The 281,358-nt window shown below is 40.2% G+C and overlaps 12 protein-coding genes and 1 long non-coding RNA gene across 24 annotated transcripts; 5 read left to right on the top strand and 8 right to left on the bottom strand.

Annotated features, from left to right (window-relative positions):
- Nucleotides 1-1,591: 1,591 nt before the first annotated feature.
- Nucleotides 1,592-10,715, bottom strand: LOC307144353 (vitelline membrane outer layer protein 1-like). The gene is made up of 5 exons (XM_079846667.1): nt 8,842-10,715; nt 6,309-6,439; nt 4,480-4,593; nt 2,397-2,581; nt 1,592-2,241 (listed from the first exon to the last, which is right to left on the bottom strand). The coding sequence occupies exons 1-4, from the start codon at nt 9,091-9,093 to the stop codon at nt 2,398-2,400; spliced, it is 681 nt and encodes a 226-aa protein (XP_079702793.1). The 5' UTR covers nt 9,094-10,715; the 3' UTR covers nt 1,592-2,241; nt 2,397.
- Nucleotides 10,716-19,165: 8,450 nt separating this feature from the next.
- On the bottom strand, nt 19,166-52,208 carry LOC307144507 (vitelline membrane outer layer protein 1-like). 4 transcript variants are annotated; one of them, XM_079846906.1, is made up of 5 exons: nt 51,864-52,208; nt 43,990-44,102; nt 43,754-43,867; nt 43,307-43,493; nt 19,166-19,516 (listed from the first exon to the last, which is right to left on the bottom strand). In XM_079846906.1, exons 1-4 carry the CDS (start codon nt 52,044-52,046, stop codon nt 43,313-43,315), a joined length of 591 nt encoding a protein of 196 aa, XP_079703032.1. In that variant the 5' UTR covers nt 52,047-52,208; the 3' UTR covers nt 19,166-19,516; nt 43,307-43,312. The 4 variants fall into 4 exon arrangements, with proteins under 4 accessions (XP_079703032.1, XP_079703030.1, XP_079703031.1 ...); XM_079846904.1 differs by lacking the exons at nt 43,307-43,493; nt 43,754-43,867; nt 43,990-44,102; nt 51,864-52,208 and adding exons at nt 19,799-19,988; nt 28,277-28,390; nt 28,573-28,694; nt 29,485-29,817 and having other exon boundaries at nt 19,440-19,516; XM_079846905.1 differs by lacking the exons at nt 19,166-19,516; nt 43,307-43,493; nt 43,754-43,867; nt 43,990-44,102; nt 51,864-52,208 and adding exons at nt 19,542-19,741; nt 19,804-19,988; nt 28,277-28,390; nt 28,573-28,694; nt 29,485-29,817.
- Nucleotides 35,710-40,133, bottom strand: LOC307144750 (vitelline membrane outer layer protein 1 homolog; the record flags this gene model as incomplete). Its single annotated transcript, XM_079847311.1, has 4 exons — nt 35,710-35,941; nt 37,158-37,271; nt 37,454-37,584; nt 40,035-40,133. The coding sequence occupies 4 exons, from the start codon at nt 40,131-40,133 to the stop codon at nt 35,758-35,760; spliced, it is 528 nt and encodes a 175-aa protein (XP_079703437.1). The 3' UTR covers nt 35,710-35,757.
- A 7,644-nt stretch (nt 52,209-59,852) lies between the features above and the next one.
- On the bottom strand, nt 59,853-61,241 carry LOC307144513 (vitelline membrane outer layer protein 1-like). The gene is made up of 5 exons (XM_079846917.1): nt 60,974-61,241; nt 60,636-60,748; nt 60,400-60,513; nt 59,992-60,173; nt 59,853-59,912 (listed from the first exon to the last, which is right to left on the bottom strand). Exons 1-4 carry the CDS (start codon nt 61,175-61,177, stop codon nt 59,993-59,995), a joined length of 612 nt encoding a protein of 203 aa, XP_079703043.1. The 5' UTR covers nt 61,178-61,241; the 3' UTR covers nt 59,853-59,912; nt 59,992.
- An 8,382-nt stretch (nt 61,242-69,623) lies between these two features.
- Nucleotides 69,624-70,713, top strand: LOC307144738 (vitelline membrane outer layer protein 1 homolog; the record flags this gene model as incomplete). The annotated part of the gene is made up of 5 exons (XM_079847300.1): nt 69,624-69,629; nt 69,828-69,937; nt 70,060-70,173; nt 70,374-70,555; nt 70,632-70,713. The coding sequence occupies 4 exons, from the start codon at nt 69,624-69,626 to the stop codon at nt 70,552-70,554; spliced, it is 411 nt and encodes a 136-aa protein (XP_079703426.1). The 3' UTR covers nt 70,555; nt 70,632-70,713.
- Nucleotides 70,714-97,443: 26,730 nt separating this feature from the next.
- LOC307144508 (vitelline membrane outer layer protein 1 homolog) lies at nt 97,444-99,227 on the bottom strand. Its single transcript, XM_079846908.1, has 5 exons — nt 98,810-99,227; nt 98,453-98,577; nt 98,217-98,330; nt 97,814-98,001; nt 97,444-97,737 (listed from the first exon to the last, which is right to left on the bottom strand). The coding sequence occupies exons 1-4, from the start codon at nt 99,011-99,013 to the stop codon at nt 97,815-97,817; spliced, it is 630 nt and encodes a 209-aa protein (XP_079703034.1). The 5' UTR covers nt 99,014-99,227; the 3' UTR covers nt 97,444-97,737; nt 97,814.
- A 32,534-nt stretch (nt 99,228-131,761) lies between these two features.
- On the bottom strand, nt 131,762-136,998 carry LOC307144509 (vitelline membrane outer layer protein 1-like). Of its 2 annotated transcripts, XM_079846910.1 has the most exons (6): nt 136,583-136,998; nt 135,986-136,113; nt 135,749-135,865; nt 135,347-135,528; nt 135,236-135,277; nt 131,762-132,793 (listed from the first exon to the last, which is right to left on the bottom strand). In XM_079846910.1, exons 1-4 carry the CDS (start codon nt 136,781-136,783, stop codon nt 135,348-135,350), a joined length of 627 nt encoding a protein of 208 aa, XP_079703036.1. In that variant the 5' UTR covers nt 136,784-136,998; the 3' UTR covers nt 131,762-132,793; nt 135,236-135,277; nt 135,347. The 2 variants fall into 2 exon arrangements, with proteins under 2 accessions (XP_079703036.1, XP_079703035.1); XM_079846909.1 differs by lacking the exon at nt 135,236-135,277 and having other exon boundaries at nt 132,324-132,793; nt 136,583-136,997.
- A 4,574-nt stretch (nt 136,999-141,572) lies between these two features.
- On the bottom strand, nt 141,573-266,153 carry LOC307144510 (vitelline membrane outer layer protein 1-like). Of its 4 annotated transcripts, none has more exons than XM_079846914.1 (5): nt 265,789-266,153; nt 265,427-265,551; nt 142,320-142,433; nt 141,905-142,077; nt 141,573-141,609 (listed from the first exon to the last, which is right to left on the bottom strand). In XM_079846914.1, the coding sequence occupies exons 1-4, from the start codon at nt 265,990-265,992 to the stop codon at nt 141,906-141,908; spliced, it is 615 nt and encodes a 204-aa protein (XP_079703040.1). In that variant the 5' UTR covers nt 265,993-266,153; the 3' UTR covers nt 141,573-141,609; nt 141,905. The 4 variants fall into 4 exon arrangements, with proteins under 4 accessions (XP_079703040.1, XP_079703039.1, XP_079703037.1 ...); XM_079846913.1 differs by lacking the exon at nt 141,573-141,609 and adding an exon at nt 141,630-141,828; XM_079846911.1 differs by lacking the exons at nt 141,573-141,609; nt 141,905-142,077; nt 142,320-142,433 and adding exons at nt 264,614-264,707; nt 264,784-264,965; nt 265,191-265,304.
- Nucleotides 180,799-193,611, top strand: LOC307144512 (vitelline membrane outer layer protein 1-like). Of its 3 annotated transcripts, XM_079846916.1 has the most exons (7): nt 180,868-181,052; nt 185,037-185,255; nt 185,481-185,590; nt 185,713-185,826; nt 186,100-186,281; nt 186,358-186,397; nt 193,581-193,611. In XM_079846916.1, the coding sequence occupies exons 2-5, from the start codon at nt 185,052-185,054 to the stop codon at nt 186,278-186,280; spliced, it is 609 nt and encodes a 202-aa protein (XP_079703042.1). In that variant the 5' UTR covers nt 180,868-181,052; nt 185,037-185,051; the 3' UTR covers nt 186,281; nt 186,358-186,397; nt 193,581-193,611. The 3 variants fall into 3 exon arrangements, 1 of the variants encoding a protein (XP_079703042.1); XR_013818775.1 differs by lacking the exons at nt 185,037-185,255; nt 185,481-185,590; nt 185,713-185,826; ... (1 more) ...; nt 186,358-186,397; nt 193,581-193,611 and adding exons at nt 189,167-189,385; nt 189,587-189,660 and having other exon boundaries at nt 180,925-181,052; XR_013818774.1 differs by lacking the exons at nt 185,037-185,255; nt 185,481-185,590; nt 185,713-185,826; ... (1 more) ...; nt 186,358-186,397; nt 193,581-193,611 and adding an exon at nt 189,587-189,660 and having other exon boundaries at nt 180,799-181,267.
- On the top strand, nt 218,956-221,136 carry LOC307144737 (uncharacterized protein; the record flags this gene model as incomplete). The annotated part of the gene is made up of 4 exons (XM_079847299.1): nt 218,956-219,265; nt 219,562-219,725; nt 219,817-219,949; nt 220,675-221,136. Exons 1-4 carry the CDS (start codon nt 219,059-219,061, stop codon nt 221,134-221,136), a joined length of 966 nt encoding a protein of 321 aa, XP_079703425.1. The 5' UTR covers nt 218,956-219,058.
- Nucleotides 227,108-234,213, bottom strand: LOC307144503 (uncharacterized protein). 2 transcript variants are annotated; one of them, XM_079846895.1, is made up of 12 exons: nt 234,099-234,213; nt 233,528-233,603; nt 232,891-233,097; nt 232,686-232,807; nt 232,318-232,587; nt 231,900-232,129; nt 230,929-231,245; nt 230,466-230,737; nt 229,406-229,562; nt 228,998-229,208; nt 227,965-228,048; nt 227,108-227,837 (listed from the first exon to the last, which is right to left on the bottom strand). In XM_079846895.1, the coding sequence occupies exons 3-12, from the start codon at nt 233,089-233,091 to the stop codon at nt 227,257-227,259; spliced, it is 2,445 nt and encodes an 814-aa protein (XP_079703021.1). In that variant the 5' UTR covers nt 233,092-233,097; nt 233,528-233,603; nt 234,099-234,213; the 3' UTR covers nt 227,108-227,256. The 2 variants fall into 2 exon arrangements, with proteins under 2 accessions (XP_079703021.1, XP_079703022.1); XM_079846896.1 differs by having other exon boundaries at nt 234,070-234,131.
- On the top strand, nt 257,572-259,339 carry LOC307144511 (vitelline membrane outer layer protein 1-like). Its single transcript, XM_079846915.1, has 5 exons — nt 257,572-257,959; nt 258,196-258,317; nt 258,440-258,553; nt 258,800-258,986; nt 259,281-259,339. Exons 1-4 carry the CDS (start codon nt 257,756-257,758, stop codon nt 258,978-258,980), a joined length of 621 nt encoding a protein of 206 aa, XP_079703041.1. The 5' UTR covers nt 257,572-257,755; the 3' UTR covers nt 258,981-258,986; nt 259,281-259,339.
- A 5,342-nt stretch (nt 266,154-271,495) lies between the features above and the next one.
- On the top strand, nt 271,496-276,258 carry LOC307145067. Of its 2 annotated transcripts, XR_013818880.1 has the most exons (6): nt 271,496-272,093; nt 274,594-274,645; nt 274,836-274,900; nt 275,001-275,060; nt 275,144-275,241; nt 275,422-276,258. It is a non-coding gene; the product is annotated as an uncharacterized lncRNA (long non-coding RNA). The 2 variants fall into 2 exon arrangements; XR_013818881.1 differs by lacking the exon at nt 271,496-272,093 and having other exon boundaries at nt 274,427-274,645; nt 275,001-275,241; nt 275,422-275,797.
- The last annotated feature ends 5,100 nt before the right edge of the window (nt 276,259-281,358 follow it).

Below are 281,358 nucleotides of genomic sequence, written 5' to 3'. Positions count from 1 at the left end.
TGAGAAGGCAGATTATGTTTTATGGCTGTCAATTTATTAAAGGGGTGGTTGATTATGATTTGACTTTTCTAACTTTAGTTAGTGTGTAATGTTGCTGTTTGAGCATAAACAACATCTGCAAAGTTACAACGCTCAAAGTTCAAACCAAAGGAAGATATTTGCTTTTAAAGAAATCGCTTATTAAGGACTACAACAAACGGCTGGTAGAGACTACACAACATTCCTCCCAGGTTAGTGACATCACCAACCCTAAAATTTACATAAACCCCGCCCCCGGAACACGATTTATAGATTATCAAGACAGAATATGCTAATCATTGACTAGAAGATAACTACACATCAGCTTCATAAACTCATCAACTAACCATTCAGAAATGTCCTGTTGCTTCTACATGTTGTCTCTTCTTCTTGAGTCTCTCCATCAGCCGTGTTTCCATTACCCTACAAATTGCGCAAATTGAAATTGCGAATTGAAAATACGCCCAATGGAAACACGTCAATTTCGCAAAAACTTCCATTTATCGCAATAAAGTTTTTATGCTGGTGGTTTTTCAGGCAATTTGGGAAAAAAAAGTATTATTTCGCAAAACTGCAATGGAAACAGTTATTGCGCATTTACATTCACCTGACGTTAATTCCGCGGTGTGTTTGGACAGAATACGAGACCGAGTTCTTTATTAAATTCATAAAAGGCAAAAGAATTACAGGAATAATGGATTCTAAACCTCAAATAAATGCCACAATCAAGACCTCGAAGCAGAAATGAGGGAGAAACACCAGAAACTCCTCATATGAGCCGCTCTCAAGTATAATAAGGGTCGTTCCTTACCATTAATGCTTTGAAAACACACATATGTCTCCTTCGATTAATAATAATGGCCAGTGCAGTGGCTGGGATATAGTACATAAACCTACCAATGTCCGTTGCCATGGTTTTTGGAATGATTTTACTTATCGCGAGAGGAAAAAATGAAGTTTTAGTCGCATAACATCGGTTTATGGAAATGCCGTCATTTCACAATAGTTTTTTGTCGACATTTAGAAAAAATCCCAAAAGTTTTGCACAAATCTGTAATGGAAACGCGCCTATTGTCTGAATCCGGTTTGAACATAAAAGGCTAAAAGTTTTTGAAATTTTCCGATTGCTCGATTAATCGTCAAAATAATCGACAGATTACCAAAATAATCATTAGTGACAGGCCTATTTTTGATAGAGTTCCCTGAAATAAATTAAATAGTTATTGTAAGGTCTCTTCTTATGCTTTGACGCTCAACTTCCTTTAGAGAAATGAAAGTTACTGGAAATAGGCCTATTTATTCATTCTTTGATTAGTCAGATCCATACTGTATGTCAGGGTTTCTCAAACTCGGTCCTGGAGGGCCACTGTCCTGCACAGTTTAGCTCCAACCCTGATCAAACACACCTAGCTGTGAGTTTCTAGTGATCCTGAAGACATTGATTAGCTTGCTCAGGTGTGTTTGATCAGGGTTGGAACTAAACTGTGCAGGACAGTGGCCCTCCAGGACCGAGTTTGAGAAACCCTGCTGTATGTGGAGAAATTACATGAACAAATGAATGAGAAGCAAATGTACATTTAAATGTAAATGATTTTAATCAGGTTAGTGAGGAATGGAAAAATTTAATATAAGGACATATTTCTGTCCTTCAAAGATGATGCTTATTTCTAGACAGGGATGTCAGGCTCAACCATAAACATACATTTTTGCATTCGTGTCCTGTCATGATGAATATTTTTGTTCGAATTTAAGGTAAGGTAACAGAGTTGACAGTTCATGTATACCTGTAGCTCAAACAGGTGAGTATGCTTTTCATGGATTTGACGCGCAGCAAAAGCATAAACTGAGTCGTCGATTACTTTGAATGCAATGTAAGTCACTTGTATAAAAGCATACCAAATGCACTAATGTAATGAAACATCTGATGTAAAGTGTTGTACTAAAGAACATGAAACGTCAAGATGCTTCTTTAATGCTGGTAATAGGTGCCAGATCAGGAGTCTCCATCTAAAGCAGGAAAATGAAAACATCACTAATCTACAAGAAAGAACAAACATTTCAGCTCAAAAATTATTTTTTTGTAAGTAGCTGTGTAATAAGTGGGATGCACATTATCCCAATTACAAAACTGTTGTACGATACAGTTCATAATAGCTCATTATAGTATGCATGGTGATCAATTATTTTGATCCTCTCGCTGTTCTTGTGGTCATCCTCTTACACCTGAAAGAAAAAAAAACAGACTCAGCTCAGCCAGCACTTCCAACAAACAAACAAACAAACAAACAAACAAACAAACAAACAAACAAACAAACAAACAAACATTGTTATATGTAAAGCTGCCCTGCAGTCTGAGTTTTTGATTGCGATCACATCACCTTAATAATTACAGCAATACATAATCACGTCATTGAGAGCGGTGTCGTCTCCCATTCCCTGTGGCTCTTCTATCCGGGTCTTGATGCCACAGATTCCTCTTCCTATACAGGATGGGCTCCAGTTGCCCCAATCGCCCCAGCGTCCACCTTCACCTTGCAGTACAGAACCTTGACTGCATCTGAATCTGAAGAAGATTCAGAAAGGACAATATTGTAATTAGGGCTGTGTAGGAAACTCAGACGTGAGGACCAGGAGACTCGGTTGTATCGTCAGCAGGATTCTTTACTGGGAAACAAGAGCTGTCGGTAGCTGAGGTCATCAAGTCTGACTAAGGGAACTTTACATGGTATCATAGGCATTCAGTGGGCAGTCCTTAAAGGTGTTTACCTTTCAAACGGCCTTAGAGATGACCACTAAATTGAATCATCTAAAGACAATAGAGGCAATTACCCCCAACTGAAGATAATGGTACCCCCAAAATTGTATAAACATCACATGGTCGCAAGAACTAAGTCTATGTAAACATTCACACATAGTTTGACTCTCAGTTGGAAGATCAAAGACTGACAAAACCCCTTCAATGGAAACTATTGAATCTAATCAATATTGATGCCATCATGTTCACCTTGAATGCCCAATACAGTGTAGATCACCTTAGTTTTTTTAATGTGATGTAATGTAAGACGTAGGATCAGCAGATCTTAAACAGGTTCTTAAATTTGTAATCCCACAGCTGTCACTAACGATTATTTTGGTAATCGAGTAATTGGTTGATTATTTTGAAAATGAATTGAGTAATCTGATTTTTGTGTGTGGTAAAAAATAGATCTAAGCAAACAATACCCTTTAAAATTACTTAATACATAACAATATACATAATAACAATGAGGCAATATTTGGTTCAAATACAGTATCAAAAGCAAGTAATTATATGGTTTTATAGAACAACACTTAAAATACATAATATAATATAGACAATTATCTTATGTACTGTACATTGTGTATTATAACTAATACCTGCAGAGGGTGCCAATAGCTTGATGATTGTTACACTTTACAGCAGATCAAATCCTTGTTCAATATTGGCCAAACAATATTTAATTCAAATGTCCACTTAATCTTTAATATTTGGACACTTCTGCACGGTAGAAATGCTTCAGTCACTGTAATTTCTTGAACAAGAACACATGGAAATAAAATATGCAAAGTCAAAGTGAGGATTTAAACTTATTGATGGATTCTCCTGTGTTGGTGTAGGTTTATAAATGATTTACCTTACAAATGTAATGAATGGCGCACATTGCGTTCCCAGATGAACGTTATAAGCAAGCCAAACTCACGAGAAAACCACTTGCACTGAGCTTTGTGACGCACTTCCGTTTGGAAATAGTACATCTCACGGTTATGTTTACTTTCAATGTAGGCTACTGTGGTCATTGAGTTGAACAAACTCCACCTAAAATGAGTGTCTGTAATAAATGTATTAAAAAAAAAAATTCTGATGTTTACTGTGTGCAGAATTTTCCAAACTGCGGCTGTTATAAATACACCATTATTATGTGTCAGTGCTCGTATAAACTAGTGACTGCGATGCTGAGGTCTGAGAACAGATGAATAACATTAGTACAATCCACAAAAATTTATTTATTTGGATTACATATTTGAATCCTTCTTTGTCATTTTCCAATGTCAACCTTTTTTACTATTTACATGTTTATCCCCAACATGCTTAATTAATATTCAGAGTAGTTGACTGTCATTCTCCTCTATGCTGTGTGCGTTACTGTTTAAGATGAGTTAAATAGCCTAGCCTTATTTACAGGCACCTCGTGAGCATTCATTCATTCAACTATTTTAAAAGACTGGAATAAAGTACCAATGCACACAAGCAATCCTTTTTATTGGTCAAATTCATTTAAAAATGTAAACTCAATAGGTTTGAAATATCAGTACGAGAAAAACATTGTTAATGAGAAGTAGGAAAAACATCACATTAATTTTTTTTCCCCCCTCTTTGATATAATATTGCATAGAGGGTTAAACAGCAAAAAAACAATCCGACTTTTACCACCACACGCTCACCTGATGTTGTTCACAGACGTATCATCTTCAATTCCTTGGGAAGATTCGACTTTCAGCTGGAAAGCTGTCAAGTATCCAGAAGAACACCATTTGCTTTTTGTCCAGGAACCCCAGCTGTGGAAAAACTGTTTTATTGATCAAATCTATTATTTTTTAGAAAATCATTTGTCTAGCTTACGAAGAAGCTACTCCTAACCCTTAAAGGTAGGGTAGGTAGGAATTTCTAAAAAACTTTTTTTTTCCACATTTGTTTAAACTGTCTTTATATACCAATACATAATTAAAATGTAAGTGCTCTGAAAAAGAGAGTATAAAAATCGAGTGACTGTAGACCTTTTAATCTGCAATAAACACAGCTCATTATTTCCATTCGGGACGAAACAATTGATTGGTTTGGGCGACTGTCACTCTCTCTCGCAACCATGGCTACCACCCCTGTTACAAGATCTGCCCATATGCGCGCACCGTTTGATTTGAGGAGTGCAGGAGAGGCGCGGAAAGAAAGAGCATTCAAAATTCAAAGCACCTGCATATGCAGTCAGCGAAGGCAAACAAGGCAAAAAAAAAAAAAAAAAAAAAAAAAGACAGTACTAGAAAAGGCAATGAACAAAAAGCATTTGGATAAACAAAGAAATCAAACGAGAGTAAATATCGGCGTGGCTTTCCAGCGATGGCGAGAACTGAGGGACCTAAAGGGGGTGAAAAGTAACGCCTTGTGTTTATTTCTGCTGGACAGGTAATCTTGCTTTATTCATTTTGATGGAAATGTTGTTTTTTTGTATATGTTAATATTTTCATGAAGCATGTATCACTAGCACACGTAGCTGCCTAATATAGCTAACAATAACATAACATTACTTAGCATAACTAACGTTACACTGTCGTAGCAGAGTAACTTTGGTGTCCACTGTTATACACTTAGCGAGCCAGAGTAGAGACGATAAATAATCAATAGGCCTAGCTCAAGTTGAGAGTTGTCTTGTTGAATTTCGCCAAATTTAACTTTAGATAACAAAATGCATGTGTAACAGCTAAAAATAGCTCCTTGGCGCTGTGTAGTTTTACCCTCTATCTAAACTCTGTTACCATGTTCACCGTGAACTATACCTGCACGTTTTTTTCGCGTTTTGTTTGTTGTTATATTCTCCACCTATGTTTAATGATTTCTTTATCTTGTATCTGTGTGTGTCATACACACTATGTGTGTGTGTGTGTGTGTGTTATAGCCTATTATGTTGTGTCTGCAATACAGTTGTGAGAAGGAGTTGTTTGAGTGTATGTTACTCTGTTTATCTGTAAACAATACATTATAAAACTGTGGTGATCATTACCGAATCAAACAAAATATATTTTAAACTTTACCAGTATCGATATGCTAGCTAATAGCCATCTTATTTGTTTATATTTATAGTGATAAAGTTAGGTATTTTATTACATGTGATTCTGACATGATGTCACTGCACTGCGCTCCTTCCTCTCCACTCGTCTCAGGTAAATAATAAATGCGTCTTCCAGCGGAGCCTGAGCGTTTGGCGTCGCGCGTTCATGTGTTTTGGGGGTGTGGCTTTGGAAGGAGCCCAGAAGGGAGGGGGTGGAGTGAATGAAAATAATTAGCTGTGTTTACAACAGTCGTGAGAGGTCTAAAGACACTCGATTTTTCAGAGTACTTACATTTTAATTATGTATTGGTATATAAAGACAGTTTAAACAAATGTGGAATGTTTTTTTTTTTTAGAAGATTCCTACCTACCCTGCCTTTAATATGAGAATTCCTAATAACCCCGAACAGCCTATAATTAGTTTTACTGCTCTGAATCAGAGCCCATTACCTTCCTATATCTGACTGAATGGAGGAATAGTACTCATGTGGGCGCTGTGAGCTTGATCGATTGATACAGTGAAGACGAATCCCATTGAGCGCTGTGTTATCAGCCCAGAAACCATTAGAATGTGGTTCCACCTTAAAAAATGACAAAAAAACAACAACAAAATGAAAACCTTCTATTTGAAAGTGTCAGGTTTTCTGAGATTTTCTGTTGGTTTTCATGGACTTTACGTTAGTTTCATCGTCACGGTCTTCATTTGAGTTCTGTCTTCATCGTCATTAGTTTAGTTCAGTTCAATCACCTGTGTGTTGTTAATTAGTCTCATCTTGATTTCTATCACCTGTTAGTAGTCATTATCTTCTGTGTATTTAAGTTCCTGTCTTTCACCAGGTCGGTCAATGTTTGAGCATCAGCTCACTGTGTCGTCCCTGCTTTTTGTATTTTGCTTTTTGAAAATTAAACCTTTGGATTTATTAGCATCCACCTGTTTGTTAGTGGTGGGCAGATCGAGGCTTCTTGAAGCAATGAAACAGTTGAACCAAATGGGCCATATTGTTTCGAGGCTTCGAATCAATCCGACACCCGTCTCAACGGTGACACCTAGTGGTCACTTGCAGGTGTTGATCTGAAACAACCTTGACGAGCCATTAAAAAAATGTGTTTTTTTTATTTATTATTGTATTTTTCTAATATGTGATGCTTGTAACCTATAGGCTCCTCACTATGCATAATGTTATTTTGGTCCTGCAAAATGAATATTAATAAAAGAAATCAAGCCACAATGTCTCACTTTTTTAGAGATTTTTATTCAAAAATATTAATTTCTCTGCTGTGGAAAGACTTAACCTACTTGTTTTTTACAGATAATTTCTCCAGCCTTTGAAAAAATCCTCTCACAAGGGACACTTGTTGCTGGCATGCAAATATATTTTTTAGCTAGGACATACAAATGAGGAAAGATTACTGCTCTCTCAGTTAGTGGATCATGAGTTCTGGGCAAATACGCGTCGTTGATGTATTTTTTCACTTCCACTGTGGCATCAGCTGTAGCATTGTGTCTCATATGTAGACCTATAAAATGTATATTCACATAATATAATATTATATTATATTCACATTGAAGCTATTTTTAACATGATTGGCAGTTATGATTGGCAGTTGTGATTGGGACATTAGGTTGTAGGGCATAGGGCTATGGACTTTCTAAACAGTGTCCCAAAAGTTTGTAATTATATTTCAATTATAATTATATTTCAAACAATGCATACCTTGCTTAGATGGCCCAGCAGTGTCAGTAGCAGGTACAGGGGGAATGCCATCCTCTGCACTCTGCAAAATGGCAGGATGAGTGCTCCTCAAATGGCGCATCGTGGATGATGTATTGTTGCATTAGGCTAGCTGCCGATCACAATACACACATCTCACTTTATTTGGGGTTTCTAAACGGAAATGCTCCCACACCACAGATGTACGGCATCTCTTCTGGGGAGCCTCCATTTTATCTCCAAATCTATGTATCTATGTTTCTATAATCTATCTATGTATCTAGATCATATGTATCTATCTATGTATCTAGATATGTATCTATCTATCTATAATCTTTCTATGTATTTATATATATATCTATAATCTATCTATATATGTATCTATCTATTAATAGCTGTCTATATATATTTATATCTATGTATCCATTAATGTGTCACTGTATACTCTGTCTCTAGCCTATCAGTCAATGTGTTGTGTAAATTTAAATGTAAGCCTAAATAGCCTATAAATAATCAAATCTATATCATCAAAAATCCGCTATCTCAAAATCAAACTCCTCTCACAAAAACCCACGAGGTCAATATGCATTGATTTCACTTTTATACAGATGTGCGATTGTGTGGTCTGTTCCCGACCGTGTCAATCAAACGCTGATTCGGCGGACCACACCTGATGAAACACTTAGGCCTGGTTTCACAGACGGGTCTTAGACTAAGCCAGGATTAGGCTTTGGTTCAATTAGGACATTTAAGAAGCTTTTATAAATGTACCTTAGAAAAAAACATTACTGGTGTGCATCTTGAGACAAAACAATGGCACTGACATATTTTAAGATTTGTCAGTGCAAGTTGCTTTCAGTTAAAACAGCTCAAACATTCATTTTAGTCTGAGAGTAGTCTTAACCCTTGTCTGTGAAACCGGGGGGTTAGTGAAACACTTCGAGGCTTCATTTGGCCATAGTCACGTGACGTGTGTTTTGAATCACGCTTCGGATCAGTGTTTCGAAACATCTGCGCTTCGGGATCTCGCAAAGCTTTGGAACGACTGTTTCGCGTCAGCCATCCCTACTGTTTGCCTCCTTCATCATCCACCCTGAGCGTGACAGAAAGAAAGCCACAGGCAACTTTTTAGAGTTAACTCTAGTAGGCCAACTCATAGTAACATTCATCTTTAGTATTAAGCAGAATAAGCAGGTGTAGTTCCCAGCTATCAACGCTCAGTCACCAGTTCACATGTTTAACCCCAAAGAAACCATATTACTGCAACTTACCCTCAGACTAAACCCTGCGGCGTACGTTCCAGATGGACACATCTCCTTAGACATCCACCCCCCCCACTCCATTCCATTCGACACCTTCACAGTCTGGAGGCACATTTCGTTTTTGCCATCTGGAGGGCAGAACAACGATGACCTGGGATATCGGTTGATGCTCCGCTCAGAACGTCTTCCAGTGGACTGAACGCTCACATGCTGCCCAATAATGGCTAGCAGTGAAAGCGCAATGGAAAAGAAGTGATGCATTGCTACAGCACCGATCTGAAAATACTGATGAAATTAATTCTGATGGTTTCTACAACAAAAACTGACCCCAGGTTTCTGAGCATTGAGCCGTTATTGAGCAAAACAACACATTTATATGGTTTTTCAATATTCCAGGCCAGCCAATCAGCAGCAAGAGATGCTGTGCATATGCACGTCAATGACCTATGAACACACATTATGTTTAGCTGTATGTTTAACCATTAATTTCTTATCAAGTGTTTTATGTGGCAAAATGCCTATAAAATGCTTGATTTGGTCATTTTAAAGAGTTGAGAAATATAAAGCATGCCATGCACCACAACACAGAGAATATTAGACCAACGTTAAAAATGCCACCAACATCTTTCCAGTAGTAAATATCATGTTTGCAAAGTAGCAATTGTTAAAGGAAAAGATCAGCTAAAAATTATATCTCACATCATTCACTCAACCCCGTTTCTCCCAAGGCTCTCGTCCAAGAGCAATTTGCGTGTCATAAATGGGATTTTCACACAACTTGACTTCTGAAGTCATATGATAATTTGCATGAAGAAATAAATAGGCATAGAAGACTTTTTCTTAAAAGCATCATCATCATATAATGATGCACAGACTTCAATACATAAACTCTACAAAACACAACAATGGTGACACTCAGCAAATAATAATGATAATTAAAAACAGCTCAAACATAACAAAATAAACCAACAACACAAACTGCTAAAAGTGAAGCAAAAATAAGTTCAGCAGCGCACATAAAACCAAACTGTAAAAACTCTATGCTGCATTGCTGGGTAGGTTTACATTCACAGTACATATGCACTGTAGAAATACAATATGATATTGTTTGTTTACAGTCATTTAAATTGCCTGTAAAATACTGTAGATTTTACAATAAATTTCTGTACAATAAAGTGCAGCTAAATACAAGAGAATCCTACTGTGAAATTACTGTGGAAGTAGTGCAATTATTAACCTGGAATATACTGTAATTTCACATTCAAATTTTTAAGTTACAGAGACATTAGACGTTAGAATCTGTTGATGTTGTTGCCCCCAAAATTGTCTTGATTTGGTGCCCTGGATATTGATATATTGTTATGTATTCTTTTTAAAAAAAAACTGTATAGATGATTACTTTGTGGTTATGCACCTGTTTCGGATGTTCATGAACACAAATGTGCATCTCAGGCCATAAATCCACAAAAACTTTTGGTGTTGCCACCCCTCATAGTCCTCATGTCCTCATTTATAGTGCTATAAATTATTTTCTAGATCCACCCCTGCATAAACACACTTTAGACAAACACTGATCAGATTTCCAGTAAAAGCATGTGCCCTTTGAAACAGCTTTGCTTGATAGTTTTACTTTTTTTTTTATCCTTGTTTTGCAGTAATACTTTGATCTTAACACCTTTAACCTTGTTATTTATTATCCTCAGGTTAGGTAAAGTATGTCTAGTCTGGCCTAAATAAGCATTTTAAAAAACTTACAATTAAGGTAAGGTAAGGTAAGGTAAAACTTTATTATCCCACATAGGGAAATTTGTCTTGGGCCATCACCCATGCTGCAGTCAGTACACGATTAACACACAGTAATCAACAAACCAGACAATAGAAGAATGGAGAAAAAAAAGAAAAAGAAAAAAAATTACAATTACAGCTCCATAACGCTATTATTTATGGCGGTATTCATGCAAAGGGCACAATTCTGTCAGAAGACTTCTCTGTGTTATGTTCTTGTTCAAAGTCGCCTTTATTTATTTAACACTCTTTATAATACAGATTGTTTCAAAGCAGCTTTACAGTGATAACAGGAAAATAATGCAACAAAGTTTGCTTCCAGAAGAAAATAGCATCATAGTCCAGCTTAAGTAAATTCAGTGATGTTTCATTAAAGCTGCAGTCCGTAGTTTTTCCTCTTTGTTGCCATCTCTGTTTGAAATCTGCAATTGCAGTTATTCACGGAATTATCAACTTTACATGGGTTGAAAATAATACAACAAAGTTTGTTTCTACAAGAAAATTGCATCATTGTCCACCCTAAATAGGCAGATCAATAATATTGTTGAATATTAAATGTCCCCAACTAAGCAAGCCAAAAGCCAATCACAAATTCTACTTTTTGGAAGTATGACCAACATAAGAATTTTCACCGGAAAATGTCGTCTGAACAAGTAAGTAACATCCACTGTTCTGACCAACTAAGGGGGAAAAAAGCATTGCAGTAAATCGCGCTGATTAAATCTAACGATCGCTTATCATATCACATCAAACCGTGCAAATTATACTTTGTTCTCAAATTGTTATTGTTAAATTTACTACATTTAGTGACTACATTAATGTGTATAGGGCTACCTGTAGTTCAGTTTCCATTTCTGTGCAATCTAATTTCTAACTGTCATACCAACACATTAATGTTCCAGCAGAAAAAAAAGCCATCTCTGCGTCCGTTTTGAACCCCTTTCGCGTTTTACAACGGGTGAATCTCCAGTTGTCACTGGTGATTGTCGTTTGAACCTTTCTGGATCCGCCATCAAATTGATACGTTTAATTATATCAAGTGCTGTGAGAAAAGGCTATAAATCTCCACCTCCAACATCCTCACACTCATAGTTGACTAGCCGAGACTCTTCTTTATGTGTACAGATGTGACGTAATGACGCAAAGACAAGCTTGAATTTCCCTTGGAAATCCACCAGTACCACTGGAGTTAAAACATTATTACAAGCTTACCGTTTTGAATCAAGCTACGGCAAGCAAATAGTCTTGAACACTGGCTGGTTATTTACTTGCTCAAAAAAAATATTTTGGATAATTTTTAACCCAAAAAAGTTACAGACTGCAGCTTTAATTTAGTTAATTTATATGTACAGCCGCTCTGGAGAAAACCGTGATGTCATTTTCCAGCTTAGTTCAGTTCTCATATAATGGTGTCAGTGCAGGCAGATCAATAATATTGTTGAATATTACATTAAATGTCCCCAACTAAGCAAGCCAAGAGCCAATGGCGACAAAGGTGAAAAAGGCGACAATGGAGAGGAACCAAAACTCCATCAGTGACAGAATGGAGAAAAAACCCTTGGGAGAACCCAGGCTCAGTCGCTCAGTTCTCCTCTGGCCAACGAACGAACAGTGTGTGATTATGATTCAGGCAGCATTACAGGTCAGAAGTCAGATTGGATCAGAACATTCAGAACATTATCCAGTTCCATCTGGTTGAAGATCATCACGCCGGTATGGAGACGAGTTTGTTAAGGATCAGTGCCGATGGCTGTCGTGTCGATGAGGCCTTCACAGGGGAGAGTCTAGTTGACACAATCTCTGCTGGCACTTAGGGATGCGTTGTGGTCGTGTCTAGATGCAGGTCCTCCATCTGATCTGGATACGGCCCGGCTATGGCTGACTACATCATGTGTTGTGGTCGTGTCTAGGCGCAGGTCCTCCATCTGATCTGGATCCGGCTTCGGATCCGGCTGACTACATCATGTGTTGTGGTCGTGTCTAGGCGCAGGTCCTCCATCTGATCTGGATCCGGCTTCGGATCCGGCTGACTACATCATGTGTTGTGGTCGTGTCTAGGCGCAGGTCCTCCATCTGATCTGGATACGGCTTCGGATCCGGCTGACTACATCATGTGTTGTGGTCGTGTCTAGGCGCAGGTCCTCCATCTGATCTGGATACGGCCCGGATCCGGCTGACTACATCATGCGTTGTGGTCGTGTCTAGGCGCAGGTCCTCCATCTGATCTGGATACGGCCCGGCTATGGCTGACTACATCATGTGTTGTGGTCGTGTCTAGGCGCAGGTCGTCCATCTGATCTGGATACGGCTTCGGATCCGGCTGACTACATCATGCGTTGTGGTCGTGTCTAGATGTAGGTCCTCCATCTGATCTGGATACGGCTTCGGATCCGGCTGACTACATCATGTGTTGTGGTCGTGTCTAGGCGCAGGTCCTCCATCTGATCTGGATACGGCCCGGATCCGGCTGACTACATCATACGTTGTGGTCGTGTCTAGGCGCAGGTCCTCCATCTGATCTGGATACGGCCCGGCTATGGCTGACTACATCATGCGTTGTGGTCGTGTCTAGGCGCAGGTCCTCCATCTGATCTGGATACGGCCCGGATCCGGCTGACTACATCATGCGTTGTGGTCGTGTCTAGGCGCAGGTCCTCCATCTGATCTGGATACGGCCCGGATCCGGCTGACTACATCATGTGTTGTGGTCGTGTCTAGGCGCAGGTCCTCCATCTGATCTGGATACGGCCCGGATCCGGCTGACTACATCATGCGTTGTGGTCGTGTCTAGGCGCAGGTCCTCCATCTGATCTGGATACGGCCCGGATCCGGCTGACTACATCATGTGTTGTGGTCGTGTCTAGGCGCAGGTCCTCCATCTGATCTGGATACGGCCCGGATCCGGCTGACTACATCATGCGTTGTGGTCGTGTCTAGGCGCAGGTCCTCCATCTGATCTGGATACGGCCCGGCTATGGCTGACTACATCATGTGTTGTGGTCGTGTCTAGGCGCAGGTCCTCCATCTGATCTGGATTCGGCCCGGATCCGGCTGACTACATCATGTGTTGTGGTCGTGTCTAGGCGCAGGTCCTCCATCTGATCTGGATACGGCCCGGATCCGGCTGACTACATCATGCGTTGTGGTCGTGTCTAGGCGCAGGTCCTCCATCTGATCTGGATACGGCCCGGCTATGGCTGACTACATCATGTGTTGTGGTCGTGTCTAGGCGCAGGTCGTCCATCTGATCTGGATACGGCTTCGGATCCGGCTGACTACATCATGCATTGTGGTCGTGTCTAGATGCAGGTCCTCCATCTGATCTGGATACGGCTTCGGATCCGGCTGACTACATCATGTGTTGTGGTCGTGTCTAGGCGCAGGTCCTCCATCTGATCTGGATACGGCTTCGGATCCGGCTGACTACATCATGCGTTGTGGTCGTGTCTAGATGCAGGTCCTCCATCTGATCTGGATACGGCTTCGGATCCGGCTGACTACATCATGCGTTGTGGTCGTGTCTAGGCGCAGGTCCTCCATCTGATCTGGATACGGCCCGGATCCGGCTGACTACATCATGCGTTGTGGTCGTGTCTAGGCGCAGGTCCTCCATCTGATCTGGATACGGCCCGGCTATGGCTGACTACATCATGCGTTGTGGTCGTGTCTAGGCGCAGGTCCTCCATCTGATCTGGATACGGCCCGGATCCGGCTGACTACATCATGCGTTGTGGTCGTGTCTAGGCGCAGGTCCTCCATCTGATCTGGATACGGCCCGGCTATGGCTGACTACATCATGTGTTGTGGTCGTGTCTAGGCGCAGGTCGTCCATCTGATCTGTATACGGCCCGGATCCGGCTGACTACATCATGTGTTGTGGTCGTGTCTAGGCGCAGGTCCTCCATCTGATCTGGATACGGCCCGGATCCGGCTGACTACATCATGCGTCGTGGTCGTGTCTAGGCGCAGGTCCTCCATCTGATCTGGATACGGCCCGAATACAGCTGACTACATCATGTGTTGTGGTCGTGTCTAGGCGCAGGTCCTCCATCTGATCTGGATACGGCCCGGATCCGGCTGACTACATCATGTGTTGTGGTCGTGTCTAGGCGCAGGTCCTCCATCTGATCTGGATACGGCCCGGCTATGGCTGACTACATCATGTGTTGTGGTCGTGTCTAGGCGCAGGTCCTCCATCTGATCTGGATACGGCCCGGATCCGGCTGACTACATCATGCGTTGTGGTCGTGTCTAGGCGCAGGTCCTCCATCTGATCTGGATACGGCCCGGCTATGGCTGACTACATCATGCGTTGTGGTCGTGTCTAGGCGCAGGTCCTCCATCTGATCTGGATACGGCCCGGATCCGGCTGACTACATCATGCGTTGTGGTCGTGTCTAGGCGCAGGTCGTCCATCTGATCTGGATACGGCCCGGATCCGGCTGACTACATCATGTGTTGTGGTCGTGTCTAGGCGCTGGTCCTCCATCTGATCTGGATACGGCCCGGCTATGGCTGACTACATCATGCGTTGTGGTCGTGACTAGGCGCAGGTCCTCCATCTGATCTGGATACGGCCCGGATCCAGCTGACTACATCATGTGTTGTGGTCGTGTCTAGGCGCTGGTCCTCCATCTGATCTGGATACGGCCCGGCTATGGCTGACTACATCATGTGTTGTGGTCGTGTCTAGGCGCAGGTCCTCCATCTGATCTGGATACGGCCCGGCTATGGCTGACTACATCATGTGTTGTGGTCGTGTCTAGGCGCTGGTCCTCCATCTGATCTGGATACGGCCCGGATACGGTTGACTACATCATGTGTTGTGGTCGTGTCTAGGCGCAGGTCCTCCATCTGATCTGGATACGGCCCGGATCTGGCTGACTACATCATGCGTTGTGGTCGTGTCTAGGCGCAGGTCCTCCATCTGATCTGGATACGGCCCGGCTACGGCTGACTACATCATGCGTTGTGGTCGTGTCTAGGCGCAGGTCCTCCATCTGATCTGGATACGGCCCGGATCCGGCTGACTACATCATGCGTTGTGGTCGTGTCTAGGCGCAGGTCCTCCATCTGATCTGGATATGGCGCGGCTGACTACATCATGTGTTGTGGTTTTAAGGTCAAAGCCTCAGTAGGCAGTTTTTGTAATCATTTAAATTTCTTTTAACTGTTTACTTTTATTTTTATGTTCTGTCCTCACTAGACGTGTTACTTCTCTATCCAGCTAGACAGACAGTGAACAGGCGAGATGTTGGTTCATGGCTTTTTACTCTTCCAATTAGCTTTCATAAAATTTTTTCTCATTTAACTTTAACATTGTAAAACTGTAAACAGACATAGAAAATACAGCAATTCGAATTTTACATATTCAGAGTGCATAGCTGACTGAACAGTATTTACTGCCTAAATAAAACATTCAAATGAAACATTAAATCAACACATTAAGCATTAAATGTTACATTGTCATGTGCATTTGTTAATTATATTCCTTGTTTTAGGTAATGGCTTGTAATCATGGAATCAGAATTAGCCTAATAATCATAACAAAAGACAGCTAGTGTATGGCGCTCTAACTAATGCTCATGCTTTGTACAGTCACTTTACGTTTAGTTTTTAGCAACATTTGCATTTCTAGATTAATGAATTTTCTGACAAACATCTTAAACAACCTTTCTTTACAATTACCATACTGAACCATTACATTTTATAATAAACAAAAAAAATGTAATGCAAAATTAAACTTCATTAAAGTATAAATAACAGTAATCACGCTTTGAATCAAAGGTCAGCTCTAGGCTTCGAGGGTTTAATGACGTATCAGTATCCAAAGAATCAATTAACTCTTCTGTCTTTTACCGCAGAAGTTAGGTTCTAATCTTCTTGATTGACGTAAGTTTCAAGATTTCAAAATCCTTCAAGGCCTCGAAGGTGCAAGCTGGATGCTTCATGTTCTTGAACTCCACAGTAAACTCAACCAAGATGGCTGATGTCCTTTTAAAGGGGTCATATAATGACATTTTTGTACAAGCTAATATGATTCTTTAGGGTCTAAATTAAAAGTCTGTAATATTCTTTAATTAAAAAATCTTAGTATTGTAAGAAAACACTAATTTTACCTGGTCAATAACAGCTCTGTTTTCAGCACGCCGTTTAGGTGCATGTGTCTTTAAATGATAAATGATAATTACCCCGCCCCTCTGTTCTGTGCGTACACCGTAACACAATAACACAATAACCATAACGCGTTGTTCATTATAAACTTGGGATTATGAATTATATTGACAACATGCTGTAATGTACCCTGAGTGTAAACAGCCGCATTCATCGTGAAGAGTGCAGCAAGCGATTTGCAAAGATTAACGTTACACTCACTTCAGTTCTTCTGGAGGTGCAGCAGGAACATGAATAGTTGGTACCGATCCTTTTTTCAGGAGCAGCTTCTTAGCAAAACCAGCTTTATAACGTTACTGACCCTCGTTTGTAAAGCAGTCTGGTGTGTGAAACGATTCGCGCAAACATGAAAGCATTGACGTTGATCGTGGGGAATATTCCCTTCGAAAACAAACTCAGCCACTGCATCTTCATAGGTTCGGATTTAGGAACATCAAAATGACTGATGTGTTCCTTATTACACCCAAGAACAGAACACCACAATCGCTTAGACGCCATTCTGCTCATAGACAGTGCTCCAGCGTATCAGCAATGACGCACGGACTATGATTGACAGCTCGCTCATGAGCGAGGGCAGGTCTGTGTTGAAACGCTGCTGTCAATCAACAATCAGGGTTCTAAAGTTTTATCAAAAGCTTGGAGTGAGATCACATGTGGTTGGTGGAGGAGCCTAATGGAGCCCCGCCCCCACCGGTCCCCGCCCCCCAATTTTACCCATTGTTCATAATTAACCAGCACAAATTGAAATTATAACAATTGGTAAATCTAATAAATGACAGAGCAATTCATCACATCAAATATACTCTTTAATTTTATATTTCAAAATTACAAATAAGGTATACAAAAATTACAAAAATATAATAAATTGCTCCAAACAGTTTGGAAAAACAAATATTTTTGCATTTTGAATGTGTCTAGTTGAAACGGTATAATAATTTGTTGTGTGGTGACATTGTGAACAAATGACATATTAGAGTATTATTAAGGTAATAATAAATGAAGAAATAAATATAAAATGAAGAAATACATCTTCATTCCTTCCCATACCCACTAACATTTCCCTTAGTTTCAGATAACGTAAGCTAGCCAAACTGAGCCAAAGCTTCTGGCCTGGTTGCAAAGTAGTTGTAGAGTTTTTGACTGCATCAATAATAATGTATACGATGGCCTATATATTAAATGTTTTAGCCTAAAAATGTTAGACGAGCTTTCTTCCAACTTACCTTCTCCATCATCACGACGTGCGATGTTGTTGGTTACCTAGTAACAAACGTACGGTGGCCGAGAATGTTCCGTCAACTTCCGTGTGTTCGCGCATCTATGTTGCCTATTAACGAATGCAATCTGGCCGAGATACGTGCTGGCGGCAGGAAACTTCACTTTGTGTGCCCGCGCCTCGTATACAACGTTATATATAAAGCTTGCAGGACAACTTGGTTGGCATTGCCTTTTCAGCATGAGAAATACACGGTGTGGCGTGTGAGCGTGTGAACTGGTTGAATTGCGTGTGTCTCACGGCCAATGCGTGAGACTTGAGAACCCTGATCAACAATCGTGGGAGGGGCGTCGATTTTGTGATGTCACAAAATCGAACGTCTTGATTTGAGATGGGGGGAAAACATATAAGAAGATTAAAAAAAAAACACTGGATGGATTTTTATCATTTTATGATGGTTGCGTACAGGCACTGCCAACACAGATTTCAGTACAATCAACTTGTAAAAGTGCATGTACCATTATATCACCCCTTTAAGGTTCTAGGAGTAGAACACTATGAGTAGGAGTTGGTTACAATGATGAGTAGAAAAAGCTCTAAATACAGCAGTCTTTTTTTTTTTATTAACAAAAAGATACTCAAAAACAGGACAACTAACTTAAAATGTGAAGTAGAACTGACACTGAACTAAAAAAAATAAAAATAAAAATCAAAGAAATGCGAAAAACCTGTGACAATTTAATCAAACCATTTATACCCTGCCTAGGAGACTAACTGAAACACAGAGAAACGAGAGGAAACTGCACAGAACTGAAACATAATACAACACCCATCCAAACATGACAAAAACTCAGATTATCTCCTAATCTAAGATTTACTTCTAGTTATGGATGTCCTACTCAACCAAAAATGCAACTTAACCAAATATTATAATAAGTATTAAAATGAAGTTTGAATTTGTTTTGCATCAAATAATTTTCACAATTTGCAATGTGCAATTTTAGCTAAATAAACACATTTTTATATATAGGGATATGATTATACCTTTAGAGAGGCAAAAAGTTTAGTGTGACGGTTGACAATATTACACTTTAATTTATTGTAGCCTAGTGTTCGTAACCCGGTCACACTAAATACGTCTCTATAGCACGCATTGTGTTTATCATGCAATTTGTACACGAAAATTAGTTTTTATGTGCATATGATATGCATGGGTAGGTTTAATAGTGGTGTGGGTACACATTTGGGTAGGATTAGTATTGTGGGGTGCGTGTGTATTGAGATTAGGCTGGTCATTCTCAGGGAATGCATGAACGGATAAGACAATTACTTTGAATGCAATACAAGTCACTTTAGACCATCTGCCACATGCACTAATGTAGTGAACGATCTGATGTAAAGCGTACAAAAGAATGTGAAACTACAAGGTTCTGTTTAGAAAGTCTTTAATGCTGATATTTGACAACAGTTTGACTGACAGCAGAAGTTCAGGAGTCTTCAGAAGAATCACTAACATACAAGAAAGAATAAAATATAAAATAATTTCTACTCCAATAATAGCTGGGATGTAAATGTCATGATCATCCGGTTAGGCTTTATTTTGTGATAATGACTGTGCATTATCCCTTACAAAGCTGTTGTATGACATGGTTCATGTTAGTTTATCACAGTATGATGATCAATAATTACAATACATTTGATCTTCTTGCTATTCTTGTGGTCATCCTCTTACACCTGAAAGAATAAACACACTGATCTGCAGTGTCAGTCTGAGTTTTTGATTGTGATCACATCACCCTAATCACAGCAGAACATGCGCACGTCATTGAGAGCGGTGTCATCTCCTTTGATTCCCTGTGGCTCTTCTATCCGTGTCCCGATGCCACAGATTCCTCTTCCTTTACATTCTGGACTCCAGTTTCCCCAATCGCCCCAGTCTGTGCCGTCACCTTGAAGGATAGAACCTCCACTGCAGTTGAATCTGAAATAAATGTGACTGTATTATGTTAAAGTGCTCATATGCTTTTTTGGATATGACCTTTCATGCAATGTGTAATAGAGCTGTTTGTGAATGTAAAAGTTTTAAAGTGCAGATAAATGGAGTTTTTGTCTCCCAAAAGAAAGAAGCGATTCTGAACTGCCTGAAACGAGTCGTCAGTAATTCAAGTCTCACTTCCTGCTGAACTTGTGTAGGTTTGTTACGAATTTGCATAATGCCAGTCTCTGGTCTTGATTAGGGTGACCACCCGTCCCGCTTTGCGTTGTACCGCACAGCATTTTCACCCTTTGTCCCGCATGTCGCATATTGAGAATATGTCCTGCATTTTCATCAGTCTGTTGGTTTTTAATTATCATATTAAGGAAACGTGCATAATATGCACGTCTTTTGCCTTTTTAAGAAATCATTTTATTTATTCTTTTTGTGGCGTAATTTTTCACCTATATTCAACAGCGCTTCATCAGAAGTACAAATACAACAGCTGTTTTTTAAATCCTATCCAATGGTTGAAAGGAAAGGAGTAAACACGGTCAATATAGATTGTGACGGCTGTCAATCAAAATGTGGAGCGGTGATTCGTTCCATGTGTTCCCTGTCAGAAAACAAATGGATAATTCGGTAAATTTAACAGAATTTATCAACTTGTTGCCTTCTGAGATTGTTTTAATTAACATCCTTTTTAAAAATATGAAAGTTTTTGGTATATTATATTCTTAATATATAAGACTGTCAATTATCTAATTTTATGTTGTTTTGTATTTTATTTGTTCATTATTAATTTTGTTGGATTTTAGTTGGACTTGGTCAGAACTTTTTACAAAAATAGTTATCTGCATGATGCCTGCTGCCTTTGGGCTCAGTGATGTTGAATTTAAATGACGTAAAATAAAGGCATGTTATGTTACATTGTTATGTAATGGTGTTTTCTGGAAGGGACAAAAGAACAAAGAATTTTTATCAGCTGAAAGGCAGAATACAAATGTTTTAAGTTAGATAAACATTAGGCTATATAACAGTTTCAGGTTATGTTTTAGTGTCGGTAACATGTCCCACATTGTCCCACACAAACTTATAATCGTCCCACATTTGGTTTGTTTGATGGTGGTCACCCTAGTCTTGAATGGCTGAACAGCGTCTCTTTGCTCCGCCCTCAAACACTAGTTTATCTGAGACTGGAAGAGTTTGGTTCGTGTTGTTCGTGTGGATAAGACGCTGTTTTCTGCTGACAAAGCAAATCCACTTTGAGATTGATACGGTAAAACCCACACCATCGTTACTGTTCGTATCACTGTGTGTCAAGAGCTGAGAGTCAGATATGATAATGAGCTTTTGGTTTCTAACCAATCACAGCAGACTGGGCCGTCTGACCAATCAGAGCAGAGCGGCTCTCAGAGAGGCGGGGTTTAGAGAGACTGAATCTACGAACGAAGCGTTTCAGACACTGTGAGAAAAGAGCTGATGCTGCAGTGGAGATTATGAGGAAATTAAAGTGTGTTTTGACCAACCTATTTTCAATGGAAAGAAGCTAAAGCCTACTCAAAAAGTCACTAAATGTTGCACCAACTGTCTGCAGTTTACATCTGTTTTCTTTCCTATGTATATATATATATATATATATATATATATATATATATATATATATTTTCCTTCCTATAATATATATAGCTGAATGTCCAATAAAGCTTTTCTCATTACACCTATTCTGACTACATGTAAACCAGCAATCCAAAAAGTCGCTAGATTTATCGCTAAAAATAAGTCGCTATAGGGGTATGAAAAGTCGCTAATCCTGTGACAAACTCGTTAAATTTGCAAGTTTGACTTTTTTTGGAAGTTTTTTTTTTTTTTTTTTTTTTTGGCACAGAATAAATATATGAATAGCGGAAGTTCTCTTACGAGAGGTTCTCTCGTATTGCGTAAGCTTGCTTACGCTGCGGGAAAAGTCTTCTTTTCTCGAGATACTGAAGCCAAAAATTATCCTTAATTTCATATTTTGTCAACGCAGTGCAGCTGCGGGCAGCTGAGCTAGAGCGGCATACTGCACGCTCATTGGCTGCCGCGCGGCAACTGCTTAAGCCTACCAGTGAGCCTGGCGTGACGTCACGCCCAATGAGGGCGCGCGCGCCCTCGCGCGTCACAGCCCACCAGAATGGGCGGCGTCAGAGCGTATATAAGGAAGGCTCGTAGGCTATATTCTCTGATTTCTGTCTTTTCAGCGAAGCACTCGCATCGCTGAGCTCTGAGAGGAAGCCGTCGCCGTTGTCCTGCAAGGAACAGCTAACGAGCCAGCTTAGGACAGCCTGAGGAAGCCGGACGAATCTCGCCGCCTTCAGCCTGCCGTGCCAGCTCAGCTATCCGGCGATATCCTTTTCTTGCAAGCTCTTTTTGTGTGTGTTTTGCTTCGCAGCACTTTCTAAAAGAGCAGAGGCGTTGTTGCAAATGCCTCGCACCACGTGCGGCTCATGCCGCTCTACACTCAGCGACAGAGACCGCCATCTTCTCTGCGCTCTCTGCCTGGGCCGGGACCACGCAGCCGTCGCGCTTTCCTCGGGCGGCTGCGACTTCTGTGAGGAGCTGCCGATGTCGACCCTGCGGGCTCGACTCGCCCTTTTCACAGAGCCTGCTCCAACCGTCGTTGGGCCGCGAAAAAAGAAACGCCGCTCTCAACAACCACCGGAGCCTGAGACTCGAGCCAGGGCCTCGCCGGAGCCTCTCCCGCGAGCCTCGCTCTCTCCTTCTCCGTCCCCGCTTTCCGACGCGCAGCCGACGGCTCTCGCACTCGATGCCGTCGCTTCAGGGGATGAAGCGGATGACGACGCGCTACTGGACACGTGCTCGCTAATGGCGTCGGACAGCGAGGCTTGGTCCGGCTCTGTCCGCTCCGCCTCCTCCACCAGAGCGTCCAGCAGGACTCACGCCAGTGTGGACGCCGAGCTTCTCCGCCTCCTCACTGTGGCAGTCGAGCACCTGGGCCTCGAATGGTCTCCGCCAGCGGTGCCCCCGCCCAACAGGCTCGACGGATGCTTCCTGCCCGCCAGTCGACAAGCTCCAGCGTCCAGACCAGCGCCTTTTCTACCGGAGCTTCACGAGGAGCTTGCTAAATCGTGGAACGCTCCAGTTTCGGCCAGACTCCGCTCTCCGGCCTCATCAACTCTCTCCCGCGTGGACGGAGCCACGGATTCCACCGGTCGAACAGGCGGTTGCAGCGCATCTTTGCCCCCCATCCGCGAGATGGCGCTCAAAGACTGCCCTCCCGTCTAAGGCCTGCAGGACTACTTCGGCATTTGCCAGCCGCGCTTTCTCCGCCGCTGGGCAAGCCGCCTCAGCCCTGCACACAATGGCGGTCCTTCAAGTTCTCCAAGCCGACCTCCTCCGCCAGCTCGACGAGGGAGAACTGGATAAGTCTGCCTTGACCGACCTGCGCAGTGCGACGGACCTCTCCCTTCGCACGACGAAGACAGCGGCCCAAGCTATCGGACGTTCCATGGCTTCGCTGACCGTCATAGAGCGCCACCTCTGGCTAACGCTAGCCGACATGGGGGAACAAGAGCGGTCCGTGTTTCTCAACGCCCCGCTCTCACCCACCGGTCTCTTCGGCCCTGCGGTGAGTGGCCTCGTGGACCGCTTCTCTGAAGTACAGAAGGCGTCACAGACCATGAACCTCTTTCTGCCCCGCCGCTCGAGCTCCGCTGCAGGCCGCTCTAACTCTCAGCCTCCTGCACGCAGCTCCACGCAGCGCCCGTCTCGACCTCCAGCTTCGCAGCAGCGCCAGCGCGGCCGACCTAGGTCCCGCTCCACCAGCCAGCACAGGCCGCTACCCCCGCGGGGTCCCCGGCCTAGAGTTTCGCTGAAACCCGAGCCTGCGAAGTCCTCCTAGCACTCGTCGAGAGGAAAAGACGGTTGAGTCCCGCCGCGGCCGGACCGCCGTCAAAGCTAACTTGTATCCCTCTGCCAGTCCCCTTGATAAAGGCTACTGCAGTAGTGTCCACCGCAGCCAACGAGCCAGTTTCTCAACTCTCTCGCCTGCCCGCAAACGCCGTTTTTACGGCGACCCAGATAAATCAAATAAAGAGTGCAAAATCTGGTCATTCGGCTCGCGCCGTCAGTGTTATGAGTGTAGTAAACATGCCCACGCCCCAGTGTTCATTGCTACACACAAGCACAATCTCCCCTGTGTACCCCACAGAGTGCACTCACATAAAGCGCGCTACGGCCGCTCGAGTGTTTGTTGTAGGTCACGTGCCCACGCCCCAGTGCTCACACCTATACAGTGCCCGCTCTGTCTCACACATTCGGGGACCAGAGCACCCCGCCGCCGGCTGTGTGTTAATAAAGAGTCCTGTGCCCGCTACACAGCATGCACACTCTCATGTAAACGCTCACGAGCCCGCCCCGCTTCCGCGCCGCGAGCCGTTACACACAACGCTCTCTCACAGCGTTATTCAGCCGGCTGCCGCTATCAGCGAGCCCCCGTCTCCCCTCACTGCCACTGCGCGACTCGCGCACATACCGCCACAGGCTCCCCGTCCCGCGCTGTGCGGCGGGCGGGACCCGGAGGCGATTCGACCCCTAGCTATGAGTGCGAATGCATGGAAAGCTATTCCGGGAGTGTCGAAGTGGGTACTAAACACAGTGTTAAAGGGCTATTCGCTTCAATTCACTCGCCGCCCCCCGCGCTTTCGCGCCCGGGTCGAGACTCAGGTGAAGGCGGATGCAGCTCATGTGCTTCACGCAGAAATAGCGAATTTGCTGCACAAAGGGGCGATAGAACGAGTTCACCCTCCGGCTACCGAGGCAGGCTTATACAGCCGTTATTTCCTCGTACCCAAGAAGGGCGGAGCGCTCAGACCCATATTAGATCTGAGATATCTGAACAAAGCGCTCGTGAAACGACCGTTCAAAATGCTCACGACCAGTCAAATCCTCGCGCAGATTCGCCCGGGAGACTGGTTCATCTCTCTCGATCTGAAAGACGCGTATTTTCAGATTCAGATTATACCCCGTCACAGGCCATTCTTGAGATTCGCCTTCGACGGTCAGGTATTTCAGTATACCGTCCTGCCGTTTGGCCTGTCCCTGGCACCCCGTACATTTACGAAGTGCATGGATGCGGCTCTCGCACCCCTGAGATCAAGGGGAATACGAATTCTGAACTATCTGGACGATTGGCTCATTATAGCGCACTCAACGGAGGAACTAGTTTCTCACAGAGAAGCGCTTCTCGGTCATTTGGAAAGCCTGGGTCTTTCAGTGAACTGGGACAAGAGCTCTCTAACCCCCAGCCAGTCTATCACTTTTCTGGGTATAGATCTGGATTCGGCGGCGATGACGGCCAGATTGTCAGCACAGCGCGCACGCTGTGTTCGACACCTCGCCGCCTCCATTCAAGTGGGAAAAGTTTTTCCCCTAAAAACCTTTCAGAGGCTTTTGGGCCATATGGCGTCAGCCGCAGCGGTCCTGCAGCTGGGGTTACTTCGAATGCGCCCGCTTCAATGCTGGCTAAAGTCGGAAGTGCCCCGCAAAGCATGGATTTCGGGCCGTGCACCAGTCAGAGTGACTCAGCGCTGTGTCTCAGCCCTGCAGCCCTGGCTGGCGGCCGAATGGTATCAGCGGGGAGTGACGATGGGGGTCATCGCACACCGCAAAGTGGTCTCGACAGACGCGTCCAACATGGGTTGGGGAGCGACTCACGAGGGCAGTCCGATTTGCGGCCCATGGTCGAATACGGAGAGAAGCCTTCACATAAACTGTCTAGAGATGCTGGCGGTCGAGAAAGCGCTGAAGCATTTTCTGCCACTTCTACGGGGACACCATGTGCTAGTTCGCTCGGACAACATGTCAGTGGTGTCTTACGTGAACCGCCAGGGTGGAATCAGATCCAGAACCCTGCGCGCTCTCACAGAGCGCCTCCTGTCCTGGGCTCAGGGCCCGCTGCGCTCCCTAAGGGCAGCCCATGTACCCGGTCGTCTGAACGACGGCCCGGACAGACTGTCCAGGGACAACGTTCCCCCAGGGGAATGGTCTCTACACCGCCAGACGGTCCAAACGCTTTGGCGTCGTTTCGGCGAAGCGCAGATCGACCTCTTCGCCGCGAGCGAGAACGCTCAGTGCCAGAGGTTTTTCTCAAAACAGGAGGACGCGCTGGCCCAGACCTGGCCCAGCGTTCCGCTGTATGCCTTCCCCCCGATCTCGATGCTGCCTCAAGTGCTAGCCAGGATCAGGGAGGCGGACTGCGCAGTGCTCCTCATAGCTCCGCGCTGGGAAAACCAACCGTGGTTCCCCGAGCTAATGAGACTGGCAGACACAGCCCCATGGCCGATTCCGGTGAGGAGAGATCTTCTCTCTCAAGCCCGAGGATCGATTCTGCATCCCCATCCAGAGCACTGGTCTCTGCATGCGTGGGAAATCAACGGATATTCGTTGATCTGCCAGAAAGGGTAATTAACACGATCACGCAGTCCAGAGCGTGCTCGACGAGGCGGCTCTATGCGTCTAAATGGTCGGTGTTTAGCAAATGGTGTGTGGAAAAAGGTTCTAATGCTCAGTCCTGTGAAGTCCCACAGGTATTAAACTTTCTCCAAGAGATGTTGGACGCGGGCAGGTCCCCCTCCACGCTCAAGGTTTACGTCGCGGCCATAGCAGCGTTCGCCGATTCGGCGTGCGGCCGCTCACTGGGCAGGAACGAACTCATTACCCGCTTTCTGCGCGGGGCCAGGAGGATGAACCCTCCTTGGCCCCCGTCAGTCCCTATTTGGGACCTGTCTCTGGTCCTAGAGTCCCTGAAAGTGCATCCCTTCGAGCCTTTGGACTCTGCGGAGTTGAAATACTTGACGCTCAAAACCGTTTTTCTGCTAGCTCTGGCTTCAGTCAAACGAGTGGGTGATTTGCATGCGTTGTCTGTCAGCGCGTCGTGCCTCGAGTTTGGACCTAACGACTCGTTAGCCATTCTCAAACCGAAGCACGGTTATGTCCCCAAAGTGTTAGGTACTCCCTTTAGGGCTCAAGTCATTACCCTATCGGCCCTGCCGTCATCCGGCAGCGAGGAGGGTGTTAACCGCCTTTGCCCGGTCAGGGCGTTAAGGTGTTATGTCACGCGCTCTGCAGCCTTCAGGCTCTCAGAGCAGCTTTTCGTCTCGTTTGGAGGGCGCGCTAAGGGTCGCGCCGCCTCGAAACAGACGCTATCCAGATGGATAGTGGATGCTATTGCAGCAGCATATGCGTCAAAAGACCTGCAATGTCCGTTGGGCATACGGGCTCATTCCACCAGAGGCATGGCCTCATCGTGGGCATGGTCCAGCGGGATTTCCATTCATGACATTTGCATGGCGGCGGGCTGGGCGTCCCCCTCTACATTTGTTAGGTTTTATAACCTGGAAGTTCCCACCCTGCAGGCTAAACTTCTGTCAGTCTAGTCGTGTTCATGTCCTGCTCATGTGCGCAGGCTGTATCATCGATTAGCTTGTCTGTTGAGCTGCACGCTCAGGGTATCAGTATGCATAGACCGGCCGTGCCGTTCTTGTGTTCCCTAGGTGTGCTTATGAACATGTGTTGGCCCGCACCGCTGGTCACCTGTCATTTCACCTCTATGCTTTTCATAAAGAGTCATATGTGATCGTTAGGCGCGCACGGCGTGGACAAGGGGTTCCCGCAGCGTAAGCAAGCTTACGCAATACGAGAGAACCTCTCGTAAGAGAACGATACTTGGTTACTCACGTAGCCTCGGTTCTCTCTAGAGAGGGAACGAGTATTGCGTTCCCTGCCGTGCTTAAAGCCTATAAGCTCGTGTCGCTTCATTCGACAGAAAACAGAGAATATAGCCTACGAGCCTTCCTTATATACGCTCTGACGCCGCCCATTCTGGCGGGCCCTCATTGGGCGTGACGTCACGCCAGGCTCACTGGTAGGCTTAAGCAGTTGCCGCGCGGCAGCCAATGAGCGTGCAGTATGCCGCTCTAGCTCAGCTGCCCGCAGCTGCACTGCGTTGACAAAATATGAAATTAAGGATAATTTTTGGCTTCAGTATCTCGAGAAAAGAAGACTTTTCCCGCAGCGTAAGCAAGCTTACGCAATACTCGTTCCCTCTCTAGAGAGAACCGAGGTTACGTGAGTAACCAAGTATCGTATTGATTTACTGTTTATAGAACTTGTGTAAAAGAGATATAACACTTAATAGTTGTGTTGTTGCTCTGAATATCATTCATATGCTTGATGAGGATAAAACTGAGACCCTGAATGGCAAATTCAGAATGATTGTTCTGTTACACACTCACCTGATGTTGTTTGCGGCCGTTTCATCTATAGTTCCTTGGTTAGATTGGACTCTCAGCTGGAAAGCTGTCAAGAATCCCGAAGGACACCATTTAATATCAGTCCACTCACCCCAGCTGAAGAAAAAACACAATTTATGTCTTTTTTGAAGGTTTATTGAAGACAATGAAGATTAAATCCACAGTTCATTTATCTAGCTTATGAAAAAACTGCTCTTTAATGTAAGAATTCTTTATAAACCCAAAGTAAACATGCTGTTACTAGTTTTACTTCATTGCATAGAGTCCGAGCTCATTACCTTCCTACGTCAGACTGAACGAAGATTTTCTTATTTAAGTCTGATAAGTCTTTGATCCGACTGACACAGTAAAGACGAATCCCGTTGAGTGCTGTGTTATCCCAAAAAACAGGTTCTTCCACCTAAAAAACAAGAAAAAAACAGCAACAACATTAAGACAATCCTCTATTTGATAATGTTCAAGGCAGGTGGAGATTAACTAACACACAAACACACACATACGCACAAAACCTCCAGGCCAATCACAGTATTAGTTTATAAAATATAAATTATATGGAATCCAAAAGCCTCTCAATATATTTAAATAAGGAGCTATTTGCGGTTACACGTGTTTTTATTTTTTAACACCTCCAGATGATACTATTCTCACTTCAAAAAATAGATTTCAAAGGCCTTCACTCTATTTTAATCTGAAATATTGCATTTATTGAAAAAATAATGGGAAAGAAAATACATTAACTTTAGTGGAAAAAATAGCTCATAAAATGTTTATAAATTTGCATAGTATCATAAAATCCCCTAAAAAATGTAAATAATAATCAAAAAAATATTATTGAACAAAAATAAATTACAATGATTTTCCTGGGGGGGAAAATTACATTTTAAAGCTTCGTCACTTTTGACAGCGAAGGAACCAAGTTTGACCCCAAAATGAAGAGGCTCAGAGGGTTAAAGTCTATATAAAACCTCTGACATGTGAAGGAAAAAAGTTGACAGGACTTTGCTTTTACACTTCAGGAATTGATTGAATCATGATAAATATTTTCTAACCCAGATACTTTTTCTTGTTTTGCTTCTTCTCCAGTAAATGTATCTTAATTTAAAAATGTTTAGATATTTGTACTGGAAAACAAGACAAAAATACTGAGTTAGAAAATCAAAACCACTTTCATGAGTCAATGGTCAACTTACCATCAGACTAAATCCCGTGGCGTATGTTCCAGTTGGACAAAATTCCCTTTGACCCCACAAACCCCACTCCAATCCATTGGACACAGTCAGCAACGATACGAAAGATCTTTCGATGCCCTCCTCAGAAGGTTTTCCAGTGGACTGAACGCTCACATGCAGCCCAATAATGGCTAGCAGTGAAAACACCATGGAAATGAAGGGATGCATTGCATTGCATTGCATTGTCAAATAATGATTACATTAATTATATTTGGTTTAGTCCAAACCAAAAACCTACCCGGGTTACCCTAAGCCTTCTTTGGTTGGTCAGTAGAACATGCCTGTTTCTTTTTTGAGCCAATAAGAACATTACATTTATAAGTATTTATATTCAGCCAATCAGCAGCCAGGAACACTGAGTCCATGTAAATAAACACACAAAAATACAAACATCTGTTTGTTTAACTGAGTGTCCTTGGAAAGTGTTTTACTCAGTAAAATGACTATCAAATGCTGGTTGATTTTGTCATTTTATTTCCTGTTGTAAATATCAAGGATTGCAAAGCAGCAGGAAAAGATCAGCTAAAAATTATCATTCTGTCATCATTTACTCACTCTCATGTCGTTCCAAACCTGTATGACTTTCTTTATTTCAAGAAGAATTTAAGTGTCATAAATGTATTTTCACACAACTTGACTTCTGAAGTCTTATCATAATTTGCATGAAAAAATTAAAACACACAAAAATCATTGTTTATCCATATTGTTCCAGTTGTTGAAACTAAACGATTGTGCAAGTCACGTAAACACACTTTACACAAACACTGATCAGGTCGAATTGCCAGTAAAAGCATGTGCCCTTTTAAAGAGTTTATTTACTCTTTTTATCTTTCATGAGGTTTTAGATACTGGGAAGCAGAAATCACACATTTAAGCAAATATGATCCATGAAGCATCTATGTGTGTTTAGGAAAATAACAATCTTTGATTTCTGATTCAGAACTGCTTCTTGATTCTGGCACCGTTTGTGATAGTTGCTGCAGGAGTGTGTTTACAATCTTCTCAAATATTAAAATAAGGTTTGAATTTGTATTGCATCAAATCATTTTCTGAATATGCATTGTGCCATTTTAGCTATAAACACATTGGTAACACTTTATAATAACTTTCAGTTGTAAGTAATTTATAAGTGGTTAGTTAATTATGAACTAATCATTTACAAAACATTCATAAATGATTACTAAGTGATATGCTAACACTTTATGTATGTTTTGTAAATTTCGTTACAAGTCATTTGCAAGTGATTAGTACATTTTTTTAACTAATAATTTATGAAACATGACTTTGCGTTCATAAATGATTAATAAGTAATATGTTCATTATTTTATGTATGTTTTGTAGATTCAGTTATAAGTTATTTACAATTGATTAGTTAATGATTAACTAATCATTTACAAAACATGAATATGCGTTTCGTAAATTTTAATAAATTATGTTTTTTTTTTTATATGAATGAAAACATACAAAAAATATTTTTTTGTATGTATGTGTGTGTGTGAACTCGCAAGTACGATGTCAGTAATTTGCTCTGGCCCCCTTCCTGTTCGCAGGAGTGATGAGATACTTACTTGACTGTCCTCACTCAATGGCTGGCTGTCTAAGTGGTGTGCACAAAATAATATAGAATTCCTAGACAATTGGAAAAGTTTTTGGGGCAGACCTGACCTGTTGAAAAGAGATGGTATTCATCCCTCCTGGGATGGTGCTGCTCTTCTCTCTAGTAATATGGCTCATAGTCTTAGAGCTCAAACATGACAATCTGGGGCTCAGGTCAGACAGACTGGCTAAACCGACCGTCTGCTAACTGTCTCTCTAAATCCCATCACATAGAGCCTCTTTCACCTAGATATCATCATATAGAGACTGTGTCTGTTCTCCAAATTAGGACATACAGAAAACTCCTAAACCCATTTAATAAATTTAGATACAGCTGTTTTGATTGACATAATTCATTTGTCTTAGAACACCATATTTTACACACTCATTTTCACACACTTTCACACACCCCTCTCTGGCCAGAGATTCATACCTTTTTGTCTCTTAGCAGTTTATGAACTGAATGGGGAACATATATATTAGCAGTGGAATACCACCAAATCTGAACGGTAACAACTTCGACGACGACAGAAGCTACTGAACGTAGACACACTGTGGCATTCCCCTTGCGACAGTGTCTAAACCAGGTGTCACCAACCCTGCTCCTGGAGGGCTACTGTCCTGCAGACTTTAGGTCCAACCCTGTTCCAACACACCTGCCTGTAATTATCAAGCAACCCTGAACAGCTTGATTAGCTGGTCCAGGTGTGTTTGATTGGGGTTGGAGCTGAAATCTGCAGGACTGTAGCCCTCCAGGAGCAGGGTTGGTGACACCTGGTCTAAACGTTAGTATATCAATTTTCAATTGTCCGATGCAGTCGCCATGTGTTTGAGTTTAACACAGTGGACGTAAACCTAACTTTTCAAAATCAAATGGATTTAAACACTTTAAAATAATAATCGTATAGACCTACAGTTGCATTTGAGAGAATGCGTTTTAATTTCCCAAATGCAATTTATCATTCATTGCACAATTTATATTTTTCAAACTTTTTGTTGTTGCTCATAAGCTATTTAAAGGTGAACTAAGTAACTTTTTTACCTTAACCGAACAGCTTCAGAGTCATTGGACTTTTTTCGGGTTGAATGGTTGTCGTCTCGCACCCCCCAAGCGCCTGTGAGTGGAAAAACCACCCTTGCAACTTTGGGCAGGCGAGCTGCCGGCCTCAGTGTCAGGAAGTATCGCATGATATCAGGTCTCGCGATGTAACGAATTGCTTTACGGCAAAAAAAATCTGCTAAAATTCTGTCAGTATTGCGCTCCCTCACGCTATTCGAACCCGAATGAAGAAGACGCTTTAAAGAATGTCCCATCTGCTTTGATGTCGTTGATCTACTAGCCTCTGGTATCTGAGAGTCGCCAACGAGTTTTTCGACAGTGTTGTCAAATATCTATTCCGAAGCTGTGGGGGGAGCTCTATAGAGAAACCTGCGAGCAAAAAGCGAGAATACAGCGAAGAAATTCCCAAAACTGCATAACCCTGCTTTTTAAAAAAAAAAAAAAACATTTCCATCTCGTACCCCTGGTGATGACAGCAATGCATTTCAAAAGTTTATTATTACTCATTGTTTTCATTGAATCTAGAAAATTAACTTTTAATGAAATGGAGTGACCAATATTATTGCTTTTCTAGCCATCATTTTTCTTTTTAGACACCTTGTGCCCTATATTGTATTTTTCTTTTCCATAGAATTCTGCATAGTCAATAACCTATTGCTTTCTCCACTAGTTGGTTATTGTAATAACCCTCACTGCCATATCCAGCCTCAGTTTTAACTTATTTGTGAGTCATGCTCACTTCCGCTATTGAACTTCCTGCAGAAGGGCTGTTACTTGTACCTATTGAAAGCAGGTTCAAAGAGTTAGTTGAAGAAATATGAAGAATTGCTGAAACCAGTGGATAATCAATCAAGTTAAATAATTACTAAATTTGAAACGGTCTCTGTAGTGATCATTGAAAATGCAGCACCTAGCCCACAAGGAAGATACATTGGATCGTCAGGCTGATGCCACTCTCCTCGGTCTGGCTTTTGATCCATCCTGCCACACAATTGCATAATGCATGGCAAAATTGTCTTTAGGAAAAGTCTCAAGGGAATTGTCACCTTTGCACTGTCTCAGTCTCCCCATGCTGACCCGTCTCAGAAGTCTCAACTTCCTCTTCTAGGAGGGTGGCTGCAGGCCCCACTTCCTCTTTTGTTTTTCTGCAGTCATCCCACTTAAGGCAGCTGTCTGAAATCTTGAACACTCATAGAACCGCAAAAATCAAATTAAACAGCTTAATTTCCAAAAGTCTCTTCTGGTTATCAACACAGCAGTTCTTCATTTTATTAAAAAGCTTAGTCCTTCTGTCACAAACTGCTCTGAGACATGAAGGTTGAGATCCACATGCAGCTTTAATTAAGGGGCAATCCAGACACGTAATCCAATATACAGGCAATAGGTCAAAACACAGGTAGGCCGTCCAAACTAGGGATGGCTGACACGAAACTATAATAAATAAACACAAACTGAACATGGGCTTTTTTACAGACAGTGAACAGGCGAGATGTTGGTTCATGGCTTTTTACTCTTCCAATTAGCTTTCATGAATCTTTTCTTGTTTAACTTTAACATTGTAAAACTGTAAACAGACATAGAAAATACAGCAATTAGAATTGTACATATTCAAAGTGTATAGCTGACTGAACAGTATTTACTGCCTAAATAAAGCATTCAAATGAAACATTAAATCAACACATTAAGCATTAAATGTTACATTGTCATGTGCATTTGTTTATTATATTGTTTTAGGTAATGTAATCATGGAATCAAAATTAGCCTAATAATCATAACAAAAGACAGCTAGCGTACGGTGCTCTAACTAATGCTCATGCTTTGCACAGTCACTTTATGTTTCGTTTTTAGCTACATTTGCATCTCTAGATTAATGAATTTTCTGACAAACATCTTAAACCAATTAAACATCATATTTATATGACAAATAATAGCAACTTACAGCCTTATGTGGGCCACGACTTCACCGCACGAGCCACTCTTCAGCCAAGACACTTCACAATGAACCCATCTCAAAACAAGTTATAAAGTTTTAAACAATAAAGTTACCATACACAATCCACACCACAAGAGGGCACTTAAAGGTCAACATATAATCAAGTCAACCTTTCTTTGCAATTACCATACTGAACCATTACATTTTATAATAAACAAAAAAATGTAATGCAAAATAAAACTTTATTAAAGTATAAATAACAATAATCACGCTTTGAATCAAAGGTGTAGTCAGCTCTAGGCTTCGAGGGTTTAATGACGTATCAGTATCCAAAGAGGCAATCAACTCTTCTGTCTTTTACCACAGAAGTTAGGTTCTAATCTTCTTGATTAACGTAAGTTTCAAGTTTACAAAATCCTTCAAGGCCTCGAAGGTGCAAGCTGGATGCCTCATGTTCTTGAACTCCACAGCAAACTCAACCAAGATGGCTGATGTCCTTTTAAGGTTCTAGGAGTAGAACACTATGAGTAGGAGCTGGTTAAAATGATGAGGAGAAAAGGCTCTAAATACAGCAGTCTTTGTTTTATTAACAAAAAGATACTCAAAAACAGGACAACTAACTTAAAATGTGAAGTAGAACTGACACTGAACTAAAAAAAAAAAAAAAAAAAAAAAACCAGAACAAACCAATCAAAGAAATGTGAAAAACCATGTGACAACTTAATCAACCAACTGAAACACAGAGAAACGAGAGAAAACTGCACAGAACTGAAATAATACAACACCCATCCAAACATAACAAAAACTTCTAGTTACTTCTAGTTACTAGTTTACTTCTAGTTGTGGATGTCCTACTCAACCAAAAATGCATTTATATATATAGGAATATGATTATACCTTTAGAAAGGCAAAAAGTTTAGTGTGACGGTTGACAATATTACACTTTAATTTAATGTAGCCTAGTGTTCGGTCACACTAAATGCGTCTCTATAGCACGCATTGTGTTTATCGTGCAATTTATACACAAAAATGATTTTTTACGTGCATATGACACACATGGGTAGGTTTAATAGTGGTGTGGGTATACATTTGGGTAGGATTAGTATTGTGGGGTGCGTGTGTATTGAGATTAGGCTGGTCATTCTCAGGGAATGCATGAACGGATAAGACAATTACTTTGAATGCAATATAAGTCACTTTAGATGTAAACATCTGCCACATGCACTAATGTAATGAACGATCTGATGTAAACTGTTGTGCAAAACAATGTGAAACTACAAGGTTCTTTTTAGAAAGTCTTTAATGCTGATATTTGACAACCGTTTTGACTGACAGCAGAAGTTCAGGAGTCTTCAGAAGAATCACTAACCTACAAGAAAGAATAAAATAATTTCAACTCCAATAATAGGCGGGATGTAAATGTCATGATCATCCGGTTAGGCTTTATTTTGTGATAATGACTGTGCATTATCCCTTACAAAGCAGTTGTATGACATGGTTCATGTTAGTTTATCACAGTATGATGATCAATAATTACGATACATTTGATCTTCTTGCTGTTCTTGTTGTCATCCTCTTACACCTGAAAGAATAAACACACTGATCTGCAGTGTCAGTCTGAGTTTTTGATTGTGATCACATCACCCTAATCACAGCAGAACATGCGCACGTCATTGAGAGCGGTGTCATCTCCTTTGATTCCCTGTGGCTCTTCTATCCGTGTCCCGATGCCACAGATTCCTCTTCCTTTACATTCTGGACTCCAGTTTCCCCAATCGCCCCAGTCTGTGCCGTCACCTTGAAGGATAGAACCTCCACTGCAGTTGAATCTGAAATAAATGTGACTGTATTATGTTAAAGAGCCCATATGCTTTTTCGGATATGACCTTTCATGCAATGTGTAATAGAGCTGTTTGTGAATGTAAAAGTCTCAAAGTGCAGATAAATGGAGTTTTATCTCCCAAAAGAAAGAAGCGATTCTGAACTGCCTGAAACGAGTCGTCAGTAATTCAAGTCTCACTTCCTGCTGAACATTCGTAGGTTTGTTACGAATTTGCATAATGCCAGTCTCTGGTTTTGATTGCCCTCAAACACTGTAGTTTATCTGAGACTGGAAGAGTTTGGTTCGTGTTGTTCGTGTGGAGAAGACGCTGTTTTCTGCTGACGAAGCAAATCCACTTTGATGAGATTGATACGGTAAAACCCACGCCATTGTTACTGTTCGTATCACTGTGTGTCAAGAGCTGAGAGTCAGATATGAGAATGAGCTTTTGGTTTCTAACCAATCACAGCACACTGCGCCGTCTGACCAATCAGAGCAGAACAGCTCTCAGAGAGGCGGGGTTTAGAGAGACTGAATCTACGAACGAAGCGTTTCAGACACTGAGAGAAAAGAGCTGATGCTGCAGTGGAGATTATGAGGAAATTAAAGTGTGTTTTGACCAACCTATTTTCAATGGAAAGAAGCTAAAGCCTCAAAAAGTCACTAAATGTTGCGCCAACTGTCTGCAGTTTACATCTGTTTTCTTTCCTAATCCGTGCTCACATATTGTAATTTTAATATAATACATATAGCTGAATGTCCAATAAAGCTATTCTCATTTACATATTTTCTGTCAGACAGCGGAACGAGTGTGATTTAGTGACTGACTACATGTAAACACCAGCAATCCAAAAAGTCGCTAGATTTATCGCTAAAAATAAGTCGCTATAGGGGTATGAAAAGTCGCTAATCCTGTGACAAACTCCTGTGACCTTGGATGCACTTAAACCGAGACTCTAGAACACAATTTTAAACCTTTAAAATAGCATAGGGGCACTTTAAACATGAAGTTTGACTTTTTTTGGAAGGTTTTTTTTTTTTTTCGGCACAGAATAAATATATGAACTAGCGGAAGTATTGATTTACTGTTTATAGAACTTGTGTAAAAGAGATATAACACTTAATAGTTGTGTTGTTGCTCTGAATATCATTCATATGCTTGATGAGGGAAAACTGAGACCCTGAATGGCAAATTCAGAATGATTGTTCTGTTACACACTCACCTGATGTTGTTTGCGGCCGTTTCATCTATAGTTTCTTGGTTAGATTGGACTCTCAGCTGGAAAGCTGTCAAGAATCCCGAAGGACACCATTTGATATCAGTCCACTCACCCCAGCTGAAGAAAAAACACAATGTATGGCTTTTTTGAAGGTTTATTGAAGACAATGAAGATTAAATCCACAGTTCATTTATCTAGCTTATGAAAAAACTGCTCTTTAATGTAAGAATTCTTTATAAACCCAAAGTAAACATGCTGTTACTAGTTTTGCTTCATTGCATAGAGTCCGAGCCCATTACCTTCCTACGTCAGACTGAACGAAGATTTCCTTATTTAAGTCTGATAAGTCTTCGATCCGACTGACACAGTAAAGACGAATCCCGTTGAGTGCTGTGTTATCCCCAAAAAAGAAAAAAACAGGTTCTTCCACCTAAAAAACAAGAAAAAACAGCAACAACATTAAGACAATCCTCTATTTGATAGTGTTCATGGCAGGTGGAGATTAACTAACACACACATACACACACAACCTCCAGGCCAATCACAGTATTTGTTTATAAAATATAAATTATAGGAAATCCAAAAGCCTCTCAATATATTTAAATAAGGAGCTATTTGCGGTTACACGTGTTTTTATTTTTTTTAATACCTCCAGATGATACTATTCTCATTTCAAAAAAATGGATTTCAAAGCCCTTCACTCTATTTTAATCTGAAATATTGCAATTATAAAAAAAAATAATGGGAAAGAAAATACATTAACTTTAGTGGGAAAAAAAATAGCTCATACAATGTTTATAAATATTGCACAGTATCATAAAATCCCCTAAAAAAAAATATTATTGAACAAAAATAAATTACATTGATTTTCCTGGGGGGAAAAAATGACATTTTAAAGCTTCGTCACTTTTGACAGCGAAGGAGCCAAGTTTGACCCCAAAATGAAGAGGCTCAGAGGGTTAAAGTCTACATAAAACCTCTGACATGTGAAGGAAAAAAGTTGACAGGACTTGCTTTTACACTTCAGGAATTGATTGAATCATGATAAATCTTGATATTTTCTAACCCAAATACTTTTTCTTGTTTAAAGCTCAAACTCACTTCAAGTCATTTTGCTTCTTCTCCAGTAAATGTATCTTGATTTAAAAATGTTTAGATATTTGTACTGGAAAACAAGACAAAAGTACTGAGTTAGAAAATCAAAACCACTTTCATGATTCAATGGTCAACTTGCCATCAGACTAAATCCCGTGGCGTATGTTCCAGTTGGACAAAATTCCCTTTGACCCCAAAAACCCCACTTCAATCCATTGGACACAGTTAGCAACGATACAAAAGTTCTTTCGATGCTCTCCTCAGAAGGTTTTCCAGTGGACTGAACGCTCACATGCAGCCCAATAATGGCTAGCAGTGAAAACACCATGGAAATGAAGGGATGCATTGCATTGCATTGCCAAATAATGATTAAATTAATTCTGTTTGGTTTCCAAACCAAAAACGTACCCGGGTTACCCTAAGCCTTCTTTGGTTGGTCAGTAGAACATGACTGCTTCTTTTTTGAACCAATCAGAACATTACATTTATATGTATTAAATTCAGCCAATCAGCAGCCAGGAACATTGAGTCCACGTCAATGCCTGTAAATAAACACAAAAATACAAACATCTGTTTGTTTAACTGAGAAAGTGTTTTATTCAGTAAAATGCCTATCAAATGCTGGTTGATTTTGTCATTTTATTTCCTAAATATCAAGGATTGCAAAGCAGCAGGAAAAGATCAGCTAAAAATGATCATTCTGTCATCATTTACTCACTCTCATGTCGTTCCAAACCTGTATGACTTTCTTTATTTCAAGAAGAATTTAAGTGTCATAAATGTATTTTCACACAACTTGACTTCTGAAGTCTTATGATCATTTGCATGAAGAAATGAAAACACATAAAAATCAGTGTTTTCCATATTGTTCCAGTCGGTGAAACTAAATGATTGTGCAAGTCACGTAAACACACTTTAGACAAACACTGATCAGGTCGAATTGCCAGTAAAAGCATGTGCCCTTTTAAAAAGTTTATTTACTCTTTTTATCTTTCATGAGATTTTAGATACTGGGAAAATCACAAATTTAAGCAAATATGATCCATGATGCTTCTATGCGTGTAGGAAAATAACATTCTTTTTGGTTCAGGTCTCAAAGAAGTTTCTCAGAGTCAAGGTTCCAGGTCAGAAGAATTAACTTTATTGACAAGCAATAAAGTGAGACTCCAGCTGGCCACCTGGACATCTAAAGTTACCATTCCCAGTCCTCATGTCTTAGACTTTTTTCTTATCTCTAGGTGCCCAATGGGCACCCTCTTCTTCTTTGTCACTCCTTGTGGCCTTACCACCACTAAAAATATCTCTCCCTAGACCTTCTTCTATTGGTGGAACATCTCAAAAAACATGTTTTTCTGCCAGCACATCCCAGCACCTGCATTTACAGACTTTTTGGGTACTTTTCCATTCTCTTATCTTTGTGACCCATTTTCTGCTTGGCATTACAGTATTCAGACTTTCACATGAGACAAGGGAAATACTTCAACATAATCCCCCCCCCTTTGGGACTAACTTTAGTCCCACCTTCACTTTTGTCCCAGAATGTATCTTCATGAATAAACCTTTCTCTGTTATCTATCAATCATGGACAATATCGACCATCCATCTTTCTTATCAATAGGCTTTCATCACAAAGGTACACTCTGGAGGAATAGTGAGACCAAACATCTCCACCCCCCTTTGACTGGAGTGGAGTAAAAGATCTCACCTTCCTGTCGGATCATCACTCTGAAGGGATAGATACTTTAAACATTTGATTTCCAGTGTAATCAACATATCTCAGTGTACAGACTTGAAGTTAGGATTGTCCCACGGTGCCAGAGGAACTGCACAGGCGCGTCCGGTGGCCTGGAGCGCTGTCTGGGTTGCTCCATCGCTGCCAGACATGCCCTGATCCTGCCTTGGGCACTATCTGGTGTTGGAGCAGACGGCGGGGTTTTAAACCACCAGTTGAGTTTGCCCTTGCTGGTACGGCAATTGATGACCGCGCTTATAATTAATCTCTCTTTTTACCCCGAGGAAACATCTACCAGTAGTCTATTGCATACTTCACTTTTAATTCATAAAAAACTTTAAAATATTAAAATAACTCTTTTTTAACAAGTAAAATGATTAGTAAGTGATAAAAATAGTAAAAACATTCTTATCTTTGCCCTTTATATCTGGTTGCATTACCTCGTACCACGGGCAATGACCTGCTTCAAACCTTGTATCGTCCCCTCTCATTCACATATTCATATTTTGTGAACAGTTAGTGTGATTATATAAAATATACTCAGTAGGATTATATCTAAGAATATATGTAAGAAGAATATACACTGGAAGGAGCCCTTGTATCAAATCAAAAAATAAAAATAACTACTCTACCTAACTCCCTACTCTACCCCCGTTCTAATAATCTGTCTAATTTTACCCCAAAAATAAAATACACAGTGTGGCTACCTCCCTCTCTATCAAAAACAGTGTGAAATTGACTATCAAAATGACTATCAAATGCTGGTTGATTTTGTCATTTTATTTCCTAAATATCAAGGCTTGCAAAGCAGCAGGAAAATATCAGCTAAAAATTATCATTCTGTCATCATTTACTCACTCTCATGTCGTTCCAAACCTGTATGACTTTCTTTATTTCAAGAAGAATTTAAGTGTCATACATGTATTTTCACACAACTTGACTTCTGAAGTCTTATGATAATTTGCATGAAGAAATGAAAACACATAAAAATCAGTGTTTATCCATATTGTTCCAGTCGGTGAAACTAAATGATTGTGCAAGTCACGTAAACACACTTTAGACAAACACTGATCAGGTCGAATTGCCAGTAAAAGCATTAGTACCTTTTAAAAAGTTTATTTACACTATTTATCTTTCATGAGGTTTTAGATACTGGGAAGCAGACATCACACATTTAAAGGAGTCATAACCTAGTATTACCTTGGATACCTACTGCTGTATTATAGTCTTTCAGGCCCTTCTAAAAAAGAAAAGTGGAAAAAAAATAAACACAGAGCTCCTCAGACCCTTATTTCTGAAGGCATTATTGTCTCGCGAGATCTGATGCGATATTTTGGCTGTCGTGGACGGTCATTTTAATAATGCAAATGAGGGGCGCGTTGATTGGTGGCAGGAAGGAGGGGGGTTGACACCGCAGGTAACGCTTTAGCATATCATTCCAAAATGACATCATGGCGCAAGTTATGAATGAACCCGACCTGGCCGCGACCGGCTTCCCGGCCAGTGTATAAGTATGAGGCGCCGTTTAGGGCTTAAATCAAACTTCATTCACGCACACATATATGAAACACGCTTGCATACATACTAAGTAGTCACACATACATGTATATGAACTCTCCACGCACATACTCATATGAGACGCGAGCACACACACACAAACTCACGCACATACTCATAAGACTCGAGCACACACACACACAAACTAGACGGCGCCTCATATATAAGCGTTAGGCAATCAATATACAATAGCCGAATTCATGATGATCTCAGTCATTTTGTTTGCAAAGTAACGTTAGCAGGCATTCCTCATGTTTACCTCGAAGCTAATACTCCCGCTAGCATACAATAGCCGCATTAGCAGTTAGCTGCTGTTTGTTACACACAGTAGAGCAATAAAAACTCAGTCTTACCGTTTCAATTTCAGGCAAGTCTCTGATGGTTGGAATTGCACCTTTTTCCAAACAGAGCTTCGAGGCCAACTTCGCCTGATATTGCCCCAAATTTGTGTATGATTCCTGTGTGAACTGTTTAGCGCAGACTCCTAACGATAAGCCAGTTGAAAGGGTTGTTGGGACAGCGTCATTAAAAATGAATTTCATCCACTGGTCCCTGATAGTTTGGTCCGTTTTTGGTAGAGAAAACACATTTACATGTTGTTTGTGGCAGTCAACCACAGAGCAACTCAGGTGTGTACTCGTTTCTCCATCTTTCTCGACTGAACTGATTATGAGGGGGAGAGGGGCGGGCTTAGGTTTGCGGTGTCCATATATGGTATATCCTGACCCGTCATGACGTCAAGACGGGGCTGAAATCAAAATCTCGTATTTGAGTGCGCGTGCACGCGCGCTGGTTTATTTACCCTGAGGTAAATTTAAATTTTTAAATATCGGCTTCCCGGCCAGTGTATAATCGTTAGGCAATCATAACATACATTGATTCTCGTGGAAAAGTGAAAATTGCAGGTTATGACTCCTTTAAGCAAATATGATCCATGAAGCGTCTGTGTGTGTAGGAAAATAACAATCTTTGATTTCTGATTCATAACTTCTTCTTGATTCTGGCACCGTTTGTGATAGTCGCTGGAGATGGGTTTATAATCTTCTCAAATATTAAAATAAGGTTTGAATTTGTTTTGCATCAAATCATTTTCTGAATATGCATTGTGCCATTTTAGCTAAAAACACACATTTATATATTGGGATACAATTATATCTTTAGAAAGGCAAAAAGTTTAGGCTAACAGGATTGACAATATTACTCTTTAATTTAATGTAGTGTTCCTGTAGTAGAGTATGTTGGTCATTCTCAGGGAATGCATGAACGGATAAGACAATTACTTTGAATGCAATATAAGTCACTTTAGATGTAAACATCTGCCACATGCACTAATGTAATGAACGATCTGATGTAAAGTGTTGTGCAAAACAATGTGAAACTACAAGGTTCTGTTTAGAAAGTCTTTAATGCTGATATTTGACAACCGTTTGACTGACAGCAGAAGTTCAGGAGTCTTCAGAAGAATCACTAACCTACAAGAATGAATAAGATCATTTCAACACCAATAATAGGCGGGATGTAAATGTCCTGATCATCCGGCTAAGCTTTATTTTGTGATAATGACCGGCTGACTTTACAGATTTACATTAGAAAGCTGCTGTATGACATGGTTCATGTTAGTTTATCATAGTATGATGATCAATAATTACGATACATTTGATCTTCTTGCTGTTCTTGTTGTTATCCTCTTACACTTGAAAGAAAAATCAGATTTAGTTCTAAATCTTCAGTCACTATTAGTAAGATCTGAGTTTTTGATTGTGATCACATCACCTTAATCACAGCAGAACATGCGCACGTTATTGAGAGCGGTGTCGTCTCCGCTTCCCTGTGACCCTTCTATCCGGGTCTTGATGCCGCAGATTCCTTTTCCCATACAGTTTGGACTCCACTTGCCCCAGTCGCCCCAGTCTGTGCCGTCACCCTCCAGCACAAAACCTCCAGTGCAGGTGAACCTGGAAAAAATTCAGATGTGACAATATTATGATAAAATATGTTATTGCGCAGTCGGATTGAATGTCAGTCACATGATCACCTGCAGCAATCACAATCTTGAACAGCAGCACGACTGCGAGTGTGATATTAACTAAACTATTGATGGATGAAAACTGAGTCCTTTCCTTAAATAGTTAAATAAAACCAGGATGGGTAAGAGATTGTGTAAGAGGTTTACACTGGGTAAAAGATGTTATAACTTATAGCAGCACACACTCACCTGATGTTGTTTGCAGCCGTATCATCTCCAGATCCTTGGGAAGATTCAACTCTCAGCTGGAAAGATGTCAAGTATCCAGAATGACACCATTTGACATCTGTCCACTCACCCCAGCTGAAGAAAACACACAAAGAGGTTGCCTGATCAAATCAGTTATTATTTTCAAGAAAATCCTCAATTTACTTATCTAGCTTAAACACTTAATGCAAGAATTGTTAATAATCTGAGTCCATTACTTTCCTACGTCAGACTCAATTGAGCTGTAGTCACGTGAGCCTGGCTGATCGACACAGTAAAGACGAATCCCATTGAGCGCTGTATCATCACCACGACCAATTGGTCTTTCCACCTTAAAACAACAACATTGAGACAATCTTCCATTTGAAAGAGTAAACTCTAACCCAACCCATAGTAACATTTATCTTCATGCTGTTTAGTATTACACAGACACTTTAAAAATCTTAAGCAGGTGCAGTTCCCTGGAGAAACCTGGAGTTAAAGGGGTCATATAATGGTACATGCACTTTTACAAGTTGATTGTACTGAAATGTGTGTTGACAGTGCCTGTACACAACCATCATAAAATGATAAAAATCCATCCAGTGTTTTTTATTTTAATCTCCTTATGTTTTCCCCTGTCTCTAATCAAGCCGTTCGACCGTGTGACGTCACACGGTCGGACGCCCCTCCCACGATTGTTGATTGACAGCAGTGTTTCGACACAGACCCGCCCTCGCTCGTGAGCGAGCTGTCATCATAGTCCGCCATTGTTGATACGCTGGAGCACTGTCTATGAGCAGAATGGCATCTAAGCGATTGTGTTGTTCTGTTCTTGGGTGTAATAACGAACACATTTTGATGTTCTTAAATCTGAACCGCTGAAGACGCAGTGGCTGAGTTTGTTTTCGAAGGGAACATTCCCCACGATCAACGTCAATGCTTTCATGTTTGCGCGAATCATTTCACCAGACTGCTTTACAAATGAGGGTCAGTAAGTTATAAAGCTGGTTTTGCTAAGAAGCTGCTCCTGAAAAAAGGATCGGTACCAACTATTCATGTTCCTGCTGCACCTCCAGAAGAAGAAGTGAGTGTAACGTTTTATTAACCTTTATATTAATATTTATATTACGTTAATCTTTGCAAATCGCTTGCTGCACGCTTCACGATGAATGCGGCTAAGGTTTACACTCAGGGTACATTACGCCATGTTTTCTATGTACAACGTTCTCAATATAATTCATAATCCCACGTTTATAATGAACAACGCGTTATGGTTATTGTGTTATTGTGTTACGGTGTACGCACAGAACAGAGGGGCGGGGTGAGCAAAGCTCGTTATCATTTAAAGACACATGCACTTAAACAGCGTGCTGAAAACGATACTTGGTTACTCACGTAACCTTGGTTCTCTCTAGAGAGGGAACGAGTATTGCGTAAGGAACTTACGCTACGGGAAAAGTCATCTTTTCTCGAGATACTGAAGCCAAAAAATTATCCTTAATTTTTCATAATTTGTCAACGCAGTGCAGCAGGCAGCACAGCAGAGCTAGAGCGGGCAATACTGCGTGCTCATTGGCTGCCGCGCGGCAACTGCTTAAGCCTACCAGTGAGCCCCGCGTGACGTCACGCCCAATCAGGGTGCGCGCGCCCTCGCGCGTCACAGCCCGCCAGAAGGGGCGGCGTCAGAGCGTATAAAAACAGGGCTCGGAGGCTTAATTCTCTGGTTTCTGTCGAATGAAGCGACATGAGCTCGAGGTGCAAGCACGGCAGGGAACGCAATACTCGTTCCCTCTCTAGAGAGAACCGAGGTTACGTGAGTAACCAAGTATCGTTCTCTTACGAGAGGTTCTCTCGTATTGCGTAAGGAACTTACGCTACGGGAACCCTTTGTCAACGCCGTGCGCGCCATGCATCCACACACAACTCCAGGGGGAGGGGACCCGGGGAGTGAAGAGTGGGGAGAGAGGTGGCCAGCAATGCGGGCCAACACATGTACATAAGCACCCATAGGGAGAAACAGAGCGGCGCAGCCGGTCTGTATATAAAAGCTTTCCCTGAAAGTGCGGCTCGACCAGAAGAGTCAAATCTAATATCCAGCCTGCGAAGAGCAGGGCATGAACATGATTTTAGACTGCAAGAAGTTTAGCCTACAGGGCGGGAACTTCCAGGTTATAAAACCTAACAAATGTAGACGGGGAGGCCCAGCCTGCTGCCGTACAAATGTCATAAATGGAAATCCCACTGGACCATGCCCACGATGAGGCAACGCCTCTGGTGGAATGATCCCGTATGCCCAGAGGGCACTGCAGGTCTTTGGACGCGTATGCTGTTGCAATAGCATCCACTATCCATCTGGATAACGTCTGTTTCGAGGCGGCGAGACCCTTGGTGCGCCCACCAAACGAAACAAAGAGCTGCTCTGAGCGCCTGAAGGCTGCAGAGCGCGTAATATAAAGCCTTAACGCCCTGACAGGGCAAAGGAGGTTATTATCGACCTCGCTGGCTGCCGGCGGCAGGGCTGAGAGGGAGATAACCTGTGCTCTGAAAGGAGTACCCAACACTTTAGGGACATAGCCATGTCTGGGTTTGAGAATGACTAACGAGTCGTTAGGTCCAAACTCGAGACACGACGCGCTAACTGACAGCGCATGTAAGTCACCCACGCGTTTTACTGAGGCGAGGGCCAGCAGAAAAACGGTTTTGAAAGTGAGGTATTTGAGACCCACAGAGTCTAGCGGCTCGAAGGGAAAAGCTTTAAGGGCCTCCAGGACCAAAGACAGATCCCATATCGGAACCGAAGGTGGCCGCGGAGGGTTCAGCCTCCTGGCGCCTCGCAGGAAACGGGTAACGAGTTCGTTTCTTCCAAGTGCGCGGCCGCGCGCCGAGTCGGCGAACGCAGCAATCGCCGCAACATATACCTTGAGCGTGGAGGGGGACCTGCCCGCGTCCAAGAGCTCTTGGAGGAAGTTCAGAACCTGTGGAACCTCACAGGACTGAGAGTTCAAACTCTTCCCTGTACACCATTTATTAAACACTGACCATTTAGACGCATAGAGCCGCCTCGTCGAGGGGGCTCTGGACTGCGAGATCGTGTTAACTACCCCTTCTGGCGCATGCAGAGACCAGTGCTCTGGATGGGGATGCAGAATTGACCCTCGGGCTTGAGAGAGAAGGTCTCTCCTCACTGGAATCGGCCACGGGGCTGTGTCTGACATGTTCACCAGCTCCGGGAACCAGGGTTGGTTCTCCCAGTGCGGGGATATGAGGAGCACTGCGCAGCGCGTTTCCCTGATCTTCGCTAATACCTGAGGCAGCATTGAGATCGGGGGGAAAGCGTACAACGGGACACTGAAGCCTGGGCCAGTGCGTCCTCGCTCTTCGAAAAGAACCTTTTGCACTGAGCGTTCTCGCTTGTGGCAAAAAGGTCCAATTTCGCTTCGCCGAAGCGGAGCCACAACGTCTGTATCGTCTGGCTGTGTAACGCCCATTCCCCTGGGGGAACATTGCCCCTGGACAGTTTGTCCGGGCCGTCGTTCAGGTGCCCGGGCACGTGCGCGGCTCTCAGCGAGCGCAGCGAGCCCTGAGCCCAGACCAAAAGGCGTTCTGTTAGAGCGCGCAGGGCTCTGGATCTGAGTCCGCCCTGGCGGTTCACGTAGGACACCACTGACATGTTGTCTGAGCGAACTAGCATGTGGTGTCCCCGAAAGTATGGGAGAAAATGCTTCAAAGCTTTCTCGACCGCTAACATCTCCAGACAGTTTATATGGAGGTTCCGCTCTGGGCCCGACCAGGGGCCGCAGATTGGTCTGCCCTCGTAAAGCGCTCCCCAACCCATGTTGGACGCGTCTGTCGAGACCACTTTGCGGTGTGAGATGGCTCCCATTGTCACTCCCTGACGGTACCATTCGGGCGCTAGCCAGGGCTGCAGGGCTGAGACACAGACCTGAGTCACGCTGACTCGAGCGCTGCCCGAAACCCACGCTCCGCGGGGTACTTTCGATTTCAGCCAGCATTGTAGCGGGCGCATACGAAGTAAAACCAGCCGTAGGACCGCTGCGGCTGATGCCATATGGCCTAACAGCCTTTGGAAACGTTTCAGAGGGAGGTATCTGCCCTTTTGGACGGATGCGGCGAGGTGTCGAACACAGCGCGCGCGCGCTGTTCTGACAGCCTGGCAGTCATCGCCACCGAGTCCAGTTCTATTCCTAGGAAGGAAATAGACTGACTGGGGATAAGTGAGCTTTTGTCCCAGTTCACCGAAAGACCCAGGCTTTCCAGATGACTGAGAAGCGCTATCTTGTGAGAGATGAGTTCCTCTTTTGACTGCGCTAGAATGAGCCAATCGTCCAGATAGTTCAGGATTCGCATGCCCTGTTTTCTCAGGGGAGCGAGAGCTGAATCCATGCACTTTGTGAATGTGCGGGGTGCTAGGGACAGGCCGAAAGGCAGGACGGTATATTGATACACCTGGCCGTCGAAGGCGAATCTCAAGAATGGCCTGTGACGGGGTATAATCTGGATTTGAAAATACGCGTCTTTCAGATCGAGAGATATAAACCAGTCCCTCGGGCGAATTAGCGCGAGGATCTGCCTGGTCGTAAGCATTTTGAACGGCCGTCTCATGAGGGCTCTGTTCAAATGTCTCAGATCTAATATGGGTCTGAGCCCGCCGTCCTTCTTGGGCACGAGGAAATAACGGCTGTAAAAGCCCGCCTCGGTCAGAGAAGGAGGAACTCTCTCTATCGCCTTTTTTCGCAGCAGCTTCGCTATCTCTGCATGCAGCAGATGGGCTGCTTCTGCGTTCACTTTCGTTTCGGTCCGGGCTAGAAAGCGCGGAGGCCGACGACTGAACTGTAGCGAATAGCCCTGTATTACCGTGTCCAGCACCCATGTCGACACACCCGGAATAGCCTTCCATGCATTCGCACTCATAGCTAGGGGTCGAATGGCCTCTGAGTCCCGTCCGTCGCAAAGCGGGACGAGGAATCTGCAGTGGCGGGCGCGCGCTGCGCGCTGAGACAGTGCTGCGAGACGGGGACTCGCTGATAGCAGTGACCGGCCGAATTGCGCTGGGAGAGCGCGCGTGAGTGTTTACAGCAGAGTGTGAACGCGGGGGAGTGGGCACAGGACTCTTTCTTAAAACACGGCCGGTGGCGGTGGCGATATCTGAACCCTGAATGTGTGAGACAGAGCGAGCAGTGTGTGGTTGTGAGCACTCGTGAGCGGGCACATTTCTTACACTTATCGCTCGAGCGGCAAGAGCGCGCTTTATGCGAGTGTGCTCTGTAGGGTACACAGGGGGATTTGTGCTTGTGTGTAGAAATGAACACTGGGTTGTGGGCATATTTACTACACTCATAACACTGTCGGCATGAGCCGAATGGCCAGATATTATGCTCATATTGTGATTTATCTGGGTCGCCGTAAAAACGGCGTTTGAGTGCAGGCGAGTGAGTCGACAGACTGGCTCGTTGGCTGCTGAAAACACTACTGCAGTAGCCTTTTTTAAGGGGACTGGCAGAGGAAGACAGATGAATTTTGATGGCGGTCCGGCCGCAGCGGGACCCGGCCGTCTTTTCCTCCCGACGAGTGCTAGGAGGACTTCGCAGGCTCGGACTTCAGCGAGACTCGAGGCCGAGGCCCTCGCGGGGGCGGCGGCCTGCGCTGGCTGGTTGAGCGGGACCTAGGGCGGCCGCGCTGGCGCTGCTGTGTGGTCGGAGGGCGGGAAGAGCGCTGGGCAGAGCTGCGTGCAGGAGGCTCTGTGCTAGAGCGGCCTGCAGCGGAGCTCGAGCGGCGAGGCAGGAAGAGGCTCATAGCCTGTGATGCCTTCTGCACCTCCGTAAACCGGTCCACGAGGCCACTCACTGCTGGTCCGAAGAGGCCGGTGGGGGAGAGCGGGGTGTTAAGGAAGACGGACCGCTCTGATTCTCCCATATCGGCTAGCGTCAGCCACAGGTGGCACTCTGTGACGGTGAGCGAGGCCATTGAGCGACCGATAGCTTGTGCAGCTACCTTGGTAGCGCGGAGAGAGAGATCTGTCGCGCTGCGCAGGTCGGTCAAGGTGGTCTGGTCGGGGCCCTTCTCGTCCAGCTGGCGGAGGAGGTCGGCCTGAAGGACCTGAAGGACCGCCATCGTGTGCAGGGCTGAAGCGGCCTGTCCGTTAGCCGAGAAGGCGCGGTGGACGAACGCCGAAGTAGTCCTGCAGGCCTTGGACGGGAGGGCAGACTTTGAGCGCCATCTCGCGGATGGGGGGCAAAGGTGCGCTGCGACCGCCTGTTCGACCGGAGGGATGTCGTTGTATCCCTTCTCCGCGGCTTTGTCCACTCGTGAGAGAGTAGCTGAAGCTGGAGAGCGGAGCCTGGCCGAAACCGGAGCGTTCCACGCTTTGGAGAATTCCTCGTGGAGCTCGGGCAGAAAAGGCGCTGGTCTGGACGCTGTAGACTGGCGGCGGTTGGGCAGGAAGCATCCATCGAGCCTGTTCGGTGGAGGCACCGCAGGCGGGGACCACTCGAGGCCTAAGCGCTCGACTGCCGTCGTGAGGAGGCGGAGAAGCTCGGCGTCCACACCGGTATGGGTCCTGCCAGACTCTTTTGAAGACGAGGCGGAGCGGAGTGAACCGGACCACTCTTCGCTGTCTGACGCCAGAAGAGAGCAGCTGTCCAGAAGTGCGTCCACTTCCGCTTCATCCTCAGAGGCGACGGCATCGCGGGCCGTAGCCGGCGGCTGTGCGTCGGGAAGCGGGGAAGGCGAGGGAGAGAGCGAGGCTCGCGGGAGTTTCTCCGGCGAGGGCCTGACTCGAATCTCCGGCTCCGGTGGTCTCTGTGAGCGGCGTTTCTTCTTACGCGGCCCGGAGACAGTTGGAGCGGGTTCTGCATTGAACAAGGCGAGTCGAGCCCGCAGGGTCGACATCGGCAGTTCCTCGCAGAATTCGCAGCCGCCCGAAGACAAGGCAACGGCTGCATGGTCACGTCCCAGGCAGAGAGCGCAGATCACGTGGCGGTCTCTGTCGCTGAGCGGAGAGCGGCATGAACCGCATGAAACTCGAGGCATTTTGAAACAAACGCCTTGCTCTTTTAGTGAGTGCTGCAAGAAAAACACACACAAATCAAGCGAGAAAGGATATATCGCCGGATAGCTGAGCTGGCACGGCAGGCTGAAGGCGGCGAAGATTCGACCGGCTTCCTCAGGCTGGCTCGTTGCTGGTTTCGACGGCGACGGCTTCTCTCAGAGTGCAGCGATGCGAGAGCTTCGCTGAAGAGACAGAAATCAGAGAATTAAGCCTCCGAGCCCTGTTTTTATACGCTCTGACGCCTCCCCTTCTGGCGGGCTGTGACGCGCGAGGGCGCGCGCACCCTGATTGGGCGTGACGTCACGCGGGGCTCACTGGTAGGCTTAAGCAGTTGCCGCGCGGCAGCCAATGAGCACGCAGTATTGCCCGCTCTAGCTCTGCTGTGCTGCCTGATGCACTGCGTTGACAAATTATGAAAAATTAAGGATCATTTTTTGGCTTCAGTATCTCGAGAAAAGATGACTTTTCCCGTAGCGTAAGTTCCTTACGCAATACGAGAGAACCTCTCATAAGAGAACAGCTGTTTTTGACCAGGTAAAATGAGTGTTTTCTTACAATACTAATGAGATTTTTTAATTAAAGTATATTACAAACTTTTAATTTAGACCCTAAAGAATCATATTAGTTTGTACAAAAATGGCATTATATGACCCCTTTAAAGGTGCTCTAAGTGATCACGCGTTTTTTTAGGCCAAAACATTTTTTGTCACATCCAGCAAACATCTCCTCACTTTCCGCTAGCTGCCTGTCCCCTGAACACATTGTAAAAAAAAATGCTTGTAAATCCAATTTGTTTTTTCTAAATGGTTCATGACTGTCTCAGGAAGCACGGAAGGGAGGGGGAGGGGACGGGATGAGGAGGAGGGAGGGACGGGATGAGGAGGGTCGAGCTAGCCTCCGTTTTGTTTGACAATACTTTGAACGTCAACAAGAAGTGACTTCACCCAACATCACTTAGAGCACCTTTAAATGACAAACAGCAACTCCACAGTTTTGAACCTTTGAAACACTCATCCAAAATAGAGTCAATGCCAAACTTACCTTCAGACTAAACCCTGCAGCGTAACTTCCACTTGGACACATGCTCTTATATCCCCACGATCCCCAATACATTCCATTCGACACCGTCAGCTCAGATCTGTAAGATCGGTCGATGCTCCGTTTAGAACTCACATGCCCAATAATGGCCAGCAGTGAAAACATCATGGAAAAGAAGTGATGCATTTCTACAGCACTGGCCTGATTGTAAAAAAATACTGATTGTTAGACTAATTTTCAGGTAGACTATCTACAGCCTCAGCTATCAGTGATCAGGTGGAAACAGACGCCTCAACCCTTGTGATGTGAGAATGATCAAGCAGACACAGAGATTGTAGTACCATAACATTCTCAAGTTTATTAAGGAAAAAGGCTCATATTTACACAAGATTAAGCAAATTCATCCACGTCCGTCTTTGGTTGGTCAGTAGAACATGCCTGATTCTTTTTTGAGCCAATCAGAACATTACATTTATATGCATTTAAATTCAGCCAATCAGCAGCCAGGAACACTGAGTCCATGTCAATGCCTGTAAATAAACACAAAAATAGAAACATCTGTTTGTTTAACTGAGTGTCCTTGGAAAGTGTTTTACTCAGTAAAATGCCTATCAAATGCTGGTTGATTTTGTCGTTTTATTTCCTGTTGTAAATATCAAGGACTGCAAAGCAGCAGGAAAAGATCAGCTAAAAATGATCATTCTGTCATCATTTACTCACTCTCATGTCGTTCCAAACCTGTATGACTTTCTTTATTTCAAGCAGAATTTAAGTGTCATACATGTATTTTCACACAACTTGACTTCTGAAGTCTTATGATAATTTGCATGAAGAAATTAAAACATAGAAATCAGTGTTTATCCATATTGTTCCAGTCGGTGAAACTAAAATGATTGTGCAAGTCACGTAAACACACTTTAGACAAACACTGATCAGGTCAAGTAAAAGCATGTAAAAGCATGTGGCCTTTTAAAAAGTTTATTTACACTTTTTTATCTTTCATGAGGTTTTAGATACTGGGAAGAAGACATCACACATTTAAGCAAATATGATCCATGAAGTGTCTGTGTGTGTAGGAAAATAACAATCTTTGATTTCTGATTCAGAACTGCTTCTTGATTCTGGCACTGTTTGTGATAGTCGCTGCAGGAGTGTGTTTACAATCTTCTCAAATATTAAAAAAAGGTTTGAATTTGTATTGCATCAAATCATTTTCTGAATACGCAGTGTGCCATTTTAGCTATAAAAACATGTTATAATAATGTTCAGTTGTAAGTAATTTATAAGTGATTAGTTAATAATGAATTATTAAGTGATATGCTAACATTTTATGTATGTTTTGTAAATTTCGTTACAAGTCATTTACAAGTGATTAGTAAATATGAAAACATGACTATGCGTTCATAAATGATTAATAAGTAATATGTTCATTATTCTATTTATGTTTTGTAGATTCAGTTATAAGTCATTTACAATTGATTAGTTAATGATTAACTAATCATTTACAAAACATGAATTTGCGTTTCATAAATGTTTAATAAATTCCGTTATTTTTTTGTATGTATGAAAACATAGTGAGAAGTGAGAAGATTCACTTCAACTGATAGGTTCCACTTCTAAAGGTGTAAGCACAACTTCCTCTTAGGGGGTGCTCGCAGAAGTGATGGTAACTACCACATTTTCCTGCGGTAGCCACCTGAACCTCCATGTCCACTTTAGGACCGGCCTGGAATCTCTCCAGGGGTCAGAACGCGGGTGCCATTATGCCCCGTCCCTGAGATACAGGGGAAGACTGGAAGCTGTCGAGGGGAACTAAGTCTGGTTGGGCCAATAAGGGGCAACTATCAAGACCTGCTCCACTCCTGTCTAGCACAGTACGTGCAAGCTACCTGAGTGCACAAGACAAGAGTATTGCTCAACACTAGGTGTGAAGAAGATCACCGAGCTTCAGGAGCATCTCTGCTCAACACCTGAGTGTGATGAAGATCACTGAACTTGAGTGGATGCCAAGTGACCATGAATAGCACAGCCGCTTTTTAGAAGGCTCACTGGGGGATGCATTTCTGCAGGGCCCCAGGGTCAGCTGAGAGCCAGTGTCTGTCCAAGGGTTATCCACTCGGACACAACTGGCAGAGGAACGAATCCGGAGAGGCAACAGATGTTATTGTGCTGCCCCGAAGTGGTCCCTGCCCAGCTGGATGCCTGGGGATGGAGTCTCCACCCTCCCTGGCCATAGGCTGTCGTGAAGCTCGTTGGCGGCACGATTGAGCAGGCCGGAAGAAAGAATAGAGGAATGAAGCAACCTCAGAAGCTTCTAACTCCAAGCAGGAGGTGACAGGCGAGTTGTAACATGCGAGGGAAGCTTAGCGCAACGGTCGCAATGCTGTCCTTTCAGACCAGTACCAGCTCGCTGAGCAGCGGTGGCTCAAAGCGAGATGAACTGCAACAACTTGAGGCAATAAATGCCAATGCAGTCAGAGGTCGCCCAGGCCTCCGTTAAAGCATGCCCTTTGTACATGGCCCCTCAGTCGGTGTTAGCGGACCTCGTTCTTAGAATGAAAGGTCTGATCACGGACTGAGGGTTTGGCGGCAGGCCGGGGTGATTGTTGTCACACCGGGTGTGCCACTCTGCCACTCTGTGGTGCGGAAGGCTAGAGAACTGAAGTACATGTCATTCAGGTCAAACGCAGCAGACCAATCTTGGGGGCGGGGCATTATGAAAAATGACACTCCGTGTTAGCAACCTGGACTGAGGCTTTCGTAGAAAGGGCCCGTTCAAGTGCCACAGGTCCAAGATGGTCACGACCCACCACTAGGTACCATGAAGAGCAAGTTTATAAAAACTGGCCTTCATATCGGCTGGAGGGGGCGGCCATATCGCGTCCTTCGCCAGAGGACAGCGACATGCGCCCTTGACAGCAGCACTGCTCAACACTAGGTGTGATGAAAATCACTGAGTTCCAGGAGCATCTCTGCTCAACACCTAAGTGTGATGACTAACACTGAACTTGAGCGGGCGCCAGGCGATAATGAATCGCATAGCCGAGTCTAATGGTGCAGTCTGGTCTGGACCGGTTGGATGCTTTTTCTGCTTCTACAACCAGGACCAGAAGGCCACAGACGTACCCAAGGTGGGGCAGCGAGGTGGAGGACAGAGATGTGAGTGTGTAGTGCAACACTTATCTGTCTCCACTGGGTGGCAGGGGATGCGTGAGAAGGCGGATGACCGGGTCCTCGAACCGCACCCAGCTGCCGTGCTGGTGAACAAGAGGGGGCTGAGGGGTGCAAGGCTTTACAGGGTCACACACCGCCAGACTGGCCCTCTTGGGACCCAGGAACAGAGGAATTTGCTCTTTCTTTGATGTGCGGGTACCGCTTGCCCCGCTTTTTTTGGGGAGCCAGCGGTGGAACAGACACACACACAAACAAAGACTCCACCCGGCCCTCACCCGGGGGGAGGGAGTGGATCAGTGACCAACTCCAAGAGCATCCTCCTCCATCCCTGAGCGGCCCGCTCCGGAATGCTTTCGCTATGGCTTGCCACCTGGCTTGGCAGCGCCTGGAGCGGGCTGGGCATCCCTACTGCGGCCGGCTCGATGCTGAGGCCTGGCTGAAGGCTGCTGCGGAAGACCAGCGGGAGCGGTGGCAGGGGAATGCCCTCAGCCATGAGCAGGTGGAGGAACTGCCACCGGCAGCGGGGTGGAGGCAGCAGCAGGCCACCAGGGCAGGATGTGCCGGATGGCCTTTGTTTGTGCTTGGGCGGCAGAGAACTGTTGGACACAGTTCTCCACTGCGTCGCCGACCAGCCCAACCTGGGAAATTGGACCCAGTTTGGACCAAACCTTGTCCACATCCGCCATATCAACCAGGCTGAGCCAAGGATGCTGCTCCAGGACCACTAAGGTGGACATCGCCAGACTGATCACGCACACCACGGCACTCGTGCCCCGGAGGATGAGGTCGGATGCAGTGCAGTGCTTACCTATGCGCGCACGGTCTGGGCTACCCTTGTGCATGTCCATGGGTGCCCTGGCCTGACAGACCTGTAGCAGCGCCATAGCACGCAAGAGGAGGTGGCTGGCCCACAGGCTTTGTAAGCTCTGCCTGTCGAAATGGACGAGAACTCACAGGCCTTAGGGGGGAGACGAGGATCCCACCAAAAGGCAGCGGCCGCCGGACACAGGTGCACCTGTGTCACTACAGACTGCTCCACTGGAGGGAAACCTCGCAACCCTTCACCGCTCCTCCATCAAGGGTAGTGAGGGGGGAAAAGCTATTCAGGCAGTTTCTGGCAGAGAAAGGTGCCGTCCACAACCTGGTAAGCTCTCCATGCACTGAGAACCAGCACGGCCCGCCCCGATATACCAATCCACCAACCGAGACTGAACGGGACACGGTGGAGGTTCCACTCGAGCCCGGCAGCCTGGGTGGCCCGTTTCTGGATATTTCTAGATAACACAGCCGAGTCGCCATCTCGAGAGGCCAGCTCACCCTCCGATGCTGCTATCGACATCTTATCCTCTGAGGGAACCCCAATTGAAACGGCTGATCGGCCCATTACAGAGGGACCAGCACGTTTAACAGGAATTCCATTGGCTTCGGTGTGATGGAGGAGTGAGGAGCCCACAGGGAATGGTTACCGGGCGAGACATCCATCACTATCCTCCGATCCTCCGATGTCATCACGCACGCCAATTCCCATTGGCTCGTTCAATAGTACTCGAAGACAATTGGCTCCCTGGCGTGATCCCGATTCAGTCGAAGTCGACTACGTCTGACGTTCTCGACTGAAAGGGAACCAACTTTTCGCGAACTTGCTTTCAACGAACACTCATTTTCATGGAGACGCGGTGTGCACGGAGGGGAGGGGCTGTGTGTATGTGTGCGCACGAGTGACAGAGACGGAGGGAGAAAGGAAATGCAGCTGAACGAATAGGTTGCGTGTTTTAATAGCGCTTACAAAGACGACAACTAAGGACATTTACTCTATAATTTTATTTTATTTTAGTTAGTTTAGCCAAACACACATTACAGTTTTTACAGTTTTAGTAATCGTTTTTTCGTTCGGTTTCGTTAACGATTATAACCTTGTCGTGAGCTCCTCATGCACCTCCGGGAATGGGTTGCTGAGAACCCCGAGTCGCTCACCCTCTGATGCAGCGATCGACATCTGATCGTCGCGGGGAGCACCAAAGGAAAGGACTGGTACACATCTCGAGGATGGTCCAGCACGTTCAGTTGGTAGCTCAACTGGCTGCTCTCTCATTCTCCATGAGAGGGGTGAGGGTCTAAATCTAAATGTGCGTAATTTTTTTTTACTGTTAAATGTCCTTGGGGTCCAATTGACCCCACATTGAAATGAATGGGAAAATGATTTTTTTTTTATTACTTTTTTCCATTTTATTTGTCAATGAAAACTTAATAATAAATCCAGTATAAATCTGAACATTTCTACATATAAACTAAGGTCTGGTCCTAAAGCATAAACACGAAGTGGTACTTACACATGTTTGAGTTCGCAGATGCTGACGCAGACAATTACCTCCACCCTTCCCCCCCACCACCAGGATGGTCCTGTCCATACCATGGGGGGTCGGCTGCGCCCCTTCCTTCGTCTTCAGGCAGGAAATGCAGATCTGCTACCCTCGGATAATTCACTACGAATGGGTCCTACGCCAAAGAACTTTATTGCTTGCTGGGCTGTCAATAAATGAATGCTTTGTTACATCATTATCTCCCGAGTCTTTCTGGTAGAACTTAACTGTTTCGATAGGTTACTCTTCAAGAACTGGAGAATAGTAGTTAATAGTAGTTAAGCGGACTTGCTTAAAAGAGTTCATGAATCACATCTGGGTATTGTCAAATGCAAAGAGAGGGCAAGAGATGTGATGTTTTGGCCCAGCGTGGCAAAGCAAATTGAGGATGTTGTGTTAAAGTGTGCTATCTGTAATACTTTCAGACGGAGTAACACCAAAGAGCCACTCATCTGCCATGACATTCCAGACAGAGCATGGGCGAAAGTAGGAGTAGACTTGTTCCACTTCGACAGAGGTGAATATTTGGTGTGTGTAGATTACTTTTCAAAGTTTCCGGAGATTGCTAAACTCACACAGACAACAAGCAAACATGTGGTGACAGCTCTTAAATCCAACTTTGCGAGACATGGGATCTCTGATGAAGTGGGGTTGGATAATGGTCCACAATTCTCAAGTGCAGAATTCAAAGCATTTGCAGAAAGCTGGGAGTTTGGACATACCACCTCTAGTCCTGGATTTCCACAGGCAAATGGACAAAGTGAAAGAGCATTCCAGACAGTCAAGAACCTGTTAAAGAAAGCACAACAGAGCCAAAGAGATCCTTATACTGCACTATCGGAGTACAGAAATGCTCCTATGGATGGTGTGAATCTATCTCCTGCACAGATGCTTATGGTTTGAAGACTGAACACAAAATTGCCTACATCAACACGGCTGTTGAGACCACAACTGTACAGAAATGTACATAAAGACATCAAGGTCAGACAGCTGAAACAGAAAAGTTACTTTGTGGAACAAAACAGGCACCACCTATAGCAGATGGAGAGAACGTGAGAGTGAAAGTCAAAAACAACAGTCATGTGTGATTCAAAGGCCTGACAGAAACACTTTCAGAAGAAATCGACGACACCTACTGAAAACCATGACTTTTCCACAACCAAGCTCTATAGAGTTGGAGGAATGTTCTTCAGCAAAGAGTAATACTCCAGTGCAATCACCTGCACTGTCACCAGTGAAAATACCTGTAACACCAATTAGGGACAAGGAAGAACAGGTCAAAAGGTCAAGATGGGGTAGACAGATTAGACCTGAAAATTGATTTTGATTTTACATGAAAGCGTGAAATGATTTTATATGAAAGCAAAGTCGACCTGAAATCAAAATGGACCCCATTTGCTTTGTTGGCGCATATTACTAGTCTTGTGGTGAACAATTAATCTGTGAAGTTAATACACAGAAAAAATTGGTTTGGCGTGGTAATCTTTAATCAAAATCTGCAAAGTTACTTCCGGTCTGGAATGGTGTTCCTTTTCTGATGATGTAGGTTTGACGGCTTGGGTTGGGAAACGCTTAACCACTCCCCTCAAACCGTTAGTCTGCTATGAGCAGAGATGGAAAGGAGGAGCGCTAGAATAAAACCCTACCCTCTGTTCAGTATGCCATATGCATGGCGTGGTTTCCTCCTAGACCTCTAAAGAGACACGATCACTCTATACATTTTTAACAGTTTAAATTTAGATTTCAAAATCTAATCACATTCAAGTAACACACGCACAGCATATATCTGATAAATGTAAGCTCTGAGTGAGGGTTAAAAAAGTTTATTTACTATTTATCTTTCATGAGGTTTTATATACTGGGAAGCAGAAATCACACATTTAAGCAAATATGATCCATGAAGCGTCTGTGTGTGTAGGAAAATAACAGTCTTTGATTTCTGATTCAGAACTGCTTCTTGATTCTGGCACCGTTTGTGATAGTCGCTGGAGATGGGGTTACAATCTTCTCATATATTTAAATAAGGTTTGAATTTGATTTGCATCAAATCATTTTCTGAATATGCAGAATATATCAGCAGATCTTAAATATATTAGTAAATTTGTTATATTGTAAGCCTCAGCTATCAGTGATCAGGAGGAAACAGAAACCTCAACCCTTGTGTGAGAATGATCAAGCAGACACAGAGAATGTGTATAGTACCATAACATTTTCAAGTTTATTAAGGAAAAAAGCTCATTATTATACACAAGATTAAGCAAAATCATCCAGCTCCTTCTTTGGTTGGTCAGTAGAACAGGCCTGCTTCTTTTTCAAGCCAATCAGAACATTACATTTATATGTATTTAAATTCAGCCAATCATATTATATTTTTTGTACTTTTTGTATTGTTTTACTTTACAGACTTAAATTACAAAACTGCTGTATGACATGGTTTATGTTAGTTTCTCAAAAAATGATGATCAGTAATTACAATACATTTGATCTTCTTGCTGTTCTTGTTGTCATCCTCGAACACCTGAAAGAAAAATCAGATTTAGTTCTAAATCTTCAGTCACTATTAGTAAGATCTGAGTTTTTGATTGTGATCACATCACCTTAATCACAGCAGAACATGCGCACGTTATTGAGAGCGGTGTCGTCTCCTCTTCCCTGTGGCGGTTCTATCCGGGTCTTGATGCCGCAGATTCCTTTTCCCATACAGGTTGGGCTCCAGTCGCCCCAGTTGCCCCAGTTTGTGCCGTCACCCTCCAGCACAAAACCTCCAGTGCAGGTGAACCTGGAAAAAATTCAGATATGACAATATTATGATAAAATATGTTATTGCGCAGTCGAATTGAATGTCAGTCACATGATCACCTGCAGCCAATCACAATCACGAACAGCAGCACGACTGCAAGTGTGATATTAACTAAACTATTGATGGGGGAAAACTGAGTCCTTAAATAGCTAAATAAAACCAGGATGGGTAAGAGATGTTATAACTTATAGCACCACACACTCACTTGATGTTGTTTGCGGCCGTATCATCTCCGTCTCCTTGGGAAGATTCAACTCTCAGCTGGAAAGATGTCAAGAATCCAGAATGACACCATTTGACATCTGTCCACTCACCCCAGCTGAAGAAAACACACAAAGAGGTTGCCTGATCAAATCGATTATTATTTTCAAGAAAATCCTCAATTTACTTAAATAGCTTAAACACTTAATGCAAGAATTGTTAATAATCTGAGTCCATTACCTTCCGACGTCAGACTCAATTGAGTTGTAGTCACGTGAGCCTGGCCGATCGACACAGTAAAGACGAATCCCATTGAGCGCTGTATCATCACCACCACCAACTGATCCTTCCACCTTAAAACAACAACATTGAGACAATCTTCCACTTGAAAAAGTAAACTCTAACCCAACACTTAGTAACATTTATCTTTACTCTTTAGTATTAAAAACACTTTAAAAATCTTAAGCAGGTGCAGTTCCCTGGAGAATCCTGGAATTAAATGACAAACAGCAACTCCACAGTTTTGATCCTTTGAAACACTCATTCACCCCCATATTAGCAAAATAGAGTCAACTTACCCTCAGACTAAACCCTGCGGCGTATCTTCCACTTGGACACATGCTCTTATATCCCCATGATCCCCAATTCATTCCGTTCGACACCGTCAGCTCAGATCTGTAAGGTCGGTCGATGCTCCGCTCATAACGGCGTTCTGCAGGCCGACCGCTCACATGCCCAATAATGGCCAGCAGTGAAAACATCATGGAAAAGAAGTGATGCATTTCTACAGCACTGGCCTGATTGATAAATACTGATTGTTAGATTAATTTTCAGGTAGACTATCTGCAGCCTGTAGGAAACTCAGAAGCGAAGACCAGGAGACTTGGTTGTAATTTCAGCAGAATTCTTTACTGAGAACACAAGCTGTCGGAAGCTGCAGTAATAAAGTCTGACTAAAGGAACTTTACATGGTATCTTATAGGCATTCAGTGGGCAGTCCTTAAAGGTGTTGACCTTAACTACAGCTTTAGAGATGACTTGCCCCCCTCCCTCCCTCCCTCCCTCCCTCCCTCCCTCCCTCTTTTTACACACAGTTTGACTCTCTGTAGGAAGATCAAAGACTGACCAAACCCCTTCAATGGAAACTATATTCAATTCAATCAGTACATTGATGCCATCATGTTCACCTTGAATGCCCAATACAGTGTAGTTCACCTTAGTTTTTCATGTGATGTAATGTAAGGATGAAGGATCAGCAGATCTTAAACATATCATTAAATTTGTAATATTACAAGACTCAGATATCAGTGATCAGGTGGAAACAGAAACCTCAACCCTTGTGATGTGAGAATGATCAAGCAAACACAGAGAATACAGTACCATACCATTTTCAAGTTTATTAAGGAAAACCCCTAGTGAAAAAAGTATACTTTATTGTATTTGAAATATATTCCCTTTGCAAATATACTAACAAAGATTTCACTATCTTTAAATAAGAGTATATTAGCATCATGCTTTTACCTATTTTAACAAAAAACTTTTAACACACTTCAAAATAATTTTATTGTAGTATATTTTCTCAAAAAAAAAAAAAAAAAAAAAAAAAAAAAAAAAAAAAAAATATATATATATATATATATATATATATATATATATACTTGAAGTGAAAATTCAATTTATTTTTTAAAAGTGTATCTATTTGCACTTTATTAAAAATATATTTAGGTATATTTTAACTGTGTGCTGGAGATGATCATTGTAACAATGCATTGAAAGTATACTTTCAAAATACATTATAGTATACAATAATATTTTGTGCAAAGTACACTGAAAATAACAATAAGAAAAAATGTATACATTTTTCTTTGGCAAGTTTTTGCACAAATATATTTTAAGTAAATTTCATATATGGAATTAAGTAAACTCTGCCTAACCAAGTTAAGTTCAAATTAACAAATAAAATAAGTAATTTTAACTTAGCCAGTAATCACTAAAAGTTGTGTAATATCTATTTAGTTGAAGTAGCCGTTGCAATACATTTCATTCAAACAATATAACATTGAATTAAACCACACATTTAAAGTATATGCTTTACTTAGAAACATCTAAGTAATTAATAGATATAGTGTGAGACACCATATCTACATGTCGAAAGAGTGTTGTGAACGCAGAGACTTCAATATTTGGTGGGCAATACACAATGACCCGTTTTTGTGTTTGAATGTGTCATTTTTGATAGAAAATGGTAGAAAACTCCAAATGTCATAAAATGGCAAGTTACTAATCAACATCAAAAGCAATGATAAAACAGTGTAAATACAGCTGGAAAACAGTGAAATTATTATTTGAGGCCCAGTGCATGATGGGAACACCAGTATCAGAAAAGTTGAGTAATTTGACTTAATTTTATAACATTGATATTTACGCTTTCATTTGGACACACTTGAATTGAGTACTAATATAGAATTTACTTAAGTTTTTTAAATTCTTGCCTGAACTAACTTTTTCAAGTAAATTACATTGTTTATTTCTGTAGTATTTACTTAACCACTAAATATTTGTATATCAGTGTATAGCTAAGTTTTATTTATCTAATAATGAACATTTTTTATTGAAGACATAGTATGCAATTTGTAGTATTTGGAATAAGCCAAAGGTATTAATCAGCCTATAGTTTTTAGTCAAACATATCACACGATAGCATCATGGGCAAGTACACCGACATGTGCTACGGAGACCTGTGTTCGAGTCCCGGCTCTTTTAAATAAACACACAAAAATACAAACATCTGTTTGTTTAACTGAGTGTCCTTGGAAAGTGTTTTACTCACGGAAATGCCTATCAAATGCTGGGTTGATTTTGTCATTTTATTTCCTTTTGTAAATATCAAGGATTGCAAAGAAGCAGGAAAAGATCAGCTAAAAATGATCATTCTGTCATCATTTACTCACTCTCTCGTCGTTCCAAACCAGTATGAATTTCTTTATGTCAAGAAGAATTTAAGTGTCATGTATTTTCACACAACTTGACTTCTAAAGTCTTATGATAATTTGCATGAAGAAATGAAAACACATAAAAATCAGTGTTTATCCATATTGTTCCAGTCGGTGAAACTAAATGATTGTTGCAAGTCACGTAAACACACTTTAGACAAACACTGATCCGGTTGAATTGCCAGTAAAAGCATTAGCACCTTTATTTATACAGCGCTTTTAACAGTATAGATTGTTTCGAAGCAGCTTTACAGTGGCAATAGGAAATTAAAGTAACAGAGATTGTTTTGGCTTTACAGCAGATCTAGAATAAAGTTATTGTCCAGCTAAAGTTAGTTTTGATTTATTCACTTCCGTCGCAACGATCATTAGTTATTAACTTAGGGGCCGCTGACATGACACCGTTCTAACAGAAAACCCTTAAGTTCTCCTTGTGCAAACTTTAAAAACGCGAACCTGTGAGAACGCTGATGGCGTGCACATGCGTATTACATGTTTAGTCTATAGGTGTGTGCGTGTTTGAATATATATGTGTGCAGGCGTGTAGCCAACCCTCAACCAACTACTTGTCCGGCATTAAACTTTATAATACAGAAATTTAGTCATCCAATTTTTTAAATCAGCTTTGCATTTTGTTAATTTTCTGAATTTGTAAGTTTCGTTTGGGCGTGAAGAAATATAAAGCTGAGTATCATCAGCATAACAGTGAAAACTAATGCCATGCAATAAATGATATAATGATATCTCCCAAGGGTGGCATGTACAGGGTGAACAGCAACAGTCCTAGTACTGAGCCTTGTGGTACGCCATACTGAACTTATGATGGAACTGGGGCGACTGGAGCCCAACCTGTATGGGAAGAGGAATCTGCGGCATCAAGACCCGGATATAAGAGCCACAGGGAAGAGGAGACGACACCGCTCTCAATAACGTGCGCATGTTCTGAGAGTAAAAAACATATGTGGAACTGATGTTGGCTATACTTCATTCTTGGTGATTCTGCTTACCCATTGCAGAAATGATTGCTAAAACCATATCCTGATACTGGCAGGCTTACAGAGGGTCAAGAACTTTACAACATGCGAACAAGTCGAGCCCGACGTGTGGTTGAACATGTGTTTGGGAGGTTGAAAGGAAGGTGGAAGTGTCTCAGTAAGCGAAATGACTGCAATGTAAATGTTGTTGATATGGTGGAGACATGCTGTACACTGCACAACTTGTGTGAATTATACATGGACAGATTTATACCAGAGTGGTGTGATCGTGATAAAGATGCTGAACGTTCATCTTGCAATGTTGGTGATGAGCGTTCAGATGCAAGAAGTGCTCTGCAACAGTTGTTCATGCAGCAGCAATAATTGTAAGTTGTTGTTATATTGTGTTTGTTACAAATAAAATATTTGAAATGAAGATTTGGCGTAACCCTGATTTGTGACTTGAATACAATTCTTTATCCTAAACGGTACATGGTTACATCAGACATTATTTGATCAATAAGCAATAGGCCATTTAAGCATACAGAGTGAATACTGCAATATTCTTTTTAAATAACATACAATTAAACAATCTTCTCACTATTTTTAAATAAAATCAAAAATGCTCAGCTCTACAGGTATGTTTTTATTTATTTATTGCAGTTGTAAGTATATGTCTGTTCAAATGTTTTTAGATATGGTCACTTCTGTTAATGGTACTTTTAAATGTGAAACTGCTTACACTGTTTACAGTATTACAGAATACAAAAGGTGCCCATCAGACAGCCGTTTAAATAATGTGCCCATCAATAAGCATAGTAGTCTATACCAATAAATGTCTTATAGCCTAATTATTATTCTACTGACTAGGATCGTATTTGCATTACAGAATACAAAAGATGCCCATCAGAAAGCCGTTTAAATAATGCGCCCATCAGTATGCATAGTTAATGGCTTATCTGAGTCACAAAGTCTTTTACATTTCTTCAACATTTACATTGCAGTCATTTCGCTTACTGAGACACTTCCACCTTCCTTTCAACCTCCCAAACGCATGCTCAACCACACATCGGGCTCGACTTGTTCGCATGTTGTAAAGTTCTTGGCCCTCTGTAAGCCTGCCAGTATCAGGATATGGTTTTAGCAACCATTTCTGCAATGGGTAAGCAGAATCACCAAGAATGAAGTAGCCAACATCAGTTCCACATATGTTTTTTACTCTCAGAACATGCGCACGTTATTGGGAGTGGTGTCGTCTCCTCTTCCCTGTGGCGCTTCTATCCGGGTCCTGATGCCGCAGATTCCTCTTCCCATACAGGTTGGGCTCCAGTCGCCCCAGTTCCATTATAATATAAATATCCATTCAAATTTATTTATAATGGACTGCTATTTATATAGCGCTTTTCACAATACAGATTGCATCAAAGCAGCTTCACAGCATTAAACCAAAATAACACAACAAGGTTTGTTTCTAGTGTAAATTTATTGATTGATAAAATTAAATATCCCCAAAATATTCCCAACTGAGCAAGCCAAAGGCAACAGTGGCAAGGAACCGAAAACTCCATCAAGTGACCTAATGGAGAAAAAAAACCTTGGGAGAACCCAGGCTCAGTCGGGGGCCAGTTCTCCTCTGGCGTTTATGAACTAGAGGCCAGATTGTAGTTTGAACAGTGAGATTTAAAATGTTATATGAATGCCTGGCTGAAGAGATGCGTCTTTAATCTAATTTTAAACTGGGAGAGCGAGTCTGAGCAACGAACAGTATCAGGAAGACTATTCCAGAGTTTTGGGGCTAAATGTGAAAATGCTCTCCCTCCTTTGGTGGATCTGGATATCCTAGGTATGACCAAAAGCCTCGAATTTAGTGATCTTAAAGAGCGCGATGGATTATAGGGCGATAGAAGATCCGTTAAATAGACTGGAGCTAAGCCGTTTAGGGCTTTATAAGTCAGTAGCAATACCTTGTAATTAATACGGAACTTTATAGGTAACCAATGTAGAGACGACAGAGTTGGTGTTATATGATCATATTTTCTTGATCTAGTAAGAACTCTAGCGGCGGCATTTTGGACTAACTGTAGCTTGTTTATTAAGGATGCAGGACAACCAGCTAATAAAGCATTACAGTAATCTAGTCTCGAGGTCATGAATGCATGAACTAACTTTTCTGCATCAGAAACTGATAGCATATTACGTAGCTTAGCAATGTTTCTAAGGTGGAAAAAGGCTGTTCTTGTAACATATGAAATATGATTTTCAAAAGACAGGTTGCAATCGAGTATAACACCCAGGTCTTTTAGTGTCGAGGATAAAGTAACAGGACATCCTACTATGTTAAAGTTGTATTGTGAGAGGTTTTGTGGGTGGTTTTTTGAACCGATAAGTATTACCTCTGTCTTGTCTGGATTTAAGAAAAGAAAATTAAGCGTCATCCAATCTTTTATATCTTTAACACACTCTGTCAATTTGGATAATTTAGCTTTTTCATCCGGCCGTGATGAAATATATAATTGAGTGTCATCAGCAATGGAAACTAATTCCATGTTTCCTTATAATATTTCCAAGTGGCAGCATATATATTGAGAATAACAGAGGGCCTAACACAGATCCCTGCGGCACTCCATAATTTACTGGAGTTACGATCGATTTTTCTCCATTTAAAGAGACAAAATGGTAGCGGTCAGATAGGTATGATTTGAACCAGCTTAATGCTTGTCCTTGAACACCAGTATAATTTTGTAGTCGATCTAAGAGTATTGTATGATCTATAGTATCGAACGCAGCACTTAGATCAAGTAAAACTAGTATTGAGATACAGCCTTGGTCAGAAGCTAAGAGTAAATCATTTGTGATTTTAACGAGCGCAGTATCAGTGCTGTGATGCGGCCTGAATCCAGACTGAAACTTTTCATAGATATCATTTTTATATAATAAAAAAAGCCATACAGGTTTGGAACGACGTGAGAGTGAGTAAATGATGACAGAATGATAATTTTAGCTGATCTTTTCCTGCTGCTTTACAAGCCTTGATATTTACAACAGGAAATAAAATTACAAAATCAACCAGCATTTGATAGGCATTTTACTGTGTAAAACACTTTCCAAGGACACTCAGTTAAACAAACAGATGTTTGTATGTTTATTTACAAGAGCCGGGACTCGAACACGGGTCTCCGTAGCACATGTCGGTGTAATTGCCCATGATGCTATCGTGTGATATATTTGACTAAAAACTATAGGCTGATTAATACCTTTGGCTTATTCGAAATACTACAAATTGCATACTTTGTCTTCAATAAAAATGTTTCATTATTAGATAAATAAAACTTAGCTACTGATATACAAATATTTAGTGGTTAAGTAAATACTACAGAAATAAACAATGTAATTTCCTTGAAAAAGTTAGTTCAGGCAAGAATTTAAAAAACTTAAGTAAATTCTATATTAGTACTCAATTCAAGTGTGTCCAAATGAAAGCGTAAATTTCAATGTTATCAAATTAAGTCAAATTACTCAACTTTTCTGATACTGGTGTTCCCATCATGCACTGAGCCTCAAATAATAATTTCACAGTTTTCCAGCTGTATTTATTTACACTGTTTTATCATTGCTTTTGATGTTGATTAGTAACTTGCCATTTTATGACATTTGGAGTTCATTTTCTATCAAAAATGACACATTCAAACACAAAAACGGGTCATTGTGTATTGCCCACCAAATATTGAAGTCTCTGCGTTCACAACACTCTTTCGACATGTAGATATGGTGTCTCACACTATATCTATTAATTACTTAGATGTTTCTAAGTAAAGCATATACTTTAAATGTGTGGTTTAATTCAGTGTTATATTGTTTGAATGAAATGTATTGCAACGGCTACTTCAACTAAATAGATATTACACAACTTTTAGTGATTACTGGCTAAGTTAAAATTACTTATTTTGTTTGTTAATTTGAACTTAACTTGGTTAGGTAGAGTTTACTTAATTCCATATATGAAATTTACTTTAAAAATATTTGTGCAAAAACATGCCAAAGAAAAATGTATACATTTTTTCTTATTGTTTTTTTCAGTGTACTTTGTACAAAATATTATTGTATACTATAATGTATTTTGAAAGTATACTTTCAATGCATTGTTACAATGATCATTTCCAGCACACAGTTAAAATATACCTAAAATATATTTTTAATAAAGTGCAAATAAATACACTTTTAAAAAATAAACTGAACTTTCACTTCAAGTATATACTGTTTAAATACATCTTTAGAAAATATAATAATACAGTATAATTATTTATTTTAATTATTATAAAATTTAAAGTGTGTTAAAAGTTTAATTGTTTAAATAGGTAAAAGCAAGATGCTAATATACATTTAATATATTTAAAGATAGTACCATTTTTGTTAGTATATTTGCAATTTACTATTGAAAAAGGGAATATATTTCAAATACAATGAAGTATACTTTTTTCACTAGGGTTTTTCCTTAATTAACTTGAAAATGTTATGGTACTATACACATTCTCTGTGTCTGCTTGATCATTCTCACATCACAAGGGTTGAGGTTTCTGTTTCCACCTGATCACTGATAGCTGAGGCTTGTAATGTTACAAATTTAAGGATATGTTCAAGATCTGCTGATCCTAAATCCTGACATTACATCACAATGTAATGGGGGGGGGGGGGGGGGGGGGGCATTATCTTCAGTCGGGGGTTATAGTCTCTATTGTCTTTAGATGATTCGATTAAGTGGTCATCTCTAAGGCTGTGTGTAAGGTCAACACTTTTAAGGACTGTCAGCACCTTTAAGGACTGCCCACTGAATGCCTATAAGATGCCATGTAAAGTTCCTTTAGTCAGACTTTATTACTGCAGCTTCCGACAGCTTGTGTTCTCAGTAAAGAATCCTGCTGAAGATACAACCAAGTCTCCTGGTCTTCGCTTCTGAGTTTCCTACAGGCTGTAGATAGTCTACCTGAAAATTAATCTAACAATCAGTATTTATCAATCAGGCCAGTGCTGTAGAAATGCATCACTTCTTTTCCATGATGTTTTCACTGCTGGCCATTATTGGGCATGTGAGCGGTCGGCCCGCAGAACATCGTTATGAGCGGAGCGTCGACCGACCTTACAGATCTGAGCTGACGGTGTCGAACGGGATGAGTTGGGGATCATGGGGATATAAGAGCATGTGTCCAAGTGGAAGATACGCCGCAGGGTTTAGTCTGAGGGTAAGTTGACTCTATTTTGCTAATATGGGGGTGAATGAGTGTTTCAAAGGATCAAAACTGTGGAGTTGCTGTTTGTCATTTAATTCCAGGTTTCTCCAGGGAACTGCACCTGTTAAGATCTAAGTGTCTGTGTAATACTAAAGAGCATGAAGATAAATGTTACTATGGGTTGGGTTAGAGTTAACTCCTTCAAGTGGAAGATTGTCTTGATGTTGCTGTTGTTTTAAGGTGGAAAGACCAATTGATGGTGATGATACAGCGCTCAATGGGATTCGTCTTCACTGTGTCGATCGGCCAGGCTCACGTGACTACAACTCAATTGAGTCTGACGTAGGAAGGTAATGGACTCAGATTATTAACAATTCTTGCATTAAGTGTTTAAGATAGATAAGTAATTTCAGGATTTTCTTGAAAATAATAATTGATTTGATCAGGCAACCTCTTTGTGTGTTTTCTTCAGCTGGGGTGACTGGACAGATGTCAAATGGTGTCATTCTGGATTCTTGACATCTTTCCAGCTGAGAGTTGAATCTTCCCAAGGAAAAGGAGATGATACGGCCGCAAACAACATCAAGTGAGTGTGTGGTGCTATAAGTTATAACATCTCTTACCCAGTGTAAACCTCTTACACCATCTCTTACCCATCCTGGTTTTATTTTATTCAAGATTGCAGTGATTAGGCCGTCGGCTGCTGGTGATCATGTGACTGACATTCAATCCAACATCACAATTACATATTTTATCATAATATTGTCACATCTGAATTTTTTCCAGGTTCACCTGCACTGGGGGTTTTGTGCTGGAGGGTGACGGCACAAACTGGGGCAACTGGGGCGACTGGAGCCCAACCTGTAAGGGAAAAGGAATCTGCGGCATCAAGACCCGGATAGAAGCGCCACAGGGAAAAGGAGACGACACCGCTCTCAATGACGTGCGCATGTTCTGCTGTGATTAAGGTGATGTGATCACAATCAAAAACTCAGATCTTACTAATAGTGACTGCAGATCTACTAAATTGGATTTTTCTTTCAGGTGTTCGAGGATGACAACAAGAACAGCAAGAAGATCAAATGTATTGAAATTATTGATCCTCATATTATGATAAACTAACATAAACCATAAACCAAACTGACCAATCAAAGAAGGAGCTGGATGATTTAGCTTAATCTTGTGTGTAATAATGAGCCTTTTTCCTTAATAAACTTGAAAATGTTATGGTACAGTCTCTGTGTCTGCTTGATCATTCTCACATCCACTGTAAACCCTAACGCTCAAAATAATTAATTGGTTTGAGTAGGACAAACTTAAATTAAATCAATTAGTTTAGTCAAATTAACTTTTATGAGTTTTTAGCACTTTCTTTTTCTTTCAAGTTCACAGAACTGATATATTTTAAGTAAACTTAACTGTTTCATTGTTTTGAGTTTTATGAAATTATTTTTTTTAATTTAGACGAACTTAATTTGAACTAAAACAGATGGGATGTCTATTTCCCAGTAAGCTTTGCCAATGGCACTCGAAAGGGAGAGTAAATACTACAATTAAGTGTAATATAAGTTTTTTTTGTGCAAGATTAATGTTAAGTTGGAGATTTAGTAGTGATTAATGTTTTGTTATGCTAATTTAGAAGAATTTCTGTTAATGTTGGTTTTAGGATAATTACCATCATGGTGACAAGTGGTGCATGAGCTTGATTTGAGAGCAAATAAAACCTTTACATTGCTGCACTCATACAGCAAGTGCTACTGTATAACATACTGTTGTTAATATGTTAACAAATTAGTATGTTAACAAGCTAGCTTGTTGAAGCTATTAAGTTTATACTAATGAAAATGTTCACATTGATATTACACAAAAGTATTAAGTTAAATGTATGACTTAGTGTATTCAATCTTTTTCAAGTTAAACCATGCTAATGTAATGCCACTATTTCCAACCTAATTTTTGAGTCTATTTAAAAGAATGTTATGGTCAGTAGTATCAAATTCAGCACTAAGATTGAGTAACACTAATAGCGAGATACAACCACGATCGGATGATAAGAGCAAATCACTTGTGACTCTAATGAGAGCTGTCTCGGTCCAATGGTATGGTCTAAATCTTGACTAAAAAGACTAAAAAGACATATCTTTGACCTAGCATACACATAACACATTATAGACTTCTATAACTCAATGTTAGGCTGCATAGTTTAGATCAGCCGGAACCGGAAACACTCCCTGATGTACTTGTTACATCATAAGAAGGATGGTGTCTACGTATCCGGATCTGATGAAGGACCAGCACCTGTACGCGATGACAACGCAGTCCTGAAGTGTCCACTAGTCTCTCCCCTGTGAAGGCCTCCTTCCCTTCCCTTTACCGCAGTACAGATAAAACGTTGTCGGGATAATTCTGGTTCACGTGGCTACGCCGAAGCGGTAAAAACTCTGTATTATAAATCCAGCTCAGCCTCTAACCTCAGGATCCCTGCTTCCACCTCAGGGGGTCGTCGCTGCGTCCCAGCCACGGTCGCCTAGGTCTTTGTGTCTCACTACCTCATCGCTTCTCTGGCTACGCGGTGTGCTCCATCTCCATCACCGTCGTCACCTCCGGTAGTCCCCATGGTGGCGTTGTGACTCTTCACTCCATGGCTACTGCCTCCTGCGACGCCACCGTGGGAGGCAGTCCTGGCTGTGGCCTGGGTCTCCTTCTGCTCTTCCCTGCTCAAGGCCATCCCCTGGCTGTCACCACCATCTGCACCACCCTGTGTTTTTTTATGGCTCTCTCCGGGTTCTTTGTCCTCCAGCTAAGCCGCCTCTCACCTTTGCCTTCATCATCGTGTTCATCTGCGTTTTACAACACAATCTGTGACATGCATACTGTATGGGACATTCCCTATAAGAATAATACCTGGCAATTAATATTTTTCTACTTATTAGAAATATGGTCTTTATAGGCCTCTGAAGTAGTAAAATATAACATATCTTTAAAAGGCTGCAGTAAAATGGTCTGATATGAGGTGTATATACTGTATGGGATGTCCAGTATAAGATATGGCCATTCGTGTTTTCTACTTATTATAATTGAGGTCTTTATAGGCCTCTAAAGTAGTAAAATGTGACATATCTCCAAAACGCTACAGTATGTTTTGATATGATGAGTGCATACAGTATGGGATGTCCCCTATAAAAACTGACCAATACTTTTTTCTACTTATTAGAAATGAGATCTGTATAGGTGTATAAATAGGAAAAATGTGACATATCTCCAAAACGCTGCAGTAAAATGTTTTGATATGAGGCGTGTAAACTCTATGGGACGTCCCCTATAAGAAATGGCCATTATTTTTTTCTACTTATTAGAAATGAGGTCTGTATAGGTGTATAAATAGGAATAATGTTACATATCTCCAAAACGCTGAAGTAAAATGGTTTGATATGAGGTGTGCATACTGTATGTGTAATGATTCAGGTCTGTGTTCCTCTGTCATGTCCCGTGTTCATCTGTTCCCCATTATGTTGATTAGTCTCCCCAGGTGTTTCAGATGGACCACGCCCCCTTGTTATCTTGTTTAGCTTGTTTGTCCTTGTATTTAAGCCCTGTGTTTGAGTTCAGTCTTTGTGAGTTCTTGTTTCATTGTTGAGTGTTGTTCCTGGTTGTCCTGTCCCGAGTCATGTTCCCGGAATCTATGTTTGTAAAGTCTAGAATCTATTTAATAAATTACACTGCATTTGGATCACGCTTTCTCCTTGTCTCTGCCGCAGCATCACAGAAGAACTCACCACGAAATGGATCCAGTAGCTGTAAGCAACGGTGATCTAAGAAGTTGGCTATCCTGTCTGTTCCAGGATGGCCAGCCTATCGAGAGGTATGCTAAGGACTATTTGACATGCTGTCATTTAGCATCATTAGAGGACTCTCAGCTCATGGACATATTTTGGAGTGGGCTAGATGAGGAGATCGCTCTGATGCAGGATGATAATGCCGGATGGACCCTAGAGGGGTATATCAACCTGGCTCTTCTCCTGGGTGGTTCATCATTTACTGTGGGCTTGGTAGTTGAAGAACCCCACAAGCTCACACTACCCCCTGAGCCTGAGTCAATTTACGTCCCGTCCGTCCAGCCTGAGTACATTCCTGTCGAGCCTGCGCTTCACGTCAGCCCTGCCGAGCCAGAGATGCTTCACGTCAGCCCTGCCAATCCAGAGACTGTTCACGTCACGTCTGCCGATCCAGAGACTGTTCACGTCACTTCTGCCGATCCAGAGACTGTTCCTGGAATCTATGTTTGTAAAGTCTAGAATCTATTTAATAAATTACACTGCATTTGGATCCCGTTTTCTCCTTGTCTCTGCTGCAGCATCACAGTATGGGACGTCCCCTATAACAACTGACCATTAGTTTTTTCTACTTATTAGAAATGAGGTCTTTATAGGCCTCTGAAGTAGTATGTGACATATCTCCAAAACACTGCAGTAAAAATTCAAACATATGAGGTTTGCATTCTATATGGGATGTCCCCTATAAGAATTGACCCTTCATTTTTTCTACTTATTAGAAATGAGAACTTTATAGGCCTCGAAAGTCGAATAAATTGATGTATCTCCAAAATGCTACAGTAAAATGGTTTCAAATGAGGTGTGCATACTAGGTGGGACATTGAATTCCAGAAAATTTTAATATAGTAAAAATATATATATGAAAAAAAAGAAGATGTATTTAGAAAGAATGTATACTTTATTTAACTGCTTTTTTTTGTGTGCAAATAATTATGTTGTAAACATCAACATCACCCTAGGAAGGGTGGTGGCATTGCCATTTATATAAACAATCGTTTTCCTTGTAACATTGTTTATTCAGTAACCATTAGTAAGCAGCTAGAGCTTTTAGCCATAAAGATGGAGTATGGGGCAAACATTGACGGTTGCTATAGACCACCCTCAGCAAGTACTGAGGCTCTTTGCTCTTTAAATCATCATCTATCGAGTTTTGAATTTTTAGAGGTACTTTTAGCCAGGGATTTTAACTTGGATTGGTTGACCTCTATTCCAGATAGTTTTAAATCTGTCTGTGATTTTTTTTAATCTTACTCAGTTGATTGATAGTCCAACTCGTCCAAACCTCAAGTGCCCTGAAAAGTCTTCTAATACTTGACTTGTTTTTAACTAATACTCCACACAAATTCTCAGATATAGGTGTGTTTGCAAATGACCTGAGTGATCATTGTATAATTGCGGCAGTTAGGAATGCTAAAATCCCGAAACAGAGGCCACGGATTATTTTTAAAAGGGATATGAAGCATTTCTGTGAAAAAGCCTTTCTAAATGATCTGTTTCATTTTGATTGGAACAAAATCTATCTTATAGATAAAGTAGAATTGGCCTGGAACTATTTTTATGATGGTTTTCTTAGGATCATAGATAAGCATACCCCTGTACGTAAATTCAGAGTCAAAGGCCGAAATAATCCCTGGTTTTCCCCTGAGATTTCATGCCTTCTCAAGGATAGGAATGCTGCCTGGTCAAGGGCCAGGAAATCAAAGAGCGATACGGACTGGGTTTATTTTCGGCAATTGAGAAATAGGCTTACATCTCTAATTAAAAAGTCAAAATCAGAGTATTTCGTTAATGAAACTACAAAAAATCTAAATAATCCAAGCAAGTTCTGGAAAATTATTAAAGCCTCTTTTGGAAATATAGCAGTAGTGAACTACCTCCTCATGTTATGATTGATTAAGGGCAGGGTGACTGATAAACAATGTTAGCTTGCTTTAATGAGCATTTTATTTCTTCAGGATCACTATTTGAATCCTTATGTCCTGCTTCTTATGGTTCCTGCGTACAGGAGAACCCCTCTGACCCATGTTTACCTTCAGAAAAACTATTTTATATTTCTCCTTTATCAATTAACAAAGTCCATAAAGCCCTTCAGGAATTAGACACAAAAAAGTCTGCTGGTCCTGACAATTTAGATCCTTGCTTTCTAAAGTTAGCAGCTGACTTTATTGCGGAGCCTTTATCATATATTTTTAACTTAACAATTGTTGAAAACGACATCCTTAAAGTATGGAAGTCAGCCCATGTTACACCATTACTAAAAGGGGGTGATCCATCTATTTTAAATAACTATAGGCCTATTTTGAAGCTGTGTATTTTAGCTAAACTCCTTGAGCGCCTGATTGGTGAGCAGCTAAAGGAATTTTTAAACAAAAAAAGATATCTTTTCAATCAGGGTTTAGGAAACAACATAGCACCATATCTGCAGCATTAAAGGTGATAAAGGATATTGCTGGGGCATTGGATAATATAATATGTGCTGCGCTGTTTATAGATCTTTCGAAGGCGTTTGATGCGGTTATTCACTGCATTCTTGTGAATAGTCTAGTGAGTGAGCATTGGCTTGTCTAAGCATTCGGTAGATTGGTTTGCAAATTATTTGTCAGGTAGAACCCAAAGTGTTCAGGTGGCTGGTTCTGTGTCTTCATTCTTGCCTATTTCCAAGGGGGTTCCTCAAGGCTCCGTATTAGGGCCCATATTATTTTCAGTTGATATAAACAAACTTTGTGAAAATTTATCGAATGCTATGTATCACTTTTATGCTGATGACAGTTATTTACTGTACTGCATCATCTACTGCACAAGCCCTTGAACTTTTGCTGTCTGCATTCAATACTGTTCAGAACCGTTTAAAACAGCTTAAGCTGGTCTTAAATGTACAAAAGTAAAAAATAATGGTATTCACAAACTCAAGACAACTTCCAGTTTCTTCTTCAAGCATCTCAACTTCTGAAGGAAATGAAATTGAGTTAGTTAACAGTCATAAATATGTGGGTATAATCATTGATTCTAAACGATGTTTTAGAACTCATGTTAGCAATCTGGTTTCTAAGCTTAAGATAAAGCTTGGATATCTTTTAGGGATGTGCACGAATATTTGAATTTTCGAATATTCGATCTGTAATTATTATTCGAAAAATAAAATACTATTCGAATTTTATCGAATTTATGAAGCCGTAAATACTTTGCGGGTTGTAAATGCAGTGAATCCCTGATAAATCCCAAGCACTAACTCGCAGTTATAATTAAATGCACTGGATGGCACTGTGGCGCGTGTTTAACAAGTTGTTTGTATTTGATCATAATGTCGTCGTCTGCCTCGCGAAGTTTGGAATTACTAGTCGAAAATGAGGTTACTAAATGATTTTACAAAATGGAGTTACTTTTGATCAAATTAATTAATTAATCTGGAGTTATAATATCATCACCACAATGAGAAATCACATGAAATCCAAACAGCAGACGACTGAGGAAAGACAGCTGTCCATCACTGCATCACAGGTAAGCGCAGCTGTAGTGCGAGTGATCCGAGATGATAACTTATCTAATAGCAAAATGATTTTGAGACATATTCTTCCTTTAACTTTCGTTGAGAGAGAGGTTTAAGAACAGAAAACACAAAGTGCTGTAAGAAACTTAACTAGAACACCGTTATCTTTGTTTCTCTGAAACGTCTGTCAGCGCAGCGCGTTTTCTCACTCGAGCATAAATTGCTGGCGGCGCGCCTGCTGCCCTGCATGTGGATATTATTGTTTTTCTCAACATAAACGTGAAACAATATAAACACGATAATCATATGTTGACTCGAGTGTATGTGTACGTTCTGTACGATAACTGTTACTGGCGCAATCTGCTAGGCTACTCTGCTTTATTAGGCGTTTTTTCTGTTCGCGCTGCTTGAGCTTATATCCTTTTGTTCTTTATATTTTTTTGTTTACACATAGGCCTACTGTTTAATGTTTTCAATTAAAAGAAAACTTTAACATATATTGTAAGCTTGTTGTGTATATTGCCTAATCGTAAGCTTCTTCAGAAATGGTGACAAAAAAAAAAAAAAAAAAAAAAATTAACTAAAAAAATAACGTCTTTTTCGTTAAATGTCATTTAAATAAACGAATATTCGAATATTCGAATTTTATGAGCCCGAATATTCGAATGCAATATTTTTGAAAAATGCCCATCCCTAATATCTTTACAGATCAAAATCATGCTTATCCGACCATTCGCGCTAGAAAATACCTGGTGATGGCCACTTTTCTTCCAATATTAGATTATGGTGATCTGATATGAATGCTTCTGCCCAATGTTTGAAGAAACTGGATGTTGTGTATCATTGTGCATTACGTTTTTTCACTGGTTGTGGTTATAGGACACATCATTGTATCCTTTCCCAGCAAGCAATTTTGCGTCTAATAGACGTCTAATAGTCGTCAAAACATAGCCCAGATGTCTAGGCTAAAACAAGGCTAATTTTGGGCTGTCAGTGAAAATCTAATAGACGTCTAAACATAGCCCAAGAATAGACAATTAGACAGCTATTGAATGACTACATATATACGTCAAATAGATGTCTAACCATAGCCCAAAAATAGACAATTAGACAGCTATTGAATGACTATATTTATACGTCTAATAGACGTCTAACCATAGCCCAAAAATAGACTAGTCATCAATTAGACAGCTATTAAACGACTACATATATCCGTCTAATAGACAGGCAATATGGGTCTAGGCTAAAACAAGGCTAATTTTGGGCTGTCACTGAAAATCTAATAGACGTCTAACCATAGCCCAAGAATAGACTAGTCATCAATTACACTACATATACATGTAATAGACAACAAAATGAGGCATAAGGATTCTTTTCACTCAAATATAACAGGTTCTCATAAATGAAAATCCATCCAAACTAATTGATTATAAAGGGATTTATTTAGAACAATTATATTAACAACTTAGACAACATTCAAACATAAAAATGAACAAATAAAATATTGGAAAATATGTAAAACAACTTAAGATACTAAAATTTTTAAGAATTAATTGTTAGCTTTATATCCATAACCACCACCCCCTGCTCTCCCTGGTGCTTGTTTAAATTACCAGATATTGCATTTTTTATTTCCCATTCAGTCGCCGAAGGAAAGTTGGTCATCACTGCGTCTGCCAAATGAGAAAAAGAAAAAAATTATTGCTCAAGAAAGGCATTGTTGACAATCATTTTTAACTAATTACAGTCATTCACTTTTGCTAGGATGCACACTAGAGCTGGCCAATATAGAGTTAACGGAATATAGATTGAGACTATATAATTTATATCAATATAGACAATAATTTATATCAATATTATTAATAAATTAATATAAATAATTGAAAATTTTTGCCAGCATAATGGTGATGCACTAATTATATTTATATATATATATATATATATATATACACACACACACACACACACACACACACACATACATACATACATACATACATACATACATACATACATATACATATATTTTAGGGGTGTAACGATACACGTATTGAACCATTCTGTGCGAGGCTTTCGGTTCGATTTCAGTACGGATTTTTAAACAGAACTGTTCGTTAGACAATTTTTCCTGCTGACCAAAATTTTTTAATTACAAATGTAGGCACGTCAAAAAGCGCGCTCATAATGTAAGAGAAATCATAACAAATTGTGACAACAATCGTGCTCTTTCAGGTAGTGACCATATAGACCTGCATTATATGACTGACTGACAGGCAAGAACAGTTTGACCTAAAAATATCAAAATTGAAACTACTTCAGAAACAAAGACCTCTTAAATTCTTAACATCTTAAATTCCCTTAAGGTAAGCTAAAACATACCAAAATTTAATTTCAAAGTGAACTATCTCTATAAATCATTCTTTATCACTTACTCATATAACTCTAATGAACATAAAAAGATACTTATAGGGGTAGTTCACTTAAAAAAAAAATAAAAAAAAAATCATGTAAGCATTTACTCACTTTCACTTGGTTTCAAACCTGTATGGCTTTCTTCTGTTGAACACACAAAAAAATATATTTTGAAGAATGTTGGTAACAAGACATTTAATGGTAGTCAGTGACAAGTGTTCTGTATATTCAATTGCTGTACTTTGTTGACTGATTGCTGCAATAAACAGTGTCTTTAAATCAGATAAAGTGGATTACATCACTCCAGTTCTGAGGTTTTTACACTGGCTATCTGTCTGTCAAAGAATTCATATCAAAATACTATAGCTGGTTATTAAATTAATTAACATTTTAAGGCCAAAGTAAATTTCTAATCTTCTGATGCATTATGAACCATCCAGAGCAGACCTCTCAGGTCATCTGGGACAGTAGCCAGCTACTTTTATATCCCCAAAGTCAAAACAAAACATGGAGAAACAGCATTCAGTTTTTATGCACCATATATCTGAAACAAATTCACTGAAAACTGAATGTATGCTGACACTCACTGGCTATGTTTCATTTACAAGGCACTTCTTGGACTAGCTCCTACCTATTTGAGTGTCCTTTTAACAAGAAATCACGGCCATTATGGATTACGTTGAAATGATGTACTACACTTGTTGGTCCCTCGTGTCAAAACAGAATTAGGCAAAAAAGCCTTTATGTTTGCAGCAACTTCTGCCTGGAACATTCTTCAGAAATCGTTGAAAATGACTACCTTTATTTCTCATAGACAGTTTGTTTCAACTCTGAAGAATGTAGAGCAGGTAAACATTGGTCATTTTAACTGTTCATAAAGTTGTATTAAGCATTTTCCCACACAGGGTCTTGTGATATATATGTATGTGTATTTGATGTATTTGTTTATATATGTTGGAAATTGTTTTTTATGTTTTTTTATGCTGCATCTTGGCCAGGGGTGCTTCTCATTTCTTATTTGTGCATCCTCATTTCCTTTCCTCGCTTCCTTTCCTCGCGTCTCAGCTCCACCCCCTGTAGGATGCGAGGAAAGGCTGCAAGGAAAAGACGCGAGGACGGAGGAATCGAATGTAACTTTTTTTTATACATTGGAATACTTGTTCACTCGAGCGTCACTTCATCGCGTCATCAGCAGTGCTCAGAGGATCTGCCCTTATGTTGTTGAAGTTGGTTTATTTAAGAAATTCATAATAAATAATAATAAGACAAGATACCCTGTTGAAATATGTGAGATGTGTGGTTTATATAAAATGAAAAGGTAAAGTATAAATTAAAATTATTGTGACCGATGTGAAGGGGGAGGAGAATTTATACGTGTGTCACGTTTAGTCGATAAAACTCTTCCGCATAGAATACACCCGTGTATCCTCGCTCATAACTCCTCTGGAAGCCTCCTCACTCCTCGATCCTCGACTCCTCACAGTGCAATTAGAGAATTGATATGTCCTTCAAGATGGCTGAACTCGATCAGTTTCCGGGTCATAGGATGGAGGACGGAGGAGCGAGGAGACGAGGAGGGATATCGAGAAGCACCCACTGAGCTAAACAGGATAATGAGACACAGGTGGATGCAATCAGGGAGGATGAGTCCAGGCAGAGAGTTATGGGAGATGTAGTTTGTGAGGGAATGACAGATGTAGATATTCCGATGTGGAGTGGCCTCTGGTGGCTCTCTAATGGGCACTCCCGCTGGTGACCGTTACAATATGTAACATAAGCAAGTTTTTTTTTTTTTTTTGTGGTCTTGCTGGGATCATACTACCATCCAAAAGACAAACTATGCCGGTCTACTAGCACGCCAGCATCTGACAATTTCTAGTGGTTTTATTTGGTGATTACTTTTGTTTTGGAGTTTGGAGTGAAAATTTGTTTGATTTATTTGCAAAGCAATTGCCATTGTATATGATTGGGAAACCCTGTTGACAAGTTACAATTGTTTTGTTTTGTTTTTCTTTTTTTTTTCTTTGCCATTTCTGATTACTACTTTTTGAATGTTGTCTAATAAACTTTGTTATATTTGCAAAGAAACACACTGTGTTGTTTGCACTCTTGAGTTCTCCTCATCTATTGCAAGATGATGGAGTCACAAAATATTTTATCGACATTTTACATAGGAAAAAAGTTTTCAAGGACACTTTTAAACACTTTTGACAGATAAACATATATTTTAATTGGATCAATGTTTGTATTTTTGTGCATTCACGTGACGTACAGGTCATTGGTGTGCACTCGGTGCTCCTAGCTGCTCATTGGGTAGAACCAGGACATCATAAAATTGATTAACCCGTCTGAAGAAGTTCTGATCGGCTCAGTTTTACTGAACCCGGGCTCAGTTTTAGTTTAGAAACCAACCAGAATTCATTTAAAGTGGCCACTGTTATTATTTTCTTATATCTTAGGCTCCACTTTTGACTGTTCTTGTGTAAGACTGCTCTTGTGTAACTTCTTTTCATTGTTATCTGCACATCATGGACACGTCTAGACAAAACAAGAACTAGGTTGAACACACTTATACACTCGCACCCAAACGTGAACTCAAGACACGCACATACATTTAAACATCTGATCTCTCTTCCTTGGTATTATATTTCTTAATATGCCAAATATGGTGGGGTTGATCTTTGAGTACACTGTTAGACCTTACCGGGTTTTTTTACAGTAAAATACTGGCAACACTGTTGCCAGTAAAATACTGTTTATCGTACAGTTCTTTACTGTAATCTAGTTTGTTTCTGTAAAAATGCACTAAATTCTAATTCAAATGAACTAATTACACTTGCAGAAACCGACTGCCTTAAATTGACCAACTGTCATTTAAATGTATTAACTAAAATTTATAATGCATTAATAATGTGAGCAAAGTATTACTGTGAACTTCTTTCATTTGAGACCACTAAAAAACTATTGTACATAAAAAGATTTCCACTGGACCAGCAACTACACAGTCACCGCCTGTTAAATAAAGCAACATGCAGCATATCATCAATGATTGTAGATCTTCTCCAGACTGAAGCACAGGCTCTACTCTTCTGCACAATGTTGACCCAAAAAATTAATTTTACAGTAAACTACTGGCAACAGTGTTGCCAGTATATACCTGTTTTATAACTTACAGTTTATTACTGTTAAAATACATTTTGTGGGTGTGTCTTTTTATCTTACACTGTTAACCCTTTCAACCCCACAGGGAAATCCACACTACAAAGAGTAAAAAGTAACATTGAGACAGTGTTGCAGTGAGATAATTAAGAGAATATAAGTGATTGTTGAGCATTAGTGATGAACACCTGCTGTTAATAAGCAGAATCACTGAAGAAAAGAGAAACACAAGAACAGAAAATAGAGAAACACAATAACTACGACTGACTTCCAGCCATTACACATTATTACACTTATTATTAACCAGTATGACTTTATTTCTGTCATACAGAAGTTGTTATTGAAAATGTTTGTTTGAAGTTACCATTATAGAGATCAGTGCTTGCTTTAGTTGGGATGCTGATGCTAAAACATTCATCTTTGTTTTGCTGCTTGAGCTGTTTTTGCAAGTCACACTTGTGCACACACAGTTTATGAATGATTGCGGTTGTAATGCTTATGATGACAAAATCATCATATTGCCTGTTCATTCACTAAGGAATTATTTCTTAATCGTTCAGAGTTTTATCCTCGATCAAAAGTGTTACATTAGCACTACTGTGAAACTACAGCAATAAATTACTATGACTCATTTTTTTTAACACATCATGCATAAACCAAAAAAAAAAAACAGAGCTACACTATGTTTTAGAAACACAGAGATATCACAATTTAGCACATGAATCTCAACAATGGTGACAATATTTATTTTCTTTTTATTATTCATGCAGCAGTGCATGCTGGGAGTTTTATATTATCCTGGAACCCAGCATGCATTGCGACATGAAACTTTTCACCATTGTTGAGATTCATATGCTGATTGTTGATATCTGTGTGTCTGAGCCAAGCAGGAGTAAAATAAAATTTAATGCACTATATGATTACGATATTTTTCAGAAGACCTGATTACAGAAATATTGATTTCATTTTGTAGATACACAGATTTATAAATTCAATGAATATATATACAGGAATAATCTGAAAATCAGACATGTCCAGGATGATTGTAACATCATCACAAAAGAACAAAAACACCTGATCATCTTCCTCTTGACTTTTTCGTGCCATAGCAAATGTGTTTTATAAACTCGCTGTTACAGCAGCCAGAGAGAGATGAATGATAAGAAGTCAAGGGACAAGAGACCAACTAAAGCAAATACTGATCTCCATCATGGTGACAACAAATTTTATTATTAACTAAATCTCTGTTAATTCTCAACAAGAACTTTTGTACATGTATGAAAGAAATAATCGTAAACTGGTTTGTAAACTGGTTTCACACTCAGTGTTACTGGAAGTCAGTTGTAGTTTTTGTGTTTCTCTTTTTTCTGTTCTTGATTCTCTGTCGTTCAGTGATTCTGCTTATCAGTGTTCATCAGTTTCTCAATTCACTCACTTCTTTTCATTCAAGGGGACTATATTAGTGAACTAATGTAGGGAATAGTGAATGAGGGTGTAGGGTGTGATTGTGAAAACAGCCTCTGATTGTCGATTTTGAGCACTGTTAATTCACAGTATATTCCTGTAGGCTAGTTTTGTTTTCTAAGGTATATTACTGTTTTAATGGAATATGGTATGATATTGTCAGAATTTGGCCTTTTTTTACAGCAAGGGCTAACAGTGTATTATGATTGGGTGGAATGGACATTGTGGATGATTCTGCTTAATCTTAGTGTTACTCGATCTTAGTGCTGCATTTGAAACTATCGACCACAACATCCTTTTAAATAGACTTGAAAATTATGATTTTAAATAGACCCGGTTATGATTAGTATCGCTGGATTGAGTTATCTGAGATAATTGCGCGTTCATGCGCTGGTTAAAAGGGGATATGTATCGATATTAGAAACATTGAACAGCAACACTGCTATTGGCTGCTCAGCGTGGCCAAAGAGCGCGCACAGTTTCTCTCCTCAGCAGAGCAAGAACTAATAGCCAAGGTTTATTCAGAATTTTAATGTTCAATCAAAACGCCAGGGAACACCTCAAAGTCTGCAAAAGCCAGGAGAGAGGGCTGGCAAAAAGTAGCAGACAATTTAAATCCGTTAGAAGTGACCATGTAAGATGTTTTTATCACTTATTAGCCTATATTTTTGTATTTTAATAATTGCATAATTACTTTGTGCATTGTAATGTCAGTCACCACACTAGAACATGGGAACAAATAAAATTGAAGTACAAAAATATTCTACATAATGGTAATTTTTAGTTATATTATAGTCTCTTTTATAAAAGGCACTGTTAAATAAATGGTTGTCTGTTTATAAAAGGAACCAAGAAGAAGGCTGATAAAAAAAAAAGAGAAAAGATCTTAGTAGCCTACACTGTAAAATCATTTTTGCTGCCCCAGATAGCAAATAGTAATTGAAACGATGTTAAATCAACATCCCACTGTCAACGATAAAATCATTGAATCAACGTCGAACTCTGATGTTGATTCTTCATCATGTTGCACCCTCTATTATCATTGAAACAACGTTTAAATCATACCTAGAGATCAATAGAATTTCAATGGTATTTCGATTACAATGGATATTGAAACAATGTTGAAATCCCAGCATATCAACAAAACTTCAATGGTGTTTTAGTATACCACAGGTTTAATCTGAAGGTCTGTAATTTTAATATAATATTAAAAACATTATTATTAGGCTATAATCCTGCTTTATCGACAGCCAGGATGGGCTAGCAAAATATAGAAAATAGAAACTATACCTTTAGGCTATAACCTAGACTAGCACAAATGACACCCCACGCATTCTTTAAAAATTAAACAATCATTTTTATTGTATTATTTCATTTTTTCTTTTTCTTTTAACGTGCTAAGTCCTGCTGCGTCTGTCTTCCGTCTTCCAGCTCCTCCCGCAGCCGCTCGGTCTGGGGCGTAGCGCAGCCACTTCTGTACAGCTTGAGCGAAGTCATAGTGTTTGCCGTTGTAAGACGTTGAGGCATCTAGAATACAAGTAAAAAATCATGTTTATTATTTTATTAAATCAGAACTAATTGTTAACTCAACAAATTAAATATAAATAACTGGATACGTATAACTAATTAAATAGTAAATGTATTGATTAGAGTTACCATAGACAAAAGATTTTTCTGGTTGACTAAATTGCACATTAATTTCTGCTTAAATACTGGGTGCATGGAGGAATATGCATAAATCTCACCGCAAAAACAGGCTAATAATAAGGCTATGTCTTTAAAATTAACGAGGCATTTTAATTGTTTCTAAATGAAGTATGTGGGGCTAAGCCCCCCCTTGACGCCGCCAGGCCTGGTTGTCAGGCGCTGTATAATAACAGTGTGCGCGTGGTGCGCGCGCTTCCCCGCGCTCAGAAAAGGTGCAGAAGATCATCAAAAATCATGATATCGCATAAGCACTAGTATAAAACGACTGTTATCATCTCTGAAAACAAACACAAGGGAGTTACAAAACTGTATCGCACGCATATCGCAGCCCTGCTCGAGGATTATTCATATTTTGGATTTGTAGGCTATTACGACGAGATGGTCTAATCGGCATTTCCAGTTAACGTTACAACTCGAGACAGTTCTGCATTGAATAAAGTAAAGGTAAACCATGTCTTTTGTGTAGGCTAATTCTGGCCCGCCGCGGTCACTGCTGTGGGTAGCGCTAGATAGAGCACTATGCTAGCGTTGGTTCCGCCGGTGTTCTCCGGCGGTCAGAAGAAATAGCGGTGCTGTGTTAATAGATTTCACGACACTAGCAATGGGTACAGACATGCATTTTGAGCTAGCTGTCACAAAAATAGACTGGACCAGTGAGGTTTTGCTAACTTTATAACCTAGAAGAGAACCACAAAGTACTTTTGGCAGATTTTGACACATTGGTAAAACAAAAATCTATTTCAGTGACTGCAGCACTGCGTCGGTTACTACATTAACCATCATGTTAACGATCAACCTAACAGTATTTGATTTGGTACAATTCATTCATATCGAACATTAAGCAAGCTTACCTGTACGCTTGTGCCAAGGTCCAGAAATGAGCTGTGTTCGGTGCAGTAGGCTACGTTGGTGTTGATCTCCCGGTCAAACAAAAATCGATGGATTTTCAATCATATTTCCCGGTCAACTATAAATCAATGACTTTTCAACACATTCAGCGATCGCCCGGTAAACCAAATATCAATGCTTAATCAATCATAAAGATAACTATAGATCAATGTTGTTCCAATATTGTTGCCATCAACATTAATAACATCAGGTTTTCATCGATATGGTAATGGTGATTCAACATTTATTTTGCATTGAAATTTCAACATCAACCATAATGATGATTCAGATGGAAAAACAATGTTTATTCAATGTTGGCTTGCTGTCTGGGGCATTAAATTAAGGCTGTATAGTCATTTCAACGGTTAATCTTAAAGGAGAACTCGGTAACTCTAGCGAACTCTAGTCACTTCTTCGCTGATTTTCCCTTTAGTTGTCGCATGTTTTCCCCACGAGCTCCCCCTACAGCTGTGGGGGGGGGGCGTATATTTCACAACACAGTCGTAAAAAACTCACTTGCGGCGGCCTCCTCCCCCTCTCTACCGCTGCTCATGTGCATTTGTTTTGATCGGAGCAAGCCAACTGTATCGCGTGGAGCTATGTCTACCGAGGTGGGTAATCTGGTAATGCATCATACATGCGTGTGTGTGTTTATGTCGAATTGCCGTAAAGCAATTTGTGTTTCGCGCTCGTTCTCGTTCTAGTTCTCGCTTCTCACGAGACTTCCAATTTCTATCTTGCCGGGACGGTAGTGGCCAAGTTGCAAGGTTGGTTTTCCGCCTGGGAACGCTGGGGGGAGCGGGGAAAGTCACCAATATCACCAGAACAGGTTGTTTAACCATCCAAATGATTTCTAGACCGTTTTATTAAGTAAAAAAAGTTACCAAGTTCTCCTTTAATGATGAGTAATGATGAATTGCTTTGACTTGTGAAAGTGAGAACTGATAAACTTATGTTAATGTAAAAATATTTTGCCATGAGTTATTGATCACATTTTTCCCCAGTGTAGTTCATTGTAATGACATTGTGTTTTCCTCTTTTGTGCACTTTCACATAATACACCAACACTTGTATCTGTTCCCAAGAAAGTGGAGCTGAAATATGTGCAGTAAGTGGACATTTTCTAACTTTCCAAAGGAAAGAAAGTATAAGACTTTGTAATGTCTATTTGTTTCCATTGCACTGGACAGTGAATAAACCCTCTCAGATAACTGTCATATGGAGGAACTAGCCTACCTGCAAGTACATAAATAACTTTACTTAATTTATACTTGTATGCTTTATGGCTGCAATATAAGTTGCAGGATTCCACATCTACAGAAAGGCCTACAGAAGAGTCTGCACACACAGAGGAGACATAGGCCTACTTTTCCTTTTTATTTGTTGCATGAGGCATGTGTCTAATATCTCTTGTTCCAGGCACTTGACCACTGGCTTTTCTTTACAAAGAACAATTGAAATAAACTCAAGGAACTAAGCATATTTGTGTCTTATTAAACATTTCATTAAAAGTTTTTTTTTTTTTTTTGGCAAATTTGTGTAATATTGCACATGCAACAATGTCACAGGCCCTGTCAGATGTGCAACCCTCAGACTTTTCAGACACTGAAATCTTAAGTTCTTAAAGTCCATGTTGCAGGTTAACCACCACTGTCGATTAATGGGTACATAAATCACACAAGATATGTATATCATTTTTAAAATGTCTCAAAAATGGTCTTAAAGACCAGTTTTTTACGGTTTTGGTATTAACGTTTTTTTTTTACGCAATTTGGTGATGACGTCACCTTGGGGAGGGTAGCCTCAGGCTGTATTAGAACTATGGAGAATGAGTGGAGAGTTGGTAAAGTGTCCTGGTGAGTTTGCTATCATTTAGCAAAGCAGCAATGAGCACTGGAGCAGTCTACGAGCAGTCAGTGCACAATAACGACACTTTTTTTTTTTTTTACTGTCATTGAATAGCACAGAGTGAAAAATCAGCGTTTTCTTTATATCTAGTGGCACTGATCATGACGTTAGTTCAGCTAACCTTTAACCTTTGTCATAGTGTTGTAGTACTGGTAATCTTTGTCATCTAGAAATAGAAGGCATCATGCTAGCTATATGGGCATTTCTAAGCGTTTATCTCTTCCTCCGGTGAAAATGTTGTTGTAAACGTAGCCGCCGCGTGTCTGTCGCTGTGTTTGGCAGGTGCTTGTGTGGGCGCCGGTGCCGTCCCATGGAAACTGTTGGAAAGCTTATTGTGCTGTAGGGAAGCGAGTGCGTTTTGGTCGCTAGTCGAGGAGCTCACCCCGCGACCAGTTGTCAATCTACCTACTATATATTTCTATCTATTTATCTATCTAGCTGCTAGCTATCTATGCTAACGTTATGCTATCTGGCTGTCTGCCTATCTCTCTCTATACTGTCTATCTATATCTAGTCTGTCTATCTATCTATATCTATGTATTTATCTATTAATCTATAATCTGAATACTCTTTTCTACCACTCGTCTCTAGTCGCTCTCAAGGCGGGCTTTGGTAAATTCTCTCCCCAAGGTGACGTAATGCTGCATTGTGGGGGAAAGGAGAATCGTTGCAAACCGCTGTAAGAGAACCTACTTTTTCGTATTATATTCCGTTTTGTAAATCCCAACAACATAAAATACAATGGATAACAGTTTAAATGTTTATTACCAACAAGCAAATTGCACAAATTCGTTGAAAAATTTACCCTGCAACACGGCCTTTAAGTCATGCACAGATCCTGGCCATTTTGCTTTTAGTCAACTGCCTTTTTTTATTTGATATAATATTACTGGAATAATAAGAATCACAATAGTAACTGGGCTGCACATTTACATTGTGAACCCCCTTTCTGTTCATATAATCCCCTTCATTAAGACCTTGATGGCAGTCTATGGTCTAGCTGGTACCAATCACGTTAGTGAAGCCTGAGTGACACATACTGTTATCGGCATGGTCATGATTGCATGATCTTCATAAAAAATTATGATAGCCTAAAAAAACTGCTTAAAAAAACTCCTTTACAACATTGGGTCTTAAGTGGCTTGGCCACAAAAAAAAAACTAAAACTGTTTTTTAATCCTATAAGTGCCAGGTAAACTCCAAATGACACGACAGACAGCACTTTCCACTTTCCGTCCTTCGGATGAAACGTTAAACCGAGGTCCTGACTCTCTGTGGTCATTAAAAATCCCAGGTTGTTCTTCGAAAAAGAGTAGGGGTGTAACCCCAGCATCATCATGGCCTCCTAATCATCCCCATGGTGATTGGCTTCATCACTGTCTCCTCTCCACCAGTAGGCTGGTGTGTGGTGGGCGTTCTGGCGCAATATGGCTACCGTCGCATCCAGGTGGATGCTGGTGGTTGAGGAGATTCCCCCTTTCATGTAAAGTGCTTTGAGTACCTAGAAGAGCGCTATATAAATGTAACAAATTATTATTATTATTATAAGTTCTCCACATCTCCAATAGTGTAAAGGAAAGAGCCACTCGCAAATAATCTTAGGGCAATGCAAACAGTTTGTGCTGTAGTTAAAGCCAGACTCCGACAAGTCGAAAATAAATGTGCGTTTCCAACAAATTAATAATGTAAACGACAATCTCACGAGTCACAAGAAAAAATATATATCTCAGAAAGTGCAGCGCTGGACTTCCCGTATCAGCTCCGCTTATGAAGCCACAGTCTAATCCTGTTTACATGAAATAAGCCTGCTCCCAAGCAGGTTTAAGTTTGAGCTGTCGTTATCGGCGTTAACGTGCTGCATTAACGTGAGACTCTTATCAGACGATAAAAAAAATATCGCTGTTAATCTATTCTCAAAGTTGGGTTGGGAGCTCGGTCTATACTACGCAAGCTATGATGACTTTCACCTTGATATTTTAGCGCGGATGTATACCTAGCCGAATTCGGTTCGGTGTTTGGTACGCATTTTCAAACCGAACGTTCATGGGACCATTTTTCCTGCCGACCAAAATTTCATTATTTCAAATGTAGGCGTGGCAAGCGCGCTCATAATGTAAGAGACGCTGGCGCGACCACAACATTGCCCAACATCAAATGGCAAACGGAATGTAAGCGGAACGGAACTGCGCTACTCCGTATTGTGTGGTTGACGGTCCGTTGTTTATCAGTTTGGACCAAAGCAGCGTGAGCCGATCTTGATCAAGCGACACTGTTACTACAGCTCTAAGAGATCCAGTAAATAAATCATTTGAATGCGCTACTTAAGTAATAACATTGCTGCCAGATCTAGTGAGAAACATTCACATTTCTCCGTTATTAACGGATCATACAGTGCGTGGAAGCCAGGAAGAAACATTGTGCCATGAATGAACTATCCAGTAGTAACACTATTGCTAACTGCAACCATGGAAGTTTGGCAGGAATAGGCTATAATGCTTTCGGTCGAAGTCCACAGTAATCAATTGACGAGTTCACGCGCGTGATCATAGGTACTAAACCTATGCGCGTGAACTCGACAATCGATTACTATGGACTTCGTATGAGCGCTGGCTGAATAAACATAATTTTTATCCATATCTTTTTATTCACATCTACTGCAGTCAGATTCACCCGTGTTCACTCAGAAGGAATCACTCACATTAGCTGTGCACTTGTAATGACACATCAAGGATGTTAAGAGGCTAAAAGCAGGTTTAGTACTTGCCCCATTGAAGTCAACAGGGTGCAAATTTTAAAAAGAGGATAACACGGTGATTTTTGTCGTTGTTCTCTGTATTGACAGCACTCCAAATTTACAAAAAAATGAGCTCAATGTTAAAATTGACCGGAGTTCTTCTTTAAAACAACTCGCTTAATTTTCACTTAATTCGCTTAATAATTCGCTTAATCTTGTTGGTGTAAACAGCATTGACAACAGCTGTAAAGATGCAAGCATTTTTTTTATCTTCTTCAGTCACTGTATGCGTTTTGTGCCACATCCCTCACCGTTGGAGTCGGATATTTAACAACAAGGATCTGAAGATCAGCTGTACTGTACCACTTTTAAATACTAGATGGAGTTGTAGAGAAGGACTCCACTAAAGCTTTGAGAGAAAACTACAGGGCAATAAGAGAGGTCTTGGGAAGGTTCGCCACAGATGCAGAGGAGAAAAATTATGCAAAGCGTGAGGCTGCTGCGCTCTGTCATAAACTTGATAAATTCGAGACTGCAATAATGGCAAATCTTTGGGATACTGTGCTAAGTAGGTTCAAAGCCTCAGGTGACATGTTGCAGAAGCGTGACATAAATTTAGATACTGCACAGCGTTTGCTAGAATCTCTGCATTTGTTTGTGGCAACACTCAGAGATCAATTTTCTCAGTTTGAAAAGTCATCTTGGGACATGAAGTGTGTGACTCATTTCTATCAACACGAGACACAGCGGGTGAGAAAAAGAAAAATATTTGCAGATGAGTCCAAGGAGAATGACGAGATCCTAAATGGAAGTCAGCGATTTAAGGTGGAAACATATAATGTGATTGTCACGGGGTGACAAACAGCTCTAGAGCTGTATGAGTGTTTGTCGTCATGACAACTAATCGGCAGATTGGCGACAGGTGTAGGGACTTCACTCTGAGCGTCTGATTGAGGGCACTCCCGCTTTTTGAGAGGATAAAACACACGAGGAGGAGAAGGCTGGGTGTTGTGTGCTGTGCCATGTTGTGGTGCTGTGTTGTTCTTCTGCCCTGTTGATCTGGATCGTCCTCCCCCCGATCGTTGGTGGTTTCTCTCTCGTGGGGAATTGGTTACGGGCACTGCAGTTGAGGGGTTGTCTTGAAGGAAGAGGAGCGTTGTTTGAGAGGACGCGAGAACGGCCCAGAGGAATGAAACGCGCTGACTGAGCTGGAGAAGAGAGAGATGAGTAGTTAACAAACTGAATCTCATAATTGCATGTGTTCTCCACTAAATTGGGTATTGGATTGAAGTGTTTGGAGCATGTGTACACCTTTCACCGAGTGAAATATTGATTCTTTGTCGATCTCTCACCTCCTCTCCCCGATTGGAGTTCAGTGAAGTCCGTCTGTGACCGTGAGGAAAAATCTCTCGAGTGTTCTGTCCGCCCCTGGCGATCATCAGTGCGGTAGACCAGGACTTGCGGGTGAGTGCTGGCCTTATGCACACTAGAAGAGTGAAGTTGCAGTGTTTAAATTGACGTTTCCCCTCACGATTGCATGCTTAGAGTTGGATTGCAGTGTGTGTGTGTGGAAGAATATCTTTTATTGCTGTGCAACCGCCCATGTGTCCTGGGGGTCTACTATTTACCGTGAGAGCTGAGTGAGATTGCTTACATCTATGTGCGGTGTCTAGAAAGAAGAACCTCTGTGAGACAACATTCACCCCATTTGAGAACTGTGTACTGCTGTTGAAGTTGATTCTGTCTGTCCTAGAGAAGCCCCGCTCAGCCTGCGACTTGAGACTGCTGCAGTCCTAAGCCCAACTGCATGGTGTGAAGTTACCTGTCCCCTGCAACCCATGTGAGAACTGTGTATTGCTGTTGAAGTTGATTCTGTCTGTTCTAGAGAAGCCCCGCTCTGACTTTGAGTCTGCCGCAGCCCTGAAGCCCAACTGCATGGTGTGAAGTTATCTGTCCCCTGCAACACACGTGAGAACTGTATACTGCTGTGTGAAGTCTTAATTTTGTCTGTCTTACGCTGCTCTGTCTGTGACTTCGAGTCTGCTGCAGCCCTGAAGCCCAACTGCATGGTGTGAAGTTATTCGTCTCCTGCGACCAATGTGAGAACTGTGTATTGCTGTTGAAGTTGATTCTGTCTGTTCTAGAGAAACCCCGCTCTGTCTGCGACTGAGTCTGCTGCAGCCCTGAAGCCCACCTGCATGGTGTGAAGTTATCTGTCCCCTGCAACCCACGTGAGAACTGTATTGCTGTTGAAGTCGATTCTGTCCCCTGTGATACTCACCTGTCTACTGCTCTCCCACTGCGAGTCTGGCACCAGTCTGGAACGGAAGTACACCTCGAACCCTCTACTCACCTGTGATACTCACCTGTCTACTGCTCTCCCACTGCGAGTCTGGCACCAGTCTGGAAAGGAAGTGCACCTTGAACCCTCTACTCACCTGTGATACTCACTTGTCTACTGCTCTCCCATCGTGAGTCTGGCACCAGTCTGTGGAGGAAGTGAGCCGTGATCCCTCTACTCACCTGTGACACTTACCCGTCGAATGCCCTTCTGCTGTAAGTCTGACATTCACCTGTGAAGGAAGTGATCCCCGTTCTCTCTACTCACTTGTGATACGCACCTGTCCAACGCTCTCCCACTGGGAGTCTGACACCAGTCTGTGAAGGAAGTGAGCCTCGACATCCTTACTCACCTGTGATACTCACCTGAGATACTCGCCGGTCCATACCCGCGGCGGTGCTGCTCCGGGTCCCTGGGAAGAAGAGGACAAGGAATTTTAGATTAGGATTTCTTAATTGCTTTTTAATATAAAATAAAGTTGTCATTCCTTTTACTCCTGCCTCTTCCTTGATACGCTCCTTTGGGTGATAGTGGTCTAGGGGTGGGTGCAGTCTGGCTTGGCCCACCCCGACCTGTGACATGATCACTGACAACTTGCTGTCCTGTCTTTCTAAACGCATTGATGCATACAGGGACTTGATACAAATGAACTATTTGGGGTTTTGTTTGATTCCGATTAGGGCTGGGGGAATTAACGCGTTAATCTTTGCGATTAATTTGAGATGTTTAACGCGTTAAAAAAAAAATAACGCATTTAACGCAGCACTTTTTTTTTTTTTTTTTGCCTCGTTTTAATGATTTCCTGTTGCGGCTGCTATTGAAAAGCCGAAAATATGGGGATCGGGTTTCATTCTCGCGCAGCTTTCATGAGCACGTCTTTTCCGCTCTGTGTGCGCCGCCGCACTCTCCGTTCCGTGTGTGTATGTGTGCCCTTGTTTATATTACTTTGTGGGGACCAAATGTCCCCATAAGAATAGTAAAACCTGAGATCACCTACATTGTGGGGACCAGCCAGCGGTCCCCACTTTTCAAAAGGCTTATAAATCACACAGGATGAGTTGTTTTGAGAAAGTAAAAATGCAGAATGTTTCCTGTGATGGGCAGGTTTAGGGGCAGGGGCAGTGTAAGGGGATAGAATGTACAGTTTGTACAGTATAAAAACCATTACGTCTATGGAGAGTCCCCACAAAGATAGTGAACCAGACGTGTGTGTGTGTGTGTCGGCGCGCTGCGCTCTCTGCTCAATGTTCGACTCTGTGTTTGCGCTGCGCGTTCTGCTCTATCGTTCTCGGCCCAAACACTCCAATCATGTACCGATCACGCACTGGAAAAGCAAAGTCCGCTCAAATAAGGTGAAATTTCTCTGTAGACTTCTGTTTGCTGAGCTTATAGTCATGCTGGGCAACAATGTTAAAGGGATAGTTCACCCAAAAATGAAAATTCTGTCATTTACTCTCCCTCAGGTTGTTTCAAACCTGTATGATTTCCTTTCTTCTGCTAAACACAAAAGAAGATATTTTAAAGAGGGTTGGTAATTAAACAGTTGCTGGTCCCCATTGACTTCCATAGTATTTTTTTTTTCCTACTATGGAAGTCAATGGGGTCCATCAGTCATTTGGTTACCGACTTTCTTCAAAATATCTTCTTTTGTGTTTAGCAGAAGAAAGAAAGTCATAAAGGTTTGGAACAACTTGAGGAAGAGTAAATGATGACAGAATTTTTATTTTTGGGTGAACTATTCCTTTAAAATGACCTGCTCTGATCACATGCTCTGGTAATAATAGCTTTTTAGGACAATAGTTTATTTTTATAATTAGTAAAAAAAAAATTTAAAAAAAAATCTTAAATTGATTATGTTGATTGATTATTGAAAAAGAATAATACATTGATATATTGATGTTTAATATTATTTTAATATAGGGCTATTTTCTGTTCCTTTTTTTCCATTGATTCTAAGTTTAATTATACTGATGATTACAAGCTTGGAGGAAATGCAATTAATTGCAATTAATTACAGCAAAATGTGCAATTAATTAGTAAAATTTTTTTAATCGATTCCCAGCCCTATTATATATATATTTATCACAGACAGCTTGTTAGCTTGTTTAATTATACCAGCAAATCTAGGTATGTCCCTTCACCACTTGTGAAACAATAACAATTCTTTATCATCAAGACCTGTGAATTAAATTCATGCTTACCCTCTGGCAGAATTCTCCCTGGATCCTCAGTTGGACTTGATCATAAAAAGAAGTACTAATATGCTCTTTTTATTATACGTATAGAACTGCAAGCTGAAGTAAGAATCAAACAGTCTTTGTCTTTATGAAATAAACATTTATTTAAACAAACAATTCTATAACTGGTTACACAAGGATTAATATTTGTAGCAAAGATATCAAAAAGTACAGAGTATAATAATTCAGCTTATCCAATCTCAACAGGGCAGTCCTGTATGAGAGGATATTACAATGGCTAATTACCTTGTAAGCAGTTCAGGTAATAAATGTAGAAAATTGGATTAATACAGCAGAGCAAATTGAGCAAAAATATTTCAGCTAGTAAACTGAACAGAGAAAGAACCAATTTCTCCTCAAGGATGCATTAGAAATCAGGATAAAAAATGCATCCACACAAAATCAAAAAGCAGTGATATGGAACGCATTATATATATATATATATATATATTGGGATATATATTGGGATATAATTATATCTTCAGAAAGGCAAAAAGTTTAGGGTAACAGGATTGACAACATTACACTTTAATTTAATGTATTGTCCCTGTAGTAGAGCATGTTGGTCATTACCACACTGTAAAATCCAACAGTGGTTCTTACTAAAACTTTTTAGTTAACTTTACTTAATGTCTTAACTTAATTGTAAAAATCTAGTAATCTGTACTATTCACATACTATGTTTTATTTACTCAGAAAATCCAAGTTAAGATTAATTGATTGGTTTGAGTGTGGTTTTTGAGGCAGGGAAATTCTTAATGGACCTTTCACTCATTTCCTCCACTTCTGCAGTTATTTGTCTTTGTTTGCATTCACTCATTTTCCAAAGTAATCTTGAATGTTGAATTGTCAATACAACTGAAAAATTTGTAAGAACATAACATAAGTTGACTTCATAAATTGATTTTGATTTTCCTAAAATATTTTTAGTCACCATTATGGCGATTAGTGATCCCTTTGGTTGGGCACTTGGAACTATATTTTCTGTATTATGATTCTCTTTCTATTGATGCAGTGATGCAACAATGAATCAGTTGTTTAGTGTCAAAGAAAGAGAAGTAATACTACACACACACACACACACACACACACACACACACACACACATATATATATATATATATATATATGTATGTTTGTGTGTGAGAGAAAATACGAATGGTGTATAATGTAACTCGTGTCAATTAGTGATCTTTTATAATTTTGTTGCTACTGTTTATGCCTAAACACCTATCTATATTTCATCTATATTTGTGAAAATCTTGTAATTGATCATGCTTGACTCACACAGACTTCATCATTCAGCATGCAAACCACAACCATGGTGACAAATACATTTCATTTAAAGTAAATTATCAAGTACTCTCTACAGTTTTTTTTTAGTTACTAGAACTCTTGTGTAAGTGAACTATACTAACTAAGCATTTGTCAGTACCACATACTATTCCTATTTCACTTTACTTGCTTTTTTTAGAGCAATCGGTTTCCTGATATTTTCCTAGTAATGTGAACTCTAATGAGAAGTTAACACAACTAATGATTTTGATTCAAGAGTGCTTGAGTATACTTGATTAACAACATTAATACACTACTTTACTTGGAAATTTTAAGGCAATCGGTTTCCTCACCTTTTCTAAGTAAAGTCAACGTATTACATTTTACAGTGCAGGGAATGCATGAACGGATAAGACAGAACGGATATTTATTGCTGATATTTGGCAACCGTTTCAGCAGAAGTTCAGGAGTCTTCAGAAGAATCACTAACATACAAGAAAGAATAAAATAATTTCAACTGTAGCGGGATGTAAATGTCATGATCGTCCGGTTAGGCTTTATTTTGTGATAATGATCGGCTGACTTTACAGATTTACATCACAAAACTGTTGTATGACATGGTTTATGTTAGTTTATCATAGTATGATGATCAATAATAACAATACATTTGATCTTCTTGCTGTTCTTGTTGTCGTCCTCGAACACCTGAAAGAAAAATCTGATTTAATAGATCTGCAGTCACTATTAGTAAGATCTGAGTTTTTGATTGCGATCACATCACCTTAATCACAGCAGAACATGTGCACATCATTGAGACCGGTGTTGTCTTGATTTGACTTGTACTCTTGTATCCGGTTCTGTAAGCCACAGATTCCTTTTCCCGCACAGTTTTGGTTCCAGCTCGAGTCACCCCAGTTGCCCCTGTCTGTGCCGTCACCCTGCAGAGTATAACCGTCACTGCAGTAGAACCTGGAGAAAAATCAGATGTGACAATATTATGATAAAATATGTAATTGTGCTGTCGGATCACATGATCACCTGCAGCCAATCACAATCACGAACAGCAGCACAACTGCAAGTGTGATATTAACTAAACTATTGATGGGGGAAAACTGAGTCCTTAAATGGAAAAATAAAACCAGGAGGAGCAAGAGATGTTATAACTTATAGCAGCACACACTCACCTGATGTTGTTTGCGGCCGTATCATCTCCAGATCCTTGGAAAGATTCAACTCTCAGATAGAAATATTTCAAGTATCCAAAATGACACCATTTGGCATCTGTCCACTCACCAAAGCTGAAGAAAACACACAAAGAGGTTGCCTGATCAAATCAGTTATTATTTTCAAGAAAATCCTCAATTTACTTATCTAGCTTAAACAATTAAAGCAAGAATTGGTAATAATCTGAGTCCATTACCTTCCAGTTTTGGAATAAATTGCAGTTACGTAGGGTCCTCCACACTGATTGGCGCACCGATTGACACAGTGAAGACGAATCCCATTGAGCGCTGTATTATCACCAGAAGCCTTTAGTCTGTCCACCTTAAAACAACAACAACATCAAGGCAATCTTCCATTTTAAAGAGTTAACTCTAACCCAACCCATAGCAACAGTTATCTTCATGCTCTTTAGTATTACACAGACACTGTAAAAATCTTAAGCGGGTGCAGTTCCCTGGAGAAACCTGGAATTAAATGACAAACAGCAACTCCACAGTTTTGAACCTTTGAAACACTCATTCACCCCCATATTAGCAAAATAGAGTCAACTTACCCTCAGACTAAACCCTGCGGCGTACGTTCCATTTGGACACATTTCCTTAGGCCCCCACGATCCCCAGTTCATTCCATTCGTCACCGTCATCTCAGATTTGTAAGGTCGGTCGCCGCTCCGCTCAGAACGACCTTCTGCGGGCCGACCGCTCACATGCCCAATAATGGCCAGCAGTGAAAACATCATGGAAAGGAAGTGAATCATTGCTACAGCACTGGCCTGATTGATAAATACTGATTGTTAGATTAATTTTCAGATAGACTATCTGCAGCCTCAGCTATCAGTGATCAGGTGGAAACAGACGCCTCAACCCTTGTGATGTGAGAATGATCAAGCAGACACAGAGACTGTGTAGTACCATAACATTCTCAAGTTTATTAAGGAAAAAGGCTCATATTTATACACAAGATTAAGCAAAATCATCTACGATGTCCATTCCACCCAATCATAGTACTCAAAGATCAACCCCTACCATATTTGGCACATTAAGAAATACAATAACAAGGAAGAGAGATCAGATGTTTAAATGTATGTGCGTGTCTTGTGTTCACGTATTGGTGTGAGTGTATAAGTGTGTTCAACCCTAGTTCTTGTTTTGTCTAGATGTGTCCATGATGTGCAGATAACAACGAAAAGATGTTGCACAAGGGCAGTCTTACACAAGAATAGTCAAATGTGGAGCCTAAGAAATGAGAAAATAATAACAGTGGCCACTTTAAATGAATTCTGTCTGGTTTCTAAACTAAAACTGAGCCCGGGGTCAGTAAAACTGCTCTCAGGATTAGGTTTTGAGCTGATCAGAACTTCTTCAGACTGGTTAATCAATTTTCTGATGTCCTGGTTCTACCCAATGAGCAGCCAGGAGCACCGAGCGCACACCAATGACCTGTACGTCACGTGAATGACCTGTGTCCTTGAAAACGTTTTTTCTTGGTAAAATTTCTATCAAATATTTTGTGACCCCATCATCTTGCAAGAGATGAGGAGAACTCAAGAGTGCACCCAACAGTGTGTTTATTTGCAAATATAACAAAGTGTATTAGACAACATTTAAAAGTAGTAATGCCCTCCTTGAACTGCAACCTTATCGTGGTGGAGGGGTTTGAGTACCCGAATGATCCTAGGAGCTATGTTGTCTGGGGATATATGCCCCTGGTAGGGTCTCCCAAGGCAAGGAGGTGACGGGTCAGACTAGAGCGGTTCATAAGTCCATTATGAAGCAAATAGACACAAGGACCGAGATGTCGCCCTGGAGCCAGGCCCGGCCGGGCTCAGCCCGAAGAAGTGACGTGGGGCCGCCCTATCGTGGGCTCAGCACCTGCAGGAGGGGCCGTAAGGGGCCGGAGCATACAGTAGTGGATCGGGCGACAGCCAAAGGCGAGGGCCCCAATGACCCGATCTCTGGACACGGAAACTGGCAATCATATCCAATGGCAATTGCTTTGCAAATAAATCAAGCAAAATTTCACTCCAAAGCAAAAGTAATCACCAAATCAAAGCACTAGAAATGGTCAGATGCTGGCGTGCTGGTGGACTGGCATATGTTGTCTTTTGGATGCTAGTATGATCCCAACAAGACCACAACAAAACTTGCTTCTGTGTTACATATCACATTTATGTTTACTGGTACACAGTAAAATCCTCAGTGTTAAACACTGCTCAGTTTTCATATAGTCCCAATCTGAGTAAAAGTGAAATAAAGTATTATTCACTCTACTGTGATGACTGAGCATTAGTGATGACACCAGCGGTTAACAAGCAGATTCACTGAAGATAAGAGGAACAGCAAGAACAGAAAAAGAGAAGAGATGAGCAGAAACACAACAACTACAACTGACTTACAGCCACACAGCCTTAGAGGAAATCAACTGCAGATAAAATCAATATCTCACCAGAGGATGATTAAAAAACTCAAAAAAAAGTATAACCATATTTAATTATTACAAAACAGTTTGCTTTATTTATTTCATATGTTATATGCAGGCTGGGTTTTATAAACACAGAGGTCCCAAATTTAAGGTAGTTAGAGGAGTTCGGGAGCATCGTCCCAAGAATATGTAGATTTCTTGGATCTACATATGTGCATTCCCATGCTCCAGTTTGCATAACGTTGCTGGAATGTTATCTTAAAGTTAACATAATGTTATCTTAAGGCTAGCATAACGTTGCTGGAACGTTAAATTAAGGTTAGCATAATGTTCATGGAACGTTCTTTCCCCAAAAATTTTATTAACAATACAACATTCAAAGAACATTTATTTGGAACATTCCAAGAACATTAAAATGTCCACTTTCTAAGATGTTATAATGTTATTTTAAGGTCAGAATATTAGAATGATGCGGAAACATTATTCTTTTCAACTTTATTTTTGATCACAACCATGTGAATTACAAGTGCCCACTTTTTATTATCTAACTGTACACTTTTAACACATCAAAAAGGTGAAAATGATTACGATGTGATTTTCTTAAATCTAGGCCTACATAAATGCTACATTATAGCTTAAAAAATATATGTATATATTTTCAAAACAACATTTTAATGAACAGGAAACTGTTAAATATTGTTTTGGTGCCAAACTAGCACTGTGATCCAGTCTCTTCATGCTGTGGTCCAGTCTCTTCATGCTCCGTCTGTCATGTGGATGAACCCAAATGCAGACGGGATACAACACTCAAGGTTTATTAAAGGTGCTCTAAGTGATGTTGGGTGATGTCACTTCTTGTTGACATTGGAAGTATTGTCAAACAAAACGGAGGCTAGCTAGACCCTCCCTCCTCCTCATCCGCCCACTAACCCCCCAAACCCCACCCCCAAATCATTCTTGTCAGTTATTGGCTGGAACAATTTGTTATGTTTCGTGGTGCGGGTGAGCCCAGTTTGTTTTTGTTGCTGTTTGTGGAGCCTGTGGTGTCTAGAGAGACCGTGTTTTTTTCCAGTGTGTTCAGGGGACAGGCAGCTAGCGGATGGTGAGGAGATGTTTGCTGTATGTGACAAAAAATATTTTGGCCTAAAAAACGCGTGACATCACTTAGAGCACCTTTAATACACAGAAAACAAGGATAACAAAACCCACGAGCAGGTAAAACAAGGGCAAGTCTGACGAGGGAAGACTAAACTAGACTAACACTTGACAAACTAGACTATAAACTAACAACTAGGGATGGCTGAGGCGAAACTGACGTTCTGAAGCTCTGCGAGATCCCGAAGCGCAGATGTTTCGAAACACTGATCCGAAGCGTGATTCAAAACACCCATGTCACGTGACTACGGCTAAAAGAAGCTTTGGAGGGTTTCACAAGTGTTTCGACAGGTGCCGCCGAATCAGCGTTTGATTGACAGGGTCGGGAACAGACCACACAATCGCTCATCCGTATAAAAGTGAAGTCAACACATTTTGACCTAGTGGGTTTTTGTGAGAGGAGTTTGATTTTGAGATAGCAAATTTTTGTTGATATAGTGACATTAATAGTGCGATTTGTTTAGTTATATTTATAGGCTTACATTTAAATTTACACATTGACTGATAGGCTAGAGACAGACTGAGTATACATATATAGGCTATACATAATATATACATTTTTTGTCTTGTTTTTGTTTTATTTTATTGATGGATATTTCATGTGTTGCTGTCTTCTGTTTAAATTATTTTTTAATTGTTCGAAATAAAGATTTCATTCATTCATTTCATATAGTGACACATTAGTAGATGCATAGATAGAAATATATATAGACAGATCGATTAATAGATAGATACATGTATAGATACATAGATAGATTAAGAGATAGATAGATAAATAAAAATGGAGGCTCCACAGAAGAGATGCCGTACATATGTGGTGTGGGAGCATTTCCATTTGGAAACCCCAAATAAAGTGAGATGTGTGTATTGTGATCGGCAGCTAGCCTACTGCAACAATACATCATCCACGATGCGCCATTTGAGGAGCACTCATCCTGCCATTTTACAGGGTGCAGAGGATGGCATTCCCCCTGTACCTGCTACTGACACTGCTGGGCCATCTAAGCAAGGTATGCATTGTTTGAAATATAATTATTTGAATGTCCTTGCTAAAAAATATCTTTGCATGCCAGCAACAAGTGTCCCTTGGGAGAGGATTTTTTCAAAGGCTGGAGAAATTATCTGTAAAAAAAAAAAAAAATTGTGACATTGTGAAGACATTGTGGCTTGATTTCTTTTATTAATATTCATTTTCATGACCAAAATAACCTGCACAGTGAGGAGCCTACAGGCTACAAGCTTCACATATTAAAAAAATACATGAGAAAAAACAACACATTTTTTAATGGCTCGTTGTCAAGGTTGTTTCAGATCAACACCTGCAAGTGACCACTAGGTGTCACCGTTGAGACGGGTGTCAGATTGTTTCGAAACCTCGACACAATATGGCACATTTGCTTCAACTGTTTCAGTGTTTCACCAGAGAATGTCTAATATGGCGAGAAGTTTCACTCTCACTACACTTCCGGCTTCTGAACTGGTTGCAGTTCCACTCTGATTCCATATGAGGGCGCTCACAGGACGAGTGCAGAATGAATGGAGGTCAATGGCGGTATACCCCTCAAAATCCACTTTTCTCAGGATATATTTTTTTGTCTAGTAATTTGAATGTTGTATTCGAAAGGAGATGCAAAGAAATTACACATTGCTGGGTGTTAGATTTTTTAGAGTCACTTATTTGCTTTAAAAAGTCTTTCAAAATGTCAATGACGTCAGAATGCTAACGTCATTAGCAGAATGCTAGCAGAGCCCGTCTACGGAGAGCCTGCCCACTCTCTATTAAGTCCTATTGTACCGAATTTTGATTGTAGTTCCACCAGAGTTCCACTGGGGGCGATCGCCATGAGTGCAAAATGAATGGGAGTCTATGGGGCTAGACGGCTAAATTTGTCTCTTTCACTCGATTGCCGTTGAGAAATCTCAGATCTGATTGTAGATTTTGCAAGTTCAACATGAGTTATAGGTCGAAAGTTGAATGAACGAGTACTTATGTCGTTTTGATTTCTTACAGGTTGAGTTGTTGTTGCCCATAACACGCTAGCATCAGAGAATGTCTAATATGGCGAGAAGTTTCACTCTCACTACACTTCCGGCTTCTGAACTGGTTGCAGTTCCACTCTGATTCCATATGAGGGCGCTCACAGGACGAGTGCAGAATGAATGGAGGTCTATGGCGCTATACCAATAAAAATCCACTTTTCTCAGGATATAATTTTTTGTCTAGTAATTTGAATGTTGTATTCTAAAGGAGATGCAAATAAATTACACATTGCTGGGTGTTAGATTTTTTTGAGTCACTTATTTGCTTTAAAAAGTCTTTTAAAGTGTCAATGACGTCATATACATGTACGACCAGAGATACTGCTTCACGGCAATCCTTCAGTCACTTTGGTGCGTTCGCGCTCTGCACTTTCTTTTCTCTTGAGGCTTGGACAACACAGCTGACACAGGTAAATACACGTGCTAGAAGAGTTTTTGTTTTGTTTGTTTCTGGTCCCGCTGCGGATGACACGATGCCATCAAGCGGTATCTCTGGTCGTAATCAGTCCTTCACTGACCAATCAGCGTTCATTAGCAGAATGCTAGCGTGTTATGGGCAACAACGACTCAACCTGTAAGAAATCGAAAGGACATGAGTACTAGGGCTGTCAAAATTGCTCAAAAATGACGTTCGAATATTCCCTCTAAAAAACACACGAATATTCGAACTATTCGAACATCTGGTTGCGCATTTTGTCAATGACGCGCATTACGTCAATAACAGGACAAATTAATACAAAGAGACATAACTACTTGTATAGGTAGTAAATTTAAGTTTAAACATATTTGACAATGTGTGACAGTGCAGTAAACTATACGGCCATGTTTATGTTTACTTTCACTTTCACTTTTTAACGGAAAGGGTGGAGTGATTAATTAATGGCGGAAAGGGAAATGGAGGTTAGGCCTATTTAATAAGGTGGAAGGAGGACACGTCACCAGGGGTATGTTTCGATTCGTGAGAAGGAGAGTGAAGTAAATGGTTACCATGTGGAGTGGAAGACGGCGGTTGTTTGAACTGAGGCTTTCCGTGCATGCTGTCTGATGCGACGTAGAGTCTGGCGATTCCATAGCGACGCACCTTAAAGACCGGCTGTTGTGGGTGAGCGGTTCACTCTCAAACGAGTCCAAGGCCGTTAAAATTCCTTCCTGGAGCCAGGCGAGGTCCAACTACACTCTCCAGTTTGCGTTTCCGTCCGCCAAAATTGGTCAGTGTGCCCGACACGCAATCTCACACTACACTCATTCACACGCTATCAGACACACACGCATTCCATTCACATCCGCACATTTGCTTCTTGCTTACTCGTGCTTTTTGATTAAGTTGAATGCATTATCGTTGATCTTTGAAGTTTTGCCTTTTGTTTGAGTTTTCACCCGCGAAATGTGAATTGAATATGTTTTTCCCTTTTTCTCTTTTGTTATATGGAAAGTTTGGCGTGAATATGGACGCACGAATCTGCCAGTGTTGACGCCCAGCTAGAGTGTGACCAGTATGACCTGGGATTTCGTTTATAGCGTTTATGTGATTGTGTGAACACTGATTTTGAACTGTGAAATTTGAATGTTACATTAAGAACTATATCTATCTCTTTATTTGTTTATTGTTTGTTTAGTTGTTTGGTTGTTTTTTCGAAATAAGTATTCTTTTTTCTTAAAATAATGTTTGTGGACATTATGTAATAAATTCGAGTTAAATTGAGAATACTTTGGTTTTGTGTGTAATCAGTGGTTTTCTTTGCTATCCTGGGTGTTTGATTTTTGTCAGTTTTTAGAAAACTGTCTGGCGCCCGAATTTTTCGTTAAAAAATAATAATTTAAGTTAGGGCAGCCACCACCACTGTTACAAATGTATTACCAACACAAAACCAAGTAAATAAACTAATGGCCAAGACCGCAGACCTCTCTCTCTCTCTCTCTCTCTCTCTCTCTCTCTCGCGCTCACGCTCTCTCTGCGCATAACGGTTAAATTAACAACAACAATAAGCACATGTTGAGTGCTGATCAAGAGTTTTGTGCAAGCAATTTAAGGTCGCGACTGTTGTCCCAAATATAGCAGGCTTTATTCAGTGATTGAAACAAATTTATTAACATTAATTGAAGTTTTACAGTATAGAACCGACATTGAACGCTCCGAGCGAGCTGTGCTGTGGTAAACATGGAACTTTTCTGTTTAACGTTAAATAAAACGAGGCACACAATTCCGAGAAATGTGACAACAAAGAAATTTTACCCTGAGGTTCATAAAAAATAAAGTGCTATTAAAAAAGAAAAAGGCTACTTACATTCTTGGTGCTTGTATTAAAAAAAGGAAAAACTGACTGCAATTTATTCCATTGTCTTTTTAGTGCACTGTCAACTTTCAGCAGTGACGCTGTGCTAGACAGTGCGACTCGTGTGACCTGTCCCTCAGGCAGCGCGCGCGCCCACTCGCAAAGCAGCAGTGTTGCCAGATTGGAAATGTCCAAGTATCGTACCAGAAGCTCAAAATTATCGTATTTGGAAGAAAATTATCGTACACGAGTCAACGTGGGGGGGGGGATGATTCGGGAGTTTAGATAAAAGCCCACCCGCATTTACAATTGATTGTTTGGGTCCTTACATGCGCTTCGTGAGGCACACTAGCACACACACGCAAGGTCTCTTGCTCCCTCTCTCTACACGTTCTTCCCCCGGTAGACGTAGAATACACAGCTAGATCAATGAGAAGCCCTATTACAACGACCATCATTTGAAGTGTCACACAGTCTGAAATTATCGTACATTATAGGATTTTTTCCATTATTGATCGTACATCGTACAGAGGTCAAAATTATGTACAAATACGATAATTATCGTACATCTGGCAACACTGCAAAGCAGACAGCCGCGCCTCTGCTTCCGCGGGCGTGTTTTTCCATATTCGAAATTCACATTCGATTCGAATATTAATTTTCACGTTCGAATTCCTGTTTTTTAAAACTATTCGAATATATATTCGAATTTAGAATATTCGTTGACAGCCCTAATGAGTACTTGTTCATTCAACTTTCGACCTAAAACCCATGTTAAACTTGCAAAATCTACAGTCAGATTTGAGATTTATCAACGGCAATCGGGTGAAAGAGACACATTTAGCCGTCTAGCCCCATAGACTCCCATTCATTCTGCACTCATGGCGATCGCCCCCAGTGGAACTCTGGTGGTACTACAACCAAAATTCGGTACAATAGGACTTAATAGGGAGTGGCCAGGCTCTCCGTAGACGGGCTCTGGTTTATATATGATGTCTATGATGGTAAGCACGTCCCAGCCGGGTCCGTCACTTATTGCGTTCCCCGGAAACATTTCCGTTGTGTTCTGTTCTATTTGCAGCGCGTTTCTGTATTTGTTTGTGTTGTGAACTTTTGCAGCGCGTTTCTGTATTTGGTTGTGTTGTGAGTATTTGGAGCACACATGTGTTGTGAAACTGATGAAGATGTTTTCTTAATTTGCAGGTGTTTTTCTATTTGCATGTGTTTTCTTCAGTTGCAGCGCGTTGAGCTCTCTCGGCCACCGTACCCATCACTATAAATAACATAAACAAACAAAACTACAAACAAAAACTCCCCGTGGGGGGAAAACAGGACAGGCATCGGCAGGAACAGAAAACATAGAACGAACCAGCACAGGGGCCTGTTTCAATAAGGAGGTTCAACCAACTCTGAGTTAAAACTTGAACTCTGAGTTGACTTACCCTGAGATGGGAAACTCTGAGTTTTTGGTTTCAGAACAGCTGAAATGAGTTAGTTCAATCAACTCTGAGTTGACCTACTCTGAGTTAAGCGCGTGCACCACAACTATAAAAAGCCATTATCAATGGAGCGCAGATATTACGAGTCACCATGGCAACAGCGCCAGACAAAAAGAGGAATTACTGTTATACAGTGATGGGTGTAATTAATTACCAAGTAATCTAAATACTGTAATTTAATTAAATGGATTACTCTTAATTCTTCTGTAATTTAAAGTTAAATCTGATGTAATTGTATTAGACTATAGAACAATTCTGTATAGGCTATTTAACATACATTTTTAAAAGTTATATTTTTAATTTAACCTTCTCCCTCTACACACTTTGGTCAATTCAAGAATAATTCATGCAATTGTATATTGTTTATTTGAAAGCATTAAAAGTGCAGTTTCTTGTCTCTCCTTGTATTGTTCAAGTGGTTGAAGTTGACATGGGATTTAGTAATTAGTAATAAGTAGACCAATAATTTCTAAAGATAGTCATTATTACATTAATCTAATTACACTGTTGAAGATGTCAGTTAGTAATACAAGTAACTTGCCCAAATGTTATAATAGTCTAGACGGATTTTTGAAAAATGGCCTTCTATAAGAAGTGAGGAGCATTTATGGGTACAAGTCGGGAACCGGCCTACCTTACATATTTCAAGGGTGCTGAGTCCAAAAAAACTGGTTCCCAAGCGAAATTTTGAGTTTTTTACCTTCTAATTTGCATAACAAAATGGCCGCTAAATTGCCTATCTTGCTCAGTCTTTGGGCCATTTTCCCCTAGTTTTTTTGTAAGTAGGCAATCAGGATGAGGAAATTAAGTTTCTAGATCGATAGTCAAGGGTCAGAGCAAAGATATAATGGAGGCTCACTGCCTTTTTTATGTATATATTTATGCAAAATACCAACTTTTAAGGTGAAATTAAGCATTATTTGTGTAATTTTTTTAAGGCCGACATACATATTCAATCAATATTACTCTTAAATGTTCCCAGTGTATATATGATATGTGATGTATTCCATATTACATAATAACTAATAAAAACACCATTGCAAGTTTTTTTATGCAAATTAAGGCGAGACACTACAGGTGAATAGGGTAACATTTTTAACTAGCAGATATCACCATGAAACTTTCACAGTTGAATACCTACATTAAGATGAGAAACAAAATGTATTACAAGTTTTCTGTAATTTAATGTTTAAATATGCAAATTAGGCCATATCTAATCAAATATGCACTAATTTGCATAGATTTAAAACAACGAAATCTGAGTATTGGATAAAGCCAGGTTAAAAAAAATGTTTCATTGTGTTCACATGTTAGATGGGAAAAAAAAATACAGAGGGATTTATGGATATCTACTTTTGTTATCCTGTAAATCAGAAAATACTGTCAATAGCAATATTTTCGCCATGTTTTTTGGAATAAAATGTTATATAAATCAGGCTAGGAATAATATATTTACAAATCCCTCAGTAAATGTCTTCATAATATAACATAATATAACTATAACTAGGTACAAGTACAAAAGTTTGGTATATAGGTGCTACTGAAGTGGAGCGTCATCCATGTGGTTTCCTTAGTCTGCTTCCGAAGCATTCACCAGCCCCAAGCAAAACACAAACAAGACGGAAAACAAAAACACCAAAGAATCGACGACGAAAGTTAGGCTTTAATGCTCCAACAGAGTACTCCAAAGAGGTACATCCAAACACAACTACACATAGACGAGACTCAACACGAAACACAAACTGATCTGAACTTAAGTAGTTAGAGGATAATGAGACATGAACACCTGAACACAACACACACCTGAACTGAGTAATGAATCAAATTAACAACCATGAAGATAAGCTAACCAAGGTGAAAACACAAACAGAGTCCATGTGGAGAAAACTAAAAATAAACAAAACCAGATAACCCTGAAAGGAATACAGCTTTCATGTATTATGTGCTCTATTTATTGCTTTTTATGACAAATTTATAAGTAAAAATAATAAAATTATATCATTGTGTTAATTCTTTTTTGTAGTTTTTGTATTATTATTCTATTAAAATGAATGAACTATCTATTAAATATGACATGAATATGAGAACAAGTGAACAAGTTATTTATTTTCATTATACCATATAAAGTTATTATCGTCATTATTTTTTAAGGTGTAAAATAGTTATTTCTGGCACACACAAATTCCGTCATCTTAAGCTGCTCACTCAATTTCATTTCTCTTTTCTCCATAAAGTACATGTGCCATTCACTATAATGAACAAGTGAACTTGTGACCGATTTCAGATGCATCTCAGACGAAACTGCAAAGAAAATGACAAATTATGACCCACAGACAAAACTTCATAATATAAGTCAGACAAAAACAATAGCTGAAAACCAAAAAGAGCAGAATTAGACTGTGGACCGACTAGACGTTAAAATTTAAGATATTTTTATGGGCTGGCCCCACTCTCATGGAACCAATGAAAACTACTATTTGATAGAAGACTATAGTGGGCCACACATGGTTGCTGCTACTACATACAATATGGGAGAAAGGGTTTGAGGTTAGAGAAAATATTTTTTGAAACATTGTCCCAAATGTCCAAGGCTTCTGAGAGGGGGGTGTAAAACGTCTCGGTTACATATGTAACCCTCGTTCCCTGAGTAGGGAACGGAGACGTTACATCATGACGACGAATGGGGTTTCGCTTAGAAAGCCTCTCATCTTCGAGAAATAAAACGAGCCATTGGCAAAGAAATGCCATGGGTCTGCGGAATTTGCATTGCGTAACTCCGCCTTACCTCATATAAGGAAGTATGCTGGCACCATGCAGATATGTTTCTTCGCCGAGGAGCGGCAACGTACACTTTCAGGGTGGAGGGAGACTGCCTTCGGTCCAACCCTTCTTGCAGGAAGGAAAGCACGACACTGATCGGGCATTTTCTGGGGTCTTCTCTGCGAGAAGAGCACCAGGTGACGAAGAGGTTCCACTTCAACGCGTAGGCATGTCTCGTGGACGATGCTCTAGCGGAAGTGATGGTAGCCACTACCGCTGGTGGTTGGGTACTCAAACCTGCCTCGTCCCATCCAGGAGCCACACGTGAAGGTTCCAAAGATCGGGATGAGGGTACCATAGGGTGCACCGTCCCTGATAAAGCAGGTCGTTCCTCAGAGGGATTGGCCAAGGAGGTGCTGTCGCGAGGAGGACTAGTTTGGAGAACCAGGTCCGGTTGTGTCAATGAGGGGCAACCAAAATTACCTTCTTCCTGTCCTCCCTGAGCTTGCACAGGGTCTGTGCAAGAAGGCTCACTGGGGAAAATGCATACTTGCAAAGGCCCCGCGGCCAGCTGTGCACCAGTGTGTCCGTGCCGCAATGGGACGAGTCGTGGGAGGCAAACAGGTCTACCTGTGCGTCCCCGAACTGATCCCAAATCAGCTGAACTGTCTTTGGATGGAGTCTCCATTCTCCAGGGAGAGGCTGAAGCCACGAAAGCACGTGAGCATCTTGAACGGAAGCCTGTGAAGGGATCGGTTGAAGACGTGCAGGTCCAGGATTGGCCGTAACCCACCGGTTTTCTTTGGTACAATGAAGTAAGGGCTGTAGAACCCGGACTTCATTTCGGCTGGAGGGACAATCTCGACTGCACCTTTCGCCAGTAACAGGGGCATTGCCACCCACCATAGTGTAACGGACTCCCCGGAGGCGGGGAGGAGATTGTGCGAACTGAATCGCATAGCCGAGCCTGGTGGTTCTCTCAACCCAGCGGGACAGGTTGGGAAACTCTAGCCAGGCTCCCAAGAACTGAACCAGCGGGGTCATGGGAACCACAGACGTACCCTCGGTAGGGCAGCGAAGTGGAATGAACGGTCCGGACGTGGGCGGCGTAGCGACCCGGTGTGGGGGCACGGTCATTGCCGCATCCTGACAGAGGAGGCCAGGGAAGGACCAGTGTTCCATGGGGGGCCTGCTCTGACAGAGGTCTGGCGACAGAGGGGGACAAGAGTGGCGAGGCAGAGCGTCGCACACTGCCATCCATGGCCTCTTGGGGCTCGGAGGAAGGGGCATCAGTTCTTAGAAAAAAGATTCTCCCCCGGCCCTCCACCGGGGGAAGGAGTGGTCCTGCTACCAGCTCCTGAGAAGAACTGAGCCCTAACTCCAAGCTGCCCATCTCAGGAGTGCTGCTTAGCCTGGCGTTTTGGCCGGCTAAGGGGCGGAGACGGGTGGTGCCGTCCTCCTGCTTGGGGCCGGTGAAGGCTTCGGAAGCAGACTAAGGAAACCACATGGATGACGCTCCACTTCAGTAGCACCTATACACCAAACTTTCCAGTCTTGTACCTAGTTATATTATGAAGACATTTACAGAGGGATTTGTAAATATATTATTCCTAGCCTGATTTATATAACATTTTATTCCAAAAAAACATGGCGAAAATCATTTTTTTAAGGCTATTGACAGTATTTTCTGATTTACAGGATAACAAAAGTAGATATCCATAAATCCCTCTGTATTTTTTTTCCCATCTAATATGTGAACACAATGAAAAAATCATTTTTAACCTGGCTTTATCCAATACTCAGATTTCGTTGTTTTAAATATATGCAAATTAGTGCACATTTGATTAGATATAGCCTAATTTGCATATTTAAACATTAAATTACAGAAAACTTGTAATACATTTTTTTCTCATCTTAATGTAGGTATTCAACTGTGAAAGTTTCATGGTGATATCTGCTAGTTAAAAATGTTACCCTATTCACCTGTAGTGTCTCGCCTTAATTTGCATAAAAAATGAAATCTCAGACAACTTGCAATGGTGTTTTTCTTAGTTATTATGTAATATGGAATACATCACATATCATATATACACTGGGAACATTTAAGAGTGATATTGATTGAATATGTATGTCGGCCTTAAAAAATGACACAAATAATGCTTAATTTCACCTTAAAAGTTGGTATTTTGCATAAATATATACATAAAAAAGGCAATGAGCCTCCATTATATCTTTGCTCTGACCCTTGACTATCGATCTAGAAACTTAATTTCCTCATCTTGATTGCCTACTTACAAAAAAAATAGGGGAAAATGGTCCAACGACTGAGCAAGATAGGCAATTTGGCGGCCATTTTGATATGCAAATTAGAAGGTCAAAAACTCAAAATGTTGCTTGGGAACCAGTTTTTTTGGACTCAGCACCCTTGAAATATGTAAGGTAGGCCGGTTCCCGACTTGTACCCATAAATGCTCCTCACTTTCACTTTTTGGGCACTTCCCATCTAGACTATAATATCAGAGGTGAAACTGGAAGAACAGTGTGTTATTCAACCTAATTTTAATTTGCATGCAGGCATTAAAAGAACATGGCAGCAGCTGAAATTTAAAAATAAAAACATAATTCAGTCAAGTAAGGCTTGAGCATATCATGGGTGTATAGGCTACCTGACTTTACAAACATGTAACATATTAAATAACTAAATAGCATCCAGTGTCTAGCAGTGTAGCAGCATTTACAGCTGAGGGAATTCCTGGAGGGACTTCAGAGCCAGTCCCGAAGATACAAGGGCCTCATAAAATGTAAGAGGTTTACATATGTGTTATTTTTTAGGCTATTTTTGATATTTCCATTTATTTTACTTTGGGTTAGGATTTTTGTTGGTCCCAATAGATTCTGATGGTAATATCTGTCTTTTGGAGCCTCCTGTCCCAACAGAACCCCAGGCAGTTGTAAGTGTCCTACTCAATACACCAGAAATGATGACAAATAGTGTTATAAAGTGTACTCAACCAAATGCTCATCACATGGGGATGAAGAGTTTCTGCTGCCACAGAGAGACCTACAGAGGTAATTAGTGGTCGACCGATATATCGGCCGATATTTGGAATTTTTTAGATATCGGCATCGGCCGATAAATCTTTCCGTTTGGCCGATATATTTCAAAACAGTTTGTGACTGTGCATTAGCGCTTTTTTCCACTGAGCGAGCTTGAATGAACTGAATATACTCGCTCTGCTCCGCCCAGCACCGTAAAACAAGCCACTCAGAAGTGAAGCAGACATCTGACAGACACAGTAAATGACCATTCGCATTCGCTTTCTAACCTGACGCTACATTGTGTTACACACAAAAACACTCCGGCGTGCAGCAGAGTCTATTCAAACAGTACCGTGATATGTCAGATCCGCAGCCCAGCGGTAGCTCCAGTGGGGGTCACAGATGTGATGTAAACGAATTCAAACACAACTGAAAACATTTTACCTCACAAACAGTCAAAAATCCTGTGACTGGCTGTCCCTCAGATACGCGCGTTGTTCTCGGGTTTCATTTAAACTAGACGCTGTTTTCCAACGGACTCGCGTGCACGGAAAAGCTGGGTCGCGTGCATTACAGATCAGTTGGTGGTCGCGTGAGGTGGATGAGAGGAGAACACTATTGAAATGTTATTCACTATCTACTGTATTTATTTATCCATGATTGGCGTAATATCGTGTGTAGTATACATTTTCATATGTTCATATGTCATGCAAATACATGTGACGGCTTGCAACGTTTTAAAGAAACAAACAAGCAAAACTAAACGCATAAATCATTATTATTTAAATATACTTGAAGTAAAACAACCTTAAAAAAAGGTTGAACTATTTAAACTATTTTAAAGTAAATAGTGTAAATAAACTATGTGAGATTTATATTTAACTATGTTGTACATAAAATGTATGTAATCTCACATACTATTTTTTCATTAATTTATGAATATTGTTTAGATTGGTTCATTAATGATAAATGTTATTTGTAACCTGCAGTAAGCAGCAGTAATTACGGTATTTATGTGACTGAAAAAATGACTGTAAATATTAAAGCAGACAAGAAGTTGCACTAAAACTTTATTTATTGAAGTGTTACCTTACCTTTTTGTTTACATTTTAATTTCTTAGTAAATATTTGTTATTGCAAAAAGAATTTTGCATAAATAGTATGTACAATAAATGTTCATTTAGTTTCACCAATATTCTTTATGTCTCTCATTTACTGTATTCACATGTATTGTATCGGCCTCATATCGGCCAATCGACCAGATTGCTTTCTCCATATCAGCATCGGCATCGGCCATTAAAAATCCCATATCGGTCGACCACTAGAGGTAATGTTAACATTATGTGTCTACACATCAAACAATCTACATTTTTATGTGGAGTAGCCTATAGAATCTAAGTTTAAATCTAAGTATAAACGGGTATTCTTATCTCTCCCCGCACCCCCAGTGTGGAAGAACAGCAGGAGGACGGTCCATCAACTTCTGTTGTACAGATGAACACATTTCAGTGATTTTCAGTAAATGCCACAGTTTAATTCTGTAGAATTTGTCTGGAACTACATTATGTAACTCTAATCTACTACTATGTTTTCAGTTGCCAGTTAAGGAGTTATATAGACTTCATCTTATTTATAAAAAAAAAAAAAAAAGCAATATTTTATTTACTAATAAAAGATAAATTTTATTAATAAAAATGTACTGAAAGAATGAATGAGGTGTTTAAACGCCGCTTCCCCTTTAAAAAAGGGGAGGAGACCGATAGAAACTCTGGGTTTACCGAAGAAAACCTGCTCCCGACCAGGTTAGGTTCACAGAGTAAGTTACCATGGTAACTGACTCTGAGTATAAGTTACCTCTCTTTCAGAAACGGGCTTGACTTACTCTGCTTTCTCAGGTTTAACATAACTCCCATTCTGAAACAGAAAACTCAGAGTTTCCCTCATTTCAGGGTTAACATACTCAGAGTTTTCACTTAACCTCCTTTCTGAAACAGGCCCCAGGACTGCAAACACAGGGAGACTGAATAGGGAAGCAAACAAAAGAGGGTAACAGGGAAAGCAGGTTGGGCAAATAAATCAATAATCAGGTAACAAGATGGGAGGGGCTAGACAATTGACAGGAGAGCACACGGCACAAGGAAATACATGACAAGCCATGTGCTCACAACAACCCAGACTATACACAAACACATGACAAACCGGGAATGCCAGAGCTCTGTCACCAACCCAAGATTTAACCCAACAGAAGTGACAGAACTCTGACACAATAATTATGAAGAAATTACTATAAATTACAGCAACACCTCCCCGTTTGCCTTTCAGACTAGGTTCATGTTTATAACAGTAATCTTGTGGGGTGGACTCATTAAAATAATGTAATCGTCTGGTTTTACCCAGGTGTCTGTCAAAGACAGCACATAATCTGTAATATCAATCTTTGATTTCTGATTCATAACTGTTTCTTGATTATGGCACCGTTTGTTATAGTCGCTGCAGGAGCGGGTTTACAATCTTCTTAAATATTAAAATAAGGTTTTAATTTTTTTTTTTTTTTTGCATCAAAACATTTTCTGAATATGCATGCCATTTTACATATAAACATTTATATATATATATATATATATATATATATATATATATATATATATATATATATATATATATATATATATATATATATATATATAGTGGTGAGATCTAGTATTGCTCTCAACTCCTGATGAACCCTAGTATCATTGTTGCTAGATAGTCTTTTGCTGTCAGGTCAGACAGCTTGTTAGCTTGTTTAATTATACCAGCAAATCTAGGTATGTCCCTTCACCACTTGTGAAACAATAACAATTCTTTATCATCAAGACCTGTGAATTAAATTCATGCTTACCCTCTGGCAGAATTCTTCCTGGATCCTCAGTTGGACTTGATCATAAAAAGAAGTACTAATATGCTCTTTTTATTATACGTATAGAACTGCAAGCTGAAGTAAGAATCAAACAGTCTTTGTCTTTATGAAATAAACATTTTTTAAACAAACAATTCTATAACTGGTTACACAATTGATTAATATTCGTAGCAAAGATATCAAAAAGTACAGAGTATAATAATTCAGCTTATCCAATCTCAACAGGGCAGTCCTGTATGAGAGGATATTACAATGGCTAATTACCTTGTAAGCAGTTCAGGTAATAAATGTAGAAAATTGGATCAATACAGCAGAGCAAATTGAGCAAAAATATTTCAGCTAGTAAACTGAACAGAGAAAGAACCAATTTCTCCTCAAAGATGCATTAGAAATCAGGATCAAAAATGTATCCACATAAAATCAAAAAGCAGTGATATATATATATGCAACGCATTATATATATATATATTGGGATATATATTGGGATATAATTATATCTTCAGAAAGGCAAAAAGTTTAGGGTAACAGGATTGACAATATTACACTTTAATTTAATAGAGTGTTCCTGTAGTAGAGTATCTTGGTCATTACAGGGAATGCATGAACGGATAAGACAGAACAGATATTTATTGCTGATATTTGGCAACCGTTTCAGCAGAAGTTCAGGAGTCTTCAGAAGAATCACTAACATACAAGAAAGAATAAAATAATTTCAACTGTAGCGGGATGTAAATGTCATGATCATTCGTTTAGGCTTTATTTTGTGATAATGATCGGCTGACTTTACAGATTTACATTACAAAACTGTTGTATGACATGGTTTATGTTAGTTTATCATAGTATGATGATCAATAATAACAATACATTTGATCTTCTTGCTGTTCTTGTTGTCATCCTCGAACACCTGAAAGAAAAATCAGATTTAGTTCTAAATCTGCAGTCACTATTAGTAAGATCTGAGTTTTTGATTGTGATCACAGCAGAACATGTGCACGTCATTGAGACCGGTGTTGTCTTCATTTGACTTGTGATGTTTAAATGTATGTGCGTGTCTTGTGTTCACGTATTGGTGTGAGTGTATAAGTGTGTTCAACCCTAGTTCTTGTTTTGTCTAGACGTGTCCATGATGTGCAGATAACAACGAAAAGACGTTACACAAGGGCAGTCTTACACAAGAACAGTCAAAAGTGGAGCCTAAGAAATAAGAAAATAATAACAATGGCCACTTTAAATGAATTCTGTCTGGTTTCTAAACTAAAACTGAGCCCGGGGTCAGTAAAATTGCTCTCAGGATTAGTTTTTGAGCTGATCAGAACTTCTTCAGACGGGTTAATCAATTTTGTGATGTCCTGGTTCTACCCAATGAGCAGCTAGGAGCACCGAGCGCACACCAATGACCTGTACGTCACGTGAATGACCTGTGTCCTTGAAAACGTTTTTTCTTGGTAAAATTTCTATCAAATATTTTGTGACCCCATCATCTTGCAAGAGATGAGGAGAACTCAAGAGTGCACCCAACAGTGTGTTTATTTGCAAATATAATAAAGTGTATTAGACAACATTTAAAAGTAGTCATCCCCATCTTGAACTGCAACCTTATCGTGGTGGAGGGGTTTGAGTACCCGAATGATCCTAGGAGCTATGTTGTCTGGGGATATATGCCCCTTGTAGGGTCTCCCAAGGCAAACAGGAGGTGATAGGTCAGACGAAGAGCGGTTCATAAGCCCATTATGAAGCAAATAGACACAAGGACCGAGACGTCGACCAGGTCCGGCCGGGCTCAGCCCGAAGAAGTGACGCGGGGCTGCCCTCCCGTGGGCTCAGCACCTGCAGGAGTGACCGTAAGGGGCCGGAGCAGTGGATCGGGCATAGTGAAGGCGGGGGCCCCAATGACCCGATCTCTGGACACGGAAACTGGCAATCATATCCAATGGCAATTGCTTTGCAAATAAATCAAACAAAATTTCACTCCAAAGCAAGTAATCACCAAATCAAAATCACTAATCGCTAGAAATTAGCAGATGCTGGCGTGCTGGTGGACCGGCATATGTTGACTTTTGGATCCTAGTATGATCCCAACAAGACCACAACAAAACTTGTTACTGTGTTACATATCACATTTATGTTTACTGGTCAGGACAGGACGTTTTTTGTCCAATAATTAGAATCTCTGTTTTTTCAGAGTTAAGTAGGAAATTACTAGTCATCCAATTTTTAATATCAGCTATGTGTAGCGGGTCCCGGATAGGTCTCCGCTGGCAGATTTAGATAATCCTCTGATAGGAGTGCTCTGGAAATATTGGAAATATTACACAGAAATCAGCGACACAGGACAACAGTTGCTCATTCTCCATTCATTCGGATTATGTTTGTTTTAAACTTCCTTTTATCTTTGTATCTGCAATCATGAATCATTTTCTGTTGTTTTGTCTGCTTTGCATTCAAGCACAGGTTATATCCACATTTGGATAACATGAAGCCATATATTCTTCAAAGGTCTGTTTTCACATAAATGTATCCTCACATATTTTCCAAACATTAACTTATCAAAATTTGTATGAAACCAAAAACAAACATTTTCCATTTTAATCACATTTACTGTCTATCATCAATCATGTCTGCACTTCTCCCTTTAAACACCTGTCATCTTTGTCCTCTCATGAAAAGAGTATATCTGTAATAACTGTACATTTTACATGTATAAAGTGAACAAGTGTTCACTTTATACAACAGAATAAATTTTATTTGCAGTTAAGCTGTATTACATTTACACTAGCCTATATGAACACAAACTTCAATAATAAACGTATCTGCCTCATAACTTAGCGCCCAATCCTATGAACTGAAACTGTATCATTGTCTAATATTAACGTGTGCGCCCTTAAACAAGGCTGCAGCCATAACTGGTCTTACTCTGTACATTAGCATTATCTCACTACCCTTTGAACATTGTACTACACACACAGCTGTTTTCCACACACACAGCAATAACCCGCCATTTTCTCAACTACGTAGGCCTACCGTCACACATAACTGTTTACACACTTGACATACTTTTAGCTTACAGACCATACATGACCGGGGATTCATATTAGCTTATAAACATCTGTAGCAGAGCCCGTCTACGGAGAGCCTTCTCACTCCCTATTAAGTCCTATTGTACCGAATTTTGGTTGTAGTTCCACCAGAGTTCCACTGGGGGCGATCGCCATGAGTGCAAAATGAATGGGAGTCTATGGGGCTAGACGGCTAAATGTGTCTCTTTCACCCGATTGCCGTTGAGAAATCTCAGATTTGAGTGTAGCTTTTGCAAGTTCAACATGGGTTATAGGTCGAAAGCTGAATGAACGAGTACTTATGTCCATTCGATTTCTTACAGGTTGAGTTGTTGTTGCCCATAACACGCTAGCATTCTGCTAATGAACGCTGATTGGTCAGTGAAGGACTGATTACGACCAGAGATACCGCTTGATGGCATCGTGGCATCCGAAGTGGGATCAGAAACAAACAAAACAAAAACTCTTCTAGCATGTGTACTTCCCTGTGTCAGCTGTGTTGTCCAAGCCTCAAGAGAAAACAAAAGTGCAGAGCGCGAATGCACCAGAGTGACTGAAGGATTGCCGTAAAGCAGTATCTCTGGTCGTACGTATGACGTCATTGACACTTTAAAAGTCTTTTTAAAGGTGCCATGTGTAAAAATTGAGGTAAAAATATCCCAAAAATGAGCTACACGCATCAAAAGAATGAGAAGAAATAAGGGCGATGATGTCATTAAAAAAATGGGAAAAAAAAGTGCTGCAGAGATATCAACCTTAATTAGCATTAGCATTACTAGCCACGGCCCGACAGGTGTCGTAATACCAGTTTCGGCCATGGGAGGCGGTATACGGGCAACATAACCACCAGCCAAACATGCAATACACGAATAACTCGCACGGCTTGTGGGCGTACTTGAACCTGATGTCAATCGTGTGGAAAGTACAGCCCACTACTACATTTCAGTTCAGGGAAGAGAGCGGAAGGATGGCTGAAGCCCTTGGCAAAAGACCCCAACCACCACCCGCTGCAGGGAAAAACCGCGCTCTGAAGCACAAATAAAATCTCAAAAGGCTATCCGCCACACTGGCGGGTGAACGTTCATACCAAAATATGACATTTTAAGCGCGCACGCGCTCTTCTGCCTCTAAGAACTAGCAGAGAGAGAGAGAGAGAGAGAGAGAGAGAGAGAGCGAGCCCCGGCCGCGCCCGCGTACTCACTCACTATATTCAGAGCGGTCAAGTTTCCCCGTACTTTTTGACAAGCGTCCTTGACAGGGCGGCCAGAGCTTCTTTGCAGCCAGGGACGGACTGACAATCTGTGCGTTCTGGAAAAGTCCAGAACGGCCGTCCAACCGAGGGCCGTCGGCAAAAAAAAAAAAAAAAAAAAAAAAAAAAGTTCTAATAAAGCAATATGAACAGCCAACAGCAGGGGCAATAATATGATCACTTAGGCCTATATGCTACGTGTAAAAAACAACAACTGAGGAAGAAGAGTCGGCCTATAGCCACTGACAGAAAGTTATAAGGCTGCACTTTTAAATTTGCTTACATTATATTTGAATAGCAGTGGTCTCCAACGTGGTGCCTGTGAGTTGCCTGCTAAACACATTCTATAAATAGCCCCAACTTGCCGTCGCGGTTCCAGACTTCGAATAAATGGTATAATTTTGCGACCTTTTCAACTAAACGTTTCAATTTGAACTTTTGCCTCTACAAAATTACCCAACTCTCTTCGATTTTACGCTGTCATTCGAGTTGCGTTTGAGAAACATCAAATGCAAACATTTTGGGCAAACGCTCAAAAACATTTTGGGCAAACGCTCAAAAAGTGGAACAAAACTTGTTTGATCTGAGCAGCGCATTATCTGCTCGGCCCAAAAAACAGCGATCGCGGACAAAGCAGCTGTGCGGGCTGATCTCGATCACGCGAACATTAGGTTATTACACAGAGCTGCGCGATCCACTGAGAAGCATTTAAATTCAGCGCAGAATTCTCTATCTCTATTATAAACCCACAAATGACTATGTGATTTAAGCTTGTAAAAAGCCAGATGAAACAGCGCTGATATTATCAACATATTGACGCAAAAAAAAACAGGCGAAACATTGTTCCGAGAACAAACCAGCTAGAAGACATTTCACACCAAAACTTATGAATTAACTTTAGTAAAACAAACTTTTTTGGCAGAAATGTGCCTGTATTCATATTAAAAATGCTGTTATATTAATATAGTCATGTAGCCTATTAAATGTAGCCAAATGCAGTAATGTTTTGTTTAGAAGTTATGGCAGTTTATTTGTTTCATTTTTTTATTTTATTTATTTATATTTATACTAAATGTTTGGGCTACTGTTTTTGATAACACATACAATAGGTTTATAGAAAATCAACAAAAAAATCAATAAATATTTTCATAATTTTTCAGGAATTGTTTTTTTTAAACGCTTGTAAATCTGAACCAGAATATCAAGATATTTCATTATTTCCCATATGATGGTGAAAAGTAAAAAAGCTTCACCATGTTATGTATAATAAATATTGGAGTATAACAAATACAAATTCCTTCTAGATTATTTTATCCCTTGATGTAGCCCTCGCACACAAAAAGGTTGGACCCTGGTATATAGTAACTATATGTTTTATAATTACAAGTTTGTGTAATTTGGGGTTTCTGTAGCCAGTGACATTTCATTATTTGTATTTTATGGCATTGTACATTTTTTGTTTTTATTTGAAGGCTGAGGCTTCATTAATAAACACAACCCCAATAATCATCATTGGTTTTGAGATGTTATTGCTGTGAACACCTTGTCTGATAGGCTACAGTATTGTGGCATAGTATCAGGACATCCTGGCTAGTGTCTGTCGCACACGGCTAGAGGCGAATGGCCGGATGATGGGCCTATTTGGGAGAAAGTCCAGGGCTGTTTTTTAGCCCCAGTCCGTCCCTGTTTGCAGCTCAAGGCTGCTTCTGCTTTACACACCCTGGACGCACGAAACGTAACGGAAAACATTGCAAGGTGTAATGAGACCGAATGTTTTTTGGTGACTAATGATAACTTAGCTAGAAGTGGTATTGCTAATGAAAATCAAACTTGATATATGCTGCTAAATTAGCTTTAGGCGGGCAGCATACGTAACACTCTAAATAGATGTTGTCCCTATTTTAACTTGTATATGTGCAGCTAAGGTAGGGGCGGAGCATAGAGACTATGCCGTTTCTCGTTTGTTACTCTAGAGTAGACCAATTCACTTTCTGGAGGTATACTGCCCCCATCTGGTATGGAATGTGGAGTATGACTTGATTTTTTTTGCCAGACATGACACATGGCACCTTTAACGCCAATAAATGACTCTAAAAAATCTAACACCCAGCAATGTGTAATTCCTTTGCATCTCCTTTCGAATACAACATTCAAATTACTAGACAAAAGATTATATCCTGAGAAAAGTGGATTTTGAGGGGTATAGTGAGCTGTGAGCGCCCTCATGTGGAATCAGAGTGAAACTGCACTTCAGAAGCCGGAAGTTTACTGAGAGTGAAACTTCTCGCCTTATTAGGCATTCTCTGTCTGTAGTCACATAAAAGGTGTGTAACTAACCTGAAATATTGGAAAATTACACAGAAATCAGCAACACAGGACAACAGTTGCTCATTCTCCATTCATTCGGATTACGAGCTCAACTTGCTCTGCGCATTGCTAAGTGTCCCAGAGTGACGCTGCTGGTGGGTGCTGCCACCCTGTGTCCATTTTATGAAACAGCATGTCATTGTGTGCTTCTTCGTAATCTCTCATTAGTATTCAATTCTATAAATCAGAACAAAATAAAATATGATTGCAATAGAAGGAAAGGAAACAAAAAGTAATCTCAAAAATATTTTGTGAGTGCCACATATGCATTCCATTAATTTTGTGAATTGGTAAGTTTCGTCAGGGCGTGAAGAAATATAGAGCTGAGTATCGTCAGCATAACAGTGGAAGCTAATGCCATGTTTCCTAATGATATCTCCTAATGGTAGCATGTACAGAGTGAACAGCAACGGTCCTAGTACTGAGCCTTGTGGTACGCCATACTGAACTTGTGATCGATGAGACATCTCTTCATTTACTGCTACAAACTGATAACGGTCAGATAAGTATGATTTAAACCATGCTAGTGCAATTCCACTAATGCCAACATAATTTTCGAGTCTATTTAAAAGAATGTTGTGGTCGATAGTATCAAATGCAGCACTAAGATCGAGTAACACTAATAGAGAGACACAACCACGATCGGATGATAAGAGCAAATCATTTGTGACTCTAATGAGAGCTGTCTATGGTACGGTCTAAATCCTGACTGGAAATCCTCACAGATATCATTTCTTTCTAAAAAGGAACATAGTTGTGAGGATTTGAGATCTGCCTGTAATTGACTAATTCTGTAGGATCAAGTTGCGTTTTTATCATAGCCAGCTTTAAAGTTTTTGGTAGGTATCCTAATGACAAAGATGAAATAATGATATTAAGAAGAGGATCTATGAGCATCTCTTTCAGTAGCTTAGTCGGAATAGGGTCTAACACACATGTTGTTGATTTAGATGATTTAATGAGTTTAGAAAATTCTTCCTCTCCTACAGTATAGCAATGAATTAATCGATTTTTCCTCAGGGAGACTTGCATGGTTATAATTTTCTCCCTGATATTATCAATCTTGTAAGTAAAGAAGTTCATTAAGTCATTACTGCTGTGCTGCTTGGAAACATCTGGTGTTAAAGCTTTATTTTTCGTTAATTTAGCCACTGTTTCAAATCAATTCCTAGGGTTTTGTTTATTTTCTTCTAAAAGGGTTGAAAAATAAGGGTTGCCTCTATGTATGCCGTTATGCTCTCTGGAAATTTTGGATTTTTTTTCGAGTTGCGTTTCATTTTTCTGGCTGCTCTTTTAAGGGCCGAGTGTGCTCGTTGTACCACGGCGTTGGACTATTTTCTTTAATCTTCTTTAAGTGCAACAGAGCAACTGTGTCTAAAGTGCTGGAAAAGAGAGAGTTAAAAGTTTCTGTCGCAATATCGAGTTCTTCTAAGCTATCCGGGATGCTGAGATGATGAAACTGATCAGGAAGATTATTAATAAAGCAATCTTTAGTGGCAGAAGTGAAGGTCTAACATTTGTAACACAGAGTCGGCTTTGCAGCCTTGGCTAAATGAAGTTTACACAAGACTAGATAATGATCTGAGATGTCAAAGCTCTGCTGCAGAATTTCAACGGTGTGATAATATTAGATCCTGACACGTGTTGTCTAACTCCAATAGAGTTCAGAATGTCTTTTTAATGCCAATCCCAAAGCATCTTTTTCATTATCTACATGTATATTAAAATCACCAACAATTAGGGCTTTATCTGCAGCCAATACTAACTCTGATAGAAAGTCAGCAAATTCTTTGATAAAGTCTGTATGGTGCCCTGGTGGCCTGTATACGGCAGCCAGCACAAATCTCAAACGTGACTTATTTACATTAGATAGTGTTATATTAAGCACCAACACTTCAAAATAATTACATTTGATATGAGAATTCTCAGTATGTCACAGAATGGTGAATTAATGAGAGAGGATTCAAGTGCAGGTAAGGAACTTTATTAAATAACATAAAAAACAAACAAAACTATTAAAGCTGCAAGCAGCGATGAAAAGGGCCCTCGCACCCCTGCCAGCGCCACCCGGCGCCTTTAGGAAAGGCCTTAAGATTACACTCACCAAATTTGAAGAGGATCAGATCAAAACTGTAGGAGGAGTACGTTAAAGTACAACATCAGGAAATGGCAAAAACTGCACAAAATCTGACAGGAAGTTCAAAATAGCTGACTTCCTGTTGTGTTTAGGGCTGCGCTCCAAGATACTTTTTTGTAGGTATTGGGTCATTATAATAATAATAATAATAATTAATAATTCGTTACATTTATATAGCGCTTTATCTGAGACCTCAAAGCGCTTTACATAGAAGGGGGGAATCTCTTCAACCACCACCAATGTGCAGCATCCACTTGGATGATGCGACGGCAGCCATATTGCGCCAGAACGCCCACCACACACCAGCTTATTGGTGGAGAGGAGACAGTGATGAAGCCAATCAGTATATGGGGATGATTAGGAGGCCATGATGGACAGAGGCCAAGGGGCAAATTTGGCCAGGATGCCGGGGTTACACCCCTACTCTTTTTCGAAGGACATCCTGGGATTTTTAATGACCACAGAGAGTCAGGACCTCGGTTTTACGTCTCATCCGAAGGACGGTGCTCTTTTGGCAGTATAGTGTCCCCGTCACTACACTGGGGCATTAGGACCCACACAGACCACAGGGTGAGCACCCCCAGCTGGCCTCACTAACACCTCTTCCAGCAGCAACCTGTTTTTTCTCAGGAGGTCTCCCATCCAGGTACTAACCAGGCTCAGCCCTGCTTAGCTTCAGTGGGCAACCAGTCTTGGGCTACAGGGTGATATGGCTGCTGGCATAGCATTACATGTATGTACCAAATTTCATACCTGTACGTGAAACCAGGAGCTGGGGCAAAATGTAGGGGCAATAACTATGCCAATTTGCCCCACCCAATTCTGAAAAGCATATCACACGTAAATTTTCACCACTTCTGAAGCGTGTGCAAAGTTTCATGATTTTTCGAGCACGTTTTGTATTTGCCACACTTCCTGTTACCAGCAGGTGGCGCTATTGCTATAACCAAATATGAGCATGGTCATGTGTTCAGGACAGGACTCTTATCAAACATGTGAAGTTTGAGACAGATTGGAAATTGTATGCCTAAATTACTGCAGGCTGTCTGTGGTTGCCTAGCAACATCGGAACTGCAAGCAACATTAATATTGAACTTATCTGATCATGCATACATCACCAAAAGGCCGAAATTGGGTGAACTAGTGCAAAAAATGCCCGTGCAAAATCAGTTTTTGTGTGTGTTTTTAGTAATTGTTGGTTTGGTGTGTGCTCATTGTTACAATTACACAGCAAAAGTTCAGTGACATTTTTATTTGTGCATGGTAAAAAGCACACAGTGAACTCCGAGAAAACGCCGATGACTTTCTTTATTTCAAGCAGAATTTAAGTGTCATGTATTTTCACACAAACTAAATGAAACTAAATAATTGTTGCAAGTCACGTAAACACACTTTAGACAAACACTGATCCGGTTGAATTGCCAGTAAAAGCATTAGCACCTTTATTTATACAGCGCTTTTAACAGTATAGATTGTTTCAAAGCAGCTTTACAGTGGCAATAGGAAATTACAGTAACAGAGATTGTTTTGGCTTTACAGCAGATCTAGAATAAAGTTATTGTCCAGCTAAAGTTAGTTTTGATTTATTCACTTCCGTCGCAACGATCATTAGTTATTAACTTAGGGGCCGCTGACATGACACCGTTCTAACAGAAAACCCTTAAGTTCTCTCTGCGCAAACTTTAAAAACGCGAACCTGTGAGAACGCTGATGGCGTGCACATGTGTATTACATGTTTAGTCTATAGGTGTGTGCGTGTTTGAATATATATGTGTGCAGGCGTGTAGCCAACCCTCAACCAACTACTTGTCCGGCATTAAAATTTATAATACAGAAATTTAGTCATCCAGTTTTTTAAATCAGCTTTGCATTTCGTTAATTTTCTGAATTTGTAAGTTTCGTTAGGGCGTGAAGAAATATAAAGCTGAGTATCATCAGCATAACAGTGAAAACTAATGCCATGCAATAAGTGATATAATGATATCTCCCAAGGGTGGCATGTACAGGGTGAACAGCAACAGTCCTAGTCCTGAGCCTTGTGGTACGCCATACTGAACTTATGATGGAACTGGGGCGACTGGAGCCCAACCTGTATGGGAAGAGGAATCTAAATGTAATGTTCTGATTGGCTCAAAAAAGAAGCAGGCATGTTCTACTGACCATGATTTTGCAAAATCTGGATGATTTTGCTTAATCTTGTGTGTTAATAATGAGCTTTTTTCCTTATTAAACTTGAAAATGTTATGGTACACATTCTCTGTGTCTGCTCGATCATTCTCACAGGAAACCCTTACACTCAAAATAATTAATTGGTTTGAGTAAAACTGCTGGGTTGTGTTAACCCAATTTTGGGTCAAATATGGTCTCACCCAACGTTGGGTTAAAAAATGCAATTTAAAAATGGACAAATTGCATTTTGGACAAAATCAAAAATGGACAAAAATGCAATTTAAAAATGGACAAATTGCATTGGTTACATTAAAAATGTAAACCAACGGCTGGGTTTGTCCATTTTTAAATTGAATTTTTAACCCAACGTTGGGTGAGACCATATTTGACCCAAAATTGGGTTAACACAACCCAGCAGTTTTTAGAGTGTAGGACAAACTTAAATTAAACTAATTAGTTTAGTCAAATTAACTTTTATGAGTATTTAGCACTTTTTCTTTCAAGTTCACAGAACTTATTTATTTTAAGTAAACTGAACTGTTTCAATGTTTTTTTTTGTTTGTTTTTTTTAATTAAAATTATTTCTTTTAATTTAGACCAACTTAATTTGAACTGAAACGGCTGGGATGTCTATTTCCCAGCATGCTTTGCCGATAGCACTCGAAAGAGAGAGTAATTGCTAAATTGCTTAAAAGCTAAATGCTAAAATGCTCTGTTTTTGTGCAAGATTAATGTTAAGTAGGAGGTTTCCCTAGTGGGAAAAAAGTACACTTTATTGTATTTGAAATATATTCCCCTTTTTAATAGTACATTGCAAATGTGCTAACAAAAATTGTACTATCTTTAAATATATTAAAAGTATATAGCATCATGCTTTTACCTATTTTTACAATACAACTTTTAACACACTGTAAAATAATTGTACTTTAGTATATTTTCTAAAAATATATATATAAATATATATATATATATATATATATATATATATATATATATATATATATATATATATATATATATATATATATATATAAATAAGCATACTTTTAACATATTTCTGAAAAGTGCACTATAAGTACATGGGTAATAAATATATGCTTAATTACATTTTTAAGAAAATTAAGAAATATTTTAAACGCATGCATACTTTTAGTGAAGTTTTGGTGTATTTAAAGAAAACATACTTTTGTAGCTCTTAATTAAAATACATTCTATGAGTACTTTGTGTAAGAACATAGCAAAATGATTAAGCTTGTAGTGTGTTTAAAATATATATACTTTATAAACACTTATGCTTACTACGATATATTTTAAATGTTTATGTATTTATCATTTTAATATTGTGAAAAAAATTACGTTTACAATGTACCAACTTATAATGTATTAGAAACATTTGTCAACTATTTAGCATTGCAATAAGTATAACTAAAATTAATGTTGTTCACTTTTACTTATTTGTAGGCTGCTTGTAAAAGGCTTCTTAAAAGGCTGTTGTCCATTACATGATACGTTTGTACTACTGAAATTCCCACAAGGATTTCAACATCATATTATTTGCATCATAGATACGTTTTCCATAGATGTTTAAAAAAGTTTATACTTGTTTAAATTCAAACAATTGCATAACACACATGACTAGTCCTGATTGGTTACAGAGTCGTTGAATGGTTGTTATTGGTTCTTATGATAATGAGTCTCGTCTCACAGAAATAGTGTCAGTCTTTCTTCTGGTTTTCATCCTCAGAGCAACGGCCAGATCGAATGTGCCAACCAAGACTTAGAGAGAGTGTTGCGATGTTTGGTTTCTCAGAATCCTTCCTCCTGGAGCCAGAAACTCTCATGGGTTGAGTACACACATAACTCCTTACCAGTGTCATCCACGGGCCTATCTCCATGTGAGTGTAGCGTAGGGTACCAGCCACCTATTTTTCCCAGTCTGGAATCCGAAGTCGCGGTCCCCTCCGCTCACGCATTCATCCAGAGGTGTTGCCGCACTTGGAGTAGATCCCGCGAGACTCTCCTCCAAGTGGGAGCACGCACGAAGGCTCAGGCTGATCGCCACCGGTCGAAGCCTCCTGTCTACATCGTGGGTCAAAAAGTGTGGCTTTCCTCCAAGAACATTCCTCTCCGCTCTGTATGTAACAAGTTAACTCCCAAATTCATTGGCCCGTTCACTGTCGCAAAGATTCTTAGTCCGGTGGCTGTCCGCCTCAAACTCCCTCCCGCGTACAGGAGAATTCATCCCGTTTTTCATGTCTCCAAATTAAAGCCCGTGTTTCATTCACACATTAATCCGCCAGCCCCGGTTCCCCCTCCGCCGCGACTCGTAGATGGGGAACCCACCTATTCGGTCAATCGTATTCTGGACTCGAGAAGGAGGGGACGCGGATTTCAGTACTTGGTAGACTGGGAGGGTTAAGGTCCGGAGGAGAGAAGTTGGGTTCCTGCTAGGGACATACTGGATCACTCCCTTATCGATGATTACAATCGCCAGGTAGGCTCTCCTGGGAGTGCCAGGAGGCACTCTTAGGGGAGGGGGTACTGTCACAGTTCATCGATCCGTGTGTTCATTTTGTGTATCTGTTGGTTGTTGTGGGTGTGGGGTCTGTGTGTGTAGTGATTGTTTGTTGCTTAGTAACCAGCTGATCACTTAACCAGCCCGCAGCTGCAGTTAGTTACTTCTGTTGTTAGCTGCCTATATCTAGCCGGAGTGATTATTGCTTGGTGTCGGTTCGTCACTCTTGTTTGTGCTCTCTTACTCAGTTCCAGTGCCTGAGTTTCCTTACGGAGTTATTTCCTCGATCTCGTCTGTGTTTCTAGATTTCTGGAGATCATTTGGAGTTCTCTTCATCCAGTTTGGCATCCGAGCTGGGTTTATTCATATTACTCATCCTCTCCTGTGAATTTGTATCCTGGTCGCCCGCCTGCTATACGTGGTGTTTTGAGTATTATCCCTGTTTCGACCTGTCTTCAATAAACTGCTTGCTTGCATTTGGATCTACAACTCTCATTCTGACAGCCTCGGCAAACGCGAGATCCGAGCCAAATAAAGAACCTTTATCGACTTTCTTCCCTCGAGAAGAAAGCCAACAGGAGCAGAGCTAAAACTCTCGACAGTGCATATGTTACACGTTGGGAATTTATGAATGAACACTGTCAGCCCCATTACTAGATTTGACCATGCATGCTCTACTCCCAAACGAAACAACACATAAATCGCGTGTAAACTCGTAATGTCTAAGCGAGAGCGGGGAGGAACACACGATCCAAAATGCTGTTTGCTCGCCATTCTATTCCTGTCTAGATATATAATATGCTTGTGGACAAACAACAATAAATAGACAGAGACAGATTTCACAGAAAGCGCTTGCTGAAGACACAAAAGTTGACAATGTTTGGTCTGGGTGCGCTTTATAGCTTTGTGCCATGACGTCAACCGCCTATACGCCATTGGACTGATTTTACAAGTGCTTCATGATGCAATTATGGCACGCGCCCCGTGGCAAAATTAAATATCCGAACGACTGACCGATCGAACGTCAATCCGAACGTCTTGTAAGCTACTTCTGAACGGATGACCCATGTGACGACCTGACGTGACGTCAGCGTCTTGAAATTAGCAGTTTTTTAACAATGCAAGTATCCAATCTGATGTGTAAAGACTATACATGGACATTAAAGGCAATACATAGAGATATTGTACATAATACAACACTAAAATATTAACTGCATCCCGCTGTAGCCTACTGTAGCCTAGCCTATTTGAATAAGCCAGTTTTTCTGAATTGCTAAAACACTAAACTCCATTCTCTTAACCAAATTATCAATAGCCTAAACCAATTTGTCGAATAAATCACTATTTCTGCAAAACTTTAAACAAGTTCAGGCAATTAGACACGGTTTGCAAATCTCCTGCACTCCATTTTCAAAACTTTAAAGTCTAAACACATTCTCACTTATTAAAACACACATTTGTGTTGCAAAACACTAAACACAAGAGGCAAAACTTCACACACAATGATTCAAAGTTGTTCACACTGATTTCTAATGATGTGATCAAACCAACTGTATAATATGAGCCAGTTCAGAGTGTAGGCAAGTGCACTGATGATATGAACAATATATGGAAATAATCTGAGAGGGAGAGGAGGAACAGGATGTGTAAGAGGACGAGAAAGAGCAAGGTGTGGACCGTGTTGTCAAGGCTGAATGTGTCCAACAGACGGTTTTTCTCTTCGTCTGGCTGGAGACAACATTGTCTGTGATGTGGACAAAGTCCTCAGGCCAGAGCCAGCAAGAAGACATGATGTTGAAGCAGAATAATCTCTCATTGTCCTTGATTTTGCAGTTGCACAACTTACAGTATTGCTTTTCATTTAGAGTTTTATTCAACCTTTTTGGCTTTTGCAGTTGAACTGCAGTATTTTTACAGTATGCAAGTAATAATAATAACCTTTATTTTCTATAGTGCCTTCAACTGTACATCTCAAAGCGCTTTACAGAAGCAAATAAAACAACAAATATACACCATATAAAATAATCCACAATATAAAATTAAAATTAAAGCAACAAAATACACCATATAAAATAATCCACAATATAAAATTAAAATTAAAGCAACAAAATACACCATATAAAATAATGCACACTGAAAGATTTATGCAAATATTAAATTAAAAGCTACCCTAAAAAAATGAGGTTTAAGGTAAGATTTAAAAATGCTAAGAGATTTGTGTCAAGTGCTGAATATACAGACATTCAATAGGCCTACTATTCAATATTCAGTCAAATATTATATATTCGCAGTGCATACAGAATACAATATGTTCACCTTATCAGTTGCAATTACTGGACTTTTTTATGTAATTCTAATATCATAGTAGGCCTATCCAAAATTACTTTAATGATGAGTAATTGACATTTCTGCACTCTTTGAACAGACAGCGACTTCAGCGCATAGCTACTTGTTGCACGTTAATGTTTTTTTTTTCTCTCCCTTTTTTGGAAATGCACAGAGAATTTTTTTTCTTCACCGCTCTCACACCTGTTTAGTTTTTCCTTTTGATTTGTCTGCTATTTAGTGTCATTCGTTTGTTGTGTCATTCATTTAGTGCCTCTGGATTTGTTGATGTTTCCTGGACTGATTCCGGTTACCAACCTTTATCGCCCGGCTTTCGACTACCCTCCTAAAAAAGTTTAGGGTAACAGGATAAACAATATTACACTTATGTTCCTGTAGACAATGTTAGTCATTCTCTGGGAAAGCATGAACGGATAAGACAATTACTTTAAATGCAATATAAGTCACTTTAGATGTAAACATCTTCCACATGCACTAATGTAGTGAAAGATCTGATGTAAAGTGTTGTGCAAAAGAATGTGAAACTACAAGGTTCTGTTTAGAAAGTCTTTAATGCTGATATTTGACAACCGTTTCAGCAGAAGTTCAGGAGTCTTCAGAAGAATCACTAACCTACAAGAAAGAATAAAATAATTTAAAATAAAATAAACTTCAATAATAGGCGGGATGAAAATGTCCGGTTAAAGGCAGGGTAGGTTGGATTTTTCTAAAAAAAAAAAACCTTCCAAATTTGTTTAAACTGTCCTCATATACCAATACATAATTAAAATGTAAGTACTCTGAAAAAGAGAGTATAAAAATCGAGTGTATGTAGACCTCTAACGACTGTTGTAAACACAGCTAATTATTTTCATTCACTCCACCCCCTCCCTTCTGAGCTCCTTCCAAAGCCACACCCCCAAAACACATGAACGCGCGACGCCAAACGCTCAGGCTCCGCTGGAAGACGCATTTATTATTTACCTGAGACGAGTGGAGAGGAAGGAGCGCAGTGCATGCAGTGACATCATGTCAGAATCACATGTAATAAAATACCTAACTTTATCACTATAAATATAAACAAATAAGATTTCTTTTAGTACTCACTTTCAAGCTAGCATATCGATACTGGTAAAGTTTAAAATATACTTTGTTTGATTCGGTAACAAGCTATATTTATAGGTAACGAGCTATATTTATAAGGCAAAGCTAAAACAGGTTGCATTGATACACGTTTTTCCATTACCATCAGTTACACTGTGATGAAGGTGAATTTCGTGTAAGATTCATAACATGTACGGTGTTTTGCATGTAAGAGTTTCCATGATGAAAGCATTGTTGACTCTAATGAGGACTAACGTTACACTCCGGAGACAAGTACCGCTTCGTCGGTTCGAGGACAGGTCCGGGGTCGAGGGCGAAGCAGAGGAGGTCGTTCAAGAGTGCGGGCAACCAGGGTCAGAGGAAGTAGTTTTTGCCTTGTTTGCCTTCGCTGACTGAATGTGCAGGTATTTTGAATTTTGAATGCTCTTTCTCTGCCATAATTTTACTCTTCATAGGTTCAGCACCTCTTGAACTCCTCAAATCAAACGGGTGCGTGCGCATATGGGCAGATCTAGCAACAGGGGTGGTAGCCATGGTTGCGAGAGTGAGTGACAGTCGCCCAAACCAATCAATTGTTTCGTCCCGAATGGAAATAATGAGCTGTGTTTATTGCAGATTAAAAGGTCTACAGACACTCGATTTTTATACTCTCTTTTTCAGAGCACTTACATTTTAATTATGTATTGGTATATAAAGACAGTTTAAACAAATTTGAAAAAAAAGTTTTTTATAAAAATCCTACCTACCCTACCTTTAAGCTTTATTTTGTCATAATGACCAGATGACTTTGCATTATTCTTTACAAAACTGTTGTATGACATGGTTCTGTCAGGGTCCCTTGTCGGTCTTGTCTTGTTTAATGTTTCTTTGTTTGTCTTGTGTCTGACCACATAGCTCTGTCTTTGTTTGTGTTGGCGTGTGTGTGTGTGTGTGTGTTTGTGTTATCTCTCAGCTTGTCAGTCAGTGCTAGAGTTAGTGGTTCTGTCAGTTCTAGGTTTGTATTTATTTTCTTTTTTTAGTTTTTTTTTTTTTTTTTTTTTTCTGATTTTTAGTCAGTCCTAGTCTTTATTTTGCTCTAGTTCTCCCAAGCTTTATTTTTGGTTCATCTCTTGTTTTTCCTTTTGTTAACTGATCTTTTATTTATTTTCTCTTTAGCTTGTCCTCAATTATTATGAATTATACTGAATTATACATTGAATTGGCACTATCACTCTCTCTCCTCTCCACCTGTAGCTGGTGTTTGTGAGCGCACTGGCGCCGTTGTACTGTGGCTGCCGTCGCATCATCCAAGTGGATGCTGCACACTGGTGGTGGTTGAGGAGAGATCCCCTGATATAATTGTAAAGCGCTTTGGGTGTACAGTAGTACATATGAAAGTGCTATATAAATGCCTCATTCACTCAAGGTTGCAGTCTTGTTTTATTTCTTTGTTTACTAGTTCCAGTTATTCATTTATAGAAATTATTTTATTTTTCCTTTGCTATAGCTCCAGTTATATTTAGTTTCTTATTGTTTTCTGGTGTTCTAGTTTTCGCCAGTTTTTATTTTTGCTCTTGTTTTTGTTGTTTTGTGTGTGTGTTCTCTTGTGCTGGTTCCTGTCTGCTCCCCGAGGTTCTCTGCCTGCTGGTTCCTTCTGTCTGGCAGTTAGACTGGTCTGAGGTCTGTGTGCAACAAGTGTCAGATCTCTGCTTCATGCTTCCTTGCCCTGTCTTTAACCATCTGCCCGGCCTGGTCACGTCCTCAGCAGTTCTTCAGCCTGGTGTCCTCTGGAGTTGGTTCCAGCAGTCCCCACAGCTGTCCTGTCGCTGTTTCCGGTTGACCCTTCTGTTTGGACTGTTCCTGCCTCACCCTGTCTTGTACTGTCTTCTGTTAATAACTATCACTCCCCTGCTCATTCTGCGTCTGGGTCTCCCCTATCTGAATCCTGACAGGTTCATGTTAGTTTATCATAGTATGATGATCAATAATTACCATCCATTTGATCTTGCTGTTCTTGTTTTCATCCTCTTAAACCTGAAAGAATAAACAGATTTAGTTGATCTGCAGTGTGTCAGTCTGAGTTTTTGATTGCGATCACATCACCTTAATCACAGCAGAACATGCGCACGTCATTGAGAGCGGTGTCGTCTCCGCTTCCCTGTGACCCTTCTATCCGGGTCTTGATGCCGCAGATTCCTGTTCCATTACATTTTTGACTCCAGTTGCCCCAATCGCCCCAGGCTGTGCCGTCACCCTCCAGCAAAAAACCATCGCTGCAGGTGAACCTGGAGAAAAATCAGATGTGACAATATTATGATAAAATATGTTATTAATGTGTGCTGTTGGATTGAATGTCAGTCACATGATCCCCTGCAGCCGACGGCCTAATATGAACAGCAGCATGACTGTGAGTGTGATATTAATTGAACTGCTTGATGAGGGAAACCGGAGTTTCCCTTTAATAGCAAAACAAAACCAGGATGACTTATAGCAGCACACACTCGCCTGATGTTGTTTGCGGCCGTATCATCAAATGCAAATCCTTGATAAGATTCGACTCTCAGCTGGAAAGCTTTCAAGAATCCAGAAGGACACCTTTTGATATCTGTCCACTTACCCCAGCTAAAGAAGACACACAAAGGTTTCCTGATCAAATCAATTATTATTTTCAAGAACATCCTCAATTCACTTATCTAGCTGAAACACTTAATGTAAGAATTCGTAATAATCTGAGCCCATTACTGTCCTACGTTGGACTCAATAGAGGACTGGTGCTCATGTGAGCCTGATGGTTCTTTGGACTGATCGACACAGTAAAGACGAATCCCATTGAGCGCTGTATCATCACCAGCACCAACTGGTCTTTCCACCTTAAAACAACAACAACAACATTGAGACAATCTTCCATTTAAAAAAAGACAGTTAACTCTAACTCAGCTCATATTAACATTTATCTTCATGCTCTTTAGTATTACACAGACACTGTAAAAATCTTAAGCAGGTGCAGTTCCCTGGAGTAACCTGAGTCGGTTGCATAAACCTCTAAGACTAGTCTTACAAGTTAGACATCAATTTATTTTCTTTAAGACGGTTCATAGTTTTTTAAATCAGTTACATAAAAACGTAGATAAGCCTACTTTGATACCGAAAACTAAGACTAATTGCTCCTGACTAACTGCTATAGGTCATACTAGAACTTAAGACACTGTCTTAACATTATGGCTATGTTTATGCAACCGGCTGCTGGAATTAAATGACAAACAGCAATTTTCTCTCTGGGGTTTGAACCTTTGAAGCACTAAGCCAAACACATATAACCAATGTCAAGGCCAAACTTACCTTCAATCTAAACCCTGCGGCGTACGATCCGCTTGGACACATGCTCTTAAACCCCCACGATCCCCACGTCATTCCGTTCGACACCGTCAGCTCAGATCCGTTATCTTGGTTGATGCTCCGCTCAGAAGGTTCTCCTGTGGACTGACTGCTCACATGCCCAATAATGGCTAGCAGTGAAAATATGGAAAAGAAGTGATGCATTGCTACAGCACTGGTCTTATTGATAGAAAATACTGATTGTTAGATTAATTTTCAGGTAGACTATCTGCAGCCTCAGCTATCAGTGATCAGGTGGAAACAGACGCCTCAACCCTTGTGATGTGAGAATGATCAAGCAGACACAGAGACTGTGTAGTACCATAACATTCTCAAGTTTATTAAGGAAAAAGGCTCATATTTATACACAAGATTAAGCAAAATCATCCATGATGTCCATTCCATCCAATCATAGTACTCAAAGATCAACCCCACCATATTTGGCACATTAAGAAATACAATAACAAGGAAGAGAGGTCAGATGTTTAAATGTATGTGCAAGTCTTGAGTTCATGTATTGGTGCGAGTGTATAAGTGTGTTCAACCCTAGTTCTTGTTTTGTCTAGACGTGTCCATGATGTGCAGATAACAACGAAAAGACGTTACACAAGGGCAGTCTTACACAAGAACAGTCAAATGTGGAGCCTAAGAAATAAGAAAATAATAACAATGGCCACTTTAAATTAATTCTGTTTCTAAACCAAACTGACCCCGGGGTCAGTAAAACTGCTCTCAGGATTAGTTTTTGAGCTGATCAGAGCTTCTTCAGACTACAAGTTAAAAAAGATTCTGCCATAAATTTTAAGTACAATCAATCAACAGTCATTTCAACTTAAATTTTATCAAACTGACTTGAAATGAGTTGAATATAATTTGTAAAAAAAAATAAAAAACTTATTTTCATGAGTTAATGTAAAAACAAGTTTGTATGTACATTTAACATTTCTATCCTATGACAGCTTTCAAATTTAAAATATTTAGTTTAGCTACTCACATCTTATCTCGCATTTACTGTAACTGAAGTATCATGCTGGAATTTGCGCTCCGAGATAGACTATGATTTCTTATCGTCATGTTTGTGGTCTCTCACATATTGAAAATCTTATACGATTTTTAAAAATCTTTTAGTGTGGCCCCAGCTTAAGGCAAAGAATCACTATTGATCTCTTGCATATTCTTTTTCTTCTTCTGGACAGTGTGTAACTCATCCCACACCATTTGTCATAGACTCATGAATGAGGTGTCAAATTGACCGGCTTATTGAGGAGAGGTGCACTTTGTCTTTTCTAAGCAATTGGACCTTTGATGTTCGCACAGCAGACTAAAGCAGGCAAAAAAATCCAATAGACTTGTATTGATGGAATATTTGTGAATTTGAATCTCAACTGTCACATTTGGATCAAAGAAATGTTTGTGCCCATGACTTTAGTGACTCCAGCTACTAAAGTAACAATTTCAAATTTGCCACCTTTCATCTCAAATGATGGCATTACTAGAGAGTTGACACGATATGGAAAAATTGCAATTCCAGTTAGAATGATCCCGATAGGATGTAAAAACACGGCATTGAAACACGTTCTTTCAGACGGCAAGTTTTGATGTTTTTCACTTTACCTGAGCGTACGTAAGAGATCTCGAGAAAATTCCTATATGCTGCTTGCAAGTACCGACAACCTTAAGTGCTTTGAATGTGGAAATTTAGGCCACAAATGTTTCTTTTGAAAAAGTGGAGAATGAACAGCGTTTGACCTGTCGATTAAACAGAGAGCAGATCATCCAGAGACAACAACAGTACTGATACAGTGGAAATGATAATGACATGACAAAAGTAAGTGTCAGAGAAGCAAAGACCTTCTGAGGGAGGCATCAGGCACAATGAGGAGAGTGAAAGCGATGCTGCTGCTAGGTAGTGAGCAAGCTCTATGTAGTTCTGCTGTTATCAGGCATTCAAGTTATGAAGTTAAAGATGTGGTTAATAGTGAGAATGTGACGTATGTACAAGCAGTAGAGGAAGGCTCAATAGTTGAATTGGATGGACTGTTTCAATGTACTGATGATAGCATGTCAATTCACCTTCATTTATATAGCGCTTTTAACAATGACTGGCATGGTTTTATTTCAGTTAGCCTAATAGCTGGTTTGATTTGCATTGAGAGATGATCTTATGGAAAGTACTCCATGCCAATCTCTAGGTATGGTGAAGGCTATGTGATGATGTGGGGCTATTTTAATTCCAAAGGCCAAGGGAACTTTATCAGGATGCATAGTATCCTGGCTCCATGAAGTAACTGGCCTTTAAAAATAAAAATCTGCCTGCCTCTATGGGAATTTAACATAGGGGTGTACACACTTATGCACCCTGTATTTTAAGGAAGAACATTTATTTATTTACGATACATTATTCATTCACAAAGAAAATTGGTGTCCTTAAAGGTTGGATTTTTCCTAATTTTTTTAATTAAGGCATTAAGTTCAATTTCCAAAAGATGATTTTTTATTCCTCTTTTTAGTCAACTTTAGCATGGGTGTCTAAACTTATGCATAGCACTGTATATTGGAAATATTGGAAATATTACACAGAAATCAGCGACACAGGACGACAGTTGCTCATTCTCCATTCATTCGGAGTATGAGCTCACCTTGCTCTGCGCATTGCTAAGTGTCCCAGAGTGACGCTGCTGGTGGGTGCTGCCACCCTGTGTCCATTTTATGAAACAGCATGTCATTGTGTGCTTCTTTGTAATCTCTCATTAGTATTCAATTCTATAAATCAGAGTAAAATAAAATATGATTGCAATAGAAGGAAAGGAAACAAAAAGTAATAATCTCAACAAAAAAATTATTTTGTAAGTGCCACATATGCATTCCATTAATTTTGTGAATTGGTAAGTTTCATCAGGGCGTATCATCGGCATAACCGTGAAAACTAATGCCATGTTTCCTAATGATATCTCCTAAGGGTAGCATGTAGTGAACAGCAACGGTCCTAGTACTGAGCCTTGTGGTACGCCATACTGAACTTGTGATCGATGAGACATCTCTTCATTTACTGCTACAAACTGATAATGGTCAGATAAGTATGATTTAAAAAAAGGCACTTCCACTAATGCCAACATAGTTTTTGAGTCTATTTAAAAGAATGTTGTGGTCAATGGTGTCAAACGCAGCACTAAGATCAAGTAACACTAATAGAGAGATACAACCACGATCGGATGATAAGAGCAAATCATTTGTGACTCTAATGAGAGCTGTCTATGGTACGGTCTAAATCCTGACTGGAAATCCTCACAGATATCATTTCTTTCTAAAAAGGAACATAGTTGTGAAGATACCGCCTTTTCTAGTATCTTTGACAGAAAAGATTCGAGATCGGCCTGTAATTGACTAATTCTGTAGGATCAAGTTGTGTTTTTATCATAGCCAGCTTAAAAGTTTTTGGCACGTATCCTAATGACAAAGATGAAATAATGATATAAATGTGTTGTTGATTTAGATGTTTTAACGAGTTTAGAAAATTCTTCCTCTCCTATAGCAATGAATGAATCTAATTTTTCGTCAGGGAGACTACAATGTACAGCCTGATGCAACACTGTAGTAGACGGTTGCACAGTCATAATTTTCTCCCTGATATTATCAATCTTGTAATTAAAGAAGTTCATAAAGTCATTACTGCTGTGCTGCTTGGAAGCATCTGGCGTTAAAGCTTTATAAAATAAATTCCTAGGGTTTTGTTTATTTTCTTCTAAAAGGGTTGAAAAATAAGCAGATCTAGCAGCTTTTAAAGCCTCTCTGTATGCAGTCATGCTCTCTGGAAGTTTTAGAATTTTTTCCAGTTGCGCTCCATTTTTCTGGCTGCTCTTTTAAGTGCCCGAGTGTGCTCGTTGTACCACGGCGTTGGACTATTTTCTTTAATCTTCTTTAAGCGTAACGGAGCAACTGTGTCTAAAGTGCTGGAAAAGTGAGTCAAAAGTTTCTGTCGCAATATCGAGTTCTTCTAAGCTATCCGGGATGCTGAGATGATGAAACTGATCAGGAAGATTATTAATAAAGCAATCTTTAGTGGCAGAAGTGATAGGTCTAACATATTTGAAACACGGAGTCGGCTTTGCAGCCTTGGCTAAATGAAGTTTACACAAGACTAGATAATGATCTAAGATGTTTTCATTCTGCTGCAGAATTTCAACGGCATCAACATTGATTCCGTGTGATAATATTAGATCTAGAGTATGATATGACAATGAGTAGATCCTGACACGTGTTGTCTAACTCCAATAGAGTTCAGAATGTCTTTAAATGCAGGAGTGAGTTTACAATCTTCTCAAATATTAAAATAAGGTTTGAATTTTTTTTTGCATCAAATCATTTTCTGAATATGCATTGTGCCATTTTAGCTATAAACACACACACACACATATATATATATATATATATATATATATATATATATATATACATATTTGGATATATATTGGGATATAATTATATCTTTAGAAAGGCAAAAAGTTTAGGGTAACGGATTGACAATATTACACTTTAATTTAATTTAGTGTTCCTGTAGTAGAGTATGTTAGTCATTCTCAGGGCCTGGAGGACAGAGCAGTGTGTGAGTGTGGGGAGCCAGAGCAGACCGCTGAGCACATAATCACCACCTGTCCACTGTATAAACCACCCTCGGAGGCCGGCCTCTTCGACGTGGGACCTGAGATGAGAACGTGGCTGAGTTCTACTGAGCTGGACATTTGATGACGACACACGAAAGAAGAAGAAGAAGGGAATGCATGAACGGATAAGACAATTACTTTGAATGCAATATAAGTCACTTTAGATGTAAACATCTGCCACATGCACTAATGTAATGAACGATCTGATGTAAAGTGTTGTGCAAAACAATGTGAAAATACAAGGTTCTGTTTAGAAAGTCTTTAATGCTGATATTTGGCAACCGCTTGACTGACAGCAGAAGTTCAGGAGTCTTCAGAAGAATCACTAACCTACAAGAAAGAATAAAATAATTACAACTCCAATAATAGGCGGGATGTAAATGTCATGATCATCCGGTTAGGCTTTATTTTGTGATAATGACCGGCTGACTTTACAGATTTACATTACAAAACTGTTGTATGACATTTATGTTAGTTTATCATAGTATGATGATCAATAATAACAATACATTTGATCTTCTTGCTGTTCTTGTTGTCATCCTCTTACACCTGAAAGAAAAATCCGATTTAGTTGATCTGCAGTCACTATTAGTAAGATCTGAGTTTTTGATTGTGATCACATCACCTTAATCACAGCAGAACATGCGCACGTCATTGAGAGCGGTGTCGTCTCCGCTTCCCTGTGACCCTTCTATCAGGGTCTTGATGCCGCAGATTCCTCTTCCAATACAGGTTGGACTCCAGTCGCCCCAGTTTGTGCCGTCACCCTCCAGATTACAACCCTCACTGCATTTGAACCTGGAAAAAATTCAGATGTGACAATATTTTGATAAATAAAATATGTAATTGTGCTGTTGGATTGAATGTCAGTCACATGATCCCCTGCAGCCGACGGCCTAATCACTGCAATCTTGAACAGCAGCACGACTGCGAGTGTGATATTAACTAAACTATTGTTAGTTAATAAACTGAGTCCTTAAATGGAAAAATAAAACCAGGATGGGTAAGAGATGTTATAACTTATAGCACCACACACTCACTTGATGTTGTTTGCGGCCGTATCATCTCCAGATCCTTGGGAAGATTCAACTCTCAGCTTGAAAGATGTCAAGTATCCAGAATGACACCATTTGACATCTGTCCACTCACCCCAGCTGAAGAAAACACACAAAGAGGTTGCCTGATCAAATCAATTATTATTTTCAAGAAAATCCTCAATTTACTTATCTATCTTAAACACTTAAAGCAAGAATTGGCAATAATCTGAGCCCATTACTTTCCTACGTCGGATTGAATATAGTAGTAGTCATTTATGCTTGATGATTCTTTGCACCGATCGACACAGTAAAGACGAATCCCATTGAGCGTTGTATCATCACCAATACCAATTGGTCTTTCCACCTTAAAACAACAACAACATCAAGGCAATCTTCCATTTGAAAGAATTAACTCTAACCCAACCCATAGTAACATTTATCTTCATGCTCTTTAGTATTACACAGACACTTAAAGGGATACTCTACCGTTTTTTCATATTAAACTATGTTATTCCCTTATCTAAGACGAGTTGATACATACCTCTCTCATCTCAGTGCGTGCACTTAATCGCTTTACACTGTAAAAAAAAAATCCCGTAAAAAAACGGTAAATCTCTGGCAGCAAAGTTTCCAGACGGGTTCCGTTAAATTACAGCAAATAACCATTTCACAAAATTACAGGCAAAAACCGTAAAAATACAGAATTGACTTTACGGTCAAAATTATTTAAATTACAGTACATTACTGTTAATAATGGTTTATTAAACCGTGGAAAAACGGATAAATTATGTCAAATTACATAAAAAGAACATTTAACTTTAAGGTTAAACTGTAAATTTAGGGTTTTATAAAGTTATTTTATAATAATGCTCTGTCTATCTACAGTAACTATCTGTGTAAAATTACTATGAATATATGTATAAAAATGTAATAAGTACATAAATTCAAATACAAAGTTTGTATATTTACAGTTTTAATTTTTGCAGATCCAGTTTCACAACTTTGACCAATCTCTAATTAAGTACTTAATAGCAAATGTACAGTCAATATCTGTTAAATTAACTAAACGTATAAGTACGGAATACCTGCACATTTACAGTATTACTCATTAAACACTGAACATCAAGATACGTGAATGATAGGAAATACAAGCTTAGTATATAAATTAGAACATGTAAAAATATTAACATTAAAAGAAAATTGCTGTATACCTTTATACTCAAATATAACTTATTTTACACATTTACAATTACATTTTATCCAAAGTGACTTAAAATTAAGAGAACAATAGAAGCAACAAGTGCAGTGACAAGTCCCAGTTAGTGTAGCACAGTGCACAATTTTTCTTTTTTTTTATTTTAACAAAGATTTAGTATTATTGGGTCAAGTGTTTATGAAAATATGGATCTTTAGCAGTTTCTTGAAAATGTGTTGAGTTGGGCCGGTCATCCCACCAGCAGGGAACAGTCCAGGGAAAGGTCAGTGAAAGTGATTTTGTGTCTCTTTGGGATGATGGCACCACAAGGCGCCGTTCACTTGCAGAACACAAGCTTCTGGAGACACACAGATCTGAAGCAGTGAGTTTAGGTCTTGCTGCAGCATCTGGATCAGTTGCAGAGGTTTGACTGATGCTGGAAGAGCTGCCAGGAGAGCATTACAATAGTCCAGTCTGGATAGAACAAGAGCTTAGACAAGGAGTTGTGTGGCTCCGATAGGAAGGGCCGGATCTTTCTGATGTTGTATAAGGCAAATCAGCAGGATCGCAGCAAGGATGGTTTGGCTGAAACCATAAGCAGTTCTGTCTTGGCAAGGTTGAGTTGAAGGTAAAGGTCATTCATCCAGCAAGAATTTTCCATGAGGTAGGCTGAGATAACCGTCAGATCCTCTGGCTGGAATGAAAGGTAGAGATATGTGTCACTAAGTGATAGGAAAAGTCACGTTTCTAAATGACAGAGCCTAGTTACACTACCAAAAAAAATAAAATAAATTAAATAGATGGGTGGAATCTAACACAATTGTGGTCTTACTGTAGTAAAACTAAACCTTGTGCAGCTCCAGTGGCCTTACAAGGATCAAATGAATATTCACATGGGAAAATACAGTATTAAACAAATGAAATTTTCTGCCACTTTTAGTGCAATCATATGGAATCAGAAGACTCGGCCATTACAATATTTTAAATTACTTTTTCCCATACCTTTTTTGCCATGATCATTCTGCTTTCCACTTGACCTGAAATCACACACACACAAAAAAAAAATATATATATATTTTTTTAACAACTCAGTATTACATTTACACATGTCAGAATATGTTCCACTGGGACAATGCAAAACCTCAACTGACTATGATCTGGAAGCTGAGCAGGAAAGGCTAACAGTGAAGTTTTGAGCTGAGACACCTAACGTTAAAGTTAAGTTAGGGGTGTAAGTTAACGTTAACTTTCTGTTCATCTGGATCAATGCAATTTTCATAACCAATGATCAAAAGTATTCTATGAAAAAGGCTACTATGATGACCCCAGGCCATCCAAAATGTAGATAAGTTAATTTCTTCATCAGAACACAAACATTCTATCAACTTTTATTTTATAAGCCTAATATATGCACATATATGCATTCTATAGCTAACGTTACGTGTTAACAAGCAGATGCAGCCAGAATATGCAATTTATCATGTTGTGTTCATATTCTAGTCTCATGTGCTTTCCTGTATCATCAACAAGTACAGTATTTACTAAATTCATTTTCTTAACAGTCTTGATAGCCACGTTAACCCTTAAGAAAATTAACTATGGTTTAACCACAAAGAAAAAAACAAACAAACAAACATGGTAGGCCTATTTGTAGTATAACTGTGGTTATTAAAAGTGGTAATAAAAATCCGTCAAAAACGTGGTTACTATAATTTTACTATAATTAAAACCAAGGATATTTTTAAGAGAAGAGTTTTCAGCTTCCAGACAGTGTTTCAAAATGTCCCGCCATTTAAGAGATTGATTTAACGTTACTGACAGATACTATCGCGTATTAACGAAGATTTTATACACAATTAAACGGACTTTGATATGTATAACAAGTCTACACAAGCTTGTTTTAGGTCTTTTGAGATGTGGGTTCAACTGATCTTTCTTAAAACAGATGGAAAATGTAAAGACGCATGCTACATTTTCAGTGTTTTGCCCTCCAGCTCTCGCCAGTTAACTGAACATCATTTAAGAATGCTAAAGTTAGCTTGAAAACTGTAAACTTAACACAAATGTTATATAAAATATCGTTCACATGTAACTTAGGATAATGAGACTCTTACCTCAGGCGGTGACCGGTTGGCATGATGTCCGCTCGCTGTGACGAACAAGGCTCACAGAAAAGGGCGTTTATTTCCGAAGAATCCAAATGGACTGGCTGACAACAGGGCTCCTGCTCACGGCTGCTCTTGACGAATACGATTGCTTTGAACCACTGTTGATCTCACAATCCAGTGAATCCACTTCTCGAGAGTAGACTGAATTCAAATCTCCCGCTTGCCCAAACTCGACTGATCAGCTAACGTTAACCGTTGTGGGCGGGAGTAAACAGCGGAAATGAATTTGGGGGGGGGGGGGGGGGATTTGAGAGGGTCTGCTTATAATTTAACCAACAGTAATTCTGGATTGCTGCCACCAACAAGTAAATAGGAAATAAGCGAATCAGAACTCTGTGCGCCAAACCAGCAGTATGTGCGCAACTTGTGTCCGTGTCCGTTTTTATGTCGGCTCTCATGTTAACTGGTTAGAGCTTGTGTTAGAGCACAATGCCTGCGTGACACACACACTTCTCGAGCCGCGCCGAAACCGCGTGCTAGAAATAGAATAGTCGCAGACAGCACGTGAAGTTCGTGAACACCGAATTCCCTTTTCTTTCTTATCTATTTGTGTTTGAACAGACATGTGCACGAAAAAATAAGCCAGTGTCCGTCTCAAAGAGTTTCCCCGTAAACGCAGTCAAAATAAAACGGATGCGTGTCATTACCGGTATTAGATACGTGCATTCGTCTTAAAGGGACAGCACCCAATATACCTGCAGCTGTTTGTGTCACCAAAGTTAATCAAACAACAAAAGAGAAAGAGGAAAATCACGTTTTGTCAAAAGATAAACTGTATTAATACTTAATACAGTTAATTTACCTGAAAAACATAAAGCACTGCTTTATTTCTCGTGTATTTGTGTTTTATTGTATTTATATTTGTATTTTGTTTATTAGTTTCTATGCAGATGCACTAGGCCTACCCTACACAATTACCCCAATCATCCTAGAATTATTAATTCTTTACAAAAAGAGCTATTCAAATCATCAGGTGAAATTGTTTTCAGGAAGTAGCAGTAAAGCAAGAAGAAGAAGTGCAAGATAGTTTTTCTAAATTTCATTTGACTCTATGTGCCTATAGGGGTGGGTTGGGGATGGTGGCAATGTAGTATCTGGATATTTGCTGCGGGACGAGGGCTTCGATTACCTCTCTCTTTTTTGACCATACATGTGTTTGCACCCCTGATTCATAAAATATACATGAAACGATGGGAGAATAAGACAATGAAATAATGATCAAAATGAGTATAAAATAAAATGTGAAATAAAAAATAATTCAATACAGGCCTACTGTAGCCTAGGGTACTGTATGTACAAACACTATTATTTAACCTTAAAAAAACTCACTTTAACCCCCACATGCTTAATAATCTGTAAGGAAAATATATTGAATAGATGCTGATTTCCGCAGTTATACCTTCTTTTCTTTGTTTTCTAATTTCACAGAAAAAATCTGTAAAATATTACTTAATAATGCCTGTAAAATTACACATAAGTCTGTAAAAATACAGACAAGTTCCTTTTAAAAAACGTAAAATTGCTGTAAAACCAAAATACAAGCAATTACCTGTAAATTTAACAATGGACCTTTAAATTACAGCAAATGCCTTTTATTTTACAGATATTTGCTGTATAATGACAAAACGGTAAAATTCTGTAAAAAAATACAGACAATTACCTGTAAAATTACACTTTTTTTTTACAGTGTAGCGACATTTTGAAAGCACTTAGCTTACCCCAGTATATTCAATGGCAGTGGTTCTCAATTCCAGTCCTCGTGACCCACATTTTGTATGTCTCCCTTATTTAACACACCTGAACCAGATCATCAGCTCTTTAGGAGAGACTCCATGAACTGAACTGAGTGTGTCAGATAAGAGAGACATACAAAATGTGCAGAGCAACGGGTCCCGAGGACTGGAATTGAGAACCACTGTTCAATGGTATCTAGCAGCAATGAATTTAGAAGTGACCAAACACATCAACGTTTTCCCTATTTAAAAACAGTTACACGAGTAGTTATACGACCAAGTATGGTGACACAAAATAAAACGTGGCGCTTTTCTAAGCGGGTTAAAAAGGATAACTATAATGTATGGAGGAATAGCACTTTTGGAAGTACTTTGACTGGTGCAGTAAAAAGTCACGCCTGATCCTCTTTCCACTATTGACAGAAGTGAGAGGAAGAGGATCAGGCGTGACTTTTTACTGCACCAGTCAAAGTACTTCCAAAAGTGCTATTCCTCCATACATTATAGTTATCCTTTTTAACCCGCTTAGAAAAGCGCCACGTTTTATTTTGTGTCACCATACTTGGTCGTATAACTACTCGTGTAACTGTTTTTAAATAGGGAAAACGTTGATGTGTTTGGTCACTTCTAAATTCATTGCTGCTAGATACCATTGAATATACTGGGGTAAGCTAAGTGCTTTCAAAGTGTCACCGCGCGCTAGAGCGATTAAGTGCACGCACTGAGATGAGAGAGGTATCAACTCATCTTAGTTAAGGGAATAACATAGTTAAATATGAAAAAACGGTAGAGTATCCCTTTAAATCTTAAGCAGCTGCAGTTCCCTGGAGAAACCTGGAATTAAATGACAAACAGCAACTCCACAGTTTAGAACCTTTGAAGCGTACCACAACATTCTCAAGTTTATTAAGGAAAAAGGCTCATATTTATACACAAGATTAAGCAAAATCTTCCACGATGTGTATTCCATCTAATCATAGTACTCAAAGATCAACCCCTACCATATTTGGCACATTAAGAAATATAATACCAAGGAAGAGAGGTCAGATGTTTAAATGTATGTGCGTGTCTTGAGTTCACGTTTGGGTACGAGTGTATAAGTGTGTTCAACCCTAGTTCTTGTTTTGTCTAGATGTGTTCATGATGTGCCGATAACAACGAAAAGAAGTTACACAAGGGCAGTCTTACACAAGAATAGTCAAAAGTGGAGCCTAAGAAATAAGAAAATAATAACAATGGCCACTTTAAATGAATTCAGTCTGGTTTCTAAACTAAAACTGAGCCCGGGGTCAGTAAAACTGCTCTCAGGATTAGTTTTTGAGCTGATCAGAGCTTCTTCAGACGGGTTAATCAATTTTCTGATGTCCTGGTTCTACCCAATGAGCAGCTAGGAGCACCGAGCGCACACCAATGACCTGTACGTCACGTGAATGACCTGTGTCCTTGAAAACGTTTTTTCTTGGTAAAATTTCTATCAAATATTTTGTGACCCCATCATCTTGCAAGAGATGAGGAGAACTCAAGAGTGCACCCGACAGTGTGTTTATTTGCAAATATAACAAAGTGTATTAAACAACATTTAAAAGTAGTAATGCCCTCCTTGAACTGCAACCTTATCGTGGTGGAGGGGTTTGAGTACCCGAATGATCCTAGGAGCTATGTTGTCTGGGGATATATGCCCCTGGTAGGGTCTCCCAAGGCAAGGAGGTGACGGGTCAGACTAGAGCGGTTCATAAGCCCATTATAAGGCAAATAGACACAAGGACCGAGATGTCGCTCTGGAGCCAGGCCCGGCCGGGCTCTGCCCGAAGAAGTGACGTGGGGCCGCCCTATCGTGGGCTCAGCACCTGCAGGAGGGACCGTAAGGGGCCGGAGCATACAGTAGTGGATCGGGCGACAGCCAAAGGCGGGGGCCCCGATGACCCGATCTCTGGACACGGAAACTGGAAATCATATCCAATGGCAATTGCTTTGCAAATAAATCAAGCAAGATTTCACTCCAAAGCAAAAGTAATCACCGAATCCAACCACTAGAAACTGTCAGATGCTGGCGTGCTGGTGGACTGGTTGTCTTTTGGATGCTAGTATGATCCCAACAAGACCACAACAAAACTTGCTTCTGTGTTACATATCACATTTATGTTTACTGGTACACAGTAAAATCCTCAGTGTTAAACACTGCTCAGTTTTCATATAGTCCCAATCTGAGTAAAAGTGAAATAAAGTATTATTCACTCTACTGTGATGACTGAGCATTAGTGATGACACCAGCGGTTAACAAGCAGATTCACTGAAGATAAGAGGAACAGCAAGAACAGAAAAAGAGAAGAGATGAGCAGAAACACAACAACTACAACTGACTTACAGCCACACAGCCTTAGAGGAAATCAACTGCAGATAAAATCAATATCTCACCAGAGGATGATTAAAAAACTCCCCCAAAAAAGTATAACCATATTTAATTATTACAAAACTGTTTGCTTTATTTCTTTCATATGTTATATGCAGGCTGGGTTTTATAAACACAGAGGTTCCAAATTTAAGGTAGTTAGGGGGGTTCGGGGGCATCGTCCCAAGAATATGTAGATTTCTTGGATCTACATATGTGCATTCCCATGCTCCAGTTTGCATAACGTTGCTGGAATGTTATCTTAAAGTTAACATAACGTTATCTTAAGGCTAGCATAACATTGCTGGAACGTTAAATTAAGGTTAGCATAATGTTCATGGAACGTTTTTTCCCCCAAAATTTTATTAACAATACAACATTCAAAGAACATTTATTTGGAACATTCCAAGAACATTAAAATGTCCACTTTTTGTAGTGTTATAATGTTATTTTAAGGTTAGAATATTAGAATGATGCAGAAACATTATTCTTTTCAAATTTATTCTTTATCACAACCATGTGAATTACAAGTGCCCACTTTTTATTATCTAACTGTACACTTTTAACACATCAAAAAGGTGAAAATGATTACGATATGATTTTCTTAAATCTACATAAATGCTACATTATAGCTTAAAAAATATATGTATATATTTTCAAAACAACATTTTTGCCAAACTAGCACTGTGATCCAGTCTCTTCATGCTGTGGTCCAGTCTCTTCATGCTCCATCTGTAAAGTGAACAGATTGACTGATGTTACTAATGGTGATTTATTATTTCATAAACATTTAATAATAATAACAGTGTGGCTACTCCGTAAATGTTAACCCTTAAGTTATTTAGGCTGTGCTTTGTGTACTATAAATATTTAATCACACAAGATTCAAATATAGTTTACAAATGTTATACAATGGAAAGGTTCAATTACACACTGTAAAGGATTACACCTGAATATGAAAAGAAAAACATGCAGGAAATGTTACTCACCCTTGAATCCCGATGAGGAGTGTACTTCAAGGTGTCTGAAATATACTCTTCTAGTACCTTGACGGGCACCTTTGGATGCATCTTTCGGCAACCTCTAAAAAGAAGTTTACATCATGGTTTAGTCAAACTTCAGTAAAAATGTTGGGAAAACATGGACCTCAAAAAAATATATATTCATGTCATGACATCTTTAACGAACATTAGTATCATTTTTGTGATCAGATCACTGAAACCATATGAAAGTAGTCAGAAATGCATGTGAGCAAATTGCATTGTAGGGCTGTGTTCAAAATATCACTATGAAGCTGTATCGTCACATAATCCTTGCTGATATGAATACTGCTACTACTGAATACCGATTCGCATCGGGTGGTTCTTTGCCTTAGCGTTGTGCATTCAAATTGTGTAATGAACAGCCAGCTGTGAATTATCCCACTTATATCAGGGTCATTTGCAAGCATTGACTATTTAAAGCTGTTATTGAAGTTTGCAGCACAATATTTGACTGGAAGACTAAAACTGATGGTTATTTTTCTCAAGTTACGGCTCGTTTAGCTTGTTCTGTACGCTTTTAATCAGACACAGAGTGAATAATTGAATGAATGAATAGCATTTATTTAAATTCTCAAAAGAGAAAGAGATATTTGTACCAGTGTCTGTTTAGTGTCTCTCTCTATTAACGATGAAGCTATGCGTTTATTTACTTCAAAAAAGTGATGTAACCCCCTGGTTGCTGAGAAACATAATGTAGCGAATCAGTAGCAAAGCTATTTTATTATATTGTTGCATTTTTGTATTGCAAGATATTGTGACACGATATATTGTTACACCCCTAGCACCTTTAAATTAAAAGAGCACATTGATATAAAACAGTGATTCAACTGACTTGGAACTACCTGTGCATTAAACGGTTTTGTGTTGTACCACAAAAAAATGTTAGCTTATCCTTTTCATTTGCTTCCTAACTCACTCATACGTTATACGTTAATGTTAATACTAAGCATAAATGGTATTGTGTCCTGGCCGATCTGATCACTGAAAACTACCACATTTTCCTGGAAAACAAGACACACAAGGTGAAAATTGCATGGCGAAGAGAAAACAACAGAAGGTCTCCATGGTGTATAAGTTTATATAATATTGTATAATTGAATTATATCATATTTTTATTATTTAAAATAGTCAGAAATAATGCAAAATACCAGAACATAAAAATAAATGTTTGTAAATGTGTATTTTAATTCCTCTTATTGGTATTCAGAACAGAACAAGACAAAATAAGCAAACTGTGGCATTCTTTTATAAACAACATTTATTATAAAAGGCAAATGTAAATATATTTATTTAAAGCAAAACTGAAACCGGAAACCTCTCTCCTTCAGGATGAATCCAATTGTTTTTAACTTTGTGCTGCAACTTTTAGTTTCTAAACTATTAATTTTGTGCTGCAACATTTAGTTTTTAAACTATTATTTATGTAAATGGGGCTTCAAATTAACTCGTGCCCCAACATTCATGTAAAACGTGAGTCCTTCATATGTGCAAAAATGTATTGTACAACAGTTTAAATTGAGCCATGTTTCTTTTTTTTTTTTTTTTTTTGGTTGACTTTAGATTGATGATGAAATGAATAGGCTGTCAAGTTTGCAATGCAAACTGATATGTTGTGTTCGTGTGCATATTTATGTGCACTTTGCAAAAGTTTTGCATGATTTCGAGGTAAATTACACTATATATGTCAAAGCACATTTGAGGTGATAAAAACCCCACAATTATAATCTGCTGTTAAATGTACTTACAGTTTTTTTTTCCTGTATTCACTGTCTGTCATCTTAGAGCACAAATCATCCAGTTCTTGTGTGCTACGGCAAGGATTGAGCAGATACTCAGAAATCTGTCTGAAATGTACAGTTCACATGTTAACATGCAAAAAAGTAAGCAGGGTGAAATAACTGTATCTACATTCAATTGATGTAAAATACTTTCTATATTTAAAGCTGCAGTCCATAATTTTTGGCGCTCTAGTGGTTAAGAAACGTGTTTATTAACAGAATAATGCGTCTTGAAAAAGAACATTATAGCCAGAGCTCCTTGTCTGTGTTTATGTCTATGGCGAGTCATGCAGGTACTGGGCTACTCCACAGCTGAGCGATCCGACCAGTCTAAAGTAGTCCCCATATAAACACTTATTACAGGTAGTATTAAGTGTAGTTATTCAAGATTAGACAAAAACACAGATGGAAAATGCATTCATGGTGTACTCGCTCATTATATAAATTGTGTAAATATTGAACACAAAAGTTACAGACTGCAGCTTTAAATAGAGTTCCTTATATATACCACACAGATATAGAATGCGATAAACAACAGCGGGACCTTTGTTATACACTGAATAAAACTGTACAGTATGACAGTTCTTTTGTACATTGTACAATTTAATATGACTTAATATATAACAGTACATTATTATATTATTAGAATATTATATGATTTCTAAAGGATGAAGTCTGGAGTATGACGCTGACAATTCTGCTTTGATCACAGGAATAAATTAAATTTGAAATATTAAAATTGAAAAGACTTTTTAAGTTTTTACATTGTAAGTTGTAATATTATTTCACAATATCACTGTATTTTTTATCAAATAAATGCAACCTTTGTGAGCAGAAGAGACTTCTTCCAAAAACAATCTTACTGGCACCAAACTTTTCAATGAAAGAAAAAACTAAACTTGTACTCACAAATTGGTTTCCTCAGCTGATGCATGAACATCTACAGCCACATCAGCCGAAAATGAGAAATACAACAAGTTGAATCAATACATTTACAAGATAATAATACATCACACAGTACACACAGATCAAATCTGTTTATTTTAATGCTCAAATAAGTCATATGTTTGCATTTGTACTCAACATCAAAAATATACATGAACACACCATTGCATTTTTACTAACTTGTGAGATATTAAGCTAAAAATTCTCACATAATAAATGTTTGTTGACATTTCAAAGGTGTCTTTAATTGAAAATTAATTTAATAATTTTAGAAAAAGGGGGTTTCAGAAACCTTTAATAGTTCAGAGTGATTATCATTAAAAAGAATAAACCAACTATTTTCAGATAATTAATAGAAATAATCATCATTAGGTGTTTCTGGATCTTGGGCATTTAGAAGACCTGAAAAACAAGATTCCAAAAACATGTTTCCTAGCAATTATTCAGGGATGCGTTTTTTTTTATTATTTTTTTTTATGGTGGTGTAATAGTATTATAACGGTAAGATACTTTTAAAACGGTACTGGTTGTTAGGAACGTAAAGAGAGAACTCAAATGCAGAGGATTTGTGCAACAGTTTATTAGGCACAACAGAAAATCCAATAAACATCCATCGTGTGTAGTGACACACACACAAACAGAAAGCTGGTGTAACAACTCCAGAGGTCGTCCGTACAGACACCTGCGGACACAGGCTGTGGAGACTACCACAGGTGCAATGCCCAAACGGGACTGAGGACAGCGGGCACACGGCCAGCTGAAAGACTCCTCGTCTCTAGGCGTCCTGAGCACAGCAGCGGAAGAAGGTAAAACACAAAGACGCACAGGTACAACGGTACATGAACAACAGCACAAAATCTACTGATAACAAGGGGCTGACACAGCAGAGAACATAAGGGAGGAAGGGAACAAGCGACAGGATCTGCACACACCAGCACTGATGAATCAGCGCTGATTGCCCAGGTCACGAGCTGCAGAAAATGACAGGACAACACAGATAACAGGGAAGCCGATGAAGCAACCTGAACCGTGACCCTGGTACCTGAACTGATACTTTAATGTAATTCACCATCGTTTTGAGGCTCTCTTTTCTTTAAAGAACGGCTTTTTTATCGAAAGAAATTAAATAAAAAATTCTTCAAATTGAACAATACATTAAAATTGTAAAGTATACTTATATAAATATAAGTAGCCTAAATACAAAACACAACAAATTTACATAAATTCACAACATAAATTAACCTAACCCAACTACAATAATTTAACACTAAATAACAGTTACAGTACTAATAAACAGAGCAATTCCTATAGGTCCTCACACCATCGGTGCTTGGGCCCTAATAACGAAAGTTATGAATATAACTATGGATCTGTGAGGCCGAAGGATGACCGTCACTACGGTCTAATAGGATGATAACCTTCGTTCCGCCTTCTCTCGAGACCTTATGTAAACAAAGTCATGCCCATGACCCCGGAAGCGGAAACGTCACACGCTATAAAAGGCGAGTTAAACTTCCGACTCATTCTCTTACCTTGAACGCCCTAGTATTCCGAGCGACAAGAATAGTGACGGTGATCCTTCGGTCTCACAGATCCATAGTTATATTCATAGTTATATTCATAACTTACGATCTGTTTCGACCTCACTCTGACCGTCAATACGGTCTAATAGGATGACTCATGTCAACAGGGTCACGAGGAACTACAGACCTCGAACTATTCAAACCTCGCTGGGCAACAGACATCAAAACTGCCGTGCTGACAGGCGTTGTGCTAGTTACGTCAACTCTATAAAAATTAGCAAATGTACATGGTGTAGACCATGATGCTGCAGCACAAATCTCCCCCTAAAAGGAACTCCTGAGTGGGCCCGTATTCCCAACTGGAAACCCTCTTTCCGTATAAGCCTGGGAAATAACCTCAACCAACCAATGTGACAAACGTTGCTTAGAAAGTGGCAACCCTAGTCTGGCCTTTCCATAGCAAACAAAAAGCTGAGAATGAGACTTCCTCAAGGTCTGAGTAAAGTTTACATAGGTGCGTAATGCCCTTACTGGACAAAGGGTGAGCAAATTCTGCTGATCTGCCTGTGAAGAAGGGGGTTGAAATTTAACTACCTCCAGAACTTGATTTCTGAACTGAGGATTAAGTACTTTTGGTAAAAAGGCAGGGTTGGGCCAGAGCGTCACTCCTGTGCCATCCGGCCTCCAATGAAAACAATCCTCACTAATAGACAGCACACACAATTCTCCTACCCTTTTAGCAGAGCATATAGCCAAGAGAAAAGCTGTCTTGAGACACAAAGCTTTTAAATCTGCATCCGCCATAGGCTTGTACGGGGGCTTAGTGAGAGAGTCTAGTACAAAAGGCAAATTCCAATTGGGTACCCGCAAAGTGCGATTTGGACACAAGCGACGAGCTCCCTTCAGGAACTGACCTACCAAGGGATGTCGGCCTAATGGCTGGCCATCCACTCCCCTATGAGATGCTGAAATAGATGAAGCATAAACCCTGATTGTACTGGCTGCTTTGCCCTGATCCAGTTGAGCCTGCAGGAACCTAAGGACAAGTGGCACAGAGCAGGTTATTGGATCAACATTCAAGCCTAAACACCAATCTGAAAAAATTCTCCACTTTATGGAGTAATTAGCCCGAGTAGATGGAGCTCTGGCGTTATTCAGTGTCTCACATACCGTTTCATCTAGCTGTTGAGGGACGGACTCTGCAGAGGCCATACCCAAAATCACAGTGCAATCAGGTTTGGATGCCAAATCTGCCCGTCTATTTGGGATAGGAGATCCACCCGTGATGGAAGTTTCCACGGAGGACCCTGAATCAGCTGGCCAGCATGGAGCAACTAGTAGAACTGTGCAATGAACCTCTCTGATCCTCTGGAGGACCTGGGAAATCAGAGGAAAGGGGGGAAAAGCATATAATAATATAATATATTTTTTAGATGAAAAAATGCGGTTTTACAGATACTAGACACGTGACTTTCAAATGAAAGATTGGTATCAAAGAGCACACCCAGGTTCCTAACTGACGACGAGGACTTGACAGAGCAGCCATCAAGTGTTAGACAGTATTCTAGGTTATTACGTAAGGAAGTTTTTTGTCCAATTTATTAGAATCTCTGTTTTTTCAGAATTAAAGCTACAATATGTAGTTTTTTTCGCCGCTAGGGTTCGCTAACCTCTTACAATAACAAAGGCGTAGGTTGATGACGGAGTCCGAGTGATAAGCTGAATGATGGGACTTGCTGTCAAGCTGATGGATCTAATAATGTTTATGGATGAGTGAAAACATTCATGTTTTTAACATTACTATGGTATAAAGCAGGTCGCGATTGCTAATAAGAGACACAGATATCCGCGACACATGTGAGTCCCGCGGATATAAAGGAATAAGGACATTTAATTCTACCAAACTACACACAAGTGCTGAATTAGTGCTCACACAGGTCAGTTTATTTGACAAATTAAACTGAGGTAACGCAGTGCTGTTTCACTTGGTCTAGCGTTACACTATCATACTAAACTGCATTTGAGTGTGTTGAAAATTATAATGTTATTCTATGTGTTAGTTTGTTTGCTATATGTAACTAGCAGTAAGCTAGATCAACATTAGAATAACATACTGATCATATTCTAACATTTCATCATGTTGAGCTACATAACATTGATTTGTTTGATGCACATTTGCTCACCTGTCTAATAAAGTGCAAGCAAGATCTGCGTCACTGTCAAGTCGTGACTCGTGAAGCTCTGTCAAGTCCAAGTTAGTCGCGGACGTGGAGCTCTAGGCATCTCGAAAATGCCACGCCGATATTGATCCTCATTTTAGTTCTCTTTTTTTGTCCCAAAGTCTGCTTGCCATGGTCTATAATGTTTGAACGAAACAAGAACAGCGTGCCGCTAAACGTTACGCACTACGCAGTTGTCCACATCTGTCACCATGGTTATGCCATGGCTATGGCAGTAGAAGCGGAAACCAAGGATAGCGCGGATATTGCGTCATTGACAGGTGACATTTTTTTCCAGGACGGCCAATTATTTAAAATTGGAATTTCTCTGAAATAAAAAATCTTTGGAGACTTTTGGGATATTGTAAGTACACAACTGCAGGAAATATATCACACTGAGCAAGTGATTTTTGGATATTTTATTACAAAATTCTTACATATTGTACCTTTAAGTAGTAGGAAATTGCTAGTCATCCAGTTTTTTATATCTGTTATGCATTCCGTTAATTTTGTGAATTGGTAAGTTTCGTCAGGGCGTGAAGAAATATAGAGCTGAGTATCATCAGCATAACAGTGAAAACTAATGCCATGCTTCCTAATGATATCTCCTAAGGGTAGCATGTAGTGAACAGCAACGGTCCTAGTACTGAGCCTTGTGGTACGCCATACTGAACTTTTGATCGATAAGACATCTCGTCATTTACTGCTACAAATTGATAACGGTCAGATAAGTATGATTTAAACCATGCTAATGCAATTCCACTAATGCCAACATAATTTTAAAAGTCTATTTAAAAGAATGTTGTGGTCGATAGTGTCAAATGCAGCACTAAGATTGAGTAACACTAATAGAGAGCTACAACCATGATCGGATGATAAGAGCAAATCATTTGTGACTCTAATGAGAGCTGTCTATGGTACGGTCTAAATCCTGACTGAAAATCCTTGCAGATATCATTTCTTTCAAAAAAGGAACATAGTTGTGAAGATACCGTCTTTTCTAGTATCTTTGACAGAAAGGGTAGATTCGAGATCGGCCTGTAATTGATTAATTCTGTAGAATCAAGTTGTGTTTTTTTTAACAAATGGTTTAATCATAGCAAGCTTAAAAGCTTTTGGTACGTATCCTAATGACAAAGATGAATTAATGATATTAAGAAGAGGATCTATGACCTCTGGAAGCATATCTTTCATTAGTTTAGTCGATATAGAGTCTAACATACATGTTGTTGATGTAGATGATTTAACGAGTTTAGAAAATTCTTCCTCTCCTATAGCAATGAATGAATCTAATTTTTCGTCAGGGAGACTACAATGCACTGCCTGATGCGATACTGTAGTAGACGGTTGCATAGTTATAATTTTCTCCCTGATATTATCAATCTTATAAGTGAAGAAGTTCATAAAGTCATTACTGCTGTGTTGCTTGGAAACTTCTGGGCTTGAAGCTTTCTTTTTCGTTAGTTTTGCCACTGTTTCAAATAAATACCTAGGGTTTTGTTTATTTTCTTCTAATAGGGTTGAAAAATAAGCAGATCTAGCAACTGTTAATGCCTCTCTGTATGAAATCGAGCTCTCTTTCCATGCAATGCGAAATACCTCTAGTTTTATTTTCTTCCAGTTGCGCTCCATTTTTCTGGCTGCTCTCTTAAGGGCCTGAGTGTGCTCGTTGTACCACGGCGTTGGACAATTTTCTTTAATCTTCTTTAAGTGGAAAAGAGCAACTGTAGTTTACACAAGACTAGATAATGATCTGAGATGTCTTCACTCTGCTGCAGAATTTCAATGGCATCAACATTGATTCCATGTGATAATATTAAATCTAGAGTATGATTACGACAATGAGTTGGTCCTGACACGTGTTGCATCACTCCAATAGAGTTAAGAATGTCTTTAAATGCCAATCCCAATGCATCTTTTTCGTTATCTAATTCTCGGTGCAGGGTAGGCACATGCTGATCTGCCCATTGTGGCGCGCGTGCAGCCCCGGACATCTAAGGGCATCACAGACCTGTTATTGCTCCATCTCACGTGGCTGAACGCCACTTTTCCCTCTAAGAAGTTGGATACCGACCGCTCGGGGCCACATAACTAGTTAGCATGCCGGAGTCTCGTTCATTATCGGAATGAACCAGACAAATCGCTCCACCAACTAAGAACGGCCATGCACCACCACCCACAGAAAAAGGCTCATATTTATACACAAGATAAAGCAAAAATCATCCAACTCCTTCTTTGGTTGGTCAGTAGAACATACCTGCTTCTTTTTTGAGCCAATCAGAACATTACATTTATATGCATTTAAATTCAGCCAATCAGCAGACAGGAACACTGAGTCAACATCAGTGCCTGTAAATAAACACACAAAAATAGAAACATCTGTTTGTTTAACTGAGTGTCCTTGGAAAGTGTTTTGCTCAGTAAAATGCCTATCAAATGCTGGGTTGAGTTTGTAATTTTATTTCCTGTTGTAAATATCAAGGCTTGCAAAGCAGCAGGAAAAGATCAGCTAAAAATTATTATTATTATCATCATTTACTCACTCTCATGTCGTTCCAAACCTGTACGACTTTCTTTATTTCAAGAAGAATTTAAGTGTCATAAATGTATTTTCACACAACTTAACTTCTGAAGTCTTATGATAATTTGCATGAAGAAATTAAAACATAAAAATCAGTGTTTATCCATATTGTTCCAGTCGGTGAAACTAAATGATTGTGCAAGTCATGTAAACACACTTTAGACAAACACTGATCAGGTCGAATTGCCAGTAAAAGCATGTGCCCTTTTAAAAAGTTTATTTACTCTTTTTATCTTTCATGAGATTTTAGATACTGGGAAGCAGACATCACACATTTAAGAAAATATGATCCATGAAGCGTCTGTGTGTGTAGGAAAATAAATGTCTTTGATTTATGATTCATAACTGCTTCTTGATTCTGGCAACGTTTGTGAGAGTCGCTGCAGGAGTAGGTTTACAATCTTCTCAAATATTAAAATAAGGTTTGAATTTGTTTTGCATCAAATAATTTTCTGAATATTGTGATGGATTTTAATTAATCAACTTTAATTAATCAACTAACATTTGTTTTTCTTGCAGGAACAACATGCATATGCTTTTAATGTGTCCAAACTCTTTGGAGAAAACTTGTGACTTTGAGTGTATAAATAACAGAAAGGGGAAATGAAACTAGACAGTCTGTTAGAATATTGTGATTAACAAATGAAGTCATCATTAAAACAAAGTTTGCTTTACCTAGTAACAGAGGGGTTTGCATATGAAGAACCAATCAAATAGTGGGGAAATTATGTAATGCAGCCTGACATTTATGCCATACCTCGATTCTATAAAAACTGTTGTATCTGTATTTTCTGGTGGGATTCTCAATGGAATTTGTCTGAGATCCTCCGGCCTTGCTTCTTGGGAGAGATTCCCTGAGAACTGCTCGGGAAGATCTCCTGGCCGTGATTAAAGCATTTAAAGGACATTTGCAGGTCTGTTTGTCGATTTATTCCTGCGCAGGAAGCTAGTTTAGGGAAGCAAGTTAGTTAGAAACTCGGCCAGTTGTCGACTGAAGACGCAAGAGCTAGAGTATAAAAGTATTGGGTGTCGATTGGAGACGCCACAGATATTAAGATCAGTTGGGTGTCGATTGGAGACGCCCCAGATAGTTATATATATACAGTATATATATATATATATATATATAGGTTAGGAACCTGGTTAGGAACCTGAGTTAGGAACCTGGGTGAAAGTCACGTCTCTAGTATCTGTAAAACCGCATTTTTCCATCTTAAAAATATATCTAAATTACGTCATATGCTCTCATTGACAAATGCGGAACAATTAGTTCATGCGTTCATGACATCAAGGCTAGATTATTGTAATGCTCTTATGGGTGGTTGCCCTGCACGCTTAATAAACAAACTACAGCTGGTCCAAAATGCAGCAGCTCGAGTTCTTACCAGAACCAGGAAGTATGACCATTTTGGCCCGGTTCTGTCAACACTGCACTGGCTCCCTATTAAACATTGTATTCATTATAAAATATTGCGGATTATTTACCATACCATACCATACCATACCATCTTCTTCTGCTTAACCGGGGCCGGGTCGCGGAGGCAAGCAGTCTAAGCAGAGATGCCCAGACTTCCCTCTCCCTAGAAACTTCCTCCAGCTCTTCCGGGGGGACACCGAGGCGTTCCCAGGCCAGCTGGGAGACAGTCCCTCCAGCGTGTCCTAGGTCTTCCCCGGGGCCTCCTCCTGGTGGGATGCCCCGGAACACCTTCCCGGGAAGGCGTCCAGGAGGCATCCGGAACAGATGCCTGAGCCACCTCAGCTGACCCCTCTCGATGTGGAGGAGCAGCGGCTCTACTCTGAGCTCCTCCCGAGTGACCGAGCTCTTCACCCTATCTCTAAGGGATCGTTCATTTCGGCCGCCTGTATCCGGGATCTTGTCCTTTCGGTAATGACCCACAGCTCATGACCATAGGTGAGAGTAGGAACATAGATTGACCGGTAAATCGAGAGCTTCGCCTTGTGGCTCAGCTCTTTCTTCACCACGACAGACCGGTACATCGACCGCATTACTGCAGAAGCTGCACCGATCCGTCTGTCAATCTCCCGTTCCATCCTTCCCTCACTCGTGAACAAGACCCCAAGATACTTGAACTCATCCAATTGAGGCAGGGACTCTCCACCAACCTGAAGTGGGCAAGCCACCCTTTTCCAACTGAGAACCATGGCCTCGGATTTGGAGGTGCTGATTCTCATCCCAGCCGCTTCACACTTGGCTGCAAACCGTCCCAGTGAATGCTGAAGGTCCTGGTCTGATGGGGCCAGCATGACAACATCATCCGCAAAAAGCAGAGATGAAATCGCATGGTCCCCAAACCTGACACCCTCCGGCCCCTGGCTGAGCCTAGAAATTCTGTCCATAAAAATTATGAACAGAACCGGCGACAAAGGGCAGCCCTGCCGGAGTCCAACATGCACCGGGAACAAGTCTGACTTACTGCCGGCAATGCGAACCAAGCTCCTGCTCCGGTCGTACAGGGACCGGATAGCCCTTAGCAAAGAGCCCCGAACCCCATACTCCCAGAGCACCCTCCACAAGATGCCGCGAGGGACACAGTCGAATGCCTTCTCCAAATCCACAAAGCACATGTGGACTGGTTGGGCAAACTCCCACGAACCCACGGAGAGGGTATAGAGCTGGTCCAGTGTTCCACGACCGGGACGAAAACCGCACTGTTCTTCCTGAATCCGAGGTTCTACTATCGGCCGTATTCTCCTCTTCAGTACCCTGGCATAGACTTTCCCAGGGAGGCTGAGAAGTGTGATCCCTCTGTAGTTGGAACACACCCTCCGGTTCCCCTTCTTAAAAAGAGGGACCACCACCCCAGTTTGCCAGCTCAAAGGTACTGTCCCCGACCGCCACGCGATGTTGCAGAGGCGTGTCAGCCAAGACAGCCCCACAACATCCAGAGACTTGAGGTACTCAGGGCGGATCTCATCCACCCCCGATTCCTTGCCACCGAGGAGCTTCTTAACTACCTCGGTGACTTCAGCTTGGGTGATGGACGAGTCCACCTCCGCGCCCTCAGCCTCTGCTTCCTCAATGGAAGACGTGTCGGTGGGATTGAGGAGATCCTCGAAGTATTCCTTCCACCGTCCGACGACATCCCCAGTTGAGGTCAAAAGCTGCCCACCTCCACTGTAAACAGTGTTGGTAGGGCACTGCTTCCCTCTCCTGAGGCGCCGGACGGTTTGCCAGAATCTCTTCGAGGCCAACCGATAGTCCTTCTCCATGGCCTCACCGAACTCTTCCCAAGCCCGATTTTTTGCCTCCACAACCACCCGGGCTGCAGTCCGCTTGGCCTGCCGGTACCAGTCAGCTGCCTCAGGAGTCCCATAAGCCAGTCAGGCTCGATAGGACTCCTTCTTCAGCTTGACGGCATCCCTTACTTCCGGTGTCCACCACCGGGTTTGGGGATTGCCACCTCGACAGGCACCGGAGACCTTACGGCCACAGCTCCAAGTGGCCGCGTCGACAATAGAGGTGGAGAACATGGTCCACTCAGACTAATTATCTCCAGACTCCCTCAGGATTCGGTCAAAGCTCCGCCGGAGGTGGAAGTTGAAGATCTCTCTGACAGGGGACTCTGCCAAATGTTCCCAACAGACCCTCACAGTACGTTTGGGCCTGCCGAGTCTGTCCAGCCTCCTCCCCGGCCATCGGATCCAACTCACCACCAGGTGGTGATCGGTTGACAGCTCCGCCCCTCTCTTCACCCGCGTGTCCAAGACATATGGCCGGAGGCCAGATGAAACGACCACAAAGTCGATCATCGACCTCCGGTCTAGGGTGTCCTGGTGCCACGTGCACTGATGGACACCCTTATGCTTGAACATGGTGTTTGTTATGGACAAGCTGTAACTAGCACAGAAGTCCAAATACAGAACACCGCTCGGGTTCAGATCAGAGGGGCCGTTCCTCCCAATCACGCCCCTCCAGGTGTCACTGTCGCTGCCCACGTGGGCGTTGAAGTCCCCCAGTACAACAACAGAGTCCCCAGTCGGAGCACTTTCCAGCACCCCTCCCAGGGACCCCAAGAAGACCAGGTACTCTACACTGCCGTTTGGCCCGTAGGTGCACACGACAGTCCTCAGGCTCCTTCCCCGCCAGCGAGGTGACATTCCACGTCCCTAGAGCTAGTTTCCGTGTCGTCGAGGCCCCCACCTTTGACTGCCACCCGATCCTCTAAGCACCGGCCCCTTACGGTCCCTCCTACAGGTGGTGAGCCCACGGGATGGCGGCCCCACGTTGCACCTTCGGGCTGAGCCCGACCAGACCCCATGGGGGAGTCCCGGCCACCAGGCGCTCTCATACGAGCCCCAACCCCGAGCCTGACTCCAGGGTGGGGCCCCGGCTGCGCCATGCCGGGCGACGTCACGGTCCTCTATGGTTTTTGAACCGCTCTAAGTCTGACCCGTCACCTAGGACCTGTTTGCCTTGGGAGACCCTACCAGGGGCATATAGCCCCATATAGCTCCTAGGGTCATACGGGTACTCAAACCCCTCCACCACGGTAAGGTGGCAGTTCAAGGAGGGGTACATTATAAAATATTGCGGATTATTTACAAAGCACTAAATGGTTTAGCTCCCCAGTACTTGAGCGAGCTTTTAACGCAGAAACCTAGAATATCAAAATCGACGGCTGGCGGTAGATCTTTTTCCTATTTAGCATCAAAACTTTGGAAAAGTCTTCCTAACATTGTCCGGGAAGCAGACACACTCTATCAGTTCAAATCTAGACTAAAAAGACATCTCTTTGACCTAGCATACACATAACACATTATAGACTTCTATAACTCAATGTTAGGCTGCATAGATTAGATCAGCCGGAACCGGGAACACTCCCTGATGTACTTGTTACATCATAAGAAGGATGGTGTCTAAGCTAATATTAGTCTCTCTGGTTATCCCGAGGTTCACCGCAGTCCGCTGGATCCAGGCCGTATCCGGATCTGATGAAGGACCAGCGCCTGGATACGACGACAACGCAGTCCTGAAGTGTCAACTAGTCTCTCCCCTGTGAAGGCCTCCTTCCTTTCCCTTTACCTCAGTACAGATAAGACGTTGTCAGGTTAATTCCGGTTCACGTGGCTACGCCGAAGCATTAAAAATTCTGTATTGTAAATTTTAATAATCCTGATCGGATCAGGAAAGGTCCAAGAGCTGGGGCTCGAACACGGGTCTCCCGTAGCACATGCTGGCGCACTTGCCCATGATGCTATCCTGTGATATATTTGACTAAAACTATAGGCTGATTAATACCTTTGGCTTATTCCAAATACTACAAAGTGCATACTTTGTCTTCAATAACAAATGTACATTAATAGATAAATAAAACTCAGCTATACTTTGTTCAAAATACTATTGTATACTATAATGTATTTTGAAAGTATACTTTCAATGCATTGTTACAATGATCATTTCCAGCACCCAGGTAAATTATACCTCAAATATATTTTTAATAAAGTGCAAATAAATACACTTTTAAAAAATAAACTGAATTTTCACTTCAAGTATATATATTTTTTAAATATATCTTTAGAAAATATACTACAGTACAATTATTTATTTTAATTATTATACAATTTAAAGTGTGTTAAAAGTTTAATTGTTTAAAAGCGTGATGCTAATATACTTTTAATATATTTAAAGAGTACAAATTTTGTTTGTATATTTGCAAATATACTATCAAAATACTACAAAGTGCATACTTTGTCTTCAATAACAAATGTACATTACTAGATAAATAAAACTCAGCTATACTTTGTATATTTTTTAAATATATCTTTAGAAAATATACTAGAGTACAATTATTTATTTTAATTATTATACATTTAAAGTGTGTTAAAAGTTTAATTGTTAAAATAGGTAAAAGCAAGATGCTAATATACTTTTAATATATTTAAAGATAGTACAATTTTTGTTAGTATATTTGCAATTTACTATTGAAAAACGGAATATATTTCAAATACAATAAAGTATACTTTTTTTCACTAGGGTTTTTCCTTAATTAACTTGAAAATGTTATGGTACTATACACATTCTCTGTGTGTGCTTGATCATTCTCACATCACAAGGGTTGAGGTTTCTGTTTCCACCTGATCACTGATAGCTGAGGCTTGTAATATATTACAAATTTAAGAATATGTTTAAGATCTGCTGATCCTACATCCTTACATTACATCACATGAAAAACTAAGGTGAACTACACTGTATTGGGCATTCAAGGTGAACATGATGGCATCAATTTACTGATTAGATTCATAATATTGTCACATCTGAATTTTTTCCAGGTTCACCTGCACTGGAGGTTTTGTGCTGGAGGGTGACAGCACAAACTGGGGCAACTGGGGCGACTGGAGCCCAACCTGTATGGGAAAAGGAATCTGCGGCATCAAGACCCAGATAGACAGTGCGCATGTTCTGCTGTGATTAAGGTGATGTGATCATAATCAAAAACTCAGATCTTACTAATAGTGACTGAAGATTTAGAATTAAATCTGATTTTTCTTTCAGGTGTAAGAGGATGACAACAAGAACAGCAAGAAGATCAAATGCATTGAAATTATTGATCATCATATTATGATAAACTAACATAAACCATGTCATACAACAGTTTTGTAATGTAAATCTGTAAAGTCATTATCACAAAATATAATATAATATGATTGTCTGAATTTAAATACATATAAATGTAATGTTCTGATTGGCTCAAAAAAGAAGCAGGCATGTTCTACTGACCAATCAAAGAAGGAGCTGGATGATTTTGCTTAATCTTGTGTAATGAGCCTTTTTCCTTAATAAACTTGAAAATGTTATGGTACTATACAGTTTCTGTGTCTGCTTCATCATTCTCACATCACAGGGAAAGACAGAGAGATCTTAGGGAAAATTAAGAGAAGGAAAAGGGAAGTGAGGGCACCGTTCAAGAGAAAGCCTTTAATTATTTTGCACGGCCCCAGCCTAAGGATTTAGACCATTTTTTTCCGCTACCATCAGCAAAGCCCAAAACAGGCCATTCCTAACATCTTCTACAGCAAAGACAAAATAAACAGGAAGTGGTTGACATACTGTATCAGTCTCTTAATCCAACAAAGCATTGCAGAAGAAGTTAAGGAAGCTGGAATGTATTCAGTACAATTGGACACAACACAAGATTTGACATCGAAGAATCAATGTGCCATTGTACTCAGATATTTGACCAATGTCATCAATGAGAAACTAATTGCAGTAATCGACTGTCAGTCCTCTACTGGAGAAAATCTTGTTGTTTTGCTGAAAAAAGTTTTGGAAAAAAATGGCATTGACATCAAGAAATGCATTGGCAACTCAACAGATGGGGCTGCAAACATGCAAGGGCAGTACAAGGGATTTTCTGCACTTCTCAAACAAGACGCACCAGCACAAGTCCATGTTTGGCGTTATGCACATATTCTTAACCTTGTGTTGGCAGACATTGCCACATTCATACGTGAGTCCTACAAACGCATGAAAGTGTGGGAGGAGGTCAGTGAGGACAGGAGGCACAGATGTATTGCTCAAATAGGAGAAACACGGTGGTGGTCCAAAGACCAAGCACTACGCAAAGTTTTTGGACATTTTGGAAATCCTGAGGGGGCACTTTTCATTGACCTTGTTACCACCATGGCGAAGATGGAGAAAGACAATACAATGCAGCCGACTGAGAGTGAAAGCCAGAGGTTACATGGAGGCATTACTCAGATATGAAATCATACTCACAGCGCAGATTTTCCTTCGAATATTTGCTCAAACTACACCACTGTCAAAGTACCTTCAGACAAGTGGCATGGACTTGCTAACTGCTCAACGCATGGTAATGGGGAAAACGCAGCAGATACATTTGTACAGTGGGCAAACAGCAATCTACAGGAGCAGGATGATTGTGACTTTGAAGTTCAAACTGCCCTCCCAGAAAAAAGGCAAAGAAAAAAGAAAGCCATGCCAGGTAAAATGGCAGAGGTTGAGCTACTTTCAGATTCTTGTGGAGTCAAAGTCCACAACGTCATCATGGACACTGTCCAAGAAAGCATCTACCACCGATACACAGCAAGTGCAGGTCTGTGTTCAGATTTTGCTTGCTTGGATCCTAAAAATTTAGCTGAAATACAAAAAAAAAATGGTCTCCCAAAATCCGCTCTAGTGGAACTTAGCATATTTTTTGATCAACTTTGATGATCGTGCCACAGTGGAGACATTGCAGGCAGAGCTGACAAATTTGGCAACACATTGGAAAAGGCTGAAGATGTCTACTTTGGAAAGCTATAGTGTAAAGACAGTGAAGGAGCTCTCAGGAGAAGATGCCAACCTTTCAGGTGCTGATGAGGGCTTGGAGTTGGTGAGCACAGTTTGTTCAACTTGCAAAAACTGTGCAATATGTTGCCATATCCTGCTGTCTAAATACAGCCTTCTCACTGATGCCTATCATGTCATTGGACTGGGCTACAAATTTTTGTTGACATTGTCTGTGACACAAGTAGCCTGTGAAAGAAGCTTCTCCACACTGAAGCTTGTGAAGAACAGACTTAGGACCTCTATTAATCAGGAACACCTTGAGGCCTTCATGTTAATGTCAACAGAGAGGGAGATACTTGTTGGAATCGACATTGACAAGATTATTGATAAAGTTGCTGAGAGCAGCGAAGTCTTACGCAACCTGCTGACCTTCTAAGCAAACATTTTTGTTTAACCTCTCTTCTGCAGTTTAAATACATTTAAGAGTGAGAAGTAGAGAGGTAGGTTTCAGGTTTCTAAAGTGTCTGTGTAATACTAAAGAACATAAAGATAAATGTTACTATGGGTTGGGTTAAAGTTATTCTTTCAAATGGAAGATTGTCTTGTTCTTTTAAGGTGGAATCTCCTCTTTATTTTGGTGGTGATGATCCAGCGCTCAATGGGATTCGTCTTTATTGTGCCGCTCAGTCCACCGGCTCCAGCTCAGTTGAGTCTGACATAGGAGGGTAATGGACTCAGATTAACAATTCTTGCATTGTGTTTAAGATATTTAAGTAAATTCAAGAGTTTCTTGAATAATAATTGACTTGATCAGGCAACCTCTTTGTGTGTTTTCTTCAGCTGGGGTGAGTGGACACCTGATCAAGCGTGTGTTTCTGGATTCTTGACATCTTTCCAGCTGAGAGTTGAATCTTCCCAAGGATCTGGAGATGATGGTGAGTGTGGTGCTATAAGTTATAACATCTTTTACCCAGTGTATACCTCTTACACCATCTCTTACCCATCCTGGTTTTATTTTGACATTTAAGGACTCAGTTTTCCCCCATCAATAGTTTAGTTAATCCCACATGGAAAGAACCTATATGAGGATATATGCGCATATATGAAACCTATATGCAGTTTATATGCACATATATGCTGCATATATACAGCATATATGCACATATATGATAATATATATGCTGCATATATACGTATATGCCACATATAGGCAAAATTGAGGTGCATATATGTGCATATACAGGCCATATAGGTCTCCTGCATTGCTTCTTTATTGCTTTTTTTTTTTTTTTTCAGTTCAGTGTTTTGTCTTATTTTTGTTCTTGTACTATTTGATTGTTGTTAAGTAAATAAATAATGTAAATTTCTACATTTTGGGCTTGTAAATATGTTTACCTATATATTTTACTAATATATAGGCAAGGCAAGGCAAGGCAAGTTTATTTATATAGCACATTTCATACACAGTGGCAATTCAAAGTGCTTTACACAGAAGAAATTAAAAATAATAAAAATAAATAAGAATAATTAAAACAGTTTAGAAAAATAAAACATAAAATACAGTACAGTACAGTCGGACGAACATTGGCACAGTGCTCATTCAGTAAATGCACAGCTAAACAGAAGTGTTTTGAGTCTGGATTTGAAAGTGACTACAGTAGGAGCACATCTGATCTCTTCTGGAAGCTGGTTCCAGTTGCGGCTGGCATAATAGCTAAAAGCGGACTCGCCATGCTTAGAGTGAACCCTTGGTATTTCTAGCTGATATGATCCTAGTGATCTGAGTGATCTGTTGGGTTTATATTCAGTAAGCATATCTGCAATATATTGAGGTCCTAGGCCATTGAATGATTTATATACCAGTAATAATACTTTAAAATCAATCCTAAATCTAACTTGGAGCCAGTGTAAAGACCTGAGGACTGGTGTGATGTGTTCATATGTTCTGGTTCTGCTCAGAATCCTGGCGGCAGCGTTCTGTATGAGCTGCAACTGTCTTATGGTCTTTTTGGGAAGGCCAGTGAGGAGTCCGTTACAATAATCCACCCTGCTGGTGATGAAAGCATGCACAAGTTTCTCTAAGTCTTGTCTGGAAACAAAGCATCTAATTCTTGCAATATTTTTCAGATGATAGTATGCTGATTTAGTTATTGCTTTGACATGACTATTGAAACTAAGGTCCGACTCTAGTGTCACACCAAGGTTCCTGACTTGATTTTTAGTTGTTTGACCCCTAGAGTGAAGGTATGCGTTCACCTTGAGAACTTCATCTTTGTTTCCAAACGCAATGACTTCAGTTTTGTCTTTGTTTAACTGAAGAAAGTTTTGACACATCCAACTGTTGACTTCATCAATGCATTGGCACAGGGAGTCAATGGGGCTGTAGTCGTTAGGCGATAGGGCTAAGTAGATCTGTGTGTCGTCTGCATAGCTGTGGTAAGCAATTTGGTTCTTTCTCATTATTTGGCTCATTGGGAGCATATACAGGTTGAACAGGAGTGGTGCAAGAATTGAGCCTTGAGGTACTCCGCATGTCATGGATGTCCACTCAGACTTATGGTCACCTATACTCACATAATAACCTCTCCCATCTAAGTATGACCTGAACCATTTTAGGACTATCCCAGAAAGCCCCACCCAGTTTTCCAGCCTGTCAAGAAGTATGTTATGATCAACAGTGTCAAATGCAGCACTGAGGTCGAGTAGTACCAGCACTGATAATTTGCCTGAATCAGTATTTAAGCGAATATCGTTTATTATCTTTATGTGCGCTGTCTCTGTGCTGTGGTGCGGTCGGAAAACAGATTGAAAATTGTCAAAGTATCCATTCAAGCTCAAGAATTTGTTCAGCTGATTGAAGACAACTTTTTCAATGATCTTGCCTATGAAAGGAAGATTTGAGATCGGTCTATAGTTGCTTAATATGGTCTTATCCAGATTGCTCTTTTTCAGGAGGGGCTTGACAACTGCAGTTTTCAGGGAGTATGGAAAACTCCCAGAGCGAAGTGAGACATTTACCACTTCTAGGAGATCTGCTTCTAAACTGTTTAACACACTTTTGAAAAATGATGTGGGAAGTGTGTCAAGAGCGCATGTTGATGTTTTAAGGTGCTGTACAGTTTCTTCCAAAATTTTGCCATCAATTTCTTTGAAATCAGACATAGTAACTACTTTCTCAGGTGGTTTGATCTGTCTGACCTCAGTGCAACTCAAGGATGTGCTGATCACCTTTCTGATATTACTGATTTTCTCAGAGAAGAACGAAGCAAACTCACTACACTTGTTCACTGAGAGCATTTCACTGGGAATCTGGCTTGGAGGGTTTGTCAGTCTCTCTACAGTAGCAAAAAGAGTGCGTGTGTTGTTTAAATTGCTGTTTATAATATTTGAGAAGAAAGTCTGTCTAGCTTTGCCTAGTTCCATATTGAAAGCATGGATGCTGTCTTTGTAGATGTTAAAATGGACTACAAGTTTAGTCTTCCGCCACATGCGCTCTGCTTTTCTGCATTGTCTTTTCATATTTTGCACTGCTGTTGAGTTTCTCCAAGGTGCTTTTTGTCTGCCACTCTTCTTCCTGACTTTAACAGGAGCAATATCATCAATTATACCTTTAACTTTTGAGTTAAAAGAATCAAGGAGAAAATCAACAGAGTCTGCAGATATACTTGGTGTTAAGGATATAGCCTTCATAAATAGTACACTGGTGTTCTCATTTAAGCATCTCTTCTTGACAGACACAGATTTAGCTTCAATGGCAGGAGAGATCAATATATCAAAGAAAATACAGAAATGATCAGACAGTGCTACATCCTTAATAACAATTAATGAAATGTTTAGACCCTTACTGACAAGTAAATCTAGAGTGTGTCCACGATTGTGTGTGGGTCCATGGACATGCTGAGTCAGATCAAAAGTTTTTAAAACAGTTTTGATTTCTTTTGCCATATTGTTTTCTGCATTATCTATGTGAATGTTAAAATCTCCTGCAATGGCAAAACAGTCAAACTCTGATGTAATTGCTGATAACAGTTCTGTAAAGTCCTCAGCAAAGGCTGGAGAGTATTTTGGAGGCCTGTAAATAATGATAAGTAAAATGCGTGGAGCACCTTTCAACACAATACCCAGATATTCGAAAGAAGGGTAATTCCCAAGTGATATTTGCTTACATTGATAGATATCTTTAAAAAGAGCAGCTAGACCCCCACCTCTCTTAACAGCTCTGCAGACACTCATAAAAGTAAAGTTAGGAGGGGCTGTTTCATTGAGGACTGTTGCACTGCAGCTGTCTTCTAGCCAGATTTCATTTAGAAGCATAAAATCCAGGTTGTTTGTGGTTATTAAATCGTTGACTAGAAGTGATTTATTTTTAAGTGAACGAATGTTTAAAAGTGCTAACTTAACAGTCTTACTTTTTGTCCCCACATCAATCTTACTTTGACGTGTAATAGGCACCAGATTAGTTAGGTTTGCTGCACGGCTATTGAAGGCCTTAGACTTTCTATCTTGTAATAGAACAGCAATAGAGAAAGATACAGGCACACTGGGTTCCCGCTTGTTCTGTAAACATTTGAGAAAGTTACTGTTATCAGAGCGGGGACCCAAAACACATCACTGAGAGCTGGTATCAGTTGTTTTTAGTTCACCTCGAGCAGATGGAGGAGGGTGTGGGCCCTGGCGTTGTGGCAGAGGCCGAAGAGCTCTCACAGGAGGGGGAGGGCGAGCTGGGCCCGCAGGCTTTGGTGCGGGTGGTAATGGTGCCTGTCGTTTTTTGGTTGGTATCTGGGGGCTTGCAGCAAAAGAGTGGGATAGTCTGGTTCCAGCATACACCAGTTCTTCCATTTTCTGTGAGAAACACAGTAGTGGCGATGCTGGAGAGAGGGATAGTGTATCTGGTGAAAGGGGCTGTTGCTCTGGTGTTATATGAGGTTGTGATATGCTGTCCTGGCTTCCCTGGCTGTTTTCCAGGAAGTCGTCCTTGGGTGCTGAATCTTCAAGCAGTTCTGATATGTCTCTCTGTGGGCAGGGCTCAGCTGAGATTGTGTCCGTGAGCAGAGGTTGTTGTGGCGGAGTGGTGTTATCATTGTCCTTGTGTGATATGTCAACCGCATGTCCATTTTGCTGCTGAAGTGAAGTCCCGTGGTCATTCATACTGTGTCCATGTGTGTGTGTGCCATTCAGATTGAGTGGATTGGCACACACTGCAGAAGGATGATTGAGGGAGAAGTAGATATTGTCCTTTAACACTCTTGAACCAAGTTTGTTTGGGTGGTGGCCATCCCGATGAAAAAGTTGTCTCTGACTCCTGAAAAGATTGAAATTGTCAATGAAGTTTACTCCTTTTATATTGCAGGTTTTTTGCAGCCATGTATTTAGCCCAAGAAACCGTGAAAACCTGTTTGTTCCTCTTGCTGGGAGAGGTCCACTGATGAATGTTTGAACTTTCAGTCTTTTAAGTGTTTCAAAAAGTTCATTGAAATCCTTCTTAAGGAGTTCTGACTGCTCTTTATGAATATCATTCTTCCCCACATGTATGATGAGTCGATTTGCAGTCTTATGTTTCATCAGAATGTTCTGAAGTTCCCTGTTTATATCAGAAGTTGTTGCTTGTGGAAGGCAGCACGTAGTTGTACTCTGAGCTGAGTGCCGCTGTCTGCTCGACCTTGAGCGCCAGTTAGCATCAGTATTAGCTACTGGCCCATTCAGTCTGTGTTCGATCACATTCATCACATTTGGGGATTCCTCATTTACATTCATAAGCACTTCAAATCTGTTCTCAAGATGTATAGGCGGTGGTAGGAGACCAGTGCTTGCAATCCTTGTCAGAGCTGTATCTGGGGTAGAGGATGCTACTGTGGCAATATGTGATGCTCGTGACAATCTGATGTCTCGAGTGCCTTTGGGTCTCGCTCCCTGTTTGTGCCATCGATTAGTAAGTCGATTGGCTTGTTTCTCTACCTGTCGAGGAGCACTAGTTTCATGGGACTCACCGGTATGCTGAGGGTGTCCATGACGAAGCTCTGTTGTGTGCTCCGTCTGGTTTGGTGGTCCCGTAAGTAACTTTGTTTCAAGAACTGCAATCCTTTGTCTGTGGCAGTTAGTGCAGCAAGTAGATTCTTGAACCAGAAGAGGCATTTTCTCTTATCCTTGAGGCAGTTGTGTTTTCCTTTCCCAGAATGTAAGCTGGTCGGGTAAAAGAATTCTGCGTTTTTGTAGTAATCCAAACTTTGTCGTATGAGCACTGTGCTGATTTGCTGAAGTTAAAATTAGGTGATAAAAGGAAATAAAATATAAAAATATAGGAGATAAAATGTAAAAGCGATAGAGCAAAGCGCGGAGCAGTAAGCAAGGGCGTCCGAACAGTAGCTGAACAGGAAGTGGTTGTGTACACAGTGGTTGTGTACTGTTGTGCGAACAGTAAACTATAATTAATCCACAAGCGCGTGCACATACCAAAGTGACGTTGGCACCGAACAACCAATCGCGTTCGACAGGGATAGAGCGAAAGCGATATATATTTTTTCCGCAGAGGAGCAAGAAATAATCATTCAGAATTACAATGAGTTTAAACATGTATTTCAAGCTCGAAGCAATACGGTCTCTGCTGCCAAAGCAAGAGAAGACTTTTGGAGAAAGATTGCTGATTGCGTTAATGAGTAAGTTAAACAAATACGTTCTATATTCATGTAAAATTATATGTATGTGTGTAATATAGCCTAGATTTTTTAAATATATATATAAAAAAAATGTGCATTGTTTACTAATAAAGATTAATATTCATTGATTTTGATGCAACCCCAACTCCAAATGTTCTTGGCAGCAGATATAAAGACAAAATATAAAAATATAATTCAAAGTGGTGAGTATTTACCACAACCTTTTATTGTTTTTGTGAACATTTTATCACAAACGTTCAAACACAAAAATTCAGAAAACCGGTGGAGGGTGTGTTCCAGAATACACTGGCGGAAGAGTTGGCTCTGAGTAGCAATGAGAGACGGCCGATAATGGATGGGATTACAGGTGCTGTACAATCTGACCCTGGTGCTGGCTCCTCTAAGCAAGTAACACTGGGTATGTGTGTAATACATTACTACTTTTTTAAGTTTTAAATATGGCTGACTGTATGTTCTGCAGTAGAGGGAAGTGCAGTGTCCCTGTTGAAGCCAGCACACATGCACACAGTCTCCCACACAGAGGTCAGTATGCAGCAGACAGAACACCAAACATAACCTGCTTTACAACAGTTATGCTTTATATTGGCCTACTTTTATTTATTAGGGTGGAGGAAATGATGAAGACACTGTCTGTTCTGTGACAGATGCTGATATGAATGCACTAGGCTTTTTATTATGGCAAACATTTGAATTTGTGGCATAAAAAAGGGACTGGCCCTTACACATCTCTTTTATTGTATGATTTTACACAACCTGCCCTAGAAACTGACGCATCTACCTCAATGGGCTTCAGAAGAAATGTGAACAAGGTAAGGATTTAAATCTCTTGACATAAATTACAGTCAGTCATGTGTTTGTCAATGAAGTCAATGAGCTTTTTGTGATTTGATTAGCCTCCAGAAAACTTGTAATGATCATGTTTGTGGTGGAATTATGTTTCAGGTGGAAACAGACTCAGTCAGGGCCCTGTACAAAAGGAGTCTCGAACTAGACTGCGCACTAAAGGAGTCTCGAACTAGACCGCGCACTAAAGGAGTCTCGAACTAGACCACGCACTAAAGGCGTCTCGAACTAGACCGCGCACTAAAGGAGTCTCGAACTAGACCACGCACTAAAGGCGTCTCGAACTAGACCGCGCACTAAAGGCGTCTCGAACTAGACCGCGCACTAAAGGCGTCTCGAACTAGACCGCGCACTAAAGGCGTCTCGAACTAGACCGCGCACTAAAGGCGTCTCGAACTAGACCGTGCACTAAAGGCGTCTCGAACACTAAAGGCGTCTCGAACTAGACCGCGCACTAAAGGCGTCTCGAACTAGACCGCGCACTAAAGGAGTCTCGAACTAGACCGCGCACTAAAGGCGTCTTGAACTAGACCGCGCACTAAAGGCGTCTCGAACTAGACCGCGCACTAAAGGAGTCTCGAACTAGACCACGCACTAAAGGAGTCTCGAACTAGACCGCGCACTAAAGGCGTCTCGAACACTAAAGGAGTCTCGAACTAGACCGCGCACTAAAGGCGTCTCGAACTAGACCGCGCACTAAAGGAGTCTCGAACTAGACCGCGCACTAAAGGTGTCTCGAACTAGACCACGCACTAAAGGAGTCTCGAACTAGACCGCGCACTAAAGGCGTCTCGAACTAGACCGCGCACTAAAGGAGTCTCGAACTAGACCACGCACTAAAGGAGTCTCGAACTAGACCGTGCACTAAAGGCGTCTCGAACACTAAAGGAGTCTCGAACTAGACCGCGCACTAAAGGAGTCTCGAACTAGACCGCGCACTAAAGGTGTCTCGAACTAGACCACGCACTAAAGGAGTCTCGAACTAGACCGCGCACTAAAGGTGTCTCGAACTAGACCGCGCACTAAAGGAGTCTCGAACTAGACCGTGCACTAAAGGCGTCTCAAACTAGACCGCGCACTAAAGGTGTCTCGAACTAGACCGCGCACTAAAGGAGTCTCGAACTAGACCGCGCACTAAAGGAGTCTCGAACTAGACCGTGCACTAAAGGCGTCTCGAACTAGACCGCGCACTAAAGGAGTCTCGAACTAGACCGTGCACTAAAGGCGTCTCGAACTAGACCGCGCACTAAAGGCGTCTCGAACTAGACCGCGCACTAAAGGCGTCTCGAACACTAAAGGAGTCTCGAACTAGACCGCGCACTAAAGGAGTCTCGAACTAGACCGCGCACTAAAGGCGTCTCGAACACAAAAGGAGTCTCGAACTAGACTGCACACTAAAGGAGTCTCGAACTAGACCGCGCACTAAAGGAGTCTCGAACTAGACTGCACACTAAAGGAGTCTCGAACTAGACCGCGCACTAAAGGAGTCTCGAACTAGACTGCACACTAAAGGCGTCTCGAACACTAAAGGAGTCTCGAACTAGACCGCGCACTAAAGGAGTCTCGAACTAGACCGCGCACTAAAGGCGTCTCGAACACTAAAGGAGTCTCGAACTAGACCGCGCACTAAAGGAGTCTCGAACTAGACCGCGCACTAAAGGAGTCTCGAACTAGACTGTGCACTAAAGGTGTCTCGAACTAGACCGCGCACTAAAGGAGTCTCGAACTAGACCGTGCACTAAAGGCGTCTCGAACTAGACCGCGCACTAAAGGCGTCTCGAACTAGACCGCGCACTAAAGGCGTCTCGAACACTAAAGGAGTCTCGAACTAGACCGCGCACTAAAGGAGTCTCGAACTAGACCGCGCACTAAAGGCGTCTCGAACACAAAAGGAGTCTCGAACTAGACTGCGCACTAAAGGTGTCTCGAACTAGACCGCGCACTAAAGGAGTCTCGAACTAGACCGTGCACTAAAGGCGTCTCGAACTAGACCGCGCACTAAAGGCGTCTCGAACACTAAAGGAGTCTCGAACTAGACCGCGCACTAAAGGCGTCTCGAACTAGACCGCGCACTAAAGGCGTCTCGAACACTAAAGGAGTCTCGAACTAGACCGCGCACTAAAGGAGTCTCGAACTAGACCGCGCACTAAAGGCGTCTCGAACACAAAAGGAGTCTCGAACTAGACTGCGCACTAAAGGAGTCTCGAACTAGACCGCGCACTAAAGGAGTCTCGAACTAGACCGCGCACTAAAGGCGTCTCGAACACAAAAGGAGTCTCGAACTAGACTGCACACTAAAGGAGTCTCGAACTAGACCGCGCACTAAAGGAGTCTCGAACTAGACTGCACACTAAAGGAGTCTCGAACTAGACCGCGCACTAAAGGAGTCTCGAACTAGACTGCACACTAAAGGCGTCTCGAACACTAAAGGAGTCTCGAACTAGACCGCGCACTAAAGGAGTCTCGAACTAGACCGCGCACTAAAGGCGTCTCGAACACTAAAGGAGTCTCGAACTAGACCGCGCACTAAAGGCGTCTCGAACACTAAAGGAGTCTCGAACTAGACCGCGCACTAAAGGAGTCTCGAACTAGACCGCGCACTAAAGGCGTCTCGAACACTAAAGGAGTCTCGAACTAGACCGCGCACTAAAGGAGTCTCGAACTAGACCGCGCACTAAAGGAGTCTCGAACTAGACCGTGCACTAAAGGTGTCTCGAACTAGACCGCGCACTAAAGGAGTCTCGAACTAGACCGTGCACTAAAGGCGTCTCGAACTAGACCGCGCACTAAAGGCGTCTCGAACTAGACCGCGCACTAAAGGCGTCTCGAACACTAAAGGAGTCTCGAACTAGACCGCGCACTAAAGGCGTCTCGAACACTAAAGGCGTCTCGAACACTAAAGGAGTCTCGAACTAGACCGCGCACTAAAGGAGTCTCGAACTAGACCGCGCACTAAAGGCGTCTCGAACACAAAAGGAGTCTCGAACTAGACTGCACACTAAAGGAGTCTCGAACTAGACCGCGCACTAAAGGAGTCTCGAACTAGACTGCACACTAAAGGAGTCTCGAACTAGACCGCGCACTAAAGGAGTCTCGAACTAGACTGCACACTAAAGGCGTCTCGAACACTAAAGGAGTCTCGAACTAGACCGCGCACTAAAGGAGTCTCGAACTAGACCGCGCACTAAAGGCGTCTCGAACACTAAAGGAGTCTCGAACTAGACCGCGCACTAAAGGCGTCTCGAACACTAAAGGAGTCTCGAACTAGACCGCGCACTAAAGGAGTCTCGAACTAGACCGCGCACTAAAGGCGTCTCGAACACTAAAGGAGTCTCGAACTAGACCGCGCACTAAAGGAGTCTCGAACTAGACCGCGCACTAAAGGAGTCTCGAACTAGACCGTGCACTAAAGGTGTCTCGAACTAGACCGCGCACTAAAGGAGTCTCGAACTAGACCGTGCACTAAAGGCGTCTCGAACTAGACCGCGCACTAAAGGCGTCTCGAACTAGACCGCGCACTAAAGGCGTCTCGAACACTAAAGGCGTCTCGAACTAGACCGCGCACTAAAGGCGTCTCGAACACTAAAGGCGTCTCGAACACTAAAGGAGTCTCGAACTAGACCGCGCACTAAAGGAGTCTCGAACTAGACCGCGCACTAAAGGCGTCTCGAACACAAAAGGAGTCTCGAACTAGACTGCGCACTAAAGGAGTCTCGAACTAGACCGCGCACTAAAGGAGTCTCGAACTAGACCGCGCACTAAAGGCGTCTCGAACACAAAAGGAGTCTCGAACTAGACCGCGCACTAAAGGAGTCTCGAACTAGACCGCGCACTAAAGGCGTCTCGAACACAAAAGGAGTCTCGAACTAGACTGCACACTAAAGGAGTCTCGAACTAGACCGCGCACTAAAGGAGTCTCGAACTAGACTGCACACTAAAGGAGTCTCGAACTAGACCGCGCACTAAAGGAGTCTCGAACTAGACTGCACACTAAAGGCGTCTCGAACACTAAAGGAGTCTCGAACTAGACTGCACACTAAAGGAGTCTCGAACTAGACCGCGCACTAAAGGCGTCTCGAACACTAAAGGAGTCTCGAACTAGACTGCACACTAAAGGAGTCTCGAACTAGACCGCGCACTAAAGGCGTCTCGAACTAGACCGCGCACTAAAGGCGTCTCGAACTAGACCGCGCACTAAAGGCGTCTCGAACACTAAAGGAGTCTCGAACTAGACCGCGCACTAAAGGCGTCTCGAACACTAAAGGAGTCTCGAACTAGACCGCGCACTAAAGGTGTCTCGAACACTAAAGGAGTCTCGAACTAGACCGCGCACTAAAGGCGTCTCGAACACTAAAGGAGTCTCGAACTAGACCGCGCACTAAAGGTGTCTCGAACACTAAAGGAGTCTCGAACTAGACCGCGCACTAAAGGCGTCTCGAACACTAAAGGAGTCTCGAACTAGACCGCGCACTAAAGGAGTCTCGAACTAGACCGCGCACTAAAGGCTTCTCGAACTAGACTGCGCACTAAAGAGTCTCAAACTAGACTGGACTGTGAGCTGAGGAGGCTCCAAAAAAAAATCAAAATAATATTGGAGATCAAACAGCTGGATAAAACTGATCTCAGTATGTGAACTTATTTAACCAATTAACACTTTAGTATGAATATTTATTAATGCAACTTTCTCTTGTTCTTTTTCTCCCTCCCATCCCACAAAACCAATAAAACAGTTTGAGACCTATCTGCAGTTTCAGTGTGCTTTTACTAAGTGTAATATTGTATGGTGATGGCATCTATATCTGCACCAGCTGGGTGGTCAAGTGTGATCGGGTCAGTTTCATCGGGGAGAATCTGGTTTTGTGGTGGTTCTCGCTCCTTTCTAATGGTGGCTATATTGTGCAGAATGGCACATGCAGCCACTATCTCTGATGCCCGCTCTGATGACTCTTAAGCGCTGAACACAGTTGAAACATGCCTTTAGGATGCCAAATGTCATCTCTATCTTCACTGAGAAAAAAGAAACCCCAAGTGAAAGACAACAAGCCCAGAGTTGACAACTCCTTTGACCCAAAGCGTGATTATCTGCTGAATATATATACACCTCTTAACTCGTTGATTGGGTTGATTATCTGAATGTGCTCCACTCGTGTTTAATTAGGGTTAATTATCTGAATGTGCTCCTCCCGAACTTTGTTAATAAAACATAATTTCTTAATATGCCAAATATGGTAGGGGTTGATCTTTGAGTATTATGATTGGATGGAATGGACATTGTGGTTAATGATTCTTGTGTATAAATATGAGGCTGCTTCCTCATGGTATTATATTGTTTCTGCTTTATCATTTTCTGCAGATAGTTTACCTAATAATTAATATAACTCAGTATCCAGACCAGTGCTGTAGCAATGCATCGCTTCTTTTCCATGATGTTTTCACTGCTAGCCATTATTGGGCATGTGAGCAGTCAGTCCACAGAAGGTCGTTCTGAGCGGAGCATCGACCGACCTTACAGATCTGAGCTGACGGTGTCGAACGGAATGAATTGGGGATCATGGGGATATAAGAGCATGTGTCCAAGTGGAAGGTACGCCGCAGGGTTTAGTCTGAAGGTAAGTTGTGCATTGACTCTATTTTGCTAATATGGGGGTGGATGAGCGCTTCAAAGGTTCAAAACTGTGGAGTTGCTGTTTGTCATTTAATTCCAGGTTTCTCCAGGGAACTGCACCTGTTAAGATCTAAGTGTCTGTGTAATACTAAAGAGCATGAAGATAAATGTTACTATGGGTTGGGTTAGTTAACTCTTTCAAATGGAAGATTGTCTTGATGTTGTTGTTTTAAGGTGGAAAGACCAATTGATGGTGATGATACAGCGCTCAATGGGATTCGTCTTCTCTGTGTCGATCAGCCAAGCTCACGTGACTACAGCTCAATTGAGTCCGACGTAGGAAAGTAATGGACTCAGATTATTAACAATTCTTGCATTAAGTGTTTAAGCTAGATAAGTAATTTCAGGATTTTCTTGAAAATAATATTGATTTGATCAGGCAACCTCTTTGTGTGTTTTCTTCAGCTGGGGTGACTGGACAGATGTCAAATGGTGTTATTCTGGATACTTGACAGCTTTCCAGTTGAGTTGAATCTCGCCAAGGATCTGGAGATGATACGGCTGCAAACAACATCAAGTGAGTGTGTGATGCTATAAGTTATAACATCTCTTACCCAGTGTAAACCTCTTACACCATCTCAGACTCTTACACATCCTGGTTTTATTTAGCTATTTAAGGACTCAGTTTTCCCCCATCAATAGTTTAGTTAATATCACACTCGCAGTCGTGCTGCTGTTCAAGATTGCAGTGATTAGGCCGTCGGCTGCAGGTGATCATGTGACTAACATTCAATCCAACAGCACAATTACATATTTTATCATAATATTGTCACATCTGAATTTTTTCCAGGTTCACCTGCACTGGGGGTTTTGTGCTGGAGGGTGACGGCACAACCTGGGGCAACTGGGGCGACTGGAGTCCAACCTGTATGGGAAAAGGAATCTGCGGCATCAAGACCCTGATAGAACCGCCACAGGGAAGAGGAGACGACACCGCTCTCAATAACGTGCGCATGTTCTGCTGTGATTAAGGTGATGTGGTCACAATCAAAAACTCAGATCTTACTAATACTGACTGCAGATCTACTAAATTGGATTTCTTTCAGGTGTTCGAAGATGACAACAAGAACAGCAAGAAGATCAAATGTATTGAAATTATTGATCCTCATATTATGATAAACTAACAAACCATAAACCAAACTGACCAATCAAAGAAGGAGCTGGATGATTTAGCTTAATCTTGTGTGTAATGAGCCTTTTTCCTTAATAAACTTGAAAATGTTATGGTACTATACAGTCTCTGTGTCTGCTTCATCATTCTCACATCACAACACTGTAAACCCTAACGCTCAAAATAATTGGTTTGAGTAGGACAAATTTTAAATTAGTTTAGTCGAATTAACTTTTATGAGTATTTAGCACTTTTTCTTTCAAGTTCACAGAACTGATATATTTTAAGTAAACTGAACTGTTTCATTGTTTTGTGTTTTATGAATTTATGAAACTTAATTTTAACTAAAATGGATGGGATGTCTATTTCCCAGCATGCTTTGCCAATGGCACTCGAAAGGGAGAGTAAATGCTACAATTAAGTGTAAGTTTTTTTTTGTGCAAGATTAATGTTAAGTGGGAGATTAGTAGTGATGTTTTGTTATGCTAATTTAGAAGAATTTCTGTTAATGTTGGTTTTAGGATAGTTACCATCATGGTGACAAGTGGTGCATGAGCTTGATTTGAGAGCAAATAAAACCTTTACATTGCTGCACTCATACAGCAAGTGCTACTGTATAACATACTGTTGTTAATGTTAAATTAGTATGTTAACAAGCTAGCTTGTTGAAGCTAGTGAAGTTAATACTAATGAAAATGTTCACATTGATATTACACAAAAGTATTAAGTTAAATGTATGAATTAGTGTATTCAAACATTTCAAGTTAAACCATGCTAATGTAATTCCACTAATGCCAACTTAATTGAGTCTATTTAAAAATGTTATGGTCAGTAGTATCAAATTCAGCACTAAAATTGAGTAACACTAATAGCGAGATACAACCACGATCGGATGATAAGAGCAAATCACTTGTGACTCTAATGAGAGCTGTCTCGGTACTTTGGTACGGTCTAAATCCTGACTAAAAAGACTAAAAAGACATCTCTTTGACCTAGCATACACATAACACATTATAGACTTCTATAACTCAATGTTAGGCTGCATAGTTTAGATCAGCCGGAACCGGAAACACTCCCTGATGTACTTGTTACATCATAAGAAGGATGGTGTCTACGTATCCGGATCTGATGAAGGACCAGCACCTGTACGTGACGACAACGCAGTCCTGAAGTGTCCACTAGTCTCTCCCCTGTGAAGGCCTCCTTCCCTTCCCTTTACCGCAGTACAGATAAGACTTTGTCGGGTTAATTCCGGTTCACGTGGCTACGCCGAAGCGGTAAAAACTCTGTATTATAAATTTTAATAATCCTGATCGGATCAGGAAAGGTCCAAGAGCTGGGGCTCGAACACGGGTCTCCCGTAGCACATGTTGGCACACTTGCCCATGATGCTATCCTGTGATATATTTGACTAAAAACTATAGGCTGATTAATACCTTTGGCTTATTCCAAATACTACAAAGTGCATACTTTGTCTTCAATAACAAATGTACATTAATAGATAAATAAAACTTAGCTATACTTTGTTCAAAATACTATTGTATACTATAATGTATTTTGAAAGTATACTTTCAATGCATTGTTACAATGATCATTTCCAGCACCCAGTTAAATTATACCTCAAATATATTTTTAATAAAGTGCAGATAAATACACTTTTAAAAAATAAACTGAATTTTCACTTCAAGTATATATTTTTTAAATATATCTTTAGAAAATATACTAGAGTACAATTATTTATTTTAATTATTATACATTTAAAGTGTGTTAAAAGTTTAATTGTTAAAATAGGTAAAAGCAAGATGCTAATATACTTTTAATATATTTAAAGATAGTACAATTTTTGTTAGCATATTTGCAATTTACTATTGAAAAAGGGAATATATTTCAAATACAATAAAGTATACTTTTTTCACTAGGGTTTTTCCTTAATTAACTTGAAAATGTTATGGTACTATACACATTCTCTGTGTGTGCTTGATCATTCTCACATCACATGGGTTGAGGCGTGTGTTTCCACTTGATCACTGATAGCTGAGGCTTGTAATATTACAGATTTAAGATTACGTTTAAGATCTGCTGATCCTATATCCTTACATTACATCACATGAAAAACTAAGGTGAACTACACTGTATTGGGCATTCAAGGTGAACATGATGGCATCAATTTACTGATTAGATTCAATATAGTTTCCATTGAAGGGGTTTGGTTTTTGATCTTTGATCTTCTGTGAATGATTACATAATCTTAGTTCTTGTGACCATCATGTGATGTTTATCCAATATGGGGGGGGGGGGGGGCATTATCTTCAGTCGGGGGTTATAGTCTCTATTGTCTTTAGATGATTCGATTAAGTGGTCATCTCTAAGGCTGTGTGTAAGGTCAGCACCTTTAAGGACTGCCCACTGAATGCCTATAAGATGCCATGTAAAGTTCCTTTAGTCAGACTTTATTACTGCAGCTTCCGACAGCTTGTGTTCTCAGTAAAGAATCCTGCTGAAGATACAACCAAGTCTCCTGGTCTTCGCTTCTGAGTTTCCTACAGGCTGCAGATAGTCTACCTGAAAATTAATCTAACAATCAGTATTTTTTATCAGTCAGGCCAGTGCTGTAGAAATGCATCGCTTCTTTTCCATGATGTTTTCACTGCTGGCCATTATTGGGCATGTGAGCGGTCGGCCCGCAGAACATCGTTATGAGCGGAGCGTCGACCGACCTTACAGATCTGAGCTGACGGTGTCGAACGGAATGAATTGGGGATCATGGGGATATAAGAGCATGTGTCCAAGTGGAAGGTACGCCGCAGGGTTTAGTCTGAGGGTAAGTTGACTCTATTTTGCTAATATGGGGGTGAATGAGTGTTTCAAAGGATCAAAACTGTGGAGTTGCTGTTTGTCATTTAATTCCAGGTTACTCCAGGGAACTGCACCTGTTAAGATCTAAGTGTCTGTGTAATACTAAAGAGCATGAAGATAAATGTTACTATGGGTTGGGTTAGAGTTAACTCTTTCAAATGGAAGATTGTCTCAATGTTGTTGTTTTAAGGTGGAAAGACCAATTGATGGTGATGATACAGCGCTCAATGGGATTCGTCTTCACTGTGTCGATCGGCCAGGCTCACATGACTACAGCTCAATTGAGTCTGACGTAGGAAGGTAATGGACTCAGATTATTAACAATTCTTGCATTAAGTGGTTAAGCTAGATAAGTAATTTCAGGATTTTCTTGAAAATAATAACTGATTTGATCAGGCAACCTCTTTGTGTGTTTTCTTCAGCTGGGGTGACTGGACAGATGTCAAATGGTGTCATTCTGGATTCTTGACATCTTTCCAGTTGAGAGTTGAATCTTCCCAAGGAAAAGGAGATGATACGGCCGCAAACAACATCAAGTGAGTGTGTGGTGCTATAAGTTATAACATCTCTTACCCAATGTAAACCTCTTACACCATCTCAGACTCTTACACATCCTGGTTTTATTTTGATATTTAAGGACTCAATTTTCCCCCATCAATAGTTTAGTTAATATCACACTCGCAGTCGTGCTGCTGTTCAAGATTGCAGTGATTAGGCCGTCGGCTGCAGGAGATCATGTGACTGACATTCAATCCGACAGCACAATTACATATTTTATCATAATATTGTCACATCTGAATTTTTTCCAGGTTCACCTGCACTGGAGGTTTTGTGCTGGAGGGTGACGGCACAAACTGGGGCAACTGGGGCGACTGGAGCCCAACCTGTATGGGAAAAGGAATCTGCGGCATCAAGACCCAGGTAGAACCGCCACAGGGAAAAGGAGACGACACCGCTCTCAATAACGTGCGCATGTTCTGCTGTGATTAAGGTGATGTGATCGCAATCAAAAACTCAGATCTTACTAATACTGACTGCAGATCTACTAAATCGGATTTTTCTTTCAGGTGTTCGAGGATGACAAGAAGAACAGCAAGAAGATCAAATGTATTGAAATGATTGATCCTCATATTATGATAAACTAACATAAACCATAAACCAAACTGACCAATCAAAGAAGGAGCTGGATGATTTAGCTTATATTAATCTTGTGTGTAATAATGAGCCTTTTTCCTTAATAAACTTGAAAATGTTATGGTACTATACAGTCTCTGTGTCTGCTTGATCATTCTCACATCACAACACTGTAAACCCTAACGCTCAAAATAATGAATTGGTTTGAGTAGGACAAACTTAAATTTTTATGAGTATTTAGCACTTTCTTTTTCTTTCAAGTTCACAGAACTGATATATTTTAAGTAAACTGAACTGTTTCATTGTTTTGTGTTTTATGAAATTATTTCTTTTAATTTAGACGAACTTAATTTTAACTAAAACGGATGGGATGTCTATTTCCCAGCATGCTTTGCCAATGGCACTCGAAAGGGAGAGTAAATGCAACAATTAAGTGTAATTTAAGTTGTTTTTTTGTGCAAGATTAATGTTAAGTGGGAGATTTAGTAGCGATTAATGTTTTGTTATGCTAATTTAGAAGAATTTCTGTTAATGTTGGTTTTAGATAGTTACCATCATGGTGACAAGTGGTGCATGAGCTTGATTTGAGAGCAAATAAAATCTTTATATTGCTGCACTCATACAGAAAGTGCTACTGTACAACATACTGTTGTTAATATGTTAACAAATTAATATGTTAACAAGCTAGCTTGTTGAAGCTAGTGAAGTTTATACTAAAGAAAATGTTCACATTGATATTACACAAAAGTAATATCTTAAGTAATAAAAGCCTGTATCTTTCTCTATTGCTGTTCTATTACAAGATAGAAAGTCTAAGGTCTTCAATAGCCGTACAGCAAACCCAACTAATCTGGTGCCTATTACATGTCAAACTAAGATTGCTGTGGGGACAAAAAGTAAGACTGTTAAGTTAGCACTTTTAAACATTCGTTCACTTAAAAATAAATCACTTCTAGTCAACGATTTAATAACCACAAACAACCTGGATTTTATGCTTCTAAATGAAATCTGGCTAGAAGACAGCTGCAGTGCAACAGTCCTGAAGCAGCCCCTCCTAACTTTACTTTTATGAGTGTCTGCAGAGCTGTTAAGAGAGGTGGGGGTCTAGCTGCTCTTTTTAAAGATATCTATCAATGTAAGCAAATATCATTTGGGAATTACTTGTCTTTCGAATATCTGGGTATTGTGTTAAAAGGTTCTCCACGCATTTTACTTATCATTATTTACAGGCCTCCAAAATACTCTCCAGCCTTTGCTGAGGACTTTACAGAACTGTTATCAGCAATTACCTCAGAGTTTGACTGTTTTGCCATTGCTGGAGATTTTAACATCCACATAGATAGTGCAGAAAACAATATGGCAAAAGAAATCAAAACTGTTTTAAAAACTTTTGATCTGACTCAGCATGTACATGGACCCACACACAATCGTGGACACACTCTAGATTTACTTATCAGTAAGGGTCTAAACATTTCACTGATTGTTATTAAGGATGTAGCACTGTCTGATCATTTCTGTATTTTCTTTGATATATTGATCTCTCCTGCTACTGAAACTAGATCTGTGTCTGTCAAGAAGAGATGCTTAAATGAGAACACTAGTGTACTATTTATGAAGGCTATATCCTTGACCCTAACCCTAACCCTACTTATGAAAAATATTAACACAGGGGTGCAATCTTAACATTAGTGCATTGATAACACTGCAAAATATGACACATCAGGACATGCATACAAAATACTTCAGAAATCATATTTCTGGATACTCAAATTTGGTTAAAACCTTTGTAGACATAGCATGACAGCACTACAAAAACACATAAAAGTGAAAACCCATTGCCTCATCCACTGCTTTTCTTATTGTTGTGGGCTTTATAGGGCAAGTGATAATTCGTGTAATACACAAGTGAAATAGACTAGTGCAAATATTATAAATAGGTAATTAAAACTAATACTAGCACAAGTTTTACCTCAAACCACCTGACAAATAAAGCCACGAAATGGTGACGAAGGAGTTACGATAAAGTTTATAAGAAAGAAACTCTTTTAACTCTGGTTTCACTAGCTATTTGAGTAAATGAAAACGTAATACATTTAAATGACACAACCGGCCTTCAAATGCGACCTTCGGAGGATGCAGCCTTCACATTGGGACACAGCTTGTGGTTCTACTTCTAGAACCGTCAAAGGAAATCAGCCATCTTGGTTGAGTTTACTGGAGTTCAAGGACATGAAAAGGTGAAGATTAGAGCCTAACTTCAGTGGGAAACAACAGGAGTATAAAAAACTGATGAGTTGATTGCCTCTTTGGATACTGATATGTCATTAAACCCCAATGCCTATAGTGCTGAGGAAAAGAAACCTCAAGTGAAGAACAACAACAACAACAACAACAACAACAACAACAACAACAACAACAACAAGCCCAGAGTTGACAACTCCTTTGACCCAAAGCATGATTATCTGCTGAATATATACCTCTTAACTCATTGATTGGGTTGATTAACTGAATGTGCTCCACACGTGTTTAATTAGGTTTGATTATCTTAATTATATTAACGTGCTCCTCCCGAACTTTGTTAATAAAACATAATTTCTTAATATGCCAAATATGGTAGGGGTTGATCTTTGAGTATTATGATTGGATGGAATGGACGTCATGGTTAATGATTCTTAAGTATAAATATGAGGCTTCTTCGTTATGGTATTATACTGTCTCTGCTTTATCATTTTCTGTATTCAGGCCAGTGCTGTAGCAATACATCACTTCTTTTCCATGATGTTTTCACTGCTAGCCATTATTGGGCATGTGAGCGGTCAGTCCACAGAAGGTCGTTCTGAGCGGAGCGTCGACAGATCTTACAGATCTGAGCTGACGGTGTCGAACGGGATGAGTTGGGGATCGTGGGGGCCTGTGGACATGTGTCCAAGTGGAATGTACGCCGCAGGGTTTAGTCTGAAGGTAAGTTGGGCGTTGACTCTATTTTGCTGATATGGGGGTGGAAGAGCGCTTCAAAGGTTCAAAACTGTGGAGTTGCTGTTTGTCGTTTAATTCCAGGTTTCTAAAGTGTGTGTGTAATACTAAAGAACATGAAGATAAATGTTACTATGGGTTGGGTTAGAGTTAATTCTTTCAAATGGAAGATTGTCTTGTTCTTTTAAGCTGGAATCTCCTCTTATTTTTGGTGGTGATGATACATCGGTCAATGGGATTCGTCTTTACTGCGTCGCTAAGTCCGAAGTACGTGACTACAGCTCAATTGAGTCCACCGTAGGAGGGTAATGGACTCAGATTATTAACAATTCTTGCATTAAGTGTTTAAGCTATTTAAGTAAATTGAGGATTTTCTTGAATGATAATTGATTTGATCAGGCAACCTCTTTGTGTTTTCTTTAGCTGGGGTGAGTGGAGACATGATAAAGTGTGTCCTTCTGGATACTTGACAGCTTTCCAGCTGAGAGTTGAATCTTCCCAAGGATCTGGAGATGATACGGCCGCAAACAACATCAAGTGAGTGTGTGGTGCTATAAATTATAACATCTTTTACCTAGTGTATACCTCTGACCCATCCTGGTTTTATTTTGACTTTTTAAGGACTCAGTTTTCCCCCATCAATAGTTTAGTTAATTTCACACTCGCAGTCGTGCTGCTGTTCGTGATCGCAGTGATCGCTGCTCTGTGCTTCACTGAAACCTGGCTGAGTGAAGCCATACCGGACAACGCACTACATCTGCCGGGCTTCCAGCTGTTCCGAGCGGATCGCATCGCGGAACTAACGGGGAAAACGAGAGGTGGTGGATTGTGTTTCTACATTAACGAAAGTTGGTGTTCAGATGTAACAACACTGAAGAAGATGTGCTCTCCTAATTTAGAGGTGCATTTCATAAACTGTAAACCTTTCTACTCGCCGCGGGAGTTTTCCTCATTCATTCTCGCGAATGTTTACATTCCTCCAGACGCGTGTGTGAGCGCGGCGCTACAACAGCTGGCTGAACATATAGCTGAAATGGAACAAAGGTACCCAGACTCTCTTTTAATCATTCTTGGGGATTTTAACAAAGCAAATCTCTCCCGTGAACTGCCAAAATACAGACAGCATGTTACATGTCCTACCAGAGACAGTAATATATTGGACCACTGTTACACCACGGTAAAGAATGCGTATCACTCCGTCCCACGGGCAGCTTTGGGGCTCTCTGATCACTGTTTGGTTCATCTTATACCGACCTACAGGCAGAAACTGAAATCAGCTAAACCTGTAATAAGGACTGTAAAAAGATGGACCAACGAAGCAGAGCAGGGCCTACAGGCCTGCTTCGATTGCACTGATTGGACTGTTTTTGAAGCTGCAGCCACCGATCTGGATGAGCTCACAGATACTGTAACATCATATATCAGTTTCTGTGAGGATACATGCATTCCTACCAGGACATTCTTATCATTCACTAATGATAAACCATGGTTTACTGGGAAACTCAAACAGCTTCGTCATGCCAAAGAAGATGCTTACAGAAGTGGGGATAAAATCTTGTATAACCAGGCCAGAAACAGACTGACAAAGGAGATCAGAGTTGCTAAAAAAAGCTACTCTGAAAAGCTGAAAAACCAGTTTTCAGCCAACGACCCGGCATCAGTCTGGAGAGGCCTGAGGAACATCACCAACTACAAATCACCATCCCCCCCATCTGTGGAGAATCAACAACTGGCTGACACTCTCAATGCATTCTATTGCAGGTTTGAGAAGCCCAGACTCACACCTCACACCCGCTCTGATGTGCACTTCACACATCCACCATCACCTCCTGCAACCCCTCTCCTCCCCCCTTCTGCCATCCAACCTGAGCTTAAGGTCTGCGTGGAGGACGTGAGCAGAGTCTTCAAAAAACAGAAGACTAGGAAAGCTTCAGGCCCAGACGGCATCTCATCTGCTTGTCTAAAAGCCTGCGCTGACCAACTGGCCCCAGTCTTCACACAGATCTTCAACAGATCATTGGAGCAGTGTGAAGTTCCTTGCTGCTTCAAACGCTCCACTATCATTCCGGTTCCCAAAAAAACTAAAATCACTGGACTTAATGACTACAGACCTGTCGCTCTCACGTCTGTGGTCATGAAGTCGTTTGAAAGACTGGTGTTGGCCTATCTGAAGGACATCACTGGACCCCTGCTGGATCCCTTTCAGTTTGCTTACAGAGCAAACAGGTCTGTGGATGATGCAGTCAACATGGGACTGCACTATATCCTGCAACATCTTGACAGACCTGGGACTTATGCACGGATCTTATTCGTGGACTTCAGTTCGGCCTTCAATACCATCATCCCTGATCTTCTCACAGCCAAACTGACTCAGCTCTCCATGCCATCCTCAATCTGTCAGTGGATCTCCAGCTTCCTGACGGACCGGCAGCAGCTAGTGAGACTGGGGAAACTCACATCCAGGACCCTCACCATCAGCACTGGCGCCCCCCAAGGGTGCGTTCTCTCCCCTCTGCTCTTCTCCCTGTACACTAATGACTGCACTTCTAAAGACCCCTCTGTCAAGCTCCTGAAATTTGCAGACGACACCACTGTCATCGGTCTCATCCAAAATGGTGACGAGTCTGCTTACAGACTGGGGGTTGAACAGTTGGCTGTCTGGTGCAGTTATAACAACCTTGAGCTGAACACGCTCAAAACAGTGGAGATGATCGTGGACTTCAGGAGAAACACCCCAGGACTCCCCCCACTCACCATCATGAACAGCACTGTGGAAGCAGTGGAGTCATTCAGGTTCCTGGGCTCTACCATCTCTCAGGACCTGAAGTGGGCAAATCACATTGACTCCATTGTGAAAAAGGCCCAGCAGAGACTGTACTTCCTTCGCCAGCTGAAGAAGTTCAATCTGCCACAGGAGCTGCTGATCCAGTTCTACTCAGCCATCATTGAGTCTGTTTTAAGCACTTCCATCACTGTCTGGTTTGGTTCAGCTTCCAAATCGGACATCAGGAGACTACAACGGACAGTCCGGACTGCAGAGAGGATTATTGGTGCCCCCCTGCTAACCCTCCAGGACCTGTAGCCTACTCTTCCAGAGTGAGGAAGAGAGCAGGTAAAATCATCACAGACTCCACTCACCCTGGACACCACCTGTTTGAACTGTTACCGTCAGGACGGCGACACAGATCACTGGCCACAAGAACATCCAGGCACAGGAACAGTTTCTTTCCACAGGCCATTTCCCTTCTGAACACTTAACATGCCCCCAAGGAATATGCCTGTAAGTGCAATACTCCCACTGTCTAGTGCAATATTCTCTAACTCAGGTGATATTTATATTTATATTATTCATACTACTCAAAATACTGTAAATATGTTCATAATCTGTAAATGTTTATTCGGACTAAACCCAACTGTGACCCTACTTTTTTACTTTTATACTATTTTTATTTATTTTTTATATATTTTTATTCTTAGAATTTGTATTACTATGTTTCTTGTTGTATTTGTATTTGTATATGTGCACTGGAAGCTTCAGTACCAAGAAAAATTCCTTGTGGGTGCAAGCACACTTGGCAATAAAGCTCTTTCTGATTCTGATTCTGATTCTGATTCTGATTCTGATTAGGCCGTCGGCTGCAGGTGATCATGTGACTGACATTCAATCCAAAAGCACAGTTACATATTTTATCATATTGTCACATCTGAATTTTTTTCCAGGTTCAAATGCAATGGAGGTCAGGTGCTGGAGGGTGACGGCACAGACTGGGGCGACTGGGGACACTGGAGTCCAACGTGTGAAGGAACCGGAATCTGTGGCATACAGACCCTGATAGAACCATCACAGGGAAGCGAAGGAGACGACACCGCTCTCAATGACGTGCGCATGTTCTGCTGTGATTAAGGTGATGTGATTGCAATCAAAAACTCAGACTGACACACTGCAGATCAACTAAATCTGTTTTTTTCTTTCAGTTTTAAGAGGATGACAACAAGAACAGCAAGATCAAATGTATTGTTATTATTCATCATACTATGATCAACTAACAAACCATGTCATACAACAGTTTTGTAGTGTAAATCTGTAAATTCAGCCGGTCATTATCACAAAAAAGCCTAACCGGATGATCGGGACATTTGCACCCTGCTTTTGAAGTTGAAGTTATTTTATTCATTCTTGTAGGTTAGTGATTCTTCTGAAGACTCCTGAACTTCTGCTGAAACTTGTCAAATATCAGCAATAAAGACTTTCTAAACCGAACCTTGTAGTTTCACATTGTTTTGCACAACACTTTACATCAGATCGTTCACTACATTAGTGCAAGTGGCAGATGGTCTAAAGTGACTTATTGCATTAAAAGTAATTGTCTTATCCATTCATGCATTCCCTGAGAATGACTAATCTACAGGAACACTACATTAAAGTGTAATATTGTCAAGTTACTGTAAACTTTTTGCCTTTCTAAAGACCTAAATGTTTATTTAGCTAAAATGGCACAGTGGACATTCAGAAAATGATTTGACGTAAAACAAATTCAAACCTCATTTTAATACTTATGGGTCTCACGCTAAACTCTTGTTTGTTGGATTTTTTCGTCCGCTTTTAATACAATTCAACCACATATTTTAATCAGTCGGCTAGCAGAACAGTTTGATTTGAGTAATAATCTTGTGGGTTGGATTCTAGATTTAACTGATAGGACACAGCGAGTTAAGGTAAATGGAACGCTGTCAGACCCAGTCTCCTCAACTGGCTCCCCTCAAGGATGTGTACTTTCGCCCCTCTTGTTTATCCTCTACACAAACATGTGTCAGAGTAGATATGAAAATAGGACCATCATAAAATATGCAGATGATTCTGTAATTGTCAGTAGGCTTCAGGACAACGAGACCTGTCACGGCCCGATAATTGATGACTTTGTCACGTGGTGTGAGGAGTCCTACCTTCAATTAAACATAATAAAGACAAAAGAAACGATCATTGATTTTAGAAAACATACTCACACTCACACACACAAAGTCACATTCATCAAAGGTCAAACAGTTGAATGTACTCAATCCTACAAATATCTTGGGACAATTATCGACTCAAATTTGAATTTTGAGGCAAATTGTGAAGCTGTGTGCAAAAAGGGGCACCAGCGTCTGTTTTGTCTGAGGAAACTATCTTACTTTAACAAAACCATCGTGGTCCTATTTTATCGAGCTTTTATTGAATCAGTTTTATCTTTTTGTATAGTGTCACGGTTTGGGAATCTATCTTTAAAAAACAGAAATTCCCTAAATCAAATTGTTAAATGGTCTAGTAAGTTGATTGGAGTGTCTCAGTTAAGCCCAGTGTCCCTGTACACCAGACAGTTACAGCAGATAACTGGCTCAATTTTAAATGACGATGCCCATCCTTTGCATAGTGAATTTCAACTTCTTCCATCCAGACGAAGGTATAGAGTTCCAAAGAAGTTGGAAGTTTCCAAGCAGCACAGCAGTAATGACTTCATGAATTTCTTCACTTATAAGATTGATAATATCAGGGACAAAATGATAACTATGCAACCGTCTACTACAGTATCGCATCAGGCAGTGCATTGTAGTCTCCCTGAGGAAAAATTTGATTCATTCGTTGCTATAGGAGAGGAAGAATTTACTAAACTCGTTAAATTATCTAAATCGACAACATGTATGTTAGACCCTATACCGACTAAGCTACTGAAAGAGATGCTTCCTGAGGTCATAGATCCTCTTCTTAATATCGTTAATTCGTCTTTGTCTCTAGGATACGTACCAAAAAACTTTAAGCTGGCTATGATTAAACCGCTTGTTAAAAAAAACGCAACTTGATCCTACAGAATTAGTCAATTACAGGCCGATCTCGAATCTACCTTTTCTGTCAAAGATACTAGAAAAGGCGGTATCTTCACAACTGTGTTCCTTTCTAGAAAGAAATGATATCTGTGAGGATTTTCAGTCCGGATTTAGACCGTACCATAGTACCGAGATGGCTCTCGTTAGAGTCACAAATGATTTGCTCTTATCATCCAATCGTGGTTGTATCTCTCTATTAGTGTTACTCGATCTTAGTGCTGCATTTGACACCATTGACCACAACATTCTTTTAAATAGACTAGAAAACTATGTTGGCATTAGTGGAATCGCACTAGCATGGTTTAAATCATACTTATCTGACCGTTATCAGTTTGTAGCAGTAAATGATGAGATGTCTCATCGATCACAAGTTCAGTATGGCGTACCACAAGGCTCAGTACTAGGACCGTTGCTGTTCACTCTGTACATGTTACCATTAGGAGATATCATTAGGAAACATGGCATTAGCTTTCACTGTTATGCCGATGATACTCAGCTCTATATTTCTTCAAAACCTAACGAAACTTACCAATTCACTAAATTAACAGAATGCATAGTTGATGTAAAAAATTGGATGACTCGTAATTTCCTACTTCTAAATTCTGAAAAAACAGAGATTCTAATTATTGGACAAAAAACTTCCTCACGTAATAACCTAGAATACTGTTCTAACACTTGATGGGTGCTCTGTGAAGTCTTCGTCATCGGTTAGGAACCTGGGTGTGCTCTTTGATACCAATCTTTCATTTGAAAGTCACGTGTCTAGTATCTGTAAAACTGCATTTTTCCATCTTAAAAATATATCTAAATTACGTCATATGCTCTCATTGACAAATGCGGAACAATTAGTTCATGCGTTCATGACCTCAAGGCTAGATTATTGTAATGCTCTACTGGGTGGTTGCCCTGCACGCTTAATAAACAAACTACAGCTGGTCCAAAACGCAGCAGCTCGAGTTCTTACCAGAACCAGGAAGTATGACCATATTAGCCCAGTTCTGTCAACACTGCATTGGCTCCCTATTAAACATCGCATCAATTTTAAAATATTGCTGATTACTTACAAAGCACTAAATGGTTTAGCTCCGCAGTACTTGAGCGAGCTCTTAACGCATTATAGTCCTTCATGTCTACTGCGATCTCAAAATTCCGGCCAGTTGATAATACCTAGAATCTCTAAATCGACTGCTGGCGGTAGATCCTTTTCCTATTTAGCACCAAAACTCTGGAACAGCCTTCCTAACATTGTCCGGGAAGCAGACACACTCTGTCAATTCAAAGCTAGATTAAAGACACATCTCTTTGACATACAGTAGCATTCACATAATACATTATAGACTTCTATAATTCAATGTTAGGCTGCATAGATTAGGTCAGCTGGAACCGGGAACACTTCCCATAAATCCTGATGTACTTGTTACATCATGAGAAGAATGGCATCTACGCTAATTTTAGTGTCTTTGTTTATCCCGAGGTCTTCCCGCAGCCTGCCGGATCCAGGCCGTATCCAGATCTGACGAAGGACCTCCGCCTGGACCCGATGACAACGCAGTGCTGAAGTGACAACTAGTCTCTCCCTATGGAGGATCCCTTTCCCACTCTACAGATAAAGCGTCGTCGGGAAAACTCAATTTGCGTATCTACCCCGAATTGATCAAATAAAATAAAATTAAATAAAATTCTTAATCAAAACTATAAGGAAACACCAGTAATTTGTTTAGGCTTGCTTTGTAGGGAATTACAAACCTGCACACATATATTCAAACGCACATAACAGTAGAACCAATTGTTAATGCGCGTGAACGCCATCAGCGTTTCTCACAGGTTCGCGTTTAAAGTCTGTGTAGAGAGAATGGTGTCGTCTTAGCGGCCCCTAATTTAATAACAAATGATCGTTGCGACGGAAGCGAATCAGTCAAAACTAACTTTAGCTGGAAAATAACTTTATTAAAGAACCGCTATAAAGCCAAAACAATCTTACCTTAAAGGAACACTCCACCCATTTGCATTAAGCTTTGCAATATTAGAAACCCAGTCATACTATTGAATGGTCGTGCAACATTTTCTCATTTTCCCCTGAGACGAGAGAAATCTGTATTTACCTCTTTACACTTCCTCCTACAATGACACAAAAATCGTCATTTTGCGTCATTGTAGGAGGAAGTGTAAGAGGGGGGATTTCTGTTAAGACTACAAGCACTAGTTCCCACCCTTTCAAACCCGCCCATAGGGGGTTGGACCTAATGCGCTAACAGACCTATCACAGATCAGTGCGAGTGCGTTTGATTTCAACGGCAGAAACCTGCAGAAAACATGGACGAAGAAAGCTGAGTAGTAGGGGTTACCATACTCTATTTCCCGGACATGTCCGGCCGTCGAGATCGTCCAAAATGTCCGGGATTCAGCTTTTGCTTTCTGCGGTCGCCATTCATTGTTTACATGCTCACCTTTTGTTTCAATCTAACTGAATTCATTCCGATCGGTGAATCTGAATGTAGTGTTTACATGAACGCTAAACAAGTGATCGGTTGATGTGCGTTTTAACATTGCTAAGAAAATTCCCGCTCCTCCGTGAGATGCAAGACCGGTGCGTCTCGCAGGTCTCGCTCATCAGTAATCCCGCCACCGGCCTCGTGTCGTTCTCCCGCGGCCCTCGGCCTTGTCCTGCTCGCCACAGTAAACATGATGAATGGCGACTGTAGAACCCAAAAGCCGAATCCTGGACATTTTGGGCGATCTCGAAATCACGGGCAAACTCGTCACGGAGACTCACTCGTAGCCTTGTGGTTTTCAACTGCGCTCTCTTACCGGTAGGCGTGGCTTGGGAGTGGCCTCGTAGGGCAGCGAAGCAAGTGCATTCTGGGAGTTGTTGTCTTTCATCCACATAAGCCAAAAATACATTTTCTGGCTTTTCTCAAGTCTAGAAAGCTGCAAATTCAAAAATAATTTCACATTTCTTCTACATAAATGACCTATTTTAAATACACATTCATCTTTCCAGAGGTGGAGTGTTCCTTTAAATTATACGTTTATCTCTGTAAAGCTGCTTTGAAACAATCTTCATTGTTAAAAGCGCTATATAAATGAGGATGACTTGACTTGACTTGACAAAGAAGAGAACTAAGCGGTATAAAAATACCTTCGTTCCAGCAGCCATTAATCAGAGGAACAAAATACATAGATGACACAGAAGTTTTTTTATATTTTATTTTATTTTTTATATATTTTTCGTTTTATTTAAAAAAATTTGTATCGTCAAATGTTTATTGTTTGTGTTTGTGTTTGTCTAAATGTATGGATGACACTCTGACACTGCAAACCAAATCTACCTACGGGTATAAATAAAGAAACCTGAACCTGAACCTGAAGAGATGAGAACTCAAAGAGTGCAACCAACAGTGTGTTTCTCTGCAAATATAACAAAGTTTATTAAACATTCAAAAGTAGTATCAGAAATGACTAGCAGCAACTCCACAGTTCTCTCTCTGCATGGGGTTTGAACCTTTGAAGCACTAAGCCAACCCCATATAACCGATGTCCAGGCCAAACTTACCCAAACTTATAATCATGTTTGGCTTGGTCCACTCAAAGTTGCGTTGGATTTTCTCTTCAGCATAAAGGTTTAGAGACCCATCTATCACTGTTTTCCATGTTTGTATAGTTAGTTTCTGGAGTAAATATATAGGCTATAATTTGTGTGTTTACATTATAGCTGTTTTTAAAAATGGCGGGTGCTGGTGTTTTGCGTGCGTTCGGTCATCAGCGTACACTAACGTCACGGGTAGTTCCTATAGTGCTGGTTTAGACCCGACTCTGAAGTAGGACCTAAATCAGTTCCTCCAAATGGAGTTCCTAGAACTAAAATCGTTAGTTCCTGCGGTGCGAACACGCCGACATCCGGGTACTTTAGCCGATAGTTCTAGGAACTGTGAAAAGGTTTTGATTTGGATTTTGAGATAGCGGATTTTTGATGATATAGTGACATAGTGCGATTTGATTAGTTATAGGCTATTTAGGCTTACATTTAAATTTACACAACACATTGACTGATAGGCTAGAGACAGACAGAGTATACATATGACACATTAATAGATACATAGATATAAATATATATAGACAGCTAGATTAATAGATAGATACATAGATAGATTATTGATACATATATAAATACATAGATTGATTATATCTAGATACATATCTAGGTACATATCTAGATAAATATCTAGGTACTACATAGATAGATTCATATAGATAAATAACTAGATACATAGATAGATTCATATAGATACATATCTAGATACATAGATAGATTCATATAGATACATATCTAGATACATAGATAGATTCATATAGATAGATACATAGATAGATAGATTTGGATAGATAGATAAAATGGAGGCTCCCCAGAAGAGATGCCGTAGATCTGTGGTGTGGGAGCATTTCCATTTAGAAACCCCAAATAAAGTGAGATGTGTGTATTGTGATCGGCAGCTAGCCTAATGCAACAATACATCATGATGTGCCATTTGAGGAGCACTCATCCTGCCATTTTGCAGAGTGCAGAGGATGGCATTCCCCCTGTACCTGCTACTGACACTGCTGTGCCATCTCAGCAAGGTATGCATTGTTTGAAATATGATTATAATTCATTGAAATATAATTACAAACTTTTGGGACAACCTAATGTCCCAATCACAACTGCCAATCATGTTAAAAATAGCTTCAATGTGAATATAATATAATATTGTGTGAATATACATTTTATAAGTCTACATATGAGACACACAATGCTACAGCTGATGCCACAGTGGAAGTGAAAAAATACATCAACGATGCGTATTTGCCCAGAACTCATGATCCACTAACTTACTGGAAAGAGAGAGCAGTAATCTTTCCTCATTTGTATGTCCTAGCTAAAAAATATATTTGCATGCCAGGCAGCAACAAGTGTCCCTTGTGAGAGGATTTTTTCAAAGGCTGGAGAAATTATATGTAAAAAAACAAGTAGGCTAAGTCTTTCCACAGCAGAGAAATTAAAATTTTTGAATAAAAATCTCAAAACAAGTGAGACACTGTGGCTTGATTTCTTTTATTAATATTCATTTTGCAGGACCAAAATAACATTATGCACAGTGAGGAGCCTATAGGTTACAAGCATCACATATTAGACAAATACAATCATTAAAATATAGCTGCAAGCAGCAATTACCGGGGCCAAGCAGAATAAGACGACAAGACATGCCAACATTGCTGAAAGTGTCAGACCAACTGCAACAATGAGCAATTAAAGACATTTAAAGAAGATTTTAGGTGAAATGGCTGAAAAATCATATAAACAGTCATTAAAAATATGATTTAATGGATTATCACTATTGACCAATAGGTGGCACAGTTACAAAACTGATGTGATGTGGTCAGAGTGAAGTGACAATGAGACATACAAAGTTTTGTGTCAATATGTCAAGGCATTGCAGAGATAAAGCCTGAAAAGTCCATTTGGCATCATGCCTCAAATTTGCTGCTGCGCTTTACGAAAACAGTTTCGTCTATCGACACAAAATCCATAACTTTTAGTCGGTACAGTCTGGAGATGATACAATTCGATTTTGGTGAAAATCGGACAAACGGTCTAGGAGGAGTTCGAAAAAGTAGGTTTTGAATGAAAATCAAGATGGCGGACAAGAAGTTTGACCAAATAAGGAAAATTTGTTATCTATGTTCTTGGCTTTACCCAAGTAATCTATTATGACCAGTGGCATTTACATAGGCCGATGTATTCAAAAGTTATTAGCAGTTTTGGACATTTTGTTATAACTTTTGACCACTAGGTGGCGCTGTCTCTAAATATTTTGGGTACCTTCAGGGGATGGTGCTGATGGCACATTCTGAGTTTCGTAATATTACACCAATGCATTTGTTAAGTATAGCATTTTATATCACAAAACTGCATTGAAGTCAATGGGAATTTCATGTTTTGTTCTATTATAGCGCCACCAAGAGGCTCAGTCCCACCATTTTTTTAATGTGTCCTCAGAGTGAGCCCATACATATGTGTGTCGATTTTGGTGAAAATATCTCAATTTGCTTCGGAGTTATAGACATTTATATGAAAAAACACGTAAAAAATGACTGACAAATGACTTTGATTGGAATTTACTACCCCTAAACATCAATATTTTCGCATTTGGGCTTTGATATATAGCTATCGACCTATGTTTACAAACTTCTGACGGTGGTTTCGTCTCAATTGGACTAGCGGTTTCGAAGATATAGCCAAATGTTTTTTAAGCGCTAAATCACAACGCTACACAAACCGTAAGGCGAAACCTAGCATGTTTGGTATCGTAGGACTCAGCAAGGATTCAGGAGTCTAATTAGATGAGTCTCGTTAAAATAAGTCGACCACACCCAAAGTTATAAGATTTTGAAAAAAAAATTTCACCACTAGGTGGCGCTGTTTCAAAACTTCTCAGGTTCTTTCAGGACATTGTGATGATTACCCATACCAAGTTTCGTAACAATCCGTTCATGCGTTCATAAAATACAGCATTTTAGCACATAATTCAAAATGGCCGACAGTCAAAATGGCCGATATGGTAAAATTGGATATCAGTCGACTCGGCATGTTGCCCTGAATCTAACAAGACCAATTTTATGATTTTTGGACAAACTGTTCAGAAGTTATAAGCAAAAATAACCATTTTTCATATCTCCGGACCAGTAGGTGGCGCTGCACCGAAACACAGCATGTTGCCTCAGGTCATGCTTGTGATGACACGTACCAAGTTTGGTCTGAATATGATAAAGCGTTGCGGAGATACAGCCTTACGACTGTTTTTGCTAGCGCTACGCAAAATTTATTTGTGCGTTTTATCGAAAACGGTTTGACGAATCCATTTGAATTCCATAACTTTTTGTCAGCCCTATCTGAAGATGATCTGGTTAAATTTTCGTGCAAATCGGACAAACCGTCTAGGACGAGTTCGAAAAAGTAGCTTTTTCGGAAAATTCAAAATGGCGGCCATATTTATATGCAGGAAAATTACGTCATAGGGTGCAATCGAATCGGCATGAGCTCTGGAATCGGAGGAAAAAATAATTTTGTTGATTGGCCTTACGGTTCAAAAGTTATTATCAAAATAATAGTGAAACTTTGGACAGGTGGTGGCGCTAGAGGGAAAGACTTAGAAACACCAAAATTGGTGTATTTAATGTTGGGACTGTCCTCTATCAGAATTTCAAACCAAAACAACTTTCCCACAATTGGTTCTATGGGCTGCCATAGACTCCCATGGCGGAAGAATAATAAGAAGAAGAAATGGAACAGATACAATAGGTGCCTCCGCACCTTCGGTGCTTGGCCCCTAAAAACACATTTTTTTTTAATGGCTCGTCAAGGTTGTTTCAGATCAACACCTGCAAGTGACCACTAGGTGTCACCGTTGAGACGGGTGTCGGATTGATTCGAAGCCTCGACACAATATGACACATTTGGTTCAACTGTTTCATTGCTTCACGAAGCCTCGATCTACCCACCACTACATTAAACCCAGATGCTCAGAGCTGAGGAAAAGAAACCTCAAGTGAAAGACAACAAGCCCAGAGTTGACGATTCCTTTGACCCAAAGTGTGATTATGTGCTGTATTCACCTTATTCCGCCCCGCCCACTTTTACTTCTGTCCAGTACTTCCGTTGTAAACCAACTTCCGGTTTAGCGGACCCTCATTCAATTTCGAGGAGAACTGCAGAGAAGTCTCACTGATAAAATGTCACATAAGATAAGCTAATTTGTGCCAAATGTGCTATGTACGTGTGTATCAACAGCACAGCAATGCACTGTTTCTCGGGGTAATTTTTAAACGACTTTTAGGTGTTTATATGACCCGTCTGCCTGTCTGATCGCAGCCCGGCCGATGTGTAGTGTTTAGCCTACATTAGCCACAAACATCTAATGTTGTAATGGTCTCACTACAGGACACATACACATGCTATACCTTGTTTGAAAGCTATGGTCCTCTAGAATTCAGTCGCTGGATTTATTTTACAGCCATTACTTGTGTTAGAGATCAAACCATAAGAAATTGCAGCTAGCAGTTAGCTAAGCTAACGTTACCCTCTTGTTCATCTAGTTGAGGCTCTACTTTCTTTCTACACCAGTTCGTGGCTATTTTTAGCGCAATTTTCCACCGGACAAAATTGCGATTGTTAACTCATGATTTCTGTTCTGTCTGTGCGCACCAATCTTGCACTTCTATCTAAGTTACTCCTCAACCAGACCACCTAGAGACTTCGGGTTTTCGGCATTATGTTATGTCCTGGAAATTCCAGAAAAAAATCAGTTTTTTGCAAATTTCTCGGCAACCATAATAGCTATCGAGTTGAAACAAATTGCAATCAATAGCTTCTAAAATTTAAAATAATATTAGAAAAAAAGAATTGATCAAAAATCTTTCCTTTATGCTACAAAAATTAATTAAAACTTTATATGAAGAGAAATAAGAAAAATATTGCCTTTTTACCTATAAAACTATTGTTGTATATTTGGAGAAATATATAATTATCATGAGTAATTATCATATGTTATTAAAATATTTCGCCAATACAGAATACAATTCCTATTCATTTTCCACTGAAAATGGAAAAGTGACATTTCTTCACCGAAACTAGTTCTAATAAATGCACGATTTAATTATGCGTGTTTTGGGTGTTATTTTCGTGCGATTTGGGGTATTTTTATATTTTCTCTTTCATTTACTATCTCTTAGTGTTGTGATCCCATGACGTGAGAAAATTGCGCTAAAACACTCACAGAGTTTTTATTACTTGTTTTCTCATCTGATGGCTATACACTGCAAATGTATCTGGTGATTAAGCAAACAAACTGTGGTGTAATAATGTTTCAAACTTTACATGTAGTAGTGTTTGTGCACATCTTCATAACTAAGTAATAGCTATTAGAAAGACACAGCTATTAAATAATTTGATTGTGGCATTGTTTCAAAAGCTTCAAGTGAAATGTACTTTAGTAGGCTACGTTGCAGCAGTTGTTAATAACCATAGGCCAACGCATTTGGCTATAATATTATAGTCTATCTACATATATCAAGACAGATAATAACAGATTGGACCAGGGCAAACAAAGCGCTAAGTAGCTAAACCAGGAAGTGAGATTACGCGCATGGCGCCACCCAGTGCTACTTCCGGAATAAGGTGAATAGAGACTAGATGCCCTATAGGGATGGCTAGTGTGACGTCACGACATCACTTCCGTGTCCAAGCCGCTGCGTCTAATGTAAACACAATGGCAGTAGCTAAGGAACCGGTCACTTTTTTTACGGTGACATCGTATTTTGCGGACACCCCAAAGTCCGTGAAAAAGGGTTTGAACTCGTACAACTCCAACAGAGTTGTAAATGTTAGTGTGCTGGCAGGTGGAAGTCTGAAAGGGAAAGTACAGGCTTCAATGAAAAGTAAAGTTTACGAGGTTGAGGTGAGGTCCCGACTCTTGAGTGACTCGTCAAATGGCACAAATTTCTATGACTTTTGTTGTTTTATATGAGCATAAAACAAATTGTTAATCAAACATTAAGCTGTCGCCCTTTACCATAAAAAGATTGTACATTTGTCACGGTTCAAACGTTACAAGTTTTTAGTAGCTACCGTTACCTCGCTAACATAAGGCTGTCGGCCACCAAGCTAACTTTACTGTACAAGTGTAACGTTAACTATTGTACTTTGTTGTGTTGCCAGATTCTAATATGAAATCTTCTGATAAATCCCTTGATTTGGAACCTCTCCTAAATGATTTACATATCTCAAAAGTAACTGACAAAATTGAAATATCTATGGACGATCTTTTAGTTGCACGACTCCAGAAAGACCACGCCAGAGAACTTCATAAAGCTAAGAAAACGGAGAAGAGGAAGAAGAAGGACCCAACAACCACAGAACAAGCTGACAGATCAAAGCCAACAGATTATGAGGATTCTCAGACAGATGGAGAAATTGCATAAAAGATTACTTAGTATTGTAAGGGAAGTAATGTTAGAGAATCAGTTTAAATGTCCAAATTGTGAAATATCATGCTTACAGGAGAAGTTTGAATCACTAGATGCAAACTTGCCCTGTGATAATGTCTTATAGTTTAAATGTCATTGCTTGCAAAAGAAGTTTGCAACGCTAGATGCATGTTGCAAGCTTGCTTTGCAACCACAGTGTTTGTGGTTTTCTTTGATCTCTCTGAGTGAGTTCAGTGGAACAACAGGTGTTAAGGCTATGCCTGCTTAGTTGACCTTTTAACACGGTTAAAGAAGATGGAAAGAGGCCTCCTCGCATTTAGAGACGAGGCGAGAAGCGAGCTGTGGTTTTAACACCTGCAGGCCAAGAAACGGTCAAAATGTATATTAAGCTTTTTAGCGTAGGTGGTACATATGAGATAGCCTATACACGCATGCTTATTGCATAACAGCTTTGGGGTCATGGAAAATTCCAGACCAATTGTTTTATTCTTCTAAGAATTATTTCATTGTAAGGGACAGCCCTAAAATGCTTAAGACGGCCCCCATCAAACCATATAAAAGGTTTTGTTTCCAGCTGCTCGGGGCCGCAATTCGAGGTGAAGACCTATACGCATTTCTGTTATTTTTTCCTTTTTGAATTCATTGTCTTTGTATTATTCTGAAACCTTTTTTAAGTAAAACGAAACCATTTTTTGGTGATTCGAAAAACTTTTTAAACAAGTCTCAGAGTGATTTTTTCCTGGAAATATCTTTACTTTGATATAGTTAAGATATTATTACTAAGCAAAAGCCCCGTGAAACGGACCACGGACTGAACTGGATCGGACACCGCCGAGGACCCTGAAGCCATTTATAGCAACTTTAACCAAGAGGTAAGGGCAATCTTTGATTGTAATAGGTTATGGGAATGTTATAGAAGGATTTGGATGTTACAGCGGTATAGAAATACAACATGGCGCCCAACGTGGGGCATTTTGCTAGTAGGGGAAATTAAAAGACAATTGTTCAGGAATAATAACACGTATAGGTGAAAAGTCCACATACCACAGCCACTGTCCGTGTTCATAGTTCAGAGAAACTAATATTGAACACACTTCACTCGCAGAGTTCAAGGGAACTGAGTGAACATAAGCGCGCGCAGGCTCATATGAAGACCTGTTATGACAGACAAAAACTCGAAGCCCAGGAGAGAAGGGTGAGTTAGTCTAGAGAGAGAAACCGGTTTTGAGTGAACCCAAACACTTGCAGAAAATAAGGGATTGAGTGAACCCAAACACTTGCAGAAAATAAGGGATTGAGTGAACCCAAACACTTGCAGAAAATAAGGGATTGAGTGAACCCAAACACTTGCAGAAAATAAGGGATTGAGTGAACCCAAACACTTGCAGAAAATAAGGGAGTAAGGAGACATATAGATTTGTGAAGAGTTGCGTCACTTGTATGCAACACATGGGTGTCTAAGTTTTCAGTGCATGCTTTCAACACGGCTCGAACGCTGCTCCCTTCGGGTTGTGTTGTTGGTGGGCACTGGTTTCTTGGCCGCACATGTCACAAGGAAGTGCGGGCAGGCATTTCTGATAAATCTAATAATAACACCAGATTCGGTGTAAGCAACGGGAAGTTTTAATGCAAAGCCAGTGAATCCAAACACTTGAAAAAAATAGGAGGTTGGAAGTGAATCCTAACACTTTAGAAAAAATGGAGAATCGAATGGTGACTATAGATTTAGTTGCTAGTGACACTGCAGGAAAGTTGGAATGGTCTGACTCTACTAAGTGTAAATGTGGCTTTAGAAATATACCCTGGCAAGAGGTCAGAGAGGCTGCGCCAGTGGTAAATTTAAGGGTAAAGGAAGGAGCGGAGGCTCCAAACTTCATCTACTCCAATAAAGGAGGCAATGATGAAAACCCTAAAGTACGAGTCTTTAATTCAGCAGGGAAAGAGATAAAAGGTATACCAACGAAAAGTTGGGCCACCCTAGCTGGAGATGGCTCTGAGGAAGAATCAGACAAAGGCTCGGTAGCTTTTAGTATCATCTCTCAAGAAGAGATGGGTACAGATTTTACAGAACCTGACGCGCCACTCTATGAAGACCCTGAAAGCCCGTATGAAGAAGCAATAGCAGAGGTCGAAGGACCCCTCAGATTATACTTTGCGAAGGGATCTAATTTAGTTGTCCTAAAAGCAGGATCTTTACAGTTTGAAGAAGAGGCAGACGTTTTGGTTAATGCCGCTAACAAGCATCTCAGCCATGAGGATGGCGTTGCCGCAGCCTTTTTAAGACAGGCAGGTCGAAAGTTTCAAGACGAATCAGACAAGTTAATGCAACGTAGAAAAACCTCTCTCCATACTGGAGATATCCTCCTACAAAAAATAGGAGGACCAAATGGCAAACCAGTAATACATGCAATAGGGTATAAGAGAGGTAATGGCCATGACCTCGAAGAGGAATTACAAGCCTTAATAGCCCTAGACATTTTAATAGACAAAATCTGTGCCTGTGCTAGAGATAATAAGTATCGTGTAATAGCCATGCCGATAATATCCGGAGAAGAGTTCGGATTTAATGGAGTTAAGTTAGGTGCATACCTTGTAACTGCATTGTTAAGAAAGGCAAGCCAGACTAGCTGGCCTAAAACATGGATGATCTGTCACCCTGACTCAGCAGTGCTAAAAAACGTAGCAAAACTGGTGAATCAAAATGAAGCAGCGGGCGAAGGGGGATCAGATCAAAGAGCAGGACAGGGTCATATAGCGAACAAGCTTAGGGCAGAAGCCCCAGAATGCGAAAGGGACCCGGAATGGCCAGTATTAAGGCGAACAGCCACCTCCCGAGGTGCAAAAGACCCGGTTGAAAATCCCTTCCCCAAATTAAAGCTCGGTAAGAGTTATGAGACCTTCAGAATAGGTAAGGGATCATACCGACCCACTCATGCAAAAAGTAGAAAGAAAGAAACTCTTTTAGAAAAAAGAGACATGTGGGATACTGAATATGCACCAGGCATTACCTGTGGCCAGGTTTGGTGTCTGCTCAATGGCGGTGACGCAGAGGAAATTCTTGCAGACACCAGATTAACTCAAAGGGCTAAAAGGGCTATATTAGCACAAAAAGATCTAACAAACAAGGCAGCCCTAGAGAGAATAATCAAAGGAAGTGTAGGTGATTCATGGTATGATCAGTATTACTCTGATGTGGGTACAGAGAGTGATAATGATAGTGATGATGATTCACCTTGTGACTCAGATAGCGAGGAACCGACAGATAAAGAACCAAAAGTACCAAATAGGGTTGAAAGTGCGAGGGCGGATACCCCTGCTCGAAAGCCACAGGTTCCTCGACAGTTGCGGTTCAGAGATGAAGCCATTGACACAGACGGTCAGTATAATAAAGAAAGAGATTGTCCTGCTGGAGTGCATGAGTTAAATCAGCACTTAGAAGCTCTGCATCTGGGAACGCCAGGACAGAGGCCCAAAACTCCCAGTGGTTTAGGGCGGTCCTCACAGTCACCAGAGGTTGGTTCAGTAAGAGCTAGAGCAACCTTGGAGGACCTTTTAAAGCGCGATCAGGAGATGCGTATGCTTAAAAAAGCAAAACTGAAGAACATCACTGTAAAGGGAAAGGTTAGAGAAATAGTACGTTATGGAGAACAGATGGGAATAACAGGTGAATCCATAGATTCGCATATTTTGGCTGAATTTGGAATTCATGGGGGAAGAAAATTAGCTCAAACATTAGAAGGATTGATTCCGACAGATAAAGAAGAGTTAGAGCAAAAGCAGTTCGAGGAGAAGTGGGCCGCTGTAGGAGCCCTATCCGCATGCCAGGAAATGGCACAAAAGGGCGTCGAGGGGCTATTGCGACACATATTTAGGGGAGTAAAGAGTAATGCTCTTACTGGAGCCAGAGAATTCCTCTTATATGGCCCTGAGACAGCACCAGAGGAGCTAGAGAAAGCCCTGATCAGATATGATCGTAAAACCGAACTAATTCAGACAGAAAAAGGTAAACCAAGTAACAAGCAGCATCCATCAAAAACTCAGACCCGGAGGTCAGAGCGTGAAAGAAAACCATACAATCGGCATGAGCCAGAGAGAAGGCCCGCACTACCCCATACTCCTAGATTCGATCAGAAAAGGAATCTAGGAGAAAATAATTATCGTAGAAGCATGAGTCGAGAAGGAGACAGGTACAGAGATCGATCGAGATCTAACCTGAATAGGGGAGAAAACAGCAAAGAGAGGGGGACATTTATCAGTCCCGAAAAGTGGGATAAACTTAGCCACGAAGAAAGGGCACGAGTTAGAAAAGACAGAGAAAAGAACACACCAGCTGCTAAGGTAGGCAGGGTTAAAGTTGACGAAGCCTACCGTAACACAGAGATTAGAGATGAAAAGTCTAGGAAGCAAAAACCAAAGAAGAAGAAGAGAGTAGATCCTGAAGACTAGGAAGAAGCGGCCCCCCTAAAGACGGCCCTACTAAAAACAGTAGAAAAAGATAAACGACTATACAAAGTTTACGATGATGACATTCTGGTAGCCACAGAAACGGAGGCAGAACACATGAAACTGCTAGAGCAAACTTTAGACAGGGTGACCGCAGCCGGTCTAAAGCCTAGTCTAAAAAAGATGGAAATTGGAAAACATGAAGTAGACTTTTTAGGATTCAAATTAGGAAAGGATACCAAGACTCTGACGACTAGCACGAGAAGTAAGCTAGAGGAGTTGTTGAGTTCCAGTCCTCCGAAATCCAAAAAACAACTACAATCACTGCTAGGGACGCTGAATTATATCAGAGAATTGATTCCTAAGTATTCTAGGGAGGCCAAAGTGCTATATCAGGGCACAAAAGAAGGAAAATGGCAGTGGACTGATGAGATGGAGTCAGCCAGATTAAAACTGATAAGAATGGCGTTAGACAGCGGAGAATTGGAACGACGCGATGAAACTGTTCCATTAATCGTTGAGGTGAGAGAGGCAGAAGACGAAGTAGCACTCACCTTATCAAATAGAGACGGAAAAGCACCTATAGCCTTCTTAACTCATACGCAAGAACCTGCTATGATGAAGTATGAGGAGAATGGGCCAGAGAGAGTGCTAGCGGCAGTGACAAAGAGATTATTGCAGCTTAAAGCAGTAGCAAAGGAACAACCTATTGAGATATATTCACAAGCAGGAGAATTAACCAGACTGAAAAAGAATCTAGTGATGAATCAGGCGAGAATTCATTCCCAAAGATGGGATCAATGGAACTTGATTCTAAGTGACAATCAGTTAGAATGGAAAATGATCAAACTAAAAAGGAAAGAAAAAATGACCAAATACCATGACGCACACCAGCACCTGCCAAAGTATTTCACAGATGGAAGCGAAAAAGCAGGAAGAGTAAAATGGGGTTATTTGGTTAAAAAGGACGGTCAGTTGGTTACTTCCCAAAGCAGGGAAATTCAAGGGACGGCCCAATTGGCTGAGGTCACTGCGGTGCAGAAAGCTCTAGAGAAGGCAGTAGAATTAGGACATAAGGAAATTGTCCTAACATGTGACTCAGAATACGTTGCAGACGGTTTAAACAAAGAGATTGAAATTTGGAAAGCCAATGGTTTCCATAACGCGCGTAATAAGCCTATGCCACACAAAGAACAATGGGAAAATATTTATGAGCTTATGCAGAAAGTTGCAGTACACTGCTATCATCAGGTCAGCCATACAAAACAGGAAAGTGAGGCCGCCCAAGGAAACAGAGAAATCGATAAATTTATAGGAACGGTTAAACTTCAGGAAGTTACTGAGCTATTTGAGAAAATGCACAATGAATTAAACCATCCTAGCTATAACATGATCCAGATGGAACTTAGGTTAAGAAATCTAAATATTCCAAATTGGAGAATGAGGTATAGGGAAGTGAAAAAAGAATGCAAAATATGCAGGAAATTTATGACGGCTAAAGGAGCGAAGGACAGCGAACTTCCTAAAGAATACAGAGGTCAAGAGGTCTCTGTCGACTTCGCTGGTCCCCTCAGACCAAAAACGAAGTTAGGTAACTGCTATTTCCTCTTAGCAATCGATAATTTCTCTAAGAAAAAGATGATTTGGCCAATGCGTTCCGCACTAGAGAAAAACGTGGTCGAATGTTTAAAAGAATGGATCAAATGGGAAGGAAAAATGGAATCCCTTAGAGCAGACGGCGCGCACAACATTAGTGGGAAGCTCGTGGAAGGTTTTTGCAAAGAAAACAAAATAATACTAACCAAGAGTATCCCTTATCGTCCAGAAACGAATTCGATTGCCGAGAGGGCTATCAGAGAAGTGAAAGAGTATTTTAGCAAGAATGAGGAACTCGGGGAATGGGATACAATAATTGATCAATGTCTTCTACATCTCAACAGATGTGATCACGTGACACCAAAAGAAAAGGAGGTAAAGAGCAACCCGAGGTTCAAACCTGGAGACCGTGTGATAATCTCTAGACGGAAAAAGGTAGGGAGATTCTACCAGGGTTTAGGAACGGTAGACACGGTGAAATCCATAACTGGATCAAACACAGTAGAGTTAGAAAATAACGGGATCCAATCAAATAAAGATCTACTTAAAAAATAGTAATGGAGGAGATAATTAGGGTCACCAGTAGGAGGGGTCTGATTAGAGTGGAGCATAGTCAACATGGTTCGAAAGCCATGCTATGGTTGGAACCGGAACTCCAACGGGTGTTGGGTTTCACGGGAAAAGAAGCCACGCCTGTGGAGATCCGAGTTCGCCCATACATGTGTGTGATCTGTGATAAGGCGGTGGCCATGCCCACTCTTGCACCAGATGAAAAGAAATCTATGGGTGCAGAGTGGCTGGTCAATGAGCATAGCCACATTGAGATAGGAGGCATCCTGATATGTAAGAATTGTTGGCCAAGCCATCCAAAACTCCGGATTGATTCGTATAGAGTGTCCGGGGGTACAGCGGAGAGATGTAACTGTACCTGGGATGGTAATAACAGTTGGACTTGTGTGGTATGTGGCACTAAGGACAGGACACTAATGTCGTCCAGGTCCGTATGGGAATCCATAAGAGTTATGAAACCCATAGGACTATTCCAAGAGGGAATAGTCACCAGGTTTTCCAGACACCCCTGGGTAGGGATGAGGAAGCATGAGAGGATAGCTTTTCTGGAAACCAGAATCCCTATTTTCCCGAGTGATGATAGGGAAATTAGAAACCAAGCGCTGCGAGAGAGGGAGGCGTTGGTCGGAGAAATACTGGATAAGGATCGTGAGAGCGATTTGTCTCTAGCTGATCTGGAATCCACGAGGTGGAGCCTCACATTGTGGCAGGTACCCATTCTAGGCTGTTTTCCCGAGGTAGAGATGAAAAGAGGCTCTTCAGGGAAACTAGCCTGGGTCTATGTCAAACAAGGCCAGGAGTGGCGAGTAAGGACCTGGGGTTCCCTAGCCATGGAGTTAGCACAGGAAGGTGGATGGGAAGATAGCCCTACCTATAATAAGGATTATAGGGGAACCCTTTCTAGGTCAAATGTGACGAAAGAAAAAAGACAATCAAGAAGAAAAGAGAAGTTTGTGGAACTTGAAGTAGCACCAGTCAAAGACATGAAAGAGCACAAAGTTTGGCTAGCTGATGAAAAGAACTTTTGTGTGGGGAGCTATTATGGGGACGACCAATTGACAGAAGTCCCAGAGAAACAGTTCAAAATAGTAATGCATTTAAAAATAAATGTGTTGACCTGTGCACACCCCGACTTTAACTGGATCGGGGGAATTGAAGCTGAATTGCATGAGAAACAACCTGAAGTGAAAGTGATAAAGAAAGGTCTGTTTCGACGGGCCAAAAGGCTCGTAGAGCCTAAGAACTAACCTCTAATTTCAGAAAAATGAGGAGGGCGAAGTCGTTGGATGTCCTGACTGAAGAGCTGGAGGGAGCAAGAGAAAATATCAGGAGGTTGAAACGGCAACGAAATCGCTGGAAATGGATAAGTACAGTTTTATGGTTTTTATTAGGCTTGGGAATAATTATATTGGCCATAGTACGAGTAAGCTACATATTACAATGGGAAATATTAACCGGACAAGTACTATTAGCGCAAGTTCAAGTAGACAGAGAAAATATCTCCGGATATGATTTAACTGTATTCGCTACAGGGGAGAAGAATAAAAGTAAAATAGAAAATGATAAATATTTCTGGAAGTGGATAAACAGTAACCTAAAGGACAAGGATCAGAACCATGAGGTGTTGTATTATCTGGTTAGAATCCCAAAAGTTAAAATTAAGCGCACAGTAAAAATAAAGCGCTGGTACAGTAAGGAAGTGGAGATCTATGAAACTAACAGTTACATTACAGATCATGACGGAAATGAGACGTTTAAATACTTCATTGGTTCAACGAGTAGAACTAGTTCTAATGAGGAACTAGGGGGATGTTGGATATTTAGAATGAATAGAAAATTTAATCCGTGGAAAATAGGTCAATGTAAAAATAAAGGGACTGTTATAGGACGAGAGAAAAGAAGTATGGTGCTAGATAAGGAGAAACATGAAAAAGCAGTAGAAAAGAATGTAATGGAATGGATTAAATATAGTAGACTTTTAAATCCCGTAGGGGAATTTGTCTTACTAAGTACAACTCATGGTCGCTATTCAACATCCCAGTTGTCTCCCAGTATGGATAATCGACTCGGGATGGAGTTATTAGAAACTGAGAGACATTCCGCAACAAGAATTAACCTAGAACTCAATGAGACCGTTCCATGGATATGGCGGAAAAGACTGAAATTACCAAGAATTAAATATAATTATAAGAAGGAACTTTGGGAGGTAGATAACAAACGTAAAGATACCGAAGTTTATTTGATCAAAATGGTAATGGATGAGTCCTTAGAAACGGAAGAGGATATAAAGAATCATTACGAAGGAAAAATGAGGGCGATGGATAAGTGTATCCGGCTAGCGATTAGTAAAAGAGACCACCATAATAAGTATCGATATAACAAGAATGGCTATAATGATTTTTCGTACTCTAGTTTTTGTGATAAAAGAGGGGAACTTATGGATTGTAACGACCTCATGAATGGTACCAATCCGATATCAGGAAATCAAACAGATAATATTCTTAGCTTAAAAAGGAAATTATTACTGAAAAGAGTGGGTATGACCAAACGGAAAGAAAAGGATGGTAAATATAGGATGAAATTAATCTTTCATGATGATGGCATGATGGGTTTAATCGGAAAAGAGTGTGGTGAGTTAATTAAACAATGTATGGGTGGACATGATTATGTAACTATTAATCAGATGTTATCTGTATTATGTTACTGGCCTAATGGAATCGTGCCATTACCGTGGACTTTAGTAAGAGGTAATTTGTCAGATACATATGAAATGTCATATGGGCCAGGCGGAGTCATCAGATCCGTAGACAGAAAATCTCAGTGGAAAGTATTTCATGTTCCTGCTAGAATAGACGAAAATATATTCATTCGATATGAACTGGAGCGAGAAAGCCCATTAAAGTTAGCTAATTTAGAGACAATTGCTCTGGATGATTTAGATCAACTAATCTCCAGAAAAAGTTGGAAAAAGCTGTGGTGTAAGGGTTTAGACAATAATCACTATCTAGGCATGGACTGGATGAAAATAACTATTTGTAAACGTAGTGTCGAAATTATTGGGGCAGATAGCTTTCCCAGGTGGTACGACGAACCCAAGGTATTCTTTGAAACAGGAATACAAGGGATAGTTAACGCAACGACAGCCGTTGTTAATTTCGTAACAAAAGATATATGGGAATGGACAATCAGCTTCTTAATTGATATGGGATGGTATGTTTTGTACTGCACATTGGGGATTTTGGGGCTGATGTTAATTCTCATTATAGTGAAGTGTTCATGTAATGCTTTAGGAAGACGGATTTGTTCAAGAAGTGACAAGATGGATCAGTTAGCAGTCTTAGAAAAGTTGGTAGACTTGCAAGGCTCTAATTTGAAGAAAAAGAGGACCCTTTCTGAGAAATCGTTGCTGTAGCAGGATGCGGAGGGGGTGGTCCGGAAACCTGTGACTGACAGGCGGAGTCACAAGAGTATATAGGTTAGACAGCTGTGTGTGTCAGCCATAGAGGAAACTTAAACTTCTCCCTGCATTTCCTGAAGATAAGAATTTGAAGGGGAACCAATTACTTATTTCATCAAGACAACTTTAAGAACAAGAATTGTTCCAGTAAGACCAACAGAGATCCAAATTGATAAATCATTAACATGGCATCCAACGGGACAAAGAACGAGACTTCAATTGGGGTCGCCGACGAGGCTGAGAGTTTCCCAGGAACCTCTAATAGCTCGTTTGCGCAGGTCAGTGAATTTGCTATTTATTGTGTATGGATGCTTTTGAATGGTTACAACCGAAATCTCTGTTGGCACCTGTTAATTTCTGCACTCCAAATTGGGAGAATATTTATGATCGGCAAATTGAGCAAACTGATACTAGTTTGTGATATGTTGATTAATTCGGACGGATGGTCTAAATTATTGGAATTGCGAGGAGCTGTGGCCCTCTATCTATTGAGTGGGGGTAAACTGGCAATCGACATAACCATGAAGATAATTAAAAAACCTGAAATTACCGTATGGTGCGAGATAGCAATAATCGCAGTAACGACAATGTATTTGACTGGATTATTGATATTTCGACATGGAAAAGAATCGAGGTTGTGGATTTTAATTGGAGTAGTAACCATGAGTATTTTCACTTTGGGAATTTTTATTCCCAGCGAAAATATTTTACTATTAGGAGTTATAATCCTTTTCCATAGATGGGATAAGATGAAAAAACCGATAAAACATTGTAAAGACTGTTGGAATAATCTGAATTCTGTAGGTCCTAATTAAATGTCTACCCAAATTTCAGGAGCTGACACGTCAGATTGAAATTTTGGAGAACAGACGACTTAGCGAAAACGAACATGGTATTCAAAATACAACGGAGAGAAATTTCCGTGAAAATCATTGTGATGAGTGTGGGAGATCAATAAGACGAGTGTACTTTGAATTAATTAACGGTCAAAGATGGTGTGGATTTTGTATAAATGACAGAGACAAAGTGGTACAGAATGGGTTCCATGGTGAAACCAGGAGTTGGGATTTTGTAACGAGTATGAGTGTTCGAGAAGGCCTTTGTTTAAGAAATGAGTTGAAATGACATGGCTTCTCGGAAATTATATTGGGAATAGATAGATTTAGACGTTATGTGCTTCCACCATGGTTGAAATTATGTATTCCTGGAAGACAGTGGGTATCGATCTCTGAAGACGATGGGAGATCTAAATGTAGTTTCCAAATTGTAGAATTTTTGGATGATAAAGAACTCACAATTTGGGATGGGATTGCTTTAAGACAAACAAAGATGTCTGTGGGATCAGGAGCTTTTGGACTGGCTTTCATTGATGAATCGCGTGTATTCTTCAGATGCCTCAGGTGCTGATCCAGGAGACCGGAGGCCAGTTGGCTGGAGAAACCTTTGAGCAGTTTCTAACCCGGGCGAAATCCCGACCGGAGACGGCAGAGAGGGTATGGTTCTCCAAGGCAGTAATGAGGCTATGCGTGAATCACGACGATACAAATGATAACTATATCCATGAGACTCCTAGATACCAGGACCCTAAATTTGAATGGTCTAACAATCGTTTTTATGAAGTAACTTTGTTTAGACGTAAGAGAAATTTATTTGATTTATATGTCGAACAGGAATACCAAAGTGTAAAAAGGGGAACTGTTATGGTGTTTAACTGTCCTATAGACAGACTACCAAAAACAGCACAATTTACCAGAGGTCTTTACCATAAGATTTCAAGAGAGGGTGTTGTGTTGCCAGATTCTAATAAGAAATCTTCTGATAAATCCCTTGATTTGGAACCTCTCCTAAATGATTTACATATCTCAAAAGTAACTGACAAAATTGAAATATCTATGGACGATCTTTTAGTTGCACGACTCCAGAAAGACCACGCCAGAGAACTTCATAAAGCTAAGAAAACGGAGAAGAGGAAGAAGAAGGACCCAACAACCACAGAACAAGCTGACAGATCAAAGCCAACAGATTATGAGGATTCTCAGACAGATGGAGAAATTGCATAAAAGATTACTTAGTATTGTAAGGGAAGTAATGTTAGAGAATCAGTTTAAATGTCCAAATTGTGAAATATCATGCTTACAGGAGAAGTTTGAATCACTAGATGCAAACTTGCCCTGTGATAATGTCTTATAGTTTAAATGTCATTGCTTGCAAAAGAAGTTTGCAACGCTAGATGCATGTTGCAAGCTTGCTTTGCAACCACAGTGTTTGTGGTTTTCTTTGATCTCTCTGAGTGAGTTCAGTGGAACAACAGGTGTTAAGGCTATGCCTGCTTAGTTGACCTTTTAACACGGTTAAAGAAGATGGAAAGAGGCCTCCTCGCATTTAGAGACGAGGCGAGAAGCGAGCTGTGGTTTTAACACCTGCAGGCCAAGAAACGGTCAAAATGTATATTAAGCTTTTTAGCGTAGGTGGTACATATGAGATAGCCTATACACGCATGCTTATTGCATAACAGCTTTGGGGTCATGGAAAATTCCAGACCAATTGTTTTATTCTTCTAAGAATTATTTCATTGTAAGGGACAGCCCTAAAATGCTTAAGACGGCCCCCATCAAACCATATAAAAGGTTTTGTTTCCAGCTGCTCGGGGCCGCAATTCGAGGTGAAGACCTATACGCATTTCTGTTATTTTTTCCTTTTTGAATTCATTGTCTTTGTATTATTCTGAAACCTTTTTTAAGTAAAACGAAACCATTTTTTGGTGATTCGAAAAACTTTTTAAACAAGTCTCAGAGTGATTTTTTCCTGGAAATATCTTTACTTTGATATAGTTAAGATATTATTACTAAGCAAAAGCCCCGTGAAACGGACCACGGACTGAACTGGATCGGACACCGCCGAGGACCCTGAAGCCATTTATAGCAACTTTAACCAAGAGGTAAGGGCAATCTTTGATTGTAATAGGTTATGGGAATGTTATAGAAGGATTTGGATGTTACAGCGGTATAGAAATACAACAACTTAGCTATGTTAGAATAAGTACCTATGGTTTGTTGACAACTTAAAACTCTGGAAAAGTATTGCTCGCCCAATACAGATTAGACGTTACCTAACTAGTTGTTGGCTCCACCTAGTGCAACACAAAGATAAGAAAAACCTTTATTGATCTCACAATTCACTTGTTACATTCAGCTCTCAAGAAAACACTCAGGGTGTGCAGAATAGACAGGAAACGAACAATTAAATAGTAAATATAGGAGGTATCTTATACAGTGACTACCAGACTTCAGGGGGCAAAAAGTATAAACAATAAAAAAATAAACATACTATAATAAAAAAAAGTTAGCAGTGCAGGCTTACAGAGTGCACTACAAAGCTTTGCCTCTTAGCATTGTTAAGAGTTTTTTGTGAGGGTTAGCAAAGTTGATTTCACTCAGGTACACGTTGAGGGACAGGAAGTGAAGGCAAGTTCTTGCTCTTGTGCCATCGGGAGGTCCAAGTGCCACCATGTTGCAGCCCTCCTCATTTGGGCTGAGAAGAACTTCACCCGCACGGATGTCGAGTGTATGTGGAAGAGGCCCACGACACCCAAAACAGAGCAAATCACGGCCAAGAAAGTGTCTGTGATTGCACCTTCCACATCACAAGGTTAGTTCTTCGAGTAACTTGGAAATATCTGTCATGCTTTCTGTTTTGTTATCATTGGAAAAACAATGACCATATGTTTTCTTTTCATAGTAAAATCTAAGCCTGGGTTAGATAGCAGTTACCATCATATCCTTTATGCTATTTTTTCAGCTGGAATTAAACGCCCTGTCACCCCGGAGGACAGAGAATGGGCATCGTCATCTCTGGCACAGCTTGACCGTTTTACAGGTCTGGGTTGGATATTAGCTCCAGAACCTCCTGCACTGCCTCAGGTTTGACTTGTGTTTTGTTGTTTCATGTCCTGCTTTATCAGAAACTTCACATGTACACAACATTAAATCAGTTACAAAGATTGACGATATCCCTAGTAAGATGGTAAATTTAGTTTGACATATCCACAGATTTAAATTGCAAATCAGACATAAACCTGTTCAGACTTTAATTTTAACTTTATTCAAACCGCGCATTTCGTACACAAGGCAACTCAATATATGTATGTCTGTGAACAATGTTGACATGAAGGGATCTAATTGTTGTTATTCTGATTCAATGATATTTGTTGGGACAGACTTTTGACCCCTGCCATCACGTCAAAACTTTTGATGGGATATTGGCCAACTCCGGGTATTGTGAGGACAAAGCTCAACATCTCCTTTCATCCCTTGCTGTGAGCCCACAACAAAAGGAAGCCATCGAGAGGGCCACAGTTGGGCAAACTCAGAATGACTTATGGTAATAATACATACAAGGATCGATTGATTTCATGTGTACTAAAAGTCATTAGTGACTGTGAGGTTAACTGTTGTGTGTTTCTTTATAACAGGATGGCATATCGCAAGAAGAGAGTTACAGCCAGCAACTTTGGTCTTGTGTTGGCGGCAGTGAAGAGGAACTCTTACCCTCCTTCATTATTCAAAACGCTGCTTGGTCATTACAACTTCAAGCAAGGAGCTCATGTAAGTGATGGACACAAAGTTCTTTTAACCCTTGGGTACTGTAATAAAACATATCCTTTAGTTATATTTGTTATATGCTATCACACTCCTGGATCTTCCAAAGACTTGTGAAAACATCTGCTTTGGCACATTACTTTTTCTGCAGCATCAAATTTTAAGTAATACTCCCCAGCAACTCCCATTATAACCACAATTTTTCATTCAACCATGACACTGCAGTGAAATCACATATGAAAGGCATTCACAAGGTTAAAATCCATTATTTAAAAACAAAAAAATAATTGTTTTGATCAGGTCTGAGCTTGATGAATAGTGTTTGGGGAAAAAAGGTTGATCAAATTTTTTTATCAGAGGTTTTTTCAGCTGTAATGGTTGTGGCTTTTAAACAGCCAAAACTAGGTTTGAAAGGGTTGTAAATTTGCCCACAGTGTATTTTAGACCGTTTACATTATTTTTTATCACATATTCAAAATTTATGTACAATTAAGTTTCTTCACCAAAAATGTTTTTACTCTCAAATACAGTGAAGGTTATTGTCAATTAGTTCTACATATCACCCTTTGGTGGCAGAAAAAACCCACATAGAGACCCTAGGGTAATTTTTAAATCAAACAAGTGTAAACAAAGATTGTACTACAAGGGTTGGGCTGATATTTCTTTCCTTCTCTCCCTTTATAAAGCACCTTGTGATGCCATTGTGTATGAAATTCCCTTTCAACCCCCAGGCTTGTGATTGGGGAATCGTTCATGAGCCAAAGGCTAAAGAAGAGTACATGAAGCGCACTGGTGTGACCATCCAGGAGAGCGGAGTGTTTCTCTCTGACAGTGGCCTGCTTGGTGGCTCTCCAGATGGGACAGTATCTGCTGACTGCATCATTGAGGTGAAATGTCCTTATGCAGCCAGAAACAAGACCATAATTCAGGCAGCAGAGGCAAAGGACTTTTATCTCAAACTGGATGAAGTTACTGGCCTACTGAAAATGAAGCCGACTCACAACTACTGGCATCAAATTCAGGGCAACCTGTACCTTACGGGAGCTGGCACATGCCACCTGGTGGTATGGACTCCGCTGGATGTTGTAATTCTGTTCATCCATAAAGATCCAGCTTGGGCAAACAACATTAGTGTTTTAGAAATATTTTATAAGGACATTTTCCTGCCCCATATTCTCTCCGATATTAAATGATTAACCCTGCATTTGTTTACATGTTCTAAATAGGGATGTCAGGATTCAAATATATATAAAAAAGTAATATAATAAAAAGTAAACTTATAAATAGGCAGTAGAATATCATTATTATTATTATTATTATTATTATCATTATTAGCAATACCTATACCTACCTAGCTAGCTATAAGAAAGCAGATTTATGTGGATGTTTTTGAAAGATCTATGTCTTTCCATGTGCTTACACGGTTCATGTCCATTTTTACGTGACAAACGCGGCTGCACATGATCCTTTTTTTTTTTAACTCTTCCTTTGGCCGCTATGAAAATAAGATTTTCACATTTAACTTATGAACCTGCCATTGACTTCATGCGTTTGAGTGGATTTATGGACCGCGGTTATTGTAAAAATCAGTTAATCTTGACATTCCTAGTTCTAAAGCATTATTTTCAGTTTGAATGTTGTAGCCTCTCCCAATTTGTATATATCAATATCTGTGCATTTGTACCAGTTAAAATGATGTTTGTGTGTTTTGTTGTTTTATTTATTCTAAAAAAGAAAAAGAAAAGCAGTAACATGCAGTTCAAATAAATTGAGTGGGAGCAACATAATCAGTGTGAAGACTTTTTAATTGTCTTGTTCAGCTTCAGTTGCATCCAGGCTGTCAAACGGAACAAAATTATTCATTCAGCTTATGGAGGATCAAACACAGTTGTGTTGATAATATGTATAACAAACCTTTAAAAAAATATAACATTTAACATGTGAGTTTAGGAAAATTGATTAGCAAGTAAAAAACAACATTGATACAGTTCATATGGAATACAGTTAAAGAAAAATTCAATGCTGATGATGGCATTGTGGCAAACAGTGAGAGGAAATTCATGCTATTTCACGGAGGATGGGTGTCTGTAAATTTGTGAGAGAAACACACACTTTCAGTATCTTGTTTGCATGCTTTTTATACTGGTACGGAATGTATGACAAAATGTGAAATGTTTTCAGGCGCTGAATAGAACGCTCCACATGAACTCTTGCACTGGCAATAAGTCTGTTGTGGTTGATTTCCTCCATTGTGAACTGTCCGTTGACAAGGAATGTTGGGATGTTCAGTGAAACACCTGCAGGTAAAATGTCACGAATAGTGAAGCCCTTGTCAGCCATCACCATGTCACCTGCTTCTAGCTGTTGAAGTACTCCGCAGTCTGCTGTTATTGCTTTGTCCGATGTGCTTCCACCATACAGGTCACTGGCGAAGGTAATGAATCCATTAGGTGCCACACCAATCAGAGCCTTAAGCGTGGTACCTCCTTTGTAATGACTGTACAGATGACTTTGGGTGTCCAAACTTTCTGTGTTGGACACAGGTACTTCAGTACAGTCGAGCACAATCCGACAATTGGGAAATGGTTGGAAGCAATGTGGCAGGGAGGTTTGGTTCTTGAATCTGGAAGGAATTTTGTTTTCCATCATGCCGACATACAAAATGTCATACAGGGCACTGGAGATGGTGATAAAGATGTTGGTGACTGTGGCCCGGCAGCAGTTAAACCTCACAGAAAGGTCAACAAGACCACAATTCAGTCGGAGTTTCATCAAAGTCAAGAGCAGCTGATCGATTAAGGGCATTTTTTGGACGTTCCAATCAAAGTGATACTGGAGATCAAATTTGGAAAGAAGGGTCTCCAAAAATAAGACTGTGGCAGCATCTGGCAAGCCAGTGTAATAGTTGACTATGTCTGGGTGGGAGGATATTTGACTAAATGAAAATGTTTGTTTTTGTTTCTCCAATTCTTTCTTCAGTTTGTCATTTTCTTTTCTGAGCATCTTATTCTCAATTTCAAGCACCAAAACACTTGAACTACTTGGGGTCTTCTGAGCAGTGTCAAGGTGACTTGGGCCTGGTTCAGCTCCTCCTTCGTCCTCTACAGTCGCCGGGAGCATTTTCTTTTGCCGTTTGGTCGGCTGGCTGATGTGAGGAAAAGCCTTTCCCTCATTCCAGGCAAACCGTGTGGGCCCCGCTGCTTTGCCATGTGGAAAATGCCATCCACAGACCCTTGAGTTGTAGTTAGGTGTGAAATCTTTACGCCTGGATAAAAGAAAAAAACATTACATAAAGAACTCTGTGGCGATAAACAAAAAGAAGTAGGTTCTGCCAGTGCAGAACCCTTGTCCCTCTCACCCCTGTTCCACAAAAGCAACACAATTTGGCAACTGTATATACATAAATAGTGACTTTTATATTGTTAATGGCTTCATTCTCAAAAATGTAAATACTGACTTTATTCTGGTAAATTGTCACGTAAATCTAAAAAAAGGACTTGTAAACGACTTAATTCTGTAAAATATTACGTATATCTCGTAATTAATCTCGTTCATTCTTGTAAAATGTTTGTTTTTTGTAAAAAAGTTTAATATCTTACAATATGACTTTTCATAAATAACTAGCTAGTTGATTCTCATAAATAACGACTTTAAACTCAGTCACATTAAACTAGTAAATGGCAACTTTATTCCCGTAAATAATGACTTTAATCTCGATTATTTTATGTGGCCCCACTCCATCGTTAACAGCAACAGGTAACGTTATCTCGGCTAACGTTTAGCGCAAATACTGGCGCTAGCCCGCACTTAAATGTATTTTTCATGGTTAGATATCCAGCTTACCGTATCAGTTTAAGCCATCTCCTCTTCTCGTTGTCATCCAAAGGAAAGCGGTAGTAACTAATCGTTTTATTTATTGAAATTTTATGGCTGATTTCACGCAGCCGCCATTTTTAAATCGAAAGTGAGGCTCCGGTGGGAAAAACCCCGGAAGTAAAGATGAACAACAATGCCTTTGGACTACCAACCTGAAGCTGCTGCCGCGATTTACACTTTTGGATGTTAATATCCAATATAGGATATGTATATAGTTCATTCCTGCTTCTTTCTTTACTTTCTGAATTATATAAAAAAATTATTTTATTTATAAATGAATTTCACTGTATATAGTCTAAAGTATTAAAGAAATGTATGTATAGTTTTAGAATTGACACAACATCATTAAACACAACAATACGCCATCGCATTCAAGACTCTCCTATGATTAAAGGCGACACTTCCGGTTTTCTTCCCACCGGAGCCTCGCTTTCGATTTCAAAATAACGGCTGCGTGAAATCAGCGTATTGGCCGCTGGGCACTGAGAAATGCGGCCGCCATCTTAAACCGGTCGTACTCCTCATAGATATCATATAAATAAATAATAATTACAAGAGTTTCTCGGTTATTTTAGTCCCGTCCGAATGTGCCATCTCAATCATGACGGACAATGTCAGTAAAGATTACGGCGACTTTTACCTTCTGTAAAAAGGTCCGGGAAAATTACCTCAGGTAACGTTTATATTAATAGACCCTCTGTAAATCAAGTATTTTTGTGTTTAAAAGTAGTTTCCTGTGGTTGAAAATACATTCAGTTGCGTTCTAGACACTATGAGAAGTCTCCCCCAAATTTTCTCTCCCTCCCTCAACTCAAGTGTTTTCCACACACCATTCAGATCAAAAAGTTCGAAAGCACTTGCTGCGTTCACACCAAACGCGAAAATGCGTCAAAATTCGCGCCTGCCGCGTCTAGTTATAGGGACATCCCGCGTGACGTCACGCCATTTGGAGCAGCCATTTTGACGGAATAGAAAATGCTAAACCGCCGGTGATACTCATAGACAGTATAAACAGAGACGGGCTCTGGTATAAACTACATTGATACTGCAGCTCGTCGCGATATTCTATCATGCCCGAGCGATGCTGTGCAGTTGGATGCGATCAGATACGTGATCATACAAAAGGAATAGGCCTATCTTTATACCGTATCCCGAAAGAAACAAAACGGAGAAACAAGTGGTTGGCGGCAATATACAGGCAAAACGCTGATGGTGGTGCTTGGCTTCCAACTGTTTGTGATATAAGGTACAAGAAGAAAAATGTAAACAAATAATAAAAGTGCATGTAAAATATACAATAAAGTTGAGATGAAATTATACAAGGTTACTTGACTTTTTACGTCTATTCAGTTTTTGTAACATGTCCATGACAACCGATAGCCTGCTTTTGTATGCTTTTAATGAAGCTCTGGTGTAGCGTGATGGGAAGTGAATAAGGTAACGTCAGCTGTAAATGTCACCGAACTCAATGTCAGGAAGTTTTTCTACACATTAAATGCCTGTAAAAAGAACTTGCGGTGCTTCATATGGATCTATGATTCCTATCTTCCTCTTGTATACTTGATATATATTTTTGTGATGCTAATAAGTGCGATGACATGACGTGAAGAGTTAGCTGAAGCTAATAATAGTGGTGGGGGAAAACTCGATTCTGTTCAGTATCGAGATATTTTGCGCACGCAATTATATCAATACTGTAGCGCAAAGTATTGCAATATTTAGGCTAATTATAAAACAATTATACTAATAATTATATTATTAGTATAATAATATACTCCCTAATATATTACCCACCCCTAATAATAGATCTATTGCCATTAGACAGTCCATAGACAGTATAGCCAATGTGAGTAGCTGACGGATGTATACCGTCAAAATGGCTGACACACGGCTAGGGGTCACGTGACTGGGAGATCCCTATACGCGTGACCACTTTGTGTGCATTCGCGCGTCAAGAGCGAAATTGACGCGCGTAAAATCAAAAAATTTACGCGCGTCACGCGCGTCAAAGGCGAAGTCCGGGGGGCGATATTTTTTTTCCCAGGATGGTAGGGGAAGGTCCCGCCCTTTTCGCCTCTGATTGGCTAGAAGGGCTCTCCTCCGATTGGTTATTTGATTTGGCCGTGAAACGTCATCTCACGTTCATGCCAAACTGTCAGCTAGTCTGTTTTGATCGTCTTTACAACAGAAACGAAGCCAATCCAACATAGCCTACTAAGAAAAGCGCTATATGTGCGTGTCTTCAGATTTATATTCCAAGTACACAATTTTATAGCCTGTTTAGTTCGTGTTTAGATTAGTCTTTTAGATTAGATGTTTGGGTGAATTTTGTGACGAACATGTGAACTTGGGAGTACTGCTCCTTCACTTCTTCTATGACCATCATGGTCCACTACCATATCAATCAATCCCCACCGTGATCGCCAAGTGCAACATGTGTTGTGCAACACACATACAAGGTCTAAACATGCGACAAACTTATAATCAGTAGGCTATATAATATCTCATTGTTATTATATATCCAAAAGAACCAATTTTCCATTATAGTCTATGGTAGTCAGTGTCAAATCAACACAATTACTTGGAGATACGTGAAACCTGAGCAATCTTTAATGTGATTAAGGAGTATACTATTAAAATGTTCCTACAGTGAAAATAGGAGTTGACTTGTATTGTAACTGTAATTATATTTTTTCTCAATATCATTACAATTATCTGACCCCCCCAAAACTGATATTTTATTCGAACTATGCATTTAGGCTTATGCATTGCCTGGCTTTAAGATGTATGCAATACAATAAAACGGCACTATTTTGCCCAGCTGTGTGCACTGTACAGTGCAGTGCACTATTCTAGACTAATGAAAACTAGTGATGCATCATCATGCTCAGCTTTGACTTAAGGTCCATTAAATAATACAAACAATTACACAGAGGGAACTAGGTATGGAAAGCAGTGAGACATGTAATGACTATTGTACACTGCAGTGGAGTAACGTTGACAACCACCTCTAACAAATAGGCTACAAGTTTTCCCAACCAGCAAATAGGCTTAGAACAGCAGCACAATTAACAGAACAGTCAACAGAGTTCATTAAGGTTCCCTGAGGTGACGAGAGATGTGTTGGTCCTAACTTGTATCCTGCCTGCTCAACAGAAACTATTTAATAAAACTATTACGTCCAAATTATAACCAAAGTAAAGTCACAGGCATGAACATTTTTAATAGGCTATCACAGATGAATGAAGCCGCAGTCAGCCAATTGTAGTAAAGACACCACACCACAGTATGATTCAAATATGACAGATTTTATTTATTGTGAACCTAAGTGCTAGTAATAGACAATATTAGTGCATGTTAAACATACTAGTAATTATTGTGTTATGTTATTGTAATTGTGTGGTTGTGCGCGCCAGAGTGACTTTATTTATTAACGTTTATTTCTTGCTGTGTTGGCTACCTAAGGACACAGAAGTAGAGACACACTGGGCAAGGGAGTGTGGTGCCAGTCTTCTTGGCAGTGCACCACTCCCCTCTTTTACCTTCCCATAGTTGTGTTCCCTCCGGGCTCTTTTTAGAGGTCTACCAGTGATGAGCGCTCGTCTGCCCCCCAGCAGAGTCTTACGACGGGCAACAGCTGTAGGTTGCACGCCTATTTGTGTGCTCATTTGCAGACCCTTTCTTGCCTGCATTCTGATGTTACTTGCAGCAGCACCCCTCATCTTCCCAAAGGTAGACAATGCTGAAATCAGGCCGCTGTCAGTAAGAATGGACTCGTAGGATGAGACAAGGGATTGTATTGGGGCTTGGAAGGTCTCATCATTTTGAAGCTTGTCCACAAGGTCTTTAAACATTGATCTGAGATGACCTTTGAGATGCTCACATTGAGATGACGCTTCAGTTCCAGAGCCGTCTTGTGGTGTTTCAGCTTGGGTGCCTTGGGTGGGAGTGGATGTTCCAGCTTGGGTGCATTGGGTGGGAGTGGATGTTCCAGCCTGGGTGCCTATTTCTTGGGTGCCTATTTCACAGAAACACATGTTAATTTCAGATCCTGGCATGTGATTGGAAAAGGATAAAGACGTAAAATACTACAACATATGGCCCACTGTTCTGTTCAATCAGTTGGCCTGCTGAAAAGTACTCACTTGCAATGAGTGGAACTGTTGGGCAGTCTTTCTCCATATCAAACTGCAAGCCCATAAACCAGCTGTCTGGTACGTCAAGCTTTTCTTTTTGGACAGACAAGATAGGAGATACAAAGAGCCATGATTAAAACGCAGCATCATAAATCAAGTGCACTGGTGTGGTGTTTTACATGCACAGTCACACACAGGAGAAGTTGAGATTTGAACTGCTGACCCTTCAGGTACAGAACAACCTACCAACTGAGCTACAGTTGCCCCTCTACAAGTAAGCTGCAACAAACAAGCTAATTACCTTTCAGAACAAGCAATCTAATACTAGGGCTGCACGATATGAGGAAAAGCTGCGATGTGCGATAACATTGTTTAATATTGCGATGACGATATGACTTGCGATAAATATTCAAATGTGAATGTTAGCTATAGCTAACAACAATTCCTGAAATATATTTTTTTTTTAAATAGACATTGTAAAATAGAATATACTGTTCCCATGTCTTAGTGCTTTAATAGGTTATTTGCGTGATAGGTCAAACGTTTATTACCTGCCTGGATTACTATTTAGCGCGAGTGAGTGAGCGAGGGACAGTGTGTGTGTGTGTGTGTGTGTGTGCTTGAATGAGTGAGCGAGGGACAGTGTGTGTGTGTGTGTGTGTGTGTGTGTGTGTGTGTGTGTGTGTGCTTGAATGAGTGAGCGAGGGACAGTGTGTGTGTGTGTGTGTGTGTGTGTGTGTGTGTGTGTGTGTGTGTGTGCGAGTGAATGTTTGCGAGTGAATGTGTGCGTGTGACGGCACGCGATGACTGGTCGGAAAGCAACGTGTAGTCTGACATGTTTCTTGTCCATGACACGACAAGATTTTAGGAGTCAAAATCGAGTAATCTGACACCGTGACTATCGTAACAGACACAAAAATCTTGTAATCTGAACCAGGTGTTATTCATCGTGTCAGGCTGTCTGTTGCGATGTGTTCATCGCGTCGAGTTCATATTGCGATGACGATGAAAATTCGATGTATCGTTCAGCCCTATCTAATACCTGTGGCCATCTCATAGAAGGACTTCTTTGCCGCAAAGGATGTCACTGGAAGATGGTGGCCTCCCTGCAGCTTAAAGGCCTGCATTACAGAGTGTTGGTGTTTGCAAAGCGCCCCATTGGTGCCAGCTGGGCAGGTGCACATGCCCATGGAAATGTTCACCAGATAAACGCCTCCTTGTTCACTGGAAACAGTGTAGTTTGATTCATCTTGCTAGAATATGAAAAAAGAGATAGATGTTGAAAATAATATTAGAAAAAGGTATTTTTGTAAATCACAAAATGCTAAGACATTAACGAAAGCTAGAAACAATGGAGGGTATTGAAAAACTGAAATACGATCCCTTCATTGCGTTACAAAACCCCTATCAAAAACTCACTAAACTCACTGGTAGTAAAATGAACACAAACCTTGAATATTCTGTCAGGACTGAACAACTGTCTGTTGAACTTGAACTTCTGCTTCACAGTCCTTCCGTTTGCTACATCGAGGAGTCGCCTGATGTAGTATGCCTCCAGTCTGGTGCAAATGAAGTCGACCAGTTGAGTGATATTGTAAGCCTTCAACCTGTAGGAAAGGCAATAGAGAACAGAATGGTTTCGGAATTTGACTTGTATCGACAGAAGAAAATCTGAATCACGAAAAATGAAAAGATAAAAAGCATTCACCATGCTTCCATTGCTAATTCCAAAACGTCATTTTAGAGTTAGTAACGGAGGTTTGAGCCACTGATAGCAGACTAATGCTGAGGACACACGACTAGCTGACACATTCTCTGACTCTTTTCATCGCAGCAGCAGATTTTAAACACCGACTTTGAACACGCGTTTGGGCATGATCAGTCATAAGTATCAAATTACATTCATAACTGGCCTTAAAGTGTGTCCTCGGCTTTATGCAGTTATCTTTATTAATTCAATTCGTTTTATTTAAATTATTCATTCTTTTTTTTTCTATTGACAGACAACAGACTAGCCAAATAAATGAAACACAAAGCCCTTTTAACAAGTAGGCCTATCAATAATTATTTATTTGTTATATTATCTGCAATAAAAATCCGTGCTGCAGGACTATCCATTTATTTAGCCTATATTCAGTTTACTTTTCTATTGATTATAGATAGGACTATATAGCCTACTTTATTTATTAAAATTAAACTGCATGTTTCCATTGATTTTGAAGCTAGACATTGAAAATTGCAGATCAAGCGCATGGGGCTAAATGTTTTTTCTTGTTATGAATTGTCTCCTATTTTCCGTTATTACAGTTGACTATGCGAAGTGATATGGAACTGTAATGCGGTCAAGACCTGCCTGGAACTACTTTAGCTGTGAGTTTCCCTGAAAATAATGCACACCTTAGAACGTTCTTCAACCAATCAGATTCAAGCATTCAACGGCCCTGTTGCAAGTAATGGTGTGTGTGTCACCTTCAATAAAGTTTTAAAGTTTTATACATTTTTATTCCTACCTGTGGAAGATGCTGTCTTTCAAGACCCTCATGGCACTTTCAACAAAATTATTTGTGTCATTGCCCCGCGTTGGAAGGCCCGTGCGTAGACAGATAGCCCAGTCCTTGCGTTGGGCAAACACTGCCGTCAAATGGTCCCGGTACTGTTGGTGCTTCAGCACCACTGGGTCCTGGAGAGCCTGGTGGTAGGAGGCCACCAGCTCCTCTGGTGACATGGCATACACCATTTTTTTGAAGATATCCAGCAGCCACTGCCGGTCCCCCTTCGGCACCTGTGATGAAAATATTAGATCAAGTGTCTTCATACATACTAGTAAGACTAGTGTTAAACTAGTAATAAACTATGTTTATTTAACACATTCAAGCAAAGATATTTGCTGAGAGAACAGTTGGGGATTTTAAACCAATGTTAGAATTCAAACTGACTAAATATAATAAAACAATATGAATTTCTCTGACAAACCCCATGGTGACTGTCCCAGAGCCATCTCCACATGGCCTGGAGCACGTGAAAGACACAAAGGAGGGAAGTGGTCTGCGGAAACACATTCTGCAGTGCCTGTCGCAGGGCTTTGCAGTCATCGGTCATGACTACTTTTGGCCCTAGCACTCCTCTTCCATAAAAGGCATCCCCTGGTAGTATAGACTGCAGCAACTTGAGTCCCGTTGCAATGGTGTTTTGGGACTCAGATGTTGTGACTATGACTCCCAGTGGCAACCCACCTGCAGCCGAATGGGTTAGCAGGAGGAATATTCGGCTATTCATTCGGTCGCAGTTTCCTGACAGAAATTAACAAATGTTATTTAGCTATACAAGTTTTTAAAGTCAAATTAATGTTTTTAAAAAAGAAGGGATTGTGGAGAATAAAGAAAAAAATAAAACAAAAATCTTCAGTCCCACAATGTGTTAGGGTCCTCTGAAAATGAGATCCAAAATGATTTTTCAGACTGGTGAGGTCTGCTGTCAAGAGCCTATGATGGGTACATGGAATATACCTATTTATACCATGGTCTGGGTGAATACTCGATTCTGATTGGCTGCAGGGTGTCCGTTAAAAAGTGATAGAGGACACCTAAATAAACCGTCAGGCGTAACCAAGGAAACCAGGTTATTGTTTGTAACTTGTAACTTTAGATTTCGATTGTAAAACTAATTAAAATATAAACTAATGTTTTAAAAATGTGTTATTTGGCAAGTGACCATGGTATAAGCGGGTTAATGCCCGACGAGGTGTCCATTGTCAGGTATTAATGGACTTCGGCGGAGGCAACCGGTTCACGCCTCGCCGTCGTCCATTAATACCTGACAATGGACACCTCGTCGGGCATTAACCCTTACTTAACTAGTAACAAAAGAGAGGTTATCTCAACATGAAACAGACAAAAACATACATAAAACATAACCCTGCTACCAGTGTTGCCTTCAGGACAAACCTGATGAATCCATAAAAAGCATTTCTCCACTGTGTCTCTCCAGTCTGTGTATCCTCTTCATGACTGGAGTGCACAAAGCGATGACTGTTTGTCCGTCAGCGGTGGACTCCATCCGCCCACATGTTTCACACTGTTCCTTGTTGTAAACCTCCAGACGTTCCTGGAGGTTTTCAAGCATGGCATCCCCAGATGAAGCTCCATACTCTCGCTTAAAAATGGAGTAGTATAATCTGTAGAAGCAATAAATAACAAACATTTCTAGTGGGGACATAGTATAGCAAAGCCTTATTTAACAGCTCCTCAACTGTCAATGTGTTATGGTTATAGCTGCACGTGTGCTCAAAATCGAGATGACTACATTTCCTACCACTGCTATTCACCAGATCTTTGTTTTTGAATAAGCAAATAAGACACTGACCGGTAGCAGAATTGGACATCAGGACAAATGGACCTATCTGCAGAGGCATACACATATGAATCACTCTGCTCCTCCTGGAGGTCATATTTCAGGGTGTTTAGGGCTGAGGAGGGTGAGTGCCCACTCTGAAAAAGTTTCTCCAGCTTCTCCACGGTCTCTCTGGCCACATCCCGATGCTGTAAGGCCTCGGAACAGCCAAGGCGGTGGTTGTGGTGATGTTTGATGGTCACATGCAACAATAAACCCTCCTGAATATGAGTATCACTAGATCTATAAAATATGAAAAGGAAACATGAGCATGCAACCTGGATTAAACAGTATGTAATGTTAATCTCTAAATTATTGTTCTGTTACATGTAATAGCCTACCTGGACTTCCTGTTCTGGCTATGCCTGTGCTTTTTCAGCACAAGGTAGAGCACAGCAGGACAGTGTGTGTTTTTTTTTGAGGAGCCCGTCTGCCTTGTATTGTGCTGGCATTTCATGTCAACCTTTGAACATAGAAATGCTTAATTGAAGCTCTGACTATTTAAACAATTACAAAAAGAAAAAACATGCCTATTGTACATCTTACTCGGTAGCTGTTTCGCCGAACCGTATCCTCGGTAATAGGATAGGTTTTGTCCACTCTCAAGGTCACTCTTGAGGACTGTTGAAAGTCCTCCAACCAGGCCTCTGCCTCCTCTCTGGTGGCAAGTTGAAGTTTTATACAGGCTGTAAAACCCATCTCCAATGGTGTGTAGGTGCAAATAAAATGGCAGTGCCCCTCAGGCATAAGTTGCTGTTTAAATAAATGAAATATAATGTTAGTAAATCAACCATATTATTTCAAAAGGCAAACTTACAATTATCTTTTTACTTGCATTGTAGTAGGAAAAAGTACAGGTCACAGATAATTTGTAGAGATTAGAATCTATCAACACAACGAACAACAAACCCTTACTGTAAGCCTAACCTTAACCATTCAAATTCAATACCTCTAGATACCTGCTCCAAAACCATTTATTACTGGAGCTGTGCTCCCTGTCCATTGATTTATACCTAATCCTAACCTCAAGATGATCCGGTATGATGTTCTCCAAGTTCTCCTTTGCACAAATATGACACCAGCGACACTTAACTTTCATGGCTACACACACACACACACAATAATTACTAGTAATGTTTAACATACAGTTAATGTTGATGCACTAATATTGTGTATTCCTTACCTTGAAATGGCTAATATGCTGGCTTCAGGGTTTCGGAAAGAGATTTCTATAGAAGATGGGACGATGGGAAAAGTTTCTATAGAAGATGGGACGAATCAGCACATTAGCATGACACAAAACTGCTAGCTATAGAAGAAGATGGGACGAATAAGCACATTGGCATGACACAGTGGCCCTTAACCACCACATTTCTGTGTGGCTATAGCCTAAGTTACTGTACAGTCGATTTACCCTCAGTGTTTGCCTCACCTAGATTTACCCTCAGTGTTTGCCTCACCTAGATACACCATCTCTCTCTCTCTCTCTCTCTCTCTCTCTCTCTCTCTCTCTCTCTCTCTCTCTCTCTCTCTCTCTCTCTCTCTCTCTCTCTCTCACACACACACACACACACACACACACACACCTCTGCACCACCGACTATCACCTTTCTCTCAGTATCTCTCATCATCACAAAACTCGCTCAAACATTTAGGACTAATCTAAACACGATCTAAACAGGCTATAAAAATGTGAACTTGGAATATAAATCTGACGGCACGCACTTATCACACTGTTTACTAGCATAATTCACCTCTGTTGGCGGTTAAGACGATCAAAACAGACTAGCTGACAGTTTGGCATGAACGTGAGATGACGTTTCACGGCCAAATCAAATAACCAATCGGAGGAGAGCCCTTCTAGCCAATCAGAGGCGAAAAGGGCGGGACCTTCCCCTACCATCCTGGGAAAAAAAATATCGCGTCCGGGGGCGAAAGTTTCGAAAGCTGTTGGCGGCCATCTTTTTTAGATGTTTATCGAGCATTAGCATTAGCATTAATCGAGAGAGTCACCGCTCTTATATGCTCTGGAGAGCAGAAACAGCTGCGTAGGGGACATCGTCGCTGTACTCGGGTCCACCAAAACCTCCGGAGGGTTTCAGGAGTTTCACAATTTGCTTCAGGAGGTAGGTTTGGTGGACCGACGCTGACGAGGACAGCGTAGGCCGTATAAAGCCTCGGCCTCGAGTGGTCTCTGCATGACGAGCCCGCGCTGTACAGTCCGGCGCGAGGTTCACCCTCTCCCGCACCTAATCTGTCATTTATTTTTGTTTTGATAATAAATGGAGCCAGCCTCCAAAAGTGAAACCTGTCCTGTGATTTTTTTGAAAAGTTTTTATACACTTAATTGTGTTTGGTGTCTTTACATTAGATTAATAAAGCTTCATATAGGCTAATCTAGAATAGATATGGAATAAATAGCATTCAGTACAAATGAGTAGGCTATCTCTCATATTGAAATCGAGTTTTTATGTGAAAGATTTGCTTTGTTGTGCATTTTAGTCATATTACTAAATAATTTATTGAGGCCAAACATAAAATAACATTAAACTGTCAGTTCACCACGTGACAGTAGCAAGCAGGCAGGCTCCTGATTGGTTAACGCGGCGCGAATTGACGCAGAAGTTCAGATTTTTCAACTCGGGCGGCAGACGCGAATTCGCGTCAAACGCGTGATGCACAAAAAGCACAATTCGCGCTTGACGCGCGAAACGCGCCAGACGCTCAATTCGCGTCATTCGCGCGAACTAGACGCGCGAATGAGGCGAATTCGCGTCTACCGCGCCGCGCTAAACGCCTCATGGGCCTTTCACACAGGACGCGGTATGCGCGGCGCTGCGCTATAAAACCCATTCATTTCAATGGCCTGCGCCGCGCAAGGACGTTTTGTTGCTGCGTCGACCAAAGCGCAAGCGCAGCGGTGCGCATCATTGGCGTGCTCACGCGCACGCCGCGGTCAAAGTTCAAAATAGTTCAACTTTTGCCGCTGCGCTCTGTGACGATTACCAGCGCGGCCAATAGAATCGGGGGATCCAAACAAGCACGGAAATCAAAATGGATGAACGGCTAGTAGTGTGTATATATATAATTTGTTTTTTAGTTTCAGGTTTAATGTTTGAATAAATGTTTTATTCTAAAAAAGAGCTGACTTCATGATTCTTGTTTTGATTCAGATATGAAAGTATATAAAATCGCGTTGTATCTGAAGGGCAACGCTGAACCCAGCGGCAAGCGCCGCGCATACCGCGTCCTGTGTGAAAGGCCCATCATTCGCGCCGCAAGACCTCCAGACGCGCGTAAACGCGTCTTACCATTGACTTAACATTGAAATCACTCGCGCCAGACGCATTTTCGCGTTTGGTGTGAACGCAGCATTAGAAAGTGTACATTTTAATGTTCTTGGAATGTTCCAAATAAATGTTCTTTGAATGTTGTATTGTTAATAAAATTTTGGGGGAAAGAACGTTCCATGAACATTATGCTAACCTTAATTTAACGTTCCAGCAACGTTATGCAAACTGGAGCATGGGAATGCACATATGTAGATCCAAGAAATCTAAATATTCTTGGGACGATGGCCCCGAACCCCTCTAACTACCTTAAATTTGGAACCTCTGTGTTTATAATACCCAGCCTGCATATAACATATGAAATAAATAAAGCAAACTGTTTTGTAATAATTAAATATGGTTATACTTTTTTGGGGGGGGGGGAGTTTTTTAATCATCCTCTGGTGAGATATTGATTTTATCTGCAGTTGATTTCCTCTAAGGCTGTGTTGCTGTAAGTCAGTTGTAGTTGCTGTGTTTCTGCTCATCTCTTCTCTTTTTCTGTTCTTGCTGTTCCTCTTATCTTTATCTGAATCTGCTTGTTAACCGCTGGTGTCATCACTAATGCTCAGTCATCACAGTAGAGTGAACTAGATGTACCGCATGGCGGTACAAAATATGACCGCCGCTCAGGCCTGCACTGGCTTTCCACAAAAATAAATGACGTGGAGCAATTTGGCTGTATTGCGTGTTTATGTATATACCTAAAAAAAGTAGTAGTATGTGCATGTCTGTCTGTGTGTGTGTGTGTGTGTGTGTGTGTGTGTGTGTGTGTGTGTGTGTGTGTGTGTGTGTGTGTGTGTGTTTGTGTATGTGTGTGTCTGTGTGTGTGTCTGTGCGTGTGTGTATGCGTGCGTACATGTGTGTGCGCGTGTGTGTTTGTGTGTGTGTCTGTGCATGTGGATTTGTATGTGTGTCTGTATGGGTGTGTGTCTGTGCGTGTGGATGTCAGTGTGTGTGCATGCTTGCGTTTGTTTGTATTCCTGCATGTGTGTGTGTGACAGTTAGGGGGTTGCCAACTTCAGAAAAGGAAAATACGGGACAATCGTGGTTATTTATAGGAAAATGAGGGACACGCAAAATATTTGTACTGTATCACACAGTGTACGACATTTCAGTGTCTGCAGTTAAGTTTGTGTTTAAAAGGTTATCAGACATAAACACATTTGTATTGCTTAACCTATTTATGTAGGCTATTTAATTTTAAAAATAATTTTAATGTCATACATGAAAAAAGTCACATTACAAACAAACCATAGTTCAAAATAACAGCATTTATCTAAAATAGAAAGCTTTTTTAACATTATACACTAGGCTTACAGTTCAAAAGTTTGGGGTTAGTAAGATTATTTTTTGGGGAAAAAAATAAAGAAAGTAATTGCCTACTTTTATTCAGCAAGGATGCATTACATTAATCAAAAGTGACAGTTAAGATAATGTTACAAAAGCTTTCTATGTACTTTCTAAAAGCTTTAAAACATTAATAATAATCAGAAATGTTTTTTGAGCATATTATTCCCTCAGGTAGATTACATGTTTTCTTGCGTGGCTGGATGTTAGACTCATGAACAATAATCACGTTGTTTGTATTCGCCAAAATTGATTAGCCGAAATCAAAACGTGGACAGTGAAAGGAAATTACCGTTAGCGTGAGACGAGATGTGGCCCCCGGGGACCAAACGAAATTTTTCCGTAAAAGTCTAGTGGGGCTACATGCCCACCAAATTTCATGTTCCCCGGTGTTTCGGTGTCCCTGGTATCGTTGATGAAAAATTCAGTAGATGACAAAAAAAAAAAAAAAAACCTTTGACAATCCCTATATGACCGCTTTCGCTAGCGGCGGTCATAATAATACATAATTTCACTAACTGCAACTTTTCTTCACCGTTACTTTTACTCAGATTGGGGCTATATGAAAACTGAGCAGTGTTTAACACTGACGATTTTACTGTGTACCAGTAAACATAAATGTGATTTGTAACACAGAAGCAAGTTTTGTTGTGGTCTTGTTGGGATCATACTAGCATCCAAAAGACAACATCCACCAGCACACCAGCATCTGACAGTTTCTAGTGGTTGGATTCGGTGATTACTTTTGCTTTGGAGTGAAATTTTATTTAATTTTATTTGCAAAGCAATTGCCATTGGGTTTGATTGCCAGTTTCCGTGTCCAGAGATCGGGTCGTCTGGGCCCCCGCCTTCTGCTGTCGCCCTTGTTTTTATTTGCTTCATAATGGGCTTATGAACCGCTCTTAGCCTGACCCGTCACCTAGGACCTGATTGCCTTGGGAGACCCTACAAGGGGCATATATCCCCGGACAACATAGCTCCTAGGATCATTCGGGTACTCAAACCCCTCCACCACGATAAGGTTGCAGTTCAAGGAGGGCATTACTACTTTTAAATGTTGTCTAATACACTTTGTTATATTTGCAAAGAAACACACTGTTGGTTGCACTCTTGAGTTCTCCTCATCTCTTGCAAGATGATGGGGTCACAAAATATTTTATAGATGTTTTACCAAGAAAAACGTTTTCAAGGACACTGACAGTTAAACGCATATTTTAATTGGTGTTTGTATTTTTGTGTGTTCACGTACAGGTCATTGGTGTGTGCTCGGTGCTCCTAGCTGCTCATTGGGTTGAACCAGGACATCACAAAATTGATTAACCAGTTTGAAGAAGCTCTGATCAGCTCAAAAACTAATCCTGAGAGCAGTTTTACTGACCCCGGGCTCAGTTTTAGTTTAGAAACCAGACAGAATTCATTTAAAGTGGCCACTGTTATTATTTTCTTATTTCTTAGGCTCCACTTTTGACTATTCTTGTGTAAGACTGCCCTTGTGCAACGTCTTTTCATTGTTATCTGCACATCATGGACACAACTAGACAAAACAAGAACTAGGGTTGAACACACTTATACACTCGTACCAATACGTGAACTCAAGACACGCACATACATTTAAACATCTGACCTCTCTTCCTTGTTATTGTATTTCTTAACCCTCTACTGCATAGCGTTGCCCCCAGGCAACGGAAAGTTTTCTTAAGCCCTATGTACAGTACATTTTCTTTAAATGATTGCAACCAATTAGAATGTTTGAAAAAGTATCAAAGAACAGTCCAATAAGGTTTGGGAGACACTATCAAGCACCATTTGAAGGCGGGACGTCCTTTTCTGACATATGGTCACTGGAGCGCATGGTGTGAGATGAAAGCAAGATTATTTGCTTTAGTAATCTTATTTAAAATGACATGAACTGTACATAAAAATATTTTGTAAAGTTGTTTTTATTTTGCATGTTCACAAATTCAGTTTTTCTTTTTGTTGCTTCAGGACAACATTGTGCGATAAGGGGTACTTTTCAAGGATGTCTTGGACAATACCTCACAATGGCAAATAATGTGTTACAAGTAGGGAAGATGTAGGGTTCCTGAGTGCACAGGAACACCCAAAGTCACCAAAGTGACACCAATGTGCAGCATCCACCTGGATGATGCGAAGGCAGCCATATTGCGCCAGAACGCCCACAACACACCAGCTTATTGGTGGAGAGGAGACAGAGTGAGATGGCTCGCAGTCTCTGCTCTAATTCATCCCAAAGGTGTTCTATCAGGTTGAGGTCAGGACTGGTGTGCAGTCATGTTAGAACAGAAAGGGGTCATCTACAAACTGTTCCCACAAAGTTGGGAGCATGAAATTGTCCAAATTGTCTTTGTATGCTAAAGCATTAGGAGTTCCTTTCACTGGACCTAAGGGGCAAAGCCCAACCCCTGAAAAACAACCCCACACCCTAATCTCCCCTCCACCAAACAACCCCACACCATAACCCCCCCTCTACAAAACGTTACACTTGGCACAATGCAGTCAGGCAAGTAGCGTTTTCCTGCCAAACCCAGACTCGTCCATTGGATTGCCAGTCAGAGAAGCGTGATTGGTCACTCCAGAGTCCAGTGGCGGCGTGCTTTACACCACTGCATCCCACGCTTTGCATTGCACTTGGTGATGTAAGGCTTGGAAGCAGCTGCTCAGCCATGGAAACCCATTCCATGAAGCTCTCTACAAAGTTTGGAGGTCTGTAGCTATTGACTCTGCAGAAAGTTGGTGACTTCTGTGTGCCTCAGCATGTACTGACTCCACTCTGTGGCCTAGTTGCTGTTGTTCCCAATTGCTTCCACTTTGTTATAATACCACTAACAGTTGACCGTGGAATATTTTGTAGTGAGGAAATTTCACGAATGGACTTATTGTACAGGTGGCAACCTATCACTGTGCTTGAATTCACTGAGAGTGTTTGTTGAAGCGTCTGTATGCCTAAGCTGTACCCAGGTACGTGATGTATGGTTGAAGTGTATGTTTGTTTTAAGTAATGTGCGTTTTTTTTGAGGAATGTTGTTTTTTTAAATGTGTTGTTTGTGAATGTTATAGCACAAATAATAAGGGTGTTTTTCTGGCTCTGTTCTAGGAGCTAGTCTTTGTCACTGTTTTGAATTACTGAAATCAAGTCAAATTATTGATTGTCTGCACTCATTTACTTATGTGTATGAACCCTTTTTAACTTATCAACTTGCTACCATTTAAGCCATGTGATTGTTGTCAATAAAATGAATTGAAATGACAACTGGGTTGGACATCTTAAAGTGCATAATTGATAGGCTTTACATATACAGTATATATATATATATTTAAATGTTTATATGTAAAATGGCACAATGCATATTCAGAAAATGTTTTGATGAAAAAAAAAAAAAAAAAAAATCGAACCTTATTTTAATATTTAAGAATATTGTAAACCCGCTCCTGCAGCGACTATAACAAACGGTGACATAATCAAGAAGCAGTTATGAATCAGAAATCAAAGATTGATATTACAGATTATGTGCTGTCTTTGACAGACACCTGGGTAAAACCAGACGATTACATTATTTTACTGAGTCCACCCCGCAAGAATACTGTTATAAACATGAACCTTGTCTGAAAGGCAAACGGGGAGGTGTTGCTGTAATTTATAGTAATATCTTCATAATTATTGTGTCAGATTTCTGTCACTTCTGCTTGGGTTGGTGACTCTGGCATTCCCGGGGCCTGTACCATGAAGCCGGATTAGGTGGCTAGCCAGCTATGTTTCAGTTTAGTTTCCGCCAACCCTGGGTTTTAGGTACTATGAAAGTAGCTCGGCTTTAATCGGTGTTCGTTGCCATGGTATCTTACGCTGCACGGCTAACCTGCTCCGGGGGAGGTTATGTTCTGGATTCAAGATCTTAGACTGAAGTCTGACCAATCAGCTGTGAGCAAAGAATCATATAGGTGACGTAACTAATTCCCAGCGTATGTTCTCTGTTGCAATGGCTTCACCTTTTCTCCCAAATCCAGTGGACATCTCCGTGCAAATTGTTAGACGAGCACTTTGTAGAGAAAGTACGGTGACCGGGAGGGGACATGTTCGGTTCACTTATTTTTGTCGTGGCCACAACATACAAACTCGTGGGAACGTGATATTAAGTCGTGGGAACGTCATAATATCTTGTGGGAACGTCATATTAAGTTGTGGCCACGAGATAATTTGTTGAGGTAACGACATCATTATGTAGTGGCCACGCGATGCAAAGTCGTGGCCTCGAGATCATATGTTGAGGGAACGATATATTTTTCTCGTGGCCAAGATCATTTTGTTGTCATTATGTCGTGGCCACGCGTTGAGGGAGCCACAGCGGACAATACTGTAACCGTACCATTGACTGGGCTACAGCAGAGATGGAGATGACAGAAGAAATAACATTTTACTTTAAATTAGGAATGTCATATACAGATATAGTGCGGTCTTTGGCATTAAGACAGACAAATGAAATTGTAATTGTAAAAATAATCCTGTTTATCAATATTGTGTGTGTGTGTGTCGAAAGAATTTGTCCGCAGCTGCTCAAAAAAAAAAAAAAAAAAAAAAAAAAAAAACCGTCAAAAACCCCACTGTCAGTGTTTTGTAAGGAACAGGCAAATATGTTAAATACAGCAGGAGACATTTTAATTGTTAACTAATAAAACAGTTATTTTTTATGTCAGTGTCGGCTAGACAGATGAAGTTGACGACTCGCGATCTTTGCAGCACCAGAGAGAAATGCACATTTCATTTCATACGAATTACATAAGCAGCGCAGTCTGTTTTCTTTCATTTTGAATTGTTCTGCTTAAAAGTAGACATTTCAAGCTATCTATATGTCTCAGGTCTGTGATGCAATAGGCTACCTTACAGGCCTACGCCAAGTTTCGGTTCATTCTGAGACGAACTCCAGGTTCGCCAGCGCCTCCGTGTCCTGATTAGCAAATTTCTAATAGCCTATATTTATTTATTAAATCCAGATAATTTGTTGATGAAACATCGATTAAAATTAAGATACAATTAATACAAAACGAAATTAAATTTAAAGACAGGATTTGTGCTTTCAGTTTGAGGTCTCTGTGAAAGTTTAAAAAAATTATTTTAGTGCCGCTTTAGAGGACTCACGTTCGTAGCAGAGAACTGTCTGTAACTTTTTTTTTTTTTTGTGGGAAATACATTTCTAAAAAAATGCGACTTAGTTCAGTGCGACTTAGGCATAGCCTATGTTTTTTTTTCTTCCTCGTGACGCATTTTTTGACTGATATGCGACTCCGGAGCGACTTATAAAATAGGCTACGGTAAGTTATTTATTCTTTTTGTGCAAATGTCCCATAAAGTCCCATCCTTTAAGGATTAATTTATGTCCCGTTGACCGGTCCATTGCATTACGAATAAAAGCAGAATCAATAAAGTAAAAAATGTGATGTGCAGTCAGGTGGTTTGAGTGTGTGCGCGTTTTTTGACGAGTTTCATAGTCTTGATATTGTTTCTTATTCAAAAGTGGTGACGCCCCCCCCCCCCCAAAAAAAAATCAGCACCCCCAACATAAAACCTCTTCCTCGTCCCGCGGCCCTGCTGTCCTCAGTGCCGCAGAAAAGCGCTGAAACGGAGATGAAGGGGAACCGTTTTTTTTTTTTTTGGGCTTATTTTAACAGGCCCATCCAGTTTTCTGGGGGCTCACCTACAATCAAAATCCTGGTGCCGCTAGTGGTATAGCCTATAGGCTATGAATGAATGAATGAATGAAATGATTGTGTAAAATGTGTTTGTTTGTTTTTTTTGTTTTTTTGATATGTTGTTTTTGGGGTACAATATTTATGTATTGCCTATCATGTCCATTTATAGTCTTTACACATCAGCTTGTAGTATACTTGTATGGTTAAAAAGCTGCAAATTTGAAGACGCTGACGTCACGTCAGGTCGTCATGTGGGTCACCCGTTTGAAAGTTCAAGACGTTCGGATAGACGTTCGGATAGACGTTCGATCGGTCGGTCGGTCGGTCGTTCAGATGTTTAATTTCGGCACAGAGTACGCGCCATATCGGATCAGTGTTTCGAAACATCTGCGCTTCGGGATCTCTCAAAGCTTCTAAACGTCAGTTTCGCCTCAGCCATCCCTAGTTGTTAGTTTATAGTCTAGTTTGTCAAGTGTTAGGCCCTGTCCCATTTCTCCCCCCTTAAAACTTCCACTTGGTTTTGAGTGCCCTCGAAAGTAAAGTCCCCTCAACGAGGGGAAGTGGAGTTGAAGATCTTTCCCTATGAAATGGGACACCACTATATGCAAATTATATAACTATCCCAGTTATGATCAGGATATAAGTATCCATATATGCTAGAAATCTAATAAAGTAATAAAGTAAAAGCTAAAGTTATTCATTCAAGAGCTGGGAGTAATTTTCTCTTTGCCTTTAGTTGTTTTATTCACATTAAGGTGTAATCATTAGCAGGTTTATTAGACGCTGCCACTTTAAGACCGAATGCAGATCTAATACACATTTTCTCCCAACTATTCCACAACTAACTCCCATTTAAGACATAAACTGTGTTAAAGTGAATCTCCAAACCGGTCATTTAGCCATATTTTTGTCTGTATTTGATCGTTTAGACGCGCACATGAAACCCAAAGTATAGTTTGCTTGTCTAACGTTAGTTGCAGTCGTTTCCGAACGCGCGCCATCATGGAAACAGGATCAACGTCTCTGCGCGGATTATTGTGCTTATTATAGCTCTTTTTACAATCAAACACGTCCCGCAATTGAGAATCAGCTGACACTGCATTTTACAACAATCACTGATTGTGTTTAGTGCTGTTTGGGTTTAACGTTAGGGAGAAGTGACAGCGCGCTGTGAAGAAAAAGATGAAGCACTAGACGAACGCGGCTAGTTTTTTAATAGTTTTACCTCACATCTTCTTTTTATAATCCTTGGAAGCCAAAATCTAAAATAAAATTAGATTAACTACCCAGATAAGATGTAGGCTATATTTGATGGGCAGAATCTCGAAGCACTCGGCAGATATCATGAACATCGTCAGATAGATAGCTTCGTGAAATATTTTCTAACATTAGTGTTCAAAACTTAACAGTCCATTGGATGTGCATTAAACTAACATATTCCAACATATTTAGAAATTTTAACATGCTTAGTTGCGAAGATATAATTACAATTTAATTGTTCCTTTCCAGCGGTGTCCGCCATCTTGTTTAAAAAAATTACTGGCTTGCTGAGTCCGCAAAGTATCCTGGGTAATTTCATCTTCCACTTCATTTTAAGTCTGCATCGGACCGCACTATGTTTTGAGGGTTGATTTTAAGGGGAGAATAGCACTCCCCCTTGCTCTTTAGAGCAGGATTCACCAATCTTGGTCCTGGAGGGCCGCTGTCCTGAAGAGTTTAGCTCCAACCAGCTCTAACACACCTGTTTGAAAGTTTCTAGTATGCCTAGTGAGACCTTGATTAGCTGGTTCAGGTGTGTTTAATTGGGGTTGGAGCTAAACTCTGCAGGACACCGGCCCTCCAGGACCGAGATTGGTGAACCCTGCTTTAGAGTATTGGGACACCCTACCCCTACACGAGAACGCGCAAAAACAAGGGTTAGGGCAGAAATCTAGGGTAAGGGGAGGTATTGGGACAGGCCCTTAGTCTAGTTTAGTCTTCCCTCGTCAGACTTGCCCTTGTTTTACCCGCTCGTGGGTTTTGTTATCCTTGTTTTCTGTGTATTGGGTTCATCCTTCATCCACATGACAGACGGAGCATGAAGAGACTGCACCACAGTGCTAGTTTGGCACCAAAACAATATTTAACAGTTTCCTGTTCATTAAAATGTTGTTTTGAAAATATATACATATATTTTTTTAAGCTATAATGTAGCATTTATGTAGGCCTAGATTTAAGAAAATCATATCGTAATTATTTTCACCTTTTTGATGTGTTGTAAAAATGTACAGTTAGATAATAAAAAGTGGGCACTTGTAATTCACATGGTTGTGATAAAAAATAAAGTTGAAAAGAATAATGTTTCCGCATCATTCTAATATTCTAACCTTAAAATAACATTATAACATCTTAGAAAGTGGACATTTTAATGTTCTTGGAATGTTCCAAATAAATGTTCTTTGAATGTTGTATTGTTAATCAAATTTTGGGGGAAAGAACGTTCCATGAACATTATGCTAACCTTAATTTAACGTTCCAGCAACGTTATGCAAACTGGAGCATGGGAATGCACATATGTAGATCCAAGAAATCTAAATATTCTTGGGACGATGCCCCCGAACCCCTCTAACTACCTTAAATTTGGAACCTCTGTGTTTATAATACCCAGCCTGCATATAACATATGAAATAAATAAAGCAAACTGTTTTGTAATAATTAAATATGGTTATACTTTTTGGGGGGAGTTTTTTTAATCATCCTCTGGTGAGATATTGATTTTATCTGCAGTTGATTTCCTCTAAGGCTGTGTTGCTGTAAGTCAGTTGTAGTTGCTGTGTTTCTGCTCATCTCTTCTCTTTTTCTGTTCTTGCTGTTCCTCTTATCTTTATCTGAATCTGCTTGTTAACCGCTGGTGTCATCACTAATGCTCAGTCATCACAGTAGAGTGAACTAGATGTACCGCATGGCGGTACAAAATATGACCGCCGCTCAGGTCTGCACTGGCTTTCCACAAAAATAAATGACGTGGAGTAATTTGGCTGTATTGCGTGTTTATGTATATACCTAAAAACAGTAGTAGTATGTGCATGTCTGTCTGTGTGTGTGTGTGTATGTGTGTATGTGTGTGTGTTTGTGTATGTGTGTGTCTGTGTGTGTGTGTGTGTGTGTGTGTGTGTGTGTCTGTGCGTGTATGTATGCGTGCGTACATGTGTGTGCGCGTGTGTGTTTGTGTGTGTGTCTGTGCATGTGGATTTGTATGTGTGTGTGTATGGGTGTGTGTCTGTGCGTGTGGATGTCAGTGTGTGTGCATGCTTGCGTTTGTTTGTGTTCCTGCATGTGTGTGTGTGACAGTTAGGGTTGCCAACTTCAGAAAAGGAAAATGCGGGACAATCGTGGTTATTTATAGGAAAATGAGGGAAACTCAAAATATTTGTACTGTATCACACAGTGTACGACATTTCAGTGTCTGCAGTTAAGTTTGTGTTTAAAAGGTTATCAGACATAAACACATTTGTATTGCTTAACCTATTTATGTATTTAATTCTAAAAATAATTTTAATGTCATACATGAAAAAAGTCACATTACAAACAAACCATAGTTCAAAATAACAGCATTTATCTAAAATAGAAAGCTTTTTTAACATTATACACTAGGCTTACAGTTCAAAAGTTTGGGGTTAGTAAGATTATTTTTTGGGAAAAAAAATAAAGAAAGTAATTGCCTACTTTTATTCAGCAAGGATGCATTACATTAATCAAAAGTGACAGTTAAGATAATGTTACAAAAGCTTTCTATGTACTTTCTAAAAGCTTTAAAACATTAATAATAATCAGAAATGTTTTTTGAGCATATTATTCCCTCAGGTAGATTACATGTTTTCTTGCGTGGCTGGATGTTAGACTCATGAACAATAATCACGTTGTTTGCATTCGCCAAAATTGATTAGCCGAAATCAAAACGTGGACAGTGAAAGGAAATTACCGTTAGCGCGAGACGAGTCCGGCTTGAAGCGGAAGCGACCAGACGGCAGAGGATGTTCGCAAATCAAACAATGATTTGTCTCAAAACAGTGATTAAAAAAAGCTGTGATTGGATGATGACAGGTGTCGGTGATCATTCTCAAGTGTCGTGGTCAGCACTGCTGCTGTTGCTGTTGTATCAGTCAGTGGTTTATCAGCTTGTCAAAAAACGGGACACGGGAGGTCACTCACGGGACAAATAAATTAGGCCCAAAATACGGGACGTCCCGCCTAATTCGGGACAGTTGGCAACCTTAGTGACAGTATCATCCTAAACCAGCAACCCTTCGCTCAACACCACCATCTACAGGCCGATGAGTGTACAGTCACTAAATGTGCACATAAATGAATTTATTTTATACCCCCCATAGATGAAATTCTACGAAACTTAGCATACCCCCAGAGGATGTCAAGTTAATCATACACATGAAATATGGTGCAGTTCTGAACATCTCCACTGAAGATAGGGGCGATTAAAGCAGAATAATATTGCATTTTCATTTTTTATGGGAGGGGCGCAAATCACAAATGAGTGATTATGGGCTAGGTTGATGTGGGCCCTTAAGACCAACATACCATAAAAATTTCTTCATCCTCAGTGCCACGGTTCAGGTAGTTATTTAGGAAAAACTGTATTTTTTGGGTTTGGGGGGGCCCAACGCGGGGGGGGGGGGGGGGGAGTGGCCCCCGGGGACCAAACGAAATTTTTCCGTAAAAGTCTAGTGGGGCTACATGCCCACCAAATTTCATGTTCCCCGGTGTTTCGGTGTCCCTGGTATCGTTGATGAAAAATTCAGTAGATGACAAAAAAAAAAAAAAAAAAAACTTTGACAATCCCTATATGACCGCTTTCGCTAGCGGCGGTCATAATAATACATAATTTCACTAACTGCAACTTTTCTTCACCGTTACTTTTACTCAGATTGGGGCTATATGAAAACTGAGCAGTGTTTAACACTGACGATTTTACTGTGTACCAGTAAACATAAATGTGATATGTAACACAGAAGCAAGTTTTGTTGTGGTCTTGTTGGGATCATACTAGCATCCAAAAGACAACATCCACCAGCACACCAGCATCTGACAGTTTCTAGTGGTTGGATTCGGTGATTACTTTTGCTTTGGAGTGAAATTTTGTTTGATTTTATTTGCAAAGCAATTGCCATTGGGTTTGATTGCCAGTTTCCGTGTCCAGAGATCGGGTCGTCTGGGCCCCCGCCTTGTGCTGTCGCCCTTGTTTTTATTTGCTTCATAATGGGCTTATGAACCGCTCTAGTCTGACCCGTCACCTAGGACCTGATTGCCTTGGGAGACCCTACAAGGGGCATATATCCCCGGACAACATAGCTCATAGGATCATTCGGGTACTCAAACCCCTCCACCACGATAAGGTTGCAGTTCAAGGAGGGCATTACTACTTTTAAATGTTGTCTAATACACTTTGTTATATTTGCAAAGAAACACACTGTTGGTTGCACTCTTGAGTTCTCCTCATCTCTTGCAAGATGATGGGGTCACAAAATATTTTATAGATGTTTTACCAAGAAAAACGTTTTCAAGGACACTGACAGTTAAACGCATATTTTAATTGGATCAGTGTTTGTATTTTTGTGTGTTCACGTACAGGTCATTGGTGTGTGCTCGGTGCTCCTAGCTGCTCATTGGGTAGAACCAGGACATCACAAAATTGATTAACCAGTTTGAAGACGTTCTGATCAGCTCAAAAACTAATCCTGAGAGCAGTTTTACTGACCCCGGGCTCAGTTTTAGTTTAGAAACCAGACAGAATTCATTTAAAGTGGCCACTGTTATTATTTTCTTATTTCTTAGGCTCCACTTTTGACTATTCTTGTGTAAGACTGCCCTTGTGCAACATCTTTTCATTGTTATCTGCACATCATGGACACATCTAGACAAAGAACCAGGGTTGAACACACTTATACACTCGCACCCAAACATGAACACAAGACACGCACACACATTTAAACATCTGACCTCTCTTCCTTGTTATTGTATTTCTTAATGTGCCAAATATGGTAGGGGTTGATCTTTGAGTACTATGATTGGATGGAATGGACATCATGGATGATTTTGCTTAATCTTGTGTATAAAAATGAGCCTTTTTCCTTAATAAACTTGAGAATGTTATGGTACTATACACATTCTCTGTGTCTGCTTGATCATTCTCACATCACAAGGGTTGAGGCGTCTGTTTCCACCTGATCACTGATAGCTGAGGCTGCAGATAGTCTACCTGAAAATTAATCTAACAATCAGTATTTATCAATCAGGCCAGTGCTGTAGAAATGCATCACTTCCTTTCCATGATGTTTTCACTGCTAGCCATTATTGGGCATGTGAGCGGTCGGCCTGCAGAACGCCGTTATGAGCGGAGCATCGACCGACCTTACAGATCTGAGCTGACGGTGTCCAATGGAATGAATTGGGGAATGTGGGGGGATAAGAGCATGTGTCCAAGTTGAAGTTACGCCGCAGGGTTTAGTCTGTTGGTAAGTTTGACATTGACTCTATTTTGCTAATATGGGGGTGGATGAGCGCTTCAAAGGTTCAAAACTGTGGATTTGCTGTTTGTCATTTAATTCCAGGTTTCTCCAGGGAACTGCACCTGCTTAAGATTTTTACAGTGTCTGTGTAATACTAAACAGCATGAAGATAACTGTTGCTATGGGTTGGGTTAGAGTTAACTCTTTAAAATGGAAGATTGCCTTGATGTTGTTGTTGTTTTAAGGTGGAAAGACTAAAGGGTTCTGGTGATAATACAGCGCTCAATGGGATTCGTCTTCACTGTGTCAATCGGTGCACCAATTATTGTACACCATACACATCTGCAATTTATTCCAAATTCGGAAGGTAATGGACTCAGATTATTACCAATTCTTGCTTTAATTGTTTAAGCTAGATAAGTAAATTGAGGATTTTCTTGAAAATAATAATTGATTTGATAAGGCAACCTCTTTGTGTGTTTTCTTCAGCTGGGGTGAGTGGACAGATGTCAAATGGTGTCATTTTGGATACTTGACATCTTTCCAGCTGAGAGTTGAAAATTTCCAAGGATCTGGAGATGATACGGCCGCAAACAACATCAAGCAAACATGTCACATACAGCAAACATCTCCTCACCATCCGCTAGCTGCCTGTCCCCTGAACATACTGGAAAAAAAACGCGGTCTCTCTAGACACCACAGGCTCCACAAACAGCAACAAAAACAAACGGCTCACCCGCACCACGAAAACATAACAAACTGTTCCAGCCAATAACTGACAAGAATGATTTGGGGGTGGGGTTTGGGGGGTTAGTGGGCGGATGAGGAGGAGGGAGGGTCGAGCTAGCCTCCGTTTTGTTTGACAATACTTCGAACGTCAACAAGAAGTGACGTCACCCAACATCACTTAGAGCACCTTTAATAAACCTTGAGTGTTGTATCCCGTCTGCATTTGGGTTCATCCATGAAGAGACTGGACCACAGCATGAAGAGACTGGACCACAGCATGAAGAGACTGGACCACAGCATGAAGAGACTGGACCACAGACTGGACCACCGCATGAAGAGACTGGACCACAGCATGAAGAGACTGGACCACCGCATGAAGAGACTGGACCACCGCATGAAGAGACTGGACCACAGCATGAAGAGACTGGATCACAGTGCTAGTTTGGCACCAAAACAATAGTTTCCTGTTCATTAAAATGTTGTTTTTAAAATATATACATATATTTTTTAAGCTATAATGTAGCATTTATGTAGGCCTAGATTTAAGAAAATCATATCGTAATCATTTTCACCTTTTTGATGTGTTAAAAGTGTACAGTTAGATAATAAAAAGTGGGCACTTGTAATTCACATGGTTGTGATAAAAAATAAAGTTGAAAGGAATAATGTTTCCGCATCATTCTAATATTCTAACCTTAAAATAACATTATAACATCTTAGAAAGTGGACATTTTAATGTTCTTGGAATGTTCCAAATAAATGTTCTTTGAATGTTGTATTGTTAATAAAATTTTGGGGGAAAAAACGTTCCATGAACATTATGCTAACCTTAATTTAACGTTCCAGCAACGTTATGCTAGCCTTAAGATAACATTATGTTAACTTTAAGATAACATTCCAGCAACGTTATGCAAACTGGAGCATGGGAATGCACATATGTAGATCCAAGAAATCTACATATTCTTGGGACGATGCCCCCGAACTCCTCTAACTACCTTAAATTTGGGACCTCTGTGTTTATAAAACCCAGCCTGCATATAACATATGAAAGAAATAAAGCAAACTGTTTTGTAATAATTAAATATGATTATACTTTTTTTTTGAGTTTTTTAATCATCCTCTGGTGAGATATTGATTTTATCTGCAGTTGATTTCCTCTAAGGCTGTGTGGCTGTAAGTCAGTTGTAGTTGCTGTGTTTCTGCTCATCTCTTCTCTTTTTCTGTTCTTGCTGTTCCTCTTATCTTTATCTGAATCTGCTTGTTAACCGCTGGTGTCATCACTAATGCTCAGTCATCACAGTAGAGTGAATAATACTTTATTTCACTTTTACTCAGATTGGGGCTATATGAAAACTGAGCAGTGTTTAACACTGAGGATTTTACTGTGTACCAGTAAACATAAATGTGATATGTAACACAGAAGCAAGTTTTGTTGTGGTCTTGTTGGGATCATACTAGCATCCAAAAGACAACATCCACCAGCACGCCAGCATCTGACAGTTTCTAGTGGTTGGATTCGGTGATTACTTTTGCTTTGGAGTGAAATTTTGCTTGATTTATTTGCAAAGCAATTGCCATTGGATATGATTTCCAGTTTCCGTGTCCAGAGATCGGGTCATTGGGGCCCCACCTTCGGCTGTCGCCCGATCCACTGCTCCGGCCCCTTACGGTCACTCCTGCAGGTGCTGAGCCCACGATAGGGCGGCCCCACGTCACTTCTTCGAGCAGAGCCCAGCCGGGCCTGGCTCCAGAGCGACATCTCGGTCCTTGTGTCTATTTGCTTCATAATGGACTTATGAACCGCTCTAGTCTGACCCGTCACCTCCTGTTTGCCTTGGGAGACCCTACCAGGGGCATATAGCCCCAGACAACATAGCTCCTAGGATCATTCGGGTACTCAAACCCCTCCACCACGATAAGGTTGCAGTTCAAGGAGGGCATTACTACTTTTAAATGTTGTTTAATACACTTTGTTATATTTGCAAATAAACACACTGTTGGGTGCACTCTTGAGTTCTCCTCATCTCTTGCAAGATGATGGGGTCACAAAATATTTGATAGAAATTTTACCAAGAAAAAACGTTTTCAAGGACACAGGTCATTCACGTGACGTACAGGTCATTGGTGTGCGCTCGGTGCTCCTGGCTGCTCATTGGGTAGAACCAGGACATCACAAAATTGATTAACCAGTCTGAAGAAGTTCTGATCAGCTCAAAAACTAATCCTGAGAGCAATTTTACTGACTTCAGGGTCAGTTTTAGTTTAGAAACCAGACAGAATTCAAATTTAAAGGGGTGATGAACTGAGAAATCAAAGTTTCCTTGAGCTTTTGACATATAAGAGATCATCATACTATAATAATATCCTGTAAGTTTCAGAACTGAAAACTACCTTGTTAGTCCAATAAAAGCTTTTATAGACATCAGGCTCAGCAAACGACTCGTTTTTCAAAGTGGGGAACTATGACGTCAAAGAGGATAAAACACCGCCTCCACAAAAGAAGATCAACGCCTACTTCAACACGGCCTGTTTAGCCCCGCCCACCGATTGGCCCAAACATGCTAAATAACATAGGACGAGATGATAATTGCTAAACCTGGGGGCTGTTCCATAAAAGACGCTTAGAAAAGCGGGGATTAAACTCCAAAACCGGAGTTGCTGGACTTGAATGAGCCTAACAAATGAGTTGGGGCTAAAGTGGTTCCATAAAAGGTAATTGAAGCTCACGCAATCTCACTAATTTGATCCAGGTTTATCTAGTCTAGATAATTGCGTGTGCACGCGTTTCTTAAGCAGCCCTAGAGATCGATCGTGGATCAAATCGATCCACCATCAAACAGCGTATATTTTGTGCTGTTTTATGCGTTTGTGACATGACAGATTTTTTTTTAAGATTTCTTGGATCTACATATGTGCATTCCCATGCTCCAGTTGCCCCCCCCCCCAGTTCAAAACTGACATTTTACAGTTATATTCTCCGTCTGTAAATGTTCGAAAGTCGTGCAAATGTATCCATTTTGCTGCTGATTTTCATATTGAATATTGAATTTATCTTTAGGATGTTGGATAAGTTGCACTGAACTTCTAGCAAACAGAAGTACTTCAGTGAAGTAGCCTATAATTCAGGGAATATTTTTTTAAGAAACTAAATATAGGCTATAGAGATACAAAATATAGTTTTGGGTATAGGACCTATGCTACTTAATAAAGATGATGTATACTTAATTAGAATGCTGAGAATTACAGCTTTTAATGCAATATTTTTTTGGAGAAAGCAAGAATCCCCAGTTTTAAATGAGTAGATTTAGTTTCTAAAGTACACTATGGAGAGGATAACATGAAATTAAGAGCAAATGTATACATTTTGAAAAGATATGTGCAACTCTAAAATGAAAGAATATTCCATAAAATAAAGGATTGTATTAGCCTACATTAACTACATTTTTATATAACCCTCCCTCCCTTTTATTTCTAGTTATTTGTTATTTTATTTATTTACTTAGGCTATTTAATATTGAATATTTGATATTCAAATAATATTACTTGAATAACTATTAGGAATTATGTGTCATTATAAGAGTTTGATATAAATATGTTAATGTTAAAATTTTATTTATTTATTGTTTTTTGTCTTTTCCCCCTTAAATATGTAAAAGTGTCTATGTACTTTTTGGTTATTGTTCTAATTATGTGTGTTTTTAGGCTATGTGTTGGTGGGTATCATCACAAAAGAAAAAAAGTAGAAGGAAAAATAAGGAATATTTATTGGGGGAAAATATGATGTCTTTAAAGGAACTGTCAATTTGTATAATTGTGTTAAATGTGTTTGAATTGAAAGACATAATAAAGTACATTATATATATATACTAAAATATTTGTTATTTGGACATTGATGTGCCTTATTTAGAATTTTAAACCTGTGTGTATAACAATAACTGTAAAGGGACTATTGTAATGGGGTAAATCAAATGTAGGCTAATATACTGTCAATTACTAAGCTCAGATTCATCTTACCAGTTAAAATTTATACTCTGCTTTTGTAATTATTTATTTTTAATTTTGTGATTTTAACTTCTGCTTTAAAAAGCTTTTTTTTTTAGATTGTGTTCTAATGTTCTTCTAATCATAAACATGTACTACAGCTGCCAAACAAAACCAGAGATAAATGTATTCATAAATCTTTAAAACAATCTAATTAAATCTTGGGCACAAAACATTCAGCTAGTAAAAAAAGAAAACCTGTAGTATATATATATTGTATTTATGCCTATCTATCTATCTATCTATCTATATATATAGGTCTATATTGTCTAATTTATCATTAGCCTTATTTAAGTTGATTTTTTTGTATACTGTGTATTTATTTTTGGACTAATAGTGGTTAATAAAGTCCAATAATGGTATGAGAGAGTGTCAGTGGTAATATCATTGTGTTCCTATTGGTCAGTGTTAGAGGATCTGTGTAACAACTGAGGCTTAGCTTGACAGTTAGCCTGCCCTGGACCAGGCTAGTTTCCCAGCATAAGTTGCCAGGGTAACTGAGTTTGAACTATTTTAAGTTTGCTTTATGAAACAGAATCCACCGACAATAAGTCTGACTAACCGAAATAAGCCTGGCTTATAATAATAATAATAATAATAATAATACATTTAATTTGTAAGCGCTTTTCTAAGTACTCAAAGACACTTTACAGAAAATTATAAAACAGATGTAGCAACATAGAAAATTGTATAGCAAATGTAGCAAAAAAAAGAAAATTAAACACACAATTAAATTAAACATTAAAAGCAATTTTAAAAAGATGAGTTTTTGTCAAGATTTTGAATTTTGACAGGTCAGTGCAGTCACGAATTTTTTGGGGTAGAGAGTTCCAGAGGGTGGGGGCAGCGACAGAGAAGGCTCTATCCCCCCAGGTTCGGTGCTTGGTCCTGGGAGGTATAGTCAAGAAATTTGCATTGGAAGAGTGGAGGCAACGAGATGGGTTGTGGCGGTGGAGCAGGTCAGTGAGGTAGGAAGGCGCCTGGTTATAGAGGGCTTTATGAGTGAGGAGAAGGATTTTGAATTGAATTCGTTGTGGCACCGGGAGCCAATGAAGGTTCTTAAGGACTGGGGTGATGTGGTCACGGGTGCGAGTGTGGGTGAGTAGACGAGCAGCAGAGTTCTGAATATATTGGAGTTTGTTTAAGCTTTTCAATGTTGTGCCATACAGGATGCTGTTACAGTAGTCGATTCTGGAGGTGATGAAGGCATGGATGAGGGTTTCAGCAGCGGAAAACGAGAGTGAAGGATGGAGTCGGGCAATGTTTTTTAAATGAAAAAAGGCAGTTCTAGTGATTTGTTTTATGTGCGGTTCAAAGGAGAAGTTATTGTCAAAGATGACTCCGAGGTTGCGACTGTGAAGGGATGGAAACAAGGTGAAGTTATCGACAGTGAGAGAGAAACTGTGAGTGGTCTTGGTGATGGATTTGGGACCGATGATGATCATGTCTGTTTTTTCACAGTTAAGTTGAAGGAAATTAGGGTACATCCAGGATTTAATGTCAAAGAGGCAGTTGGAGATAGTGGAGTGGGTAACGGAGGTAATGGATTTGGTGGAGATGTAAAGCTGAACATCATCGGCGTAACAGTGAAAGTTTAGACCATGGTGGCGAATGACGTTGCCAAGGGGAAGCAGATATAATATGAAAAGGAGAGGGCCAAGCACCGAACCCTGGGGGACACCTTGGGACAGCGGAGCAGTGGAGGAGGTGCAGTTGTTAATGTGAATGAACTGTTGTCTGTCGGTGAGATACGATTGGAGCCAGGAAAGGGCGGTGCCAGTGATGTTGAGGGAAGATTCGAGGCGGGAAAGAAGAATTGAGTGGTTTATAGTGTCAAAAGCTGCTGTGAGATCCAGGAGGATGAGAATGGTGAGATGACCAGCATCAGCAGAGAGGAGGATGTCATTGGTGACTTTAAGGAGGGCTGTTTCAGTGCTGTGTTGCGAACGGAAGCCAGATTGAAAAGGTTCGAACAGGTCATTTGAGCAGAGGTGGGTTTTGAGTTGTTTGGCAACAGTGCGTTCCAGTATCTTTGACAGAAAAGGGAGATTGGAGATGGGCCGAAAGTTTGACATGATGTCGGGGTTGAGTCCAGGTTTTTTAAGGATTGGAGTGACAGCAGCCAGTTTGAGTGAAGGGGGAATTGAGCCAGTGCTGAGAGAGGAGTTAATGATTTCAGTGATGAGTGAGGAAATAGCTGGTAGACAGTTCTTATACTCAAATCTTGTTTTATGGAACAACCCCCGGATCGAGCTACTTCCAAGCAATAAACATGCTGTTTACTAAATATTGTGCAGCGCCTGTTTGTGCAAGAAGACAGTCTGCATAAGCTTCCTTCGGATTCCAGCATGGTTAAACTTTATTAAATCAGTCAATCACAATTTCCCGACACGGATCTGCCAGCAACATGTAAGTAGCCTAACCATGTGTATTCTAATGCCTGATTTGCGATCAGTGATTTCTGTGTAATTATTCAAATTCAGATATCTTTCTCTTAAAATCGTTCAGTATGCATAAGTGACTAAACGATCAACTTCACATAATGTCTCGTAGTATTATGAAAATAATCTTTTTTAAACTGTTATTAAATGATATACAGAAAGCGATCAAACGATCCCTTTCAATCGCCCAAGCTGTCAATCAAACAGCACAGCGCGAGCCGCGAGAGCTTATCTGGACACTTACCAAACTCGTGATGAAATAATGACACTGTTACACTACACAACGAAGCTCTTACTGTGTACTCACATCGTGTTTGCATTGTGATTTGGTGTAAGCATTTGTGAGAGTGAGTGTGAGTTTTTTTTGTGAGAAAAATTGAGTTGCAATGATAAGATCTTTATTCACGCGATCAACAGACTGTCTGTCATCTGCTCAGTCAGTGCTCATCATGTGATGGAATAGATTTAAATATAATGCTTTAAACGATACTTTTCACGATTTGTTAATCTCCATAGCTGTAATAGTAAAAACATAGTAAAAGTTTTCGAGAGAGTTCCTGTAATACTAGCTATTTCATGCAAGCATGTCAGCCAATCACAGCAGTGGGCGTTTGCACTGCAGTCTCACAGCAGACACGCCCCTTAAAACAGAGCGTTCAAATCTGAGACAGAAATCAGGCTTGGAAAAATGGCTTTTATTTATAAATTATGAAAAAGTTTGATGTAAAAATCATACTAACATTATAAGGGCACCCCAGGCAACATTATAAAATAATAAAACAATCCAGTTCATGACCCCTTTAAAGTGGCCATTGTTATTATTTTCTCATTTCTTAGGCTCCACATTTGACTATTCTTGTGTAAGACTGCCCTTGTGTCACTTCTTTTCGTTGTTATCTGCACATCATGGACACATCTAGACAAAACAAGAACTAGGGTTGAACACACTTATACACTCGTACCAATACGTGAACTCAAGACATGCACATACATTTCAACATCTGACCTCTCTTCCTTGTTATTGTATTTCTTAATGTGCCAAATATGGTAGGGGTTGATCTTTGAGTACTATGATTGGATGGAATGGACATCATGGATGATTTTGCTTAATCTTGTGTATAAATATGAGCCTTTTTCCTTAATAAACTTGAGAATGTTATGGTACTACACAGTCTCTGTGCCTGCTTGATCATTCTCACATCACAAGGGTTGAGGCGTCTGTTTCCACCTGATCACTGATAGCTGAGGCTGCAGATAGTCTACCTGAAAATTAATCTAACAATCAGTATTTATCAATCAGGCCAGTGCTGTAGAAATGCATCACTTCTTTTCCATGATGTTTTCACTGCTTGCCATTATTGGGCATGTGAGCGGTCGGTCCACAGAAGGTCGTTCTGAGCGGAGCGTCGACCGACCTTACAAATCTGACATGACGGTGACGAATGGAATGAACTGGGGATCGTGGGGGGATAAGAGGATGTGTCCAAGTGGAACGTACGCCGCAGGGTTTAGTCTGTTGGTAAGTTTGACATTGACTCTATTTTGCTAATATGGGGGTGGATGAGCGCTTCAAAGGTTCAAAACTGTGGAGTTGCTGTTTGTCATTTAATTCCAGGTTTCTCCAGGGAACTGCACCTGCTTAAGATTTTTACATTGTCTGTGTAATACTAAACAGCATGAAGATCAATGTTACTATGGGTTGTGTTAGAGTTAACACTTTAAAATGGAAGATTGCCTTGATGTTGTTGTTTTAAGGTGGAAAAACTAAAGGGTTCTGGTGATAATACAGCGCTCAATGGGATTCGTCTTCTCTGTGTCGATCGGTGTGCCAGTCAGTGTGGAACCTACATAACTTCAATTTATTCCAAATATGGAAGGTAATGGACTCAGATTATTACCAATTCTTGCTTTAAGTGTTTAAGCTATTTAAGTAAATTGATTATTTTCTTGAAAATGATAATTGATTTGATCAGGCAACCTCTTTGTGTGTTTTCTTCAGCTGGGGTGACTGGACAGATGCCAAATTGTGTTTATTTGGATACTTGACATCTTTTAAGCTGAGAGTTGAATCTTTCCAAGGATCTGGAGATGATACGGCCGCAAACAACATCAAGTGAGTGTGTGCTGCTATAAGTTATAACATCTCTTACCCAGTGTAAACCTCTTACACCATCTCTTTACCCATCTTGGGTTTATTTAGCTATTTAAGGACTCAGTTTTCCCCCATCAATAGTTTAGTTAATATCACACTTGCAGTCGTGCTGCTGTTCGTGATTGTGATTGGCTGCAGGTGATAATGTGATCCGACAGCACAATTACATATTTTATCATAATATTGTCACATCTGATTTTTCTCCAGGTTCCTCTGCAGTGACGGTGAGATGCTGCATGGTGACGGCACAGACAGGGGCTCCTGGGGCGGCTGGAGCCAATACTGTGCGGGAAAAGGAATCTGTGGCATGAAGACCCGAATACAAGAGTACAAGTCAAATGAAGACAACACCGCTCTCAATGACGTGCACATGTACTGCTGTGATTAAGGTGATGTGATCGCAATCAAAAACTCAGATCTTACTAATAGTGACTGCAGATTTAGAACTAAATCGGATTTTTCTTTCAGGTGTTCGAGGATGACAACAAGAACAGCAAGAAGATCAAATGTATTGAAATTATTGATCATCATACTATGATAAACTAACATAAACCATGTCATAGAACAGCTTTGTAATGTAAATCTGTAAAGTCAGCCGATCATTATCACAAAATAAAGCCTAACCGGATGATCATGACATTTACATCCCGCTACAGTTGAAATTATTTTATTCTTTCTTGTATTTTAGTGATTCTTCTGAAGACTCCTGAACTTCTGCTGAAACGGTTGCCAAATATCAGCAATAAATATCCGTTCTGTCTTATCCGTTCAATTTACAGCAAAGGATGCAAACAGCAATTAGTCAGGTTGGAAAATGGTCATTTGACTGGGGGTTCCACCTTTCAGTGGAAAAAACGCAATTCATCTGTTTTTCTAAGAAAATGGTAAAACCCACAATAGATCTTAAGATATATGGACAATCTCTCAAACAGGTTAGTGTCTTAAGATATCTTGGTGTGTGGTTTGATAGTAAACTTACTTTTAAAAATCATGTTCAGAAAATGGTAGACAAATGTAAGAAAGCAATCAATCTTTTGAAGTGTCTTTCAGGGTATAACTGGGAGGCGTCAGGCTCTTCTTTGAAAAGAATTTATATTGCATTAATCCGATCAGTGTTTGATTATGGATGTACAGTATATAAAACAGCAGCAAAAACTACATTAGCTGAACTGGACAGGGTGCAGGCCAAAGCTCTCCGGCTGTGTAGTGGAGCCTTCCGAACATCACCTATCCCAGCACTGCAAGTAGAAGTAGGGGAGATGCCTTTAAATCTTAGGAGGTTAAAACTTTCTCTAGCATATTGGGTAAACTTACAAGGGCATGAAATTACACATCCTACAAAACTGGTGTTAGAAGAATGCTGGAAATATGGTCGCATTGTGAACAGTAGTTTTGGATGGAACAGCAATAAAGAGGCAGATGACATGGGAATCAGTACTATACCTTGCAGCAAAAATGTCAACTTGAGCACAATTCCACCTTGGTTTTTCTGCTATCCTGTAGTTAATCTAGAAGCTAAAAATATAATCAAGACAGGGGTGATGGCGCAGTGGATAAGACACATGCCTTTGGTGTGAGAGACCCGGGTTCGAATCCACTGTGAGACACCAATGTGTCCCTGAGCAAGACACTTAACCCCTAGTTGCTCCAGAGGCGTGTGACCTCTGACATGTATAGCAATTGTAAGTCGCTTTGGATAAAAGCGTCAGCTAAATGTAAATGTGACAGGATTGTATCAAAGTGTACAGCAGTACCTAGAAGTAATGTATGATGATACAGTAAAAATATTTACAGATGCATCCAAAGAACCAGCAGGTAAAACGGGGGTGGCTGTGTATACATTACTAAATATAAAGTTATAATACAAAAAAGAACCTCAAACCACCTCTGAATCTTCTCTGCAGAGATGATGGCCATCATAATGGCGCTACAGTGGGTAGAAGAAGTGAAGCCATATAAATCTGTTATTTGTTCAGACTCTATGTCCTCCCTAACTAGCATCCAGACTGGGAAATCTGCAAGCAGACAGGATCTTTTAGATGAAGTTCATCAGATGATTTTCAGGATAACTCAACAGAAGCTAATAGTACAGTTCACTTGGGTTCCAGCGCACACGGGTATTGAGGGCAATGAGAAGGCAGACGAGTTGGCAAAAGAAGCACTTAAAGCAGAACAAGTATAAGTACAGGTTCCACTCAGCAAATCAGAATTGAAAACAATAATTAAAGATGGTATTCATAAACTCTGGCAAGATAAATGGGATAAGGGGGAAAAAGGTAGGCACTTATATAGTATTCAACAGAATGTAGCAGTTAAAATGATCAGCTCACTTTCACGACAGGAGGAAACCTGGTTCACCAGGCTAAGGTTAGGACATACAGGACTGAACAGTGGCTTACACACAATAGGGAAACATGAGACAGGATTGTGCCCATATTGTACGGAAACAGAAACCGTGAAGCATGTACTTCTGACATGTAGGCAGTACTCTGAAGAGAGAGAGATATTTAAGAGGGTAACAAATAACTCTGTTACTTTGAGCAACTTGTTGAGTCTACCTGGAACACAGTCTACAACCAAAGCAGTGATAGAGTTTCTAAAAGAAACACAATTAGCAAGAAGACTTTAGTTTATTTATTTATTTTTATTTATTTATTTATTTTTTTCTGGAGGTTTGAGCTGAGGTTGAAGCTGGAGGAGCTGAACACGCAGCGCTAGCTGAAGCTTGGGCTCTGATCTCCTTTTTTTTTTATATATATATATATATATATATATGCACATTTATTTATGACTTCCCAATGTGATCACACCTCAATCCTGTAGATGGCGGTAATGCACAAAGATTGCAAGCTGCCAATAAAATTCACTGAAGAAGAAGAAGAAGCTTTGAGCCAAAGGAGTTGTCAACTCTTGGCTTATTGGCTGTCACTTGGGGTTTCTTTTTCTCAGCTCTAGGCATCGGAGATTAAATGCTTGTTTGACTTGAACCGGCGCTACACTATGGAAGCTTGTTTCCGCCACTGAATAAAACATTTTAAAAGATAATTGCGACTTTTTATCTCACAATTGCGAGTTTACATCTCGCAATTCTGACTTTATTTCTCAGAATTGCGAGATATAAAGTCAGAATTGCGTGAAATAAAGTCAGAATTCTGAGATATAAAGTCAGAATTGCGAGATATAAAGTCGCAATTGCGTCTTATAAAGTCAGAATTCTGACTTTTTTTCTCGCAATTGCGACTTTATATCACGCAATTCTGACTTTATATCTCAGAATTCTGACTTTATATCACGCAATTCTGACTTTATAACACATAATTGCGAGTTTATATCTCGCAATTCTGACATCTTTTCTCGGAATTGTGAGATATAAAGTCCAATTCTAAGGGGGGAAAAAAAGACAGACTTTTTTTTTTTTTTTTTTACAGAATAGGAATTTTCTCACAATTCTGACTTTATAACACGCAATTGCGACTTTATATCATGCAATTCTGACTTTATATCTCCCTATTGCGTGATATAAAGTCAGAATTCTGAGATATAAAGTCAGAATTCTGAGATATAAAGTCAGAATTGCGTGATATAAAGTCGCAATTGCGAGAAAAAAAGTCAGAATTCTGACTTTATAAGACGCAATTGCGACTTTATATCTCGCAATTCTGACTTTATATCTCAGAATTCTGACTTTATAACACGCAATTGTGAGTTTAAAACACGCAATTGCGACTTTATTTCACGCAATTCTGACTTTATATCTCGCAATTCTGAGAAAGAAAGTCAGAATTGCGAGATGTAAACTCGCAATTGTGAGATAAAAAGTCGCAATTATCTTTTTTTTTTATTATTTTGTGTGCGGAAACAAGCTTCCATACTACACAGACCAATCAGTTTATGACATCAAAGTACCGCGAGAGCGATTCAATAGGATAAGGAGCCGTGTGCTCTAATTGCTCTCACGCGAAAGGAGCCGTATGCTCTAATTGCTCTCGCGATATTCTGATGTCATAAACCAATCGGTCTGTGCAGAGGTAGGTCATCCTCCAGAATTTTATCCAGAATAGAATTCTATCCAGAATGGATCTCAGCATTTTTGGACAGAATTTAGGATTTGTAAGTATTAAAATTTTATCTGGCATAATTTAATTTAGTTCTTTTGTATGCTATTTATTGACAAAAGCTGTTTACAAATATATATTCTTAAGTTTTTGTGAAAATAATAATAAAAATGAACAAAAAAGGAGGTTAAAAATAATGTGACACTAATATTCTCTCTCTCTCTCTCTCTCTCTCTCTCATATAGTTTTGGAACCGGGATCTCCTCTGAAGGACTGAGTACATTTGTGTTTGTGGGCACGCATGCAGACCAGGGAACACTCTGATGTTGTCAGTCAAGTTCTGAACAGGAACCAATCTTTGGAGAAGTTCATTTATTCACAAAGGTGGACAAAAACATTGTGTTGGCTTTTTAAAGATTATTTTGATGATGACTTTTACTCCTATGCTGTAGAAAAGATGGAGTAGACAGTCAGACATTGATAATAATAAGAAATGTTTCTTGAGCATCAAAGAGACTTCTTTCAAAAACATTACGACACTTAAATACTTCTTTTGGCCACCAGTGTACATGAATCCAACACATTTTTGGAAATAAGTGAAATTATTTTTAAGGTGGGGTTATGTGTATGTTGTATTGTGAAAAGAACTGTGTTTTGTCCTGTTTTGGACATTTCCTTTTTGAATGCTTAAAAATGTATTTATATTCTGCAGTTTTATGAATGTAATGGTTGATATTTCATTATAATACTTGTATAAGCTAAACAACCAATGACTCTACATTCATTTAGTCAAATGCTAATGTTTTGTTTATGGTTTTATGTATGTTTTCAAAAATGTTTGCAGTGAAGGACAGCACATAATGTGTTAATTTAACACGTTTACACATCTTTGTGCTAACCTCTCTGACATATTTACTTTGTTAAAATCATTAACACAATGAATGAGTTAAAATTAACACAAAAAATGTTGTCTCTAAACTCACCCATTAATGTGTAAAAATTTCACACATCATTTCCAGCATTGGCATGTTTATTTTGTGATATATATGAAATGTTTTAAATAAAAAAAATGGTATTTTGTGATAACTTTGTCTAATTGGTTTGTATGAAAGTAGTACTTATGTAGGATAAAAATAAAAATAATCATATATCAAAATTATCAAATCTAATTTATATTTAGCACAAATAAAAATAATTACAGTAGTGTACTGATTAGCTTCGTTTTTACAGTAATGCACTGTATTACACAAAACTGAAATACGGTTTGGTACTGTAACTCTTAATTACAGTAACTTACTGGCAACAGTGTTGCCAGTTAGTTACTGTAAAAAACCCTTGAAAAGTCTAACAGTGTGGGGAGCGCGCTTCGCCTGCGTCCAGACCAGCGCCCTTTCTTCCTGAGCTACACGAAGCTACACGCCCTTTCTTCCTGAGCCGGTCGGCGCGTGCTATGATTGACAGCTCGCTCACGAGGGCGTGAGGGCAGGTCTGTGTTTGAAACGCTGCTGTCAATCAGCCATCGTGGGAGGGGCGTCGATATTGTGACGTCACAATATCGAACTGCCTGATTTGAGACAGGGGAAACATAAGGAGATTTAAAAAAAAAAACACTGGATGGATTTTTATCATTTTATGATGGTTGTGTACAGGCACTGCCAACACACATTTCAGTACAATCAACTTGTAAAAGTGCATGTACCATTATATGACCCGTGATGTTGTGCAAAACAATGTGAAACTACAAGGTTATTTTTAGAAAGTCTTTAATACTGATATTTGACAACTGTTTGACTGACAGCAGAAGTTCAGGAGTCTTCAGAAGAATCACTGACCTACAAGAAAGAATAAAATACTTTCAAGTCCAATAACAGGTGGGATGTAAATGTCCTGATCATCCAGTTAGGCTTTATTTTGTGATAATGACCGGCTGACTTTACATATTTACATAAAAAAAAAAAAACTGTTGTATGACATGGTTTATGTTAGTTTATCATAGTATGATGATCAATAATTACAATACATTTGATCTTCTTGCTGTTCTTGTGGTCATCCTCCTACACCTGAACGAAAAATCAGATTTAGTTGATCTGCAGTCACTATTAGTAAGATCTGAGTTTTTGATTGCGATCACATCACCTTAATCACAGCAGAACATGCGCACGTCATTGAGAGTGGTGTCGTCTCCTTTTCCCTGTGGCGCTTCTATCCGGGTCTTGATGCCACAGATTCCTTTTCCCATACAGGTTGGGCTCCAGTTGCCCCATTTGCCCCAGTTTGTGCCGTCACCCTGCAGATAATAACCTCCAGTGCAGGTAAACCTGGAAAAAATTCAGATGTGACAATATTATGATAAAATATGTTATTGTGCTGTCGGATTGAATGTCAGTCACGTGATCACCTGCAGCAATCACAATCACGAACAGCAGCACGACTGCGAGTGTGATATTCACTAAACTATAGATGGGGGAAAACTGAGTCCTTAAATGGAAAAATATAACCAGGATGAGTAAGAGATGTTATAACTTATAGCAGCACACACTCACTTGATGTTGTTTGCGGCCGTATCATCTCCATTTCCTTGGGAAGATTCAACTTTCAGCTGGAAAGCTGTCAAGTATCCAGAATAACACCATTTGATATCTGTCCACACACCCCAGCTGAAGAAAACACACAAAGAGCTTGCCTGATCAAATCAATTATTATTTTCAAGAAAATCCTCAATTTACTTATCTAGCTTAAACACTTAATGCAAGAATTGTTCATAATTTGAGTCCATTACCTTCCTACGTCGGACTCAATTGTAGTGTAGTCATATGAGTCTGATGATCCTGTGGACCGATCGATACAGTGAAGACGAATCCCATTGAGCGCTGTATCATCATCACGACCAACTGGGCTTTCCACCTTAAAACAACAACATTGAGACAATCTTCCAATTTGAAAGAGTTAACTCTAACCCAACCCATAGTAACATTTATCTTCATGCTCTTTAGTATTACACGGACACTGTAAAAATCTTAAGCAGGTGCAGTTCCCTGGAGAAACCTGGAATTAAATGACAAACGGCAACTCCACAGTTTTAAACCTTTGAAGCGCTCATCCACCCCCATATTAGCAAAATAGAGTCAATGCCAAACTTACCTTCAGACTAAACCCTGCGGCGTACCTTCCAATTGGACACATGCTCTTATATCCCCACGATCCCCAATACATTCCGTTCGACACCGTCAGCTCAGATCTGTAAGGTCGGTCGATGTTCCGCTCAGAACCACCTTTTGCAGGCTGACCGCTCACATGCCCAATAATGGCTAGCAGTGAAAACATCATGGAAAAGAAGTGATGCATTGCTACAGCACTGGTCTGATTGAAAAATACTGATTGTTAGATTAATTTTCAGGTAGACTATCTGCAGCCTCAGCTATCAGTGATCAGGTGGAAACAGACGCCTCAACCCTTGTGATGTGAGAATGATCAAGCAGACACAGAGACTGTCTAGTACTATAGCATTCTCAAGTTTATTAAGAAAAAAGGCTCATATTTATACACAAGATTAAGCAAAATCATCCACGATGTCCATCCCATCCAATCATAGTACTCAAAGATCAACCCCTACCATATTTGGCATATTAAGAAATTATGTTTCATTAACAAATTTGGGAGGAGCACATTCAGATAATTAACCCTAATTAAACACGTGTGGAGTACATTCAGATAATCAACCCAATCAATGAGTTAAGAGGTGTATATATATACAGCAGATAATCACGCTTTGAGTCAAAGGAGTTGTCAACTCTGGGCTTGTTGTCTTTCACTTGGGGTTTATTTTCCTCAGCTCTTGGCTGCTAGGCATCGGGGGTTTAATGACGTATCAGTATCCAAAGAGGCAATCAACTCAGCAGTTTTTTATACTCCTGTTGTTTCTCACTGAAGTTAGGTTCTAATCTTTCCTTTTCATGTCCTTGAACTCCAGTAAATTCAACTAAGATGGCTGATTTCCTTTTAAGGTTTTAGAAGTAGAACCACAGTCTTTTGTGTCCTTGAGCACACACACGTGATCGTTTCTGCCTTCCTCCTATCCCTCATATACATCCAGAAAAAGAAGAGAGATGATAATAGAAAGCAGACAGGAAGAAAAGCATATTAACCATAGTGATTAGTTAGTAGGGTCATGGTAGTGGGTAAAAAAAAAAAAAAAAAAATTGTGTTCCCCCGAGAAACTTTGCGTTCCCTCACAAAGATATTTGTGTTTTCACGCGAAACCTGTTTTGAGAGTTTCAGAGCTCTGCACGTTAATAGTGGAGCGTTTCATAGTGTTTGAACTTGGACTCAAATATAAAGAAATGCGGTCAGTAGGCGACTTAACTAAGTAAAGTTGGCAATACATTCACAGATTCAAACTTCCCGGATCAATATTCATGAGATAAACGTTGTTAAAACACAACATAGACAATGAGCTCCAACCCAATTTTCCTCAAAATGAGCTTTATAATATAAATTTGTCTCTAAGCAGGCGTTTGAGAGACAAGTCCGAATAAGGGACGTTCAAATCTGTGAATATATAGACCAATTTCGAGCCGACGTTACAGTTACGTCACGACGTTAGCTGGTGGCAAAACAAAGGGAAAACTGCAGGCGGCCAATACAAACCAGCACAGATTCGGCTACATAGTAATGAGCTGAAAATATTATTATTATTATTAAATGTGTTGTTGGGTGCAAGAATCGACGGACTACAGGCTCCAATTTGAAATTTTATTGCTTAATGTTTTCTAATGCACATCGTTAAAATTTCACCGTAAAGTCACGACTCACACAGGAGTTTGTAGGCCGTAACCCCGCTTACAGTTACAAAAATCACAGCAGTTATACCCTACACACACACACACAGCAGTTATACCCTACACACACACACACAGCAGTTATACCCTACACACACACACACACACACACACACAGCAGTTATACCCTACACACACACACACACACACACAGCAGTTATACCCTACACACACACACACACACACACACAGCAGTTATACCCTACACACACACACACACACACACACACACTCAGCAGTTATACCCTACACAAGGTCTAAGCTACATCCTTGCTTCAGGTTGCAGTTTCTGATTGGCTAATAAATAGATAAACATAGTAATTTTCAACACATATACAGACAGACTGAAACACATCTCCACCGATTATGCCACTGACACTCGGACCCTGAAGTTAGGCACGTCGTGATCTTCCGGTTCTCAGATTTGGGTTGCTGAGCCCCAACGTGTCGAAGAAGTCAGTCAATCTCCAATAATGCCAGTGGTTCCTTAACCTGTAACCAAGACTAACACACACACCGACACACAGCTTTAACAACAGGAGAGTCGTCTCAAAACACAAGATAATGCGTTCTTTCTCTCAAGGAGAGCTACACTTTAGTCTAACTGGAAAGTAAGGCTTTAACAAAGAGATGGTCCCTTAAACTATTGGCTTCAATGACTCCTGTATGTTACCCTGGCTCTAGACAGCTCCTTCTCTGTCTGCTTTCAAGTCTCTTAAAAACCTACCTGTTTTCTATATTAATTATTTTCCTCGGTTGGGTTTACTCATTTATATCTGAGTTCTGATTTCTATTTTAGTACTCCTGTTTTATGGTTACTCTTAGGTATGTTGCACTTAATTTTATTTGTTATGCATGTTACATCTTCTTTTAATCTTGTTCTTCTGTGAGTAAAGGACTTTTGGTCATTTTAGGAGGGGGTCAGAACTGAACACTTGACTCTTCTTCTTTTGATAGGAATGGAGAAGAACCTCATTTTCATTCACCTACTGTTTTAGCTAATATTATTGTAACTTTTAAATGTACAGATATTTGGAGAGAAAATAATCCCTTGGTTCGCCCGCCTGCTTCACCGGCTTCGTCAGCTTCTCTTCCTGACGGACAGCGGCCGCTGTCTGCCGCCGCTTCCGTCGACATCGCTGACGAGGAAGCCCTGCTGGGAGTGGATGATTCCTGCTCTATCCTGGCGTCAGGCAGTGAGGATTGGGCGAGCTCTGAGGATCTCGCGCCCCCTGCCCGTGCATCGTCAGGCAAGAGAGCGTCCATCGAGACGGAGCTCATGCGGATACTCGCACAGGCCGCGGCGAGCCTCGGCCTCGAGTGGTCTTCGCCCGAGCAGCCCGCTCACAACCGGCTGGATGGCTTTTTCCTGCCTGCACTGTTAGACTTTTCTGTAATTTCTACAGTTATTTACTTTAAATCCCCCAGTATTATACTGCTATTTCTCTTTACAGTAAATAACTGTGATTCCAATTGCATCATGGGAATTTTCTGTGACGTCTAACACCACATACAGAGACTTAGGCTGCGTCCGAAACCGCATACTTCCCTACTATATAGTATGGAAAAAGCAGTAGGCGAGCGAATAAGTATGTCCGAATCCTTAGTATCCATAAAAGAGTAGGCGAGAATTACCAGAGTGACGTACTAATTATCGCGAGATTCGGGCGTACATATACTTATAGTGCGTCCGAATATTCCTACTTTCCTACTATATAGTAGGGGAAAACAGTACGTGAACGGAGTAGTATGTCCGAAACCTCAGTACTCATAAAAGAGTAGGCGAGAAGTTCCCGGATGGCTTACTGTTTCAGCCCAGATTTTCGAGTGCTCGACCGATGGCTACTCTTCTATCCCAGGAGGCCACGCGAGAGGATACGTCATTATCAAACATCGCAGAGATCAGCGACGCGGGTGCTTTCAAATGTGAGTAAACACGGGTCCTTGTGTTAAAATTGCATGTGTTGAACTACTGTAGAGTAAACTGTTGAATTTTTGAAGGTGTAAAGACGTTACACAGTGTAGTATAGTTGTGATTTTGCTGTAAAAACACGTTTTATTATGTATAACGTTAGCTAACAGGCGAGCTCCAGTAAGGACACGTAAGTTACGTCTCTAAAGTGGATTTACATAAACCATATACATCCTAAAGACGCTTATTTTAAATGTACATTTACATCTGACAGGAAAATCTTCAGTAAGTATTGCAGAAAAGCACATCACAACACAAAATACCGTAGACATCTGAGTGATGAATGTGTGCTATTATGTAGAACAAATCTATAAAGTAACTAAACATAAGTTATCTATTTTATTTGTCCATTACTACTGTTGATAATTTGAGGAACATTTATGTTGGATAAAAAGTTAAAACAAGCTCATAAATCACAGAGGTAACGTGGATCTTGTCTGGATGTTACAGGGACAGATGAACAGATGTGTGTTTATCCGGTGGAGAGTGGCTCGTGAAGCTGAATGCTGCTATCAAAGGCTTTGATTGAGTATACTACAGAAATTAATAACAACAACTAATTATTGTAATTTCAAACAGAGCTATTACAGCACTTTTCTGATTCTTGATTTCTGTGCATTAGCTGCACAGCTTTTGTGGTGGAGCAGGACCTGCAAGAGAAGATGATGGCGGCGTTTGTGAAAAAAAGTGGTTTTGTCTTAATAATACTGAAATCATATGACATTGTGCTGTTAAAATGACTGCTTTTGTGTTATGTTTGTGCATTTTGTAGAATCTGAAATGTCAGCAGACTGGTGTGAGTGCTGAGGATGAGGAGCCCAGAGCTGAATCCTGGTGATGGTGCCATGGATGAGTCCCTCCATCACTCCACCTGCCCTTACGAGACCCTCCATCACTCCACCGGCCTTTATTGCCTCAGATTGTGAAGCACAACACAACACGCAACAACCTCAGCGCCTTCAGCCTACATGATTGTAGTTTGAATAAAGCTTTGTTTCATGTGTTGACTTGTATATGCATTTGTTTATTGTGTGATTGTGACTTTCATTCATTCTTTTACTAATTTATTAATATTTCTCATTGTTGTCAGTAAATACAATATAATTATTTAATTAATGCTTTATTTAATTGTTTGAATGCAAATGTAGATATGTTCACTATATACACATGTAGAGTGTATTCAGTCCTGCATAGCTATGTCATATGACATACATTACATTTTGTTTGTTTTATTGAATTGAATATTTTCAGTAAAAAGTAATTAAGTATTGGTCAGCATTTATCGTTGTTATTATTGTATGTTTTGGGGTGGGATATCAATGCAATTCATTCTGGGGTAAGGTTCATTTTTAATATTAATGATACTTAAATTTTTTTGAGTATAAAATCAACAGTTTTCTCCAAAGGCAAATCTTTGCACAGCTGCCCTTTGTGCAGACATTACAAACGCTGAGGAAACCTGTTTTAGGTAGGGCTGTTGAGTTACTGATGTTATGAGGTGTGTGTATATATATATATATATATATATATATATATATATATATATATATATATATCATGGGTTTGCATACATAATATGAGATTTTTTTTACACAGGAAAAAAACCTAGTACAAGGTTGAATATTTTAATATATTTTTTCTTAAATAATTCATTATAATACATTTAAAAATGCATTTAAAAAAAAAAAATGTATAGGCCTAGGCTTGAGGGATGAAACGAGAGTTAAATTCAACAAGACAGAGAGGAAAACATAAAGCAGTTAGCCACTTTTGCTTGTGGATAAAAATGTTTGGATATAAAATAAAGAAATTAACAACATTCAAGAGATGACCATTTTGGGATTTCATAATAAAAATAAATAATATTGTAAGGATAAAACGGTGGGTCACATTAGTAGGGTTAAATATAAGAACTTTAATCAACCCTAAATGTATTCACAAAATAAATGGGCAGCAGTTTCTTCAAAATGAGCAAGTTTAATCAATATCAATATTTACAGATATATGAATTAAACGTGTCGTTCAAATCTTTTAAGTTGTTGCGCGTGTGATAATGCGTCGTAGGTCACATGATAACGTCAACATGGCAGATGTCCGGTTCGCATTCATACTCAACGAGATTTGGCTATAAAGTACCTACTCTTTTAGCGCTCGTTAAGTAAGTACTCATTGAAATTAAGTACCTACTCATTGAGTACGCGGTTTCGGACGCAGCCTTACTGTATTTTTTTAATTTGCTGTATACTACTGTATTTGATGTAACTGCCTCTCTAGCTGGCACCATTCCACCGTGCTTTTTATTTCCTAATTTTTGCCTTACACCGCGTGTCTACAACGCTATAATAGCCAGAGGCTTCATAATATTGCTATATTGGACACATTGAAGCGACCGGACCTTTAAATGCAAACCTGTTTATCCCTTGTAAGAACTAGCGCGAGCGCTTGGACTCGTATCGGACTACGTCTGAAATATAACGGCCGCGGCGCATCACTACACTGTCTGGGATTTGTCGTGTCACGTCAGACAGACATCCAGTGTAGGTAATGGGGTCTGTCTTTTGTTGGATTGCGACGTTCGTGTCTGGCCCGGGGAAGAGACGGAATTCACTTCACAGAGAGAGAGATCAGCAAGCAAGGTAAAAAAAAAGAAGAAGAAAAAAAACATTCTGTGTATGTTGTTGACCTAATGGCGCTTTTCCACTGCATGGTACGGTACGACTCGGTACGGCACGCTTTGGCGCTTTTCCACTGCATGGTACGGTACCGCTCACTTGTGGCGCATTTCCACTGCATGGTACGGTACGGTACGGCTCGCTTCGGCTCGCTTTAAATGGTACCACCTCTGTTGAGGTTCCAAGCGTACCGTACCGATACTAAAATGTGACGTGAAAACACTGAAGATCACTGATTGGTCAGACAGAATCGTCACTACCAGTGTCATTGTATTTGCAACACGAGACCATGCACGAGACAAACCCGCTAGATTTAAATAGCCAGTAGACAACAGCCAACGCTGTAGTGTCTTGCAGTTAAAAAGTTTCTTGCAAACTGTTTCTTGCAGTCAGGGGCGGCGCCGGATAATTTTTAACGCATGTGCTGAGGGCACACACACATATGTGTATATATATATATATATATATATATATATATATATATTATTCATAAATGAGCAAAACTTGGCCACAAAATATTTAATATTCAATAATTTTAAAGATCACAATTAAAGTTTTAATTTTATTAAATTGAACAAGTGCAAAATTCAGCATTCAATCAAATATTCAAAAAGACTTGATAATAATGTTATTTCTCTCTATAGGCACGTTTACTACGAATATGGCGATCGTCAACTTCATCTGTGCCAGACACTGACAGAAAACACTATTTTATAAATAAAAATCAGTGCACGCGTCCCCGGATTTACAAACGCACATCTTGCTTGTTGCACGCACATTATGTCGAAATAACGAGATATTATGTTGAAATAACATTATTATTAAGTCTTTTTGAATATTTGGTTGAATGCTGAATTTTGCGCTTGTTCAATTTAATAAAATTAGGCCTATATATAGCCTATATATATACTATTAATAAATGAGCAAAACTTGGCCACAAAATATTTAATATTCAATTATTTTAATGATCACAATTAAAGTTTTAATTTTATTAAAATGCGTGCACTGATTTTTATTTATAAAATAGTGTTTTCTGTCGGTGTCTGTGCATGGCAACGATGAAGTTGACGATCGCCATATTCGTAGTAAACGCGCCTATAGAGAGAAATGCACATAATGGATTACATAAGAGAGTAGCCTATTTCTTTTTGTTTTGAATTATTTCGTTTAAAGACATTTCAAGCTTTGTGTATTTGAGGATGAGATGCGCTCCAGTTAACGTACAATGCAAGTGACCGCTCGGGCGCCTCAATGGTTAAATTGTCTATTTTGCATCTTATTTATTCAATCCAGGCAATTGTTTGATGAAAAAATTATTAAAATAAAGATACAATTTATACAAAACGAAATTCACTTTAAATAAAGGCTTTCTACAAAACAAAACTTAATGAAGTGGTCAAAATTATGTCTGACTCGCTCCATGTCTCTCTACTCGTGCTGTTCACTTTTCATAATCAACATAGGCAGATGGAAAAAAATAACATAACATTAACTAAATGCGCTTTTTTAATGGCAGTAGGCTAGTTTAAAACAGTACATTAGGCCTAGACTCTCTATTTGTAAAGATTGCTGCACATTCATTTAATTCTGAATTTTGCACACACAAGTTGAAAGGCATTTGTTTAAATCAAGTTCACGGATAATTGTGCGTGCATTTATTAATCATTATGATACTAAAATCATAACAAAGTAGGCTATGCTATGTACAAAAAATCAGATGAGCCCAGAATATGAACGCAACGTTTAATTACACGTTAAGAATTTTCCTTCCATATAGTAAACCATTATAAGAACGTTTAATTTAATTTAAAAACATCCACATGCCGAGAATCAAGAGCACCATCCCCTGTGTTGTGCGTTTGAAATGTGGCGCGTTTACGATGATGTCATGGCAGTAGAGGCGGCAACTATAACGATCAGTCCCACCCAGTTTGAAGCGGTACTAACTGCAATGGAAAAGCAACCTAGCTAAAGCGAACCGAACCGTGCCGTACCGAGTCGAGTCGTACCACGCAGTGGAAAAGCGAAGCGAGCCGAACCGTTCCGCGCCGAGTCGAACCGTACCGTACCGAGCCGAACCGTGCCGTACCATGCAGTGGAAAAGCGCCAATAGACTGGGTGTTGACAGGATTGTGCCCAGTTTAACGTATGTTATAACGTTAACGTTAGCCTAACGTTACTCGTCGTCAACATGGCGGTAACGAACTTTACCATGGTAAACTGAGCTAACGTTTCATTTTACACACTTTGTTAGATTATTGAATTGTCGAGTTAAAATATGCCACGAGCAACGCGTTTACATTAACAATAAATGTGAATAAACTAATGTGAAATTCTGTTTATAGCCTAATGTTGGCCTACTGATGAGAACCTTTATAGTTTTAGCATTAGTTTGCAAACTATACCATATTATAGTTTTTTTTTTAATGGAATTTAATATTTACTTCCATTTTTGTGTTTAAAGGCAACTGCAACAAAGCGCCAATTCGCGCCAGTGACTTAGCAAGATTCCAGAGGTAGGCCAGCCCATTTGTGATATATTTTGAGATAAGTTTGCTGAAATGATTAGCATACGCTACGTGAAAATTGCTTTTGAGCCACTGGTGCAGACTAGGTAGCTTACAATATCTTATAAAATCTCTATAAAATTGGCTAACTTTATATCAAATAAGTGACCTTCGCATTATGTCTAACTTTATTACGCAGCAAATGAACCAATCAGAAGATGGACCATTGTCTTTGTTCAGTCTCACCAGATTAAATGTATCCAGGTAAGCACTGCAGTAAAACTCTCACTAATTCATTCAGACCAAATCTAGCATTCTAAACAACTTAAGTTTATATTTTTGCATTATTTTTATATTTTATTAGCCAGAAGACTCTACCATTGCAGTTCCACCTGACTAGGAAGGTCCTAATATCAGCGCACAGGTGGGTTAACTACTGTAGGAAGGAGAACGATCATCACACAGTGATTTCTTGCATGTATCTTACTGTGTATTTGTCTCAAACAGGTACTCCTTCACTGCAGACAAGCTGAAATGGGCTAAAATCATCTATTTCAGTCGTTCTTTCTATGGATCTCAGCATTTTTGGACAGAATTTAGGATTTGTAAGTATTAAAATTTTATCTGGCATAATTTAATTTAGTTCTTTTGTATGCTATTTATTGACAAAAGCTGTTTACAAATATATATTCTTAAGTTTTTGTGAAAATAATAATAAAAATGAACAAAAAAGGAGGTTAAAAATAATGTGACACTAATATTCTCTCTCTCTCTCTCTCATATAGTTTTGGAACCGGGATCTCCTCTGAAGGACTGAGTACATTTGTGTTTGTGGGCACGCATGCAGACCAGGGAACACTCTGATGTTGTCAGTCAAGTTCTGAACAGGAACCAATCTTTGGAGAAGTTCATTTATTCACAAAGGTGGACAAAAACATTGTGTTGGCTTTTTAAAGATTATTTTGATGATGACTTTTACTCCTATGCTGTAGAAAAGATGGAGTAGACAGTCAGACATTGATAATAATAAGAAATGTTTCTTGAGCATCAAAGAGACTTCTTTCAAAAACATTACGACACTTAAATACTTCTTTTGGCCACCAGTGTACATGAATCCAACACATTTTTGGAAATAAGTGAAATTATTTTTAAGGTGGGGTTATGTGTATGTTGTATTGTGAAAAGAACTGTGTTTTGTCCTGTTTTGGACATTTCCTTTTTGAATGCTTAAAAATGTATTTATATTCTGCAGTTTTATGAATGTAATGGTTGATATTTCATTATAATACTTGTATAAGCTAAACAACCAATGACTCTACATTCATTTAGTCAAATGCTAATGTTTTGTTTATGGTTTTATGTATGTTTTCAAAAATGTTTGCAGTGAAGGACAGCACATAATGTGTTAATTTAACACGTTTACACATCTTTGTGCTAACCTCTCTGACATATTTACTTTGTTAAAATCATTAACACAATGAATGAGTTAAAATTAACAAAAAATGTTGTCTCTAAACTCACCCATTAATGTGTAAAAATTTCACACATCATTTCCAGCATTGGCATGTTTATTTTGTGATATATATGAAATGTTTTAAATAAAAAAAATGGTATTTTGTGATAACTTTGTCTAATTGGTTTGTATGAAAGTAGTACTTATGTAGGATAAAAATAATAATATATCAAAATGATCAAATCTAATTTATATTTAGCACAAATAAAAATAATTACAGTAGTGTACTGATTAGTTTCGTTTTTACAGTAATGCACTGTATTACACAAAACTGAAATACGGTTTGGTACTGTAACTCTTAATTACAGTAACTTACTGGCAACAGTGTTGCCAGTTAGTTACTGTAAAAAACCCTTGAAAAGTCTAACAGTGTGGGGAGCGCGCTTCGCCTGCGTCCAGACCAGCGCCCTTTCTTCCTGAGCTACACAAAGCTACACGCCCTTTCTTCCTGAGCCGGTCGGCGCGTGCTATGATTGACAGCTCGCTCACGAGGGCAGGTCTGTGTTTGAAACGCTGCTGTCAATCAGCCATCGTGGGAGGGGCGTCGATATTGTGACGTCACAATATCGAACGGCTTGATTTGAGACAGGGGAAACATAAGGAGATTTAAAAAAAAAAACACTGGATGGATTTTTATCATTTTATGATGGTTGTGTACAGGCACTGCCAACACACATTTCAGTACAATCAACTTGTAAAAGTGCATGTACCATTATATGACCCGTGATGTTGTGCAAAACAATGTGAAACTACAAGGTTATTTTTAGAAAGTCTTTAATACTGATATTTGACAACTGTTTGACTGACAGCAGAAGTTCAGGAGTCTTCAGAAGAATCACTGACCTACAAGAAAGAATAAAATACTTTCAAGTCCAATAACAGGTGGGATGTAAATGTCCTGATCATCCAGTTAGGCTTTATTTTGTGATAATGACCGGCTGACTTTACATATTTACATAAAAAAAAAAAAAACTGTTGTATGACATGGTTTATGTTAGTTTATCATAGTATGATGATCAATAATTACAATACATTTGATCTTCTTGCTGTTCTTGTGGTCATCCTCCTACACCTGAACGAAAAATCAGATTTAGTTGATCTGCAGTCACTATTAGTAAGAGCTGAGTTTTTGATTGCGATCACATCACCTTAATCACAGCAGAACATGCGCACGTCATTGAGAGCGGTGTCGTCTCCTTTTCCCTGTGGCGCTTCTATCCGGGTCTTGATGCCACAGATTCCTTTTCCCATACAGGTTGGGCTCCAGTTGCCCCAATTGCCCCAGTTTGTGCCGTCACCCTGCAGATAATAACCTCCAGTGCAGGTAAACCTGGAAAAAATTCAGATGTGACAATATTATGATAAAATGTGTTATTGTGCTGTCGGATTGAATGTCAGTCACATGATCACCTGCAGCAATCACAATCACGAACAGCAGCACGACTGCGAGTGTGATATTAACTAAACTATAGATGGGGGAAAACTGAGTCCTTAAATGGAAAAATATAACCAGGATGAGTAAGAGATGTTATAACTTATAGCAGCACACACTCACTTGATGTTGTTTGCGGCCGTATCATCTCCATTTCCTTGGGAAGATTCAACTTTCAGCTGGAAAGCTGTCAAGTATCCAGAAGAACACCATTTGATATCTGTCCACACACCCCAGCTGAAGAAAACACACAAAGAGGTTGCCTGATCAAATCAATTATTATTTTCAAGAAAATCCTCAATTTACTTATCTAGCTTAAACACTTAATGCAAGAATTGTTCATAATTTGAGTCCATTACCTTCCTACGTCAGACTCAATTGTAGTGTAGTCATATGAGTCTGATGATCCTGTGGACCGATCGATACAGTGAAGACGAATCCCATTGAGCGCTGTATCATCATCACGACCAACTGGGCTTTCCACCTTAAAACAACAACATTGAGACAATCTTCCAATTTGAAAGAGTTAACTAACCCAGCCCATAGTAACATTTATCTTCATGCTCTTTAGTATTACACAGACACTGTAAAAATCTTAAGCAGGTGCAGTTCCCTGGAGAAACCTGGAATTAAATGACAAACGGCAACTCCACAGTTTTGAACCTTTGAAGCGCTCATCCACCCCCATATTAGCAAAATAGAGTCAATGCCAAACTTACCTTCAGACTAAACCCTGCGGCGTACCTTCCAATTGGACACATGCTCTTATATCCCCACGATCCCCAATACATTCCGTTCGACACCGTCAGCTCAGATCTGTAAGGTCGGTCGATGTTCCGCTCAGAACCACCTTTTGCAGGCTGACCGCTCACATGCCCAATAATGGCTAGCAGTGAAAACATCATGGAAAAGAAGTGATGCATTGCTACAGCACTGGTCTGATTGAAAAATACTGATTGTTAGATTAATTTTCAGGTAGACTATCTGCAGCCTCAGCTATCAGTGATCAGGTGGAAACAGACGCCTCAACCCTTGTGATGTGAGAATGATCAAGCAGACACAGAGACTGTCTAGTACTATAGCATTCTCAAGTTTATTAAGAAAAAAGGCTCATATTTATACACAAGATTAAGCAAAATCATCCACGATGTCCATCCCATCCAATCATAGTACTCAAAGATCAACCCCTACCATATTTGGCATATTAAGAAATTATGTTTCATTAACAAATTTGGGAGGAGCACATTCAGATAATTAACCCTAATTAAACACGTGTGGAGTACATTCAGATAATCAACCCAATCAATGAGTTAAGAGGTGTATATATATACAGCAGATAATCACGCTTTGAGTCAAAGGAGGTGTCAACTCTGGGCTTGTTGTCTTTCACTTGGGGTTTATTTTCCTCAGCTCTTGGCTGCTAGGCATCGGGGGTTTAATGACGTATCAGTATCCAAAGAGGCAATCAACTCAGCAGTTTTTTATACTCCTGTTGTTTCCCACTGAAGTTAGGTTCTAATCTTTCCTTTTCATGTCCTTGAACTCCAGTAAATTCAACTAAGATGGCTGATTTCCTTTTAAGGTTTTAGAAGTAGAACCACAGTCCTTTGTGTCCTTGAGCACACACACGTGATCGTTTCTGCCTTCCTCCTATCCCTCATATACATCCAGAAAAAGAAGAGCGATGATAATAGAAAGCAGACAGGAAGAAAAGCATATTAACCATAGTGATTAGTTAGTAGGGTCATGGTAGTGGGTGAAATAAAAAAAAAAAAAAGTGTCCCCCGAGAAACTTTGCGTTCCCTCACAAAGATATTTGTGTTTTCACGCGAAACCTGTTTTGAGAGTTTCAGAGCTCTGCACGTTAATAGTGGAGCGTTTCATAGTGTTTGAACTTGGACTCAAATATAAAGAAATGCGGTCAGTAGGCGACTTAACTAAGTAAAGCTGGCAATACATTCACAGATTCAAACTTCCCGGATCAATATTCGTGAGATAAACGTTGTTAAAACACAACATAGACAATGAGCTCCAACCCAATTTTCCTCAAAATGAGCTTTATAATATAAATTTGTCTCTAAGCAGGCGTTTGAGAGACAAGTCCGAATAAGGGACGTTCAAATCTGTGAATATATAGACCAATTTCGAGCCGACGTTACAGTTACGTCACGACGTTAGCTGGTGGCAAAACAAAGGGAAAACTGCAGGCGGCCAATACAAACCAGCACAGATTCGGCTACATAGTAATGAGCTGAAAATATTATTATTATTATTAAATGTGTTGTTGGGTGCAAGAATCGACGGACTACAGGCTCCAATTTGAAATTTTATTGCTTAATGTTTTCTAATGCACATCGTTAAAATTTCACCGTAAAGTCACGACTCACACAGGAGTTTGTAGGCCGTAACCCCACTTACAGTTACAAAAATCACAGCAGTTATACCCTACACACACACACACACACACACACACACACACACACACACACAGCAGTTATACCCTACACAAGGTCTAAGCTACATCCTTGCTTCAGGTTGCAGTTTCTGATTGGCTAATAAATAGATAAACATAGTAATTTTCCACACATATACAGACAGACTGAAACACATCTCCACCGATTATGCCACTGACACTCGGACCCTGAAGTTAGGCACGTCGTGATCTTCCAGTTCTCCGATTTGGGTTGCTGAGCCCCAACGTGTCGAAGAAGTCAGTCAATCTCCAATAATGCCAGTGGTTCCTTAACCTGTAACCAAGACTAACACACACACCGACACACAGCTTTAACAACAGGAGAGTCGTCTCAAAACACAAGATAATGCGTTCTTTCTCTCAAGGAGAGCTACACTTTAGTCTAACTGGAAAGTAAGGCTTTAACAAAGAGATGGTCCCTTAAACTATTGGCTTCAATGACTCCTGTATGTTACCCTGGCTCTAGACATTAGGCTCCTTCTCTGTCTGCTTTCAAGTCTCTTTTAAAAACCTACCTGTTTTCTATATTCATTATTTTCCTCGGTTGGGTTTACTCATTTATATCTGAGTTCTGATTTCTATTTTAGTACTCCTGTTTTATGGTTACTCTTAGGTATGTTGCACTTAATTTTATTTGTTATGCATGTTACGTCTTCTTTTAATCTTGTTCTTCTGTGAGTAAAGCACTTTTGGTCATTTTAGGAGGGGGTCAGAACTGAACACTTGACTCTTCTTCTTTTGATAGGAATGGAGAAGAACCTCATTTTCATTCACCTATACTGTTTTAGCTAATATTATTGTAACTTTTAAATGTACAGATATTTGGAGAGAAAATAATCCCTTGGTAAAACAATAAACTTGGGTAAAGGTGAATGAAGGAGAGGAGAATTTCAGCCGCACGGTTGGACAGACTTGTGATATTTGACTGATCACAAGTTTATTACGCTTGACTGCACAGTGATATCTAGAAGAAATAACAGTTCCTATTTGGGAAATGGGAAATTGGTAAAGCACATTTAAGGGATTTTTTGTCTTATTCAACTTGGTTTAAAACAGACTTTGAAGTGACCCAAGAAAGAAGTTCTAGTCATTGAAGAGAACGTGATGTGATCTTTCTGCTGATTTACAAGAGTGGACTGACAGGAAATTAAAGTTGAGTCCTATTCTAAATGAAAGTCTAAGGTGCTCTTGTGAGGAGCAGGGGTTTATCAATGAAAGATATGGACCGACATGCTTCTTTTTTTACTTGGAACATAACAGTGTACAAGAAAGAAAAATGTATAGTTTGAAAACCAGTTATGGTC

The sequence above is a fragment of the Squalius cephalus genome (assembly GCF_949319135.1).
Source record: "Squalius cephalus genome assembly, chromosome: 17".
Lineage (NCBI taxonomy): Eukaryota > Metazoa > Chordata > Actinopteri > Cypriniformes > Leuciscidae > Squalius > Squalius cephalus.
This window is presented reverse-complemented; position numbering and strand designations above follow the sequence as displayed.

Excerpts from the sequence above, each read along its gene's own strand:
- LOC307144353 (XM_079846667.1), bottom strand. The coding sequence starts at position 9,093 with ATGCATCACTTCTTTTCCATTGCGCTTTCACTGCTAGCCATTATTGGG. Across the intron at positions 6,440-8,841 it reads CCGCAGGGTTTAGTCTGAGG|GTGGAACCACATTCTAATGG; the intron begins GTAAGTTGCAGT and ends TCATTTTTTAAG. Across the intron at positions 4,594-6,308 it reads ATTCAGTCAGATATAGGAAG|CTGGGGTTCCTGGACAAAAA; the intron begins GTAATGGGCTCT and ends GTTTTTCCACAG.
- LOC307144508 (XM_079846908.1), bottom strand. The coding sequence starts at position 99,013 with ATGATTCACTTCCTTTCCATGATGTTTTCACTGCTGGCCATTATTGGG. Across the intron at positions 98,331-98,452 it reads ATTTATTCCAAAACTGGAAG|CTTTGGTGAGTGGACAGATG; the intron begins GTAATGGACTCA and ends TGTTTTCTTCAG. Across the intron at positions 98,002-98,216 it reads ACGGCCGCAAACAACATCAG|GTTCTACTGCAGTGACGGTT; the intron begins GTGAGTGTGTGC and ends ATTTTTCTCCAG.
- LOC307144513 (XM_079846917.1), bottom strand. The coding sequence starts at position 61,177 with ATGCATCACTTCTTTTCCATGATGTTTTCACTGCTGGCCATTATTGGG. Across the intron at positions 60,749-60,973 it reads CCGCAGGGTTTAGTCTGAGG|GTGGAAGGATCAGTTGGTGG; the intron begins GTAAGTTGACTC and ends TGTTGTTTTAAG. Across the intron at positions 60,514-60,635 it reads ATTGAGTCTGACGTCGGAAG|CTGGGGTGAGTGGACAGATG; the intron begins GTAATGGACTCA and ends TGTTTTCTTCAG.
- LOC307144509 (XM_079846910.1), bottom strand. The coding sequence starts at position 136,783 with ATGCATCACTTCTTTTCCATATTTTCACTGCTAGCCATTATTGGGCAT. Across the intron at positions 135,866-135,985 it reads ATTGAGTCCAACGTAGGACA|CTGGGGTAAGTGGACAGATA; the intron begins GTAATGGGCTCA and ends TGTCTTCTTTAG. Across the intron at positions 135,529-135,748 it reads ACGGCCGCAAACAACATCAG|GTTCACCTGCAGCGATGGTT; the intron begins GCGAGTGTGTGC and ends ATTTTTCTCCAG.
- LOC307144511 (XM_079846915.1), top strand. The coding sequence starts at position 257,756 with ATGCATCACTTCTTTTCCATGATGTTTTCACTGCTTGCCATTATTGGG. Across the intron at positions 257,960-258,195 it reads CCGCAGGGTTTAGTCTGTTG|GTGGAAAAACTAAAGGGTTC; the intron begins GTAAGTTTGACA and ends TGTTGTTTTAAG. Across the intron at positions 258,554-258,799 it reads ACGGCCGCAAACAACATCAA|GTTCCTCTGCAGTGACGGTG; the intron begins GTGAGTGTGTGC and ends ATTTTTCTCCAG.
- LOC307144503 (XM_079846895.1), bottom strand. The coding sequence starts at position 233,091 with ATGCCTGAGGGGCACTGCCATTTTATTTGCACCTACACACCATTGGAG. Across the intron at positions 229,209-229,405 it reads GTCCTGACAGAATATTCAAG|CAAGATGAATCAAACTACAC; the intron begins GTTTGTGTTCAT and ends TTCATATTCTAG. Across the intron at positions 227,838-227,964 it reads AACAGTTCCACTCATTGCAA|GCACCCAAGAAATAGGCACC; the intron begins GTGAGTACTTTT and ends TCTGTGAAATAG.
- LOC307144512 (XM_079846916.1), top strand. The coding sequence starts at position 185,052 with ATGCATCGCTTCTTTTCCATGATGTTTTCACTGCTGGCCATTATTGGG. Across the intron at positions 185,256-185,480 it reads CCGCAGGGTTTAGTCTGAGG|GTGGAAAGACCAATTGATGG; the intron begins GTAAGTTGACTC and ends TGTTGTTTTAAG. Across the intron at positions 185,827-186,099 it reads ACGGCCGCAAACAACATCAA|GTTCACCTGCACTGGAGGTT; the intron begins GTGAGTGTGTGG and ends AATTTTTTCCAG.
- LOC307144507 (XM_079846904.1), bottom strand. The coding sequence starts at position 29,706 with ATGCAATGCAATGCAATGCATCCCTTCATTTCCATGGTGTTTTCACTG. Across the intron at positions 28,391-28,572 it reads GTTCAGTCTGACGTAGGAAG|CTGGGGTGAGTGGACTGATA; the intron begins GTAATGAGCTCG and ends TTTTTTCTTCAG. Across the intron at positions 19,989-28,276 it reads ACGGCCGCAAACAACATCAG|ATTCAACTGCAGTGGAGGTT; the intron begins GTGAGTGTGTAA and ends CATTTATTTCAG.
- LOC307144510 (XM_079846911.1), bottom strand. The coding sequence starts at position 265,992 with ATGCATCACTTCTTTTCCATGATGTTTTCACTGCTAGCCATTATTGGG. Across the intron at positions 265,552-265,788 it reads CCGCAGGGTTTAGTCTGAAG|GTGGAAAGCCCAGTTGGTCG; the intron begins GTAAGTTTGGCA and ends TGTTGTTTTAAG. Across the intron at positions 264,966-265,190 it reads ACGGCCGCAAACAACATCAA|GTTTACCTGCACTGGAGGTT; the intron begins GTGAGTGTGTGC and ends AATTTTTTCCAG.